We start from the raw sequence: 288,358 nt of genomic DNA on the forward strand, positions 1-288,358 counted from the left end.
AGAGTTTGTAGCTTTGTCCATTGATCAGACAACACTTTTGCTTTCTGGGGTGTAGGTAATATTGTCAGTAAACACTCCCCCCCCCCCAGAAAACCTGCCTCATTTGCACACAGATGATAGGATGGTTGTTGTTTTTTTGCTTCCTCATTTCAATACTCACCATTTGCCAGAACTGAAGTGAGGTTGATAGCAGAGCATAGGGGTGGGGCAAGAGGAGGGAAAGAGGAAGGGGAGACCTGTGAGGTTTGGGGTGTGCTTTCTCCTTCAGAGTAGCAAGTCATTTCACACTCAGCTTCCTTCAACCGCCCAGAGCTGTTTTGCAAGCTGCAAAAGAGAGCATTCCTCTTTTGGCTTCCGTGTGCTTGGCAGCCAGAGCCAACTGGGCTCGTCTCCGTCAAAGTTTTGGTGCTGTGGGGCAAGCCTGCCCAAAGGGGACCTTTCCAGGAGCTCCTCATGACACACCTGCAGTTCAAAGATGCCTTCTGGGTAAGTGCCAACAACTTTATTTTCACCTTCATGGAGATAAAGGAGCAACACTGGCTGGCTGCGTGGTCTGAATTAACCTGGTGCCGCACTGTCACGATTTTGCCTGCAAGTTTGGTTCAGTGCATTAGGAATGTTTTCGGGGCACGTATGCAAACTGGTTACCACAGGAAACTGCGGAAGGGGCTTGTTTAGGACACCTGAATCCACACAATGAAAAGGTAAGGGACTCCTAGGCTAAGCAAGGAAGAGGGTCTACTTATACTACGTACTGTATAGTTAAAAGAGCCACTTATTTCAAATTTTTAATTGCTAAAAAAAGAGAAGGAAATGAACTCTTAATTTTTTAAAAAAATTAAAATTTTGAACGACTAAATTCTTTCTTGGGGATGCTGGCAGAACATGGGTCTAATTTTCATTGCAGTCGACAGCTCATGTTTCTATCTTATGTGGTACTTTTTATGTTAGATATACAACTTTGCTAGTGCAGCTTTTATCCGGGTGGCTAAAAGCTCATGGCACCACACAGAGAGTGTCTTATGCAAAACTCGAATGCTATTATGCAAAGGTTGCCCCACCCTGGTGCTCAGGTGTCACCCTTGAATATCTTGACCATTCCCGGTTGGTGGTTGTTGTTTCTAAAAATAAGGGCATGAAGCACCCTCCTCCATCAGACCAAAGGTCCATCAGATGCAGCCCCCTGTGATGTCCAGTGGTCCAGCCAGATGCCTTAGGAAACCAGCAAATGTGTCATGGAGGAAACAGCCCTCTGCTCCTGTTGCTCGCCAGTACTGGCATTCAGTGATATACTACCTCTGAATCTGAAGGGTAAATCCAGCCCATGGTTCTTCAAGCTTGTGTCCCCAGATGTTGTTGGACTACAACTCCTATTATCCTTCTTCTTCTTCTTTGGCAATCACTTGTAGCTGAGTAAGATTGTCTTCCATAAACACAGTTTTAACAATGCGTCCATAAGTGACTGTGGAGGCCAATTCTGGATCCACATGTCCTTCCACAGTGGGGACATTGGTTTCCAGGCAGGAGTTGATCACAGTGTGGATTTGCCAAGCATGCCTTCCTCTTAGCACGTTTCTCCCTTGCATCCTGAGATCGAGTTTATTCAAAGCCCATAACACCTTTGGTAAAGGCTGTTCTCCAGCTGGAGCACTCACAGGTCAGTGTTTCCCAGTTGTCTGTGTTTATACTACATTTTTAAAGATTTGCCTTGAGACAGTCTTTAAATCTCTTTTGTTGACCACCAGCATTACACTTTCCATTTTTAAGTTTGGAATAGAGTACTGTAGTTGCTTTGGAAGACGATCATCAGGCATCCGCACAACATGACCAGTCCAACGAAGTTGATGTTGAAGAATCATTGCTTCAACACTGGTGATCTTTGCTTCTTCCAGTACACTGATATTAGTTCACCTCTCTTCCCAAGTGATGTGTAAAATTTTTCGGAGACACTGTTGATGGAATCTTTCGAGGAGAAAGCAGATGGTCCTTAAGAGTCGTTTGGAAGCAATCCTGCTTAATGGGATCTTGAAGGGCTTGAGTGTTCATTTTGTGCCTTGGTTTCCTTCCTTGAAGCCTGCGTTGAGGTATAATCTTGATAGCAATCGTGGAGCATATTAGTCGGTGATCTGTCCAGCAGCCACCAGCGTTCGTCATAGCTCTGGTAAGGAGCACATCACGGCGATCTTTAGCACGGACAATAACATAGTCTAAGAGGTGCCAGTGGTTTGACTGAGGATGCCTCCATGAAGTTTAAAATTTATTTTTCAGTCGAAAGAGTGTGTTGGTAATAACAAGGTTGTGTGCTGCACATATCGTCAAAAGTAAGATTCCGTTCTGGTTGCTGTTGCCAACTCCTTTCCCAATAGTGCAGGCCACAGATCAAAATCTCACCCAACTCTTGCATTAAAATCACCCAGGAGGATAATTTTATCTTCCTTAGGTGTCTCTGATAGGACGGTGTCCAGCTGAGAGTAAAACTTTTCTGTCTTCATCGGCATCCAGTGTTGGTGCATAAGCGCTTATAATAGTAGCCCTATTATCCATAACCATTTGGCTAAGCTGGCTGGGGATGATGGGAGCTGTAGTCTGAGAACATCTGGAGACCCAAGTTTGAGAAACACTGATCTAGCCAACATGATGAATGGCCTCTTGTTTCTGGATGTAGGGGGCTTCAGGCTATGTTTCTATTTCATTTTGCCTATGGATTGGCCATCACAGGAGAAGACTTTTGGTTTGCGGGTGTCCCAGAAGCAGGGACATTTTTCAGAATTCTCATTCTGTGCTATCGTGTACAATTAGGAGCTACAGGTCATGCTGTGTGGACGTACCCTGGCAATTTCCCCATCACAGGACTGCCCCAAGACATGTTGTTGTGTCAGAACACCAAGTGGCAAGGCCCTTGCTGCCTTGATAGCACATACAGTAGGGTCCCAAGTGTGGTCATGTCGGGAAATCTCACAATAACTTCTTTCTCTCCCGCACTCTGTTGCAGTAAAAATGCAACATTTGTCACTATTTGCTGCCTTTCCTTTAGATACAACAATGGCTGCCTGAGGCCAACGTGATGTGGTTATTAAAAGTGTCAGACCAGGACCTGGGAGACCAGGGTTCGAATTCTTACCCAGCCATGAAACTCACATGGGTGACCTTGGCTCAGCCACCACCTCTCTGCCTAATTTACACCACAAGGGTTTTTTTCTGGGTTAAAATGTGGTGGTGTGGAGAGATCCATGAACACTGCTATGAGCTCCATGAAAGAAAAGTGGGACATATATGCATTGTTTGTGGGGTCCCACAACTTCCACCAGTACAGAATTCAGCATCCTCTCTAGTCACACCAATGGCTTCTGCCAGGGGGCCTTCTTACCGGGAGCCTCCACCCCTCTTGCTGACCAGCACTTCGCCCAGTGAGAGCAGCAGCAGGGGGTCAGGTGAGGGGAATCAGGAAGTGAGCGGGACGGAGGTGTCAGGGCTCAGCGATGTTGGAGAGCCCCTGCGCTGCCAGGACCAAGAGGTGGAGGGGAGCAGGCAGCCCTTTCCAGCGCCCGAATTAAGGTGTGCCACCAAACGTAAGGTCGGGAGGAGGCGTTTTGGGGTGCCCAAACTCTTGTGCTGGTCTCGTAGCCGGAAACGTCCACTCCCGGATTCTGTGAGTGACTGAGAGGTCATGTTTTCTGCTATCTCTGCATTGTAAATACTATGCACAATAAAACTCTTAAAGACAGAGCGGACTTGGGCGTCTTTACTCAAGAGTAGCCGCAACAACACCCTTACAGCTTCTTACGAAAAAGGCAAATGTGAGATGCTTGGGGAGACTGAGAAAGCAACACCTAGCAGACTGAGAAAAAGCTGGATATTAATGCAGCTAGGTGGTATCCTGGTATACTTTGAATATTTTGCATATTGCATATTGTCATATACATAATCATCAGCAGAGAGAATCAGAAGATCCTCCTTTTCTTTTCTTTTCTTTTCTTTTCTTTCTCTTATTTAGTTTTTTGTTTTTCTTTAATTCTTTTTCTCTCTCAGTTAAGTCTATATCTAAGCTTCATTTTTTGAAGTTTCCTATCTTGGATTGATGAAGATGCTTCTAGGAAGGTGATGGATGATAGAGAGGATCTCCCAGGGTGGGAGGCTGGGGGAAGAGGGGGAAGCTCCCAGGTGAGAGCGGGGAATAAGGGTTAAGATATAATTGTAATAGTGGACCTGGCTTTTATTTTATTTTATTTATTTTAAGTTTTCTTCTTCTCTTCTTTTTATTTTCTTCTTTTGCTTATTCTTGCTTCTGCCCTATGTATCTTCTTTAGATTAGTTTGGCTTTCATTGTATTGTATGTTGAAACCTCTTAATAGAATAATTCTCTTAATAGAATTTTTAAAAAACCAATTAGGTACCGTCCTTTGTATTATAGGATGGTGATCCAGACTGCATTTCTACCCTGCTCAGCTGCCTCACACCTGGGTGAAGACGTCAAACATTCAATCCCCCACATTTACTAACTCTAGAAATTATGGGGGGTGGGATCTGGCACCCAGGAATTATAGGGGAATCTCCCCCCCCCAATTCATAACAGGGACTTTAACCATCATAACTGAAATGAAAATCTGTACTGGCCTGCCTTTCTTGTGCTGCAAATTTGGCTTTGAAAAAAGCTTCTACTAAAAGCAACAGAAACTCCCCCCCCAACAAAACCCAGCTGCTTTACTGTGGTCTTTCTAAAATGCAGGTGCCTGTAATTAAATAAATAAAAACAGGCTTGCCATGTGCAAGAGACACCCTGGACATTCTGTGCACTGCTTCTTATGCTTGGTTGTTTCTGTGCCTGCCCAGCCCCAAGTCAGGTGACTTACGTAGCAAGTGAAAGCATTTGGTAAGAAGGAAATGCCTTTTTTTAAAAAAAAGGCTGCTAAACAGGAAAGCTAAATTTCCACCTTTATGATGATCTATTTTCCGTGCTGTATTCTTTGAACTAGGAAAGTAATCTTTCTGTTTTGGCTGTGGTGGTCTCAGTCTGACTTCTCTGACATCCAGCTGGCAGGGGAAGGGCCTTGGTTCAGAGGTAGAGGATTTATTTTGGAGACAGAAGGTCCCAGATTCATTCCCTGGCATCTCCAGGTAGCTCTGGGAGAGACCCTGAAACCCTAGATGACCACTGCCAGGTCAGTGGAGACCGTGCTATGTTATGTGAACTAGCAGGTCTGTCTTGGTATAGGTGCCTTTCTGTGTTCCTGTATTATGTGGGCCTGTGATGCTACCAAGTCCTTTCAATACCTGCACTGGCTATGGCTCCTGGAGATCACATGATTGATATCCTGTGGAACTCGCTCCCACAGGAGGCAGGATGGCCACCAACATGAATGGACATGTTCATGGAGAAGAGGACTATTAATGGCTACTCAGACAGCAATGCTTCTGAATGCCAGTTGCTGGAAACCACAGGAAGGGAGGGGGCTCCTGGGCTTAAGTCCTGCTTGTGGGTTTCCACGGGGGCATCCGGTTGACCACAGTGAGAACAGGATGCTGAACTAGATGCCCTCCCCCTTCTGGGCCTGATCCAGAAGGCTCTTCTCATGTTCTTATGGGTTAAGGCAGGCATAGGCAAATTCGGCCCTCCAGATGTTTTGAGACTACAATTCCCATCATCCCTGACCACTGGTCCTGTTAGCTAGGGGTGATGGGAGTTGTAGTCCCAAAACATCTGGAGGGCCAAGTTTGTCTAGTCCAGTCAAAGGCAACTATGGGGTGTGGCGCTCATCTCGCTTCAGGCTGAGGAAACCAGGGTTTGTCCACAGACAGCTTTTCCGGGTTATGTGGCCAGCAGGACTAAACCACTTCTGGCACAATGGGACACCTGATGAGCGCCAGAGCGCACAGAAACGTGTTTACCTTCCTGTCCCAGTGCTACCTATTCATCTACTTGCACTTGACATGCTTTCAAACTGCTAGGTTGGCAGGAGCTGGGACAGAGCAATGGGAGCTCGCCACTGTCATGGGAATTCGAACTGCCAACCTTCTGATCGGCAAGCCCAAGTGGCTCAGTGGTTTAGACCACAACACCACCCACTTCCTATATGTTCATATGACCCTGGGCTAATTAGCCCTTTATCTGACTGGTTGCAATGCAGTTTTTCATCTTCCTGTATTCTAAAATCCAGTGTACTGTAATTTCCCTGGGGGGGGGGGGGAACCTGACAGTGGCTGAGCCCTGTCTTGAATCTGATGATTCAAAGGCAGCCTCAGAAGGGGATGGGCGACGTGGCTGTGACCGTTTGGCACACCAGGGCCAGCAGCACCAGCAGCGGCTCCCTCCAGCAGCCTGTTCCAGAAGCTCAGAGCCCTCGAGGCAGGACACTCCAGGGATGGCGAACACAACTGTAGGTTTGCTTATTCAGTTATTTTTTTTGGGGGGGGGTTGAAAAAAAGATGCTCTGAAAGGCATTTTATGCCATGGTGCAATCCATTTTCTTTTTAAATGTTGGCTGGGAAATATCCACGGTGCTACTCTACCAGTGTGTTGTCATTGTATCTACAGCACAAAACCTGGAAACAGCAGCACAATTCCTACGTATGTTTATTCTGAAGCAGGTCCTATGAATTCCCTGGCGCTTCCTCTCAGGGAAGTGTGCTTAGTACAGGATGGTGGCTGCTGGAGACACAGCCTTGCCTTTGGTGCCCCCTCTGTAGGGATCTTTTCCACAGGGAGACTTGGAGGTGCCCCCCCCCAGATCATTTTTGGAGACAAGTTAGGATGTGTTCCATTTTTTAAAAGAAAGCCTTAAAGGAAGAGTTGCATATGCCTTAGGCAGCTGTTCCCTTCCCCCCCACCCCCCACCAGTTGCTGCTGGACATGTGTGGCATGTCAGACTAGGCTTAGGGAGACCCAGGTTCATATCTCCACTCATCCACACGACATAGGGCCAAACGAGAAGCGACATTAGAAGTGATAGGACATTTAATGGGCATTTTTTTAAAATGTATTTTTATTAAAGATTTTATTGCTTTACAAAAGTATGTGCAATTTTTTTCAAGTAACATTTTTTACAGATTAGTTTCATTTCTTGAGACATTAGTGTTACATTAGGAAGACTAGAGGGGAAGAGGTAGAGGGGGGAATGGTGAGTGGGGGTGGGGTCGGGTGGCAATGTTTCTATTTTACTTAATGTATGTGTGGGGTTTTGTGTCAACGTTGCTTGTGCAGGTTCTCTGCTATTCACTTGAGTTCCTTTGGTGGTGAGAGAGGTTGGCTTTGGCCTAGCGTGTGGTTGTTCATTTGTGATTGGCTGTGGTGAGCTTTGTCTTCATGTGGAGTGGGGTGGGTGGGTGTTTTGGATCAGGTTAGCCATATTGATTCATATGCTGTTGATGGATTCTTGTTGTCTTGTTGGGCTGTGTATGTGATAAAGGGGAGCCATACTGGGGTGAAGGCGTCTTCTTCTATTTGTCCCTGTGTCAGTTTGTTAATTTTTCTAGTAAGGCTGTTTCTCATATGGCTGTTGTCCAGAAGAGTTAGAGTTTGGGGCATTCCCACCACATGTGGAGGTATGTGCCTGTGGAGGTGCACCATCTCCAGCATTTTGGTGAGGTTCCTGGGCATATTAGCGCTAATTTTCTTCTTGTTAGGTACCACCTGTAGATGAGTTTCAGAGTGAGTTCTTTCGTTTTTGTTGATATGGATTTAAAGGGGAGTTTAGACCATATTCTGGTCCACTGAGTGGAGTTAATCTCATAGCCTATGTCATCCTCCCATTGTTTTTTATTGCATCTATGGGGTTCGTGGGATTTTGGAGTAGTATTTTGTATATTTTGTATATTACGGATACCATCCCTTTGCTGTGTCCCTTTGTTGTTAGGAGGAGGTTTTCGAAGGTTGTCAGGGGCGTAGTTGCTGCTGATTTTACTGCTGGATTATTTAAGAGGGTGTGTAATTGGTGGTGTGTTAACCAGGGCATTTGGGTGTCTTCTAGTTTGTCCTGTATTTCTTGCGTTGACAAAGGTTTGTTATTTTTATAGAAGTCTATTAGGCGATAAAAGATTTTTATCTGGAGGTTCTGTGCTGCGTGGTGGTATAATGGGTGGTGCGCCAGGGGAATTAGTGGGGGTGGGGTTGGGGATAGTTTGCCTATTTCTGCTTTCCATGCTTTGAGCATGGTCTGTGTGTACCTGTTAAGCGTTGTGGGAATTTTCCTTAGTTTGTTTGGGAGGAGTGGGCATGCTGTGGTGCAGGTATTTTCATTTGTGTCTCTCTCTAGGTGTGTCCATTGTTTTGTCTCTTTAATTGGCATTTTTTAAAAAAGGAAATAGGCACCATGGGAGGCCCAAGCAAGATTAGGTGGGCAAAGAGGAAGAGTTTCACCTCTTTCCCCACAGTGATCCCAATAAACCCCTTCCTTGCTGCTTTTTGCAAATGGAGGGAATCTCCTGCTGGGGGCAGTGGAAAGGGTTGATCTCCTGCTCCTTTTCAACCATACATCCCATCCCATCCCATCCCATGTTTGTTTGTGTCTTGCAGCAGCTGTTTCTGTATTTTAGACCTGCAAGGTCATGTAAGATTGTCTGGGGAAATTTCCACCCCTGGAAGTGATTATTTGCTTTTGAATCACCCCAGGAACAGGCGTCTTTGCCCCCAACCCCTTCACCTGCAAATGGTGGTTCATGGCGGATGGTGGCTGTGGACGCTCAGGCTTAGTGACCTGGGTCTGCCCTCTCAAGATGGTCTCTGGCCTCTTCAGCAGCCTTAGCTTTTGCAGCTAGAGTCAGCCAGCCACCTCTAAGTCTGGAAAAGGAGACATAATTCCTAAAGACTGACTAATCTAGTTGTTTATGTGGTGAGAATGGTTTTACCTACTGGTAACTGGAATTCAAAATTTCCATTTCCTAGTGTAAAGAATTCACTGTCCATGCTGGGTACGATGCACTTTTACAGCGACTGCTGGATGGGAGGAAGATGTGCAAGGATGTGGAGGACCTCATCAAACAAAGGTAACTGAAAAGGGTAATTAAGGAGGAGCACTGGCTGCCCTGTTGGGGCCCTGGGCGCACCATGGACTAAGATGGAGCAAGCCAATGGACAACCCAACCCAATAGGTTCAAATTGTAAGGAAGGAGATTCCAACTAAACATTAGGAAGAACTTCCCGGTGGTAACCTTCATTCAATGGTGGGATGGACACCCTCAGAAGGGGGTGGACTCTCCTCCACTGCATTGCAGGGGGTGGACTAGATGACCCTTGGATATCTTCCAGCTGTATGGTTGGTAGTAGTGGGCCACTCTGTCCCTCCTGCAGCAGCTCACTTGGTTTCTGGGCTGGCTGCAGAGAGACCTCTTCCTTCCTGGCCAGCTCAGAAGCAGAGCAAATTGCTGGAGGAGGGACAGACTAAGAAGTTCCTCCTCCACTTGCTGTTCCTGGCTGAATAGGGAGTGGGGGGGGGGAGGAAAAATTGCAAACAAGCAAAGACACTGAGCTGGAAAGATCTAGTGTGGGGTAGAGATTAAAAGTGCCAGACTAGGACCTGGGAGGCCAGAGTTCAAATCCCCACTTAGCCAGCAAGAAAACATGCAATATGATCCAGCTCCCCATTAGGTTTTGGGATGAATTCAAGGTGCTAGTCCTGCTGGTGCAAATCTATGGGTGCACCACCTTCTCTGGCAGAGGGCCACAGAGGAACCTCCCTCACAGGGAAGGGAAGAAGGGAAAGAAAATGGGGAAGCGGGGAACCACATATGCTGCCTTGCACTCCTCTGAGTGGGGATGAAATTTGATACCTGTGCTTGCTGAAACAATGCCATCCTTCAAAATGTGCACTTCTTTGAATTTTATAGCACAGTTCTTGGCTGAAGTAGTAAGTCCAGGGGCTACGTGACTGTTATTCAAAAGGAATGTGCAAACATGCATTGTATTAGGTGAGAGGTGCTTGGGGAAAATGTGGCTATTAGGCAAAATTGCAGAGAAATATAAGTATGCATTAGAAAAAATTCACACTAAGATGCTGATTAATTTTCATGAGGACTTGAAAACCCACAACCAGGATTGGAGCACAAGAGCCCTGTCTCCCCTCCTGCGGTTTCCAGCATTGCTGCCTCTACTGTGGAGTCAGAGCAGAGCCATCCTGGCTAGCAGCCGTTGATCGCCTTCTCCTCCATGAACTTGTCCAATCCTCTCTAAAGCCATCCAAGCTGGTGGGCCTCCCTGCCTCCTGGGGAGGGAGTATCAGAGTTTAACTATGTGCTGCATGAAGAAGTCTTTCAGCTGCGCTGAGGTTTCCAACCTTCAGCTTCAGGAAAGCAGTGTGATCTCCCCAGCCAGTGCTCCCTTCCGTCCCACCCACCACCATCTTGTGGCCCCCGTAGGAGCACAGCCCCCGAGAGTAAAATGTACTCTCCCAGTGTCCTGCTACTGAATCATTATACACTCACAAGTGACACAGACCCCTGTCATCTCTCCAGAGCTATTTTAAAACATGTGAGCAAAGTTTTCTTCCTCCTGATGGAAACAGTGGCTTCGCATAGGCGCCAGAGTGGTTAACCTGCTGTGGGTGGAGGCAGAGTGAGAAGCGCAGGTGGGTTTGAATGGCTCTGGGCCCCTGGAACAAATTTGGGGGGTGGCTTACGTGGGTTGTTTAAGGGATGCCTTCCCCATCGTCATTCTAGTTTCTCCCGCCTGGAGCTGTTGGGAGCTGTAATCTAAAATATATGGGAGGCATTAGGTTTGGGGACGTGTTTTTTTTTGGGGGGGGGGTGACCTCCAGGACATGAAGCTGGTCAAATGAGGTGACGCTGTGGGATGGTGAAGGGGTGAGATCAGCCTTCTTAACCTGGTGACCTCCATGTTTTGGACCACAGTTCCCATCAGCCCCAGACAGAATGGCCAATGGCAAGGGATGATGAGAATTGTAGTCCACTGTACAACATCTGGATGGTGCCAGGTTGGAGAAGGTGAGTAGGGATGGGTCATTTTCAGTTTCTCTCAATTTCTCATTTTCGCAGTTAAATTTGATTCAGATTCTACATTATGTCGCCATAGACCTGAAAAAGCATAACAACCACAACCATACAAGTGAAATAAGCAAACCGGTTTAGCTGGCTTGCTCCTCCCCAAGCAGTTACAATTGTGCAGACACTCTCCTCTGACTGCCATGGCATGCAAAACATACACTGATTTTTTGGGTTTCCAAGTTCTAAGTCCAGAGGTAAAAAAAAGAGAGCTGTCACCAGGCAAAGGGGGACATGACAATTACCGTATGTGATGTGGTCTTCAGTGCTGTTTGGGTTTTGCAATTCCTGCTAGCCCTAACAGACACACACACACAACGGACAGTGCAGTTGCTTTTGCTGTTCTGGGCACAAGAAAATAAACAAACAAACAAACAAACAAACAAATGTCAAGTTCTCCCTTTTTTAAAGGGAAATTCCCTTATGCTGAATAGGCTTCCTCGCGAGAAAAGGGAAAACTTGACAGCTATGCTCCCTTGTGGCAGATTTTGTTCCTCCAATAGTTCTAACAAGAAACTGCAATTGTCAGAGAAAAGCAACTCGATCACCATCTAGCACAATCAGTGACTATGGTGTGTCACTTTGCCGTGCAACTGTTGCACAGTGCTCACGTCACAATGCTCATGTCCGCTGCATGTCTTTAACTCTGCAAAGGTGAGCCTTTTGCAGCTGTGCAGCGCAGGTGCCCATGTGGCCTTTTTGGAAAATTCCACCTACTCCTCCCTCCCAGCAGCAGTTCTTAATCACTGCAAGAATCCCATTCTGTTTTGTTTTCATTTATGGGGTGTGCACCTGCCCCTTTCCAATACTGGCTTGCGCCATCTCCCTTTTCTTACTTTGAGGGGCTTGTTTTCAAATGTACCCAAATAGTGACCAGTACAAGGCCTGTCAGGGCAGGAGACCCCAAAATATATGGGAGTTGGTATTCCTTTAGCTTCAAATAATGAAGTTTTTTCTTCTCTTTTTGCAGGGCACAAGCAGAAGAGCGGTACGGGAAGGAGCTGGTTCAAATTGCTCGGAAGGCAGGAGGCCAAACAGAAATCAAGTAAGTCATTTTGAATGTAACATGATAGCAATGACTACAAAGTACCTCTGCTTTAAATTAATAGTGGGTGCCACCTACAATCAGTGGTTACACAAACAAGGTGCAAATTTTGGACAATTATGTGACTTTTTATGCGCCCTCTCAGATTGCATGGAGCCCGGACAGCCCCGTGGTTTTCCCCGGCGCTGAGGGTGATGAAACAGTCATTGAGACGGCTAGAGCGCCGGTGGCGGAAAACTCATTTTGAATCAGACCGGACACGGGCTAGAGCTCAACTTCGAGCCTACCAAGTGGCAATGGTGACGGCGAAGAGGACCTTCTTCACCGTCTCCATCGCATCTGCAGAAAACAGCAGCAGGAGACTCTTCCAGGTGGTTCGCAATTTAGCGGAACCACCTGCTCCATCCGGGCCCAGTATGGGCCACATGATCTCCTGCAATGATTTTGCAAAGTTTTTTGCAGATAAAGTCGCTCAGATTCGGGAAGAGGTAGACTCCACCGTGGGAGCAGGGCCGGGGCGGGGGAGTGCTAGAGTCCTGTCTAGTCAAGCTTTGTGGGATCAATTTCAATCTGTTACCTCCGAGGATGTGGACAGGCTGCTTGGACGAGTGAAACCAACCACCTGTCTCCTTGATCCTTGCCCATCCTGGCTTATAAAAGCTAGCCGGGAAGGGCTGGGCGATGGGCTTCGCGGGTTGGTAAATGCTTCTCTCCATGAGGGAGCCTTCCCAGACCCGCTGAAAGAGGCGGTTATTAAACCGCTTCTTAAAAAACCATCTTTAGATCCGGCCAATATGGCCAACTATCGCCCAGTCTCAAATCTTCCATTCTTGGGCAAGGTGATTGAGCGAGTGGTTGCTGAACAACTCCAGGCACGCCTGGAAGAAGCGGACCATTTGGATCCCTTCCAGTCAGGATTCAGGCCTCATCATGGGACTGAAACTGCCTTGGTCACACTGGTCGATGATCTCCGGCGGGCTAGGGACAAAGGTAAGAGCTGTTTCCTTGTTCTGCTGGATCTCTCAGCGGCTTTTGACACCATCGACCATAACATCCTTCTGGACCGTCTAGAGGGCTTGGGAGCTGGGGGCACTGTTATGCAGTGGTTCCGCTCCTTCCTCCTGGGCCGTGTTCAGAAAGTGGTGGTGGGGGATGAGTGTTCAGACCCCTGGGCTCTCACTTGTGGGGTGCCTCAGGGTTCTGTCCTCTCCCCCATGCTTTTTAACATCTATATGCAGCCGCTGGGAGAGATCATCAGGGGGTTTGGGCTGGGTGTCCATCAGTATGCTGATGATACCCAGCTCTACCTCTCTTTTAAATCAGAACCAGTGAAGGCGGTGAAGGTCCTGTGTGAGTGCTTGGAGGCGGTTGGAGGATGGATGGCGGCTAACAGATTGAGATTGAATCCTGACAAGACAGAAGTATTGTTTGTGGGGGACAGGAGGCGGGCGGGTGTGGAGGACTCCCTGGTCCTGAATGGGGTAACTGTGCCCCTGAAAGACCAGGTGCGCAGCCTGGGAGTCATTTTAGACTCACAGCTGTCCATGGAGGCACAGGTCAACTCTGTGTCCAAGGCAGCTGTTTATCAGCTCCACCTGGTACGCAGGCTGAGTCCCTACCTGCCCACTGACTGTCTCTCCAGAGTGGTGCATGCTCTAGTTATCTCCCGCTTGGACTACTGCAATGCGCTCTACGTGGGGCTACCTTTGAAGGTGACCCGGAAACTACAACTAATCCAGAATGCGGCAGCTAGACTGGTGACTGGGAGCGGCCGCCGAGACCACATAACACCGGTCCTGAAAGACCTACATTGGCTCCCAGTACGTTTCCGAGCACAATTCAAAGTGTTGGTGTTGACCTTTAAAGCCCTAAACGGCCTCGGTCCGGTATACCTGAAGGAGCGTCTCCACCCCCATCGTTCTGCCCGGACACTGAGGTCCAGCTCCGAGGGCCTTCTGGCGGTTCCCTCACTACGAGAAGCCAAGTTACAGGGAACCAGGCAGAGGGCCTTTTCGGTAGTGGCTCCCACCCTGTGGAATGCCCTCCCACTAGAGGTCAAAGAGAACAACAATTACCAGACCTTTAGAAGGCATCTCAAGGCAGCCCTGTTTAGGGAAGCTTTTAATGTTTGATGGATCTCTGTATTTTAATGTTTGATGGATTTCTGTATTTTAGAATTTCTGTTTTGTTGGAAGCCGCCCAGAGTGGCTGGGGGAACCCGGCCAGATGGGCGGGGTATAAATAATAAATTATTATTATTATTATTATTATTATTATTATTTTTCACACCAATGTACAGTCGAACCTCTACTTACGGTTTGCTGCCGTTTGCGCATGCTCAGGAGCAGTGATTGCCGTTTGTACATGCACAGAAGCAGACAATCGCCATTTGCACATGCACAGAAGCAGGCAATTGCCGCCCGTGCCTGTGCACAACGGCGCCTCTCCCAGCAACCCGTTTTGACCTCTGGATGGACCTCCCGAATGGATTATGGTCACAAATAGAGGTTCCACTGTATTGTCATAGATTTGGGAGGGGGATCTCCTCCCTAAACCCTATAAATTAATAAATGGTAGGATTTGGATCATTTGGGATGTAAAGGGAGAAATAACAGCTGCAGAGGAATTCCTGGGCTAGCCTCTGCCAAACGGCCTGGCCAAGCAAGGGCCAATAAGAAACAATAGAGGGCCACGGAGGGCCATTGGTAATGCAAAAGAACTGTCCTCCCTTCTTGCTCTGAGGTGTGAACAGAGACTGGGAGTTTGGAAGGTTGCCAGGGTAACTGGGTGTGAGACGACAGGGAAAGAGTTTTTAGTAGGGTGTTCAGGGAAGAAGAATGGGAGAAGAAAGACTGGGATCCATCTTGGGCAGGCTGGCTGCAGGCTGGCTGGGAGAGATGCCTTGGACTGCAGGGCCGCACTGCTAAGGGGAAAAGCCCCTCTTGAAATGACTGTAAGATCTGCACTTCCTCCATGCAGACTGAAGGTGTAAATAGGTGAATAAGCCCTATTTCTTAAAGCTACAACAATCTCCGCTGTGTCTCAATTCTCCAAAGAAACACAGACTCTGCAGGATTGCCTGGAACCATCTTGCTATTGCTCGGCAGAGTGTGGGCAGCACATGATTTTTGTAACAGTATTTTTTCTCTTTGTTTTCTTGATTCAGAACATTTTATATATGCTACTTCCAGTGCAGTTTAGGTGGGTTTGTTTTAAATGGTGGCCTTCATCCCTTCACAAGGACCCAGGTGGTGCTGTGGGTTAAACCACAGAGTCTAGGGCTTGCTGATCAGAAGGTTGGTGATTCAAATCTCTGCAATGGGGTGAGCTCCCGTTGCTTGGTCCCAGCTCCTACCCACCTAGCATTTCGAAAGCACATCAAAGTGCAAGTAGATAAATAGGGACTGCTCCAGCGGGAAGGTAAGTGCCGTTTCCGTGCGCTGCTCTTGTTCGCCAGAAGCAGCTTTGTCATGCTGGCCACATGACCCGGAAGCTGTCTGCGGACAAACGCCGGCTCCCTCGGCCTAGAGAGCGAGATGAGCGCCGCAACCCCAGAGTCAGACACGACTGGACCTGATGGTCAGGGGCCCCTTTACCTTTACCTTTTCATCCCTTCACATTACAAAAGGGCTGGGGCAGAAATAAATAAGCAAAATCCCAGCAGAAAGTTCCCAGAGGGAAGGAGCCAAAGGGCAGTTAGTTCAAGCTGTTCAAGCAGTTTCCAAAAATCATCCATACTTTCTCAAAATCTCTTAATTCTATATCATATCTTATATCTTACACATTAATTCTTAAACATTTATCATCACAAGAATCCTTCTCACTTAAATTCAATCTATTACTAAATTATACTCCTTTTGCTTCTAAACTCTAATTTTAATAACACCATGGTATCCTGATTCTCTTAACTTTTATTCTACTCCAAAGCCTCTATTCCCTACCCAAAAATATCCATACATCAATTTCTATATCTTCTTTTCCCCCGGATTTCAAAGCAGCTCCTCTCCCTCCCTCCTGGCCAGGGAGGCTCCACTTGGCTTCCCCCCCCCCCTGCGAGCAAGCAGCCAGCCACCGCCTGGTAAAATGCCTCGCTTGGCAGCTGGCTGCTCGCTCATTTGCCGAGTGCTGCCAGAAGTCACATCTGCGCATGCCCAGGCATGTGCAGAACCGATTTCTGGTGCGCGCAGAAGCAATTTCCAGTACCCAGACATGCGGACACAGGCAGCCCGGCACTGGAAGTTGCTTCTGCGCATGTCTGAACATGCGCAGGACCGTTTTCCGGTGCCCCGGACATGGGCAGAGCTGGCACCGGAAGTCGCCATTTCCGGTGCCCCGCCATTGGGTGAGGCTGCTGATCCCTTATTTTCCAATCCGTAAGTTGACAGCTACGCTTCTGCCCCATTGAAGCAAAGGTGCCTTGGCTCAAACTCACACTGTCAATACAGTGGTACCTTGGTTTATGAACTTAATCTGTTCCGGAAGTCCATTCTTAAACCAAAGCGTTCTTAAACCAAGGCGAGCTTTCCCATAGCAGTGGGGGACTCAATTTACAAATGGAACACACTCAACAGGAAGCAAAACATGTTCTGCTTCCAAGGCAAAGTTCACAAACCAAAACACCTCCTTACAGGTTTCCAGTATTTTTAATCCAAGTTGTTCATAAACTAAGCTGTTCTTAAACCAAGGTACCACTGTAATTTGTAATTACACTTTGTCACAACACGTGTTCATGAATTCCCATGTACAAAATCAGAAAAGGTAGCCAAGCCTTATATCAGCCTTTTTGGGTGTCACAACTGTGCCAAAGTCCTTAAGAAATGCAATCAGAATGCAAAACCCAGTACAGTACATGTTAGAAGTTCTGACTCATGTTAGCAGGAAAAATAGTATGCTTTGTAGAGACTTCCTGTGTTAGGCTTTATATAGAATCATACTTGCAGATGGAGGAGCAAAAATGTACTCTTGAGCCAGCTAGTGCATTTCCTGTTTGTTGCAAAGAAATCCTGGGGAGAAATAGATTCAGTTTGCACTCAAAGGTGAAGTTACCAAATGTGTACTTTCTGGAATAAGAGAAGTGCTGAAACACAGCCATCCCTCGGAATTAGCACACCTCTGAATTTTGCAGTGCAGTTCTCTAGCCAAGGAGTGTGAATGATAATGATAGTGATTTTACTTGTACCCCACCCATCTGATTGGGTTGTCCCTGCCCTTCTGGATGACTTCCAACAAGTATAAAAGCATTATATGTGTGTATAAAATGCACATATTAGAGAAAATGATATACCAAAATGCATTATGTTAGGCAAAATTGCATACAAAAAAGTGTACATTAGGAAAAAATTGCGCTAAAATGTTGGTGAATTTTCAGGGTGACTCTTTTTTTAAAGTTGCAAACTGGTCTGGAGAACTGAACTTAAATACAGGAAAAAAGAAAGTGAAATTGGCAGATTTGACCATCCCTGGTTGCACAACTGATCCCTGCAATGTCTGGATTAACAATGGTTTATCCACTTATCCACGGGAAGCCACAACTAAGTGTGCCTGTGTTGAGCTTGTTTACTATTCCTGCAGATGAGCATATAAGGTGGGGTGCTCTCACAACACAAGGTGATTTGAATGCAATGCTAAGCCAAAACATAGAAGCAAAGAATTGTAGTGTTGGGAGGGGCATAAAGGGTCATCTGCTCCTACCCCATGCAATGCAGGAATCACAGCTAATTTGGCTTAATGTGAATATGCAGAGTGTACAGGTTTCTGGAGATGAGCTTCTGGCTTTTCCTGCTCCAGATTCTTCCTTTCCAGATATTGGTAGAATCCGGTGCATTTAGAATTTGGCACCTTTTGCCCTTTTGCCCTGCAGCAACAGAAAATAGAGCCAAATTCAAAATGCACTCACTTACAGTTGGAAAGGAAGAATCGAGAGTTGCAGACGCATCTTGAAGTAGAGCCACACCTTCAAAGGAAGAAAGGAAGACTCACCCGACATCATATGACATAAGGCAATTGACAAATGGGCATTCTGAAAGCCCTTGAGAAGTTGAGATAGCTTTATTGCCATTGTTTTCTGGAGACAAGGCAAAACATATATACCAGGACTTAATCTTGTTTTTGTGGCTGATTGTATAGAAATTGTGCAATACAGGAGATATTATACAGTGAGTTTCAGGGCTGGTGGAACAGTGTTGGGGCTTTGGCTATACAGAAAAGGTGACTTAGCATATTAGACTGGATAGAGAAGATCTAGGAAGTCTTTTGCTGTTAGCTGGTACCCTTCCATGTCATATCTAACTCAACAGGAGGGCTCTCACTGTGATCTGCCATAGTTCCTAACCAATTTTGGCCTTCAGCTTGATTCTCCTGTGGTTTCCCTTTTATTCTCCTGGTCACTTAGGAGGGACCTCATGGCCCCCTCTCTCTGGCCTCTCCTGCCTGAATCGGCAGGCAAAGCTAGCCCCAATTTCAGAAAAGCCAGAGTCAATTCCTGTTAAGAGGATGGGTCTTTAGAGAGAAGTTGATGATATTTCCCTAGACAACTGGAAAACAAACAGTCCCCAAAGAGTGAGTGACGTTGTTCAACATCTTCAATGTTCACTTCCTGTCTTTCAAATAGGGAGGTTTCAGTATGTATCTTCCCCGCAATTGCACTCTGCAAAAGTAAGAAGATTCAGTCTTGCAAGGAGAAATGGCACGGAGAATGCAAAAAGGGCAAGGGTCACAGGGCTTGTGCAATCAGCCTGTGGCCTGGGACACCAAGTCTCCTGCAGCTTCTGCTCTGACTCCAAAACAGAAGTCCAGAACGTACAGATCTTTATCTTGTTTTTAAAAAGCACCTTCCCCTCCTCTTCACACTGGTTTTGGTAGCTATAGTTCCTTTAACGTGGTAGGATAATCTCACATCTATTTCGTTTGCACACATCTACTGCACTAGCACACTCCTGTTTGTGCTACATCACATGTAGCAAAAGGAGATTCTTGCAAAACCATTACAGATGAAAGAAATTAGGAATGTCATTCATAAAACAAGCACTAAGAAAGTGCTGGGGACCAGATTTCTTTTCTGCAGAATGGTATGAGACACATCCAGATCTTTTTACCTCTAAGCTTTTCTGTGTTTGGATTAGGCACTTTGTCCCTTTCAATGTCTGGTGCTTATAGTCCTACTAAATCTAAGCCTGGCCAAGACCACACCAACTGTGTAAATTATAACAAAATGAAAAAAAAATCATTCCAGTAGCACCTTAGAGACCAACTAAGTTTGTTATTGGTATGAGCTTTCATGTGCGTGCACATTTCTTCAGATACCAAGTGTGCATGCACACAAAAGCTCATATCAATAACAAACTTAGTTGGTCTCGAAGGTGCTACTGGAAGGAATTTTTAAATATTGTTTCAACTATGGCAGACCAACACGGCTACCTACCTGTAACTAGAACTGTGTAAATTATAGATATTGAAATACAGTGGTACCTCGGGTTGCAAACATTTCGGGTTACAAACTCCACTAACCCAGAAGTTGTACCTCGGGTTACAAACTTTGCCCCAGGATGAGAACAGAAATCACGCACAGGCAGCAGCGGGAGGCCCCATTAGCGAAAGCGCACCTCAGGTTAAGAACGGTTTCGGGTTAAGAATGGACCTCTGGAACGAATTAAGTTTGTAACCCAATGTACTATCCGTGATTTTGGCTAGTAGAGCTCAGGCAGTTACGCACAGGGATCAAGTGGGTTTTATTTAGCATAGTCAGGCGCTGATCACCTAACCCTGGTAACTGATCTGGTGGCCTTAAACCAGGGCTAGGCAACTTAAGGCCCGTGGGACGGATGCGGCCCAATCGCCTTCTCAATCTGGCCCACGGAGGGTCTGGTAATCAGCATGTTTTCACATGAGTAGAATGTGTCCTTTTATTTAAAATGCATCTCTGGGTTATTTGTGGGGCCTGCCTGGTGTTTTCACATAAGTAGAATGTGTCCTTTTATTTAAAATCCATCTCTGGGTAATTTGTGGGGCATAGGGATTCGTTCATACCCCCCCCCCCAATATAGTCTGGCCCACCACATGGTCTGAGGGACAGTAGACCGGCCCATGGCTGAAAAAGGTTGCTGACCCTTGCCTTAAACAATAACAGAATGGATCCAGCTGCACCTATTTCCTTAGATGTTGAATTTTTTTTTTTGACAAAGTATATTAGGAGGTTATGTTTATTACTTTGGGGAAAGGTGGATTTCCTCAAGAATTTATGAATTTGCCACGGACTGGATGGATGGAGGGAGGAACGAGCTGGGGAACCCCCGAGGGAGAAAGGCTCAGAGCCTGGGGGGGATGACAATGAGAGGAAGAAGACTGGGGGGGGAGGTGTCAGAAGCTGAAAATGTATCAGGGCTTAATGAGCAGGGGGAGTCTGGGGCAGAGAGAAGTCCAGACAGAGGCAGAAGCTGAAGCAGGAGAGGAGGGAGGCCACAAAGCAGAGATGAGTCTGGCTGGGGAAAGGGCATGTGACAAACTCCCCCCCCCCTCAGTCTCCCAGAACCAGGAAAGGCATGAAGAGGGCAGAGGAGAAGTTAGTTTCACACAGGCACAATTTCAGAATGCTTGGGGAGAAGTCCCTTGGAGAGGAGGGGACTTGGGCATCTGTCTCAGCAACTGTTTCATGGGGACAAGACCTGCTGGAGATCTAGGCCTGACACTCCTGTGTAGATCCTGTTTCTGTTAATAAGGAATTAACTTCAACATGCTTGGTGTGATTTATGGCTGACTCGATCCTGTCAGATTATAATTGTGTACCTCTATCCTAAATAGCAAATTAGGACAAATGGGATTCTTTGGTATCTCTTTGGTCTGGAGAGAAATACAAGATGGGGCTGCTCTCTGTCTCCATTAATGTTTGGAGCCATTGCCATGTGGAGTCAGACAGAATAGGGAGATGAGAAATTAGAATTTAAAATTAGCTTTGTATGTGGATTTATTATTATTATTATTATTATTATTATTATTATTATTTATTAATAGACTTGGAACATCCATATCGGAATTAATCAAAATATTTAATCATGTTGATAGAATTTCAGGGTATACAATTAATTTGTCAAAATCTAAATTAATGCCAGTGGGCAATTTTAGATCACCTGTGTTGTACACTAACTGGCCATTTGTTGGTGACCAGATGTTGTAACATATCTAGGCATTTTAGTTCCGATAGATATTTCTCAAATGATTAAAATGACTTTGAACCAGATGTTTAAGGAGATTACTAGTGATTTGGAAATATGTGCACTACTTAAATTTACTATTTGGGATAAGGTTAAAACACTGGACTTCAGTTCCCAGCGGCTCCTCCTTGGGGCCTTTCCCCTCAGAAGTGGTGGGAGACTTTCCTTCCTTCCTCTTCCTCTTCCTCTAATCCCCTCTGCCTCCTGGCCACCTTTGCTCAGCAGACAAAGAGTTGCTGGTGCTGCCATTGTTCCAACTCGAAGGCTGTTGGAGAAGCACTGGTTGGAGAAGCACTGATCCAGAGGACTTAGGGAACCTTAAGCCAAAGGTGGAATGATGCCACAAGAGGGCAGCCAAGAAACATCGTCATGGACTCTATTATGGGCTACCTGTTTTCGTTTGAAGGTACTGTAGCCGGAGAAGCGAAGGAAAATTAAGATATAGGAGTTCAATGACCAGTAATTGGCTAGGGTTTCTTTTCAGGCACTAAAAAAGGCAGATCAATTATCACAGTTGCTTTTGTAACATTCCAGCACACTGATACGGATCAGAAAATTGCTATGCGCACACACAAATCCCAGTAAAAATGATAAGAAATGTAGCTGTTTGATGATAACAGTAAGGAAGGTTGGATTGATAAGAAAGGCACATAAAGCTCAATCTTTAGCTAACTGCTCCACTAGGCATATAATTGCTTTCACCAACTCCCTCTTTCTCTCTCTCTATAAATGCTAGTGATTTATACTGAATACAGTTTTACTTTTAGGTTAGGACAGTTAGCAGAGAGGTAGAATATTTGTTCCTGGAGTTATAAGATATTCTGAGGTCGATTTCACACATCTTTTCTACAGTATCTGTCTGACTTGTGGTTGCTGCGTGTATAGAAATTAAGAGGCTTGATTAGGTTGTGGAATCATGGAATTATAGAGTTGGAAGGGATTCCAAGGGTCATCTAGTCCAAGCCCCTGCAATGCTGGAATCTCAGCTAAAGGTCTCACAAAAGATATGCCTATCAATGGCTAAAGGTAAAGGGACCCCTGACAGTTAAGACCAGTCACGGATGACTCTGGGGTTGCACGCTCATCTCGCTTTACAGGCTGAGGGAGCCGACGTTTGTCCGCAGACAATTTTTCCGGGTCATGTGGCCAGCATGAGTAAGCCACTTCTGGCGAACCAGAGCAGTGCACAGAAATGGCCTTTCACCTTCCCGCTGGAGCGATACCTATTTATCTACTTGCACTTTGACGTGCTTTCGAACTGCTAAGTTGGCAGGAGCTGGGACAGAGCAATGGGAACTCACCCCGTCGCGGGGATTCGAACCACCAACCTTCTGATTGGCAAGCCCTAGGCTCAGTGGGTTAGACCACAGCGCCACCTGCGTCATGGCTACTAGCCATGAAAAGGATGTTCTACCTCCACTGCTAGAGACAGCAGGCTTCTGAATACCCCCTGGAGGCTGGCCAAAGTCACTCTGTCTCCAAACAGCCCTCACCTGCCTGGCCTTGCAGAACTTGACAGGAAGGAGGAGAGGGCAAAACTAGAGTTAGTTGGCTCTGCTTGCCATAGGCTCTGGCGCCACCTTCTGTTGGGGTCCCAGCTTGCTGCCCTACCAGTCTCAGAGGACACCAGCCACCATTGTGAGCTCCAGTTGCTGGGAATCGCAAGTGTCTATTGCGCTCAGGTTCTCCATTGTGTTCAAGAGGCTGCTGGGCTGGATGGGCCTCGGGACTGATCCAGCAGCCAGGCTCCTCCTGTGTTCCTCAGCTCTGATTGTGGTGTTGGCAGCAAGTGGCTTTGGACTCTTCTGTTTTGATATTTCTATCTGTAAGAAAAATAACTGCCCTTTTATCTCTTCCTTCTCAGCACTCTGAAAGCTTCATTTGAAATCCTAAAGCAACGTAAGTATAGTAGGAAGCTCCTCTCGCTGCCCTTTCCCACTTGGAGAGTAATTTGTGGAAGGGCAGAACATCTCAGGCTTACTCAGAGGAAGAGGCCAGCCAGTCTGGGGATTAACAGAGCAGGTTTTACACACCAGAAAGAAGTTTACTTTCTCTGCACATGGGTGTTTTTATCCCTTTAAGTGCAGCATTAGAGTGTCTTAACTGTTTTTATTGCAGCTCATATGATAATTGATTGTTATGAGTTTGTGGGGGGGGCAGTCTGGATGGGGCCCTGGGGGCCCTCCCAAACCTGGGATCCTGTATCTGAGAAAGCAGCAGCTTGCCAAACCAGTTCATTTGTTAAGGCGATGACTTGGGCTGGTTAAAGTTCACAATTTAGTATATCCTAATAAGTCACGCTATGTCTTTCCCCCAGGCCCCTACCTTGGCATAATTGGGGGGGGGGACACAGAGAGGCATGTCTTGCTTCATGCTGAGCCTGTGCTGGACTTTGGGGGTCCCCTGGAACCCTATTGAGGAAGGAAGATTTTTCAGGGTGTTAACGCTGCAAGCCCCTCCATCCTACGCCCAGGTGGTATATGTGTTTAAACAAAACCATATAGCCGAAAGACACTGCAGTGTCCCTTGACCGTTGACCCTCTTTCTAAGGAACCTGAACCCTGAAAAAGAGCTTAGAATGCCTAGAGTCTCTCACCACTCGGAGTGTAACAACACACACTACAGTTCTCTGAGTAGTGAGAAGCACTTTCCTAGGCTTGGTTTCTCCTGAAGGAAATGCATGGGGTGTTCCCTGGTGCTTTGTATGTGCTTAGTTACAAATACTTGTGCTTCCAGCTGACCTGTTTACTGAACATCCATCCTGATTCATTTGTGGGGTGATAGGAGGACGATGCCAGCTTTTAAATGAGCATTCGCCCTGATTTGTCTGTGGGGAGGTTAGATAGCGCTGTTGAAGGAAGTATTATTTCACTCTTTCATGTAGTTCCTCATCACTTTCGATACTGCAAAAAACCGAATCTGTTTTGGGGAAGTGGGTTTGTTGCGCAAGACCTCTCAATCCACACTAATTGCCCAACCTGAATTTTCCAAGATGTGATAGTGGCAGGTTGAAAGTGCCCCATCAGGCACCAGTTTTGAAGTGTGTTTGTGCAGCAGCTTGCTTATTTTAAAAAACTTTACTCACTGGGAATAAAGAATGCTGTCAGTTTGTACGCAAAGACCAGCAATGCTGAGTAGACACACCAACAGTGACCATCCTCATGCTTGTTAAGGATACTTGCACTGTGACTGTGAAGGTCACCTGCAAAGGTGAGATTGCTCAGCTCCTGTCTAGAAGATTCATCCGGACAAACTCTGCGTTCTGATTTTCTGCAGAAATTGAAAGTATTGGGAACTCTCACATCCAGCTGGCTATAATGATGAAGGAGGAACTGAAGGGCCTGGAAGAATTCAGAGAAAGGCAGAAGGAGCAGAGGAAAAAGGTGAGGCAGAAAATAAATGGTCACACCAGGAGGAGTGAACAGTTGGGTCCCCAACTAGATAGCAAAGGCTTAAAGCAGCCGCAAAGACATTTATGTATTATACTAGCTGGCCCGGCCACGCGTTGCTGTGGCTTAGTCTATTAAATGGGCCCTCAGAGTCCCCCTTCAGACTCCTCCACCCCACGCCCGGCTCATACTTGTGATTGGCCCCAACCTGTCCCGACCCATGACCTCCCACAGATTGGGTGGGGGGGGAAAGTATGCATTCAGCTTCCTCGCTTGTCTGCTTATCATTTCTGCAAAAAGCCTTCCACGGCATCTTGCGTGGAAGAAGGCACCACAGACACAAAAGCACGGGAAAGTGAGGCAACAGGTCTGGCGCCTCGTAAGGCGCAGCTGCTTGAACAAAGCGTGTGTGTGTGTGCGTCCCCAACGCAGTGCATGGCTCTGGCTTTCCGGCTGGGAAAGGGGGGGCGCCGGCGGGATCTCTGAACCACGGCGCTGGATAGGCTTAAGACAGCCCTGTGGCCTAGTCTGCAAACCTCTACTCGGCCTAGTCTGAAAAGCTGAGCTGAGCTGCTGTGGAGAGGGAAAGTTTCCTACTTGCAGTACCAACTAGAGGCTGCTGTTGTGCAAGGTCTCCTGATTCTGGCTTCTATGTACTTTAGGGTGAGTTGTGAGTTCCTGAACATGGGGTTTTGGGGGTTTAACATGGCCCAGGTGTGACATTTGTCTTAGGAAACTTTATAAGATCCTTCGGACATTCGCATGAAACATTGTGTCCGAATTTGAACGCAATCGGTCAAGTGGTTTTGGAGAAAAGTGGAGACCCATCCACATGCCCTTTTTACATTTATATATATATATATTATTGATTATGAAGATATTTATATCACCATCGTTAATAATAAAAATGAATATTAATTATAAATAATATGAATGGTGATGATAATGACCATAACCCAATTAAAGAAGGGTTAGTTGATTAACTGCATTTCAGTTGATTAAGTCTGCATCATTCTTCAAGTGGGAAAAGCACAATAGTTCTAAAGAGAGAGAATTTTTCTTTGTTTTCAGAGGATGCATCCATGCATCACAGGCAGACATTGCCTTTAAAGAAGCCTTCCCTGTTCCCTTCTCTCCAGAATCATTAGTCTCAGAGAACAGAAACTGGAATCAATTGTGGAGCAAGAGAGTTAGCAGGCCCAGCTGGGTGGGGTGGCCTTATTTTTCTCCAAGCAAAAGAGACAGGAACACTTTTCTTGCCCAGCCAGCATGGCCAGAGGTGCAACGAGGTTTGAAAGGGCAGGTTCCCTATTCCTGCCTGGGATTCATTCTGAGGACCCAGGATGATAGTGGCGGTGCAGAGAGGAAGATGCTGGAGGCCCTTTTGGAGTCAACTTACAGAATCTCAAATCCGCTTGGGAAATAGTAAAGGGTCTCTTTCTCCTCTGACTACTCTGTTTTCCACTGCTATCTCAATTAACTTTAAAATATATGTGAGACGTAAGGGACAGATGCATAATTGAAAGGGACAAATGCACTAGAAATCTCATTTGTTCCTCTTGCTCATCTATTTTATACGCATCTGTGTATTATTTAAAAGGCTAAACCAGCCAAGGCAATGTAGAAATATATATATATTTAAAACAAAACAAGAACGCTGCAGGGCCTGATGCACCTGAAATTGTTGCCGCTTAATCCCAGTGAAAGCAGTTTGTCTCTTGTGCTTTCAGTCAGACTGAGAGCCAAACTTCACATGACAGGCACTGCTGTGGTTCTTGGAAGGGCAGATCCACCCCATACATTTGAATCATAGAATCATAGAGTTGGAAGAGACCACAAGGGCCATCCAGTCGAACCCCCTGCCAAGCAGGAAACACCATCAAAGCATTCCTGACATATGCCTGTCAAGCCTCCACTTAAAGACCTCCAAAGAAGGAGACTCCACCACACTCCTTGGCAGCAAATTCCACTTTCGAATAGCTCTTACTGTCAGGAAGTTCTTCCTAATGTTTGGGTGGAATCTTCTTTCTTGTAGTTTGAATCCATTGCTCAGTGTTCGCTTCTCTGGAGCAGCAGAAAACAACCTTTCTCCCTCCTCTATATGACATCCTTTTATATATTTGAACATGGCTATCATATCACCCCTTAACCTTCTCTTCTCCAGGCTAAACATACCCAGCTCCCTAAGCTGTTCCTCATAAGGCATCATTTCCAGGCCTTTGACCGTTTTGGTTGCCCTCTTCTGGACACGTTCCAGCTTGTCAGTATCCTTCTTGAACTGTGGTGCCCAGAACTGGACACAGTACTCCAGGTGAGGTCTGACCAGAGCAGAATACAGTGGTACTATTACTTCCCTTGATGTAGACGCTATACTCCTATTGATGCAGCCCAGAATTGCATTGGCTTTTTTAGCTGCTGCATCACACTGTTGACTCATGTCAAGTTTGTGGTCTACCAAGACTCCTAGATCCTTTTCACATGTACTGCTCTCAAGCCAGGTGTCTCCCATCCTGTATTTGTGCCTTTCATTTTTTTGCCCAAGTGTAGTACTTTACATTTCTCCCTGTTAAAATTCATCTTGTTTGCTTTGGCCCAGTTGTCTAATCTGTTAAGGTCGTTTTGACGTGTGATCCTGTCCTCTGGGGTATTAGTCACCCCTTCCAATTTGGTGTCATCTGCAAACTTGCTCAGGATGCCCTCAAGCCCATCATCCAAGTCATTGATAAAGATGTTGAATAAGACTGGGCCCAAGACAGAACCCTGTGGCACCCCACTAGTCACTACTCTCCAGGATGAGGAGGAGCCATTGATGAGCACCCTTTGGGTTCGGTCAGTAAGCCAGTTACAAATCCACTGAATGGTAGCATTGTCTAGCCCACATTTTACTAGCTTCTTTACAAGAATATCATGGGGCACCTTGTCAAAGGCTTGGAAACAATGCCTTATGAGGAACGGCTTTGGGAAGACATTCATCATTTACATTTAAAGCATGTGACTTCACCCAAAGAATCCTGGGATCTGTAGTTTAAGGATGCTGGGAATTGTAGCTCTTTCTTCCAAATGAAAAAGCGAAAGGAGGCTGTAATCAGAAGTAGAGAAAACAGGCAGAACAACTTGACCTTCCCCCTTCCTGTTTCCCTTTGGCTGCTTACATTCCTCTCTTTTCTCATTCAGAAGGAATCGATATGGAGTCCTCCCCATCTCATTTATTCCTGCAGGTGGAAAAACAGTGATTTGGGACTGGGTGGGGAAATTTTGGGGGGACTGCAGGAAGGGAAATGGTTTAACAATCCCCTCCCCCAACAGTCTGTGCCTTCCAATTCCAGCTTTCCTTGGCTATTTTTCATTTTAAAAGAAAACTTTAGGGTGAAGAAAGAAAGAAAGAAAGAAAGAAAGAAAGAAAGAAAGAAAGAAAGAAAGAAAGAAAGAAAGAAAGAAAGAAAGAAACTGTCCATCATGTGCACTTTGACCTTCCATGAAGCCTAACTTGCATCAGATATTGAGGGGCTTCTTTTCAAAGACTTGCTGCTATTTCTCCAGTTTGTGAATTCTGAACCAGATCCCTCCAGGCTGCAGAATAGAGTATGAAAGGACTTAACTTCGACCAATGACTTAGGGACAGCATCCCTATCTGCCAAAAGAAGTAGGGATGTAAATGGTTCTCTGAATTATTGATGTTTGAGAGACATTAATATATTGGATGTGATTGACAGACAGGCTGTATCCTAACTCTCTGCTTTTCCTGAATGGAGGTGATAAGTGCCGCTGGATTTACCGTAACTCCCCTGTGGAGGAGGGCTTTCTTTCTTTCTTTTTTAAACTTTGTTTGTTTGTTTGTTGTTTTCTTGGTTTACAAAGATATGTGCAATGTCTCTCATAACATTTTTACAAATCAGTTTCAATTGTTGAGACATTGGGAAGAAAGGGGAAAAGAGGCAGATGGGGGGGTGGGTGGGTGGGGTGGGGTGACAATGTTTCTATTTTGCTTAATGTATGTGGTGGGGTTTTGTCAGCGTCACTTGTGTAGGTTCTCTGTTGTTCGCTTGTTTTCCTTTGGTGGTGAGAGAGGTTGGGGTTGACCTATGGCATGGTTGTTCCTTTGTGGTTGGCTGTGGTGGTCTTTGTTTTGTGTGTGAGTGTTTTGGATCAGGTTAGCCATATTGGTTTGTATGCTGTTGGTGGATTTTTTGAGGGCTTTCTTTCTGAGGATGTTTCAGTCTTGGCTCTACTGACAAATAGGCAGCCAGAGCATAAGGAGAAGCGCTGTGTCGGGTCAGATCCCCAAAGGGAGACAAGACACCTTCAAGGCTTCCTCCCAAATGTTTACTTTTTAAGCTTTGGTTTTTTACTTGTTTGGTGGTGGTCACAGGTGCTGCGTGCTTTTTTTACCCCTCTTCTGTTTTGAGGTGTGCATAGGTGTTTTGTGCTGTTTTAGGTTTTGTTCCAAGGTTCACCAGTCATCTGGAATTGTGTGAATGCAGCAAGATAGCATCTGATGTGCGTTTAACTTGCACTATTTCAGCTCTGCACGGTTGAAGGCAGGCTTGTTGAAATTACACAAATTTAATCCAAGCAAGACAGAAAGCTTAAAATTGGGTTGCCCAATTTCAAAAAGTGAAAATCCAAAGTTTTTTATTATTATTGGGGGAGCAGACAAAGTTGTTGAGCTATTTTTAAGGAAATTTGCCAAAATATAGACTTCCAACATGGGTTGCCTATGTCTGGATTTTCCCGGACATTTCAGCAATTTCTGCCCCCAATCCCAGTTCTATCCAGGAAATTCCAGACGTAGGGCAGCCCTAGCTTAAAAGCTCTTGTGCTGGAAGGTTAGCAGGGGGAAAAGAGTTGTAAATCTTCTGTGTTTCCTGCAGTATGAAACTATAATGGAGCGAGTGCACAAGAACAAGCTCTCGATGTACAAGAAGACCATGGAGGTAAGAAATAAGTTTAAAGAGCGCATGTATTTCACCGCAGCCTAAATAATTGCTTTTATCAGGCTGAGGATGGGGCCATGTTACCATGGAGCTCACCTAGGCATGCGTGACTGAAGTCCCTTCTTGCCAGTGGGTCTCCTCTGAGTGAGAGAGTTGCCCTCCAAACATGGGATTGTGGGCACTTGGTTGGCCACCATGGGAAAGAGGAGGCTGAATTAAATAGGCCCTTGGCAGTGGCAGACTTTAAAATTCCAGTGGTGCCCTGAGTGAGCCCAAAATTTAGCACCCCCGGCCTCCCTCCTTCCATTCTGAAGGCTTAGTCAATACATGCTCAAACTAAGAAAACTCTGAACATAAGAAATTGAATATGTAAATGTATCAAAGCTGCATGAGAGAACCTTTCGAAATAAGAACTTGAGCATTGTGGCCTAAGCCAAGATAAGTGGTTTCATACCCCTTGAAAGAAGTCTAGCTTCTCGCAAAGAATTCTGGGAGCTGTAGTTTGTTCAGTGTGCTAAGCATTCTTCGGAGATCCCTATTCCCCTTCCAGGGCTTCCCTTCCCAGAGTTCCCTGTGGGATTGACTGCACTATGAATTATAGCTCTGTGAGGGCAATAGGGGTCTCCCTACAACTATTAGCTCTCTTAACAAACTACACTTCTCATAATCCTTTGTGGGGGAAGCCCAGGGGCGGAGGAAGGGGGCGGACCGCCCCGGGTGTCTTTGCTGAGGGGGGTGACATTTGGCAGTCACAGGCGAGCGGTGCGCCGAATGTCCGCCATTGGTGACTTGCTCCGCCCCTGGCCGCAGGGCGCACGTGCCATTCTGTGTACCTGAGCGGCTATCCTGTGCCTGGGAGGGCACCCTCCACGCCCTGCCCCCCTTGGGAGTGCACCCGCCCTGGGAAGCGCAGGCATATGCTCCGCCACTGGGGAAGCCATGACTCTAAAGCGGTATCATAGTGAATCCTAGAATCGTAGAGTTGGAAGGGATGCCAAGGGTCATCTAGTCCAACCCCCCACAAGGCAGGCTTTTAATGTATGGTGTGAATGTCCATAGGAATTAATGAGCCCAATTAAGTTCGTCAGTGAGTTCATTCTGAGTAGGACTAGCCTAGGACACCATCCTAAGAATAGCCTTCAGCTTCTGGGGATTCCCTGCTGTCGTGCCGCCAGCTCCCTCCCTCTCTCGCTCTCCTCCAATCTCATTTACTTATTTTTTATTCATTTTATTTATTAAATTTATACTGGCCTATACCCATTGATCTCGAGGTGGCTCACAGCATATTGATGGTATTTATATCTTTGCCTTCAGTCAAAGAAGTCTTATGAGCAGAAGTGCAAAGACACCGATGAGGCTGAACAGACCTTGGAGAGGATAAGTGCCGTGGGCAACCCTAAGCAAACAGAGAAGGTATCCGAAAATCTCAGTGGTCTTTCAAGGGAGCAGCTGGGAGTTGGGCCTCCGGCAAATGCCTGCTTTTCGCTGTGGTGGTCTCCCTGTTCCCTGGTTCCTGGGTTATCCCATTTGACTCAGCTGATGAAATATTCCTACCAGTACACAGTGAGGAAACTAGGGTGTCATTTCTCCCTTAGCTGGAGGTGGAGGAGAAATTTGGTTTGGTCTGTATTTTAATGCAAACTGAATCACAGCTATCCTCCAAAATGCACAGTTCCCAAGGAATGCTTTGTTAGAGAAACTTGTGTGCGTGGTCAACAGGGAAATGACCCTTTTGTATTTATCTGGTACCCTTTTACTGAATTCACTAACACAGAAAATAATAATAGGTCTGTTCCTGTTCAGTGCAGATTGGGGAGGCTATTTTAGTCGGTTGGTTTGTATGTTAAAGATGGTATGATATATTTATTCCTTGTATGGGCTGGCTTTTGATAGTGTTGTATATTGTGCTCATGGGAAGAATTCTGGTAACTACTGAGGGTGGCTGGGTGGGGTTTGGAGGTGATTTGAGCTGTAACTCTGATATATGCATTCTGTATGTGTCACGTGTTGTTATAGATTGGGGGGGGGGGACCCCTCCAAACCCTAGAAATTAATGAATGGCAGGATTTGGATTATTTGGGATGTGAAGGGAGAAATGCCAGCTGCAGAGGAATTCCTGGGCCAGCCTTGGCCAAATGGGCAGGGATGCCCAGCAACCTAGATGGAGGCGCTCAGTGGCCAGGAGCCAGGAGGGCTCTGCTCTGTCTCCACAGCTGGAGGCTGCAATGCGTCTGAATACTAGTTTCTGGAAACTGCAGGAGGGGAGGGGACTGCTCTTGGTTTGAGTCCTGCTTGCGGGTTTTCCATCTACGGTAGGTGTTTGGTTGGACATTGTGAGAACAGGACTAGAGAGGCCATTTTGGCTTGATCCCAGTGGCTCCTCTTGTGTTGGGAAGGGTATCCAGTATTTGCAATAATGAGCATCCCTTCTTTTTCTTTCTTTTTCTTTTTACATTTTAAAAAACAAGTTTATTGATCAATTTAAAACTTTACATAAAACAAAAACACATAAGGTAAAGGTACACCTCAAATACTTCGAATCTTACAAGTCATAACCGTTTCCTATATCTCTGTATATAAAAACCCCCTTCCCCCCTCCCACCCTCCCTGCTCCCACCCCTCTCCACCCTTTCTTTCCTACCCTTTTCCTTGACGTCTTCTCTCCCTCCCCCCTGTGACCCTTGATCCTTTATTCATATTGTACATTACATATGTCAACTCTAGAGCCTGGAAAAAGAATTCAAAAAAAGTCATTAACATTAAAAATATTGGAAAAGAAGACAAAAACAAAGGGTTGGTGTGTGTTTCTTTCCTTTTCCTTTCGTATTCGCCTTCCTGCCAATCCCTGATGTATTTGTTAAACTCATGCGAACGTACTAAACCTAGTATATTTCTCTATTATACACATCTAATACGTCCATTTTTCTTCATGCATCAAAACCTTATGTATACATTTACTTTTTTCCTTCCCCCCCCCCTTCTTCTTTTTTTTTTCAATCAATTATTACCAAATCCAGTGCACCTTTAGTATATTTTTGAATATATAGTTTATATTTTGACCAATTTTCCGAGAAGTTTTTTTGTGATTTGCCCTTCAGGTTATTAGTTAGTAAGGCCATTTCTGCCAATTCCTGTAATTTATTTTGCCATTCTATCAAAGTAGGGGCTTCAGCCTCCTTCCATTTTTTCGCAATTAATAGCCTTGCAGCAGCAGTAGCATATAGAAAAAGTTCTTTCATGACGGCTGGAATCTCACTTCCAATCATACTTAATAAAAATGCTTCCGGCTTCTTTGCAAAGGTTGTTCCTAACATTTTCTTAATTTCTTCATAGACTTGGTTCCAGAATATTTTGATTTTTTGGCAACTCCACCACATATGAAAAAGATCGCCCTTATTTACCCCACACCTCCAACAAGCACTTGAAGCATTTTTATATATTTTTGATAATCTGTGAGGGGTTAAGTACCACCGATGCTGGACTTTATACATATTTTCTCTGATGACATAACTCGCCGTGAAGTTCATATTAACCTTCCATAGTTGTTCCCAACTTGCAAACATTATAGTTCGCCCAATATCTTGCGCCCATTTTATCGTATAATTTTTCACGGCCTCGTCCATTACATGATATTCAAGGAGTAATTTATACATTTTTGATAAAGTTTTGTTATTGTTATTTATTAAATTTATTTCTAATTTTGATGGGTCTTTCTCAAATCCTAATTTCTTATCTTTTATAAACATAACATAAATTTGATGATATTCTAACCATGTTGTAAAGTATTTTCTAACCTCTTCGTATTTCTTGATTGTTGTTTGTCCATCTTTTTCTATTAATATGTTATTATATGTTGTCCAGCATCTGTTCATGTTCCTTTTCTTCACGGTTGTTGCTTCTATTGGGGATATCCATTTTGGAGTTTTTGGCTCCAGATATTTTCTATATTTCCCCCATGTTTTTAATAACGGATATCTTATTATGTGATTATTGAATGCTGTGTGGGCCTTAAGTTTCTCGTAATTCAAGTAGGCATGCCACCCGAATCGGGTGTCATGCCCTTCTAGGTCTAAGAGTTCTGGATTGCTTAATGTGAACCATTCTTTTAACCATACAAAGCAAGCCGCCTCAAAATATATTTTTAGATCGGGGAGACCAAACCCCCCTTTTTCTTTAATGTCAATTAAAACTTTATGTTTTACTCTGGGCCTTTTCCCTGACCAGATAAATTTTGATAATTCTTTTTGCCAATTATCTAAAAATTCTAATTTTCATATGATTGGAATTGTTTGAAATAAAAATAGTAATCTTGGTAATACGTTTAGTTTAATTGCTGAAATACGCCCCAGGAAGGATAGGTGGAGTCTGTTCCACAGTTCTAAGTCCTTTTTTATTTCCCCCCAGATTTTTTGATAATTATTCTCAAATAAATTTAGGTTTTTTGGAGTAATCCAGATCCCGAGATATTTTATTTTCGTATGTATTTTTAACTTCGTTGCTTTTTCTATATTCAATTGTTCTTCTTTTGATAAATTTTTAACTAATAGCTTTGTTTTTTCTAAATTTAATTTAAATCCCGAGACTTTCCCATATTCTTTCATTACTTCTAATACCTTGTTCAAGCTTTCTTTTGGCTGTTCCGTAGTGATTATAATGTCGTCTGCGAACGATTTTATTTTATATTTATTCTTTCCTAGTTGTACTCCTTTGACTTCTCCTTCATTTCTTATTTTTTGACATAGTACTTCCAGAACTAGTATAAAGATTAGTGGGGATAATGGGCACCCCTGCCTCACTCCTTTATTAATTTCGCATTTTTGTGTCACCCTTCCATTTAATATAATTTTAGCTGTTTGCTTTGTATATATTGCTTTGATGTTATTGTTATATTGTTCTCCAAAATCCATATAATACATTAATTCTTTTATAAATTTCCAGGAGACCCCGTCAAAAGCTTTTTCAGCGTCGACAGCCATTAAGGCTGCCGGTTTCTCTATTCGCAAATCTAAATATTCCAGTATATTGATTATATGTCTTGTATTATTGTGGATATGCCTCCCTGGTAAAAAACCTGATTGGTCTCTATGTATTATTTCGTTGAGGACCTTTTTGGTCCTCTCTGCTAATATGTTTGTATACAGCTTATAGTCGTTATTTAAGAGAGCTATGGGTCTATAATTTGAAGTTTCTAAAGAATCTTTTCCTTGTTTGGGTAAGATTGTAATATAGCTTTATTTCCAGGAGTCTGGCATTTTCCCATGTTGTTGTGTATTATTCATTACAGTTTTCAGAGGCTCTACCAGTACCTCCTCTAGCTTTTTGTAATAGAGTGCTGACAAGCCGTCTGGGCCTGGAGATTTTCCTACTTTTGTATTCTTTATTGCCATTTGGATTTCTCGTATAGTAATTGGGGCATTTAAAATTTCTCTCTGTTCTTTTCTAAGTTTAGGGAGTCCATTTTTTTCTAGATAGTGTCTTATCTCGTCTAGGGTTTCATTTTCTTCCTTGTACAGTTCATTATAGAGTTCGCCAAAACATTTTTCAATTTCTTTAAGGTCATTTGTAATTTCCCCCTTAATTTTTAGTTTATTTATTACTCTCTCATCTTCTTTTTTTTTAAGTTGCCACGCCAGGATCTTACCAGGCTTATTGGCTCCTTCAAAATATCTTTGTTTCATTAATTTTAGTTTCCATTCGATTTCCTCGCTTAGCAGCATTGAATATTGAGATTGTAATAATTTGATATTCCTCTTTATCTCCGCATTCTCTGGTTTATTATATAACTCCTTTTCATTTTTTCTAATTTGTTCTATCACCTCTTGTTTCTTTTTTTCTTTCTCCTTTCTTTGAATTATGTTTTGCTGTATAAAGTAGCCCCTTAATACAGCCTTGCTGGCGTCCCAAACTGTTTTTATGTCTACTTCTTCTGACATATTAAATTTAAAATATTCTTTTAATATTTCTTTTGCTTTTTCTACAATACTTTCATTTTTTAGGAGAAATTCATTTAGCCTCCATCTTGTTGGAGTTTTCCTATTATCTTTTAACCAGACCATAACTGCATTATGGTCTGAAAGCGTTTTTGGTTGAATTTCCGCTTTAAAGATTTTTAAAGTCATTTCCTTTGTCACCCAGATGGTATCTATTCTTCCTGCCGAATTTTTTGGATATGAAAAGAAGGTGTATTCTCTTTGAAATGGGTTTTCATTTCTCCATGCATCTTCTAGGCCAAAAGTTTCTGTTAGCTTGAAAAAGGTATTTGGTAATTTCATTTGTTTTTTTCCCCCGGTCTTAACTGATCGATCCAATTCCGGTACTGTTACCCCATTTTGATCACCTAATAAAATTATTTTCTCTCCTACGTTCTCTATTAACTTGGTTTCTAAACTTTGATAGAATTCACTTCTCCTTTCATTTGGGGCGTATATTCCAATTACGATTATTTTTTCTCCTTGAACTGTCACTTCTATTGCTACTACCCTACCTTGTGTGTCTTTATAAATCAATTTGGGTTCTAATTTTGACTTGGCATATATTACTACTCCTCTTTTTTTACTCTTGTCTGAGGAGACAAAGTCCCTTCCTTCCTTTTTATTAGACAGAATTCTTACATGGTTTTCTGCAATGTGCGTTTCCTGAAGGCATATTAGATCAAGTTTTTGTTTTAGGAGCACATGCTCCACCTTATTTCTTTTAGTTTTTTCATTTAAACCATTAACGTTCCAGGTGAGTACTTTTAAATCCATTATTACTTTATTAGTCGGGTATTTGCAGAGTCTTTAAAAAACAAAAACAAAAAAGAGCATATACTTTATTACAGATAGAATGCACGGTAGTTGCTTTTAACTTTTAATCTTTCCGTATATCTTACTCTATTCTTCCTCTTTCTCTGAGTGAGTATTCTCCTCCACCACCCTTTCGCCCAGTTGTTTTTTCCCCCCAAGTTGGTCTTTGTATGTTCGCCAAAACTTATCAGCTTCGGCCCATGTGTTAAAGTTTCTTCTTTTCCCTTTATAAAAAAAGGAAATTCCCTCAGGAAATCTCCACCTGTGGACTATTGATTTTTCTCCTAATGCTTCCACCAGTGGCTTTATATTTTTCTCTTTTTTTCAACAACCTGACTGGGATAATTTTGTGGATTATAATGTCTACTCCCTGAATCTTTAATTTTTTCTTGCTACAAGTTTGTAGCACTAAGTCTCTGGTTTCCATGTTTCTGAATGTTACCAGGCAATCCCCTGGCCATTTATTTACTCTGGCAAGGGCTGATTTTGATCTGTAGACTCTTTCTATGTTTTGTGACAATTCTTGCTGATCTATTTCTAACCATTTTGCTAATTCTGAGGTTATTTTCTGATATATCTGCTCGTCCTGTTCTTCTGGAATTGATCTAAACCTTAACTCCTTCTCCCTTCTATGCATTTCTATCATTGCAATAGCATCCAGGATGGCTTCGTGTGTACCTTTCATTTCTGTTAGTTCTTTTCTAACCTTGTCTGATTCCCCCTTTCGCTCTCTACTTTCTTTCTGAATTTTTCTTACTCCTTCTAAGTTTGTCGTCTTACCCTTTAAATCTTGTACCGCTTGTGTTACCTCCATATTTTTCTCCTTTAGGTCATTTACATTTACCGTTAAATCCGCCACCCTCTTAACATTTTCCTCAATTTTTATACCCATATTGTCCAGTTTTTGATCTGTGCTCTCCGCCTTTTGACTCAATTCTTCTATTTTCTTTCCCATCATGTCCAATTTTTGGTCGGTAGACTTAGCATTGTCATTCAGCTCTTTTCTCATTTCTGATAAGTCTTTTTTCAAACCTAAAATGAGTTCTTTCATATCTATATTCATTTCGGACTCCTGTGTTGAATTTCTTCTGGTGTTACTTGAGCTAGTTGTTACCACAGTAGGGTTTGTTGATTTCTTGTTGATATTGGGCATATCAAGCCCTAGTCTTTTGTTTTAAGATAAAGTCCTTAAAAAATGTTGATTTTGACTTCTCCTGTAGGTGGCGGTATTGTCTTGCAGTTCCTTCTTTCACCTTGCCTTTTCTAGAACAATCTCTTTATCTGGGGCTTTATATTCAATGTCTGTAGTTGTTAAAATTTCTTAAAGTCACAGAAGTCTAGTTTCAATGAGTCAGCAAGATTTCCAGTCTTTAAATCCTTTTTTAATTAGGGGATTGTCACCAACTTGTTACTTTTACTCAATTTTTACCACATGGAAATTCAATTTTTCCACATTCAGTAGTTTGGAACATATTTCTTCTTCCCACCATTAGAAAGCATTAGTTGTCGTTGTCTTTCCCCTTCTTTATTTGGTACAGGCCAAATTTATCTTCTTTGGGGCTTAGGGTGGTGGTGAGTTTATTTGCAATTTCACATGGCTTTCGCTCCTTTTTCCTTTTTGACTCTTACCCTCCTTTTACACCCCTCACTTATTTTAATATTCAGTTCAGCAATCAATTAAAATATCCAAATTTCAACTTCAGCTCATTAGTCAATAGTCATTAGTCAATATTGCTCTTAATTATTCTTTTATTCACAGCACTTTTGGTTCTTGTTTTCTTAAAACTGGGAGTTTGATGCAACTATCTGGATACATCAGCGTTGGCCCCTTCTTTGTATATATATCTTGTGTTCCCCCGCTTTTTATACTTTCTTTCTAGGTTGGCCTCTCTTCTGCTCCTCCCCAATCTGTAGAGCACTTTTCTTTCCCTCTTTTTTCCTCTTACATTAGCGTTTCTTAGCCCTATATTTCGCTGTGTTTCTTTAAGCGCCTTTGAGCGCCTTTAAGCGCCTTTCCGCTTTTCACAAAATACAAAGTCTCTCGCAGTTTGTTACAAGGTCTCTTTCAAGAGGATTGCAGAAAAGTTGCACCAACCTTTACTGGACGCAGGGTTTTTTTTTTCTTTCCCTTTGTCGGAGGTTTAGCCGCTTGTACGCCTCAGGAGTCAGGCTTTCTCAATGCGCAGCCTCTCTTGGGGCAGGGAGTCCCCCCTGTTCCGCCACGGGGGTTTTGAAGCCTCAAAAAACCCCGTTTCTCTCCGCAATGAGTAGCGCTTCCCCGGAGCTTTCTCAGGGAGCGTCTGACGCGGTCTGCGGCTACCCTGAAGTATCCCTTCTTTTTCTTCTGCACAGCCGTGACAGTCTCCTCTTTTTATATTTCAGAGTCAGACCAAAGCAAAGCAGTGCAAAGAGGCAGCAAATGAAGCAGGTACTGGTTTAAATATCCAGAAAACATACAGTAGGTCACATGTGCCCCACGCGGCTGGGGCAGGCACAGATCCTATTTTGTCCTAGAGAATTCCTAATCATGGGATGGGGCTACACAAACAGGGACTTGTACCTCATTGGTGAACCCCTTTCCTTTGTTTTTCTGCTGCTGCAGAAAGAGTGTACAAGCAGAATATAGAATTGTTGGATCAGGCTCGGACTGCCTGGGAGCAGGAGCATATCAGCACTTGCGAGGTAAGAGGTTGGCATTTGGAAAGCACTTGATATCCATGGGTCAATGTAACCCGCAGCTTTCATGATCCACTGACGCCTAATCATTCTCAGTGCTGACATGTGGGACTTTTGCATGCCATGTTGGAATGGGGAGCAGGGTTGGGTCCGGGTTTTGCAAAGCCCTTCTGTGAGTCTGCATCACCTTGCTGCAGAAGGTCCAGGGGGCCCTTAGCTGCCCTCCTGAGTGTGGCCCCTTGCCAAATGCCCAAGCTGCCACCCTTTGACGGCAGCCCTGACGCAGAACACCATGGAGCCAATGGAACCCTCCTTTGTCCTTCATGGATCTAGGCCTTCCAGCTCCAGGAATGCGACCGAATCACCATTCTCCGGAATTCCCTGTGGGTCCATTGCAACCAGCTCTCCATGCAGTGCGTGAAGGACGATGAGGTAAGGGACATGCATGCCAGCAGTGGTGTAGTGGTTAGAATGTCGGCCTAGGACCTGGGTTCAAATCCCGCCTTTGCCATGAAGCTCTCACTGGATGGCAGGATTTGGATCCAGCCTGGGGAAGCCATGTCGCCTCTTGGGCCAGCCACTTGGGCCAGCTCTCAGCTTAACTTACCTTACAGGGTTGTCGATGTGAAGATACAATGGTGGGGGAGGAGGGCTATCTACCACCCCCTTGAGCTCCTTGGAGGGAAGAAGGTGGGATAGAAATGAAATAAATAAAACTGAGGCTAAAGTGGAAGGGAATCCCAGAAGCTCAGAAGAGATCCAAGGGATTCCCAGTAACCATTAAACAACAAAATGGCCCAGAGCGCAACACTTTCAACCGCAGCTTAAGTCCTAAAAAAACATGTTTTTGTTCAGTTTATTTATGAAGCATCTGAAGGTGCTCAGCAACCTCACCAGAATTAAGGCTGCAACAGGCTCTGCCCACAGTCTTAGAATCTTAGCCTCCGAAAAATCCATTTTCAAGGAAGCAGCTAAGATGACTGGTGTCAAAAGAAGCAAAAGTTTTTGGTTCATAAAATGTGCTGATCGCGAGACAACCCACTTCTTCCTTTTCTCGGTCTCCCAGCTGTATGAAGAGGTCCGAGTGAGCCTGGAGAACTGCATCATAGACTCGGATATGAATCACTTCATTCAGAATAAGATGACTGGGATGGAGCCACCAGGTAACCCGGCTGAGGGAACTTTTTTATTTAGCGTTTTTGGTGTCTAATTGTCACCTCTGAACTCCAGAAAGGAGGGGTGGAAATAAGGACGACTGCAAGGCCTTTCTGAGGCAGCTAGTCCACCCCCTGGCTGCTGCTACAGGAGACTTGCTGCAGAGCATTGCTTGTGGGTGGTGACCATCCAGCCTCTGCTTATCAGCAGCGTTCAAAATCCACCAGGCGCACGTTTCACCTGGCTATCATCCACTTGCGACCAAATGAAGAAGTCCGGGTGCTAGAATGGCTCCTGTCGCCTCCACCACCTGGAGGTGAATGCCTAGGAATTTTGGATCTAGACTTCTTTCACACACCAATACCACAACCTGTAAAATTATATCCATTATAATTTATCTACACAATCAGAATGAATTTCAAGAACCAAAAAGGTGTATTGAAAAATATGACTTTCTACCCGTCGGGGGAATGGCAACTAGGCGTTCCGTTTTGGTGACTGTAACCTTGGTTTGAGGAGCCATTTGATACCGAGCTTATAATTCTGAATTTCTAACACCGCTTACAGGTGAAACTTGAAAATTTAGAATATCGGTGAAAAGTGCATTTATTTCAGTAATGCAACTTATTCTTTTTTATTTTTCTTTTAATTTTTACAAATGCTTTCTTTTGGAAATTCCACAGTAATAAAACAAATAGTTACAATAATACAAAAATAAACAAAAATAAACATCACTATTACATTCCATTTATAATTGACCCGCCTAACGACAAATAATTACAATTACAACAAATAAAGGCTTGACATATCTTGCTTTGTACTTTTCGACAATATTCTAGTTTTCTGAGTTCCACCTGTATAAGCCTGTAAGAAAGGAGAGCCCCCCATCTTTCCTAAGGAGCCTCTTCCACTCTTGAATGGCCCCCACACTGCCAGGAAGGTCACATACTTAGCTGAGATCCCTTTTTGTGGAATGTGAACGTGTTTTGTTTGGATTCCACATTCTGCTGCAGCAGGAATGGGGAACTTGCTATCTGGCCCTTGGGACTTTTCCAAGCCGCCCCCCCCCCGGACCCACCTTGTGCCCCCTTCGCAGGGGAATGTCCGGAAGATCCTTTGCTTCACATTCCACTCTCAAACCCCCACCTGTAGGATTGCCCTGCCAGACCATGAGAAACCTGCCGTTCTTAACATATTGTGAAAGGTTTTAAATGTGAGCTTCAGAGGAGACCTTGGCAATGACCATGTGGGGGGGGGGGAGAGAGAGAGAGATGCTGCAACAATGCTGAGCTGGTTTTTCCCATGTCTTCCACCCCTTCCCCAATACAGCTGCCATTGGCTACGAAAACTATTATGACAGAGTCGTGACGGCTAACAGCCCAGTCCCGACATGCGGGATGATGAAGAGGTAAAGCAGGCCCATTGGGGCAACTTGAATATGGGGGACTATCCAAAGAGACTTTGGAAAGCTTTCTCTGCACAGGTGTAGAGAGCCATGTATTTGGGGGGGGGGTGTCTTGGGGAATATGCAGTCACCAGGCTCCCCTCTGTGACTTAGGACATCTCTGCTGTCTTTAAAAAATAAAATGAAATAGAATAATAAAATAATGTGAGATCGAAACACGGAGCTTTTGTTAAAGTCAAAATAAAAATAAAAAGTCAGGAGGGAATAAAACAGATACGATTATTATTAAAATTGGGTATGAAAACACAGCAGTTTAAGAGACAGAAGACAGGGAGAAAGGTCTTGTCTGTTTACAGAAGCTGCCAAATAAAATCATATTTATTTTGGTAAATCACCCTGAGGTTCTTCTGCAACCATTAATAAATAAATAATAAAGGGAGGAGTTGGGAAGGAGTTTGCCCCCCATGCGACTGTGGGATCAGCATCAACCCCCCCCCCAGCTGCAGGGAAAGTTGCAGCTCCGTTCCTCTGCAATACCAATGAACATAACTCTTGAACCAGGGATCTCGGGTGTCCCATGAAATGTCTCTCCAGATCTGAGCGATGACACTGTGCCATCTTGATGACTGGCCAAGCACTTTCCTTCCGTCTCTGGGCCCAATCCACCCAGCAGGAAAGGGCAAGGGGACTGGCTTTGGCCACTGCTTGCACACTTGGGGAGGTCAGGTGTCCAGGCAGCAAGGGTGAGGTGGGGGCAAGAGTTAGCCTGTGGGATTCATTGCCCCTTCAAGCACTGCATTCTGGCTTTGAGAAGCGTTGGTGTATTTCATGGAGGATGGGGCTGCCCATTGATACTAACCAGGATGGCAACATGAAGCCACCATGCTCAGGGGCAGTCTACCTCATGCACAGCAGTTGCAGCAGGAGAGGCTTGTTGCCCTTTTGTCCTGCTTCTGGGCTTCCCAGAGGCACCTGGTGAAGCAGGCAGGCCTTGGGTCTGATCTAGGAGGGCTCCTCTCATGTTCCTAAGAGGGGGAGCATGGCCAGGAGGCTATGGAAGTCCGCTGTAGGGGCCCTGATGAGGTCTGGGCGCTGGCAGGTGTCCACTGAGGGTGACCCTCAACGCTGGCCATTGACAGGGGGTTAGCAATCCTCTTGCTCTGCAACTCATCCTGGCTTCTTATGGCTCCACAGATTCTCTGGATTGCTCCATGGAAACAATCGAAACACCTCTGACAGTATTATTCCCACAGCTCCACCAGCTGGTATGTTTGTTCAACTGATGTTCTTTTTAGGAAGTGAGCCCACATTTTTAAAGGGCCATTGGGACCTTCTCAGGATCAAACACAAATCCACCCCCTTCACTCTTTTGGGCATCGCTGTGTTAATCTGTTTAAAGGGATTCTAAGCTTGCATCCGGTGGGTGTTTTTTCCCATTCCGCCAAGAGCACTTGATGGAGAAAGGGGGAGCCCTGCAGGGGAAGGGGGGGGTCTGCTGTTCGCCTCTTGTCATGCTCTGCTTGCCTCTGTGTAAGATTGGGGGGGGGGGGGGCAGGGGAGAGGGAGAGGAACAGTGGAGCCAGGAAATCAGGTTTTGCCCGAGCAATCAATGGCATTAGCAAAAGCACCACACAGAGCTCGGCTGGTGGTTGGGGCTTGGGCGCTTTGTGCACGGAGACCAGCTGATTATTGCCCCTGGCAAAACCTGGTGCCCCTTTGCAGCTGTGCCTGCAAAGGACCTAGGGTTCCCCTGCGTGGGGCAGGGGGTGTGGCTTGCGGGCCACATGGTGCACAGAGTGCAGCTATTGCAGCAATGCTGTCAAGACTCTGTCTTGCAAAGGAAGTGAAACCTCAAGTCATACCAGCCCTGGAGGAAGCAGGAGCAGGCAGAAGGATCTCGGAGATGCAAAGATTACCTGAGTTTGGTTTTGCCACAGAAGAGGTGTTGCAGAAAGCTGCCTGCCTGCCTCCTCCTCCTGCTGCTCACTGCAGTGTGATGATTATGATGATAAATAAACTTTGTATTTAGTTAGTTCATAAGATTTATACACCACTTGAATGTTTTAAAAAAACCCTCAAAGATAAAAAATTACAACATATCAAAGTTAACATGCACATTAAAATTACCTCAACTTTATAAGCATCTGTGTGGGCTTGTCTAAGCAAGAATGTTTTTAGCAGGTGCCAAAATGAATGAGTCTAGTGAAGGCGCCGGCTTGATTTCAATAGGCAGGGAGTTCCAAAGTTTAGGTGCTGCCACATTTAGGGCCTCCCCTTCGAAGGCATCCTTACAGCCCTCCATGCTCTGAGACCAGAGGACCGCCCCCAATATCAGCTGTTGAGAATATTGATATTGATGGAGGGGTGTCTTTCTTGCCCATGTATGGAGGAATTTTAAAACACTTCTGTTCACACAGGTTTTTGATGGCTGAAATATAGTTATTGGCGACCGTGAAAAAAGTAGCTGTGAGATCCAATTGTTTTTGTTTTACAATTTTTGTATTGTGTTTGCTGCCCTTTGGGAGGATAGAAATCAAATAAATGATCTCTAATAGTTATCCACCCCAGAGAATTAATCTGATTTGGTGTTGCTAGTTTGTTCTGTATAATTTTATGATGTTTTAATGATTTTATTGTACACTGCCATGATAGTTTTAATGAGCTGGCGGTTAATAAATACTCAAGATAAACAATACCCACCCACCCATCCTCCTTTTTTTAATCCCAATCTTTGAGGTACAGTACTTGAAAACAATTGCTGAGGCCAAAATATTTCCTTTGTGCTATGAATGCATCATGGCATTAATGTGGTTATTAAGGCTAAATCTAGACAGACGGGTCCAATTGCACCTGCTGAGCCGACTGCCTTGGAATTTACTCAGGGTCTCAGGGTCCCGTCTTCAGGGTTGGGGAGGTGATGGCGACCTAGGAATGAGGTTGGCAATAAAAATCCTACTTTCTGAGCACTTGCACAGGATCCTTTGCCTCTCAAAGCAGTTAACCCCTTTGTTCCCACAGCTGAGAAAGCAGATGGCGTTTATGCAGCAATTCACGTGGCCCAAGAAGAAGAGTTTTCTACATCTGAGGACTACAAAGTCCTTTATGATTACACAGCCCAGGTAAGCACCAAATCCCTCTAGGTGCATAGTCTGCTTAAACAAAATCAATATCATCAATCCAAACACAAACTCCAGGAGGTAAATGTGGGATTATTTTTATTGGCTGATTGATTGATTGGATTGCCTTGAAGTGGAGGCCATGCACAGCTGACGTGCTCCCTCGCAGGCCACTTTCGTGATAAAAACAAGGATAAAAACCCTTAAGCACAAAGCCACAAAGCAGTTCCAATTAAACAATCCCAAGAAATGGGAGCTGCACAGAGAGCTCTTCCCCTATCTCTCTGCATGTAGTAGAATCATAGAATCATAGAATCATAGAGTTGGAAGCATAGCTGCCAAGTTATCCCTTTTTTAAAGGGATTTTCCCTTATGCTGAATAGGCTTTCTCGCAAGAAAAGGGAAAACTTGGCAGCTATGGTTGGAAGAGACCACAAGGGCCATCCAGTCCAACCCCCTGCCAAGCAGGAAACACCATCAAAGCATTCTTGACATATGCCTGTCAAGCCTCTGCTTAAAGACCTCCAAAGAAGGAGACTCCACCACACTCCTTGGTAGCAAATTCCACTGCTAGTAGTAGTGGTAATTTTATTATTTATACCCTACCCATATGGCTAGGTTTTCCTAGCCACTCTGGGCGGCTTACAGCACATAAAAATTCGTAAAACATTAGACATTAACAATTTCCTGAGAGGGCTGTTCTCTTTGACATCTGGTGGGAGGGTGTTCCACAGGACAGGGCGGGTGCCACTACTGAGACGGCCCTCTGCCTGGTTCCCTGTAACTTTGCTTCTTGCAGTGAGGGAACCGCCAGGAGGCCCTCAGAGCTGGACCTCGGTGTCCGGGCAGAACGATGGGGGTGGAGACGTTCCTTCTGGGCAGAGGCCGTTGAGGGCTTTCAAGGTCAGCACCAACACTTTGAATTGTGCTCGGAAACATACCGGGAGCCAATGTAGGCCTTGAAGAAAAATCGGCTTTTGGTCCACGTGGGAACCAATGACACTGCAAGCCATAGCCTACAGAAGATCAAAAGTGATTATGAGGCTCTGGGCAGGAAGTTGAAGCAATTAAATGCACAAATTGTCATCTCATCTGTCCTCCCAGTTGAACGACATGGCCCAGGGAGAGAGGGAAAAATAGGGGAAGTGAACAACTGGCTTCGCAAATGGTGCAAACAGGAGCGGTTTGGATTCTTAGATCACGGTCTGCAGTTTCTTGAAGATGGACTTCTGGCAAGTGATGGGCTGCACCTCACAAAAATTGGAATGTTTTTGCCATGAAACTCAAAAACCTCATCAGGAGGGCTTTAAACTGACTTATGTGGGGGAGGGAGACAGTGGTCCTGAAGGTAGGAGTCTATCAAGTTCTGAAGATGATCATCCAAATGTCAAGGACCAAATGGAGCAAACAGCATGCAGACCTAGTGGTGGGAGGAACATATCCTTAAATAAGAGATACGAGGGAATGATCAATGGTCTTCAATGTCTGTATACTAATGCACAGAGCATGGGAAATAAACAATATGAACTTGAGCTCTTGGTACAGCAAACTAAATATGACATAATAGGCATCACTGAAACCTGGTGGGATGAGTCTCACGATTGGAATGTAGTAATAGAGGGATACAATCTATTTCAGAGAAATAGACCAAACAGGAAAGGAGGAGGAGTGGTGTTATACGTCAGGGATGTGTATACCTGTGAAGAGATCCAGGATTTAAAACTTCAAAGCCATATAGAGAGTATCTGGGTCAAGATTAAGGGAGAGAAAAATAACAGTGATCTCATTGTATGAGTTTACTATAGATCCCCAAGCCAAACTGAGGACACAGATGATGCCTTCCTGGAACAGATGGCCAACCATTCAAAAGGAAATGAGATAGTAGTAATGGGGGATTTCAACTATCCTGATATTTGTTGGATGTCAAAACTCAGTCAAGAGCATAAGGTCGAACAGATTCCTCATTGGCCTTGCAGAAGTGGCAGGATCATTAGGTGGGACTCATCATGCTCTTCTGGAGTTTATTATTCAGCGGAAAGGAGCAACCAAGCATACTAAGACTCAAATCCTAGACTTTAAGAAAGCCGAATTCAGAAAACTTAAGGAAACGCTGGGTGAGATACCATGGACAGAAATACTAAAAGGGAAGGGAGTTCATGATGGTTGGGAGTTTGTTAAAAGGGAGATATTAAAAGCACAACTTCAGGCAACACCAATGAGACAGAAACATGGAAGAAAGAAAGAAGCCAGGGGGGCTATCTTAAGAACTGAGTTACGATTTAAAAGGGATATGTACAAAAAATGGAAAAGGGGGGAAATCACCAGAGAGGAATTCAAACATATAGCCAGCACGTGTAGAGACAAAGTCAGAAAAGCTAAAGCACAGAATGAACTCAGGCTCGCCAGAGAGGTTAAAAGCAACAAAAAGGGCTTTTATGGGTATGTCCATAGCAAAAGGAAGAACAAGGAAACAGTGGGGTCACTTAGAGGAGAAGATGGTGAAATGCAAACAGGGGGCAGAGAAAGGGCAGAACTCCTCAATGCCTTCTTTGCTTCAGTCTTCTCCAAAAAAGAAAACAATGCCCAACCAGAAGAATATGGAGCAGATCATTCAGCAGGGGAAACACAGCCCAGAATAAGTTAGGAGGTAGTATGAGAATACTTGGCTAGTTTAGATGTATTCAAGTCTCCAGGGCCAGATGAAGTACATCCAAGAGTATTAAAAGAACTGGCAGAGGTGATTTCAAAACCACTGGCAATAATCTTTGAAAATTCCTGGAGAACAGGCAAAGTTCCACCCTTTGGGTTCGGTCAGTCAGTCAGTTACAAATCCACTGAATGGTAGCATTGTCTAGCCCACATTTTACCAGCTTCTTTACAAGAATATCATGGGGCACCTTGTCAAAGGCCTTGCTGAAATCAAGATAGGCTATATCCATAGCATTCCCTTCATCTACCAGGCTTGTAATTCTGTCAAAAAATGAGATCAGGTTAGTCTGACATGACTTATTTTTCAGAAATCCATGCTGACTTTTAGTGATCACAGCGTTTCTTTCTATATAGCATCTAGATAAGGGAAGTAATAGTACCACTGTATTCTGCTCTGGTCAGACCTCACCTGGAGTACTGTGTCCAGTTCTGAGCACCACAGTTCAAGAAGGATACTGACAAGCTGGAACGTGTCCAGAGGAGGGCAACCAAAATGGTCAAAGGCCTGGAAACGATGCCTTATGAGGAACAGTTTAGGGAGCTGGGTATGTTTAGCCTGGAGAAGAGAAGGTTAAGGGGTGATATGATAGCCATGTTCAAATATATAAAAAGATGTCATATGGAAGAGGGTGAAAGGTTGTTTTCTGCTGCTCCAGAGAAGTGGACATGGAGCAATGGATTCAAGCTACAAGAAAGAAGATTCCACCTAAACATTAGGAAGAACTTCCTGACAGTAAGAGCTGTTCGGGAGTGGGATTTGCTGCCAAGAAGTGTGGTGCATTCTCCTTCTTTGGAGGTCTTTAAGCAGAGGCTTAACAGGCATATGTCAAGAATGCTTTGATGGTGTTTCCTGCTTGGCAGGGGGTTGGACTGGATGGCCCTTGTGGTCTCTTCCAACTCTATGATTCTATGGCTGGGAGCAGGGCTGTTGGGTCCTGCTGCTGCTCCTGTTGTTCCACAATACTGCAGGTGGCCTTCATGTTGGGAAGTTGAATGGCAGCTCCATCAGCTGCTAGAGCTCCAGGGTAAGAAAACTCTTTGTGGGCACCAAAGTCACAAGTCAGCGATGTGCTCTGTCTGGATGCCTGGTATCCATAGCAGCTGAGCATGTTCACAATTTGATTTGGGTCATGATAACCAGATTATTGAGTTTAGCATACATTAACAAAATGAAGGCCATCACCTGATTAAAAAAATGTGTTGATCAATCAACTAAGCTATAATTAATTGGTCAGTCAGTCACTTAATTTTGCTGAAGGTTTTGCTTGTTACTAAAATTAACATTCTGAAAAAGGGGGAAAGAGGCTGAAGGGGCTCCTTGGCCCTTTATTGTATGTGGGCCTGGGGGTGGGGGTGGGCTTCAAGGCTACAGGCTGATTGTGGCCCTCCAGGTCTCTTTACCTGGCCCTCCAAACTCTTCCCAGGCAACACTCCACTTCCTAGCCACTAGCTCTGCTCCAAACCTGGAATGTTTTTGCCTGGCATGAATGTGTCCTTGATATCTGATAATCTCCCTTGCTTGTCTGGAGGGTGTTTGTGTGTGTTTGTGTGTGCAGAAGCCTGCCTAATGTGCAAAGGGAAACTTTAGTCTTGTTACTCCACCCACTTTTGCCTCTGGTTCCCCACCCATCAGAGCACCTGTAGCAGCGCCTGGGTGGGACCGGGCAGCTCCACTCCCAACTATAGGTGTGGGAAAAGCATGTACCAACAGCAGCCAAAGGCTGTCTCCACCTGGATAACTAGGGAGTTGGGCAGAAGGGATTTGGCCTAGCCTTCTACCTGGGATGGTGGAAAAGCCTGGGACCTTCCAGCTTCTGCTGGAGCAAACCTCTCCAGTCCTCCATTTGTTCTCTTTTTCTAGAATGAGGATGAGCTGGATATGCAAGCAGGTGATGTCATCTCCATCATCGAAGTTGGTGATGATGGCTGGTGGACTGCAGAACAGAACGGAAAGCAAGGATTTGTGCCTGGGTCTTACCTGGAAAAACTTTGATGAGAGGAGCAACCTGGAGTGTTTTGATTTTCCCTTCTCTGAATTTCCCCTAGAAATGCCTTTAAAAATCCATCTTTGTGAATGTCATTAAATGAAGAGCTATGGGTCTACACTTAAATTTAACAGAGATTGCTGCCTGGTGTCCCATGTTGCTAAAAACAAAACAGCACAACTACAAGATACATCCTTATCTATTTTAGCACCACCCTCTGAATATACTTAAGGGTCTGGCTCTTCTGTTTCAGTGTATCTTTGTGTGCATGCACACAAAAGCTCATACAAAAATAAAAACTTAGTTGGTCTTTAAGGTGCTACTGAAGGAATTTTTTTTATTTTAGCAGGGTTTGGTAACTTGTAGTCTTCCTGCTGTTGCTCAACCGCAACTCTTTGTCATCCCTGACCATTGGTGGGGTCTGATGGGAGTTGGGAGCGGTGCAGGTTAGCAACCCCAGGTTTATGATTTCTAAGATGATGGCCTCATAAGGCATCCAGAGGAAGAGGACCTCTCTAAAAGACCCAGCTGGGCAGCAACACAGCCGTTTCAAGTGCCACTCTGGAGGTATGTCTTGGTGCTGGTGTCTTTCTTCTCTCCAATTGATGGAACCCAAAGCACATAGATCAAACCAGCCCTTTCCTGGCTCTGCAGCTGCCCCCTGGAAATGAAGGTGGGGGAGCTGTCATTGGAGCTGCACTTAGCAATCATTCAAATTCTCAGCTGCCCGGGATCAAAAGCTCCTTTGGAGGGGGATGAAATGCACTTGCAGTTGTTCCACTGGGGTGCCAACACTGGCTTCCGCCGCAACTAGAGTTTAGGGTTCCAGCAGCTGAGAATTTGAATACAGTGGTACCTTGGTTTTCAAACGTAATCCGTTCTTGGAGACCGTTCGAGTTCTGAAACATTCGAAAACACAACAGCTGACAGCTAGTGCTCAGGATCTTGCACTCAGCGGAAGCCGTGTGGCATGTTTGAATTCCGAGGCGTGTTCAAAAACCATGCATCTACTTCTGAGTTTACAGCATTTGAAAACCAAAATGTTCGTCAACGGAGATGTTCGAAAACCAAGGTACCACTGTACAAGTGGCAAGCAGCAAGTGGAAGGCCTGAGACCTGTGACCTGTTCTGGGGACCCCTCTTGCAATGACATGCCAGACCATTTCTTTCATTAGAAAGAAACCCATCCTGTAAATTCTTTCAACTTGCTGATCCCTGCAGGCCTCCTAAGGCTACTGACGTACCCATCTCCCAATGGAAGCCAAATGAAACTAGAGGCAGCAACTATGTATGAGCACCCTGGAGTCTCATGCCCTTTGCTCACGGGTTGGATAGACTGAGCAAGGGCCTTTTTGAGCCCCTTCTGAGCCATCTACACCCAACTATGCCAGCATTTATTTGCTGCCCACTTGCATCGCATGTAGGAGCTACACGAGGAGAGAGCACAGAAACAAGTCACCTGGGACTCAATCCAGCTTTGCTCTGGAGGTAGAGTCTGCTTGCTTTAGGAGGGAGGCGGGGAGCATCTCCTGCGCTTTTGGGGTTGACGCTAAAGGTATAGAAAAGAAGCAGGTGCCTTTAATAAATGAAAAAGGAAGGAGACAAGAATGGTCTTGTTCCCTGACAGGGTTGTGTGAGACGGCAAATGATGTGAATACTAAAGAGTTATTTAATATATGATTTAAACAAAAAAGTCATTGAATTTTCCTTGTTTCACTGATGAAAGTTATGTTACAAGTAAAACATTAACAATTCATCAGCGATGTTATATTTTTTAAAAATGTACGTAGTCTAAAGTATATAATTGCAGACATATCATTTAACAGCATATCCAGAAGTTTAAAAATAATAAAAAATAGATCGCAATGAGCAGAATAGTTTAATTTTCTGTTAAACTCTCTTAGCTTGTCATTTTACAGACTGAGAGTTTGGACTAGTCTTTTTGCTGTTCCAAGACCACCTAATACTACTATAACTGCCTAATTTCCATTGCTAAATTACCACACCACTACATCCAATTCATGCCAAAATAAAAACTTAGTTGGTCTTTAAGGTGCTGCTGGAAGGAATTTTTTTATTTTGTTTCAACTACATCAGACCAACACGGCTACCTACCTAGCTACATTTATCTCTTGTCCATCCAAAGATAGCTGCACAATGCCAAGTGCTCAAATCAGAGGAACAGAAATGTTAGGAGTAACAGGGGCTTCCTTCTCCCTAACAGAGTCTTCAGATTAATCTGTGGAGCAGCACCTTAACAGTGGCAGGCCCCACAGCTGAAACCATAACCCTCTGGCCAGAGAAAACACACTTTTGTGGGCAACTTTAAGCCTAGACAAGTTTATCACGTCATATTCTGAACTGGGCGGTATATAAATTCAAATAATAATAATAATAATAATAATAATAATAATATGATGATGATGGAAGTGGCTAATCTTCAAGATGCCACAAGGCTGTTGCTTTTGCTACAACAGACTAACACAGCTCCCTCTCTGAAAACCTTAGTCCCAGGACTAGACAAGCGATCATTTATTGAATGATGTTCTTCCCCCCCATTCCTTGTCCAGATCACTTCATAACTGCTGGCATTATACAATAGTGGAAGAACACCCCCCAAGCACTTTTTTGTAGGGATGTTTTGCAGGAAATTCCAATAGACTACATTTCTTCCTCCTCCTGCAGAACTCCATTAGCAGGCATTATAGAGAACCTTATTAAAATGTTAAGAGTCAGTCTTTCTCCGATTTTCTTCTTCCTCGGGTGAGTCTGCCACTGTCTTCACTTGCAGTTATGGGTAAATCTTTTAAAATACATGCACTTCAACTACTGCTCTTTCAATAGAAAAGGACATGACAATAGGCTTATTTCCTTTGAAATAACATGGGTGTTTATTAGCTGATGAGCTTGGGAAATAAGGCCTGTCACTGGTGCAGCTTAATCCCTACTTCAGTCAAAACAAAAGCCTCTGGTGAAGGTTCCTTTGCAGCTGGACCCAGAGGAAAGCTGGTTCATTTGGCACCCTTGTCAGGATTTGTAATCTGATTTGGCGGATGGTGTGCAGGGGAGGGGCTGTATGACAAAAGGCTTCTGCTCAGGGTGACTTCAACCAGTGGCATTCAGAAAGGGAGGGTTTGGCTGCAGGGAGCAGAGGCCAGTGGAGGAGCTGCTTGGGAAAGTGGTGATCTTTCACCCTTCTCCCAGTCAGAAGTGGGATCAGACAATGGGGCTGGGAGATGTGAGAAAAGTGTTGCCTTTGAATGGAAAATGGCAGGTGCCCCCAATCTCGGCCACTGTGGGCTTATGATATTCAATACTAAGCTGAGCAAGGAGGCAGCGGAGTTTGGCAAAGTGTGGGACCCAAGCGGCACTCAAGAAAGGAGAAAGGACCTCTGATCTATACTTGCTCAGAGCCGGCTTCTCCTTGAAACTCATTGCTGTTAGGAGTTCCACATTCCAGATGCTGGGATGTATTTCTTAATCTATTAATTTGAATGTGTAAACCCACCAATTGCTACAGGCTCAGGGAAGACAGATTAACCCCAAGTGTTTTGGAAAAATAAAATAAAGCAATTAAGTCATTATCAATGTGTGCCAGCAATACCCTGCTGCTGTTTATATATAATCAGTTGCAGGGGAATAAACGGACACAAAATAGACATTAAAAATGTTAACACTCAAAATAGTGGGAGCATTTCGGTCTTGTTGGACATTCAGTAACAGAATTGGAAGTTGCCATGCTTTCACTGAAAAGTATCAAAAGTGGGACTCCAGAAAGAAGCTGCTGAATTAGAATTCTTATGAAGACACCATCATTATCTGTTCTGGCGCTAAATGGAGTCTGGTAGGGACTGGAACAGTTCTTTTTTTTGCCTATTCATTTAAGAGCTGCAGTCTCCTGCCCTTTTCAGTTGACTCTGTTTACTTGCCTGTAGCTCCTGGCCTCACTTTGCTCTACAGCTGTCTAAAAAGAGAGAGGCACCTGCCAATCGGAGGTAACACTTCAGGCTGAAGTAGACTCTGGCCTACAAAAACTTATGCTACCATAATATTTGGACTGAAAAAATGTGGAAAGGTGAAGGATTGCTAGACCACACAGCAAATAAGTTTGCTGCAGCCAGATAGACCGTTGTGTCGAACACCCCAAAAAGCACCACCAGTCCGTTACAAATGCTTAATTATGGTTATACATCAGAGATGGAGAGTTTCTTTCTGTCTATCCACAGCCGCGTTCCCTCGGGAGAACCTGTCCAGGGCCACACACTGGCTGAGGGAAGAAGCACTGGGTGGGTGGACCAGAGCACAAAGCAGAGCAGCCCACCCCTCTTCTCCAGAGGCTGTAGGGGGAGGTTTGAACTGGCAGGATACGGGGGGCTTTTGATATTATCCCAACAGGTACAAGTTGCCCCATCTTTTACATAAACAAAAAGCGTAAATATCTTAAGAGCACTGATCAAAAAAATAGTTTGGTTTGGAGAGAGAGGGATGTACAGACAATTTATTTAATCAGGTTTCCTATTTACATTTCACTTTCACATACTATTTTGCTACTCTATGATAACAATTCACTCAACACATCAACAGCCTTTTCATAGAAAAAAAATGAAATATTCATTATAGAACAGTAGTGCATACATTATACTCCTTAAAAGCCAGCCTATACTTTAACACACTAAAAGTTTGGAAGATTTGTTCATTTCAATTTAAGGTCAAGAGATGCACTCGGGTGATTCTAAAATTTTGGTTAGTAGTCATGTTGTAGTGTTCTGGACTTGACGTAATGCTCAACAAACACTGGTGACAGGCAAGCAGCAAAAGGGGGGGTTGGGTAGGAAAGAAGGGGAAAAGTAGGTGTTGCAAAATTAAGGTACCAGACTTCCCTCATATAAACTTTGGCCAATTGTTCAGTGAAGGTCAGAAGGACTCCACATGCAAGAATCAAATCAGTACAACTTCTAGCAGTAACTTACAAAGTTTACCTTTAGCTTTTGTGCCAAGCTGCTCTCTTCCCCTAGTAAAGGGTCTCAAAATAGTGTTTACATGGTTACTATGATGTCTAGATATGTGGAAAGCTGGCTAAGGTAGTAGGGGGTCACAGTTTGCCCATCACCAGTGAATGTGCCTGCTGTCCCAGTTTATGAAAAATGGACTTTCACCCAGTCAAAAGCCAGCAAAGGAACTGCCACAGCTGACTTAGGCAAGCCACCTTCCGAAGTGGAGAAAATGGAGTTCAAGCTTAGGTTTGCAGCTTCTTCTATGCGTAGGTTCCTCCTGTGATGAGCAACTCGTAAGCAGGGTCCCGACTCCTCCTGCAGAGCACAATGCAGGCACATAGCATACCCAGCAGCTGCAGAGAAGATGAGAAGGAAACTGAGAACACAGGAGCATTATTTTTACCAGGTATTGGCTTTCTGAAAGCTGCCCAGACACCACACAAATGCAATTCAAGCCATTCTGTTTCAGGAGGGTATTGCCAGAGCTCTCCCTTCAAGCTACTCTCCATTGTGCAATCCCTCATTCATTCTGTGTTTCATTCAGAATCAGAAGTGCTTGTTATTTGCAACTCCCTTTAGCACCAGAGGTTTTAGGAATCAACCCACCATGGGGGCTGCCATGAGTTGAAGAGGCAGGGTGGGTGCCACCTGGCACATATAGGAACCTGCACGCATATCTGGTTCTGGTACTCAGCAGGAACAGTTCAAATCTGTGGCTGAGACATATGCAGAACTTGGCACAATGCACACTAGGCATGTTTATCAATCACACAAGTGCCCTGACTTAGAACAGGAGAAATGATATTCAGTGAGGCCTCATGGGGGAAAACGCTGCCATTGGTTGCCATGTATTTTCTGTAGGGAAAGTTCAAGTATAATAATAATAATAATAATAATAATAATAATAATAATAATAATACCACCACCTTTATTGTCAATGTACAACCTGTGTACAATGAAAGTAACTGAGCCTCCCTCCCTCTACACTCAAACACTCAATCTCATTGCACTCTGTGTGCTTGTCATACAACACACCAACCCCGAAAGTCAGTTGCACCATATAAATTTTCCATCCAGCAGCCTAACAGCCCACGGATAGAAACTGTTTTTTAGCCTGTTGGTACGACTGATTATACTTCTATATCTCCTGCCCGTTGTGCTGGCCAGTGACCGTAATCAGGATTACTACTACTCTCCTTCCCAAGGGTAGAGGGTTAAATAGGTGCTGGCCCCAAGAATTTTTCTCGCTCTCCTAAGGCAAAGATCCCTTGCAATGTCATCTAGCGGGCTCAGGGGACAGCCCATGATATCATGCGCTGTGTTCACCACCCTCTGTAAAGACTTTCTGTCCATGGCTGTCAAGCCAACGTACCACACTGTGATACAATATGAGAGGACACTTTCTATTGTAGAAAGTAGAAGGAGGTTGTTTAACATTGTTCTTTCGCAAGACCCTCAGGAAATGGAGTCTCTGTTGGGCCTTCCTAACCACCTGAGTTAATTGTTTTTCCAAGCGAGGTCTTCACTAAGGTAACCTCCCAGGAATTTATAAAGGAAGAGACTCTCTCCACACAACCCCCTCCCCCCGATGTACAACGTGGCTAGTTCCCCCCTCTTCCTCCGAAAGTCCAACACCATTTCCTTTGTCTTGCTAATATTTAGGTGCAAGTTATTCTCTAAGCACCAGGGAGATACTTTTTGAACCTCCCCCCTGTACGCTGATTCATCTCCACCTGTAATTAAACCCATTATGGTAGTATCATCTGCAAACTTAATAATTGCAGTAGATGGGTCAGATGAAATAGTCATATGTATAAAACGAGTACAGGTATGGACTCAGCACACATCCCTGTGGGGTGCCTGTGCTGAGCTTCAGGGAGGTAGATGAAACAGGCCAAATCCTCACTGTTTGTGTCAGATCCCTCAGAAAGTCTTTAATCCAGTCACAGATGGTAGAATAAATGTCTAGTTCCATCAGCTTTTTGATAAGAATGTCTGGAAGGATGGTATTAAAAGCTGAGCTATAATCAATAAACAACGTTCTAACATAATTCCCCGGTCTCTCCAGGTGACTCACTGCAAGGTGAAAGGCTGTAGCTATGGCATCATCTGTTGACCCATTTCTCCTATAGGCGAACTGATGTTTATCAAAATCTGGTGGAAAACATGTCCTAAGGTGTTGAAGGACCAATCTCTCAAAGCATTTCATCACTACAGGTGTTAATGCAGTAGGTCTGTAGTCATTTAGGCAGTTAGTTGCTGTTTTCTTTGGGACTGGGGCAATGGTGGCTGCTTTCAAACATGATGGAACACAAGCCGTTTGCAGAGAGATGTTACAAATCCTTGTCAGGACCCCTGCTAGTTGATCAGCACAGTTTTTTTACCACTATCCCCAGCACCCCATCTGGACCAGCAGCTTTACTGGGATTCACTGCCCTCAATGCAGCTTTCACTTGATGGTCATATAGAATAAGTGGCTGAGAGTTTGTAGGCCGGCAGGCAGGAGCTATGATACCTGATCTTTTTACCTCATAGCGGGCGAAGAAGATGTTCAGCTCCTCTGCCAACAAATCACCAGCCTTAACCGTGTTCCTCGTATTGCCCTTGAAGTTGGTTAGATGCTGCAGTCCCTGCTACACTTGTTTTGTGTTGTTATAGGCTAGGCAATTCTCCACCTTAAGCTTATATTGTTGTTTTGCCGCCTTAATGCCTTTCCTGAGCTTTGTTCTTGCCCCTCTGTATATATCTATGTTCCCTGCCTTGAAGGCAATATCCCGAGCTTTCAGGAGTGACCTTACTTCAGCAGTCATCCAGGATTTGCAGTTCCCATAGACTCTAATGGACCTCTGTTGTTACATTATCGGTGCACACTTTAATATAAGAAAGTACAGCATCTGTGTATCTGTGCAGATCTACAGCTTTTATAAAATCTGAGAATTTCACTGGAGATCAGTTTCCTTTCAAACATAACATGCTAAAATGGTACATCTAAAACACTTGGGGAGCTAAAATTATCGCAAAGAGGGTAAAGGTTCAAACAACTGCTGATTTGTGTTGATGCCTTTTCAGCATGAACCACCACCAGGTAAATTTGACTCAAGAAAAGTGCTTATCTGGTTGATAAGCCAGATTCAAAATTCTCCCTCTGGGTCATTTGAACATGTGGGCGGAGCTGCTCACTTGTCAATTACCTGTCAGGTAACTCTTCCTTTGCAACCCAGCTTGAATTGAAGCAGAGGCTGCAAAGAAAAATCTTTGAAAGAATCTCTCTTGCAAAGGAAACATGAAGACTCGGCAATGTACTTGGTGTAGTCCTGATTCTCCCTGTTCCTACACCTGGTGTCAGATGGATGTGGTTTGATGAAAACCAGACCACACACAGGCCACATAGGAAGAAGGCCTGGTGGGAGGAGAATCCACTGCAAACACCCTTTCCCTGGCTAGCTTCTTGGAGCAGCTTGTGATGGACAATGACATGGGTGAGAGAATAATCCTTCTTCTGGCATCTTGCTCCCCCCACCCAGCAGGGATGGGAATGTGCCAACAGGCAAAGCCTCTTTGCTTGCTGGCATTCCTCAATCTGTTCTGGACCTGAATGTTTATCCAGCCAGTTTTAGGAAGGGCACATTGCACAGTCCCATGTGTAATATCACTTATGTCAATACTTCAGGACCAGTTGCTCTGTGCAGATGTTTGTGTGCTTAGTTCAACACACCCTTTAACCAGTTTTTGAAGAAACAGTGTGTTGGCAATTCTAGAAATGCCCATATTGAGATGAGGCCATTTAAGAACAGTCATGTAGGGATAATGATATTTGAGGGGTTTTTTTGCCCGGTAAACCTGGTCAAAACAATACAGAGAAAATGGGAAAGCTTTGTAAAACTCTCTGTAGGTGATGGAGAACACACACATTAAAAGTTATATATTTTAAGTCTTACCTGAATGGCAGCAAATGCCAGAGCTGCCCAGATAACATACATCATGATCTCTTGTAGTTTCTTTACAACCAAAGCTTCACATCCCTTAAGAAAAAAGAACAAGCCAGTGGTGCTGTTAACGGTAGTATTTCTCTTCTAAAATGCTTATGCTACGTTCTGGGACTCCCCTCTCTTCAATCCAAACCCTTTGCTGTCTGTTAGATTTATGGAGCTTAGAAAACTGCAGATTCCTGCCCTCCAGTGTCCTCTGTACTCTTGCCAGGCAAAAGGGAACCCTTGGCTGTTCTAAGCATTAACCAGGAAGGCAAGAAACGAACAGCTGTCCTCAAGCACTTGCTTACAGTGGCAGCCTTAGAAGAGGGCTGAGAGATGCACTGCCTGCAACAGCAAGGCTTGGCGCTTGCGCTTCTCCGCGGAACCCTTTCAAGGATGGTGCTGCTGGTGATGGTGATAACCTGGGTTTTATAGCATTTTGTTTTAGCATATGAGGACTTATATACAAAGCACTTGGGTGAAAACACAGTGCAAAACCCTTACAGAAGTGTCATCATATACCTGAATTCTCCAAGAGAAAAGAAAAAGATGCATATGGGGGGTGGTTCATAGGTTCTAATGGAATTATATGTCCCAGTTAAGGTATCTGCTAGCCAATATGTAATAGTCAGCAGGGTATGGCAGACAAAATACCAGACCAGGGAACCATTTAGGTTCAGAGCCACCTGTGCCTTGCTGGCTGGGTGGCCTTGCATCAGGTCCGCCCGTGCCCCCCCCCCCAGTCTGGGCTAACTCACAGAGTGGCTCCCTTTCCTTGCAAATTTTGCAGCTTAAGCAAAAGAGCTAGTCACCTCGGCATAAAGGTCTGTGGGGTGAGCCAAACTTCCTGTGCAATTGCTGCTGGTGGCTTTACAGCAGCTGAGAGGGACACTGTTGTTTTTTGTTTCTTTGAACCAGTTTGTGGTCTCCCAGTCACTGTAGTTGTGGATCCCACAGCAGCGCAGCTAGAGAGAAGGAGAGAAAGGGTGAATCAAATTGTGCTCACTAAAAAGGGATACATATTTAGCAAAGCATAAAGGTCTGTGGGGCAAGGCGGCAGGTCCCAGGATTCCTTTGCCTACTTTAGAAAGAGACTTCTTCCTGTCTTGGGTATCTTCCAACTAACGTACTCCAGCACATAAAGCACATGTGAAGAACACATGTGCACCCTTCTACGTGAGCAACATCATACACAGAATCCCTCCAGCTGCTTCCAGGCCAGAGACTGAGGCCAGTTCTCACTGAGGAGGTAGGCCTGGGCTTCCCCAAATCAGGCTTCAGGCTACAGGCAGGAGCTTGTGATGAAATGCTGCTCCACACTCAAAATTTCCTTCTGCACAGAAAGCAAAATGCCTGCAAGAACGAATAAAGAGAAGACCCCTTCTGACAGTATCCTTCTTAGCATTGTTGGCAAGGGAAAAGAGGAATACTATCTTATAGAACGCAACAAGCCAGGAGCTGTAAATGTGGACTTCTTCCCTTTCCAGTAAGCAGCACAGTGCTTGTCTTGACAGTGTTTACATTGGCTCTCACCTGCCTCTGCACATAATCGATGGCACGGCTCGCAGCATCCGGGTTGGTTCCATTATATGTGTCATACACCTTCTTAATACTGTGATTGACTTCAGCCTCCACCTATTAAAACAAACAAGTGCAAGTTCTTTTCTAAAGTTATCCTGTTTAGAGGCCTGCTGAGCCCCCATTGCCTCTATGAGTCTACTGATCAGCGTGTACAGTTAATAGTTCCCTGATGTATCGCTTAGGGGTGCCTCACCTTCTGAGGAAAGGCAGGTGGTGACTTTGGGCTTTTCTCACTCACAAGACGGCTATTGCCATAGGGAGAGCGCAAGCAAGGCTGCTGTACCTTGAATGCAAGACCCAAGCTGGAAGCAACTGCATTTGCTTGTATTGCTCCGGCTCACCATTTAGATAGAAGTGGTGGCCTCTACCAGCCTAGCCTAACCTGGGTATGATCAGATGCTTTGCACTACAACTCTGACCACCCTGGTCCATTGAGCAGGGTGTGGGTGCAAATGGAATTCAAAACAGCTGGAGGGCAAGGGCTTCAAGCTGATTGGCTGGCTGGTTCTCACTACTTGGTCAAAGCCTGATATAAGTAGGGGCCCCAAATGGGGCAAAGTTGGGTTGAAGACTAATGGATGGGGTGAAGGCAAACAGCAGCCTTCTAGTGCGGAAGCTGTTATGTCTGCAACCCTCATGTATTTTCTGGTCTCCTTCGCTTCTACCCCCCCTCAGTCAAGGGGAAAGCTTTGGGAAATTTATTTAACTGAAATCTATGTATTAACTGAGGTGGTCCCTTTCAACTGAACAATTCCATGATTTAATGATTTACTTAAAAGCATTTATAAACACTTAATATTGAAAAAATATCTAAGTGGTGTAGAATAACAAACAATACCAGCAAACAAAAATGCAACTGAAAACTCAAACCACAGTACACAAACATATTAAAACAGTAAGCATCTGACCATAAAAAACTGGAGAGATCAGTAAGAGTTTGAGGCCCCGCAACAAGCAACAAATGATGTATGATGTTAAAAAACACATTTTAATACTGTACATTTGTTAAAAATCCAGCTCAGGTTAGAGCTTGGGGCTGATAACGCCAGGTTTGCAGGTTCGATCCCCGCATGGGACAGCTGCATCCTCAGGGTCCCTTCCAGCTTTATATTTTTTTGATTCTGTTAGCTACAGTCATCCAACTTCCTATTTTTCTATAGCTCTTTATCTCTTTGAAATTTTAAAATACTTTTCTTAGCATGTGCCCACTTTATTTTTACATCTATAATTCCATTCCAATAGCCTCCAGCAATTTTATTTATCAGATATACAATGCTACAGAATCCTAAACACATTTAACCACAACACTTAGCACTTAAGAAGAGAAAACTACCTTTGCTCTGTAGATATAGCCCAGAACAACCACCACAACTTCAGTGATAAAAACCAACAGAAGGATGATCACAAACTGCAAGAAAAAACATGCTATGTTGGCAACTTACAGTTTTGTGAAGATATAACTATTCTATTTATAGGTTACACCAAGATAATCTATTAGATAATCTATTAAGTCCTTCGGTAATGGTGAATGCATTCAATACCCATTGTGTTAAGAGTTTCAACTCTACCGGTAATTTGAGGAACCAAATGCACCATTTCAAAAAGATCAAAACAGTTGTCAAATTCAGCATACAGCTTCTTTAGACAAGGAACACTAAGCTTAGGAAGTTGACTCAGCATTCTAAATGGTGCATTTCAAGAAGCAATTATTTTATAATAAAGACAGGTAGCATTTACAGCAACTATGAGGCTCTGAAACACACTGGCAGTTCTGAGGAAATGCTTGCCAGTGTGTCAAACAGAAAACCCTTTCCAAACATCAGACTTACTGTAGCGAGTCCACAGCGGCTTTCCCGGATCGTGGCACAACAGCCAATCAAACCAATGATAAAGAGAAGTGTCCCCACTGCTATGATAACCACTGCAGGGATGAGTGTATAAACATCTTCAAAGAAGTGATCGTAGTCATCGTATGTGATGAAGACATAGGCTCCCACATAGCACAAGATGCCAGCTGCAGCCTGCAAAAACAAAGGGAGGGAAATGGTAAGATCAGAATTCCGTTTAGCCTACCTTTTAGCCTAACACACAGGTTTTCAGGCTTCTGCTCAACAAATATACAAATATTTTATGGGGTGATTTCTTTATAGTAAGTTCAGAAATGGTAAGATCAGAATTCCTTTTAGCCCAACACACAGGATTTCAGGCTTCTGCTCAACAAATACAGTGGCACCTCGACAACCAAACGACTCAACTTCCAAAGGTTTCGACTTCTGAAGTCGACAACCCCAGAAGTCTTTATGCCGTGCGTGCAGTCAGCGCATGCACAGAAGCGCGGAATTGCACTTTGCGCATGCACAGAACAGCCGCTTCAAGAACCGAAGACTTCGACTTACGAAGACGGCCGCGGAGTGGATCGTCTTCGTAAGTTGAGGTACCACTGCATATGAATATTTTATGGGGTGATTTCTTTATAGGTTATGCTGTAGTTGAGTAATACCAAACTAAATGCAGCATTATGCAAATCTATGGTTGCAATCATAACCACTTAGTACAAGCTACTGGTTAAGCATGAACCACAGCAAACTTCAGCATGAGATGCTATTAACTGCCTCACACACAAGGCTTCTACTAAGGATTGAGGTGCTAAGCATTTCATCCCTGACAATGAACGACCTACTTTCTAGCAGATGGGAAATGTACCAACTCTTTCCCCTCTCAACTTGAGGAACTGATATTCCTCAATCCCAGGAACCAGAAATGCTACATTATATGTCGTATTTTACAGACCATAACATGCACCAGACAATAACACACACCTAGTTTTTAGAGCAGGAAAACAAGATAAAAATATTCTGAATCAAATGTACTAAACCAGGCATGTCCAACAGGTACTAATAGATTGTGATCTACTGGTAGACCATTGGATGTCTGTGGTAGATCACTGGTAGATCACTGGCTGCCCCCAAAGAACTCAGCAACTTTGGCGGCCCCTAAAAAAAGCTCTACATCTTTGCCCTGATGGGAGTTGTAGTCCCTAAACATCTGGAGGGCGAGTTTGGGGATGCATGTAACTCTGAAAGATTGAGGAGTCCATTTTAGTTACATTAAAGAATGAATATAATGTCAGAAGGGGACACATCTAGATACATCGTGAATTATGAGCTCAAGGAACACAAGGTTTTAAACATAACAAAACATAATACACAAGAAATACAATCCCAAAAGATTTTATATTGAAGATTCCATTTGGTTTTATTTTAGTTCATTTTATTTATGAGTCTTTTATAACGGAGAGGAGCTGGCGTCGAAACTTTGAGAATCTGTGAAAGTGTTGAATTTTTATTAATTTTTAAAGTGATCGTAGGGTGCAACCTCTGGCTGACAAGCTATCGAGGTCTGCCCATTGTGATGTAATCGGTCTGGAATTTACACCCTTTTGTGTTATCTTATATCCCCTAGTTACAGGTAGGTAGCCATAGAAACAAAATAAAAAAAAATTCCTTCAGTAGCACCTTAAAGTCCAACTAAGTTTTTATTTTGGTATGAGCTCATACCAAAATAAAAACTTAGTTGGTCTTTAAGGTGCTACTGAAGGAATTTTTTAAATCTTATATCTCCTGTCAGCGGCTGTTGCAGCTTAGCTCCTGGTTTTTGAAATGCAAAAGGCAAAAGTGTTCACTTTGACAAAATTTACTGTTCACTTTCCCTTTGACAAGTTTTACTGTTTGAAGTGTATTTGACCACACAAGGCTGTTATCCCAAGGTAGTGAGAGAGGAACTGCAGTTTAATAATGGGAGACTCGGGTTTTATTCCAGCAATGAGAACAGGGTAAAATACCATCTTTCTGCAGCCCTCTCTGACCCTGGGGTCACTCTTCCCACCCCTGCCCCTCCAATGCTGGCAGGGGTGGGCGGAGAAGTCCGATTTCGGGCTTCTCCTCCCTCCCCGCCCCTCCGATGCTGGTGGGGGTGGCGGTGGGCAGAGCAGTCCGAAATTGTCACTTCCCCGCAGCTGGGAGCCATGGCTCCGGCAGCAGAGGCATCCCTCCGCTTGAGGGATCCCGCTGCTGTCCAGTGCATTTGCTCCATAACACACACAGACTTTCCCCCTTCGTTTTTAGGAGGGGGAAAGTGCGTGTTATAATCCGAAAAATACGGTATTACTCATTGCGACTGCACCAAAAGTCATTGCCAACTTAAGCCCCATTGCCCAAATCCAGCAAACTTCCAATTCAAGCTGCTGATTGTGCTAATAGTGCAAAATTATTTCCACTTCCAACTGTGGGAATGTTCAGGGTGGCAGGAGAGGATATATTGTTTATTAATATCTTTCCTAACTTGCATTAGCAAGTTCCTTTACACAGCAGAAAACTTGTTGCAAACTTGTGGAGTTTCTTAAGACAACACGCAATTCAATCTGCCTTGTCCAGATTGAAATGTGTTCTAATATTTTCCTGGTAAGACCCCTTGAATCCCTCCTAAAAGAATAAAGACATCACAGTCTTATTCATAATTAACAAAAAGAAAGTTTACTCACAATCAGGTAGAGCACAGTGTGATCCCTGAAGGCAGGCTTAAAGTTTCAAATATATACAAACTGTTTTACCCCACAAGGGAGATTTACCTAGTGACTGCAGTTAGCAGTCCAGCAGTTCACAGGACGAAAGGAAGATGGAAAAGAGAGAGAGGCAGCATACCTTGGCCTTTTACCAGGTCTGGAAAGGTCACGCCCACCCACTAGTCACATGCAAGGAAGGATGCTCCAGGCCAGGAGGAACAGGAAGTTGCGACTGGCAGGACCAAACATTTCCTTGCATGTCCACTCTAGCAAAACAAGGAATGTTGTACTTGACTACTCCCGGTGGATTACATCCCACACCAACACCAGCAGCATTAATGCTGGCGAATGTTTTTCTAGCTTCCATATGCATAAAGAGGTGCTCTCACATAGCCTCAGGTAGAGTGGGTTAAGTTCCACAAACCAATCACAGGATCACACCATAGGTCCCAAGTCTGATCCTACACGGGATATTCATCAAGCAGTTATAATTCTTCAGAACACGTGCTAGAAAAACTCAGTTATATCTGCTGCTTTCAATTTATGTACAGCACTAGAGCCGTCAGGCACAACCTTTTGGCCAGAACCACCTGCAACGTCTGGCTTCAATGTAAGCAACTTTGCCGGATGTCTCCAAATCTATGTTCTTGAGGACAACTAGGATTGACTACCTGAAAGGAGTGTTAGAAACTGGGATAGAACAGCTATTTGCCACATGGCTCCTGGAACCTAGGCTACGGCCACAAAAAACCTAAGTGGCTAGTCGCCTTTTCTTCACAGTTCAGCAACACTTTATATTTGTTTGTTTTTTAAAATCCATGAACTAATTCACAGCTTTTTTAAATCCATGAACTAATTCACAATTCACATCAGTGACACACTTTTAATATCACATGTTTCAAAGCAATTCTTAATTGGACACCACAAACGTAAATGGGGCTCAGCCCCTGTAAGAACGGCCAAAACCATGTCATTTGAATAATTAAATATTACAAATACCAACATATGTGTGTGTGTAGATAAATATTTAGATAATTAATATGTGCCCTTTTACCCTAGCCTTAATAACCTCAATCTCTCTCTCTCACTCATACACACACACGGCTTTAGCCATTGAGGTCCCCATCCACGCACACTTTACTTGGGAGGAAACTCCACTGAACTGTAGGGATTTACTTTCAAGTAGAAGACAGTCTCCAGATTAGGATTGGAAATAACCCTTTTCTTTTTCCAAATGGTACCCAAATTGCTTCTTTTGTTTCTTATAAATTGTATTTTATTGTATTACAGTTTGAATTTCATAAAATTATACTGCTCTTCCCCTCCCTTCTTTTTTGTCTTGGGTTCCTTGGTCCATTAGCATCTGTGCCTGGTTTTGTGAAGATTTTTGGAGTGTTTTTATTTTCACTTGATTGGGACTTTAGACTTCTGGGAGTGTGACTTATTTCCTCTCCCTCAGGAAAAGCAAGGGGAGAAGTAAGAGGCAGACACCCACCCATTTTGGAGCCTCCCTTAAGATGGGAGAGAAATGCAAAACCAAACAGGCAGTGCTGCTATACGCTACTGCTCTTTTTCTCTTCCTTACACACAAAAACACACACACCAAGCAAGCAGACACACAGTTGCTGCTCAGGGTCCAATTTCTCCTCCTCCTCTTCCCCTCCCCCTTTCAGGGGGGTCCCTACAGAATCTGCTGCAGCAGCAGACAAGCCCATTACTCTGGCAGCTTCAAGGAAGGAGTTTCACAAGGAAAGAGTGAGCCTTGCAAGCCTGGAGTCTCTCCACAGGCAAGGTCTACCCATTTTAGTGGATGGAAGTGAGAGGAGACAGAGCCAAAGGGAGAGCCCCGTGTGGAAGCCCCCTCAGGGCCGGAGCTGTGAGTTGCTCTTCCCCACCATCTTGTCTTGCCTGGGCCAAGTTAATAATAAGAATAAATAATAAACACTGCAGCACCTCTCTGCTTCCACCAAGCAGCCACCCCATCCGGCCAGCCACGCGGCTTGGGGAGGGGGAGGCACCTCAGCTTGAAGGTTCACACCCGCCCCCTTCATGACGCCCAAGCAGTCTTTCTGAAGGAAGCAGGGTGGAGTTCAGGTGGCACTGCGGCCAGAAAAGAAAGAAGTTTCTCCGCATCTCACAGACTGGCTGGAGAAGTCAGGCACAAATAAAGCGACCAGAAATCTTGGCTGAGTCTCATCCCAGACACCCTGGTTAATTTCAAACACTGCCTGAAAGCAGGAATTGTGAAGAAGGCAGATTACCAAAAACTTTTTTTTTACTTGGTCCAAACTTTAAATCTGATTGATATTTGGAAAGCAAAACATTTGTTTGATAAACAGTTCACTTTTTATCCCCATGTCCATGACAGCAGTTCGAGGACAGATGCCTTATGGATTTCCAAAGAGTTGGAGCCCAAAGTAAAAAAAAAGAAAGAAAAAATAATCCCAGAACACTCTCAGATCACAATTCCATGATAATGGAAATTCAAAAAGAAAGTCAAACTTAATTTAGATGAAACACTCTGGGCAGCTTTCAACAGAAAAATAAAATAAAATAATCAATTAAACATTAAAAGCCTCCCTAAACAGGGCTGTCTTCAGATGTCTTCTAAAAATCTGGTAGCTGTTTTTCTTTTTGACATCTGCTGTGAGGGCGTTCCACAGGGCGGGTGCCACTACCGAGAAGGCCTTCTGCCTGGTTCCCTGCAACTTGGCTTCTCGCAACGAGGGAACCGCCAGAAGGCCCTCGGTACTGGACCTCAGTGTCCGGGCAGAACGATGGGGGTGGGGACGCTCCTTCAGGTATACTGGACTGAGGCCATTTAGGGCTTTAAAGGTCAGCACCAACACTTTGAACTGTGCTCGGAAACGTACTGGGAGCCAATGTAGATCTTTCAAGACCGGTGTTATGTGGTCTTGGTGGCCACTTCCAGTCACCAGTCTAGCTGCCGCATTCTGGATTAGTTGTAGTTTCTGGGTCACCTTCAAAGATAGCCCCACGTAGAGCACATTGCAGTAGTCCAAGCGAGAATTAACTAGAGTATGCACCACTCTGGCAAGACAGTCTGCAGGCAGGTAGGGTCTCAGCCTGCGTACCAGATGGAGCTGATAAGACAGCTGCCCTGGACACAGAATTGACCTGTGCCTCAATGGATAGCTGTGAGTCCAAAATGACTCCCAGGCTGCGCACCTGGTCCTTCAGGAGCACAGTTACCCCATTCAGGACCAGGGAGTCCTCCACACCTGCCCGCCTCCTGTCCACCACAAACACTACTTCTGTCTTGTCAGGATTCAACCTCAATCTGTTAGCCGCCATCCATCCTCCAACCGCCTCCAGGCACTCACACAGGACCTTCACCGCCTTCACTGGTTCTGATTTAAAAGAGAGGTAGAGCTGGGTATCATCTGCATACTGATGGACACCCAGCCCAACCCCCCCCCCCGATGATCTCTCCCAGCGGCTGCATGTAGATGTTAAAAAGCATGGGGGAGAGGACAGAACCCTGAGGCACCCCACAAGTGAGAGCCCAAGGGTCCAAACACTCATCCCCCACCACCACTTTGTGAACATGGCCCAGGAGGAAGGAGCGGAACCTCTGTATGACAGTTTCCCCCAGCTCCCAACCCCTCTAGACGGTCCAGAAGGTTGTTATGGTCGATGGTGTCAAAACCCACTGAGAGATCCAGCAGAACTAGGAAACAGCTCTCACCTTTGTCCCTAGCCCACCGGAGATCATCAACCAGTGCGACCAGGGCAGTTTCAGTCCCATGATGAGGCCTGAATCCCAACTGGAAGGGATCCAAACGGTCCGCTTCTTCCAGGCGTGCCTGGAGTTGTTCAGCAACCACTCGCTCAATCACCTTGCCCAAGAATGGAAGATTTGAGACTGGGCGATAGTTGGCCATATTGGCCGCATCTAAAGATGGTCTTTTAAGAAGCGGTTTAATAACCGCCTCTTTCAGCGGGTCTGGGAAGGCTCCCTCACAGAGAGCAGCATTCACCAACCCGCGAAGCCCATCGCCCAGCTGTTACCGGCTAGCTTTTATAAGCCAGGATGGGCAAGGATCAAGGAGACAGGTGGTTGGTTTCACTCGTCCAAGCAGCCTGTCCACATCCTCGGAGGTAACAGATTGAAATTGATCCCACGCAACTGGACTAGACAGGACTCTAGCACTCTCCCACCCCATTAATGAGTGTGTGGGAAAGGCACAAGGATTTAATAGAACAAAAAATACCTTGGTGGCTGACACCAATAGAAGCTTCTTTACTCAAACCGCTTGGCAAAAAGGGAAAGTGGCCTACATATAGAGATTTATTGGAAGATCAAGAAGAAAAATGGAAATTAAAAGACTATGAATAAATTTTCAGAGTTGGTTGCATTACACACAATAAAATGAGATGTTTAAGGAGGTTTAGCTATACAATTTCTAGATTTCAAAAGGAGGTGATAGAAGACGTGAAACTACTGAAGAAAGCATATAGCATTCTGCTAGAATGGTACTTTATAAAAGAAGGTACTTTATATCATATGTGGTGGGAATGTAGAGAAGTCAAGAAATTTTGGAAGATGATATAAAATGAATTGAAAAAGATGTTCAAAATGACATTTGTGAAAAAACCAGAAGCATTTTTGTTAGGGATTCTAGGACAAGAACTGCCAAGGAAAACAAAGAACCTATTTATGTATGCTACAACAGCGGCAAGAGTCTTGTTAGCACAAAGATGGAAGAATGAGGAAATCCCAACGAAAGAACCATGGCAAGAAAAACTGATGAGCTACGCGGAGTTGGCAAAGCTGACATATAAACTACGTGAGAAGGACAACCGTGACTTCAAAGAAGAATGGGAACTTTTTACAAACTATTTAAAAAGACAACAAAAGGATTTGGACTCCTTGGCAGGTTTTGAATAAACATGAACAATTTATTAATAGAACACGTGATAGATAAAGCAATGATATGTACAATTTTATAACATGCAGAGAACAATATATACAAACAAACCAGAGAGGGGAGCTGAGGGAAGTCCTTAGAGCAGGCACCCCCAAACTTCGGCCCTCCAGATGTTTGGGACTACAATTCCCATCATCCCTGACCACTGGTCCTGTTAGCTAGGGATCATGGGAGTTGTAGGCCCAAACGTCTGGAGGGCTGCAGTTTGGGGATGCCTGCATAGCTGCCAAGTTTTCCCTTTTCTCGCGAGGAAGCCTATTCAGCATAATGGAAAATCCCTTAAAAAAGGGATAACTTGGCAGCTATGGATGCTGCCAAGGTGGGAGAGGGAGGGATGGGAGGGGAAAATGGGGGGAAATGTAATTGGTTATGCTATTGGTAATTTGTATTGTTTAAAAGTTTTGTTTCAATAAAAAATATTTTTTTAAAAAAAGAAAAACAACATTGGCATTCCCAAAAAAGAAAAAGGGAAATTGTGGAGACGGGCCTGTCCCGGATTATAAACCACCAGCTCACCATTAACTATCAATACAAAGATCAATTGTGGGCAGTGTTAGAAATTACCCTGGCACCAGGCGTGTTTTTTGTGACTGGCGCAGGGCCAATTGCAACAATGTGGAGATCTAGAGATGCCAGGCTGGAGAAAACAAAATGTCACTTACAGGAGGATCTGAAATATTTCTCTTGAAGTTTGAATTTCTTTTATTCTGGATTGTTTTATTTGATGTTTTAATGTGTTGCAAACCACTTTGAGATTTGTTCTTTAAAATATAAAGCGGAATAATAATAATAATAAGAATAAGAACAACAACAACAACAACAATAATTCCACTGCAAAAAGGGTGCCTAAACATTCTGTGGTGGCAACTGTAATCTAGGGCTAAAGGTCCTAACAATGAGTGTGGGGAATTCTAAGCAAAAGTGCAAGATGAAGACAGGCTGACCCCAAATATGGAGAATGGATATTCCGAACTGGAGCCCATTTGCAAGGGAGATTGTAAGTTCTTGGGACACACATCTGTATCACCATTCCTTTTGATTATTAGCAATCACAGGCTAACTATGGCTTGAGCAAAGGTATCTACTTTCTCCCATTCACAGAAACCTCAATGTCCCTGAACTACCAGGAGAGAACTTGATCTCTGCACTCATCGCCCAGAAACACTCACCCATCCATCAAACCTGATCATAGTTATTAATGGTTCTTCAAGGGTAACAATGTTAAGCGTGTTTGCATGAGGAAATCCCAAGCGAGTGCTTAGCTGCACCTTCATTAAACATGCAGGGATTCAGTTGGCAGTACAAATACTAGTGTCCATGGAGATTCCCTTACGTATCTGAAAGAGAGGCCTGCTTCTAGATTGACTGCGCAGAAGGAAAAGAAGGGAAGCTCACCAGGAGATCACTGAACTATTTGTAAGACAGCTGCAAAACTTGCAGCGCACATGGGGTCCATCCCAGCACAGCATTTCTGCTCTTCAGAAAAAATGCATGCACAGCATCACTGAAACACAGTTGCATTAGAGAGAACACAAGGATACTGTCATGCTTTTTAATTTTAAATTCATGAATCAAGTAGGTAATGAAGGTGGCTGCAGTCTACAAATGTTTGCTTATTTATGCCACTGTAGCACAAGTCTGACATCTTGTTTTTTATTGTGATGAATCTCTAATAATGGGGTCCCATTAGCTGCATTTCAGAAGGAAACACTCTTGAGTGGACATGGCCCCCATGAAGGGGGAGGACGGTGCTAACATTAATCTTTCAATGTTTTAAGAGATCCTCAAATTGTGGATATTAAAAGGAAGGCCTGCAAAATGCATTGACATTTACATAGTTATTTTGCCACGGTAATTGTGGCATCTCAGGTATGCCCAACCTTTCATAGAATCACAGAGTTGGAAGAGACCACAAGGGCCATCCAGTCCAACCCCCTGCCAAGCAGGAAACATCATCAAAGCATTCTTGACATATGGCTGTCAAGCCTCTGCTTAAAGACCTCCAAAGAAGGAGACTCCACCACACTCCTTGGCAGCAAATTCCACTGCCGAACAGCTCTTACTGTCAGGAAGTTCTTCCTAATGTTTAGGTGGAATCTTCTTTCTTGAAGTTTGAATCCACTGCTCCGTGTCCGCTTCTCTGGAGCAGCAGAAAACAATCTTTCTCCCTTCTCCATATGACATCCTTTCATATATTTGAACATGGCTATCATATCACCCCTTAACCTTCTCTTCTCCAGGCTAAACATACCCAAGCTCCCTAAGCCGTTCCTCATAAGGCATCGTTTCCAGGCCTTTGACCATTTTGGTTGCCCTCTTCTGGACACGTTCCAGCTTGTCAGTATCCTTCTTGAACTGTGGTGCCCAGAACTGGACACAGTACTCCAGGTGAGGTCTGACCAGAGCAGAATACAGTGGTACTATTACTTCCCTTGATCTAGATGCTACACGCCTATTGATGCAGCCCAGAATTGCATTGGCTTTTTAAGCTGCTGCATCACACTGTTGACTCATGTCAAGTTTGTGGTCTACCAAGACTCCTAGATCCTTTTCACATGTACTGCTCTCAAGCCAGGTGTCACCCATCCTGTATTTGTGCCTTTCATTTTTTTTTGCCCAAGTGTAGTACTTTACATTTCTCCTTGTTAAAATTCATCTTGTTTGCTTTGGCCCAGTTGTCTAATCTGTTAAGGTCATTTTGAAGTGTGATCCTGTCCTCTGGGGTATTAGCCACCCCTCCCAATTTGGTGTCGTCTGCAAACTGGCTCAGGATGCCCTCAAGCCCATCATCCAAGTCATTTATAAAGATGTTGAATAAGACTGGGCCCAAGACAGAACCCTGTGGCACCCCACTAGTCACTACTCTTCAGGATGAGGAGGAGCCATTGATGAGCACCCTTTGGGTTCGGTCAGTAAGCCAGTTACAAATCCACTGAATGGTAGCATTGTCTAGCCCACATTTTACCAGCTTCTTTACAAGAATATCATGGGGCACCTTGTCAAAGGCCTTGCTGAAATCCACAGCATTCCCTTCATCTACCAGGCTTGTAATTCTGTCAAAAAATGAGATCAGATTAGTCTGACATGACTTATTTTTCAGAAACCCATGCTGACTTTTAGTGATCACAGCGTTCCTTTCTAGGTGCTCACAGACGGTTTGCTTAATGATCTGCTCTAGAATCTTTCCTGGTATTGATGTCAGGCTGACTGGGCAGTAATTGTTTGGGTCCTCTCTTTCCCCCTTTTTGAAAATAGGGACAACATTTGCCCTCCTCCAGTCTGCTGGAACTTCGCCTGTTCTCCAGGAATTATCAAAGACTACATGCCTTTCATGTAGCAGGATTTTGAAGACTCATCTGTACAGGCAGTCCTGCAAATAAATGGTATCTTGCGAAAAGGAGTGTTCATAAGCATGTTGCTGGAGAGGTATTATTCAAAAATAATGAATTAGGTTGCAATCTCAATCCCATATGCCTGAGAGTAAGCCCTTTTGATTTCAGTAGGATTTATTTCTGTGTAGAAATGGTTAGGATTGTGCTGTTAAGCCTGTTCTTCCAAAAACTTTGATATAATAGACATTTAACTGTGGCTGCTGTACTTGCTGAAAACGAAACATAACAAATTTGGCAGAGAGAGAGATTGAGATTGTGTGTGTGTGTTTGTCTACACCCACACACCCCAGTATTTACAAATACTTATGGTTGGCCACTATTGCTGAAGCTGAACCCCATTTATTTTTGTGGCGTCCAATTAACAATTGCTACTAAATTATTATTACTGTACATATGTGGTATTACAAATGTGTCACTGTGTATTAGTTCACATGTTTTTTTTAAAAAGAGATTACTGTAATTGGTTAAATGTGTAAATGAATTGTAAAATATATTAATGTCAGGCGCCTCTTCGCCACCGCCGCAGCGCTCAGGGCGCTTGTCCCCAGTCGCCCACGCAGATCCCGGGCTTCACCTGCAGCCGCTCCCGTGCAGCCGCCACGCAGCCCCACGCAGATCCCGGGCTTCACCTGCAGCCGCTGCAGCTGCTTCCTGCTCCGCCGACGCGTTTGGATCCTTGGATCACGGCGTTTCTTCTGCTCCCCAGCAGCACGCAAATGGGAGGGCCGGAACCCCGCTGAGCTCCGCAGCTCCGCAGTATTACGGTATTATTGTGCTTTGTTACAAGGGCAGCCTTGCCATTTTTTTCTGCTCCCCGGCTCTCAACGGGTCCTGCGCGGTGCGCTGCTGCCGGCTCTCAACGGGTTGGGGCTCGGCGCAGCATGCTGTTGCCAGCTCCCGCTCGAAAAAATAAGACATCCTCCGAAAATAAGCTGTGGTGTGTTTTTTTGGAGGAAAAATAAATATAAGACGTGTCTTATTTTAGGAGAAACACGGTAGCACCGCTGACCACTGATGGTCCATGGAAAGCAGTTTGGAAATGCCTGTTGTAGGCATTGCAACCACTGATGCAGCTTGGGCTTCAAATTATGTCCATGCATGTTCACTGAATAAGTTTCTCATCAAACATATAAAGGTTGTCAATACTGAGAGACAACCCCCATTCCCATCTCTTGACTGAAATGCAGTTCAAAACTATAGCAGTTGTTGTTTTGTAAAAGGCATCACAAAACAGAGAAATAGCCCTGCTGGAACATGGTCCAGCATGCCATTTCCACTAATAAGTCAACCAGATGTCATAGGCAGGATATAAAGGCAAAAGCCCTCTTCTGCTATTATGTCCCAAGAACTGGTATTCAGAGTCATACAGTCTCTGACCCAAGATTGCCAGAACCAGATGGAACAGGTATCATTTGCAAATGCATTTTGCCCTCTAAAGAACTGCTTTCTCCACAGAGAAGCTGCAGAAAAAATGTAGCTGGTCAAAGGAGCCAGGAACTCAAAAAGGCTGAAAACCTCTGGCTTAGTATTGAAAAATCTCCCAATGTGTAGCAACGGGAAATTGGGGGGGGGGGGAGAGAATGGGAAAGAAAGGTATGCAGGACAACAATGGCCTCATTCTCTTCTGTTCACTTTGTAACCTGAGCTGGCTCTTCAGCACTACCAGCTTCCTTGATCTGTGTAAGAACAATGAAAGTGGGCAAGCAAGCTTCTTCCAAGATGAAGTTACATGCAATTCAAGGCTGCCGTGAAAGAAAAAGTGCCCAGAGAGATCCCAAGAGAAACAGTATGCTCCAGGTCAACAGAAACTGATGCACATCTAAGCAACTCTGAGCCACTTGTTCTGCCTTAGGAACTCACTGCTCTCAAAAGGTGTTCACATTACACTTGTTCAGTTTTGAAGAGGAGGAGAGAACATTACCTGCAGTTCTAAGTTTCAATCTTAGTAATAATTCATAGGCTCAGGTACTAATCAATCTTATTTGGTGCACCTATGCAGCACTAAGCTGAACCCAGACAGGAGCCAAGCTAAACAAGTACACATGCAACAGCTATTAAGGAATGTGCTGCAATTGTTCTGTACAACACAACACCTTTGAGAGCTGTATGATAGAAAAGCCACCAAGAAAACAATTTTTAAAAAATCTGCAGAGAACCTCCAGCTCTCTGTTCTGTAATGCTCTGGTGTGTTTTTACATTTCTGTTAAACAGCTACACACATTAAACCATTGGTGAGACAGATATAAAACATCTAATGATGCCCTGGCTGACCAAGTGTTAGGGGAGTAAATATATCCCTATTCTGTACTAAATGTGCTCCATGTGAAAATTGAATAAGAACATAAAAAGCAGGGTATCTAGCTTGATCAGACCAGAAGTCCAACGTCCTTTTTGTGAGAGAGGCCAACCACAAACTGGGCATGAAGGAGATTGCCCTTTCTTACTTTTGTCCACCCCTCCTCTGGCAAACTGTATCCTGCACATCTGCCTCTAAACAAGGGGCTCCATTTGCCTCCAGTACAGAGAGTGCTCTCCTCCTCCACTCATTTGCCAAATCGCCTTCTAAAGCCATCCCATCATGCTGTGGTGATAAATTCCATATGAATTGTGGGAAGTGCTTTCTATTGCTTTACTAACCCAACTCTACTGCCTGTTAATTTGACAAGCCCCAATTCTTGTATATCCTCATAAAAGAGGCACCATCTCGTTAAAATAGCAGATGAATTTCCTAATTTCCTGTGATGAAAAAACCTAGCATGTTTCCGCTGTCATTTTAAAGAGTACAGTAGTTTCTCCTAGTTGCAGAGAAAAATGGATTTGAATACCAGAAACCCTCCTCAAATATACAGTGACTTTTTTTGCGCATGTGCAGACGTCATATCCGGTGCACTTCCGGGGCGGTGCAGCACCAGAAATAGCTTGTACGCATTCGTATGGGAGCGCGTTCCCCCGCCCTCTGGCCTGTGCACAAGCTATTTCTGGCGCTGCGCCGACCCAAAGATGGGCAACCGCACTGCAGCACGCTGATAAGAGTGGGCAGCGGGGGCCACACAATTGGCTTGCGCGGGCCACATCTGGTCCCCAGGCCTTAGTTTGGGGACCCTGCCATACATCTTCCACCCTCCTGCTTGGCACTTTAAGTATACAATGGTCTGGTTGAAATCTTTTATAAGGCACTGTTTTTAAAAAGCCTTGCATTTGCTTCAGTGTTCGCCTTTGGTGAACACTCAGCGCCTTTGGTGACTCAGGAAAGCCCCCATGGAACCAAGCGGAGATTTCCTGCTGCAAGGTTTCTGCAGCTGAGTATCTGGCATTCCCTCCCCAAAAGCCTTTTTACATGCTGAAGAGTTCAGGTGTTTCAAAAAATTGAAAGTGCTCCCACCTCTTGGGGGGGGGGATAGCAACTAGCCATTCTGTTTTTGCTCCTGTAACCCAGGTTCCAGGAGGCAAATAGCTTTTCTGTTCCAATTTCTAACACTGGTTTGCTTACTTTTGTAGTCTTTAAATTATAGCTTGGTTTATTTTGACTTTTTACTTGTATCTCTTTAATTCTACTTTCCCCTTGTATACAAAATCACCTCTATGATCTAAAAACAGCTGTGGCACAAATGTTTCTGTTTGCAGCTATATTTCTGCTGCTGCAAACTACTGTACCCTAATCTTATCTGGGACGTTTGATGAAGAAGGATCATTGCCCAGTGGCAAGGCACCCAATTTTCATGCAGTGTGTCCCAGATTCAATCCCTGGCATCTCCAGGTAAGACCAGGAAGAGTACCTGTATATTACATACTCCAGCATCTCCAACAGACATGACACACACACACACACACACACACACACACAGTGTGTATGTGAATGATTTGTGCTTGTAAAACACTAGCTCATATACAAGCAGACACCTAGGAATTATTTATACCAAAGACATGATGGTCAAAAGTAGCATGATGGTTCAGTAGCTTACTGAAAATGTTCCAAAGCTAATAACTCTATGCAAATTCGTGCAAATAGCACAATTTTTTTTCTTTGAACTGGAAAATTTTCTTATGTCCTGGACTAAAGTGTGATCTAACGTAGCATGTTTATTTTATTGGGTATTTTTATTTGGTAAACAAAACTAAAAACTTTGAAACTGCCTAATGTTGTATTTGTAATTGACATCTATTCATACTACCATACCAAAACAATTTGCGGAAAATCAGAAAAAACTTACTGAGAGCTGCCAAAGAAACATGCCACATAACACTGAAAGGACTAGATGTTAGTAACAACTGAACTGTAGAAGTAAGGTACTATTTATAGCAATGTTATTTTTGCTTATTAATATAGTATTACTGCATTCCAGAGCCTTTTTTCCAAACAGCTGGCATAATGAATCTGGCATTACAGTAATTTGAACTCTAGCCCACTGGCGCTTGAAGGTTATACTGCACATGCCATCATGTTCTTCAATTGTATTCCCTTAAATTAGGTTATGCTGATGTCATGTGTTCCTTCCCATCTCTCCATCTTTTAGAGGTATTTTTTTTCTAAACTGCTGTTCTACTAACCTGCATACATCACCTTAATATTGACAACAGCCCCTTCCCCCTGAGCTCTAAGCTCAGCTAGATATAAATTTTAATATGAGCGGGAATAAAGATTTGGCACAAACCATTTACGTAAACAGAACACAGGGCCAGTCTTGAAAACTGCACACTTTGTGCCCGACCTAATCTTAAATACCACCTCTGCCACCCATGTACATTTTCATAGTTTGGGGCAGACCCAATCCCCACATTTTCCTATGCAGTACAGTTGTTGCTTGCTCAGATCAGCGCCGGGTTTTATGTTCCCTTCTCCAAACTATTGGGAAGGATGAAGTTGTGAAGCAAAAGAGGTAGGACCTCAACTGGGTCCACAAAAGCCTCTTCCTCCAGCCCCACGGCTGGCAAGCCCCCCCCCCCCCTGCTGAGGCGGCCTTGGATTTTTTCCCTAACCAAGCAACTATTCCAAGGAGCGAAAACCGTGTGAATATAATTTGAGGGACAGCGCATCCCCCCCCCAAGGGCAGGGGGAGGGGAGGGGAGGGAAGGGACTGCGAGGCCGCATTTCCCCATCCCATTTCCATCCCGCAAGGAAGGGTCCATGGAGTAGAGCCCGGCCCTCTCTTCCCACATTCAACATGATTAAGCCACACACAACCCCCGAGGCAGGGCGGCCCCCCGGCTCCGCGAGAGACGCCGAGGGGGTCGCCCTTCACGGGATGAGAGATCCCCTCCCGCGGAGGCGCCTCCGCTTCCCACCCCCGCGACCGGAGCCCGTGCAGGAAAGAGCCGCGAGGCCGAGAGAGAGGCCGCGTCCCCGGGTGATTCCTCGCCCGCCCCTCGCCACTCAGGCCTCGCTTCCTTCTGCTCTTCCTCGTGCGCAGACCTGGGGGCGGGTCCGTCCCGCGTGTGCAGCGTACACACGTACAGTTTATACCCGTGTCTGAGCAGGGAGGGAAGCGGAGGGGGCCCGACAGAGGCGCCTTCCTCCTCTCCCCTCCCCTCTCGCCCCCCCGCTCGCGCGGTGCCTCACCCAGAATATGAGGTTGAGGAAGACGAGGACGGTCTTGGAAGACGTGACCCCGCACTGTCCCATGGCCGGCGCCCCTTCCTCCTCCTCCTCGGCTCTCCGGACTGGGATCCCTCAGCCGCCCTGCGCCACGTGGCTCCACCCCTTTGTGACGCCATCGCGGCGGCGGGAGGACAAGGCTCGCTGAGGCTTAAGATGGCGCCACCCGCGTCACGTGATGCCGGAGGACACGCTCGGGCGGCGGAAGGGCCTCTAAGATGGCCGCCAGCCTGCTTCGTCCGGGGGCGAGAGAGGAGGAGAGAGATTCCCGGGAAGAGGAGGGCGGCGGGCCGGGGGGGGGGGCGAGAGGATCCCTCGCTCGCCCCGCCCCACACGTGACGCACTTGAAGCCGAGGTGGAAGGCCGCAGGGCGTGTGCGCACGCGCGTCGCGGCAGGCGGGGCGAAGTGGCCCCCCCGCCCAAGTGGGGCCTGGCGCGGGGGGGGGCGAGAGACGCCCCTTCGCCTTCCTCTGGGGCTGCCGTGGGTGGGGGGCTTCCTCCTCTGCCTCCTCTCTGAGGGGCTCGTCTATTCCTGCAGGAAGCCGAGGCCGGCGCCGGGGTCGGCAGTGTCCCGGGGGACCCCCAAAGCGCAGCCGCCTTCCTCCGCGGGACGAAGGCCTTCCCTCGTTTCTCTGCCCTCTTTCTCCCCGCTGGGCAGAAGCATCTCTGGTCGCCTTCCGCTTGCTTTTTCCTGCTGCAGCCTTTCTTCCCAGAGGAGTCGTCCTTCACCCCCCTGGATCCTTGGGCCCCGAGGGCCTCCTGGCCCTTCCCTCAGGGCGAGAAGTGAGGTTGCAAGGAACCAGGCAGAGGGCCTTCTCGGTGGTGGCGCCCGCCCTGTGGAACGCCCTCCCGTCAGATGCCAAGGAAATAAACCGCTACTGTATCTGACTTTTAGAGGAAAAATAAAAATATTCTTCCAGTAGCACCTTAAAGACCAACAAAGTTTTTATTTTGGTATGAGCTTTCGTGTGCATGCACACTTCTTCAGATACACTTGAAACAGAAGAGTCAGACCCTTATATATATACAGTACAGAGGGTGGTGGGGGTGGGTGGGAATGGGTGATGGGCTGATGGGAGTGGTAAACCTGTAGATGGCTGTTAAGGACTGCTGACTTTTAGAGGACATCTCAAGGCAGCCCTGTTTAGGGAAGTGTTTAATGACTGACGTTTTATCGTGTTTTTAATATTCTCTTGGAAGCCACCCAGAGTGGCTGGTAGACCCAGCCAGATGGGCAGGGTATAAATAAATAAATAAATATTATTATTATTATTATTGGCAACGTTCTGACACTTGCAGCCCAGCTATTGATTGACAGGTCAAGTTCAATTACATGGGACCTGTGGAAGTTTCCATAGGGAAGTGTTTTGCTTTGGGTTTTTTTTAAGGGCCTGTTTCTTCCAGAGGCCTTTATGGAATGCCAAAGTCATACCAAACTCATTCTCTCATTCTCTAATGTGACAAAAAACAAAACAAAAAAAGGCACAAGAGGGAGATCTGCTTAGGGTTGGGGAAGCCCTTAGGTGTACAGAATAACATAAAAGCTTTAGGCAAGATGCTGAGATGGAAGGATGAGAACTAAGCCTACCGGGTATGCCAAGGCCACAGGAGCTGCAGCTGGAGAGTGGGGGAAGAAAATGGTATTTGTGTGCAATGGAGTATCCTGCAAAAGGGCATGACTGGCTGGCTCCCCTATACAGGAGTGGTCCATACTGCAACATTTTGTTGTAGGTAGGTCCCACTTGTATTTCCTGAAAATACGTCTACCAATTTGTGCCTAAAGCAAGGGTCAAATTGTAATGTCTGCAACTAATGCACGTACAGTACTGTAGTTTGTGATGAGCCTTTTTGCTCATTGTCTAGCATGGGGATCAGCAAAGCTTTTCACCAGGGGGGCCGGTCCACTATCCCTCAGACCTTTGGGGGGGGGGCGTGTAAAAACAAGGTAATTCCCAGACCATCTGCTGGCTGGATTTAGAAGGCGATTGGGCGGGACCCAGCCCCCGGGCCTTAGTTTGCCTACCCATGGTAGCATCTCTCAGCCCCAAGAGTATCCCCACCCCGCTTTTGGATTAACTGACCTGGTGGGGTTTACCATCTTAGAACTTCTAACCCATCATCTCATTAGCCCATTAATCTAAACTAGCCCCAAATGAACAGGGCTAGAAATACCTAACAATTTCCCCATCTCAATCAAGTTTGCTGTTTCTGGTTAGCTTTGTCCCAGATTTCCTTGGGCAGACTAAATACAAGCACAGTCAGGAACTGATTTGGTCTTTCTGCTGCTCTGCCTCATTTTTCTTGTCTTAGAAGGGATCAAACTTACTGTGGTTCACCACAAAAACAAGGTCAATTAAAAGGGGAACAGCAGAATGATAAATAGTGCTTGTGAAGTTCATTTTAAAAAGGAAGTTGTTCAAGTTTCTCCTGTCCATAAAGGAACTAACTCCAGTTTGTCTTTTTACAAAACTAGCTAGTTCAGCTGCAGTTCATCCTTAGGCACCCCCCCCCCCGGGTTCAGAATGTTATAAGCTGTTGTGCCAAAGTAAGGTGCCAAAGGATCCAAGTGTTATTCAGGGCCACACAAGTAATAAGATGTCTGTCAGAGAGTCTGACAATTTCCCCATAATTGTGTTCTTCTAAAAAAAAGTTTTGCCCTCCTTGATTTGTGCTAGCCCCACAGCTGTTAAAGGTGTAAGGCATCACATCCTTTCTTGTACCTCCTGTTCTCACTGCAAGCTGCTTATGTTGGAAGAGAATCAATCAAGATAAAGGAAATGCCTCAGATTCCTTCCGATTGCTTAGCAATAGTGATTAAGTGACTGAGCAGCTATGGGGAGTAGTCTCAGAAGTAGCTCAAGAGTTTTGAACTGGTTCAGTTAAAGGACATAAAATTTTGTACTAGGCAAACCTCCCTGGGAAGGGTATCGCATGCAGGGTGCCACAATGAAACAGGCTCTCTGATTCTTGGGGATCACATTCTGTTATATGCTGATGACCTACCGGTAGTTTTGCTTTCTGTGAACAAAATTGGACTTAGCAGGTCCCGATAATAGCAGTAGCCTGCTCCTGAGTAACTTGGAGCAGAGTTTTAGGGAGGAGGTCTCTGTTTTGTGGAACAGCAGTATTCCTGTTGAGATATGGTGGTAAGGCACTCTTTGTACTTACTGGAAACTGGACCATGACACCAACCAAGAGCAAGCATCCATTATCACCACCTGTTATTCTATTTCATCCCCTCAAATAAAGGACAACAATTCAGGGCCTCACTACCTTGAGATGCTGGTTTTTCTGCAATTACCTTGAGCCCTTGTTGAACTTAGGTTTCAACAGATGCCCTCAGCATACATGTACTTGGAATAGCACACATGGAATGGAAATGCATTTATGGATGTAATCAGGTTGGTTGAGGGTGCACTATTCTACAATACATATGGTGTCCAGAGAATTTTTTAAATCTATTCTCTATTGGTTCTCAGATTGATGCTCCCAGGAAGTGATAGTTGAATTCTTGGCCAATAAATACACATCTGGTAGCCAAATTAGCTCTGGCAGCTAAGAAGCTTCATTCCAGTTATGTTAATACTTTGTAATTTTCAAATTTAATGCTGTAAATCATAGACTTATGTCGTGTGATTTTATTATAATAATAATAATAATAATAATAATAATAATAATAATAATTTATTATTTATACCTCACCCATCTGGCTGGGTTTCCCCAGCCACTCTGGGCGGCTTCCAACAGAAAACAAACAGAAAACAAACAAACAGAAAAAAGGAATTTTAGAGGAATGTTTTGCTTTTTATCTTCTTTGTTCATTGTGAAGGCCTTTGGTGATCTATATATATATATATATATATTGAAATGAATGATATTGTTACCTGTGAAATGTTGGCAGACATGGATATTGCTCTACACAGCTTTCTGTGAAATATTTAATGTGTTTTTGGATGCTTTCAGAAATGCTTCCTTGTTGGGAAATAATCATTTGACTATTTTAGCATGCAATGGTTTGTAAACAGATAAAGAGAGATGCTAGGAAAGTTATATAACAGAGGCTTGTGTGGCTGTTTCTTGCCTGTGGATTTGAAGACTGATTCATTGAATAGATGCCTAGTGACCTACTTTTCTAAGAGAGCCTGCAAATACTGAGCCTAGGAATTGTGACTCTGGTGCCTGCCTGGAACATTATTCACAGGATAAAAATGGAATTTTGGACGGAGTCCAGCGACTGAGGAGGGAGCACAAGGTGAGCAGAGCTTGGGGGACACTGTTAGGTTTTGTGGATTTGTCTTTTTTTCGGGGTGTGTGTAATAAAGTTTGTGTGCTTATCTGTTTCCTTATTTGTTTGTGTGGTTGTGCTTATTTTCTAGGGCTTCTGCCTCTTGGATTTGTGTGACTGTCCAGGCGTGTGTGTGTTTGTTTCTGGCCGGCAACCTTGCAGGTGACCTTGGAAGTGTGCTTTCCCTGAGCACATGGTCTGAGGGGGCGGGGGTTCTGTGGAGTTTAAGCCATCTTTTCGATTCAGGGGAGTTAGTCTCAAACATTTATTGGGGGAACCCTAGGCTTCCTTTTTGTCCTGACCTCAAGCTTTTCAAGATGGAGGGTGAGGGAACAACTGCAGTCACCTGCAATTCCTGCGCAATGTTTGTATTCTTGCCAAAGGATGTAGGCAGCTACACGTGCGGCAAGTGCAAGTTGGTTGCCCTACTAGAAGACAAGGTCCAGCAACTTCAGGCCTGTGTATCTACACTCCAGAGAATTAATGAGCTGGAGCTTTTCTTGGATGCAGCAGAGCACCCTGTCTGCACCAAAGAGGAGACAGGGGACATCCCTGAGGAGGAGGTCAGTTCCCCAGGACTGCGATGGAGGGGAGAGTTTGGCTCTCTCTGCATGCCACAGTCCTGGTTCTGCCTTTCAGCCAGGGTCAAAACCGAGGATCAAAACTAGGGGGGGGCAAGAGAGGGGAAGAAAGAGGGAAGGAAGGAGGGAGGGAGGGAAGAGAGAAGGAAGGAAGGGGTGGGGGGAGCGAGAAGGAAGGAAAGAAGGGGTGGGGGAGAGAGAGAAGGAAGGAAGGAAGGAAAAAAGGAAGGAAAGAAGGGGTGAGAGAGAGAGAAGGGAGGGAGAGAGAAAAAGGAAGGAAGAAAAAGGGGGGAAGGAAGGATGGAGCTCCCGTCCATGCTCCCCCCCCGGCTCAGGCTGCTCCTCCCCCGTCCCACGTTCCTATCGCTGGCTGCAGCCGTGGAGGGGGAAGAAACAGCCCAATTTCGGACTGCTTCTCCCCCCCCCCAACGTTCCTGTTGCTGGTTGCAGCCGCGGAGGGGGCAGAAACAGCCCGATTTCCATAACCCACAGCGACTTTTTCCCTTCAGTTTTTGGAGGGGAAAATGTGGGTTATGGTCTGTAAAATATGTTGTTGGTTTTTTTGCTTCTGGTGGGGTAGCTGCCCCCCGCCCCTCGCTGGGTACGCCCATGCTCTCAGCTCTGGGCACCATAGTTCAAGAAGGATACTGACAAGCTGGAACGTGTCCAGAGGAGGGCAACCAAAATGGTCAAAGGCCTGGAAATGATGCCTTATGAGGAACGGCTTAGGGAGCTTGGGTATGTTTAGCCTGGAGAAGAGAAGGTTAAGGGGTGATATGAAGCGGACACAGAGCAATGGATTCAAACTACAAGAAAGAAGATTCCACCTGACAGTAAGAGCTGTTCGGCAGTGGAATTTGCCGCCAAGGAATCTCCTTTTTTGGAGGTCTTTAAGCAGAGGCTTGACAGCCATATGTCAAGAATGCTTTGATGGTGTTTCCTGCTTGGCAGGGGGTTGGACTGGATGGTCCTTGTGGTCTCTTCCAACTCTATGATTCTATGATTCAGCTCCTATTGTGAAAAGAAAATGCTCAAGTGAAATGCACAGCTGCCTTCAATGCCCACATCTGTCTTGGTGCAGACAGGAAATAAATAAAAAGCAGAGGGGGTGGGGGGGTGGGGGGGCTCAGCTTCTCTCTGCCCTTGCATAGGATCAGGTTGAAAAAACTGGCCTACAATTTCCCTCTCCCTATTGCCACTCTGATTTGCCCAATAATGGATTTTGCTTTTGCTTTCCCAAAGTCATCAGAGCAGAGGAGGATTTGTGTTCTAGGATGATACAATTTCCCCTTGCCTGCTTTGTTATTGTAGCATCCAATAAATGAATGAAGACTGTTCCCCCTGCTGGGAGAATTCTCCCCTGCTGGAGAGGGGATGAGGCATCAAGTTAGAGCAGCAAAGGAGAAAATTGGGTCACACTGTGGTGCAGTGCCAAGATTTCCCTCTTGCTTTGCTTACTGCTTTTTAAGGGCACTTGACTGAATTTGAAATGTCCCAAAGGGAATAATCCACACTCTGCACTTTGCTGAATTATTCTTCAAGCACAAAGGAATCTTTTAAATGCAATTTTTATGCATGTTGGGAAGCAGCCAGATAGCTATAAGGAAAGAAGGGAGGGTGGGAGGAACCAATCTGCCTTGTTATGTAAATAACATCTATCACAAAGAGGACAGCCAAACAGCCAAACAGGGCAGCCTGCCAAGCACTCAAACAACCTGAACCCCTTAAATTTGGACCTGGAAATTAAGGAGGGTTTTTGCTTTTACAGGAGCAGGTTCTATCCTACATGGCTAAAACAAAATGAATCAAACCAAATCAGAATTTCCAAGTGAAGGAGAAACAGCTATTCTCCAGCCATGCTAGCTAAATAGAACCTCCCTGTCCAAAGGCAGTGTATCTCTGAATGCCAGTTGCTAGAGGGGGGGCAATATTTATTTATTTATTGAATTTCTATACATCCCTATACCCAGAGGTCTCAATAATGGTACTGGAAACAGGGTGGTGGAGCTCAGCTGATCTGGCTAATGGCCAGGAAAAAATGGGAGGTATAATCCAGCCATGTCTAACTCCAAAATTTGGGACCCTCTGCAAATCTGTGTCAAAGTTTTGCAGGGTTTTTGCAGCAGTTTTGCAGCAAAACCCCCATGTTTTGCAGTGCCCCACAAACCAAGTAATTGATACATCAACTCTGGGTTGGTATTTAATATTAACTACAAACCCAAACATTTAGTATTCCCTCTAAACCGATACCAAATTGTTGCAGTCCTTTTGCAGCGTTTGGCACCAAAAACACCACATTTTGAAGCACCCTACCAACTGAGCACAGGTGGCGCTGTGGGTTAAACCACAGAGTCTAGGACAGGCATCCCCAAACTGCGGCCCTCCAGATGTTTTGGCCTACAACTCCCATGATTCCTAGCTAACAGGACCAGTGGTCAGGAATGATGGGGATTGTAGTTCAAAACATCTGGAGGGCCGAAGTTTGGGGATGCCTGGTCTAGGACTTGCTGATCAGAAGTGGACCATCTCCCTGCTTAAAAGGTTTGCTGACCCCTGGTCTACATTATTTAACTACAGCTACCAATGAAATGTGAGGGACACGGGTGGCGCTGTGGGTTAAACCACAGAGCCTAGGGCTTGCCGATCAGAAGGTCAGCGGTTCAAATCCCTGCAACGGGGTGAGCTCCCATTGTTCGGTCCCAGCTCTTGCCAACCTAGCAGTTCGGAAGCACCTCCAAGTGCAAGTAGATAAATAGGTACTGCTACAGTAGGAAGGTAAACGGTGTTTCCTTGTGCTGCTCTGGTTTGCCAGAAGCAGCTTTGTCATGCTGGCCACATGACCCGGAAGCTGTCTGCGGACAAACGCTGGCTCCCTCGGCCTATGGAGCGAGATGAGCGCCACAACCCCAGAGTCAGACACAACTGGACCTGATGGTCAGGGGCCCCTTTACCTTTACCAACTGAGCAATTCTTCTCAAACCTGAGGTGATAGCTATCACCCCCAAAATCCAACGTTGTCTGCTTCACTCCAAACCAGTGCCAAAGTGTGGCAACAGTTTAGCAGCATTTTGCAGGCCCCCCCCCCAACTGGGCAACTGCTGCCCAAACTGGGATCATAGTTATCACCCCCAAACCCAAAGTTTTGTAGTGAAAATACCAACGTAGGTTTGAATAGCAATTGTTCAGTTGCTGGGACACTGCAATACGTGGGTTTTTTATTTTTAGTTTTGCTGCAAAACACTGCAAAATTGTTGCCACACTTTGGCACTGGTTTGGAGTGAAGCAGGCAGTGTTGGGTTCATAGTTAATTTAACTTCCATGGAGCATAATGTGGGGTGCAGCTGGACTTGGTAGACCCGTAGTCTGATCTCAGAGGGCTTGACTTTCAGCTGCTCTTTGGGTGGGTTTTACAAAGGGGAGCCTGGCATGTTGCAACACGCAGCCTTCTGTGCACCATGTTCTTATCATCATTACAAGTTGTCTTTTATCACAATGGTACATGATTTGGCACTTCTTTTAGCCAACCTTTAGGGACTTTGCATTTCACATGCAGAATAATTGTTTTATTATTTTCAATAAGCTTCTGAACCTTTAAGTTCCCAGTAGCAGTGCCAGCCTATGTTTGGGATATGGGTTGCTTTGTTAAAGATACTGCTTCTGATTTAATTAATTCATGCAACAATTTGATCTCCAATTTATTTCAATCCAAGCCTTAGGAATCAAATGATTCATAGTGAAAGGGAATCATACGGTGGCCAGACTTTATTTTAATCAGTTCTGACTTCTTTGAGCAGGTATTATTTGATAATCTGATTACAGGCAACAGGAAGTTGACGTTTAATTAAGGGGCATAGCCTTATTCAAAGGATGTGGGGAGCGGGAACACTCTGAGCTTAGCAAAGGTGCAAAGCATCCAAGGAAGACCCTGGGGCTTGTGTCCCATCATGACAGAAATTTGGGGCAGAGACCCAGGGCCCCACCCAGCAGAGTGAGCCTGAAGGGGTCCTCAATGCAACCCGGTCTGCTTGTCACATTTCGAAATTTCTAATGATGTCTCCATCCCCTTTGGGGCCTGGAGGCAGATTTGGGAAACTAAGAAACTGCCGTGGGTACTAGAAAAGAAGCATTTCAAAGAAGAAGATGTACACCCTCCAAAGCTACAGGCAAACCAGCTCTTCCCTCATACAAAAAAGCAGGCAATGCCCCCCCACCCCTATTATTATTAGTTTAAATCAACTGGGAGGGGCAGAAGGCCTTGGCTGGTGCCAAAAGTGCTGTTTGAGGGCACTCTGCCTACAGACACTGTATTGGGAATCCCAGATGGAAATATTGACATCAGCTGGTGGTTGGGGCAAGCATTTGCATCCCAGTTTTGTCTCCAAAGAGCTCAATGTGGCACCCATGGTTTTCTCCCTCCTCATTTAACCCCAAGTGGCTGGCCCAAGGTCACCCAAAGAGCTTCAAGGCTGAGGGGGGATTTGAACCCTAGTCTGACATTCTAACCACTACACCCCACTGGCTCTGCCAGGGACATGCTGGTGAAACAGAACCCCGCAGGGAGCAGGACTGGATGCTCACTTGTCTGCTGGAGGTGCAGATGCTCTGCTGACCTCCTGCCTGACTTGAAGGATGCTAGCTGAGAAGAACAGAGGAACTACACTTTGTCATTACAAAAAGTGGAAAGGACTCTGCACCTACCCTGGACTCCGTAATATCCTGCCTCTGATCCATCCAAATGATGACCAGCACTGAAACCTGCCCTGTTGCTGGTCTGCCCCTCCCAGGGCGACTTCAAGTCTGAGATGATTCCAACTCTACAAATCTGTGATTCTCTGGAGGGTGGAAGAAAGAAATAGCAGACCAAATCCCTCTGCTGCTTGAGGAAAAGAACAAGCTGAAAACCTTGGTGCTTAGAGATTCCCTTACCATGAAGCAGTGCATTCATTTTGTTAGAACTAATAATGTCAGGCTCCCTCCTTCCATTGTTATTTATCCTCATGCAAAGATCCTGTCTGAAGGCTCCCTTCTCTCTTGGGCACTTGGGACGCTGCTGCTGCAGACCGAGTCAGGCTCCAGTCCCAGGAGAAGCAGACTTTCCCCCTTGCACCAAGCCTCCCCCCCTCCCCGCCATTACATCCACAAAATGATCCGGCTTCTGGAGGAGCCAAGGGGAATTTATGCCTGTTATTCGGACAGCAGCCAGTACAGAGATTAAAATAGGAAAACATTGCTTTTCTTAAAGTGTCCTCTAGATGGCAAGCTAATGATGCATTTGGAATGGAAGGTGATGATTTATTTACTGTATTTGGAAAAAAACACCAACAATGGGTACAGTGCAAAACAGTTGGAGTATGCAATTGGCTTTAGCCTATTTCTGTGTTGGATTGTGGCCACGTGTGGAGAAAATGGATAGCATGTTCTCCCCCCCTCTCTCTTAATGCTAGAATTTGGGGTCACACTTTCAAGCATCTGGTCATCTGCAAGAGAGGATGCTGGACTCGATGGACCACTTGCCTGATCAAGATGGGCTCTTCTTGAGCTTCTTTCCAGAAAGGTAGGATAGAACTGTCATAACCTAAGCGGGAAATGTATATCTCAATTGTTGTGGAGTACATTTCCAAAACAAAGCCTCTCTGTGTGATGGCAGTATACTACTCCAAGCTGGTTCACGAGTCCAGCAGCATGGAAGGGGGGGGGCTGCCTTTTTGTCTTGCCTGTGGCTGCCTCCCTACCAGAGAGAGGCTGCTGGACTACATGAACCTTTGGTCTCACCCAGCAAGGCTCCTCTTCAGGCCAGATGCACACAGATGCATGGAACGCTGTCAGTTCCTAGAGAAATAGCACACAAGACCATGTCACAGATCAAGTAAGTGTTGGTAGTCCAATTTTTGGTCCCGTCATTAGTCAAAAAATATATGTTGCCTTCATTGAGTACTGACACGCCTCTTGCTCCATGAGTGCGGTTTTCCTCCCCTTGTATGTGTAATTGAGTAAGCATCACTACTAAAGAACCAGACCACCGTGGATCAAAAGTGGGCACAACCTATTTATGTCAGGAGGAAAATAGATGTTGTTCTATCTTGGGAACAGGAGATCCTGCATCATTTCCTTTGACCTGCTTGGCTAATTTCTCATTCAGCACCTCTCATGACTTTTCAGTGCTGTTTTATAGTTTAGAGGTGCCAAGAACATCATCCGGAAGCAAAGGACTCAAATTTGGTGCACTAGAATTAGGATGAGGAGATGCATCTTCCACAACTTGTGTTCTAAAGCAAAATAGCATTTGGACTTCTGCCAGCTAAGCTATCAGGTGGCTATTGCAACATCTTGTGGTACTAAGTTCCACACGCATGCGTGCATGTAGAATATATTCTGCTCCTTAAGCCTGGGAGACTCTCAGAGCAACTGATAAAAATATTCTCACAAGAAGGGGGGGGGTGCTTCTCTTGCACTTGATCCAAAAGCTGCATTGAGTGTAGAATGCTGTAGCACACTTGCATAGAACACCTGTGCCCAGAGTACCAGCTGCTGAAACCACAGGAGGAGGAGCATGCTCCTGAGCTCAAATCCTGCTTACAGGTTTCCCAATGGTGTTTGTGATGCATGTGCAGGCTTCAGGGAAGGCATTTCTAATGTTGGGAGGGGTGTGTGCCTTTTTTTCAATACAGGAGCAGAAAATAGCTGAACAGAGCTAAACTGGTTTCTCCCTCTATGAAACTGGTGCCTCTCCTGTGAGTAACAAAGCTCGAGAGTTTGCCTGTTATTTCTCCTGCATGGAATGCTCTGAGCATCGCTGCCAGGCTGCATGATCCCGTGCAGCAGCCCCCTGCCTGGTGCCTGAGAGTTTATTTTCTTAGCATCACAGAATGATATAATTGTAGACTTGGAAGGGACTCCAAGGGTCATCTAGTCCATCCCTGCAATGCAGGAATCTCAACTAAAGCATTCATTTCCCCCAGGATGACAAGGAACCATTAATGAGTACTCTTTGACCAGTCAACTGGCTACAAAGCTGCTTAACAGCTTCAACCCCAATTTTATCAAGGGTTACCTCATTTAACCCATATTTTTTAGGTTTTCCTATTTTATCTATGTTAACTGCCTTGAATCCTAGAATGGAAAGATGGTGGGGTATTAATAAATTTATAAGTAAGTAAGTAAGTTGTAAGTAATAATAATAGTAATGCTTTTGTATGGTAGAAGTAACAAAGTGAGACTCACATTATCCTCCTGGACAGCAACCAAGGAATGCTGGACTCCTTCCCTACCCAAAGTGCCTCCACTAGCAAGCCATTTCTCTTGGCTGCAGAGCAGGGAAAGGGGAGGCTGCCTCTTCACCCACCCACACTCTCCTGCAACCAAGGACAAGTTGGCTCCTCTCCTCCCACATTGTCAATGAAAGTCCGTGAAATGTTGCACAAGAATTTTTCCCGTCTGCCCATTACTTTCCCCTTGTTTTGTGTCTTTGAGACTGCATGCTATCACTAAAGTATTTTCAGAGTTAACAAGGGTACATTAAATGTCTCTGCTTTCCATTCATGGAGTCCTTTCTACAGGTCAGTTCCATCTGGTGTGAGACGCTGCTGCTGTCATGGGCATCTTCTGCAGGGGAGGCACCACAGATGTTGGCATCCGGAGTGCAGCTGGAAAGCGTCATTGGCCTTAAAAGCTGCTATCCATTTCTGCCAGGTATCCTTCCTTCCTTCCTTCCTTCCTTCCTTCCTTCCTTCCTTCCTTCCTTCCTTCCTTCCTTCCTTCCTTCCTTCCTTCTCCTAAGCTCCAGCTGTTTGCATCTGTCACAAAAGAGCCATACTAGATTGTATTTTAATATTCTGTTGGAAGCTGCCCAAAGTGGTCGGGAAAACCCAGCCAGATAGGTGGGGTATAAATAATAAATTATTATTATTATACTCAGGCCGCTTTATTGTCAGCGACACTCACAGTAGGGGAAGAAATGAAGGAAACGGCACACCTGGATTCTCAGTGTAATAAAACTAGTTTATTTACACAGTAACATGTATGCCACAGAGTATACAGCAAAGTACCACAGCAAACCAGAGTGTTATTGCCCTCTGATCACAAAGGTAGCCTAGGAGTTATATCTATAAAAATGTGTAAATAGATATGAAACAACGGATACAGCGATTCTGTGAACTCCAAACACAGATTACCCAGGAGAATGTATTCTTTCAACAGAGATTATTTCCCACCTGGAGGCATTTGCAAAGAAATACCACTGCCTTTGTGTAGAACTTTTATTTTTTTAAAATAAAAACATATGGATTGTTCCTTAATATTTTACATGCTCTGCATAATTCAATTTAAAAGAAAATATCCCTCAGGGCAAAAGCTATAAAACTTTCTAAGCCTGAGCAAGTTCAGGTCAACTACTTGTATCCTGAAAATGGTATTTTGAAGAAAAAAAGAATTTTTAAAATTCAAGCACATTGTGTGTGTATAAGGTATGTATATAATATATAGACAGGGCACAGGAAAACAAAAGGGCAAAGTGGGTTGTTCTTGTAGTTAGTAAAATTCATTTATAAAAATATGGATAATTTCTTCCTTGTTAAAAAATATTTCAATCTTTTCTGAATTAAAGGGATAATCAAGGAGTTGGAAGCAAGGTATTGGTGGGAGTAAAGGGAAGCACTTCCATACAAGTGAGCTGGGAATTTTGTGAACTACCATCTGTTCTCCCTTCCTTCTAGGCTCAATTGTCTGCTTTGCAGCCAAGAGCTTTCCTACAAGAAATTGGAAGGTGTAGCAACTTCTGTAGAGGTTTTCTCGGGAGTTGAGTGTTTTCAATTGATCTCCCAAGTATAAAGGCTGCAGTTAAGGGGAGCGAAACCCACTGAAACCAATAGTTAGGTGCTGGCACTGTGCATCTAGGCCCTTTCTATTTAGATGGCTGTCATTTTCAAATTATGCATTCCTCTAATCAGAATTCCCAAAACAGCTGGAAAGGCTACTTTAGCAGTTGCAGCAATTTTACAGTGTGAATATTCTTCAATATGTCCTTGGTAAAATTGATTTGGATTGGATGAATAGCTTTCAAAATGCTTGTCATGATGATGGACCTAGGGCTGCATGTCTAAGCTTATATATGGCATCCTTTTATATATTTGAACATGGCTATCATATCACCTTCTCTTCTCCAGGCTAAACATACCCAGCTCCCTAAACCGTTCCTCATAAGGCATAGTTTCCAGGCCTTTGACCATTTTGGCCTCCTCTGGACACGTTCCAGCTTGTCAGTATCCTTCTTGAACTGTGGTGCCCAGAAATGGACACAGTATTCCAGGTGAGGTCTGACCAGAGCAGAATACAGTGGTACTGTTACTTCCCTTGATCTAGATGCTATACTCCTCTTGATGCAGCCCAGAATTGCATTGGCTTTTTTAGCTGCTGCATCACACTGTTGACTCATATCAAGTTTGTGGTCTACCAAGACTCCTAGATCCTTTTCACATGTACTGCTCTCAAGCCAGGTGTCACCTATCTTGTATTTGTGCCTTTCATTATTATTTTTTGCCCAAGTGTAGTACTTTACATTTCTCCTTGTTAAAATTCATCTTGTTTGCTTTGGCCCAGTTGTCTAATGTGTTAAGGTCATTCTGAAGTGTGATCCTGTCCTCTGGGGTATTAGCCACCCCTCCCAATTTGGTGTCATCTGCAAACTTGCTCAGGATGCCCTCAAGCCCATCATCCAAGTCATTGATAAAGATGTTGAATAAGACTGGGCCCAAGACAGAACCCTGTGGCACCTCACTAGTCACTACTCTCCAGGATGAGGAGGAGCCATTGATGAGCACCCTTTGGGTTCGGTCAGTAAGCCAGTTACAAATCCACTGAATGGTAGCATTGTCTAGCCCACATTTTACCAGCTTCTTTACAAGAATATCATGGGGCACCTTGTCAAAGGCCTTGCTGAAATCAAGATAGGCTACATCCACAGCGTTCCCTTCATCTACCAGGCTTGTAATACTATGCAGTAGCAAGAGTCAGTAAAACTTCAGGAGCTGTATTTATTTGTGAACAAAAGATGAGCAGTTCAACACAGCACCAAAGTCTTGCCACACAGGTAAGACTAAGGTTCCAAGTACTTCCAAGCTATGGAGGGATCCCACACCCAACCAGGGCAGGGAGGGGTTTCTGTTCCAAACCAAGCATGGAGGTCACACACAAGTGCAACTCTTTCCTTCCTGCCCTGATTAAATGACAACCATTCATTTATATGGAAGAAGGTAAAAGGCATACTTGGGGACTGTGGCCTGGTTCACACATCATGGTAAGCCAGTTTGTTGCATGGTTTGTGACCATGCAAACATGTTGCTCCTGGAGAGAAGCTTGCACCCACTTGTTTCTCCCATGGGGTCTTTAGTTCAATGCAAGTTTTGCTTAGAGCATTTTCCAAACTTGGAATCATGCGTTATTATCCTTAGCCACAAACTGTCACCACAGGGCAAACCTTGGCTACAGCATACTGAGCCAAACCTAGTTGGTGATGTAAGAGGGGCCAGACTGGATCAAAGCTACACCTGAAGGCTGCCTGGTGTTCCTTAATCCACCTTATATGTTACCTCAGTTCTCTCTCCATGAAGAATCTCATTTATGGGGTACCTTCAATTCCTACTTTGGTGGTTTGGGATTTAAGTAATCATAAAAGTGACATCAGCCCCCAAATCATTGTGCAATTAATTAAAGTACAAAACAGGAGAATACATATTCACGAAACAGGGACATTGAGCCCTTATCAGTGGAATGTGGGCACCCCCTCCCATTAGAGGTATATTTATATCCCTCTCTGATGGCTTTCTGACACCTGCTAAAAACACCTGTTTTGTCTGGCTTTTGAGGACTAAATAGTTGGCTAGCCAGTTCCTGTTCACTTCACTTCTGCATTGAATATATTTTGTAAAGAAGAAGAGTTTGGATTTGATATCCCGCTTTATCACTACCCGAAGGAGTCTCAAAGCGGCCAACATTCTCCTTTCCCTTCCTCACCCACAACAAACACTCTGTGAGGTGAGTGGGGCTGAGAGACTTCAGAGAAGTGTGACCAGCCCAAGGTCACCCAGCAGCTGCATGTGGAGGAGTGGAGACACGAACCTGGTTCCCCAGATTACGAGTCTGCCGCTCTTAACCACTACACCAGGCTGGCTCTCTTTGTATACTGCCCTGAGAATTTTGTTTGAAGGGTAGTATAAAATATGAGAACATAAAACGATAACAAGAAGTGAAAAGTTTGAGGATGCTTTGATGGGCTCTAGATGTTCCCTAATAAAAACCTGTACCAAAGGCAGAATTCCTCTTAACTTTATTGGATAGTTGACCAGATCCTATTCGAATAGTAAAACAGAGTTCAAAAGGCAACAATGTATCACGGTGCTTCCTGGCTTGAATTTGCAGAAAGGAGGGAATAAGTTGTAAACTTCAGGCACTGTCCCATTTTGCTCCTGTTATACCAGCAACATTTCTGTTTCTTCTCTAGCCAAATTCAACATGCAAGATGGTCCTGTAAGAAGTCTGCCACTTTCCCCTTTCACGTTTTCCATGTGCTCCGAGTTCCACACTAACGGACAGTTTGGTATAGTTTTCTTTGATTTTGTAACAAGAGTTGCAGGTGGTTTCATAGAATCGTAGAGTTGGAAGAGACCACAAGGGCCATCCAGTCCAACCCCCTGCCAAGCAGGAAACACCATCAAAGCATTCTTGACATATGCCTGTCAAGCCTCTGCTTAAAGACCTCCAAAGAAGGAGACTCCACCACACTCCTTGGGAGCAAATTCCACAAATTGTTTATGTGTACAATTTTGTTGCTGGAGTCTGAAAAAGATTGTCAGAGCAACAGGTTTTCCAATCCTACATTGTCTAAGCAGCTATTTCAAAATGTTCTTTTTTAAATACCCTATACAAGTTGCAGATTTGAATAATGTCTGACTTTTAGTTTGGTTTTTCAATAGTATCAAATGGGTCTGGTTGAATTGCCAACTAAGCTTTCTTAGACTACACCCCCTTCAAAATATGGGCAATATTGTTTTTTAAGCTGGTAGGCAATTCCCACTGCAAAATTATCTATTAGCTTCAATTCTGTAACAAGGCACTGTTGCTAGTGCAAATAATCATTGACTCAGGTTGCCATCCCAGAAAAGATTACCAGTAATGACACCAAAAGCTCTGAGAAGAACAGATTCAAATTCTTTTAACCCACAATTAATTTCCCAGAACTTTTTTGTGGTTAGGTTTATTGTGCTAAAATAAGCCTGAGTGTCAGCTTTCTAAAAATATATATATTTACAGTAAGTAAATATATACATTTATGGTCAATATGGCTATAAAATTGTGGTGAGCTCAACTCAATGCAAACCCTACAAATGTGTGCCTGTGTATTTAAGGTTTTATTCTTAATGCTTGCAGAAGCGCATTATCAGGGCAACAAGGGCTTTTGTTTAAATGCTGTGCTGTAACAATATTTTGTTTCAGTGTCTTGGTTGGAAATCTGCTTGGTTTGGGCCCAACTCTTCAATGGCAAACCCTCAACAAATCAATGAGGCTTCAATAGGATGTTTGCAAAGCTACTACCAGGCACTACCAAGAATGGAAATGCTTGCCTGGTTGCACCTCTTTCTCCCTCATGCACCCTCTCTTACACAGAATTCCTATTACCATCCTTCATTACCAAATTTACTCAGTGCTACAAAATAAGGAGATGGCAGTGAGTTTATACCCCATGCTCACCTAGAGTACACAACGCTAATACTGGTTGAGATATGCTATCAAAATGCAAAATGAAATCACAAAGCTACTAAAAGACAAGCTACAAAGTTTTGGGATCTGCTGCATAAAACACACAAGGTCATGTAACATTCAATAGTCTACTTTGCACATCAACATGAAACTGACACAAAGCACATATCTCTATGCACAAAAGTAGAGCAGTGGTCTAAAGGAATGTACCCTGCTGCAATGGTCAGTAGTCCATGTTCCACTAGGATGAGCATGCTGGTTAAGTAAGAACTTGTGTGCACACAGATATCAGCTAGAAACATATATAAAACTTGGGAAGGAGGTGCAGCGCATAGGGCAGGTGATTTGCTGTGAGCAACGTGGACTCATACAGGCAAGCATTGTCCCCCTTACCTGTGTGATGTAGGGCTGCATGGGATATTTGTGCAAGGCTCTCTAAAGAATCTGGCCATAGGTCTGTACCAAATTCAGGGGGCTTCATGGAGCAAAACTACCTGTTACATTCTGGGCTGCATTACATTACATTTGGCTCGTTGGCCTTCCAGGTATCCTTTTGACTGTGCCTCCATGATTTGTGCTCATGATGATATTGTGGTGGTTACGCAGAACCCCACTTTCAATACTGTTTGCAAACGTTTTGTGGTCAGCACTGCTTCATTTCCAATCAGTGCATAGCCCGCAACTTCTCGCTGAAATCCTGTAACCTTTTACACCATGGCTGCTCATGTTTATTTTTTGTCTGGCTTTTGTTGTGCTATAGTACAAGAGTGCCCTTCCAGGTGGCAATCATGCAATAACAGGGAATCATTGCAGAACAGCCAATAAAGTGGAATGAGGGGTGGACAGTGCAGAATAATTCTACCACTAATGCACTATTATTGTGTCAATGACATGCTGCAGAATACACTCGCCATTTCCCTCACACCACCCAGTCTGGAGGGGCCTTTTTGTGCTAGGACAGCTGCCTGCCTATAATTTTTGCACTTTTATTTTAAAGCAATAAAGGACACATTCACACACTTTATCCTTAGCTTTGTCTGGTCTTTCTCCGATAATCAATAAGCACTGAAGCAAGAAGATTCAAAGCATTTAAAGAGGCCACCACATATTTTATGCTGGGGTCAGATTTTCATGAACTACAGGGTTGGCATCAGTGAGAAATCCACACCCTGCTCCAAGACCACAGAGCTGACTTTGCTGACATAATTTCTGCAGGTCTACTTTTCAGTTTCTGGTCCAAACATGCACACACTGTTCAAAGTGGCTATTTGTCTCTAAGGCTGAAGTAAACAGGTTAGTCACAGTTTAACAATAAAGAAAGGAAACATCAATCTGGAGAAAGAGAACACATAAGTTTGTGCATCTATGTGCCATGAAAAGGAAAGGGGGCAGATCTGACATAGGGTTAAGTCTGTTAAGCAACGTAAACACTAACACAGCTTTCTCATATAATACATTCAAAAATTGCACATATATCCATAGGAGGAGGAGGAGGAGGAGCAGCAGCAGCAGCAGCAGCATGGGCTCAACACAAGAGCTGTCCACATTTCAAAAACCATCCCCAATTGTGGGAATTAAATACTGGGCTGCAGTTCCATCAGTTCAGAGCTACTCAAACAAGTCCCACCAATACTTTGCAGAGAGATCAGGTGCAGGACTGTACTGTAATGCATCCACAGGAAAAGGTCAGTGTGTCAGGGAAGGAGCGCAAACATTTCTACAGGCCGCTGGACCTGTTTAACCTTTCCTTAGTAGGCAGCAATTCCTTCTGAGCTAATGATGCTTAAACAGCTAAAATGTTCAAAAACTAGATACTGGCAGTAGTTGGATAGCCAGATTCTACATAAACTAGAACTGCTAAACGTAACTGTTATATGATAGCTGCACAACATCTTTTGCCCCAAAGAGAACCACACCTGTAGAAAACTCATCTCTATTTACATAGCTTATTTGTTACATAAAGATGAGCTCTGAGCAACTTTATACCCTGCTTCCTTGTTGCTTTGCAAAGAAGACATGGAAGCCTAGCATTTTTATCCTTGGTTTTGGGGTAAAACACCAGCCTGATAGCGAAGGGGAATAGCTGCTCCTAATACATATTTGCTTCAAACCGTCCCTTTGCTCTTGGCACTGCTCTGTTAACATTATAATTAACAGACGATCAATAATCTTTTTGTGCTGGCAAAAAGAGAAAAACACATCTGCTGCTGCTATTGGAAATATTCTAGACTGATACATCAGAGTTCAGGGTTAAGAAGACAAAGGCACGAAAAAGCAACACACAAGAAAGGTAAACTTGCACCTGGAACTCTGTGGGGGGGGAGGGGAAGCAGTGCAGGCAGGAAATCTGAATGGGAAAATGACCTGTAAGGAGAAGGGATGAGCCCATCTTCCCTGGCACACTTCCACTCAAAATCACTAGTTTGTGTTTTTATTTTTTGGGGGGGCTTTCCATGTAATGTGTCCTTTGACCCCAGCAAGAATAAAAGAAACAGGGAAACTTGTTCAGTCTGCAGCTGACTGTAAGTCACTCAGTGGCCACCTATTGTAGTCCAGGGTTGTCTCATGGGGAAGGAACAATCAAATAAAAGACTGCATCTGCAGGAAGTATGACTGCTATGGCCAAGTCACCCCTGAGATGGAGCCGGGATGACCATGTCTTTGTGAAGAGTGGTGTACCTTCTGGTGGCTCATTCACAGCTGACTCAATTATGTTTGCAGTTGCTGCCATTTGCAGCACTCACTCCACACTCTTACACCTCTAAACAGCAATGCAATAAATAGTGGTTTCCTTAATAAATTTACACACCTCCTTGTCCAAACAAACCACCCGCTAAACTAGGCTTCAGACCTCTTCCTGGCACCTATGACAGGAAACAGAGCTTCCTGGCAAGATAAGTTTGCTCACTATTGGTGACCTTGAGTTCTAGGTTAGAATTTTAAAACTTGCACATAGATGAGGCTGGGGATGAAGAGAGGATTGTGGTGCATCCAAGTGAAAGCAGCGGCTACAAACTAATGTTGCTGCATGATTTTCACTATGCGGCTGAGGGAGTCCGTAGTGGCAAAAGCCAGATACTGGCAACAAAGCCAGTCTTCAAGGCTGACTTTGCATTCCCTGTCCAAAGACTTCTCAGCAAACTTGATCATCATCAGCGTCCGTTTGATGTCCAGCCAGTTTTGGAGCACAGTATCTCTTTGTGCTGGTCTGGAAGAGGCATTGAGAGTCTGAAACAAATCATCCCGGGGACCCCACAGCAAACACTGAAGGACTCCCTTGGCCTCAGATATAAGGATCCTCTCTGAAGGATTAGGGTTTAGCAGGCAGTTAGCAAGCTGCTGAAGCCCCAGGGAATAAAGGGAACGGCAAGGGATACTGGGCAGGTCAGCACAAGTATACTCTTTCTCCTTCAGCTCTGGATTTTCATCAAAGGGATTGCGCAGGTGTAACATTTCATAGATGAGGATGCCGGTTTGGAACTCATCACATTTCTTATACTGTGTTGCTGTGATGATCTCTGGGGCAAGGCGGGACTGGTCTCTTAGGACTTCGGGGTCCACCAGGTGGCTCTTTTGTTTTGCTTGAGAGAAATTGCTCACTATAAGCCTGGCAGGGCAAGCAGCACTGGGAGAGGGCTCCACACTCTCATCGTTCAGAAGGCTTCCCCCTGCCCTACAGTCTACCAGCAAAAGGTTCTCCAAACGCAGATCACAATGAGTGATGTGATACGGTTTCAGGTGTTCTAGACCAGAACACAACTGTAAGAGGAGGAGGCATACCTGCCTTTCATACAAGTCTGGGCTGCTGGCATGGCGGTCTGAGGACTCCAGCACAAAATCTGCCATGGTTAGGTAGGGAACCTCTCGAGTGATGACTACAACTCTGTTGCGCTGCTTGCTTGTGGCTCCTGGCAAATTTGAGCTGTCTTTCTGTGAAACATCCACAGTGTTCTTCTGCCTGTCATCTTCCTGCTCTTCCTCCTCCTCTTCTGGTGAATGAAGATCTTCCCATGGAAGCAGACGAACAGGCACATCAGCTAGGAAATGGCCACAGTCCTGCTGGATGTTGAAGTGGATGGCCAAGCTCTGGCGGATGGCCAGGCTGTGGTAATACTGTTGCGATTCTTTAGCTTTGCTCTTACAGATCTGAAGGGATGAAAGAAAAATAGATCAATTGTCACCCTTGACTACACCCTCCCATTCCAGATACAGAGCAAGGGGAAGAGCATTCCTGGAATGCCTCGTATTCTGATCTCAGAAAACTCATTTTGTAATCTGGAATGTTACTATTCCCCCTTACAATGCAATTTTATGAGTTTTATATTTGCTTGTTGTCATTCACAGGGACTCTAGGACTGGCTTGACCACTCAAAATGAAGGGTTTTAGAATTGCTGTCTGTTTATCAGATATTTTGATCATTTTAATAGATTGTATCCAGTGTTACTCAAACTCACAGTAGAGCACTGAAATGAACAGGGTGGTATCCAAGTAAATTCCACTCAAGTAAGCTATACATCCATTCATTTCAATGGGTCTGCCCCAAGCATGGCTCAGCTTCGATGCAAATTCATGGTTCAGCTTTGAGTAAGAACTTAGTTGATACTGCAACCAGCTTTTTATTTTAATGGGGCGGACACCCATGAGAGGTGGTGGACTCTCCTTCCTTGGAGGTTTTTAAGCAGAGTTTGGCTGGCCACCTGTCATGGATGCTTTAGTTGAGATGCCTGCATTGTAAGGGCTTGGATTAGATGACACCAGGGTCCCTTCCAACTCCAAGATTCTATGATATGCATTTTGGCTCCTTCTTGAGCCTAGGCAAACTATCCTGGGGTAAAACCTCTCATTCAGAAGTTAACTGTCTATATAATCCTTCAAAGCACAGGTGCAGAAGTGGTAAAATTGGTCGCCTATATTCTCTCTGTATCTGAAAATAGGGCACCATTAATTGAAACAGCTACCGTTTAGTTATTCTTGCATCCATAGGGAATTTCTGTCATCACAATTGATTAACTGATGCGGAGAATGGGTTGTCAGAGGATGGACTGTCTAGGTAATAAAGGAAATATCTTACAGCACCCCTATCGTTTGCATTCCAACACCCCCTCATCATTATAGGATGCAGATTATAAAGTTTATGACAAACTGTCAGGGGACCCTGGGTGGGGAGCGAGTTCGCCCAGGAACAGGAACTAAGGGGACCAGCTGAGCAAGAGGAGGGCTGGCTGGAGCGCGAGCCAAAAGGCGGTGCAAGAGCTCTGAGTGAGGCGGAGGGGTCTAGGGATGCTACTGATGCGCGTGTGGGAGAGGAAGTGTCCAAAGGCACTGCAGCAGGGGAGGTATCAGAAGTTGGGGAATCGAGGAGGCTGTTTAGCAGTTCAGGGGAGGGGTCTGGCCCCGCTCCCTCTCCTGAGGTCCGTAAATGGGGAAAGCGTCAGGAACAAAGAAGGAAACGAGGCGGGCCAAGGTTGTTTTGCTCGCGTAGATCGAGACGTGCACCAGTTCCGGATTCTAACTCAGAATAGGCAGTCATGTCTTTCTGAACTCTGAACTGTACATGGAACCAAATATTATGGAACATTTATATGGTACATTCCTTTCTGTATGACTGGCAACTGCTGAACCTTACATGGTGGTGGTTGGCTTGAACAGAGATTTGGGGCTCAACTACATATCTGCTTGTCCCATGATTTCTAGGCATGGTCCGAGAGGTTCATCTTTGGTCCCGCTGCCTTTCCCAGGAAAACCTGCTGTATACTGCTGAATTAGAACAAGGGTAAATCGGGTTTTCTGTGGATTGATACTTGTTCTGAATCAGCAGTAAACTACAGATTTCCCTGGGGTAAGCAAGTGATACAAAAGAAAAACCTATTGGAACCATGCCTAGAAATCACGGGACAAATGGAAGTGTGGATGAGCCCACAGATAAGAAACTGTATTGGGTCATATGATCTCCCCTGGCGCCAATAGTCATCTTAGGCTGCTGTCCAGTTCAGAACATTTTGGTGCACTAGGCTTTGGTATACAGTGATACCTCGGTTTACGACAACGACCTGTTCCGGGGAGCCGGTTGCTCCCCGAGTTCGTCGCTTGCCGAAGGCATGCTTCTGCGCATGCGCAAAGCGCCGATAGAGCGCTTTTGTGCATGTGCGTGCTGCACAGATTGCTTCTGCGCATCCGCGCGGGCAGATGTAAATACTTCTGGATCGCTCGTCGTAAATGGAGGCGGTTGCAAACCGAAGTTCCACTGTACTTACCCCCACCCCACCCTTACTTGAAAAAGGCACCAGGCAAGGGTGCCCACTCTTCCCCCTACTTTTTATAACAGTCCTGGAGATCTTGCTGAATATGATAAGGAATAATGAGGAAGTGAAAGGTATAGGAGTGGGATCCAAACAGTATAAATTAAAAGCCTTCGCTGTTGATTTAGTATTAACTTTACAAGAACTGGAGACTAGTGCAGTTAAAGCACTGGAAATAATACAGGAGTTCGGACAGCTTGCAGGTTTTAAATTGAATAAAATGAAAACCAATGTATTGGGGAAAAATATGACACCAGAAGAAATAAGAAATTGCAGGAAGCCACAGGTTTGATGTTTGTAAAAAAGGTGAAATATCTGGGAGTAAATATGACTGCCAAGAATCAGAGTTTATTTAAAAATAATTATGATAAATTATGGAATGAAATTAGGAGAGATTTGGATATATGGACAAATTTAAAGTTATCTTTGATGGGCCGAATATCTGTGATAAAGATGAATGTACTGCTAAAAATGTTGTTTTTGTTTCAGGTTTTACCTATTGTTGATCATTTGGGTTGTTTTAAGGAATGGCAAAGGGTGTTATCAAGATTCATCTGGCAAGGGAAAAAAACAAGAATTAAATATAAATTACTAACGGATGCTAAAAATAGAGGAGGTTTCTCATTGCCAGATTTGAAGATATATTTTGAGGCAGCAGCCTTTTGCTGGTTGAAAGAATGGTTTTTATTGGAAAACACTGATGTTTTAGATTTGGAAGGTTTTGACAATGCTTTTGGTTGGCATGCATATTTGTGGTATGATAAGATAAAGGTCCACAAAGGTTTCAAATGTCATATAATTAGAAAATCATTGTATAATATGTGGTGTAGATATAAGGATTTGCTAGAAAGGAGAACATTTCACCTTTAGAGGCTAAGCCCCCCCCAAAAACAATTAAATATGGAAACTAAGTGGGTAAAGTATAAAGATATATTGGTGGAAGAAGGAGATCATTTTAAATTAAAAACATATGAACAGAAGAAGGAGATCATTTTAAATTAAAAACATATGAACAGCTAAAGAATAATGTACCGTAAATGATTGGTTGCAATATTACCAGATAAATGAAATGTTTAAAATGGATAAAAAAGTTGGTTTTCAGATTTAAAAAATCAATCAATCAATCAAAATACTTTATTTGACCGATAGAAAGAAAAACATTTCTCAATACAAATATAAAAATATAAAACTGAAGGCATCAGAGGGATACATAAATGAAGTATGACCGCACTACTGAACCTCCTACAGGTAACCCACATCAAGGCATTCGATTATACGTTTCTGACACTTAAGCGCCAGGAAGAGGAATTTAGCCACCGAGAAGGTTGTTTTCCCAGTGGGCTTGTTTAGCAAATATGCTGCCTGCCGTTCTCTTAGTTGGGAACTAAAGTGAGATAAATATGGGGTTATAAGATATTGCCTTAAATCATTATAAAAGGGACAACTCAGTAAATTGTGTTCTGTGGATTCTACCTCACCCAAGGCACAATGGCACATTCTCTGACTGTATGAGACTCCTCCAAATCTTCCCCTCAAAACCGCCGAATCAAGAACATTCAGTCTGACCGCAGTAAGTAACCTGCGGTATTCCACGTAGTGGATATCTGCCAGGTAACGGGCTGGTGCAGCCTGATAGACCTGCTCCCCTAAAAACATCCCAGATTTCACGCAGGCTATGTCCTCCTGTCTGGCAATATCCCTCAATCTCTGAGCAATCACCGCTTTAGCGTGGCTATACGTCATGGACTCAATATAATGGGAGGACAGACCGCATTTCTGCACTTCCTCTACCACTTCCCCTTCCCATGGAGATTTAAAATTATCCCTCATAATCAGGGGGGGGGAGGGGCAAACCCACCGGTCTGAAACATAGTTTGAGCCATGGCCATAATTTCGCTTTCAGGGCCACATACCTAAAAGCTTGGCAGCCGGTCTCCATCTCATGATGGAGGGATCCTGAGAATGGCCCTGAGGACAGAAGGGGGGATCCTGAGAATGGCCCTGAGGAATTGTGATTGGATAGATTCCAATCTTACAAAGTCCCTACGCGAACCCAAGGCAATGCCCACCAGAAGTAGTGGGAGAACTTTCATTTTAAAGAGTTGCAGGGCAACTTCCACTGTTTGTGTCTGTTTCTAATCAAGAGAGCTGCTTTAGAAGCATTTGTGGCTATGTATCCTCTGTGTGCCAAGAAGGACCTGTTTGATCGAACTATCCGGCCCAGGTATTTGAAACAACTAACCTGCTCTAAGGGAATACCATTAATTGACCACAAATTAGGTTTTGGTCGGGCAGCAAAGACCATTATTTTGGTCTTGTCATAATTAAGATAATTAATTGGCATAATTAAGATGGAGCTCGTGTTGGGTCTCGTATTCATGAAGAGCTAGAAGCATCCTCCTTAACCAAAAATCCAAATTGGAGACGGAATAGTTAGTCTAAAACAAATAATCTCTCGAAAATGTATAATTTATTGTTGGAATGGCATTCAAAAGATGAACAAGTGAAATCTGTAATGATTGATTGGGCGAAAGATGTGGGGCATAGTATCATAATGGAGGATTGGGAAAGATTGTGGAAGAAGAATATTAAGTTTAGTGTGTGTAATGTATTAAGAGAAAATATGATGAAAATAATGTATAGATGGTATTTAACACCGGTAAAACTAGCTAAGATCTATCATACACAAGATAATAAATGTTGGAAATGTAAGAATGTGGAAGGAACCTTTTATCATATGTGGTGGGCTTGCCCCAAAGTAAAAGACTTCTGGGAAAAGATGTATAATGAAATGAAAAAAGTGTTGAAAAACACCTTTATTAAAAAAAAAACCAGAAGCCTTTCTACTTGGAATAGTTAGAGAAGAAATTCCTAAAAAAGATATTACGTTTTTTTTTGTATGCCACAACAGCAGCAAGAATTTTGATAGCTAAGAATTGGAAGATGCAACAGTGGATGATTGGCAAATGAAGATGATTGAATTCATGGAACTGGCTGAGCTGAACGGGAGACTATGTGATCAGGGAGAAGAGTCGGTGGAAGAAGATTGGAAGAAATTTAAAGTTTATATAAAAAAGAATTGTAATATTGGAAGTGTATGGTTTAGATTTGGAAGTACATAGAGGTTGTATAGGAAAAATATGTTAAGTATTTTAGGAATTAGGTATAAGTGTTAATTAAGAATAAGTGAAATGAATGTTAAGAAGATATAAAATGACTGGAATTATGATATGTAAATTACTAAAGTTGATTTACAAGGAAACACAGTAAGGGGGGACAAGAGGAAATCACAAATGTTAAGATATATGAATCATAAATGTGAGTATCTTTTTTCTTTTTCTTTTTTGTATTTTTATGTTTAATTTTTTTTCTTTTCTTTTCTTTTCTGTGTATTTTCATATTCTGTATTTTTTATTCTTATAAAATGAATACATATTATTTGAAAAAAACACACAAAACTGCTAATGTGAAAGTACTCAGCAGGAGTCATGTTGGGTTCTCCCTCCCACTGTGCACTGTTCAATAATTAGAGCCTTGCACATGTTTTGTACTGAAAACTGCCCCTATCTGGTTGCTTTTCATCCCTGAAAGTGTTGTTTACTGCAAACAGTAGTATCAGGGAAAACAAAAACCAGGTAGGCAGTGATTTTCAGCAGAAAACCTGTGCAGGGTCCCAACTGAGAGCACATTTCAGAATGGGACCCTGCGGCTAACTTTTCTTCAAATTAAAAGTGACCAGGAGAAGCACACTTGTTTAAATACCTGACTAGTATCAAATGCAATTTGGTCCTTAGGCAGTGAAATCATAGTTCTGTAAGTCCTTGCCATAAAAAGTCTGTATTTAATTGCAATCTGTAAATCTATTTTTTAAAATATATTTTTCTGTAAAATTATGTATTGTATTATTTTAATTTCTACATTGTAAACTACTTTATTATTTAATAAAATAATGTACACTTTTGAAAATAAATAGAAACAAAGTAATTTAAGTTGCTCCTCTGTATAAATAATGAAAAAGTGTAGCTACTCATATAACTAATTATAACAGCAGTTTGCTAAATAGGCAAGAATAGTTTTTTTGTTTTTTTTAAAGTCATAAGTGTAAAAAAACAAACAAAGGGGAGGCCAATAAATTCACTTTAAAGAAAGAAGGAATTTGGGGCACTAACATCCTCAGGTTTTGTTTACTCAATGCATTTCTGAAGGGTCATTGGAGGGCATTTTCCCAGGACCATCCTGGAAACATATGGAATGGAATGTATGAGAAAGGGCTTAAAGAATGATCCTAAAAATTGCTGCTCTAGCAAATAAAAGTTTATAACAGGATATACAAGCATGTAAACCCAAACATGGCTTAAGCTAATAATGAAATCCTGTTATTCTGCTGCAATTATTTTTTATTTTTTATTTATTGGATTTATATACAACCCTCCATCAGGAGATCTCAGGGTGGTTCACAGGATAAAATATAATTATTTAGGATCAGGATGAAATTACTGTTTTGAGGTTGTCGGTGTTGTTCTTTATTGTTTTAACTGTACAGTCAAACCTCGGTTTAAGTACGCTTCGGTTTGAGTACTTTCAGTTTAAGTACTCCGCGGACCTGTCTGGAACGGATTAATCCACTTTCCATTACTTTCAATGGGAAAGTTCACTTCAGGGTAAGTACGCTTCAGGTTAAGTACGGACTTCCGGAACCAATTACAGCCATACCTTGGGTTAAGTACGCTTCAGGTTGAGTACTCCGTGGACCCATCTGAAACGGATTAATTCACTTTCCATTACTTTCAATGGGAAAGTTCACTTCAGGTTAAGTACAGACTTCCAGAACCAATTGTGTACTTAAACTGAGGTACCACTGTATTGCATTTTTATATGCTGCCATAAATGTAATATTTCACTATTTAAAAATTCACTAGCTATCACAAAAGAGCATGTTTCTTTGTAACCGCTAAGCACAAAGACAGTCAATAGTAATGAAGTGCAATGGACACTAAGTAAAGTTCTGGAATTTGATTAGTGGAGCGACTATTTTTAATTATCTTCTTACCTTGACTGCATAGTTGTTGAGTGGATCTTTTGCATAAGAAGCTGGGTAGTAGACAGCATCACCAGCCTCACAACATGGCTTGTCACTGGTTAATCTGAAGTCTGACCAGCTGTCTAGCCCAAATCGAAGCTGATCTTTCTGCCCAGACATGAAAAGGTCTTCACATTTGGCAGACAGTTTCTTCAGGGAATCAGTGTGAAGGCTTCTGATTCTGCTCACCACCTCCCCTCGGTTTTCGATTCCTCTATAAAGTGCTTGTCTCTGTGGTTTCTGGACAGTCTTGCCATGTTTGCTGTGGGTAGCAGGTCTACCTGACAGAAACTCCATGCTACTGGAGCACCTGTCTTTCACACCGGTAGCAGTTAGGCTGGAAAAACCATTTGCTGCTGATGAGATTGCCAGTCCATTTTCTGGAGGCCTGTCCAAGGAATCTCCTGACTCATGGTCCATCGCCTTGAATTCGGAGCTGACAGAAGAGCAGGCACTGTTTGCTTCCCAGTTGGTGTCAATGTCATAAGTGGGATTGGCCATCACACACAGGCCACTTTCAAGGGCCTGATTCTGGTGTTCCTTTGGAAGTGGTTCCGTGTGAGCTCTTATAATGGTTTTCTTTGGCAATGGAGGTGGTGTGGGATGTAAGGTAGCCGTCATGTCTGGGTCAGATATTCCCCCAAAAGTAATGGCATCGTCCAAAGCCCCCTTGGGTTGCCGTGGTTGCTTTGGAGGTATCATAGCTGCTCTGGATTGCCCTATGTAACAACAGAAAACAGTTGTCGTATTTTTTTTTAACTTAGAAAGATACATATGCACATGATATTTTCATTGACAGAATGAAGAGGAGCATGAGTATTTCAGTTTAAGGCTGGACAGGAAGTAATTCTTTAGTGGGAAGACTAAAACTTCAGAACCTAAACCAGTATCACTATAACAGAGAATATACAGAGAGACTGCAATTATTTGTTAGATGTTAGTCATTGTTTTGAAGACCTAAATAAAAATCTGTATTTATAAAAACATAGTTGGAATACAGTATAGAAGGAAAATGTTGTTATCTTCAGTTAGAACTATGTTCAGTTGAACATTTGAAGCCCCATAGCATTGTAGCATTGTAGAACAGAGGGATCTTCTAAAAAGTGCAATGACCGAGACTTCCTTAAACCTTTCACATCTCTTTCTACATATATTCATTTAGCACCTATCAAACATGTTCTTAAAGTTGTCTACATTTTTATGGTATAACTATTGCTGAGGTCATTACAAATGGGTTTCAAATAAAATTTAACTCAGAGTACGTAGAACATTTAAAAATTAAATCTTTACTTCAAATGTTTGGGAGGCACAAAAAAGTTAAGCAACAATATTTATTTTTATGAGTTCTGAACACATAAATGTCTGTTCATTCCCATAAGAACATTAAACCATTGCATATTCTCATAACCAGTTTCTCAAGTGAGCATGAAAAACTCAGACAACACATAAAGAAAAAGCAATATATTTCTGTGCTGATGCAAGGTGCTTACCTAAGTTACTATATGTAGCGCTGCAGGCACTCCCATCAGAAGAATCTGACATTTCCTCCCTTTCCTCTTGTCCTTGTGGTATTTTGGGAGGGGACAGTGGAAGAAGGGGCCCATCACTGCCACTGTCCTGCTTTTCAATTGCAGATCTTGGAACCCGAGGGGAACCATCAGGCACTTGACTAAAACAAAAGCAAAAGTTCCAAATGGACACCAGCAATGTAAATTCTTTAGAGGACTGCAGTCTCAGTTTTACTGAACTGACTCATGGTGCCGCAAAAAGCTGCTGTTTTGCTTTTTTCAGAGTTTCTAGCTTAAAAGCTCCTGAATATTCAAAGATGTAGCCATGTTCACTACCACATTAATGGTAGATAGTATTTAATAGTATACAGTATATTGCTACCATTAACCAGTAAAAAAAAGAAAAGAAAGGTTAGGCCCAGTATTTAACACTGGAGAGGTAAGCATTAAAAACTCCATAAAATGCATCCTATCACTCAAGGAGAAAAGATAAAGCAGTTTCAGATTTCAGTCAAGAAAACTGAAAACACTGACTCATTGTCATTTAGCACATCTGTAGTATTCAGCACAATGTATTAAACTAAACTAATCATGCAAAACAATAACATCATTTATTCCAATCAGAGAAAGGCTGCAATCTTATTTAAAAATCTATATATACCAATGGTTCTAAATTATTGTCCAAAACAGTGCAAAACAGGACATGGAAGTATACAGGGTTTATGCTGTATCTATGTGAAGGAAGGATTTCCCATATGAGAACTGGAAGGCAAGATTTTATCGTTAGAGAGGGGTCAATGTCAACATAAAATTGCAGCCTAAAAATGGTTGATCAAAGCACAAAATGCAGCTCACAAGCAATAAACAAATTAGGGCAACCAGTGTTTACATATTACTGAAACCACCTGTACATGCTGGCATAAATAATCCTCAACAGTTAGCAAACCTAGACAGAAAAGTGTTCCCCAAAAATTGTCATGTTACTGAGCCTTTCATTACTGATGTCTGTTTTATTAACATGCAAAAACCAGTGTAAACCACAACATATTAAGTGCAAAACAGTGTACAGCAAAGGGTTAGTCTATGTAATTCCACACATTAGGACACATTCAAAAATCAAATCTGAGAAGTTGTAAATTCACTTTGGGAACTACAGTCATACCTCGACATCCGAACGACTCGACTTCCAAAGGTTTCGACCTTCTTTTCACTGTGCGCCCCCCGTGCACACATTCTGCGCCTGCACAGAAGCGGCACGCAGGGTCGGCGCATGTGCAGAAGTGCAAAATTGCGCTTTGCGCATGCGCACAATGAGCACTTCAACAACCAAAGACTTCGACTTACGAAGACAGCCGCAGAACAGACTGTCTTCGTAAGTCGAGGTACCACTGTAGAGGCATGGAGAAGACAGTGCTTATCAAACCTTATTAACACCCCCCCTTTTTTTACTCACCAATAGATAGAGCTAATCTTTCAAAACAGCCTTTCTCTGATAGCTGTGCTATTTTGAAACAAGGGTTCCTATTACAGGATAGTGTCTCTGATTTTTTTTAATTGATTGGTGAAGTAGAGAACAGGCTCCTTTCTAGCCCCCCAGATATGTGAATTTTTTCTACGTATACTTTTGAGAAACATGCTGCCAAAGTAAATCAACAACTAGTAAGGAAGAAAATTTAAAAAAGAAAGAAGAGGAACTCACCCGCTATATTCACTCACACAGTTCCCCATTAAAGGCAATTCTCTCAGAGCCTTCTTGAGCCTTTTAATCATGTCTCGAAACTCTGGTGAAGCATGTCTCGAAACTCTGGTGGGGTTGGGTGAGCTACAAGTTGTGCAAAGCTGTGAGCAACCAGGACTGAACTCTGCATAGGAATGATTTCACCTAGTGCACCTTGATGTTTACCTCCAGGGGATGGTCTGGGGAATGTGCCAGAACACCTCAGGAAAACCAGCAGAAGCCAAGCCAAAGCCGTGCCCTCTTAACCCTCTCCTGACTACAGCACACAGCTTACATTGTTTCAGAATGGTTTTTTTGGCCAAGTCACTGAACAAGCTGACAAAGTCCCAAGAGTAGTCGCTATCTCCTTGGCAAAAAGAATACATATGAACCTGCTTTTAAAACATGGTCACAAAAACTAAACAGGGGCACACATCAGTTTTAGAACTGCAATCATGAGGCAACAGTCTTGACGGAAGGAGGAATCATCTTCCATTCCCTGGTCAAAGTTGTTTAAAAAGGGGGGGGGTTCTGGGAGAGCCTCTGTTGGTAATGTACAGAACGTGAGATTTTCAATTCACCACTCAGCTATATATACTATACCCTCCATATCTCAAACTAACATACCTAGTCCAACCCTCTGGCATGCCTGGTGTGTGTGTGGGGGGGGGGAGAGAGAAATTATGGTTCAAGCCCCACATTGGGCAAAAGATTCCTGCATTGCAGGGGGTTGGACTAAATGATCCTGGTGGTCCCTTCCAACTCCAATTCTATGCATATTACCTTGAGCTCCTAAGACAAAAGTTAGCATAAAGATGCAGCAAACAAACACACAAACAAACAAACAAATCCTACTACAAATCCTGATCGAATCTGGACTGGCCTCCCTGCAAGGGCCAATACAAGCATCCCAACACCCACTGAAGTAAAGGAATATCAATCCCAAGATAGGAACACAGGAAGCTGCTTTAGCTACAGGGGTGGGGGTGGGGGCTAGCCAGGTTTCTTTGCCCCAGGTAAAGCCTCCAGAGGGCTGCCAGTGTGTGTGTACATTTTAAAATCCACCTAGAGATGCCAGAAATTGAACCTAGGCTCTTTGCATGCAAAGCTGGAAAGTGGGAAGCAGCAGGGACTGAAGAAGGAATGAAGAGCCTCCTCTTTCTTTCTTCCAAAGACAAAAAAACAAATAAAACCCACAATTCTTTATTATTTTCCAGCAACTCAGGACCAACTGTCCAGAACAACAAAGTTTAAGGGCCTCTCATTTATATTCTCTTTCAAATTATAAGAAATGTCAATCTCTCACTAGAAGTAGCAAAGACCTGTATCTACTCAACCTAAACTCAACATAAGACAATGGCAATTTCTGATTCAGGCACAAGAATCAAGAATCTAGTGAAGAGGCTAGAGTTCCAAACAGAGGAATGAAGTTTTACTGGTGATATAAATTTTACTCAAAGCTTTAATCTCTTAGCAATTAGAGAAATATGACAACATTTTGAAACATATTTACTTAGAATCCTAGAACTGTAGAGTTGGAAGGGACCAAAAGGGTCATCTAGTCCAATCCCCTGGAATGCAAGAATCTTTTGCCCAACATTGGGCTCGAACCTACAACCCTGAGATTAACAGTCTCATTATCTACTGACTGAGCTATCCCTTCTGGTAGCATAACATTTATCTTTCCCCACCCCCTGCTTCTTCATCTAGTTTCTTACAGGTGACAAGTAGGTCTGTGGATGGACTCCTTCAATGAAGTCTAACCTTAAAAAATCTGATCCTGCCAAGATATACAAGAAACTGGATAAAACCTGAGAAACAGCCCAACCTCAAAGTTCCACTGCCTCCACAAAAATGCAGCATGATGCATATCCCCTTTATATATAAACAAACATGCACACCCCCTTTATATAATCCACCATCACAATGATAGGCAATATCTTCAATTTATTGCTGGCCAAGTCTCTCTCTCTCTCTCTCTCTCTCTCTCTCTCTCTCTCTCTCTCTCTCTCTCTCTCTCTCTCTCTCTCTCTCTCTCTCTCTCTCTCATAAATCTTTATTATATTTGTGTGAGTTAATACTTTGTGATAACTTGAAAAGTTATGCTGGCCAAGTCTCTTATGGCCACATGAAAAAATTCAGAAGGCTATGAATCGCTCAAAGTCCATCTTGAGAAAGACATATTCTGTGCCCAATGTTGATGTACATTTTAAAGTTACTATCATAAACCCTAAGCCTTGGATCAAGTGGTAAGTAAGAGCAAGCGTTTTACAGTGAATACAGTATTGGTTGTGGACTCAATACTTGGATTCAAACTTTTGTTCATCATTCATGATGAGCTTATTGAACAGCCTTGAGAAAATACCTCTCTGTTAATGTAACTATCTCACAGGGTTCCTGTTAGGACAAAAAGGAATAACATCACACCCCCCACCATTATCTCTATAGAAATAGGAGAGATACCTTGATGCTTGTTGGCTATTCCTCCTGAAACCATGTATGCAAGAGAAGCACTGATTGACTGAGAGGAGGGGAAGGTAGTTAGTTCAGACCTCAAATGCTCAATCTTCCTAGAAATAGCAGTAAAGAAAAGGTTCTTGGTGCAGAACTTAGATTATTGTGTCATCAACAACCGACAGACTTCTCTCTTCATTTGCATGTTTGAAAGTGACAAGACAAGGCTTCAATGAAGACTTCAGAATGCTGAATGGCAAAACTTCTGCCTGCCAGAGTCCTAAATACATAAGGCAGTTGCAGGGGTGACAAAAGAAAAAAGCAGATGCCAAAGAAGAGGTGGGGATAGGACCTTTGCTTTATTGCATTTGTTGCCAAACTTGCTACCCCAACTGAGGTGCTAGCTGGAGGGAAGGGCACTTGCTGGGTGCATGTTTACTACCCTTGCTCCTTCTTAGGCAGTTTTCCAGTCATCCGTACTCTCTCCCTTCCCACATCCTACAAGATCATGAGATCTACTGAGAGTTTGGGCAGGCATTCCCATTGTCAAGTCCTGCAGGAGAAATCCCCCCCCCCCAATACCAGGGCCACATCATATCAAGATTGTATGCGATGGGCCCAATCACTGACCCAGTTACCATTTTCCTTCCTACATTCCACCTCAAACTAGCTGACGGTGACTTGATAAACCACAACCAATGTTCTATCCTGATCTAGAGTGCTTTCCCCCAAATCTGCTACAATGTACAAAAGTTGTGTGACAATTGTTGCAGGTTTCTAAACAGACTAAGCAAAAGGATTTCCAGAAGGTAGAAAGCTTTAAAAGGTCTTTTACCGTCTCAGTACTGCATCACTCCAGCCACCCCTGGTCCCAAGTCAAGGACTCTTTTACTATCTGCCTGCTAAATTCTAAATTTTCTAGTTCTTGTGCAAAGAGCCAGAATACCTCTGACAAAAGGAAAAATGCATTGAGTCAAGGTCACGAGGTATCTATCACAGGGAGCAACTGTGTGCTGTCCCTCAAAATGAGTTGCTAATTGGTTCAGTTTAGAGGGCATCAATGTTATCTTTTCTCAAACACCTGACAGAGCTGCATAAAATGAGTAAAATAAAAAAATTCCTTCAGTAGCACCTTAAAGACCAACTAAGTTTATATTTTGGTATGAGCTTTCGTGTGCATGCACACTTATAGTGTGCATGCACACGAAAGCTCATACCAAAATATAAACTTAGTTGGTCTTTAAGGTGCTACTGAAGGAATTTTTTTATTTTGCTTCGACTCAGACCAACACGGCTACCTACCTGTAAATAAAATGAGTAATCAGTGAATTCTGGCTTGGTGGCTCCAAACTGTTAGGAAGTTTTTGATGGGGGGGGGGGCAAGCTGGCTGGTGGTGGCTCTCACATCATCTTTTGTTAGAATTCTAGCAGCTTGATGGAAACTTTGTAATATAACTAATGCTAAGCACAGCATGCATTTTGATATTTAATTATTCTAGATTAGGAGTAGCCAATGTAGCAGTTTACATTTGTTGTTGGATTACAGTTCCTTTCATTCTTGACCACTGGCCATGCAGGGTGAGACTGATGGGTTTGTAGTCCAAAACCAGCAGAAGGCACCAGTTACCTACCCTTATTCCAGATCTTAAGTGGGATGGCATTTTCTTTAAAGTTAACCCATTTAACCTCCATTTGTTTCTCCAACCCTCCAACCTTCACGACTCTCTGTTTTATCAAATTCTAAAAGCAACAGATATAATTAAGAATATGCACCAATTTATTATGTTTCTCCCCGCCCCCATATGGGTTTGAGGGATACCCAAACAATAATAAAGTAAGTAATAACTTTAAAATAACTATGTAGGGCTGGATTTCCCCTAAATTTTACTTATGTAACTCTTAGTCAAAATGGTTTCCAAATATGCCTTGACCATGTGGTATAAAAACTTTCTATATTGTTTACCTGCAGAAACTAACACATGAATGTAAAGTGACCAAGGGCTCTGCTACACCACAATATTTTGCAGCCATATGGGAGCCTTGGTTGTTTTTTTTTTTACTTATATTAACATTCACATCTTGTTCCAGGTAAGTACAATATCATTTGGAATAATTATTGAACTTCTTTGGCCCGTTGTTTTCTTCTCATGACCTCTGAATGTTTTCTTTCTTTGCTGTCCCACTAGTGTTAGTTGTATGTGTAGTTTTGCTTCTTAATGAATTTGTGTTCTATGTTTTTGAGCTAATCAGTAAGATTGAATAGAAGAGAGCCACGTAAAACACTTCATTTAGGATTGCTCTTTATTGCTATATTTTTTGTTGATTTTTTTTAAAAAAATGGCTATCAAACCTCGAAAGTCACCTTTTCCCATGTCCTCCCCTCCTGTATGTTTGCAACAAGAACTTGAAAGCTTTGAATCTCCTTAAAGTAACAGGTCTAATTAAGCCATATGGATTACATAGGCACAGATTTTGCTTAAAACAGGATGGCAAATCCTAAATCACAGTCTAAAACAGAACATGAACATCTAAATCTGCATTTTGTCTCCCCAAAATATAAACATGATTAAAAGGGCACTTTGGGGTATGTGTGTCGATTCTGAGTTCATGCAAAGGAAGGATTCAAGAGAGATGCAGGGAATTTCTCTTGCAATTGCTCAGAGGAGGGTAGTTGCAAAAACCCTTGAGAAGAAAATAATACCGTATTTTTCGCACCATAAGGCACACCTGACCATAAGGTGCACCTAGTTTTTAGAGGAGGAAAACAAGGAAAAAAATACCCTGAATGAAACAGTGGATGTATGATTTTTTGTGGTTCATACTGTGGCCTGAGGATCCATGTGCTTTTACCTCCCACCCCCCCACCCCCAGGCAGCCTCTTTTATCTCTAGCGTCTCTTATCTCACTCCCAATCCTTGCCGATCAGCTGCTCAGCTTTTGGCTAGACTCCAAGGGCTGGCATTGAAGGGGCGGGGTTGAGAGAAAAGTGACAGGAATGTTTGAACGTTTCAGCTGATATTGCAGCTACAGAACAGAAGCAAAAAAAGGGGGGTGAATGAAAGAACAATGCTCAAGAATGTGAAGGGTAGGTTTATGTTGTAGCAGAGCAGAAAGAAGACCTGATTCAAGCTCCAGTTCCGACATGTGAGGAGAAGGGGGAGGGGGACAAGCAAAGTCTCTCTCTCTCTCTCTCTTTCTCTCTCTCTCTCTGTGCGTGTGTGTGTAGCAAAGGGGGACAGAGAGATAAAGGATGCAATGAGGATGGGGGGGGGAGAGAAGAAAAGGAGGACCAGTTTGATGAGGGAAACACCGTGGGGGGGGGAGTGTGGAAATCCTAAAAGGAATTTGGGGGGAGCAGGGTGGGGTGGAGAGAATCGCAGTGCATGGAGAGGGGAAGAAAAGAACAATAGTCCGTGGCCGAAGAAGACACAGAAAGAAAGAGAGAGAGAAGCATGGGGAAAGTGGAGGGGGACAGGGAAGAGAGAGGAAAATAAAAGAGAAAAGCCACAATCAGGTTTGGATGGCAGCAAGGGAGCAATGAAGGAGCCGAATGAAACGGAGGGTGTGTGTGGACGAGAAAGCCTTCAATGACTGGGAGTTGTGTGTCTGTGTGTGAGTGAAAAGAGGATAGAAAAGCAAGTCAGCCTTTCCAGCAGGGAAACTGTGGAAGGGGAAAGAAAGAGGGAGGGGAACACTCGACCACCCTCCTACCACTCTTTCCTGGGGGGGGGGGAGATGAACCCCACCCCCATCCCTTACACACCCCGCTGAGGGGGCGCCCCTCTCCCTGCGAGGGCGGGAAGTGCCCTGAGGCGAAAGTATGCGGGATTGAGGTGACGTCCGTCTGCTGGCTTGCCCTCCTGCGTGCCTAACCTGTGGGGAGCAGTGAGGCAGCGGCAGCAGCGGCCAGCAGGAGGAGGGCGAGGGCGGCATGAGGGCCCCGCAGCGCGGCGAGGGCAAAGGCGAGCCGAGGGGCGGCGAGGAGGAGGAGGGCCTCTCCCGCTCACACACCCCCTGGCACTGCTGGTCCCAAGCAGGAGAGGGGGCAGTTTCCCTTGCTTGCTCGCTCTTTGCTGGACAAGAGGTGCTGTGCCTCGCCGGTGGGGCGGCTGAGGGAGAAGCGGACGGCGGCAACTGAGACTCTGCGGAAGGGGGCGGGGAGCCTCGTTGTGCACCGGGTGGGGGCAGCGAGCAGGGAGGAGTGAGGAGGGACGGGCGGAAGTCATGGCTTTGGCGGCGGAGGCATCCCTCAGCTCCCGACTGCAGTGGCAGCCAAGGGATCCTGCTGTGCTGGAGCCATGCCATTCGCTCCATAAGATGCTCTGACTTTTTCTCTTCCTTTTTAGGAGGGAAAAATTGTGTCTTATTTGAATCCCTGCTTGAGCTCCCGTTGCTCGGTCCCAGCTCCTGCCAACCTAGCAGTTCGAAAGCATGTCAAAGTGCAAGTATATAAATAGGTACCACTACAGGGGGAAGGTAAACGGTGTTTCCATGTGCTGCTCTGGTACGCCAGAAGCGGCTTTGTCATGCTGGCCACATGACCTGGAAGCTTTACGCTGGCTCCCTCAGCTAATAACGCAAGATGAGCGCCGCAACCCCAGGAGTCGGTCACGATTGGACCTAATGGTCAGGGGTCCCGTTACCTTTACCTTAAAGGTAAAGGTAAAGGGGACCCTGACCATCAGGTCCAGTCGTGTCCGACTGGGGTTGCGGCGCTCATCTCGCTCTACAGGCCGAGGGAGCCAGCGTTTGTCCGCAGACAGCTTCCGGGTCATGTGGCCAGCATGACAAAGCTGCTTCTGGCGAACCAGAGCAGCACACGGAAACGCCGTTTACCTTCCCACCGGAGCGGTCCCTATTTATCTACTTGCACTTTGATGTGCTTTCGAACTGCTATGTTGGCAGGAGCTGGGACCGAGCAACGGGAGCTCACCCCGTTGCAGGGATTCAAACCGCCGACCTTCTGATCAGGAAGCCCTAGACTCTGTGGTTTAACCCACAGCGCCACCTGGGTCCCACCTTTACCTTACTGTCCTTCAATGAAACAGAAAGAGCGCATGGGGGAGACAGAAGCAGAACTATGGTAATTCGCCTTGAATACTATAGGCTCAAATACTCAATTTGCAGAGCACTACAGAATGTTAAAAACCTAAAATATGGAAATATTTTAGGATATCACTGAAATATTCCAGGATATCAGCCTGGCCACAGCTCTCCACCCTTACACATCAGCAATAAAAGAAGTGGGCACAGTATATCGATGGGGCTTCCTTTTTAAGTTGATAGTCCAGCACAAAGGCAGAACATGGGTTGTGGGTGATAACCAACAGCCTGACAACATGCTAAAAGAGCTCCATCTCCAAGCAGCAGATGACACCCCCCCCCAAGCTCCCATCCTCAGCTCATGCCTGCAAGAGCACCGTCTCAAGCTGGACAATTAAGAAATGCAGGAAGAAGGAAGGCAACTAAGCAGAAAGTAAGAAATTTGTTTTGTTTTATTTCCTTATGCGTGAAAAGGATCTGGATTCTACTCTAACAAGTACAACAGTAAATGGTAAGAGCCCTTGTCCCAGGCTGGGAAGAGAAGATGTGAAGATTAGCAAGAAGCCCCTGCCTGTCCTGGTAATTGGGATCTCCATCACTCCTATGTTCCTGATGGCATGCTGGAAATCTACCCGAAGATTTGTGTACATAGCTTTCAGTTTATGTCATTTGATTTTCAAGGTAGAAGTGATGTATATGATATTTACATATTGTTTTGATGTATTCCTTTTTTATGTGGTAGACCAGTATTGTTTGTTATTGATTCTGTTTTGTTTACTCATGAATGTAATGCTATGAAAACTCAATAAAAACTGACATGATTTGCCTCACAGCTAATCAAAGTACAGTTGTGCCTTGGTTATGCAACAGCTTAGTTCCTGAACATTTTGGCTCCCGAAGACCACGAACCCGGAAGTGACTGTTCTGGTTTGTGAACTCTTTTTGGAAGCCGAATGTCTGATGGGGCTTCTGATTGGTTGCAGCTGCTTCCTGTAGCCAATCAAAAGCCGTGCTTTGGTTTCCGAACATTTTGGAAATTGAACAGACTTCTGGAACGGATTCCGTTTGACTTCCAGGGTACGACAGTATGACATAATTGTTTACATTTCACATAATCTTTTTTCCTTCCTCTAAAGTAGCAATGAATGAAAAAAAAATTGACAACTCAAAGTATAACAAATATAGCATACACAGGTAACAAAACTATATGGCAAGAATATACACCCCATCAATATAAGTGCAGTATCATGAGGTTTTTCAGTTCTGATTTTATTTTCACAGATAATAATTTCTAGAAATATGTTACTTCAAACACTAGGGGTGCAATACTATATAGATTTTCTGGGTTCATCCAACTTAGGATGGAAAATGGTCAAGCATATCTCAGTGTTTGTAATAGATCACAGGTACTGATATTTTAAGGTTAAAAATCAGTGGTCCAGTTTCTCTGATGTCTTATTTCAGTAAAACATGGACAGTAAAACAGAACAAAGAGTATTGTGGTATTATAATGATTAACAAATTTACTATGCCACAAGCTTTTGGGGACCAGAGCCTGTTGGGAGTGTTGTGGGTATCAAGGAGTTAACACTGTGTTAAGTGGAAATGCTGACTCATGCGGCATGAGTCAGCATCATGAGTGGTGGGGCATTGACGAACTGATCTATAGCCAGTTAGGATAAAGACAGTGGTATCTTGGTTCCCAAAATTAATCCGTTCCGGAAGTCTGTTCTAAAACCAAAGCATTCTAAAACCAAGGCACGCTTTCCTATAGAAAGTAATGCAAAATGGATTAATCTGTTCCAGACTTTTAAAAACAACCCCTAAAACAGCAATTTAACATGAATTGTACTATCTAACACAGGCATCGGCAACCTCCAGCCCATGGAGTATGAGCTGGATTGGGGCAGCTCAGCTGGGGAGTACGAAGCCTCTGCTTCCCAGCTGAGAGATCTTCGCCCCTACTCCTGCTTGCACAGGAGTAGGAGTTGGATCGGGGCAGCTCAGCTGGAGAGGTGCAGGCTCCGTCACTTTTCCATTGAGGAGTGTGTGGCTGTGTTCACCTCAATAGAGAAGTTTAAAGGAGCATTGTGTGGCAATGTGGAGACAGCCTGACAACTGCCTCAGCAACAGTTTAGGGGCTCTCAGATACAGCTGCTGGGCTGCCTCCAGCTTCCCCACCCCAGCAACCAGGGCTGGTGCGTCCATAAAGGCGAGCTAGGCAGCCACCTAGAGCGCCGTCATGCAGGGGGCGCTGCCAGCCTGCCCCCCGCTTTCCCTCCTCCTGCTGCTGGCTGCTGAGGCGCTTCCCTGCAATGCCCTGCAGGGGGCGCAGGGCCGCGCCGCACGACGGGGAGGCGGGGTAGAGCCCATGTACCTGAGTGTGGAGCTTACAGAGAAAGCTATGTATGACATTTGATGTGCTTAGAAAGTACCTGCCACCAAATGCATTCATCCATCCATAACGCTTAGGTAACACAGATAATCCTTACATAGTTCAGACTTCAATTGGGGCACAAGGAAAGGGGCATATGACAACTAGCTGACTACAGATGTAGTGTGCAAGTTGAATCACATGTACAAATACAAATATATACTACATATTATTATGGAATCAAGCATGGAAACATGTACCCATTTTGCAGATGGGGGCTCTGAGGCCAATAATTTATATTTCCAAGGAAACAAGCCACCACCTTAGTCCTATGGAGAATTAGGTTTGGCTAACTCTGCAAGAATTAAATTGCAACCCTCATATACTACAGGCCACCTGAATTTTTGTGGTCAAATAAAAAAGTTTGGGGAGGACTGTAGCTCAATGAGGGGAAAAGAGAGGACCCAAACAATTACCGCCCAGTCAGCCTGACATCAATACCAGGAAAGATTCTAGAGCAGATCATTAAGCAAACCTACCTAGAAAGAAACTCTGTGATCACTAAAAGTCAGCATGGGTTTCTGAAAAATAAGTCATGTCAGACTAATCTGATCTCATTTTTTGACAGAATTACAAGCCTGGTAGATGAAGGGAACGCTGTGGATGTAGCCTATCTTGATTTCAGCAAGGCCTTTGACAAGGTGCCCCATGATATTCTTGTAAAGAAGCTGGTAAAATGCGGGCTAGACAATGCTACCATTCAGTGGATTTGTAACTGGCTTACTGACTGAACCCAAAGGGTGCTCATCAATGGCTCCTCCTCATCCTGGAGAGTAGTGACTAGTGGGGTGCCACAGGTTTCTGTCTTGGGCCCAGTCTTATTCAACATCTTTATCAATGACTTAGATGATGGGCTTGAGGGCATCCTGAGCAAGTTTGCAGACGACACCAAATTGGGAGGGGTGGCTAATACCCCAGAGGACAGGATTACACTTCAAAATGACTTTAACAGATTAGACAACTGGGCCAAAGCAAACAAGATGAATTTCATAGAATCATAGAATCATAGAGTTGGAAGAGACCACAAGGGCCATCCAGTCCAACCCCCTGCCAAGCAGGAAACACCATCAAAGCATTCCTGACAGATGGCTGTCAAGCCTCTGCTTAAAGACCTCCAAAGAAGGAGACTCCACCACACTCCTTGGCAGCAAATTCCACTGCCGAACAGCTCTTACTGTCAGGAAGTTCTTCCTAATGTTTAGGTGGAATTTTCTTTCTTGTAGTTTGAATCCGTTGCTCCGTGTCCGCTTCTCTGGAGCAGCAGAAAACAACCTTTCTCCCTCCTCTATATGACATCCCTTTATATATTTGAACATGGTTATCATATCACCCCTTAACCTTCTCTTCTCCAGGCTAAACATACCCAGCTCCCTAAGCCGTTCCTCATAAGGCATCGTTTCCAGGCCTTTGACCATTTTGGTTGCCCTCTTCTGGACACGTTCCAGCTTATCAGTATCCTTCTTGAACTGTGGTGCCCAGAACTGGACACAGTACTCCAGGTGAGGTCTGACCAGAGCAGAATACAGTGGTACTATTACTTCCCTTGATCTAGATGCTATACTCCTATTGATGCAGCCCAGAATTGCATTGGCTTTTTTAGCTGCTGCATCACACTGCTGACTCATGTCAAGTTTGTGGTCTACCAAGACTCCTAGATCCTTTTCACATGTACTGCTCTCAAGCCAGGTGTCTCCCATCCTGTATTTGTGCCTTTCATTTTTTTTGCCCAAGTGTAGTACTTTACATTTCTCCTTGTTAAAATTCATCTTGTTTGCTTTGGCCCAGTTGTCTAATCTGTTAAGGTCATTCTGAAGTGTGATCCTGTCCTCTGGGGTGTTAGCCACCCCTCCCAATTTGGTGTCATCTTAATGTAAAGTACTACACTTGGGCAAAATATATACAGTATATGAAAGGCACAAATACAGGATGGGTGACACCTGGCTTGAGAGCAGTACATGTGAAAAGGATCTAGGAGTCTTGGTAGACCACAAACTTAACATGAGTCAGCAGTGTGATGCAGCAGCTAAAAAAGCCAATGCAATTCTGGGCTGCATCAATAGGAGTATAGCATCTAGATCAAGGGAAGTAATAGTACCACTGTATTCTGCTCTGGTCAGACCTCACCTGGAGTACTGTGTCCAGTTCAAATATATGAAAGGATGTCATATGGAGGAGGGAGAAAGATTGTTTTCTGCTGCTCCAGAGAAGTGGACATGGAGCAATGGATTCAAACTTCAAGAAAGAAGATTCCACCTAAACATTAGGAAGAACTTCCTGACAGTAAGAGCTGTTCGGCAGTGGAATTTGCTACCATGGAGTGTGGTGGAGTCTCCTTCTTTGGAGGTCTTTAAGCAGAGGCTTGACAGGCATATGTCAAGAATGCTTTGATGGTGTTTCCTGCTTGGCAAGGGGTTGGACTGGATGGCCCTTGTGGTCTCTTCCAACTCTATGATTCTATGATTCAATGACAGAGCATCTGTTTTACATGCAGATAGGCCTGAGAGATACTCTTGCCTGAAACCCTGGAGAGTCAGTGTTATCAATACTGAGCTAAATGGACCATTGGTCTCACTCCATATAAGGCAGTTTCCTATATTCCTATCGAAAGTAGGAGGAAATGGAAACCTGTGGTTCTTGCTCGGATCATAGCAAGTCTGATTCTATGCATAAATCCCATCAGCCCCAACCCTTATGGACAACTGTATGGGGAGGTGATAGGAGTTGTAGTCCAACAACACCTGCAGGGCAACAGGTTCCACAGTCCAACTTTATACAGAAGGGGGTTCTGCATCAGGCCCACTTTTATCAGTGGGTACCCGCAATACACAGGTGGCCTGTGCTGGTCCAATGCAGATCACTGCTTATCCAAATGGATAAATATGTATGTGCAACCAGCTATCCTCCTCTTAGGGCTGCTGAGAGAACGGTTGGTTGGCTGGGGGGGGGGGGGGCACCAGAAGGTGATCTCGCCTAGGGTGCAAAAAACCCTAGCACCGGCCCTGCCAGCAACTATTCCGCCTGACTGCCTTCAGGTGGTGCAGGGGCTCTGATGCTGAGGTGGGGGACATTAAAAACTAACAAGGACAGGACTGCCTTCAGATGTCTTCGCAACAGAGCCCAGTTCATCAGATGCAAAGCCTCTTTATACATTTGATAAAGTGATCATGGAAGCTTATACCATAATAAATTAGTCGGCAAGGTGCCAAAGCTCATGTTTCCCGCCCCTCCCCAGCAAGTTAGGCCACGGTTCTGCTCCCTGTGTACAAAGAGGCTCTATATCAGGCATCTCCAGATGTTTTGGACTACAATTCCCATCTTCCCCAACCACTGGTCCTGTTAGCTAGGGATCATGGGAGTTGTAGACGTAAACATCTGGAGGGCCACAGTTTGGGGATGCCTGCTCTATATACTGATGCATAACCCTCCCCCTGCCATTTAATCCTTCACCATCACCATCACATTGCTGAGAAACATTAACTGACACACTCCTCTCCATCCTCCTACCCATGTTGGGCCACTACTCCTAGCTCTCTTATGAGCACCGTGTGTGCTGGGGTGCTTCTCATAAATAGCTCCACATGCTGCACTGCACCTGATGTGAGGCTGGCATGAAAAGGGAGGGTTAGGGTTCAGTTCCATGTGGAGTCCCTCTGCACTTTATTCTCCATACACAAATGGAGTTTTAGGCAGTTCCACGAAATCTACTGAACACTGGTTTGAAGGAACACAGTGTTGTTAATAAATATATTCCCAAAAACTTTGTGGTGTTACCATTAATGGAAATGACTGTCTAATGAATTGTAAACATTATGTGTACATTTATTTAGCAGCTTTTAAATTTCTCACTTTTGGAAATATATAGCAAGGTGCATTAATTGTCACGTGAAACCTTTATCTATTTTTACCTGAGAATTTCCTTTGGAATATTAGGTGGTGAAGAATGGGTCTTCAGATTTTCTTCCAATACCTTTGAAGACTTCTCCCTCTCATCTCTTTCAGATATCAAAACTTCAACTGCTGGCTCTACTTCAGTCTTGTTTTGATCAGATTTTGCCTCCATCTTTGCTTGTTCACATTTAAACATAAACACAATTGAGGGTTTCTCACTTGAATCTGATTTTGACTCACTGAACCAATTATGGCGTTGAACAGGAGGAGGTGGAAGCATATGAATGACAGTTCCATCAAGACCCAGCAGTTTCCCCTTCTCTCTTTCTCTCTCTTCCTCATCATCAGTCTTTCTGCGACGAAAGAAGCTCTTAAATGATATCCAACGCTTGGGCTTTGCATCAACAGCTCGTCTACCTTCAGAACGCAATACTGATTCAGCCTCTGTTGATCTTATGGGGCTCGTGGGTTTGGTCCAATTGCTGAAATGTCTTTGCAACACTTTGCTGGCATGATATGGTGAAGAGGTGGAACGAGGAGGAGGAAATGGGGGAGTCTGTTCAGTTTTGGGACTTGTGGTATTCTGGGAGGCAGCCACTGGCTTTGAGGAATAGGCAACTAGTGACTTGGGCAGGGTTTCCTTAGGCTCCATTTCTGTGGAATTCCCTGCCTCACTCTCAGGACTCGACTGTGTGGTAAAGAGAGATTTGGGCCGCACTGGGACACTTTCACCTGTGTCTGCATCAGGAGGCAGAGAGTACAATTCTTCTGCACTGCAAGACTTGGGTCCAGTCTGAGGTACTTCTGGGGGAGACTGTGGAGGTTGGATAGAAGCCACAATTTGTGATAGTACTGTACAGGCATTTTCCCTACTTCCACTACATATCTCCCGCGTCTCTTCTGTTTTGGCCACAGGATCATGAAGAGTTCTTGGTATTTTTGTTGGGGAGCTGTGATCAGAGCTTTTGGATGAAGTCAGACCTTTGCCAAGACAGCTGTTGAACTCCTGAACCTTCTGAGCCACAGAGCCCAGTCTTCTCTCAGAGCTATTGGTTAACCCTTTAGCCTGGGAGAGTTCAGTAGATTTGCTAGTTATGTTTTTCAGAGCGGCACTTTCTGTTTCTATTTCTTCATATGTGTGGCTGATGACACTTGTGGTTTTATCTTTTACAGAGAGCTCTCCACTAGTCCCTAGAAAACTTTTATAGATTGCTAAATTGTCATATGCATTGGGATTGATTACAATAGGAACTTTGATTGCATTCTTACAACTTCTAGCATACGTTGGCTCATCATGAATAATGATTGGGAAGGGTGGCATGCCAGCATTATTGTAACTATTGAATTTTATTTCAGACAGGTTAGGAGATTTAACAGGGATTGTTTTTGTAGAAATATTGGTCGATGTAGGTGAAGTAGGAGCAGATTTGTGAATGTTCTTCCTTAAAGGTACAGAAGGTCCTGGGGGGTTGGGAATTAGTTCCACTTTAGGAATCTTTTGCCGTGGGCTTGTACTGGAAGTCCAAACTTCCTGGTACCTGACTGCACTAGCTTTTTTAAGATTGGTGTTCACTTGCCCAGATGATACAGAATGAGGTGCAGCCTTTGTACTTAGAGTATCGGGTGAATTTGGGTTAGATAAGGTACTCTTTGAATCACAGCTTCTCGTTTGATTCTCTATACATTCATGGGTCATGGCTGCTGATACATCCACAATAGTGTATGGCTTGCATATGGGTTGTTCCATGTTTACTACCCTGTAAGGTTTTGCTTGTTCTTCAATAGTGAGTAAACTTGCAGCTGCTGCTTGACTTTGCATACCTGAAGGACTACAGCATTCTTGCTTATCACTTTGAACAGCAATCTTGCCATCCTTTTCTTCCAACCTAAGAGCAAGCACAGCCTTATGAGTCTCCAAAGATTTGGTAGCAGTTTGAAGGTTTTTAGTTACAACTGTCAATTGCTGATCATCACAAAAGTTTTTATATTCTTCCTCAATTAATTTGATATCTTTAGGAGTGCTAGGAGATAATCCACCATTGTAGAGCTTTTGAGAAGAACTGCTTGCTGTCCCAGAGTGAGACTCTTCAGTCAAAGAAGAGTCAGGAGACATGGAATCAGACGACACCATGCTTTGCATGCTTGCTTGCCCATAAAGAATCACAGCGTCATCTCCATAACCATTCAAAATTTCATCATAGCTATCATCATAGTCCACAGCACAAATCCTCTGGAGAGATTTGTTCCTTAAAGGCACTGTGTTCCATTTTTTGTCAACACAAAATCGGACAGGTGATAGTGTATTAGCCCTAAAGTTAGCAAAGCGTGGCTGTCCCCTCATGCGAATTTCCATTGCCAGCAGCTCTTCATCACTTTCATCCCAGCTCTCATGGTCTTCATGCATATTGCCAAAAAGCAGATCATCCTCACTCTCATCCTCACTGGAGAATTCTGGGTAACAGAAACGACCACCTTCATTACTTATTACATCAGTGCTTCCACTCAGAACAACATGCTTATTTTGCAAATCCTTAATGGCACCCAACATGCAACTTGGAGGGACCTTTCTTTCTAATGATTTTTTATAACAATTGTTTATTCTTCCCAAGAATGCTTCCCTTGAATTAATTTCATTTCCTGTTAGAGAAGACGAGGTGTCCAAGCCTGCAATTTCCTTCAACATTTCTGTCAGTCCATTATTGTTGCTTGGAGCTTTACCTAAACCATCACTATTCCCATAAGGCCTAAGAACATGACTATAACCTTCAATTATTTCTTCATTATTATTATTGTTATGTGGTTTTTTGTTCAAGACAGTCCTATTTTGGTTCCAGCCTGCAACTGGCTTGTTCTCGCAAAGATCTTGTGGGCCAACCTCGCCACATATGCCCTGTCCATCTACTGTCATCATGGTGGGTTTCACAGCTATAGTGGGTTTTTTTGCCACAGGAGGTCGAAAATTTCCTGTATTTTTAGTACGTTGGTTGTTGCTGTGACTTGCATTGATTTTCAAATTTGTAGGGACTGGAGGTTTTTCAGAAGCTGGAGGCAGTTGGTGCAAGTTTTTTGGCTTGAAACAGTTTTTACATTCACCAGGTTTCCAGACATGTTCAGTGAATGCATTGCAAGCAGACATTTTCCCAGGGCTGAGCACCTGACTCAGAAGTTGTTCAATGCATGGTAAGATCATTCATTTGTTATCGTCTTGCTTGTTCATCGTCTGTGTAATCAAATCCTGGTCATCCTAAAAAAGAAGAAAAAATGGTCATAAATGATCAGTGAGAAGTTAGTTCCTACTCAAGAGGTTATGCCTCCCAATCTGTACTAGAAGGAACTTCAGAAGTTCTATTTACCCTTCCATCTTTCAACCAAACTTACTTCAGAGGGTTATTGTGAGATGAAACAGCTTTACAGAGAACCCAGAGAAAGGGCAGGATTAAAAAATGTAGGAAAAAACCCTCAAAGTGTTTTAATATAGGAACAAACCAACACTTTATCAGCCTTCCCTAACCTGACATGACCATGGAATACATAATCCCAGCAAGAAGTACAACTTGATAAACTAACACTAGGTTGTATCCAACTAAGCCTAAGCATATAGTGCAGATGGTACTTTAAAGTTACTGTACCACTTTAAACAATTATGGCTTTCCACAAAGAATCCTGGGAGCTGTAGTTAAGGGTTCTGAGAGTTGTTAGGAAACCTCTATTTCCCCCTTGGAGCTACAATTTTCAGAGTGGCTTAACAGTCAGTCCCTCCTTCTAGAACTCTGGAATTTGTAGCTAGGTGACATTGTGTGTGTTGTGTTGTGTGCTTGCTTCAAATGCAACCACATGGAGGCTGTTCCATGTGTCAACTATCTGTATGAGGGACACCTATGTTGTACTAATGATTTTCAACCAATCATTGTCTCCTCTCATTTTGCTTCTGATCACATGATTAAAGAAGCTGTTTATACAAATATATATTGGATGGAGCAGCCTACTGTGTTCCCCCTTTTTTAAGACACCGTCTTATAACTTTTTTCCCCCTCAAAAAAACACAGGGTGGCTTACTTTCGGTGGGATGTCTTAATTTTTTTTATTACCGGTACGGTTTTTACGGCTCAGGGTGCTGCTGGGCTCTCTTGAGTGCTCGGCGCTGCAGCAGCCACCGGTTGGGGGTTGGTTTCCTCGGCGCGGGGGTATGTCTTATTTTCGTGGTATGTCTTATATTTCTCGAATGCTTAAAAACCCTGCCATGGCTTACTTTATGACTATGTATTAAAAAAGGGGAAACCGGGTACAAGCAAGTTGTCTATTAAGCAGCTGCTCGCAAAGCTTGGGTGGCCCTGCACGGCATAGCTCAGGGGTCTGCAACCTGCGGCTCCAGAGCTGCATGTGGCTCTTTTACACCTTTGCTGCGGCTCCGGAGTGGATACGAGGGGAGGAGGCGTCCGAGCCATGCGCCGCCTGAGCCAGTCGGCGGCGCCCGCCACGCCCGCCAGACACTCGCGCGGTGCTTGCCGCCGCCGCACACTGCTGCTGCGGCGCGCTGTGCTCCTGCGCCCCGCATGGCGCCTGCCGGAGTCCACAACTCCGCTGTGCGCGTGCGCTGTGCAAAAAGGACACAAGGTGACGTTAGCAGCCCGGGGAGCGTGGTCGGCCCCCTCCCTGCATCAGCCCCTCCCCACCGCATTTCTGCAGCCAACAGGCTCACGGGGGTGGAGTTATATTTTTTTTTAAACGGGCGCGCTTCTTCCCGCCCAGCAGCAGAAAAGGCTTGCGGGCTCGGAGCGCGTGTTTGCTGCTGCTGCTCCTGCCTGCGGCCTGCGTGTGGCCTCCTGCCGGCCTGGTCAGGAGATTGAGGTAGATGTATTAATCAATGGGTTGATTCAATATAAGGAAATTTTATAAGTTCACTTGATGGGAGCAACACACATGAAACCATACAGGTGTCCTAATAAGGGAGGACATCAGGCACTGATTATGATTTATGGTACACTGGGGCCCTGATTAATTTTCTATGGCATTTTGGGGCATTGATTATTGGGCATAGCAAATTTTGCTATGGGGCCCTCTGATTTCTAATTACGTTCCTGATTTGTGGCTCCCCGTTTATTTTTTTTCTTCGGAAACGGGTCCAAGTGGCTCTTTTTGTCTTAAAGGTTGCAGACCCCTGGCATAGCTCATAGCTTCTCTGAGTTATTTAAGCCCCTTCGCCACGACAAGGCATTGATCCATGAAGGGGGCCTTAGAGAATAGTCAACCTGAAAATTAACTGCAATTTTTTTTTGTAATGACTAACCTCAAAGGAAAAAAACAAACATCAACTTATTCACATCCAGAATTGTGCAGAAAAATAGAAATCTGTTTCTGATTGATTTGAATGAATATAACTTGAGCAGAGAAACTTTATTTATTTAGTGAAAAGACTATTCTGATGTTGATTTAGTGGTTGTCTCCTTGTGTGTTGATGTTATGGAATGCACACAAATTTACTGTAAATTGACAACTACATTACTAAACTGGATTTCACAAAATACAATACTGTTCAGAATATAATGGCAGTTGGCCTTTATCACACTGTGGCATGCAGCAAGTACAGGTAATGAAATCAGGTACTTATCTGTCACTCTGCATAAATACTAGATTGCTTTATAGTGATACTGTTAATTTTTATACTTAATAGGTAACCACTCCTACCAAACACCAGATGGAGCTGCAGTATAACACAAGATGAACGTGGTGGTTCCCTCACTGCGAGAGGTGAAGCTACAGAGAACCAGGCAGAGGGCCTTCCTGGCAGTGGCACCCTCCCTGTGGAACGCCCTCGCATCAGATGTCAGGGAGATAAAGAACTACACAACTTTTGAAGACATCTGAAGGCAGACCTGTATCAGGAAGCCCTTTAATGTGTAATGTTTTATTATGTTTTCACATGTGTTGGAAGCCACCCAGAGTGGCTGGGGCAACGCAGCCAGATGGGCATAATAATAATAATATCACATGCAAGCCTTGGTTCGCTATCTCATAAACAATATTATAAGATAGTAGAACATGCATACTACTTTTAGCTGTTACATAAAAGATAATATTGCACACAATTACTGTATAAAACAGGGGTCCCCAAACTACGCCCCCCGGGCCGGATGCGGCCCAATTGGCCTCCCAATCCGGCCCGCGATGACCCCCGCCGCCCGCTGTCGCCGCCCGCTCTTACGGCGCGCGGCGCGGCGGCTATCTTCAAAATCGGCAAAAAATCGCCGAAAATCCTTTGTGCGCATGCGTATGGGCCTCTCCCGACCCAGAAGAGGTAATTTCCGATGCACTTCCGGGTCGGGGGAGGCCCATACGCATGCGCACAAGCAATTTTCGGCGATTTTTTCCTGGCCGTGTGCATGTGCGCACGGGCGCGCACTCCCCCGCCCTCTGGCCCGCTGCGCGCACACTCCCCTGCCCTCCGGCCCGCCGCGCGGTCGGCGCGGCGGGCACCGGCCCGAAGCCCGGTAAGTCTGGGGACCCCTGGTATAAAACAATATGAATATAAGGTAGGCAAGTATGTTCCATATATCCTTGCTTCAAAAGTTTAAGTTTAAGAAATTGCTTCCCAAAATATTAAAGATAATTGTGAAGATAGTTGAGATAAATATTACTTTGGCTATCACCTGCTTTCAAGTAGCCATTGAAAAGCTTTTATCTGTTTAAAGCAGTGTCAGGAGACTAAAATGTCTTAGAAAATACAAAATAAAAAAATTCCTTCCAGCAGCACCTTAAAGACCAACTAAGTTTTTTATTTTGGTATGAGCTTTTGTGTGCATGCACACTTCTTCAGGCATCTTTTAGTTGGTCTTTAAGGTGCTGTTGGAAGGATTTTTTTTAATTTTGTTTCGACTACGTCAGACCAACACGGCTACCTACCTGTAATTAGAAAATACACTAGCATAACCACTAAAGAATTTGAGTTCAAAAGGCTTTTAAAGGACTCGTTGGCTAAGACAGGTGCAAAAACCTAAGTCTTTTATGATCACCACGTTAAAGTAAATAAAATATGTGTATTATGAGCAATGGTATGTGGAGAGAGTATAGGATTATTTTATTATTAGGCTTTCTGTCAGTATGCCTTTTACCATGTTTTTACTATGTTTTTGTCATTGATGTTCTGTAATGTGTTTTTAATATTGTACACTGCCCTGGGATCTTTTGATAAAGGGTGATATATAAATTGAATAAATCATAATAAATATTAATTAGTTTATTTTGGGGTTGCTGTTTTGTTAATGTTACAATTGTTTTATAGATTATAGCTGCTGCATTGATTTGTTAATCATATGACTTTTGCTTTAATTGTACTGTTTAGCTTATTTTTCAGTTCCTGCTTTGTTAACAGTGTTTTATACATTGTAATTGTTTGTTAAAATTTGTTAATTACCCTATATATGATTTATGCTCTATTTGTGATGTTCTATTATGTTCTGTCATGTTACTGTTATTATTTGTAAATTGCTTTTATTATTTGTAAATTTCATTTGAATGAAAAACGCCTTAGAAATATAATAAATCTGCTTTCTCATGTCTAGGTGCCAAACAGTACTAAATGAATTGAGTCAGACACGAGAAAGGACTTAAAATCAGAGTCAGTTTGGGGGATGAATACTTTTTATGAATGCCCTTTGTTATTCAATAGGTGCCCTAATTCCAGTGGTGCTGATAGAATACAGTATTTCAAAGTGCTTTAGTTTTATAGCATTAAAAAAGCCTATCGGTATTATAGACAACGGAAGACACTAATGAATTAAATAACCTGAAGGCTGGCAGAGACAGCAAAAGAAATCTCTTGACAGTCCCCTTTGATGATAGACTTCCCTGTTGCTCAAAAGGGTAAAACCAGTTACAAGCAAGCACACAGCAAAATCAGAAATAACCTATTTGCAAACAGATGCACTCTCTTAACTAGAAAACAATATCAACATGAATGTGGTCAAATTGTAATAATGCACTGTACAAAGTATAAGGATAGGTGTGGAGAGAACAAAAAATTTAAATTCTTTCATTGGATTATTGGACCTTTCATTGAACCTTGCAATGCATTAATTAGCGAAGGTTTTTTTAACTCTAATGTAGGAAATGAGGAAAAAGTGAATACTGTATCGATATTTTAACTTATTATTGTGATAATAAAGACATCAAGGCAAAGGCTAGGAGGAAAATAGCTACATTATATCCAGTATGCACACAGACACACAGGAAGCCTGAATTCTCCACTTGCTTAAAAACAATTTCTTATGTTCACTTCTCTTGCTATTAACAGTTTGTCTAATGAAAGACGGAATTAAGATTGCCGGAAGAAATATCAACAACCTCAGATATGCAGATGACACAACCTTGATGGCAGAAAGTGAGGAGGAATTAAAGAACCTTTTAATGAGGGTGAAAGAGGAGAGCGCAAAATGTGGTCTGAAGCTCAACATCAAAAAAACCAAGATCATGGCCACTGGTCCCATCACCTCCTGGCAAATAGAAGGGGAGGAAATGGAGGCAGTGAGAGATTTTACTTTCTTGGGCTCCTTGATCACTGCAGATGGTGACAGCAGTCATGAAATTAAAAGACGCCTACTTCTTGGGAGAAAAGCAATGACAAACCTAGACAGCATCTTAAAAAGCAGAGACATTACCTTGCCTACAAAGGTCCGTATAGTTAAAGCTATGGTTTTCCCAGTAGTGATGTATGGAAGTGAGAGCTGGACCATAAAGAAGGCTGATCGCCGAAGAATTGATGCTTTTGAATTATGGTGCTGGAGGAGACTCTTGAGAGTCCCATGGACTGCAAGAAGATCAAACCTATCCATTCTTAAGGAAATCAGCCCTGAGTGCTCACTGGAAGGACAGATCCTGAAGCTGAGGCTCCAATACTTTGGCCACCTCATGAGAAGAGAAGACTCCCTGGAAAAGACCCTGATGTTGGGAAAGATTCGGAGCACTAGGAAAAGAGGACGGCAGAGGACAAGATGGTTGGACAGTGTTCTCGAAGCTACCAGCATGAGTTTGACCAAACTGCGGGAGGCAGTGGAAGACAGGAGTGCCTGGCGTGCTCTGGTCCATGGGGTCACGAAGAGTCGGACACGACTAAACGACTAAACAACAACAAAATGAAAGAGATACATGCAGCCTCTTTTTTCTTCTATATATTTCATGCACTATTTCGTTGTTCTAAATTTCAGGCTGGCAGGTCCCCCATCAGATGTGTGCTGTCTGAATCACAATGAAGACCTCCTACACTAATACTTTATACCAACATAATCCAGTTAAAAGGAACTTAATTGGTGTGCACTGTTCCTTGCAATTTCAGCATTCTAAAAATGAATAGTCTCCATAAGTACCAGATGGTGACATGCACTAATTAATCAGGCCAGCTCAATGAATGTACCTATTAGGTATGTCTTTTCAATGCTCTCTGCTGCAAAAACCTCCCTTTGAATAAATGCCAGATTCATTTAGTGAGCAATGTAGAAAAGTGTGTGCTACAGTCATCTGAGTGTGCAATGGCGTCAGCCTATCAACTGCCTTTATATCAATAGATGCTTCGTGTCAAAGCATGGTTTATGTTGTTTTTGTTTTACTGGGAATGCTGAATGCTTATTGTTTCACCTGTGTGGGAGGAGTCTGTGCACTATCAGCATACTCCAGAATGTGCTGCAGGCACCACAGCTCATCACTGACAGCTCTTCATAGGGCTAAGCTAATCATTATTCACAGCAATAGGAGGCAATTGTGAGAGTTTTGCCTTTCATCAGCACTTCTAACAAAAAGAGAAACCAAACAATGTTTCACCATACTGCATTCAGGCCATTAGAAAATTATCAATTAAGATTTGCCCATAGAAAAGCAAATATTGTAAGAATGTATAAATCACAAAAGGGTGTATAAATGTAAATGTCCTTGACAAATCTTCTCAATGCCTAATTTATACTGCATGTATTTCATTCTATGATCCACTTGCATGCCATCAACAAACACTTTGGGTGTTACCTACAGAAGCTTTGTGAATTTTTTCCCCCATGCTTGCAGAAGTTGTTGAAACCAAAGGGTACTCCAAGATAATAAAGGATCAGTAACTCCAAATATTCTCTGGGATGCAGCAGTGTTTTGAGGGGGCACTGTATAATGAAAGAAAAATTAATTAAAAATGGTACTCTAAAAGACAATTAAAATTTCAGGAACTAGAAATATTACAGAACAAACAAATTATTAGATACTGTTCCAAAACCCAAAATCAAATTAAGGAGATTAAAAAAACAATTAGAGGAATTAGATCTGACTTTGCTATGGAAGAAAGAAGTAATGGCCCCTGAATTACAACAACTTTTTAATAGCATACTAGAAGGGAAAAAGGCCCCAGAAACACGGAGAAAGGCAGAAATAACGGTAATCCTGAAACCAAACAGAGACCCTAAAGAAGTAGGTTCATATAGACCCATTAGTCTATTAAACCAAGATTATAAAATCTTCGCCAAGATCATGGCAAACAGATTAAAAAATGCCATCCCCAAAATTATAAAAGAAGACCAATATGGATTTGTTAAGGGTAGAAATATTGCCCACCCGATTAGAAATATTATTAATGTATTGCATCACGGACAATCAAAAAATCTTGGTTATTGAAATTAGACGTCTTTAAAGCATTCGATACACTCTCACAGGAATTCTTATGGGAAATAATGACTAAATATGGAATAGGAGAGGCTTATCGGTTTGTGATACAAGAACTATATAAAGAAGGAACAGCAGTGGTAAGAGTCAATGGAGAACACTCCCAATCCTTCCCAGTACACAGAGGCGTTCGGCAGGGGTGCCCTCTCTCGCTGTTCCTATTTATAATGGCTACAGAACAACTAGCGGAAAGTATAAGAAACTGTGGAAGGATAGATAGTTATAAGATCGGGAAAGAGGAGATGAAAATTAACTTGTTTGCAGATCATATTATTGTAATCATAACAAATCCCAAGGAAGGGATAAAAGAAATAAAGATAATATTAGAAGATTTCGAGGAATATTCCGGATTAGGGGCAACATAACTAAATCAGAAATAATGTACTTTAATGTGAATCTAGCTGGAAAAAAGGAAATAAATAGCATAACAGGTATGGGCCTGGGTTTTAAAAGAATAAAATACCTGGGTATTGAACTCTATAGGAATATTAACAAGACCGCAGAATTCAACTATAAAAAGATATGGAATAAAATACTAAAGGATATGAAAAGATGGAGAAACAAAACTTTAAGCATTACAGCTAGAGTCAAGGCTACTAAAATGTTCTGGGTCTCTAAGCTAAGTTATCTTTTCCAAGCTATCCCACTAGAGATGAAAAAAACAGCAATTGGAACAATGGAATGGTGAGATAAGACAATGGATATTCGGAAGTAAAAAATCAAGGACACAAAAGAGGTTTGTGTATAACCACAAATCAGAATTAGGGTGGGGCCTCCCCAACATTTATACTTACTATGAAGCGGTCCAATTAAAAACTTTACTAGAAATTGGAGCAAAAAATAAACAAAAGTGGATCAGATTTGAGGATGAGGCCAACAATGGTGCAGGAAGATATGGAATCTTCACAAATAATGTAAAGGAAGATCTGAAATATGCAATAGGACCCAGGAAATTGGCATTAGGCATATGGAGGAGATGGCAACCTATATTGTTAAAAAGGATCTCTCTGTGGGCACCCTTAGAAAGCATATATGAGGCAATAGACGACCCCAAATGGTGGAAAATTCTTAATGCAAAGGGATATCACATAGTCCAAGATATGTATAGAAGAGAGTCCTTAAAGTCATTGCAGGAAGTAACAGAGAACATAGGTAACCAATACTGGTTAAAAATTGGAGGGTTATATAATAACATTCTTTAAAAGCCCAAAAGATAGGAAATATGAGATTAGAAGAGCCAATAGAGGAACTATATAAACAAATGGAAAAAACTAAACAAGGAATGATAGGTAAAATCTATAAGAGGATGATTACAAATAAAGAACTGACAACCCAACTTATTCAAAAGATCACAGAATCATAGAGTTGGAAGAGACTACAAGGGCCATCCAGTCGAACCCCCTGCCAAGCAGGAAACACCATCAAAGCATTCCTGACATATGCCTGTCAAGCCTCTGCTTAAAGACCTCCAAAGAAGGAGACTCCACCACACTCCTTGGTAGCAAATTCCATGTGGAGTTAGGAAGAACAAATTAGCGAATCAAAGGTTGAAAGGATAATGAAAGGAATAGACGAGATTAAAGTAAGCAAATTTAGGGAGCTCAAACTAAAATTCTTTCTAAAATGGTATAGAACTCTGGCCCAGCTAGCTAATATGATACCAGGATTGAACCCTAACTGCTGGCACTGTGAACAAGCCAAGGGATGGCTCTCCCATTTGTATTGGGAATGCCCAGAGGTAAGGGGATTTTGGAATAAAATCCTTAAGGTTATTAATGAAGTTTTAAAAATGAAGTTACCTATAGACTTCAATCTTATGACAATGGGTATATTAGGAAACACAGCCATAGAGAAAGGTGACCAGCACATCTTCAAAGCAATGATACTAGCAGGAAAGGCAACAATAGCTTTAGGTTGGAAAGATAGAGAAAAATGGACAGTAGAGGTCTGGACTAATTATTTGTTTGAATTTATTCAGACAGACATTGTGGCAGTAACGTCACAGGAAATAACATGGAGGGCCAAGTCTACTACTATAAGGACCAGATGGAACCCCTATCTTCAATGGATAACAACTACTGGATCAGAAGACATTCAGTGGAAATTAAGGACATTGTGCCCGTGGCTGAGGACAACTGTTTGAACCCTTTCAATGGATTATGGGTGGGGGAGGGGATGGGAAGGGAAAGGAAAAATGGTATGGGAAATTTAAAATTGGAAGGAGAGAATATAATGTATGTAAAAATTCTTGTACTTTAATAAAAATCTTTAAAAAAACAGAAAGAAACCAAAGGGTACTCGTGTTTCCAAAATGACCACATTCAGGAGCTCTCCAGATTGACTGAAAACAATGCGCCTTGATATGTTCAGGTGATTTAATAAAGAATAAATGCTTGCATGCGCCACAAATCACTCCAGAAAATCACTGACATGAATATAAATATAGCATATGCGATGGTGAAGGGAATAGAACTCACATTGATCCCTCTGAAGTAAGCTACTACATTTATTCCTATGCAGTGTTCCAAGTGGGAAAAATGCCTAAATGCATCTCATAGGAGCCTTCTATTTATAAAATTCATTGAAGATTTTCTATATTCCTATGGCTAGAGCAGGCAGTACTTTGGGTGATATCCAACTTAACTGGTCTACTCTGAGTATGACTAATGTTAGGTATCACCCTTTGAATTTAAATGCCATTTGCACACAGCAGTGTCAAACAAAGTTGTTATATATTGTTAACTAAACTAACATACAGTACATAAACTATTACAATTTATTCCATTGCTTCTGTTATAAAACTGAGCTATAAATAGTTATAACTATTGCAGAGAGCAAGAAGAACCAGTGAATTACTTCTTTTTAGATTAATAAAGGCTAACATCAAGTGAAATGGTAGGAATAGGAAAATGAAAATGGTAGAAATAAATCTCTCTTTAAAGACAACAATGGAATCTAGCCAATTCAGATAATAGAATGGAGATGAGGGACACAGTCCAGTGGCAGAGAAATGCTTTGCATAAGGTTCAGGATTCAATCCCTGGTATCTCCAGGTGCCAAGAAAACAGCTCTGCCTGAGACCAGAGCCAGTTGGGATAGACAAGACTGGGGGAGATGGGCCAATGGTCTTACAGCATAAGGCAGCTTCATGTTTCAAGAGGACCTCTTCTTACAGAGGGGTGGGGAGAGCCATTACAGAATGAAAGCAGAGAGAGCTGAAAGGAGTATTGTTGCTTATCATTAGAGATGTAAAGACCTGGGGGGGGGGATTAAAATATTCAGAGGGAAATTTATTCTTTTTCCCTTCAAAACCTTTGTCTTTTCCCAGAAAAAAAATATTATGAAATGTGAAAGAGTAGAGAAGCTTGTTTCAATCTACACAAACTTTCAATTTTTAGAAGTTCATGATAAACATTATGACAAATATGAAAAAGTTGAAACTGATTGTGTTAGTTCAGAAAATGAGAACGATTAAATTTCATGTAACATTCATTAAGTCTCTACCCCACCACTGTTTCTCTGAATATTTCATGTCTGCTTGATACTGAAGGACTGAATAATAATTTTCAAAAATCATAATACTTTTATTTTTTTACTATACAGTGGTACCTCTGGCTACTAACTTTTTTTGAAATTTTTAATTTAGACCAAATTTCTATTTTTTTGTTTAATTTCTTTCCATATTTTTCCATAATTTTCTTGGTACAAATCAATGTTTTATATTGTCATCTGAATTCCTAGATATTTTATTCTTTTCCTTATTTCGATACCTGATACTTCCTGTAATTTAATTTTTTCATTTTTTAATTTTTTTTACTAATATACCACTCTTTTTGTAATTTATTTTGAAACCCGCCAACTTTCCAAATTGATTTATTTTTTTAATTGCCTTTGGGACACATTCCAATGGATTTTCAGTTGTGATGATTACATCATAATGTAATATGTAATGCGTAATTTAAGACTGAATATTAATGCAGGAATACTTTCACTACAGTGAAAAGAGCAGTTCAGTCATTTTGTATTTTTCTCACTATCATGAAAATTACTTTAGAAATGAAAATTACTTTTAGCAACATATGGACTAAACTCATGGTTTTATAATAATATTATTATTTATAGATCAAAGCTAACCCCGCTGCTCCTGCTTCACAGTCACACACGACAGAAGAAGGGGGCGGGAGCGGGGAAAGAAGAAAACAGCAGAGAATTTTTTAATACTATTTTTTATCTTTATATAGAAAACAGGCCAGAAAAAAGTGGGAACAACACAAAATGCAATTGGAACCAGAGGGAGAGAGAAAGAGGGAGGGAGGGAGAGAAAGCAAGCAAGCAAGCAAGCAAGCAAGCAAGCAAGCAAGCAAGCAAGCAAGCAACAGAACAGCCAATGAACAACAACTGACACTCAAGAGTGATCGGAATGAGAAAAAGGCAAAACTATAACAAATTGTGAAAAAGAGATGAATGAATGAATTGTCTGAGAGAAAGCTGCAAGAATGGGTGTGTACAGTGAAACAGTGGGGGTCCCTGCTTCCAATGACACACTGCTTGACAGGGCCCTAAAACCCAAACCAGATTTTTATCGAAGTTGTTCATAATACACTAAGATAACAGCTGCAAAAAATAAACTGTAAATAAGTAGCATACAGAGTTCCCTCTTAAGTACCGTATTTTTCATTCCATAAGATGCACTTTTTTCCTCCTAAAAAGTAAGAGGAAATGTCCGTGCGTCTTATGGAGCGAATGCGTGGTCCCTGGAGCCAAATTGCCCAGGGGCTAAAGGCAGATCGTGCTTTTTTTTTTTAAAAAAAAGAAATTGCTAAAGGCTAACAAGAGGGAAAGGGAAAGGAACCCGCTCTGCAGCTGATTGCAAGAGATAGGGGAGGGAGATAAGAGAGCTAGCTCCCTTCCCGGCCCCTTGCCTAGGCCTCAATTGTTGTCTGCAGAGGGAAACATGTGATTGGCTGATTAGATTATCTGTCTGGAAACTGTAGAAATGCAGAGAAGCTAGAGAAGCTGCAGAACTGTGAGTTGAACCCCATAAAAACAGGATTTTTTCCCTTTGCAAGGAAACTCAGCAACTTTGAGCTGATCCTTAAAAATGGAGCTTTCCCCCTTTGCAAAAAAGATGCACAACTCTGAGCTGACCCCCCAAAAAACAGGGCTTTCCCCATTTGCAAAAAAGCTACACAACTTTGAGCTGATCCTTAAAAAATGGAACTTTCCCTCTTTGCAAAAGAAGCTTCCTCAAATATTTAATTGGGCGGGGGGCACCTAGGCCTCTAAGAGTTGGCTGCTATGCCTAGGACAATTCAAGAAAGCAAAATATTTTTTTTCCTTTGTTTTCCTCTAAAAACTAAGTGCGTCCTATGGTCAGGTGCGTCCTATGGAGTGAAAAATATGGTACCCTGTTTCTCATATTTTAAGACATACCCATAAAATAAGCCATAGCAGGATTTTTAAGCATTCAAGGAATATAAGCCATACCCCGAAAATAAGACATAGTGATAGGCACAGCAGCAATGCTGGCCGCGGCAGGAGAAGGAGGGAAAAAATAAGACATCCCTTGAAAATAAGCCATAGTGTGTTTTTTTGAGGAAAAATAAATATAAGACATGTCTTATAATATGAGAAACACGGTAGCTCCTCCCAGTATTCACCTGGGATCCACAGCTGTCAAGTCTCCCATTTTTGGTGGGAAACCCCTGGATTTAAATCCATTTTCCGCCACAACTCTGGATTGTTTAAAACCCCGTAAATTTACCAGATTGCCGCGTTCCCACCCCGGTGCCCGCCTGCTAAGTGCCAGGCACCGACAAGACTCCCCCTCCGGGGGGGAAGGAGTATAGGCTGCGCTGCGAGGGAAGTGAGGTCTGGGGTGTGTGTGTGTGGGAAGTGGTGCAGCTGCCAAAGCAAGCCGGCCTGGCAGGTTTCAGAAGCGGGTGGCTGCAAGAGCAGCAGCAACAGCAGCGCGTAGCGACTCCTGCCTCAAACAGCGCCTTCCTTGAAACTCAGCCATCTAGCAAAGAGCGGCAGGCAGCGGCCGCTTAACCGTTTGAGGGTGGGACGTTGAAAGATGAGCCGAGCCTGAGAGAGGGAAAGGGAGGGGGGAGAGGGAGAGAGGGGGGTCGCTCTGTTGTGGCTGGCCCAGCACAGAGTGTCTGTTATATATATCCTTCAGGAGATCAGCTGTGTGCCTCTTTTGCAAATGTGCCACCTTGTCTCTTCTCAAGGGGTGGGTTTGGAAAAGAAAGAAAAAGCTGCTACTGGACTCAAGAGGAAAGGGTGGGGAGTATTTCTACTTTGGATCTTCATTTTCTGCACTTACAGACCTTAAAAAAATACTTCCCGTGAACAATACATGGTTTTAGGAGCCACTTCGAAGGGATTTCGCCTCGGATCCTTGGATTTCGTGCGTGTTGTATGACTTAGTTTAACCTGTAGTTATTTAGTTCTTCCCCAACCTCTGGTACACCTCAAACCGGCACCAGCCTTTCCAACCTCCTCGCCTTCGGGGCTCCGCAAGCGGAAGCAGAAGGTGCGTTAACAGCATGGACATGGGCAGAGCCGGCACCGGAAGTCGCTGGGTGAGTCTTCTGATCCCATATTTTTCAATGGGGAAGTTGGCAGCTATGCTGGGATCTTTCCTTTCTCCTCTCAGCCTCTTACCCTGGGATACCAACACTTCCCTGTTCTCCCATCTAGGGTCCTCCATCAACCACCTACCACCTCACGAGCATGCATTCCCTGGACCCTAATAAAGACCCCAGACATAGGACTCCAAAAAAGAAGAAGAAGAAAACAAAGGAGAGAGACAAAAAAGAGGGGGGAAATGAAAAGAAACAATAAGAAGAAAATAAAGAGAAAAGGAGAGAGAAAAAAGACAAGGCAAAACAAACCAAAACAATACAAGGGGAAATATTTCTTCTTCTAGAAGCCTAGAAATTGCATGGTTTTATGATCATTATTATTCTTATTGCATTTATATCCCACCTTGTTTTCCATGCTTCTCCTCCTCCCCATTTCATCCTCACAAGAACCCTGTGTGGTAGGTTAGGCCGAGAGAGAGAATGACTGACCCAAGGTTACCCAGTGAGCTCCATGGCTGAGAGATGACTTGAACGTGTGTTCCAGGTCCTAGTTTGACACTCTTAACTGCTACACCACAGGGTCTTGCAGAACAGAATATCCCAGTATGCAACAACAACAACAAAACAACCAAAACACTAGACTAAAACAGGACAATGTAAATATTCATAGCATTCATTACATTTGCCCACACCTGACCATTACTAAGTAGAAGCAAAATTTTACACTGTTAGAAAATGCACACAACTAAATTGTTTTATTATTTAGTTACAGGTAGGTAGCTGTGTTGGTCTGCTGTAGTTGAAACAAACAAACAAAAAATGCTTCCAGTAGCACCTTTGAGACCAACTAAGTTTGTCATTGGTATGAGCTTTATTGTGCATGCACACTTCTTCAGATACTGAACAAAAAACCAGATTTTTAAATTTTAAATCAGAATTTTTTTCCAATAAAATGCTTTTTGAGGATAATATATTAGCATCTAAAGGTTATTCCATCATGAAATAAAGATTAGTTTTTTAATTATGTAGAATAAGGTTGTATATGTTTAATATTTTTGGTAAATAAATTCCATTAATCCATTCACAATGTCATGCTCTTCCAGAGGTTTTTGTAAGATTATTGGGCAATTTCTCTGCCTACAAGATATTATCACAGATGCTTAAAAGTTCTCAAAACTGAATTTGACTCAGCAGAGATCACATGCCTCTTCTTCACAGCAAAAATGTTATAACGTGAACAGAGTTGAGAAAAAGACCTTAATCCTATTGTTCTACAAACCTATGAATACAGAATAAACCCCTTCAATGCTAAGTTTCAAGAAGTTCAGTGAATAGAATAGAAACAATATTTTTCTGATTGTTTGGAGTGGAATAGATCTGCACAAAAATAAAGTGAAACTAAGTGTGAGGAGGAAGGGGCAAGCAGACAAGCAGTACAAAATGAAACTTTCTGATCACAATACTGCACAGCCACAGACAGTCAAGTCTAGCATCATCATCACCAAACACCCACAGCCACATATCACTATCACCTAAAAGAAAGAAAAAACCCTTCCCTCCTGGAACCACCATAGATAGGTTTGTGGTAAAAACTAGCAGATTAGAAAAAGAGTTAATTGATGAAAAAATTGCCCAGTTTGTTTATGCAACAAACTTTTCCTTCCGTCTGACTGAGAACCCACATTTCATTAATATGGTTCAGTCACTGAGACCAGGATACAGTCCACCCAGCAGAGCAGATGTTGCAGGGAAACTGCTGGATAAAGTGTATGACAGAGAATTGGAGCAATATGCAACAGCTCTGGAGGGTAGAATTGTTAACCTAAGTATTGATGGGTGGAGTAATGTCCACAATGATCCTGTTGTATGTGCTTCTATAACAACAGAAGGGAAAGTCTTCCTTGCACAAACAATTGATACGTCAGGAAATGCACACACAGCAGAATACTTACAAGAAGTGGCAGTACAGTGGTACCTCGGTTTATGAACACAATTGGTTCTGGAAGTCTGTTCATAAACTGAAGCGTTCATAAACTGAAGCGAACTTTCCCATTGAAAGTAATGGAAAGTGGATTAATCTGTTCCAGACGGTCCGCGGGGTACTTAAACTGAAGCGTTCATAAACTGAAGCGAACTTTCCCATTGAAAGTAATGGAAAGTGGATTAATCCGTTCCAGATGGGTCCGTGGAGTACTTAAACTGAAGCGTTCATAAACTGAAGCATGGGTGTAATTGCTTCTGGAAGTCTGTTCATAAACTGAAGCGTTCATAAACTGAAGCGAACTTTCCCATTGAAAGTAATGGAAAATGAATTAATCCATTCCAGATGGGTCCGCGGTGTTCATAAACCGAAAATTCATAAACCGAGGTGTTCATAAACCGAGGTTCCACTGTAAAAGCTATAATAACATGTGAACAAAAATTCAAATGTCTAGTACACAGTTTGGTCACAGACAATGCTGCAAATGTATCCAAGATGAGAAGAAATTTAGAAGAGCGGGAAGGGAATAAGCTAATAACATATGGTTGCAGTGCTCATTTGCTGCACCTCTTAGCCAAAGACTTATGTCCAGAAATAAAGACTAACGTTGTTGAAATTGCTAAATACTTCCGTAACAATCAATTTTGCTGTAGCAGCTCTGGAAAGGATGGGTGGAACCAAGCTAACGCTCCCACAAGATGTTAGATGGAACTCTGTGGCGGACTGTTTTGAGCAGCATATCAAGAACTGGCCTATTCTGATGACAGTTTGTGAACAAAATTGAGATAAGATAGATGGCACTGTCACGGCCAAAATCCTCAACATTGGGCTTAAGAGAAATGTTGAACATATGCTGAGCATCCTGAAACCCATCTCTGAAGCTTTAAACAAAATACAGAAAAATAGCTGTTTTATTGCTGATGCTGTTGAAATTTGGAAGGAACTGAGTGAACGCTTAAAAACAGAACTACACATGGACAGAATCAAATTAGAAGCAATTAAAAAACGAATGGGACAAGTACTGTACAGCTCATTTTTTGGCAAATATTGTCAATATCCAGTACCAGGGTCAAAACGTAAGTGCTGAGGAAGAGGAGTTAGCTATGACATGGGTATCCAGCAATCATCCATCTGTAATGCCAACTATAATAAACTTCAAAGCTAAGGGGGAACCATTCAAGAAATATATGTTTGCTGAAGATATTTTTTAAAAAGTCACACCAGTGAACTGGTGGAAGTCACTTAAGAGACTGGATTTAGAGACTGTTCAAGTAATGATTTTACTTTTAATAGCAGTTAATCTGCAGGCGTTGAAAGAATATTATCTTCCTTTGGGCTCATTCATTCTAAATTGAGAAATCGCTTGGGACCCGATAAAGCAGGAAAGCTTGTTTTTATTTTCCAGATTATGAACAGAGAAGAAGATGAAGATGACGAGTGAGCTACAGAGGACAGTATTTAAGTTTTTCATGTGTAGGCTGGGCTGACAGTCTAAGTTTCTTAAAATATATATATTTTGCTTAGCCAAATTAGTTAACAAACATGGATGTTTGTTTAAGCAAATAACATATGCTGTAATGTTATTGTTTCAGTTGAATAAATCTATTTAAATTGTTATTATTAAGGTAATGATTATTTTTCTCAGGTTGAGTACTCTGCGGACCCGTCTGGAACGGATTAATCCACTTTCCATTACTTTCAATGGGAAAGTTCACTTCAGGTTAAGTACGCTTCAGGTTAAGTACGGACTTCCAGAACCAATTACACTCATACTTCGGGTTAAGTACGCTTCAGGTTGAGTACTCCGCAGACCCATTTGGAACGGATTAATCCACTTTCCATTACTTTCAATGGGAAAGTTCGCTTCAGGTTAAGTACGCTTCAGGTTAAGTACAGATGTCCGGAACCAAATGTTTACTTAAACCGAGGTACCACTGTACAGTTATTGTGGCATGAATCCACATTAGCAATTGTGATAGCAGAGGCCTTTTCTAAGCCAAGGTAGGAATATTTTATGCTAAGCATTGATAAAACTGAAATGTTGAAGTATTCAGTATTTATTTGGAAAGGAGAAGGATAGAAAGAACAGACAGGTGCCATACAACATTTATCCTAGCAGAGAAGCAACAGTGACAGCACTAAACCCATTTGAATCAGAGTAAGACACTTTTCAGCATAGCTTGGTGCTGTTAGTAAAACTACAGTGCTTATGAGACATTTGACTCTCCAATCCTATTAGTTTTGGTCTCCTTTTAGCTATTAGCTATGGTCTCCTGTCTTACACAACTCTGGTCACTTTTCCTCATGACTCAAATTCCCCCTCCCTTTTCATTTCCATTTTTACCTACCATATTGTTTCACTCCTGGAACCCAATTGTCACCAATGTGTCATAAGAAATATGTTGTATATAATAATCAATTTAACATTTCATAATTGGGGAAAAAGGAGTCAATATAACTTCTGATTTACGGTATTGTCAGTAAACAGCATGCATTGCAGGCTAGAATTTTTGCTTTGAATGTGTGTCTGGCTAGTTTCTATAGCAACTGCACACATAATTTCCCCCCTTAAAACAATTTCTACTGCTTCCATTTATACTGAAGTGTTATTGATCGTTATAGGGCTGAGAATGAGGGTTGTGCCTTTGTCAGTCCTGATTACAATATCAGTGGTTTTCTTCATTAGCCTCACTGGAAATAGTGCTGCTGCTGTTTTCAGAAGAACTAGAATTACATTGAAATGCCCAGTAAGCTTTTTGTCCTTTGTTTTATATTTTAAGCTATAATATGATGAAATTGCCAATCAACAGGGATTTCACAACAACTTTAACTGGCCAAGCTACACAAAAAATTATGTGGTGCCACTCTAGTTAGATTGTACATTTAGAACAGGAACTGCATACAGTATCTGAATGCTGACCTATAGAAAAAATAAACCTACAAAGAGGACAATTTCATGTGATTTCTCTGATTGTGGGAAACAAATTTGCAGTGGGGGAGGTGATTTTCAGCAGAAAAGCAGCATGGAAACACCCACAATTTTCTTTAAAGGAAGATCTCTCTCTCTTCCCACGCCCCCCCCCCCCCCCCAATTCAGCTTTCCACTTTAAATTCTAACCCCAGCAGCTGCATTCCTGGCACTTTTGAAAATAAAAGTGCCCCTAAAAGAATAACGGGCTGCAATGTAACACTAAACCATATTAAAAGAATGAGTCCGTTCCTCCTCCCAGTTCACATTCTCTAGCCTTTCTACTATGATACCCAAATGCAATCATATTATAGAACCACCTCAGATACTTATCTGTGAGTCCTCTCACTACATCACTACTAATAATTTGGGGGATTTCAGGAACTACTGCTTTTCATTTCCATTTTGCAAGAGTGGACAATAGTAAGGAATTTGCAGCTATTTACGGTAGTACATACCGTACAAATGAAAGCCAAGAATGGCAAGAAAACTCCTTTAGGTTCTCAGCTTTTATTGCTGCTGATGAAACCAGAAAAGCATTTGCGTCAAAAGGGCTCAGAAACTGTAAAGAGAAGTGACCTTCTTGGTCTTGGTCTACAATATGTTTCTATGTCTAATATTTATTCTGAACAAGATGCTTTCTGAACAAGTAACACCCCCCCAAAGTTGTTTTTTAACAGAGAGTATGCTCAGAAAGCAGAGATATCACCTTGCCTACAAAGGTCCGTATAGTTAAAGCTATGGTTTTCCCAGTAGTGATGTATGGAAGTGAGAGCTGGACCATCAAGAAGGCTGATCGCCGAAGAATTGATGCTTTTGAGTTGTGGTGCTGGAGGAGACTCTTGAGAGTCCCATGGACTGCAAGAAGATCAAACCTATCCATTCTTAAGGAAATCAGCCCTGGGTGCTCACTGGAAGGACAGATCGTGAAGCTGAGGCTCCAATACTTTGGCCACCTCATGAGAAGAGAAGAATCCTTGGAAAAGACCTTGATGTTGGGAAAGATGGAGGGCACTAGGAGAAGAGGACGACAGAGGACGAGATGGTTGGACAGTGTTCTCGAAGCTACGAACATGAGTTTGACCAAACTGCGGGAGGCATGGGCGTAGGCAGGGGGGGCAGGAGGGGGCAGCTGCCCCCCCTAGAAGCAAAAAAATTAATGTATTTTACAGACCATAACCAGCACTTTTCCCCTCCAAAAACTGAAGTGGAAAAAACTGAAGTGGAGCAGCTAAGTCTCCGCTTGCTGGGGGGGGGGGACACAGCAGTAACAAAAACACATCAAATAAATAAAGCAAAGTGGCTACCAGTAGTTAAGCAGTTAAGACAATGGAGCATATATCCCCAGGCAAGATTTGATAGCTGACCATTTCACCCTATTGTTCTTAAGTGGGACTTGTTAATGAGCATTCAGGAGCATTAAGAGTTCTATTGGCGATTTAATGAGGGTGCAGACTCAGAGGATTCAATTTGACTAAGGTGGCTCTGCAAGGCTAAAAGGAAGTGAATAAGAAAGGGGGGGGGCTGTAGCTTTGACAGACACAGTGATGTTTATAAAAAGCATTGGTGTTCCAGTCTGCCCCTCCTCCTGCATCTGTATACTGTAAATCAGGGGTGGCCACCTCCCAAGAGACTCTGATCTACTCAGAGTTTAAAACTGGGGGTGATCTACCCCCTTTTGGGGGGTTCAGGTCAAAGCTGTTGAGTTTTTTTTTAAAGGAAGGGAAGCCCTGTTTTTGGGGGTTTAGGTCAAACTTGTTGAGCTTCTTTTAGGAGGGAGGGAGGCCCATTTTTGTCTAGGGCTTCAGGTCATAGTTCAATTTTTTTGAGGGAGGAGGAAAATTTTGGGTGAGCTTTTTTTAGGGGTGCCAGTGACCTACCAGTGATCTACCACAGACATCCAGTGATCTACTGGTAGATCACAATCTACCTGTTGGACGTGCCTGCTGTAAATCAAGCAGAGAGAAAGCTGCTTACAAGGCTCCTGTACATGCAGAGTTCCAGCATCACAGCGTCACCCAGAGGCACCCACAAATATGAGTTATCCCTCTCTCTATTTCTTCCTTCCTTCCCTCCCTCTTCCATCCCTAATAAAATAAGGGGGGCAGATAAGCCCCACATAGAAAGCCCATCAACATGGGGGGATGACTCTTTCAAATACGGTATTTACCAGTAATTGGGGGGGGGGAGAGGCACCTAGGCCTCTAGGAGTTGGCTGCTATGCCTAGGAGTAGGACAATTCAAGAAAGTAGAATGATGCATATGCTATGGTAATATATCAATAGAATCATAGAATTGTAGTCGGAAGGGACCACAAGGGTCATCTAGTCCAACCCCCTGCAATGCAGGATTTTTTTCCTAAGGTGGGGCTTGAACCATGGTTGAAATATTATGCTGATATGCAGCAACGCCTCGGAGCCGTCGTGGCTGCGGCCGTGTCTTGCCTCGCCCTCGCCCGCCCTGCCACCCCCTCTCACCTGCCCGACCCTCCCGTCCTCTCCAGCCAAGCAGGGTAGCCGCCAACGCTACCAGCCCCAGAAGCACAAGGTGGCCGCTGCTGCCACCGCCACGATGTCATCAGGCCCGTTGGCCCTTTAGCCCCGCCCACTTTGTGCCCCCCTTCTGTGCCTTGGCCCCGCCCCTGAACGACCATGGCTTGCCCCCCCCCAGTTTTGATCCTGGCTACGCCCCTGGCGGGAGGCAGTGGAAGACAGGAGTGCCTGGCGTGCTATGGTCCATGGGGTCACGAAGAGTCGGACACGACTAAACGACTAAACAACAACAACAACAATGCTCAGAAAGTTGCACTTACTTCCTGAGTAAGCCTTTACAGCTAGATACCAACAACTCAACAAAATATTTACTCTCATAACAATGTAGCATGCAAACTTGATTTTGTAAAAATCTTTTAATAATTATCTGTTGACATTTAGATTATCCCCAATAGGTTTTAAAAGTACCAAGGAAAATGTATCAGGGGAGAAGCATTTCCACATTATTCACTCAAAAGATACACAACTTCCATCTCAGCACATTACAGTACCTTCTGTCTTTTATAAAGGACATTGGCAGTGCACTGGAGAAGTAGATTAGATAAAGAAATAAGCAGTCTTCTTGACACCTCAGAAAAAATCCTAGGAAAACATCCATGCTACATGTCCTCTGAAAACAGTAACGAATAAAGGGGCCTCATTAGCACACTTTTCTCACAGTCAAAATTGATACAGATTATTATTGTTATGATTTAAATCTGGAAACGAAATTATCTAATTTAACACAATGGTGTAGTTCTCATATAGCAGGTTCGTCCAACTCCTATAGACTGTGATCCACTCACAGTATTAAAAAACTGGCAGTGATCTACTCATTGTCATAAAAAGACTGGCAGGGATTTATCCGAAGTTGTTGAGCTTTTTTTAGGAAGCCAAAGTTGTGGAGATTTTTTAGGGGCTGAAGGGCCAGAGATCAACCAGGAACACCCCGTGATCTACCAGTACATCACAATCTACCTGTTGGACATGCCTGTCATATAGCACTAAGGCTAATCTTAACACAATGAGCAGATGTGCAGGTTCCTGGGGGAGAAAATCAGGACTACAATGCTTTTTGCATTGTATCAAGCCATGGTTTTGCTTAGCATTATGCCCAAGCTGGGTTTATGGGCTGCCTCATTCCAGGCAAACCACAAACCTGTGTTTGGATGCAGTGCTAAGCTAAACAATGAGAACTGCAACTGCAATCCCATATATTGGCTAATTCACGCTAAGCGATGGTTGTAGTGGGTCAGTGTTCCCTATTCCTCACACTTCTTTTAATTCTGATTTGACAGGAGGTGCAAACCATGGTTTGCCATTCAGATGTAATAAATAATGATCTGCACTAAAGAATAAGCAACTAAATAAATTGAGTGCAAGGAGCTGAGGAAAGAACTACTATCCTATGTATTGGGAGACTAGGAATGTTGCATCTGTATCTTCCCAATGGAGGCTGTCTGAGCTTCAACATATTTCTGAAATACAAACTAAACCTTGCTAAAATCCATCAATATAGGAGTAAAATAATGTAATCAAACTTTGTTAAGAAGGTTGGGGCATACTTTGCTTAAAAGGGATTATGGTATAAACACATGTTGTAATGTTCATTTAGATTTCACCCAATGAGTCAAGTGGAAAAATTGTGTTCACCAGCAAAAAACCAACTGAAAAACATGCATCCAAAGCACACACAGTCTTTCCCATTCCACAGCCTTCAGTTGTCCAGGAGGGAAAATATAATCCAAATAGTTGCCTTTTTTATTTCCTGTCCAAATTATACAATGCATCAATAGCACTACTTAACCCTTCCCAAACCCTAGAGGAATTCCTCCCACACAGAAACATCTAGCACTTCATAACCCAGAACCATCAACTACTTTTAGTTACCTTAAATCCTAATCCAGGGCTACTGATAGATGGATAGAAAGGGTGGGGTTTTAGGGAGCCCAAAGCCAGCTTTTCTTTTTTTTAAAGTAAGTTCCAATGTGCTCTAGAAGCAAAGTTTTCTAAGCCAATTTGTAAGCCTTCCATTTTGGTGAAATGAGCTAGCCTGGCTTCAAGCCCCTGCCTTGCAGGGTTTTACACAATGAATGAAGCCAATGCATTATTGGCAACTGATAGTTTGGTCACCACCCAATACCCAGAGTTTGCACATCACACAAGTGAACTCATAGCTTTCAGCAGCAGCATCGTATCTGCTTGCCACCCACTGTCTCTACGCACATCTAGCACTGGGTCAAGAAGATCAAAAAAGCACACACACCAAAGTTACAGCAGGATCTTGATAAACCATTATCATCATCATTATTAATTGAATTTGTTAGTCACTTTGCCCATGGTTAGTTCATATGACTGCTAAATTCAGAATTGTCTTCAGAGGCAGCCCCCCATCTAATGAATTACAGTGATCTAACCTAGAGGTTACCAGAGGATAGAAAACATTAGGCTATCCCTGTCCAGCTAAGGCAGAGGTCCCCAGACTAAGGCCCGCACCCATAGCCTAGGTTTAAGGTGCCGTTTAGCTCCTAGCTTTCACATCTCAATTTCTAACACTGTTTGTGATCAACTTCTTTCCTAGCAGAAGATAGCTACAATTATATAATTTTTAATAGGAGCAGTATCATTTATATAATCTAATAATAAGATTGTCAGGATTATGGAATCATTATTTGTCTTATTATAAACAATTATTTCCAAATAATCATTTGGAGAATGACATCTCCAGCTGCTGGTCATCTTCCTATTATCCTTCCATAACAGTTGAGGCATTGGATAGCAATTATATAAAACCATGGCATGATTTTCACGCAAATTAGTGAATACAGGGTTTTGAAACTCATTTTCAAACACATTTCCACATTTGCTTTATATTATTATGACTCAATTTGTCTTTCATTTTTTTGAATTTTGCCCCCAGCCCCCGTTCAATTGTGTTTATAGTAGTAAGCAACCAGTAGGGGATTAAATCTGCCACAGAAATTACGGTACTATATAAGTGCTCAGTCTTTAGAAACAGAATCCAAAATATAACATGCTTAAATTAGTAAGAAACAACTCACCAATTTACATTTAGTTTCAAATCTATAGCCCAATGAGTGAATGGAACGATAGACAGACAGATATCCATATATTAAGTCATCTATACAGACACATGCAACTTTTTGAACATTTTCTGATCCCTTGCAAAGTAGAATGTTAAGACGGGAGATGACTGTGAACATATAAGGGGATTAAGTTAAGTTATTTATACTATTCTGCAATAACAGCATTGAACACGGCTTAAGCAGCCTCTGGGCCAACTGCCAAGTATGTGGAGTAAAAGTTGCCTCAAATGCCAGGGCTCCTGGATGAATTAAAGAAGTAAACTAGGTTTACCATAACATATTTACTATAACAGAAGGTGTGTTGCTTGTATATTAAATTTGATATATTGCTCTAAGAAATGCATTTAGAATGCTTTTAAAGAATGCATTTTCTATTATATCTGTGGAATTATAAAGCACTTCTAAATTAACCCTTCAATTCATATTGATGAAGTGAAATAAAGCATTAACAAATGAAAGCATTGGTTGTCAGCTAGGAGCACAATAGATAATTTTAAAAGCCAATTATGAAAAAGAAAATATCCACAAGAATAAAGTCTGAACTGTCTTGTGCTTCCTGACTTGGAATATTTGAATAAAACCATGCTTAAATGTTTTTTTAACACAACAAAGTATAATGGCAAAGCACAATAGTGAGCACAAAGCATTATTTTTATGAGTCAAGGAAACTGGAATGAACTCCATGTTTTGTAGAAGCTTTAGTATCCAAGTAGAGTTCTAACTCATATTTTACTGATAGACTAAACCTGATATGGCACAGTTGTCGTTCATGTATTCTCTCCATAAACATATAGTTTCTGGTGGTGCTTACTTTAATAAAATAAACGAGAGAGACACTGAACTTTCCCTCCTCCCACACGTCATCTCTTTGCTCCCACCACTTAGGGCAGGGGTAGGCAACCTAAGGCCCATGGGCCGGATGCGGCCCAAATGCCTTCTCAATCCAGCCCACAGACGGCCCAGGAATCAGCATGTTTTTACATGAGTAGAATGTGTCCTTTTAAAAAAAAATGCATTTCTGGGTTATTTGTGGGACCTGCCTGGTGTTTTTACATGAGTAGAATGTGTGATTTTATTTAAAATGCATCTCTGGGTTATTTGTGGGGCATAGGAATTCGTTCATTTATTCCCCCCAAAATATAGTTCGGACCACCACATGGTCTGAGGGACAGTGGACTGGCCCATGGCTGAAAAAGGTTGCTGACCCCTGACTTAGGGAATGAAGAATTCATGTTTGAGCAAATGACCGACGGGAAAAATCCTCCTTCTTGCTCATGGTTTTTCCCCTCTTCGAAGTAAGATCTGCCAATTTATTTGTGAATGAAACAGAAATGCAAAAAGAAATGTGTGCCAACCATTGTCACATCTACTTTGACCACAAGTGTCTCCATAGGCTGGACCTGCAAAGCAGCCATGAAATATTCTAGTAGGCCAAACTCTATATTTCTATTAGTCCCATAATTATAATAAAAACATACTTTGTGTTATGTCGTGAATGCAATTTCAGCTCTTCATAAAGTCAGCTATGAGTAGTGAGTTAGCATACTAGCAAGGAAGTGCTAGGAGTCAAGTATAACAAGAACAATCTCCTTTATTGCAGTAGGAATCTTGACTAACTGGAGGGAAAGGGTGAGCTCCTTTTATATTCTCAGGAGCAGGGGTTGGGGAAAAGATACATTTAGATTTTGGCGGGACCCTATCAGAGTGAGGATCCATATTGTGCTAACAAGTTAACCAATAGCAACTGTCACCGCACCCATTTCATAGAATCATAGAATCATAGAGTTGGAAGAGACGGCAAGGGCCATCCAGTCCAACCCCCTGCCAAGCAGGAAACACCACCAAAGCACATATGGCTGTCAAGCCTCTGCTTTGAATCACCCTGGAGCGGGAAAGATAGTTACAGGACTAGCAGAGAAACTCATGTACACAAATTAAACCAATACATAACACTTTGTTTGCCCTGTACACCTTCCAGCATCTATGAAGCATCTTACATTGGTGATGTACCTGGGCCTAAAGCAGAACACAGAAAGGACTTATGAAAAATAGCCTATTGCTCTGCCTCAGAGGAATGAGCGTCCACTCACAGACCAGAGATTTCCTTCACTTTATGTTCCTGTTTACACACAAAGTAAGGCTAGCTATAACACCTTTGAGCACACAAACAATTTTTCACAAAAGTTGTGTAAGGAAGCCTGAGTAATTCAGGGACTTGGAAAGTTTGTTACTGGAATCACATTACCAAGTACCGTACAGTGGTGCCTCGCTAGACGAATGCCCTGCTAGACAAAAATTTTGCTTAACGAAAGGATTTTCTGATCGGAGGTTGCCTTGCTATACGACAAGGTTTTCTATGGCCACCGCGTCGTCTTGCTGGGCGCCTTCTCGGCGAAGCCGACACCTAGCCCGCCCGCTTGCCTTCACCGAGAAAGCCGGGCGCCTTCTCGGCGAAGCCAAGTGGGCAGGCTGTCTTCGGCTTGGGCACTGGCTTGGCGGCGGTGGGGGAAAGGCGCAGGATCGTTCCTTTGCCTTTCCCCCACCCCGCCCGACAGAGCTCTGTCGTTGGTGGCAGCGGCGCTTGCTCTCTTGGCTCGGGGAAGGCAGGCAGGCAAGAGAGCAAGAACCTGCCTGTCTTCCCCGAGCCAAGAGAGCAAGCACTGTCGCCAGTACCCCGGAGCCCATAGGAACGCATTAATTGACTTTTAATACATTCCTATGGGAAATGGTGCCTCGCTAGAGGAATTTTTCGTAGGACGAATTGAGTCCTGGAACGTCTAGCGAGGCACCACTGTAAATGTGCTTAACTATTTTTGCATTCCCAACTATGCTGGATAAATTTTTAAGTAGTGGGAGGGGGGCTCTCAAGTGTAGTGGTAAAATGCTTTGGCGAGGTGCTTGTAAAGCTCTGAAAGTAAAATGCAGCAGAGGGGAGTGGCTCTCTTGCATTTGTCTTGTGTAGAAAGAATATTGGTTGAAAAACAGCAACACACGCTGTTCACTCATACACACTTCGGGAATCCTGAAGGCTGCTGCATAAGATGTCAATAATTCAAATAACTGAGGAAGGAAGCGCTTATTGTACACTGAACACAAATTATTTTCTCAACACATATCCACACTGGATATGCCTGATCATGAGATGGTCAATAGTGGAGAAACAACAGCATGACTGCGGAATGGTGCAGCGGAGATAGATGACCAGAATATTATAATAAAAGGAATTTTGCATGTATTAGATTCCACAAAAAATAATGTTTTGGTATGCATTCTCCCATATGTGTCCTTGGGAAGCCAAGTACGAAATTTACAGTGAATTGTTTGCCATCAAGACTAAGATGCAAAAAAATAATATTGAAGTGCATCTATTAAAAACCATGAAACATTTAAATAATTTAAATTGTGTGGGATTAGCTCTCTAATCTATATGCCACATCTATCCTTACTATCTGCAATGACACAGAAATCATGTTCTGCTCAAGCTTTTATAACCATTTAATCTCACGTCAGAGTGCAGAACTCAAATCACCAAATCCTACAAACCATGAACAAATTAATAGTTTTTCCTTTCAGTAGATCAGATTCTTATATAAGTGTCATTTCCTCAGCTGAAATCTTCAAGACAAATCCTTAATCTTAAATGATACTATGAAGCTTTGCAGATCACATTCTATTTGGGTGATTTATATTTGCATCCTTTAATGGGGGCTCACCACTGCCTTTGCTATACAATTCAATGGTGAGAGGTAGTGAGAGCCAGACGGATGCCAACAACAAACAAATGTTTAGTACACAAAAGAAACAATTTTTGCAAAATGAGGGATTTGGTTGGCTGGCATCCATCTGTTTTGAAAGGTGTGGAGTGAGTGTCCAGAAGAGAAATCAAACTGCTGCATTAGCAGCACCAAGGTAACCTCTCCAGGGTGCAAACCTGGGCAGCGTGTCTGGAGGTCCTGGGCTGCCCAGACAACGAGACCCCCCCTCTCAGCCTCACTGATGGGGTCCAAAAGGAAGCAGAGCAAGATGTGGGGCACCAGCTTGGCTGCAGGAGTTGCAGAAAGGAAGCATACAAGGTGCTATCCAACTGCCTTAGGAACTCCACTCTGGATCTGTTCAAGGTTTACTCTTTAGTAGTTTTTTCTCCCAAAGGTATTCCATAAGGCAGTGGAGGTTTAAATAAGATAGAAATTACAGAGGGGTAACCATATTAATCTGTTGCATCAAAAACAGAGTCTAGTGGCACCTGAAATACTAACAAATTTATTATGGCATAAGCTTTTGTGTATCACAGTTCACTTCATTAGAAATGAATGATGGAAGAAAGCGAATGGAATGATGGAAGAAAGCACAAGTATTCTAAAACAATATACAGAGGAACATCTACTCATGACCACAATCCGTTCTGGAGGCCCGTCCTTATGCGAAACGGGTTGCTGGTAGAAGCGCTGTTGTGTGCAGGCGCATTTGACAGTATGTGTGTATGTGCAGGTGGTGGCAGCCGCTTCTGCGCGTATCACAGCAAACCCGGTGTCTACTTCCAGGTTTCCCGCAGTCACGACTTTTGGAACGGGCCTAAGTAGAACAGGACGTAAGTAGAGGTTCTACTGTATTGCCACTCCTTCAATGGTAGTTTTATTAATCTTAATATTTGAAATTTGACTGAAGTTTTATTTACTTAATAATTCAATGCTCTCAACAAAACAGCTCCCAGGCAGTGTCAATAAGATTTAATAATTGATTTCACAGTTCATTGGTCCTGAAAGTGTGTGCAATCACTGACCTGAACATATAAATAGATACTTAAGGCCTCTTTTATAGGCTGGAGAGACAGAACCCTATGCAATATCGATTGATTCTAAAAAAAGAAAAAGAAAAGGAAAAAAGGATGACCAAATGTTTTTAGATAAAGCCTTTAGGTGACAACATCACCAATGACCCAATGACAGCTAATTAGGTCAACAATGGGTAAAAAAGTATCAAGTTAGTCAGTCTATTTATTTCTTTAAAATATTATGCAACTTTTTATCACATCTCATAAACTGTCCAATACTTTCTCATTCCCCACAAATTTAAATTACTGCCATATCTCGGCATGCTAAACCGCCCCCCCCCCCCAGGTACCAAATTTGGGTATCTCAGTACAAGAGTTTACATATTTGTAGACAAGCAGAAGCCAATATTTCAGGTATTGCAAATGTAGGTTCTTTACTTCCAAGAACACAGCATGCGTACATTTGATCAGTGATATCCCAGGCCAGTCAAAGACCAAATTATTCTCTAAAGGCAATAAAGGACAGAGTGTAGGACTAGCAACATAAAGGGATATGTTCACATGTAATGCTAAGCCACGACAACAGTTTTATACTGTTAACATGAAAATAGGAAAACAGCCTTGTATTTACAATGGTACCTCTGATTATGAACTTAATTCGTTACGGAGGTCCGTTCTTAACCTGAGGTACCACTTTAACTAATGGGGCCTCCCACTGCTGCCGCCGCGTGATTTCTGTTCTCATCCTGGGCCAAAGTTCTTAACCCGAGGTACTACAGTACCTTCTGGTTTAGTGGAGTCTGTAACCCAAGGTGTTTGTAACCCGAGGTACCACTGTATATTGCCAGGTAAAAAATTATGAAACTGATATCACAAAATGGACTTCAAACTAGTTTTGGACTATATACCACCCAGCCCTAATGTAAAGTTCTGAAGAACTTGAAAGCTTGCCACTATTTGGGGACAGTTTGATCAGTCATAGAATAATAGAATTGCAGAGTTGGAAGGCTCTACCAAATTTTATCTAGTCCAACTCCCTTCAATGCAAGTCTAACCAAGGTATTCCCCAACTGCAGTTTTGGACATTGTTTTAAGATACTGACATTGAAAAATATCAAATTTGATATTAGCTTTCATTAAAAATAATGTCATTCCCCTACCACCATGAAAAAGTTGCATTTAATGACATCACATAGAACTTTATCATGTACACTATTTCTAACTTGAATGCCTAAAAATACAACTGTTATGTAACTTTGAGAAGTGCAGGCTGCTGCTTATCTGTCAATACTTATTTCTAATCATTACAATAGCACAATAAATCATTCATCCATGACTCAGCCATAACACCGGTCCTGAGAGATCTACACTGGCTCCCAGTATGTTTCCGAGCACAATTCAAAGTGTTGGTACTGACCTTTAAAGCCCTAAACGGCCTCGGTCCTGTATACCTGAAGGAGCATCTCCACTCCCACCATTCAGCCCGGACACTGAGATCCAGCACCGAGGGCCTTCTGGCGGTTCCCTCATTGCAAGAAGTGAGGTTACAGGGAACCAGAGAGGGCCTTCTCGGTAGTGGCACCCGCCCTGTGGAACGCCCTCCCAGCAGATGTCAAGGCAAAAAGTAACCATTTTACTTTTAGAAGACAACTGAAGGTGGCCCTGTTTAGGGAAGTTTTTAATGCTTGATGCTGTACTGTTTTTAATATTCGGTTGGAAGTCGCCCAGAGTGACTGGGGAAACCCAGCCAGATGGGTGGGGTATAAATTTATAATAATAATAATAATAATAATAATTATTACTATATTTTGTGCTGCCTCTGCTCCCCTTCCATCAGCTCCACTGTCTTATTTTTAATAGAGTTTTTTATTTCCTTTGTGCTAGCAATTTAATCTAATCAAAAAGGCAAACTGCAACATACCAGTGACATATTGGTGAAATTATAATACCCTAATTCAACTATCCCATAGTCGGAAGAATGTAACTTCATAACATGAATCATATTCACTTCTTGCAGTACTAAACATATTTTTGTTGAATGCCTTAGTATGTATCTATGTATCATATAACTTTACATGTAGACATGATATCTGTTAAGATGCCCACTGCAAAATTTAATGCAGAGAAATATAGCATTGAAATTAGTTTCCTGATTTTCAATGTAGCACATTATTCCCTTATTATAAAATGAAGCTACATTGCATTTTTCTGATTTTCATTGTTGTAATATTAACATCTCAATGCTTTATCATGGCTGTACATGTCTATACTGGCTAAAGAGATGTGATGGTAGTTATTCAGCAACAGACCTACACTGTTTCAATGTACAATCAGCATATAAAATACAGGATATTCTGACCATAGATCTTTTTCTGTTTATCTGCAGAAACACACTTCAATACAGTGTTTCCCTAGTTAATCTAATTAGCATCAACCCTCGTCATACCTGTTATTCTGCAGACATTTGTATCATTTTCATCAACAAAAGCCAGCAATTCTAACAGCAAAATCCATCTTATAAAACCCAAAGAAAAATGCAGCATTACCATATTGCAAAATTAAGAGGGAATAAATACATAAATCTTGCTGTTTCACAATTACACCAACTGCATTTTGCAATACATTATTTGATTCACTGCCATGCAAATACCAACACTAATAAGAAAGACAACTAAGCATCCATGTCTTTGATGAAAACAGCACCAGAGAAATGATCAAATTATGTCTGGTGTTATATAAAACAGAACAAACCCAACCACACTTACGTGGATGCAGTACAAACTTACCTTAACTAAAGATCCTTTTAGGGTGGAGAGTCTGCATCTAATAGTTTGGCATTTTCACCTTAAACCACCTAAGCTGTTGCAGAACATTTTGCATGGCAACTGTAACCAACAGTATCTAAGGGTAAGAACAGGTACAGTACTTTAAATGCTAGAGAACAACATTCCATATGGTGGTGCACCTTAAGTCCTCATAGTAGGAAAAAACACTCAAAGCTTAAAAGATACACAGACACAGTATTTATAAAATCCTGGCTATCACACCATAAAAACGGGCACAAATGATATTTATTATTTGTAAAGCTACACATGTAGATGAAGTACAGAAAATGTAAAGCTTTATGTCTCCTGCAATCTGTTCTGATGGTTTTGAAGATAGGATTTTACTTGCATTTTACATTAAAGGTTTGCTGATAGGAAAGCTCACTTCAAGGAGGGAGTCAATCTAGCTACCGTACTTTAGGAAGGGAGTTCCAGTGTTTGGGAGCAGCCACCAAGAATGCACTCCCCACATCTAAACCAAGCGTGCCTGTGAAAATAGCAGGACTGAGAGGTGGTTCACCAAAGATCTCAGAGCCTGGGCGAATTCATAGTGAAGCACAGAGTCCTTCAGATACCCTGGGCCCAAGCTGTATAGGTCATAATCAGCAGTTTGAATTGTGCCTGGAAACAGACCAGTGAAGCTGCTGTAGCAAGAGACTTACGCTTCATTGAATCAGCCCTGGTCAACAGTGGCTGCAGCTCTGTAAACCAGCTGAAGTCTTTATGAACTTTTCACATAGAGTACACTAAGCCATCCAAATACCACCTAACTAAGGTATGGGTCACTGTGGCAAGATCAGATGATGTTTCCCATCTCTGTATATAAAGATTCTATTTGCCTACTGTATCTAAGAGTGGCGGATAATACCTCACAAAACACATACAATCGTATCCTTTACAAATATTTTCTTAGCATGTAAGATATTGCTAAATTAAGCAAAAGGAAAATGACTATTTCTTCCCATTAGTGCCTTAATATTGCATAGACACTACTGTGTCACTCACTGATATGATGTATGACTTTTTAATGTACACTGTGATTTACAATCTATAAGAATATGTATTAACCTTTTAAATAGCAACAACTAACTTCATCCCGAATGCCAAACCATTCTTTGTTTTGAAAGGTTTTCCACCCACATTTTTGTTAGAATCTGTTTTTTTCCTTGCTAATTTCACTGGATTAAGTTAGTGTTGACCTGCATAATCAGCACTAAGGTAACAGTGTTTTGTACAAATTGACATTGGCGAGCATTTCCCTCCATGTTTGTTCTAATTGATACAAAGCCCAACAAAGAAACCACAGCTGTTCCTCTATCATATTCTACACAACTATGTTTGTCATTTCATTGGTAAAGGTAAAGGTAAAGGGACCCCTGACCATTAGGTCCAGTCATGACCGACTCTGGGGTTGCGGCGCTCATCTTACATTATTGGCCGAGGGAGCCAGCGTACAGCTTCCAGGTCATGTGGCCAGCATGACAAAGCCGTTTTTGGCGAACCAGACCAGCACACGGAAACGCTGTTTACCTTCCTGCTGTAGCAGTACCTATTTATCTACTTGCACTTTGAGGTGCTTTCGAACTGCTAGGTTGGCAGGAGCTGGGACCGAGCAACGGTAGCTCACCCCATCGTGGGGATTCGAACCGCTGACCTTCTGATCGGCAAGCCCTAGGCTCTGTGGTTTAACCCACAGCACCACCCGTGTCCCTCGCATTTCATTGGTAGCTGTAGTTAAATAATGTAGACCAGGGGTCAGCAAATTTAAGCAGGGAGCCGGTCCACTGTCCCTCAGACCTTGTGGGGGGCCGGACTATATTTTTTTGGGGGGGGGGGGGAATGAACGCATTCCTATGCCCCACAAATAACCCAGAGATGCATTTCAAATAAAAGGACACATTCTACACATATAAAAGCACTGATTCCCGGACCACCTGCAGGCTGGATTTAGAAGGCGATTGGGCTAGATCTGGCCCCTCGGCCTTAGTTTGCCTACCCATTATGTAGACAATTCCTTTTCATTTAGCAATGGTGAAAGCTTTAAAGTTATCATTATTAGCTCCTCCTATTGCTCTTAGTTTCAGACAACAACACATCAGCCAGCTACAAAGAAAATAAAAAAGAGAGAAGCTACATGAGTCGTTCGCAACAGAGTAAAAACAAAGGATATATGTGAGGTTTGACTTTTACATCATTATTCCAAATTACTTGTATGATACTAAGAGTGGACACTGCAACTATAAAAGAAATATGTTACAACAGATGGAGGGGACTGCAACAAATCCTCTAGATTGGGGTGGATTCAGTATATTGGGTGACTTTTGACTAGGGCTGGCTGCTATCTGCTTTCCGACATTGTTAATATATAGCCAGCTAAACCTTGTGATATCCTGATAAAGGAGGAAAGAAGGTGGGGAGAAAGAAGGCAGTTGTTGGCCATGCAGACGATCAGCATAACTGTGCGTAGCTTGTGCTGCTTTCAGGCGAGGCTGGGTAGGCAGTCCTGCCCAGGGCAGAACGCATCAATCGGGGCACCGCATGGCATGGCACCATGCACAGAAATGTAGAGCCCTGGGGCTCAAATGGACTCCCTGGAGCCGCTAGCTGCAGCTTGCCCCAAAGATAGCCTTTCACCAACGCAAGCACAGCGCAGAGCATGGGAAATAAACAAGATGAACTTGAGCTCTTGGTACAGCAAACTAAATACAACATAATAGGCATCACTGAAACCTGGTGGGATGAGTCTCATGATTGGAATGTAGTAATAGAGGGATACAATCTATTTCTGAGAAATAGACCAAACAGGAAAGGAGGAGTGGCATTAATATATCAGAGATGTGTAAGCAATGGCTACCGGAAGCCACTCTCCAGAGCATTATGCGAGGTCATATTTACAAATGAACAGAACAATGAAAGTGAGTCTCATCTACGCAGCAGGAATCTTTTCAAGGAGTGACATGCAGGGGAAAGTTATCATCTCAGCTTCATTCTGCTCAACAATCGCACAAGGAGGGAGGGAAGGTGGCAGCCTGCTGTCACTTGTGTGGCCAGGCCAGAAAAAGAAATTAAGGTTCTGGCTGACAGGCAAAGTTAGCCCCACTCTTGTCTCAGGCTCCCCAGGCTAGCATCTGGGCTGTGGAGGAAGGGAGTGGGCAAACATCAGGCAGCTTGGCTGGGCTCTCTGGATTGAGCTGAGTTACTTTATGGGTGAGCTGAAGTACTTGATTTTAAAGTTACAGGTAGGTAGCCGTGTTGGTCTGCTGTAGTCGAAACAAAATAAAAAAATTCCTTCCAGTAGCACCTTAGAGACCACTAAGTTTGTCATTGGTATGAGCTTTTGTATGCATGCACACTTCTTCAGAAGCTCATACCAATGACAAACTTAGTCGGTCTCTAAAATGCTACTGGAATGATTTTTTTTAATTTTGATTTTAAAGAGTACAAATATAGCAGGCATAATGGTAATCTGGTGGAAGGATATTGACAAGCTGGACCGTGTATAGAGGAGGGTGACCAAGAATATCAGGGTGTAACTGTCCCAATCCAACAAGACACATTTCAGTACTAGATATACAACTGAAGCTGTGAGCTCAAGCCAGTGCAAGTTCACTATCGAGCTACGAACTCCCTACTTTGAAATCAACCAAACCAACAAAACTTACTTTCAATTTGCAGATGTACTTAAGACTTAAAGGACACTTCAAATATGAGCAAGCTTCAAGGACAAATTCTATTATCTGATTAATATTATGCACCTAATATTTCAGAAATGTGTTTTATCTGTCATTGAAAGTCAGGTACAACTCATATGATTAAGGATAAAAAGTTCAGTTGGGAAGTCAGTAAATGACATTATCTTTATCTTTGGATTTTCTTATAATAGGGTAAACCCATCATGAAGTGAGTAGCAGATTACTCATGGAAAAAACAACTGGGTGGAGAAATAATTTCTAGTGTATTTCTGTGTTTCAGAGAGCAAATGAGGTTTTCCTGAAACAGAACGGAGACCATACTTTTGCTAGGAAGGATCCTGATCTGTACAAGTTATCAGCTGCTATTTTACCATTTAAAAAATCTAGCATTGTTGGGAAAGTAAATCTACCAGTGCAAAAAATTCAGCCTCTCACATGCTTCGATCCACATTTCATTTGTAAAGTAGACACAAGAAAAGATTCTAGATTAAAAATAATAAAGGTAGCTCCTGGTTTATATAACCAGAATTTTCTTTTAATCTGTGGTTTAAACACACTTTCCCATACATAAGTAAAATCCTGTAAGTCCACTCAAAAATCAAATTGCTACAACTATGAGGAGATAAAAGTATGCTGCAAAAAGGGGGGGATCTAAATGAAAGCTTGTATCTACTGGAGCGTCTGTCATCTCTAGTTCTTGCTTTCCCCCATTTATTTATTTCCTGCATTTCATCTCTCCGCTAGGTCTGACCGATGTATTGATCATCCAACACCAGATTGTAGACCACATCATATGACCCACTTCAAAAAAACTGAACTGGCATTGTATTGCAAAGTACAGCCTTCAAAACTCCAAGGGCGCTATAATTATGAGCTCTTTGGCAGGTGGCTGGCTGGCTTTCAGCTCACTTTCCCCTCAATGGCAGAAGAGCCCCACTCCCAGCCTCAACGCCTCCCCATAACCACAGTGTCTCTACCCAATGTAGGAATCAAGGCTGGGCTGCTTCCTCTTTCTACTTCTAGGGAGGAGTGGAAGGAGTTCGCCCTCCAAATGTGAGGCTTTGCGGGTTCCAAGAGAAGGAATCTGCAGTGCACACAGCGCATACCTATTAATTTCCTTGATTGCTTCTTCATCCAATCTCCATACACCCCCCCATTGCAATCTTCAATGACAGCCCCGATCTCCACCCTCCCCACTCGTTCCATGTTTCAGACATCACAATATATCACTAAATCACAATGTTTAGCTGGTGGTATAGCTGGTGACATATCGCGATAGTGAAAACCCAGTATCACCCAGCCTGACTTTCCACCAAGGTACCAAAGACTGTGTACACAGCTTAAAATATTAACAGTATTCCCAGCCTGATTTAAGGAGCTGATGGCACTTGCTACTTGGCCTTCCTGGCTTCTGCATGCAAGTCTACATAATACATCTTGCTCCCGCTTTCCTTTATTGCAATACCTTTTTGTTCTCTTAGCTAGGGAATCTTAAACAGTGGGGACTAGTGCCCATTGGACTGGTAGGGAGGAAGGCCAACAGCAGGTGAAGTCAAAGCTAATGACTGTCAGAACCTTCCCTCATTTCAATGAAGGTAAGGCTGAGACTAAGGAGAAGGAAGCTTACAGCCAATGCCACTCTCTAAAGTGGTTGTAAGAAAGAAGGGAGGGAGGTGAGAAGTGGCTGACTGCAGACTGAGGTTGGTTGGGTAGTGTCCCATTTGACCAGCCTCCACTGACTTTAAAAGAATCTAACAAAAGCTGCATGGATTCTCAATACTGGAAAACTCTTTTCAAGCAAAGAGCTAAACTCTCTAGATTACTTTGTATAAGTAGTTAACATAGCCTTGAAAAGCCAAGAATAATGATTATGTACATGACCTTGTGGATTTCATACTTTGGAATGTAGTCTTCCATCCTGGAAAGCACAACAGAAGACTGCTTGGGCGGCGGGGGGGGGGGGGGGGAGGAAGAGAAGGGGTAAGGAAACCTGAGGATAAGCCAGAGGATATGGCTCTCTTTCAATATATCTTGTACATCAAGCATATTCACAGTTCTAAGAATTCATAAGATTGAGGAATAAAAAATTATTTATTTAATTCCCCCCATGCTCAAAGTTATTTGCATTTCCCTCATTAATCATTACAATGGGCTACTAATACTACTATGCCTATATTAAAAATGGGGAGCCTGAGGCAGATAGTGACTTGCTGCACAGTGGATTCATGGCTGAGGAAAGATTTGAAGAAACCGCACAGCAGCAGCTTTAGTAAGTGTGACAGAAGGCACTTAATCAACTTGGGATAGAAGAAGAAACTTCACATTTCTGTAAAACTGTCCATATGCTGTCAGGCTGAAGTAAACTTCCTAATTTTTAGAAGCAAGCACATAATTTTTTAAGCACCAGTCATGCAGATAAGAGAATGAAAGACCTTTTAAACATCTGTACAATCAATTGCCCCATATTTTTCCATTTCTAATTCTGATAGATGACCTCCATATAACAGCAGCCTGTGTGTTAAGGTGCTCAAAAAGCCATTCAGAAACAAATTATGTTGAATGCTAACTATTTACATAATCAAGTTCTTAGCGCTGTCCTCCACAAGACGTCCAAGTGCAAAAGAAATGGGGGTGGGGAAGGAAGAAAAACATATGAAAGCCTAAAATAATCAATATATTTTGGAACATATTTTGTGAGCCATGGGCCAGAAATACAATGACTAGCAGGGGATGTGGTTATGAAACAATGTGTCAGTTTCCTATGTGGAATTTCTTTTATGGGAATGAAGGGATACAACTTCAAGGGCTAAAAACCAAGGACCTCTTGACTTGAAGAGCAGAACAGAACAAAACACAAGGCAAATCCAGTCAAGATCAAAGATTCAAGGGGAGGTTTCCAGGGAGCCCTTTGCTGATTTTGTCCAGGGCCCTGGGTCCTCTTACAGATCTGCAGATCTTCCGGCACCTTAAATTTCATGGCATCAGCCCACTAAAGCAGCGGCAGCAGGACCGAAGCAGCCAGGCCACGAATCGCAGAGCTATGGCACAGGGTGGGCATGAAGGAGTCGCCCCGTGCCTGTTGGGTGAGGAGCCCTTTCGCCCTCCTTCCCAAGCCGCCCGGGACAAGTCAGGATGAGACTTTCCCATAGCTGCCAAGTTTTCCCTTTTCTCACGAGGAAGCCTATTCAGCATAATGGAATTTCCCTTAAAAAAGGGAGAACTTGGCAGCTATGCTTTCCCTGAGCGAGAGAAAGGCAAGAGGGTCACGGAAACCCCTGGGCCGAGTCCCCTTGGCCCCCAGAGAGTCTCTCTGCTCTCCGAAGCGCTTCCTTGGCGCCTCTCCACTCGACGGCCCGCAGGCGCTGAGGCGACCCGCCGTCCGGATGCTTCCCAGCAAGGACCCCCCCGAACCCCCGCTGCAGGAGGGCACCCCTCACGGACTGCGCTTTCCAGGACGGGCATGGCAGGCGGACAAGGCGCCCGAGGGGGCCGGAGCCCCACGGAGCTGCTCGCGAGGAAGACACGCAGGACAGGCAGGCACGGCGCAGACCGCCCATCGCCGGGGGTGGGGGGGGGGAGAGAGAGCAACACCACCACTGCTCAGGAAAAGTTTCCCTTCTCGAAGAACTGGGAGGCGCGACAGGCCGGCCCGAAAACTTCTCGGCGGAGAAACTTAGCAGCTGCTTCGGGGGCTTCAAAGGGGGCCGAGATGTCTCTCCCCCCCCCGCTAGGAAACGGAGGCGCCCCCGCCCCACGGGGAGGCGGCGGCTCGGGCGCGAAACGGCCTCCGGCGCCCCCTCCCGCCCCCCCTCCAGGCCTGAGGCGAAGAACTCTCGGGCACCCGCCGCCGGGATAGAAACAACTAACGAAAGTTACCTCCGCGGGTGGAAGGGAGCGGTCGGGGCGGGCTCCCTCCTTTCTTCCCTCAGGGCCCGTCGGCTCTCCCGGGCGCCCCGGTCCCTGGCGGGCGGCTGCTTCACTCGCCTCACGCGCCGCGACTCCCGAGCCTTGCAACTCAAACTGCCGGCCTCCCTCCCTCGCGCCTCCCTCACAGGCCCCGCCCCCTCGCTCGCGCGTCCCCGCAGCAGCAACAAGGGGAGCGCGCTCGCCAGCCACCAACCGCCGCTCACGCCCACAGGCGAAGGGGAAAGGGGGCGTGGCTTCTCCATTTTTTCCGTCCCGTTAGCAACGCCGACGCTCCGCTTTCCCTGGAAGGTGAAAAAAAGAGGATCCCGCTCGCCCAACTGCGAGACTACGATCCCCAGCATGCATTGCTGCTAACCCGCCCTGTGGGTAGTTTTTTTAATCGTCGTGTGTGGACAAGCATATGTGTAATTCTTCCGCTTTCAAAAAATAGTTCCGCCACTGCTTTTATTATTGTTGTTGGTACAAGAAAGCAGAAAAATGTTTTTCGGAGGCTTTGTTTCTCGAAGGATGTTATAAGGGTGGTGGGTGGGTTCTCCTCCATTGTCACGGGGCAACTGGATTGTGGTGGGGGGGGGGGGAGAGAGAGAGAGAGAGAGAGCGATCGCGGAAGGATACGAGGGAGCTGAAGGGGGCGGAGCTACGCCAGGCTGCGTGAGAGGAGAGGGCGGAGAGAAGGATGGCGGTGGCCGAGTGGGGGTGACGGGGCAGCAGTCTCTCAAGGGGAAGCCCCCCCGTCCGCCATTCAGCGGCAGGTCAGTGGGGGGGGAGGGGCGAGAGCTGTCGTGTTGCAGCAGGCGCCTTCGCGGGAGGGGGTGTGGCCGCGAAGGTGGCCCCTGTCATGGGAGGGCGCGAGCAGGCCTCTCGGGGCCCCGGGGACCCTCTCCATCCTTTTCTGGCGGGAGCGCGGGGTCCCCCTGAAGCTCCGTCGAGAAAGCCGCGTTCGCGTCGTTGGGCCGCGGCGCTAGCTCGCTCGCTCCCGCGGGCTGCGATGTCCACCCACTGGGGCGCCTTGGCCAAGGGACCTCTGGCGGAGAAGGCTTTCGCCACGGCCGCTGCTCCTCCCGGGTGTCTTGCGCAGGCCCCGGAGTCCTTGTGGCTGGGCTCAGGTTCTGCTGGTGGGCCTCTGGGGGAGCAGGATGCCGAGCAAGGGGCGCCTTGGGTCTGGTCACCGCCTCATGGTCCGCGGCTTGTTCAGATGAGAACCCATCAGTATTGTCTTAATGGCTGTGAAATGCAGCTCGGTGTTCTTGTGCAGCTTCCCCCTCGCTTCAGCTCTGTCCCGCCTTCCCCCCGCTTATCCGCCCCGCCATGTTATCTGCTCAACAACCCTGTGAGGTTGGTTAGGCAGAGAGGGGGGGCGGGGGGAGGACGGGATTATGCTGCCTCCAGAGGCAATTTGGACTCCTGAGCGTATCCAGTTGCTGCTAAAAGCAGCATGACATGGTAAGGTGCCAAATGGGAAATGGGAAATTGGAAGTGTGTTCTTGGTTCTTGTTTGAATCCACAGCTTGAATTTTGCACTATTTCAGGCTACAGTTTTACCTGTGCATATGACATTGGGTGATGAACAGGTGGGTGTGACTTCAACCAAACAAACAGAATCGGGAGGCATAGTGGAAGAGGTTTCAGTGGCATTAGCTATGTAAGGTTTGTGGTTTAAAAGCTATAAATATCAAAAGGCCCTTTCCTTTTTAATAATTTTACTTTGTTGTTGGTGGTGTTGCATACTAAGACTTCAGCCCTCCCAAATTTAGTTTTTCTCTAGTTGTGTTCGCCTAGGCCAAGGGTGGGAAGTGTACACAAAAGCCTGGGAGCTCCTGGATATTTCTGTCCTCCCAGATTTCTGTCTTTGGGAACGCAGATCCCTGGATCCAGTAATAAACCAGGCGGGTCTGCGACTCACCAAGTTGACTACCACCAGGGCCCTGACATGGCTTAATGGGCTAACAGAATGGGAAGGCTCCGGGAACTTCACCCATATCTCCCCGCAGGGGAACAGCATGGTGGACTATATTATAATACCTGCTGGAATGACGCCATTCGTGGATGAGTTTTACATAGGCGATCCTATGCTCAGTGACCATCTCCCTCTTCACTGCAAGCTTGTCTTTCCATTGAGCAAGACTGTACAGTTAAACAGCCCACTCCCCCAGGAACCAAGACTCCAGCTTCCAAGGATACAAACCAACGAACACACTCTGTCTCTCTTCCAAGGCCTGGTAAAAACCGACCGTGTGACCCAATTGTTTTCAGCAGAGAAAGGTGCTCTTACTCCAGCTGAGGGAATTACTCAGTTCGAGGAATTTATTAACATCTTAATAACAGAACTGTCCCACACGCACTCACATAGGCCTCCTAAGAAAAGGAGCCCGGGTGATTGGACTGACAAAGAGACTTTAGCTATGAAAGCCGAAATCAGGAAACTGTACAGAGAATTCAGAGAATCGGGCAGTTCCCGCCTACCTGACATCTATTTTTCTAGAACTCAACAACTAAGGGAGTCCATCCAGCTCGGCCGGTTAAGACATATCCAGAAAAGCTGGGAAATTTTACTCTCAGCCATACAATCTAGAGATCACAAAAAATTTTGGAAGGCCGTAGCAGATCCCCCACTGCCACAGAATGAGCAGCTAACCTCAATTCCATCGGGCACATGGATAGATCATTTCAAGTCAGTATTTTTCGACAACTGCATCCCACCGGACAGGGAAGATCAGAACACTCTCTCTTTCCTAGTTGAGTGGCCTCCAGTATCCATGTCAGAAATCATAAATTTAATTGATCAGATGAAAGTAGGGAAGGCCCCTGGCCCGGACGCCATTCCATCTAAACTGATTAAAACTAAACCGGAGTGGTGGGCTCCGATATTGGCTGATTTGTTCACGTTGGTCGATAGCTCAGGAATTATGCCCAGCTCCTGGCAACAATCCATAATTATCCCTATTTTCAAAAAAGGTGACAAAAAGCTGCCAGCAAATTATCGGCCAATAAGTCTTCTCTCTAACATTGGGAAATTATATGCTAAGCATCTGTTAAACAGATTAACTACCTGGCTCGATGACAATAACATCTTAGGCCCTGAACAGGCTGGGTTCAGACCAGGAAAATCGACCCTACGAAACTGCACGGTGCTGTCTCACCTAGTCGCCAAATCCACACGATTCTATAAAGAACATCTACATGTGGCCTTCCTGGACATTCAAGCGGCATTTGATACCATTGACAGGAGGTTGCTTTGGGCCAAATTGGAGGCTATGGGCTTAGAACCCAGACTTCTTTACCTGATCAAAAAGCTTTATACCAATAACACCTGCTGCATAAAAATCCATTCTGGGAATGAAATCACAACACCAGTCAGTATCAACAGAGGAGTTAAACAGGGCTGCGTACTTGCTCCTACGCTTTTCAATCTTTTTCTCAACGATCTAGCCCCATTACTAAAGCAGGTGGATGCCCACACTCCAAAACTCCAGGCCATAAACATTCCCATCCTCCTGTACGCGGACGATATGGTTTTGCTCTCGCGGACCAGAATAGGTCTAAAGCGTCTGGTAATTGCCTGCATTGAGTACATGGCCAAAATGAACTTATGCTTGAACTTTGAAAAAAGCAAAATCCTGGTGTTTGGTAACTCACGCACGAGTTATAGCTGGGTTTTTGGAGGTAAACCCATCCAGCAGGTCTTTAAATTCAATTATCTAGGAATCACCTATCACCATAGGCTCCTCTGGTCTCCACATCGAGGCGTGGTGGTGAACGCCAGTAAGATATCCACGCAGGCAATTACGCGATTTTTTACAACAAGGGGCAACTCACATATCCCTTCTGCGCTCAAGATCTTCAATGCCAAGACCATTTCACAACTGCTCTACGGCATTCCAATCTGGATCCCGGGGTTCACCCAGACAGTAGAGCAAGTGCAATCAACCTTTCTCTACAAGATTTTCTCTGTTCCAAGATGCGTCCCATATGCAGTTTTATGTCTAGAGGGAGCTCAACACAAGGTGGAATCTGTCGCCTGGGCAAGATTCCTTATATTCTGGCTAAAAATCTGCCTCGACTCTGACAGAGATCCCTTCCTCCAGGTAATGCTTTCGGACACCTTCCTCCCCCCAGGGCTGCAACACTTCAATAGGAAGGTACTGCAACTGGGGCTTTCAATAGAACTCCTCCGCTCAATGTCCTTACAATCTGCCAAAGCCACAGTCATTACTAGGTTGTGGGACATTGAGAGACAGGATCTTATAGCGGCAGCAGGCACAACATGTTCCCCCCTTCTTTTCCACCTCCCGTGGGCTCATGAAACAAAACCTAACTATCTTGACTTCCTACTGAACCCACAAGAAAGAAGGGCATTTTCGTTGGCCAGGTTCAATGCAAATCCATCGAATCTCCTGTGGGGAAGATTCTCGGGCAGGGCGAAGGATGAGAGGATCTGTCCGTGTCATGACCCTCAGGTGGAAAGCCTTCCACATATGGTTTTTCATTGTAACCTTTACGTCGACCTTCGTCAACGGTTCCTGGACCGGCTCTGCATTCCCAGAGGGAGACCAGAGCGGGAAATCTTGCGGTTCCTCTTGCTGGGGAAGGACCCGGTCCTCACCGAGATGGTGGCTCAATATCTTAATTTACTATTTTCTCGGCGTTGTACTCTGCAGTCGTCTGAGTCGCCGGAAGCCCCATTGTCGTGAAAGCGGATGGCGGATTATTCCCTTCCCTCTCTTGGCACAGCGTTTGCCACAGTGACAGTTTTAATCTTTATTATTTTGTATGCGAGTTTGTTTGATGCCAATAAAGGTTTTACTTACTTACTTACTCTAGTTGTGTGCAAATAATAGCTTTTCAGAGACTGAAATGTATTGTGGAAAGCCCTTACACATAATGCACATCATGGATGGTTTGGTCTGCCTGCAGAATAGATGCCACAAGTGCCACAGAAAGCAGGAGTTTGTGGAATGGCTGAACCAGTGTGGGAAGGCCTCATGGTCCCGGCTTTGCTGTAGCCAAGCCTCCAATCCTTCTAACTTTGTCCTGTGCTTTGCTGCTGCCTGCTTTGTGGCTCATAAGATTAGAAACAAAGGCACAGTATTAAACTACAGTATATACAGTTGTACCTTGGTTCTCTAACGTAATCCGTTCCGGAAGTCCGTTCAACTTCTGAAACGTTCGAAAACCAAGGCACGGTTTCCGATTGGCTGCAGGAGCTTCCTGCACTCAAGCAGCAGCCATGTTGGACATTTGGCTTCCAAAAAAAGGTTCGAAAACTTACTTCCGGGTTTTCAGCGTTTGGGAGCCAAAACGTTTGTATACAGTTGAACACCATTTTGAATTAAGATGGTGGTCTGAGCCAGTCAAAAGAATCCCCGAGCAATGCTGGGTGCGAGACTGCTAGTTTAAAGCAAACTATGGTTTAGGAATACATGAATAGCACTAGCTGGCCCGGCCACGCGTTGCTGTGACTCAGTCTCTTAAATGGACCCTCAGAGTCCATTTAAGGTTGAGGACCACTGCCTTAGACCATGTGGTGGGCCTTTTCAGCAGGGGGCCGGTCCCCCTGCTCAGACCTTGTGGGGGGGCGGACTATATTTTGAAAAAAAATATGAACGAATTCCTATGCCCCACAAATAACCCAGAGATGCATTTTAAATAAAAGGACACATTCTACTCATGTAAAAACATGCTGATTCCTGGGCCGGATTTAGAAGGTGATTGGGCCACATCCGCCCCTGGGCCTTAGTTTGGGGACCCTTTTCTTCAGGGCTATCAAAGCAGCTTCTGTACCAGAAGCAGGCCTAAACCTGTATTGAAATGGATCTAGAGAAACAGTTTCCTCCAAGCTCACCTGGATCTGGTCTGCAAATTTGTCTAATCTTTTTAAAAACTCTGAATTAGGGACTGTTTTGTGATTGTTTTGGTTTGGTGTGAAAAAAGGAACCATAGGATAGGCTCTTTGAATGGACCCTTGTAAAATTTACATTTCTTTTCGCTCAATCTGCCATGGTATATTTTGAGCCAGTACATAATGTGTCACATTGTACATTAAGAAATCCTGTTATACTGAAATGGATAATAGCTGGCCTATCAAGCTCATCATATTTGACACAGATTGGCAGCACTTTTCCAGGGTTTTAGGTGAGTCAGTAGTACGTGGAGTTGATGGGGACTGAAATTCAGGACTGAACTTATGACCTTCTGCAATCCTTCTCCTATTTATGTTGTGTTACACTCCTAAACCTGGAACAGTAGATCTGTACAGGGCTGCTCAAAATCTGAGAGTACAGAGCTGAGTCAGAAAAAGGAGGAGAAAAACTGTGTGTTTTAGTATGATTTGCTTTCATCTTGATTTCAGCAAGGCCTTTGACAAGGTGCCCCATGATATTCTTGTAAAAAAGCTGGTAAAATGCGGGCTAGACAATGGTACCATTCAGTGGATTTGTAACTGGTTGACTGACCGAACCCAAAGGGTGCTCATCAATGGCTCCTCTTCATCTTGGAGAGAAGTGACTAGTGGGGTGCCACAGGTTCTGTCTTGGGTCCAGTCTTATTCAACATCTTTATCAATGACTTGGATGATGAGCTTGAGGGCATCCTAAGCAGGTTTGCAGATGACACCAAATTGGGAGGGGTGGCTAATACCCCAGAGGACAGGATCACACTTCAAAATGACCTTAACAGATTAGACAACTGGGCCAAAGCAAACAAGATGAATTTTAACAGGGAGAAATGTGAAGTACTACACTTGGGCCCCCCAAAAAATGAAAGGCACAAATACAGGATGGGTGACACCTGGCTTGAGAGCAGTACTTGTGAAAAGGATCTAGGAGTCTTGGTAGACCACAAACTTGACATGAGTCAACAGTGTGGTGCAGCAGCTAAAAAAGCCAATGCAATTCTGGGCTGCATCAATAGGAGTATAGCATCTAGATCAGGCGTCCCCAAAACTGCGGCCCTCCAGATGTTTTGGCCTACAACTCCCATGATCCCTAGCTAAGAGGACCAGTGGTCAGGGATGATGGGAATTGTAGTCCAAAACATCTGAAGAGTTGAAGTTTGGGGATGCCCGATCTAGATCAAGGGAAGTAATAGTACCACTGTATTCTGCTCTGGTCAGACCTCACCTGGAGTACTGTGTCCAGTTCTGGGCACCATAGTTCAAGAAGGATACTGACAAGCTGGAACGTGTCCAGAGAGCAGCAACCAAAATGGTCAAAGGCCTGGAAACAATGCCTTTTGAGGAACGGCTTAGGGAGCTGGGTATGTTTAACCTGGAGAAGAGAAGGTTAAGGGGTGATATGATAGCCATGTTCAAATATATAAAAGGATGTCATATAGATGAGGGAGAAAGGTTGTTTTCTGCTGCTCCAGAGAAGCGGACATGAAGCAATGGATTCAAACTACAAGAAAGAAGATTCCACCTAAACATTAGGAAGAACTTCCTGACAGTAAGAGCTGTTCGACAGTGGAATTTGCTGCCAAGGAGTGTGGTGGAGTCTCCTTCTTTGGAGGTCTTTAAGCAGAGGTTTGACAGGCATATGTCAAGAATGCTTTGATGGTGCTTCCTGCTTGGCAGGGGGTTGGACTGGATGGCCTTTGTGGTCTCTTCCAACTCTATGATTCTAAGTGTAGCTAAATGCTTCCAGAGCAAAGTTGGATGCTGATGACTATTTTTGTACAAGAACTGGAATTTTATTTTTGCAGATTTCTTCAGTTTAGACAGCTTAATTCCCTTGTTTTACTTTCAGATCCTTAGGTCCCCAATGGTATGTCAGTTTTTTGTCTCATAGAGCTGTTTATCCGTGATTTGCTTTTTTTTTTTGCTGGATATCAGTAAATGCAGCTAGAGAATTTTTTTTCTACATTACTAGGTTGGCAGACTTGAGTTTCCTAGTTGAACAATATTGCAATGAAAAGTATGGATGGCAACAGCATCAACAAGAAGCAACCGCTTCCCATTCCTTCTCACTGCAATAAAAAGAGGTTTAACAGTTAAGACTAATTCATTTAAAGGCTGGAGTGGTGTTCTTAAAATGCATGAGTGTTTGTGAGAAAACTTCAGGTCAATCTAACATAAATTGAGGATTAATGTAGGCTTATGAGAATCCTCCTATGAACATGTTTTAACAGACTGAAAAGAATTCACCTTTGAATTATGCCTTAGTGCCATCAAAATAAAAAAATTCCTTCCAGTGGAAAGATTTTTTTTTATTGTTTGCCTACCTACCTGCCTTAGTACCATGTTCTGAGAACGAAAGGATGATGATATGTTAAGTGATCTTGGGAATTTTTCAAGGGTCAAATGGATATTCTAATCTGAACTAGAACAGTGAGCACAGAAGCAAAAGGTGTATTAAATATGTGATCTTGTAAATGACCCTTTGAAAAGTTCTTGGCTGAGCTAGCCTCTTGGGCAGGCATCCCCAAACTTCGGCCCTCCAGATGTTTTGGACTACAATTCCCATCTCCCCTGACCACTGGTCCTGTTAGCTAGGGATCATGGAAGTTGTAGGCCAAAACATCTGGAGGGCCGCAGTTTGGGGATGCCTGCTCTTGGGTCTCCTAACTGGGCCTTGTAGAATAAAGAATGTAATTTAAAGTGTCATCCACTCTGTGATTCTAATATTTTCTTCTGAGCAACTGCCACTGTTCCATCTTCCTCACCCTTTTGCTCCATAATTTGCTTCCGCTCACTTCCAAGTATTGCCACATGTCTTGCAGTCACCTGGAGGATGTTTGGGAGGGTGCTACTATCCCTAGGTCTTCCCAGAGAGCCATAATTGGTAAAGGCTAACTTAGAGTTCTGCTTCCTGCCCACTTCACTCCCCTGAGTGTGCATCAAATGCTCCATGTAGTAGAATCTTAGAAGTTTGAATGCTTAGCAGTGTAAATGTGTGTAAATGTATGATGTTCAAAGTTTATATATTCAAGTAAACATAACACAGAACATATTATAAACACTGATCCCAATCCAATGTTCTCTCAGCTATACTACTGTGGAATATTTCCTCCTCCCCCTCCCCCTGGCACCCTGTTCTATTGCTGAAGTGGGGAAAAAACTTAAAAAATAACCTTAGAAGGAACCATCTCCTCAGCTATCTCTTTGAAATACATTAACAACTTGGGGGGTAGTTTGATCTGTGCAGCCATTTCCCCCAGGCACAGATTGAAAGTACTTGCATTGAATGTGATGTGTGATTGAAATTCCATGAGTATACATTGCTGGCCTGTGCATAATGCATGGTGCATTCTCCATACTCCCCTCCCCAGCTGAAGCTCAAGGCATGCATAAGTACAATTTGTGCTCATTGTGCACATGATTTGCTACAAACATCCCACATAACATAACAACAACCACTTTTATTTTCCTTCTCCCCTCTCCCAAATGATTTGTACCACCTCAAACTGTCATCCCTTATCTTTTATGGATATGGTTACAGGTAGGTAGCCGTGTTGGTCTGGATCGAAGTAAAATAAAAAAATTCCTTCAGTAGCACCTTAAAGACCAACTAAGTTTTTATTTTGGTATGAGCTTTCGTGTGCATGCACACTTCTTCAGATCTGAAGAAGTGTGCATGCACACGAAAGCTCATACCAAAATAAAAACTTAGTTGGTCTTTAAGGTGCTACTGAAGGAATTTTTTTATTTTATGGATATGGTTATGGAACTTAAACGAATGATGGTGACTGAAGAAGACAGTACAATTAGAATTGAGAATCTGCTATGATTAACAACCTGCTAACACAGAACACTTAAAGAGCTTCATTGTTGCTATGTGATATCTGAATAGAGAGGTAATTCCTAGGCTGCTTGGGTATTTGTTTTTATCAGTTTTCAGAAGACTGATGCCCTGACCTACAATAAAGGGGCATTGCAGGTAAAGATTTGCGGACATCACTCTCCCTTTGATGTTGATGCCTGGTAGTGCCGACTAGAGGAGCGTGCTGTTGGCAGACGGGCTCTTCTGCAGGAGAGCCGTGATCTCTTCCTGAATGGGTACAAAGCCAATGCTGGCAGAGGGCCCTGTGATGGGGCATTATGTGGTGGAGAGGAACTGCTGGGTCCTAAATTGACCCAGTTTATGGAGAAAAGTCCAGTCTGGGCCTGGAGCTGGTGTGGCATGATCCCTACAAAGCTGCCGCTCACCTTCTATCCTGACAGATAGGAGCTGGCAGGGCTTCTTATGTGCTGGTGGCTTTGCCACTTCCATTGTCCCCAGCCACTCATTAGGATTGATCTGCCCACCTACAATGCTATGTACTGTACTCTTAACAGGGAGTATGTCCCATTGAACTCAAGTGGACATAGAGTAGGAATGGTCTGTAAAACTGACAACTGGTAACGTTCTACAGTCACTTTGTGCATTAGTTTGTATGAATTTATTAAAATGTTCAGATTTTAGGAGGAATTGGTAGCTACAATTTGGGCAAAGAAAATGGAAGTTGAACCATTGCACCATACTGACTCTCACTGCTGAGAAACTTTTTCTTTCAGTTTGCCCACGAAAGCTCATACCAAAATAAAAACTTAGTTGGTCTTTAAGGTGCTACTGGAGGATTTTTTTTCTATTTTGCTTCTACTCAGACCAACACGGCTACCTACCTGTAAACAGCTTCTGTGACAGGTGAACCTGACAGTTGAAGATGTAGCCGAAAGAGCAGCTGTAAGGGAGTAGGCACCCTATAGTGGCAGAAGTGTTTTCAGTGATGAAACAATGCAAACACGGTAGTCTGAATCAAACCTAACAGTTCCTCTTTCTTATTTTGTGTAGTTTAGCAGGTCATCTGCAAGTACTAGTACTGTTTTGTCTTTTTTTAAAAAAGGCTATTGCTTTTGAAGATAAATACATTAAGTTGTTGATATGTGTTTGATCCTCTGGGAGGAAAAAATACCTTGCTTTCCAGACAAAGCCTTGATACATGTTGTTATATATGCAAATATCTTACAAGTTGAAAACAATGTGTGCTGTGCTGTTCTTGAAGGCTAATGCCATTGATATAGAAGAATAGCATTATAATTGCTGGCTAGTTTTGTTGGTTTTAACCAGGCATCCCCAAACTGCGGCCCTCCAGATGTTTTGGCCTACAACTCCCATGATCCCTAGCTAATAGGACCAGTGGTCAGGGATGATGGGAATTGTAGTCCAAAACATCTGGAGGGCCGAAGTTTGGGGAAGCCTGGTTTTAACCATTCAACAATAGCAACAAACTGAAGGGATGAGAAATATCCCCACTTTCGTTCCTTCCAAATGGAGGCTAGGAACGCTGTCTTGGAGCAGATGATTCTGAATTGTGTGCTTGTTCTTCTGCATGGTTTTTCATGTTTTCAGCTAATGAGGTTTATAATAATACAGTAATAATAATAATAATAATAATAATAATAATAATAATAATATTTATTTATTTATTTATACCTCTCTCATCTGGCTGGGTCTCCTCAGCCACTTTGGGAGCTTCCAACAAAATATTAAAAATACAATAAAACATCAGACATTAAAAACAACTCTAAACAGGGCTGCCTTCAGATGTCTTTTAAAAGTCAGATAGTTGTTTATTTCCTTGACATCTGATGGGAGGGTGTTCCGCAGGGCGGGCGCCACTACCAAGAAGGCCCTTTGCCTGGTTCCCTGTAACGTCGCAGTGAAGGAACTGCCAGAAGGCCCTCAGAGCTGGACCTCAGTGTCCGGGCTGAATGATGGGGGTGGAGACCCTCCTTCAGGTATACAATTTATAGAATTGTAGAGTTGGAAAGGCCCATGAGGGCCATCTAGTCCAACTCCCTGTAATGCAGGAATTTTTTGCCCAGTTTGGGGCTCTAACCCATGGCCCTGAAGTTCAGCATCTCTACCAACTGAGATATCTTGGTGCAAGTTTTAATGCTGTGTTTTCATTTAGTGGAGTGTCAGTGATAGAATCATAGAATTGTAGAGTTGGAAGGCACCACACGGGTTGGAAGGCACCTCTGCAATTTAGGACTCTTTTGCCCAACATGGGGCTCAAACCCATGACACTGACATTGAGTCAATTCAGCTATTCCAATGAGAGCCTTATAATTTTCAAGTAAAGCAACATTTGCTTGCAAGAAGGAAGGTGGTGTTACTGTACTCTGTTCTTGTATTCTGTACTGTACTATTTATTACAAAACAGATAATTGAACTTATATTTATTTCATCTGCCACTTAAGAGTTTTTAAGGGCTGTGAATTTTCTTTTCTTTTTTTGGCAAGTGGGTGGGGAGAATTCTCAACGCTTATGTAATTCTTGTAGCCACTTGTAGAGTTTCTGAAATTCTGTTCTGAGGGCTTATTCCAGCAAAGCAATTATCAAGGGAGCTATTATAAGGATATGTTTATTAGAAAGGTTTCAAATCATACAGAAAATAACACGAGTATGTGAAAACCTTTCAACTTGTTCCCTGAGCTTAGATGCACTGCTGTGAGCTGGAAGAGCATTGTGGGTATTGATATGCAAATAAAGAATGGATTTGAAGCCTAATACTGGAAGAGAGAGTGGGTGGATGATGGAAACCTCAAATGCCAAAAAAATGATTTAGTACATATTCTATACTGTAGCACATTATTTGTTAAAGTTCAGTGTTATTGATCGAGTAGACACTTTCTAGAGGTTAACCTCTTTTTACCGTAGATCCCCAAGTAACTGTAGTAATGTGAAGATCACAGTATATAATGTAACTCCTTTTGTTTACATAGAGTGGCCGTAGGTTTTTTGAAGGTGACATATACCACAAATTGCAAAAAGAACCAAATAACTTCTCTACACAAAGTTGTTCACAAATTTATAAAGATACATGTTTTGGTGAACTGCCCCCTCGTAATTGAGTAAAAGAGGTTTGGTTTTTACATTTGGTAGAATGATACTACAGTCGCAACTCTTCTAGACTGCTTTTCCACTTCTGTGTTTTAAAGAATTTTTCTTTTGTGCACAGCATTTACCGTATTTCATCTTCAGCTAGATCCTCTACCTTTTCTTCATTTGCTTTGTTATCTTGTTGGGTTCAAAAATAGTGCCCAAATATGGAGGCCTGTTACCATTAGCTCTTTCTGTCTGCTCCTAAAACTCATTTTGGCTTACTTCTCATAAACAGCAAATGAGTGGGTCAGCCTCTTTCTGGATGCTATCCGCCCATATGGTATGTGGCGGCTCATATGATGAAAATATTTCACCATTCACAAATTTAGCAGCACTTGGAAATTAGCATGTCAGGGACAAGTTCCATTAGAACTATTTCTGACAGCAGTCTTCTTCTTTGGCGATCATTCATGGCTGAGTAAGATTGTCTTCCACAAACACAGTTTTAACGAAGAGTCTGTAAGTGACTGTGGAGGCCAATTCTGGATCCACACGTCCTTCCACAGTGGGGACATTGGTTTCTGGGTGGGAGTTGATCACGGTGTGGATTTCCCAAACATGCCTTCTTCTTAACATGTTTCTCCCTTGTGTCCTGAGTTTGAGTGTCTTCAAAATCCATGACACCTTTGGTAAAGGCTGTTCTCCAACTGGAGTGCTCGCAGGCAAGTGTTTCCCAATTGTTGGTGTTTATACTACATTTTTAAAATTTTACCTTGAGACAGTCTTTAAACCTCTTTTGTTGAGCATTATGCTTTCCATTTTTAAGTTCGGAATAGAGTACCGTAGTTGCTTTGGAAGACGTCCACACAACATGACCAGTCCAACGAAGTTGATGTTGAAGAATCATTGCTTCAACACTGGTGATCTTTGCTTCTTCCAGTATTCTGGTATTAGTTCACATGTCTTCCCAAGTGATGTGTAAATTTTTTCGGAGATATTGTTGATGGAATCTTTTGAGGAGTTGGAGATGGCGTTTATAAGTAGCCCGTGTTTCACAAGCGTACAGTAAGGTTGATAGCACAGTAGCTTTGTAAACAAGCATTTTGGTTTCCCTGTGAATATCCCGGTCCTCAAACACTCTGCACTTCAATCAGGAGAAAGCCGCACTCGCAGAGCTCAGGCAGTGTTGAATTTCGGCATCAATGTTGGCCCTTGTAGAAAGATAACTGCCTAGGTAGGAGAAGTGATCGACATTTTCCAACATTACACCATTGAATTGGATTTGTGGTGCTGCAGAGGAGTTATTTTGTACTTGCTGGTGCATCACTTTAGTTTTTGGGATGTTGAGCGACAGGCAAGCTTTTAGTAAGCTTCTGTGAAGATATTTAATATGATGTATAGAGAGAGGAGTGTCCAGTCTTGTGAGACACAACTACAGTCTGAAGCCAGATGATCACCACATTTGTTGTTTGTGAGATGTGTTCCTTTGTTACAGAAAGTTGAGAGATGTTTTCTCTTTTAAACTCATTGTAAATTTCTGGTTTTTTTTTTAAGATGAAGCATTACATTTCAGGATACACTTTCAGCCCTATTTTAGAGTGGTTGCTAACTCAGTGCCTGATGCAATGTTCTGAGACCATTACTGTGATTCTTCAATGGGTTGATCATACAGAAAAGTGGTAAAATATTGTTGCTTCACTAGGACAGTAGGTTTTTAAAAATACAGTGTTTTACAAACATGAGAGGGAAAATGCCAGCAATGTGTCGGTCTGACCCAGCCTTCCCCAACCTGGAGCTCTCCAGATATTTTGAATTACAAGTCCCAGCAGCCACAGCCAGCTTGGCTGTTCTGGCTGAGGCTGATGGGAATTGTAGTCTAAAATATCTGAAGAGTTCTCGGTTGGGGGAGGCTGGTATAATCCAATTAGTCTGTGAATAACTATTCAAGGCTAACATGTTGCAGACTAGGCTTCTGCCATCACCTTTACCAGCAATACCATTTTTTTTTGCTCTCTCTCCTCTTCCCCTTTAACATCAATTCTGATAAGAGTTCTGTTGGTTGATTTTCGACTTTTAGCTGCTCCATGAAAACAGCATTAAAATTTCTCTGAAATCTGAACAGATTTATGTGCTGAAATATTTCCTTAGTTTCCGGTGAGTCAGATGTCTTGATGAATGACCACGCAGCTGGAGAGAGAACATTTCTTTGCCTCCAAGGGGGACATTTGTGTGATGATCAAGGGATGGTGGGTGGCAGAACAACCTTAGCTACTATTGAGTGGCATTTTGGTGAGTCATGGACTTGAAACAATAACTCTGGCTTTCCTGTTTCACCCAAATTCCAACTTATCAGTGGTGCTTATGCTCCCAGCAAAAATGTTGACTCCATATGAGCTGAGGAAAGGTCATGGGTTTGGAAGAATGCCCTTTCTCATGGCTCTCATTCAGACAAAATGATACATGGATTCGGATACTGAGGGCATGGGACAGTGTGGGTTGTAGCCTGATAGGCAATTCATGGGAAACCTTTATTTCTCAAAATAAAAAACGTTTGCTGATCCCTGGTTTAATCCCCCAAACCTTGATTGATTTTAACTTTTGTTGGACCCAGGAATTTAGGGTGTCTCACCCTAAATAACCCCCAATTAAATAATATTGGGGAGAAAATCATGCTCCATGGCACTGCACAGATCAGCTGTCAGTGGCTGAGGGACAATCATCCAGTGCTACTCTTTGGAACTGGTAGAAGCAAAACCATCATAAAAGGTGCTCCCAACCCCTACCTTCTAAAGGCTGTACTTCAGAAATCACTGGGGGGGAAATCCAGAAGATATTCACTCCCCCCTTTCCTCATCCAAACAAGTCCTCCATCAGGGAGACCAATGCCAGTTCTGTTCCAAAACTGGGCCTGAGCCCAAACTGGAATGGGTCCAGATGATCATTTTCACCGAGGAACACCTGCAGCTGAATCACTACCATCCTCTTGAGCACCTTGTCTCAGTGCACAAAGGTGGTAGTTAGTATAAATCTTTGTATAGGGCAGTGTTTTTTTTAGTGCTTACACCACTTCCTCCATCAAGGAAACAAGGAACAAGTGCACCAAGTAATGGCACATTCACCACACTGGATCCACTCGATCAGCACTCTCTGACTGGCATTAATATGCCAGGATGGGCACAGGTTGGGAGAGTCTTGTACACTTTCTCAAGCCTCAGTAACTGAAACTGACCCCACAGAGTTGGACAGGATAGTATAGCAAACTTATAAATGGTGTCACTCAAGTCCACATGATTTTGTTTTCAAATTTTCAAGAATGCTTTGATGGTGTTTCCTGCTTGGCAGGGGGTTGGACTGGATGGCCCTTGTGGTCTCTTCCAACTCTATGATTCTATGATGACTTCCAGACTGGGTTAACTGGGGTAGATGAATGAGGAGAATAAAAATAAAGCCTCCAAATACCTGTACAATTTATTGAGAACAGGGTGAAGCAGTGGATTCCTGGATAATTGCTGTGTTCATATGTATCATTAACTATTATATAGCCTTGGGCTCGCACACTCCTCACTCCCCTTAATGCATGAATGCAGTGGATGTGTCTAGGAACCAGGTAAACAGTTTCCCTGCCATTAACAAAAAGAGAGAGTGCTGGGTAGGGTAATAAAGATGGGAGTAGCAATATGTGGTGGTTGGCTGAAATAGGTTTCTACAGATGTTTGGCAACAGTTTCCGGAGCCTGGATATTAATAGTATTGTCAGGGCTTGATATAAACTCTGGATATCTCTGAGCTTTACATTCTTTTCCCTAGAGATTAAGCAAATCTGAAGCATGCTGTCATTCAACTCCTCTGAAATTGCCAGAGAGTTATTGGGCAACTCTTACTTGCCATGACAGCTATTGTTACTACATGCTTCTTGCTGCTTTTCTAATGAGGATTTTGTTGGACTGTGTTTGGAGGTACACCAAAAAGTTGTTAAACATCACACCCTAAGTTTATGATTCTAGATTCAGGTAGGTAGCCGTGTTGGTCTGACACTGTTGTTGTTGTTTAGTCGTTTAGTCGTGTCCAACTCTTCGTGATCCCATGGACCATAGCACGCCAGGCACTCCTGTCTTGCACTGCCTACCACAGTTTGGTCAAACTCATGTTCGTAGCTTCGAGAACACTGTCCAACCATCTCGTCCTCTGTCGTCCCCTTCTCCTAGTGCCCTCCATCTTTCCCAACATCAAGGTCTTTTCCAAGGAGTCTTCTCTTCTCATGAGGTGGCCAAAGTATTGGAGCCTCAGCTTCACGATCTGTCCTTCCAGTGAGCACTCAGGGCTGATTTCCTTCAGAATGGATAGGTTTGATCTTCTTGGGACTCTCAAGAGTCTCCTCCAGCACCATAATTCAAAAGCATCAATTCTTCGGCGATCAGCCTTCTTTATGGTCCAGCTGGTCTGACACAGTCAAAATAAATAAATAAAATTGTCCAGTAGCACTTAGTTGGTATCTAAGGTGCTACTGGACAATTTTTTAAGTTTGTGATGTTCTTCAGAAGTTACAGTTGCTTGAAAGCAAGGTTTTCTTGTCTTTTTGCACAAACCCAAATATTTCTAATAATGTTTGAGCAACACACTTATTCTAGAAGAGTCGTATTATTTGTAGCCATTGTGGGTTGAACACCTATTTTTCTGTTGTTTCGTTCTGAGTTGGTACCACTGCACCCATGTGGCCACCCAAGTCTGATAACTAAACTGGTACCTAAATATTGGAAAGCCAATAAATACTAAATTCAGCAAAAGCTCCTGAGGCCAAAGTGCACATTCACAGAGGAGGCTGCCTTTTGCTTCTCTGCAGGATTTATCTTCCTGGTCTTGCTGCCTTCTAGTCGCCCTTTCCTGGCGGACTGGTAATTATGCTACCTTTGTGCACTGGTTGTAACTGGATGATTCAGTCCTTCCTGTTGTGCTTTTGCTCCAAAATTACCCTTCCTCAGTGGAGATTTCCTGTTGTTCACCTGCATGAGTGCCTACTTTCAATCAAGGGGCATTCCATTGACATGCAGAGGATGCACATTTCTGAGGCTATGGTAAGTAATTATGATTCTCTTTCACAGTAAGTGTTTTCAGGAAGTAAAAAAGGTACCTCTAAGTCAGAAGAAAAATGTGCCTCAGTTGATCAGAGAAAGCTGAATTGCAACCTTAGGGCATTTTTTATGTGACCCAGAAGCTTAACATTCTGAGAGACCCTACTGTCATTGTGTAAAAATTTAGCTGTTATAGTTATTGGGGTTAAAAAAATGCTAGAGGCTTGTAAATTGTGCTAAGCAAACAGAAATGCAGGTCATTATGTTTTTCAGTTCCCATGATCTATTGAAGTTCATAGGTCAGGATTTGTCAGTTAGTGACAAATTATCTGCATTTTTAGCAGGGGGGGGAGCCAAATGCAGTCCTTCAGGCCTTTCAAACCAGCTTTTGGGGCTTCCCCAGCTCTTGCCTGGCAGGAATGTGTCTTGAACTGTATTCATGGCCTTCGACACTTGGAAGGCATATTTTTAGGACCCACACTATTTTTGTGATTGTAATTTGTTTTAAAGTGTTATGACTTCCTCTGGAACTTTGGAGTGAAGGGCAGGCAGAAGATCAAGATGATGATGGTGGTGGTGGTGGTGGTGGTGGTGTGTGTGTAGATACACACACACACACACACACACACACACACACACACACACACACACTGCACTGCTTTTGAGAGCGGTGTGCTGAGCTCTTGGGCGGCTAGGCTCTGATTTGCCAGCCCCAAAGGTAAGTGCCCCCAGGGGTGCCCCTCCCCTCCTAGGTATGCTACAATTCATACGTAATGCAAAAAGTCAAAATGTTGCTGCCTTGAAGTACATGGGGGTTTGTTTGTTAAACATCACAGGTGTATTGGAGGTAGGAAGACAGCATTCTCTCTGGAATCTACTGTAGTCATAATGAATAGTGTGCTATGAGCTAAAACAGGTCTGGGAGTGAGACTGAGATGGATTCTGAACAAATATATAAGAGAGAGAGAGAGGCTAATGTGTTTTCATTCATATATATCTGCAATCTACCTTATTCAGTAGCACTAGCCTAGAAAACTCAAATGGCTAGGCAAGATTTGCATCATTAGCTATGGAGTTGTGCACTGTGTGAAGGGGTTGAATTAACTTCGCTGTGATTAAACTTTAATGTTTTGTTGCTGCTCTTTCCTTCACTGTGGTTGTTAACTAGGGAGTCATTTCCAGTTTTATATTGTCTGAGGCTATTGGCCACTTTAGTGAAGAAAACCCAGTAATACCATAAGTGGGATTAATTAGTGCAAGATAGTGATTTTCATCTGCTCAATTGTATCCTGGGCTGTTGCTGCCCAGGAGGACTCCCCTGCCTGAGTGCCTGCAGGTCCTGCCCCTTGCCTCTCACCATCTGGCCCTGGGCGGAGCCTGACAGGCCTCAAAAGGACTGCTGCAGCAGAGTTCTTTTAAAAATGTTTAAAAATGTGTTTTTTTAAAATTTCTTTTTTACCTTTTTAAATTCTTTGTGGTGTGGGGGGTGGGAGGGATGTTTAGTCGGGTTTGGGAATTTGTTTAATTTTGGCACATTTGTAATTTTTATTGTTTTTGGTTTTTATTGTTTTACTGTGTTTTTTGTGGGTGTGCTTATACAGGTTTTATTTTGTTCTTAAGGGGGGGGGGGGGTCAGGGCTGCCTGGGAGTGGGTCCCAGCCAACAAAATGGCTGGGGTAGGTTCCACGGGGGGGGGGGATCCACTGGGACAACCGATCTCAGTGATCACAGGTAGGAGGAGGAGTTATGCTAAGACCAGACCATGCCATTACTGAGGAGGCAGGCTGAATCATTGTCTGAGGACTATCCCTGCCTCTGGGTCTGGTCTTGACCGGATGGATACTGGAATCAGCAAGGGATACCCACATGACCTGAAGGTGCTGCTGTGCAATGCCAGGTCAATGATTCATAAGACCACTGCCATCCATGACTTGATCGTGGATAGAGGACTTGACCTGGCATGTGTAACGGAGGCTTGGTTGGATGAAGCAGATGGGCCTGTCCTTGCTGCTGCTTGTCCACCAGGTTTCTCTTACGCACAGCAACCCAGGCCTTGTGGGCGGGGAGGGGGGGTTGCAGTGATTTTTCCAAGGAGCGGTAGCGATGGTGAAGAAGACTTTCTTCACCGCCTCTATTGCATCTGCAGAAAACAGCAGTAGGAGACTCTTTCAGGTGGTTCGCAATTTAGCGGAACCACTTACTCCATCGGGGCCCAGAATGGGCCACATGATCTCCTGCAATGACTTTGCAAAGTTTTTTGCAGATAAAGTCGCTCAGATTCGGGAAGAGGTAGACTCCACGGTGGGAGCAGGGCCGGGGTGAGGGAGTGCTAGAGTCCTGTCTAGTCAAGTTGCGTGGAATCAATTTCAATCTGTTACCTCCGAGGATGTGGACAGGCTGCTTGGACGAGTGAAATCAACTACCTGTCTCCTTGATCCTTGCCCATCCTGGCTTATAAAAGCTAGCCGGGAAGGGCTGGGCGATGAGCTTTGTGGAATGATGAATGCTTCTCTCTGTGAGGGAGCCTTCTCAGACCAGCCGAAAGAGGCAGTTATTCGCTTCTTTAAAAAACCATCTTTAGATGCGGCCAATATAGCCAACTATTGCCCAGTTTCAAATCTTCCATTCTTGGGCAAGGTGATTGAGCGAGTGGTTGCTGAACAACTCCAAGCACGCCTGGAAGAAGCGGACCATTTGGATCCCTTCCAGTCGGGATTCAGGCCTCATCATGGGACTGAAACTGCCTTGGTCACACTGGTCGATGATCTCCGGCGGGCTAGGGACAAAGGTGAGAGCTGTTTCCTAGTTCTACTGGATCTCTCAGCGGCTTTTGACACCATCGAGCATAACATCCTTCTGGACCGTTTAGAGGGGTTGGGAGCTGGGGGCACTGTCATACAGTGGTTCTGCTCCTTCCTCCTGGGCCGTGTTGAGAAAGTGGGGGGGGGTGAGTGCTCAGACCCCTGGGTTCTCACTTGTGGGGTGCCTCAGGGTTCTGTCCTCTCCCCCATGCTTTTTAACATCTATATGCAGCCGCTGGGAGAGATCATCAGGGGTTTGGGCCGGGTGTTCATCAGTATGCAGATGATACCCAGCTCTAACTCTCTTTCAAATCAGAACCAGTGAAGGTGGTGAAGGTCCTGTGTGAGTGCCTGGAGGCGGTTGGAGGATGGATGGCGGCTAACAGATTGAGGTTGAATCCTGACAAGACAGAAGTACTGTTTGTGGGGGACAGGAGGCGGGCAGGTGTGGAGGACTCCCTGGTTCTGAATGGGGTAACTGTGCCCCTGAAGGACCAGGTGCGCAGCCTGGGAATCATTCTGGACTCACAGCTCTCCATGGAGGCGCAGGTCAATTCTGTGTCCAGGGCAGCTGTCTGTCAGCTCCATCTGGTAGGCAGGCTGAGACCCTACCTGTCTGCAGACTGTCTTGCCAGAGTACTACATGCTCTAGTTATCTCTCGCTTGGACTACTGCAATGCGCTCTACGTGGGTCTACCTTTGAAGGTGACCCGGAAACTACAACTAATCCAGAATGTGGCAGCTAGACTGGTGACTGGGAGCAGCCGCCGAGACCACATAACACCGGTCTTGAAAGACCTACATTGGCTCCCAGTACGTTTCTGAGCACAATTCAAAGTGTTGGTGCTGACCTTTAGAGCCCTAAACGGCCTTGGTCAGGTATTCCAGTATACCTGAAAGAGCGTCTCCACCCCCATCGTGGAGGTCCAGTGCGGAGGGCCTTCTGGCGGTTCCCTCGCTGCGAGAAGCCAAGTTACAGGGAACCAGGCAGAGGGCCTTCTCGGTAGTGGCCCTTCCACCAGATGTCAAAGAGAAAAACAACTACCAGACTTTTAGAGGACATCTGAAGGCAGCCCTGTTTAGGGAAGCTTTTAATGTTTAATAAATCATTGTATTTTAATATTTCTGTTGGAAGCTGCCCAGAGTGGCTGGGGAAACCCAGCCAGATGGGCAGGGTATAAATAAATTATTATTATTTTTATTATTATTATTTAGCTTGATTGGATTCTTTCCCCCCATTTTCCTTGTAATTTGTATATTTATCTAAGGGGTTGTGAACCTGTGTATGGTGAGCGTGCTCCTTTAGCATACAATTCTGTTCAAATTGTGTCCCCCTTCCCTTCCCTTTTCCCTTCCCTCTCCTCTCCCAAGCTGTGAACCACCTTCTGTGTTAGTTCTCAGAAAGCCTACACTTTCAAGCCATTCATAAAAATAAGCAGAATGCCTTTCTATACAGTGGTACCTCTGGTTAAGAACTTAATTCGTTCTAGAGGTCCGTTCTTAACGTGAAACTGTTCTTAACCTGAAGCACCACTTTAGCTAATGGGGCCTCCCACTGCTGCCGCGCGATTTCTGTTCTCATCCTGAAGCAAAGTTCTTAACCTGAGGTACTATTTCTACGGTAGGTTAGTGGAGTCTGTAACCTGAAGTGTCTGTAACCCGAGGTACCACTGTACAGGAAGCATAATTTTGTACCTGTTCCCAGTTCAGAGCTCTTTGGTATGCTGGAAAGAAAAAAGGAAAGAGCCGAGGTTTCAGGAAGAGAACATGCATATAGGAAAGAAATTCTTCCTGCCTACCCAAAGGGTTTTTGAGCTCAGCCAAATATTCTGTACTTCCATGTATGTCTTTTTAGTCTGTCAGCTAGCACTGAGTGTTCCATTTTCCAAGTGACTCACTGTATATACTCACTTTTGGGGGAGGTAGTGGAGGGAGGAAGCAGAAGAGGGGCTTATTACACGGATTATTCCGCAGATATATTTGGCCTGATTTTAAACATATGGGCTGCAATCATGTCTGTTGCTGTATCTCTTCTTTTTCTAACACTCGCCCCCACCCCCCAAGCAGCCTTAGGCAAAAAAAAATTTTTTTAAAAAAATTGGCTAATGCTGCTGTGACATTCAGTTTCGGCACTAGTGCAAAGCTTGCATCCTCCCACCCTTTTAATGAACATGCTCTGCCTAGAAATTCTGTTGCTTGGAAACAGGATTCTGAAGCCAGGGTCTGGTGCTTCGCAAGGTACTTTATTTTTTATTAAGGAGAAAAAAAGTGCATGGCAACCCTTCAAGTTGGCACAGGTTGCAATCAGAAGTGTAGACTGTTCTGTTTTCCAGCCATGACTGATGCTCTTTTTTCCTGGGTCAGCCATGTGATAGTTTGGGCCAGTCTGGGTCAGCTTGACCTGGAAGGCTCGCCATTTCCCCCCCAAAGTATCAATGCACAAAAAGATATTTGTGTTTCTAAAGTTCTTGTAATACATTTTTGCATGTAAATTTTATTTCAATAGTGAGCCATAGAAACAAATTAGAACACAAACTGCTCAGTTGCCCCCAAGAGGATGCAGGTTTTAAAGTCACATCCTTGCTCAGCCCCCTGGCTGGACCAGTTGAAGAAAGATCTCTCACCTTAATTGCCATATTTGGGCAGAGATTGGGGCACAGCAGTGATTGACCATCGGAAAAGGCAGTTGAAAAGACTCTGCAGGGAAGAGCTGGTTCTCTGTGTTGGCATCTTTGCCTTGAGTCCATATGTAGCTCCTCCTGCTCCCTCCTCCTAAAGAGAACATGAAACTGTCAAACAAACTCCCATGTCATACAAGGTAGGATATTAAGGGTATCTTTATGATAGAATGAATTGTTGTAAGATGCTCTGGAAGCTGAAAAGTAAGGTTTAAACCACCCTTTCCCAACCTAGTTCCCTTCAGATGTTGGTTGGCATCAACTCTCAACAGTTTCTGCCAGCATGGCCAATAGTCAGGGAAGATGAAAGCAGTAGTCCAAAACATATGGAGGGTGCCAGGTTGGAGAAGCCTGCTATAAATAAATGACAGGTCTTTTAAAAAGAAGAAGCAGGAGCCACAGTATATCTCAGACTTAAAATATAGTAAACTCTATTTACAGTTAGTACAATACAGTGTTACCTCGGGTTACAGACGCTTCGGGTTACGCGCTTTCAGGTTGTGTACCGCGGGAAACCCAGAAGTACCCGGAAAAGGTTACTTCTGGGTTTCACCGCTTGCACATGCTCAGAAGTGCCAAATCGCATCACGCGTGTGTGCAGACGTGGCACTGCAAGTTGCGGACGTGCCTCCGTCACGGATTACGTCCGCAACCCGAGGTTCCACTGTAGATACCTTTGGGAGTTTTTTTAAGCTTGAAATACGAGGATTATAAATAAACGTCACCCAAGCTAAAATCAAATAACCAACTGCAACTATCTCATGATGAATCTTTGATTAGCTCTCTGTTTCTCTAATGATAGAAAGGGTTTGCTGTAGAAACTTTCTGAATCCAAATGAGAGATATTTAAGTTCCTTGGAGTACCATAAAAATAACTTGGGACATATTTTGTGTATCTCCTAAATAATTGTTTTGGAAAGTTTTTCAATTGTAAAATTCATGTTTATAATTAGCGGAGTCTGTAACCTGAAGCGTCTGTAACCCGAGGTACCACTGTATCACCGTATTGTCGTTGCATAATACGCCCTTTTTTCCTCCTAAAAAGTAAGAGGTCTCCTAAAAAGTAGGTCTATGCGTCTTATGGAGCGAATGCCTGGTCCCTGGAGCCGAATTGCCCAGGAGCTAAAAGCAGATCATGCTTTTTTTAAAAGAAAGAAAGAAAGAAAGAAAGAAAGAAAGAAAGAAAGAAAGAAAGAAAGAAAGAAAGAGCTAAAGGCTAACAAGAGGCTTGGAAAGGAACCAGCTCAACAGCTGATTGCAAGAGATTGGGGAGGGAGATAAGAGAGCTAGCTCCCTTCCCGGCCCCTTGCCTAGGCCTCAGTTGTTGTCTGCAGAGGGAGACATGTGACTGGCTGCTTAGGTTATCTGTCTGGAAACTGTAGAAATGGTTCTCTTTCCTTTCCTAGAGAAGCTGCAGAACTGTGAGTTGAACTAAAAACAGGATTTTTTCCTCTTTGCAAGGAAACTCAGCAACTTTGAGCTGATCCTAAAAAATGGAGCTTTCCCCCTTTGCAAAAGAAGCTTCCTCAAATATTTAATGGGAGAGGGGCAAAGGCACCCAGGCCTCTAGGAGTTGGCTGCTATGCCTAGGACAATTCAAGAAAGCAAAATATTTTTTTCTTGTTTTCCTCCTCTAAAAACTAGGTGCGTCCTATGGTCAGGTGCGTCCTATGGAGCGAAAAATACGGTAGGCTAGGAAGGAAGGTGGGGTGAGTTAGTTAAGCTGAAAATATAATCAAATCACAATTGAAAATGTAGATGCCCATTGATGACAATATATTAATAATACCAAATACCAAATCCTACCACTTTGTTTTTGAGTGAGGATTATGAAGGGGGGCAGGGGACAAAAACCTCCCTGTTTGGTGAGAATAGTGCTGAGAGTTTGTGAAAATGGGCCACCGGAAATGCTTTGGAGACCTTGTTTTAAATTGTGAAAAACAAGTGTTTTTCACAATTCAAAACAAGGTCTCCAAAGGCATAGAGCCCAGCCAAATCATTTGGGCATATATTGCATTGGTAGGCAAATTCAGGCTCTTTGAAGAAATATCAAAATGGGCTGTAGTGGTTTTGATCAGTAAAATGAAGAAAGGAAGAACACTTGCTTTAGATATTTTTCTGGCCTTAATTAAAATTGCACAGTGCTTCTATAACATCTTTGAAGGTGATGTATGTCAGATGGTAAGTGGCTGCTGAAATCCTTCTAAAGATTTAAAGCCAAAAGCCCCAAGGAAGAGCAGAATTAAATATGGGAACTCAGAAGGATATCACATCTCTGCCTGCAAACAGAAATCTCTCCAGTAGTGTGAGGTAGAGCTGCTGAGGACCTTATGTATCTTTGCAAAGCAGAAAAGATTTTCCTGCTAAAACCTGTTTTTGTGTTAATCCCAGTACATAAAGTCAGTCCTAACTGTATGGCTTGTCAGCATTATCAGGATCTGAGCGTTTGGAGCCTGGTCCATCCTGTACGTATGGCTGATTTTTGCTGCAAGTATGAGGTGACTGTACTATGGCTGTCTTGTTTGCCCAGTTTGGGAACCAGAGGGGCCATTGTGCTGCCTTCCTTCCCCTGTAGGTGGAGTGTCCGTAGATTGGGTATTTAAAATGCTGCCTGCGTAGGATGTTAAGATGCCTTGTAATCTTCCATGTACAGAGAGACTTGGAAAGAAGATTTGCTAAACCGTGTGCTCATGGGCAGAGAAAGGGATGCTCCATTTGCACTGGCTTTGGGAAGGCAGGCATGTTGGCATATGTTGCTGGCAGCTATAGAAGCTGGGAGCTAGACTGGACTGTGTGGCATACAGCCAAACTGGTTGATAACAATGCCTCCAGATTTTTTTATGAAGTACAGGTATGTATATCTGAGCTCTGTACCTAGGTACTTTTTGCCATTGAAAGTAGAGGCACAACTATCATTTCAATCTCTAGCTGCTGAACTGTTTCCATAAATGGCCACCTGGTTGCTAGCTAGATGTGCTCCCCAAGAGAGATGCTTTTTGCATGTTTAACCTTAGTACTGTTGTGAATACCAGGAGAAGTAATGAACCCCACCCCCATTTTATTTCTCTTTTAAGCAGAACCAACTTCCATTTCCCACCAGGCACAGAGCCAGAAAGCTTGTTGTCTTTGAGTTTAATGGTAGGAGGAGCGTGCCATTATGACAATGCAAAATAGCCCAAATCTAAAAATAAATATTTGGGCATTTTAAAGTAGTGATTTAATACAGCCTTGTATTGAAACTCATCCAATAGGTGACCAGGTATTCCATGTAGAGAAGTGAGTGAGCTGGCAAAGGAGGAAGAATTGCTCAATTCCTTCTCTGTCTACCGTATTTTTTGGACCATAACACACACTTACCCCTCCTAAAACAGTCGCTGTGTGTTATGGAGCGAGTGCCAGAGCCAGAGCCCCCCGCAAGAGCCCGAGCCACGCTCAGCGGGAAACCGGCTTTGGGGCTGCTTCAGTGACAGAGAGCGAGGTGAGAGGAGAGATGATGGAAGGGAGCCCCTTCCGCCCCTCCTCCCAGCTTCCATCCTTCCTTCCATCTTTCCTTCCCCCCTCTCTCCCCTCCCTCCCTCTCACCCCTTCCTTCCCTCATTCCTCCCCTCTCTCTTCCTCTCTCTTTCTCTTTTCAGCCCTTCCTTCCTTGTCTCTCTCTCTCTCACCCCTTCCCCCTCCCTCCCTCCCCCCTCTTCCAACTTGAATAAAATATGGGGGGGCAGGTAAGCCCCACCTCACATACCATATCAGCCTCCCCCTGCCTCTGCTGCGTTCAGTGAAAAGCTGGGGGCAGCGGAGGGATGCTGCTCGTTCTTCCCTGCCAACCCCCGCTGCCTCCTTCGCTCCCCCTCCAGCGCCCCCCTCCCAGCCTTTAAGAGGAGGAAAACCAGGAAAATTTTGTTTTCTTGTTTTCCTCCTCCAAAAACTAGGTGCGTGTTATGGTCTGAAAAATACTTCATTGCTGGCCCATCCCTCAGCTGCCCTTCCCCTACTAGCCTTCTAATCTTTCATTTCTATGATGGTCACAGATGTGTGTTAGGGAGTCCCTCTTCTGCAGCCAGAAGGTAAACACTTCTGGGCTTACTTAAAATTTGATTTAATGCATAAATTTCATACAATAAAATTGCAAAGTGCCCATTAATTTGTTCTCATGCCAGGGGTTTGTGGGCCAAGTGCTCACACATCCTCTTTAAACAATAAATTATCTAGATCTTTTTCTTACTTTCAAAGGGTGTGCTGAGCTATACCCCATTTCAAGCTTTTTTCCTTTTTTGGTAAATCAAGCATGAGTTTAATTGGTTCTGACTAGACTTGCCACATTTTGGAAATGAGCAGACAAATCTCTAGTTCTGTACTTTCTAGGCACTTATATATATTTGCATGTGCTTCTGCATGGAGGTACTGTATATTTCCCATCTGTATACCAGGGCTGCTGCCACTCCATAGTTGGCCAGATCTTGTTCCAGGGGAAAGGAAGGAGAGAACTGGAGAATGTATTGAGTGGCTGCTAAGCAACAATAATAGGATGCAAAGTGTGAAGTATCATTACAAAATCGCATCCCATGTTGAACTGTAACCTCTGGTGATTTTGTGTGGGTTGGTTTGCCATCTTTTTACGGCCGTAGCTGGGAACACCATTGTAGCTACAATAGAATATTTCTTGTATTTAAAGATTTTTTTATTTTTATTTTTTGGAAGGGGGTGTAAGATGTAAGTTACACAGAGCAGTTTGAGGGTGGCCACTACTAATGATTTACAGATTATTATTATTTTAATTTTTTAATTTTTATTTAGTGGCAGCTTTTTGCATTTCTCTCTTCCTTTCGTCATCCTGATATATGGCTGATACATGGCTCTACTGATCTCCACTCAGCTTAATCCACTGGTAATATAGAAGCTGTCACAGACGCGGTAGCGGCTACTCTAGAGTAATGACTCCTCAAAGCGTTGTCTTTTCATGCTTATATTCAGTGCTGATTATTTACAGTGCAGAACAGTGCTATGTACATGTTGTCAGTTAGGGGTCAGAACCTCCGAATGGAGGTTCACGCGTTTTCTTCCAGCAAAGTAGTCTAGGGATACTGAATCTCCGCCCCCGTCGTTTCCTGCGCAATTCCGGGGTCGGCGGGATTGGCCTTCTTCCCTTGCCTCCCACTTCCCTTCCCACACTGGGCATGGGCTCCGCTACCTTGCCTGAGCCTCGGACACCACTTCCTGAATCTCCACTGGAGATATCTCCCTCCCCACTAGCACTAGCGCTGGGCGACGAGCTGGTACTTAAGATGGGAGGGACCTGCCTGTAACTTCTGTCCCTCACAGAAGCCTTCCTTTAAAAATCTTCCAATATTAATATTTCAACAATTGATCACTGTCTTCTTCTCTTGATCATTAACTTGCATACAAATACCACTCTGAGAATCAGGCTAGATAATAATGGTCTGTTTCTAACCCGGTCGCCACCGCTAGGGGGGGGGGGGTAAGACAGGGCTGTTTGTTAGCCCCTGCACTGTTCAATTTTTACATTAACTCACTAGTGGCCCATATGGCCAATAATGCTTTCCATCCACCTAAATTAGCAGGTCGAGCCCTGAATGTCCTTTTGTAGGCGGATGATGCCACTTTCTTAGCTAGATCCCCCATTGGGCTGAGGAGAATGCTTCGTGCACTCTATGAATACGGGAATCAACACGAGCTTCAACTTAATTATTCCAAGACCAAAATTATGGCCCTTTCTGCCTGACCGAAACCCCATTTGTGGTCGATCAATGGTATTTCTCTGGAGCAGGTTAGCTGTTTCAAATATTTGGGCCAGGTAATCCAATCAAACAGGACTTTTTGGCACATAGAGATTATATAGCCACAAACACATCTAAAGCAGCTATGCTGATTAGATCCTTATATGCCAAGAAACAGGCACAAACAGTGAAAGTGGCTTTGAGACTTTTCCAAATGAAAGTCCTCCCACTACTTTTGGTGAGCATTGCTTTGGTTTCACACAGGGATTTTTTAAGACTGGAATCTATCCAATCGCAATTTCTTAGAGCCATCCTCAGGATCCCCCCTTCCGTAGCAGGTGCGGTCATGAGATTAAAGGCTGGTTGCCAAGCTTTTCGGTATGTGGCCCTGAAAGCGAAGCTTTGGCTATGGCTTAAGCTATGCTTTGAACCAGTGGGTTTGGCCCCCTTGATATTGAGGGATGATTTTCAATCATCGTGGGAAAGGGAGGTCTTAGATGAAGTACAGACTTGCGGACTGTCACACCTTTACTTGGAGTCTATGACATACAGTCAAGCTAGAGCTGTGATTGCTCAGAGATTGGGCGATATTGCTAGACAAGAGGACATAGTCCTCGTGAAACCAGGGATGATCCATCAGGTTACACCAGTTCCCTATCTCGCGGAAATCCACTATGTGGAATACCGTAGACTCCTCACTGTGGCCAAATTGAACGTCCTCAAATCTGCGGTATTATGGGGAAGGTACAGGGGAGTTCCATACAACCAGAGAACTTGCCATTGTGCCTTGGGAGAGGTAGAGTCCACCGAAAAGATCCTCCTGAGTTGCCCTTTCTATGTAGATTTAAGACAATGTCTCACAGTCCCATGCCTATCTCAGCTCAGCTCTCTATCCAGAGAAAGTCAGGTTGTATATTTCTGGACTAATCCCACCTGGAAAACAGCTTTTTTGGTGGCCAAATTTCTCTTCCTAGCTCTCAAGCGTCGTAAGATTAAAATCGACTGCATTGATGTGGGTTTATCTGCATAGCCTTTATTAGTGCTGCCCATGTTTTATTTTAGTGTTTTTTAGATGTCTTAGATGTTTTAATCTTGTACTGAGAAATGTATCTTTTCTGACTGACGGTCGAATAAAGAATGATGATGATGATGATGATGATATTTCCAGGCTCATGAATTTATATGGCATCTTCAGGTTTTTAAAAATAGGTATGGTGCACATATTTTTTCTGCAAAACATTTTCTTTCTAGCTGTGGAATTGTAGACATTTATTGCATGGTTTGGGACTTTGTCAGGGCTTGAACAGAGGCCTAAGGCTAGGATTGGTGGCTGCCATCTGTCTCAGTCTGCAAAAAGGATCAGAACCAGGTAATCAAATGTTACTGAAACTCTTATGAACAAAAATAGCTCAGTAGCCAAGGACAGTTGTGTGTTACTAGGAATGTAAAGATCACATCCAGGTATACAAGCATCATTTTGTGGCACTTTGGAAATGGCAGGATTTAATAATAATAATATAAATATACTGCCCTATACTCGTAGGACAAAGTACAATGTAAAAAGTACTAAAAACATAATAAAAATAATTAAAACACTTAACAATACTAATGTATACAAACCAATAACATTTCCCAACAAAAGCCCGTAAACGATACCCTGACCCACAAATAAAGATACAAAATCCAAATTAACTTATAACATTTAAAAACACTTTAAACCACGGGTGTCAAACACAAGGCCCGGGGGCCAAATCCGGCCCGCCAGACCTCATCATGTGGCCCGCCGAGCACCCCAGCCAGCGGGACCCAGCAGCGGGACCTTGCTGCTGAAGCGCAGCGCCAACAAACAGCTGGGGCCGGGGGGGGGTTAGAAAGGCGGCTGGAGCAGCGCTGCGTGGAGCGCCCCGAGCCACAGCAGGAGAAGGAGGAGGCAGCTTGCCGGGTCAGCGCCTGGCAGCGCTGCACGGAGAGTCCCGAGCCTCTGCGACGTAGCAGTGCTCTGTAGCACTTTGAATCCTCCTCCTCCTGCCACGGCTCGGCGCCTGGAAACGGCTGCTGCTACTGAAGCACAGACAAAGCACCCAGCAGCGCCGCGTGGAGGAGGATTCAAAGTGCTACAGAGCACTGCTGCGTCCCAGAGGCTCAGGACTCTCCGCACGGCGCTGCTGGGCACCGACCCGGCAAGCCGCCTCCTCCTCTTGCCTCACCTCCTCCTCCTGCCGCGGCTCAGCCTCATGAACGTGAGCTCAGCAGCGGCTCAGCCTCACGAACGTGCAACTCTGAGGCTTTACGCACTTCTCCTAAAACGTACACTCGCTGCCTCATGCTGCACGGGAAATGCTTTTTGCCCCTGGGTCCCTTCGCGCTCTTTTCTGGCGCTGAATCAAGGCGGCGACCCCCCCTTCCCTTTCTTCCTTCCTCTCTCTCGTTCTTATTCTTTCTTTCCCTCTCCTTCCTTCCTTCTTTATCTCTGTCTTCTCTCCCTCTTTCTTTTTCTTTCCTTCTTTATTCCTTCTTTCCTAATCTTCTTTCTCTCACCTCTTTCCTTCCTCTCTCCCTCCAGCTCCCTCTTTTCTTCCTTCCTTCCTTCCTTCCTTCCTTCCTTCCTTCCTTCCTTCCGTCCTTCCCATCTTTCTTCCTCTCCCTCATTCTTATTCTTTCTTTCCCTCTACTTCCTTCTTTCTCCCCTTCCGTCTTCTCTCCCTCTTTCTTTTTCTTTCCTTCTTTATTCCCTTCCTTATTTCCTACTCTTCTTTCTCTCCCCTCTTTCTTTCCTTCCTTCCTTCCTCTCTCCCTCCCACTCCCTCTTTTCTTCCTTCCTCCCTTCCTCCCTCCCCTCCCTCTCCCTCTCCTCAGAAACATAGGATGCTGCTTTATACTTCTGGCCCTTAAACCCTGGAACCAGGAGAGCAGCTCCAGTAAGTCAACCTCAGCCAGTCCCTTTGGTGAAGGGTGGTGGCTCACTGACAGAACATCTGTCCTGCATGCAGAAGGACCCCAGCATCTCCAGGTACTAGTAGCTCTGCAAAGGTCCTGCATGAAACCCTAGCGAGCCTCCACCACCCTGTGCAGTTACCAAAAATCATTTTTCAATAAATTGTACAATAATTGTACATTTGAATATCTACTTGCCATTATTCTGACTATGTTTCTGCTTTCAGAGCTAGTTATTACTTACATTATTACAAAAAATAATAATAATTGAATGCAGTGACAATAATTTATGATAATAAAGAGTGGACACATAGTCCTACAGATACAACCGGCCCTTTGAGGGTGACCAAACTGCTGATGCGGCCCCCGATGAATTTGAGTTTGACACCCCTGCTTTAAACCAACCCCCCCAAATAAAACATCCATCCAAGTTAAAAATTCATTCCTGTTAAAACCAGTTTGTAGCACAAGGGGGTTGGCCCATGCCTTGTTTTACCACTTCAGTGGTGGCACCGCTGGGGCACCCTGCGTCCAGGGCAGGCAGGCTTTATAGAGCTGCCTCAACACACCTAGCTGGCATGCTCCCAGTGCTGCCTGCTTGCCCAGGGTCCTGGTCCCTGCCCTACTTGTTCAGCTGCGGGCAGGTCCTGGTCTGGAAGTCCCACAAGTGACCACAGGTCCAGCAGGTGGGGGAGATAGAGTTCCCAAAATGGGCAACCTTGCTTGTACTCTACCCCAAAGTAAAGAAGATATTTGTTGTTTAGTCGTTTAGTCGTGTCCGACTCTTCGTGACCCCATGGACCATAGCACGCCAGGCACTCCTGTCTTCCACTGCCTCCCGCAGTTTGGTCAAACTCAAAAAACAATAACAGACAAACAACACCCCTGAACCTATTTTCCTGTAATTTGGCAAATCCCAAACCATGAAATCATGGCCTGATTCAAATCTTGTTGTATACACTTTTGACTGGGTAGAATCCTAGAGTTGGAAGAGACCACAAGGGCCATCCAGTCCAACCCCCTGCCAAGCAGGAAACACCATCAAGGCTTTCTTGACATATGGCTGTCAAGCCTCTGCTTAAAGACCTCCAAAGAAGGAGACTCCACCACACTTCTTGGCAGCAAATTCCCCTGCCGAACAGCTCTTACTGTCAGGAAGTTCTTCCTAATGTTGAGGTGGAAGCTTCTTTCTTGTAGTTTGAATCCATTGCTCCGTGTCCGCTTCTCTGGAGCAGCAGAAAACAACCTTTCTCCCTCCTCTATATGACATCCTTTTATATATTTGAACATGGCTATCATATCACCCCTTAACCTTCTATTCTCCAGGCTAAACATACCCAGCTCCCTAAGCCGTTCCTCAAAAGGCATTGTTTCCAGGCCTTTGACCATTTTGGTTACCCTCCTCTGGATACATTCCAGCTTGTCAGTATCCTTCTTGAACTGTGGTGCCCAGAACTGGACACAGTACTCCAGGTGAGGTCTGACCAATATCTGAAGGAATACCTGAATCATAGAATTGTAGAGTTGGAAGGAAGCACAAGGGCAATCCAGTCCAACCCCCTGCAATGCAGGAATGCTTTGCCAAACATGGGGCTTGAACCCATGACCCTGAGATTAAGAGTCTCATGCTTTTCTGACTGAGTTTGATGTCTGTATTGATGTCAGCAGATTTATAGCTCCCTTTTAGGCACCCCTGGGATTTGATGGTGCTCCATTTATGGAACTTACCCCAGAGAGGCCTACTTTTTATCCTTTCCCTGCCAATCAGCTCTATTTTTGTTCTTTGAGCCCTTTTAAAGTTCTGAGCTTTAATTTGTATTTACTGCTTCTTTGTTGTGAACTGTCATCTGTCTCCTGAGAAATCTCTATATGGGACAAGAAGCTACAGTTAGAACTGGATATGGAACAACTGATTGGTTCAAAATTGGGAAAGGAGTACGACAAGGTTGTATATTGTCCCCCTGCTTATTTAACTTATATGCAGAATTCATCATGCGAAAGGCTGGACTAGATGAATCCCAAGCAGGAATTAAGATTGCCGGAAGAAATATCAACAACCTCAGATATGCAGATGACACAACCTTGATGGCAGAAAGCGAGGAGGAATTAAAGAACCTTTTAATGAGGGTGAAAGAGGAGAGCGCAAAATATGGTCTGAAGCTCAACATCAAAAAAACCAAGATCATGGCCACTGGTCCCATCACCTCCTGGCAAATAGAAGGGGAAGAAATGGAGGCAGTGAGAGATTTTACTTTCTTGGGCTCCTTGATCACTGCAGATGGTGACAGCAGTCATGAAATTAAAAGACGCCTTCTTCTTGGGAGAAAAGCAATGACAAACCTAGACAGCATCTTAAAAAGCAGAGACATCACCTTGCCTACAAAGGTCCGTATAGTTAAAGCTATGGTTTTCCCAGTAGTGATGTATGGAAGTGAGAGCTGGACCATAAAGAAGGCTGATCGCCGAAGAATTGATGCTTTTGAATTATGGTGCTGGAGGAGACTCTTGAGAGTCCCATGGACTGCAAGAAGATCAAACCTATCCATTCTGAAGGAAATCAGCCCTGAGTGCTCACTGGAAGGACAGATCGTGAAGCTGAGGCTCCAAAACTTTGGCCACCTCATGAGAAGAGAAGAATCCTTGGAAAAGACCTTGATGTTGGGAAAGATGGAGGGCACTAGGAGAAGGGGACGACAGAGGACGAGATGGTTGGACAGTGTTCTCGAAGCTACGAACATGAGTTTGACCAAACTGCGGGAGGCAGTGGAAGACAGGAGTGCCTGGCGTGCTCTGGTCCATGGGGTCACGAAGAGTCGGACACGACTAAACGACTAAACAACAACAAGTCTTGGGAACAGTGGGCACACATACACTGATGCTGATTTGCTAAATTGTGGGCCCAGAGCTTTGGCTCATATGCTGCTTTCCATAAGTTGCTTGTTTTTTCGCTTCATATCACAGCAATATCTTTTGAAAAGCCAAGAGTCAAATGCTGCATTTTATCAGCTAGTGCTGACCCTGCAGCAGACTCCCTATGAATTCTTTAAATGTTTTGAATTATGATATTGTCAATTTGGGGTGACACATGCTAATATTGATTTAAAAGTTGGGGATCATCAAGTAACCTTTTATTTTAAATCCCCATTTATTAACACCATGGTTTCTATAAATGTTCAAGTTTCTATTTGCACCTGCGGCTTCCTGCTGTACCAGAGGTTGGAAGGGCAAATGTGCTACTTCCTTTTGGAATCCAGCTCAATATTTTTCTCATCCTGACAAAAGTATACAGGAAGGAAGGAAGGATCTGGCTGGGACTAACCCATTAACAAGACTTTCCAACTAGAAGAATATGCATAAATGTCCTACCAAAGCATAAATGCATAAATAAGAATATGCATGAATATGTCCTACCTACTTTTGAGTTTCTGTGAGCCATCTTAACAGTTTTGGAACTCTGAAGTCTACCTGGCAGTGATGAAAGAAAGGATTATTGTCAGCACAGCTATGTGATTTGGAGGTCCCGAGGCTAGCAGATCAGCCCCTGACACGGCATCCTGTGCACGTTTTTATCAATTTCCAGTTCCAGTGGGAACTTGCTTCCTCCTCTCCCTTCTTGTTTGTTGGGATAGTTTAATAATCTCTGCATGCTCACAGATATTTGACCTCTACTTCTGAGACTTGAGTTTCAGTACCCAGCCATATAGATTGAATAAAACAAAGCTTTAAAGCAAGAAAGAAGTTTGTGTTCTTCTAGCTTCCTGTGTTTATATGTTTTGTTTTGGGTGGTGTTAAAGCTGATGTCCAGCTGCTTCCTCTACAAGACTGAATGCCAGGTTGGAACTTTGTCACTAACTGAGCCCCAGATGTAAAACAAAAGAGGTGTGCCATTGTGGAACACAAGGTGCAGAATGCCAAGCCATTGTGCCATGTTCAGCAAAATTGTATTTGTGTGAGATAAATATCTTCCTATTGTGAAGGATGGCATTTTAAAGATGCTTTTTGACTTCATTGGAGCCTCTTCTACAAAAGTCTGCTCTATGGTTCCTTTGCATATATGCAAAGCTTTGCATATAAAGCTTTGCTCCTCAGAACAATGAAGATGTTCCCCCATAGATGGGCAAATTGGATTGTACGAAAACAAGCACAAACTCTCCATGTTACACAAATCCAAGTTTCATTTTTTAGTGTAACGATCCATGTTTCAACCAAAATATTAATAAATTGTGTAAGTTGAGGAATTGTATTTAAAAGCTTAGGTTCTTCTCCTGTATTTGACAATGTCTGCAATGAATACAGGCTTTGCTCCTATGTCTAATGGCAGTGTGGTACACAGTTGGGATGGGAAGTCTGTGGCCCTCCAACTCCTATCAGCCCCAGCCAGCATGACCAGTGGTCAGGGATTATGGGAGTTGTAGTCCAATAGATTCCCCATCCTTGACATGCAAGGATAAAGCAGTTAAAGGATCGGCTAAAAAAACATGACAACACCCTTATTAGTGTCCATCTCTCAAACTATGAATCACACCTACAGATAGCTTTATAAGTGTTTGTGTTGCCTCCCTTAGGACATAGGTTGGTTCCTTCCATCCACTGCAAATTATGTCCTTGGTTAGTAGAACTGACACCCCTTACATCACTCTTCTCTAAAATGCAAATGGCTAGTATAGCATCTCTCCCTGGAGGCAGCAAGATTGATGTGGATCATCTGTTCCACCTAGACCTTCCATTGATCTGCTGGTCTGGGCATTAATGGAAGGCTTATTTCAAAGAATACCTTGGTTGTGCATCCGAAGAGATGCATGCATCATAAACTATAACCTAAGCTGCCTGTCTCTTACATGTGTAATGATATAGCAAAATTTGAACAGTTTGAAAGCAACAAAGTGCATCTTCTTGCAGCATAGAAATAAATCTTCAAAGCCAGCACGGAGGGCAGATACATCAGAATGTGCATGCAAGACACCCCCTTCATCTCTCTCAGGCTTGGGTAGGTGTCATTGCGGTTAGATTGTGCCTGAAATGAACAGAGCAGAAGGCTATCTGTAAATGTCATTGTGGCACTCATATTCTGGCTAACACTTCTTCACAGACTGCAATTGCTGTAGACACATTTTTCTTTAAAAGAATTGCTGTAAAATAGGTGTGAATTGTTTTATTAGCCATTTCCTCTTTTCTTTTTTTGCTGTCATTTTATATCAGAATGTTTCTAAGTAGCCAGAAGGTTGAACTCTGAGTGTGGCTTGAGTACCAGCAGAAATGGCAGTGGCTCTAAGATGACGAGGAATTTAAGGGGGGGGGAGTGTGTTTATCTGACTGTAGAAGCAGGATCCAGATTTGTATTTACGAGCTTGCTGCTCTATTGAGTTTAAATGACTTTTGATTTGGAAATGTATTTCATTTCTAGCAGGGCTGGGGCACAAAGGACGCCTGGACAGTTAAGCGACTGTGGGGTGCGGCGCACATCTCACTTTCAGGCCAAGGAAGCCAGTGTTTGTCCACAGATAGTTTTCCAGGTCATGTGGCCAGCATGACTAAACCGCTACTGGTGCAATGGAATACCACGATGGAAACCAGAGCGCATGTGCTTTCGAACTCACCCCGTTGCAGGGATTCAAACCACCGATCTTCCGATCGGCAAGCCCAAGAGGCTCAGTGGTTTAGACCACAGCGCTACCCACGTCCCTAGCATGGCAATTATGCTGTACAGTCACACACTGTTCAATCTTGTTTCCGTTTTTTTAAAAAATAAATTTTTATTCACTTTTCTTTTTCTATCATTACATACACCTCATATCCATAACATTTATATTACCGTACATTCCCTCTCCCCTCCCCTCCTGGGCTTCCCCCAACTTCCGCTTCTGGTTTGTTTCTCCCTTATTACACACTGCTGTTTCTTAGAAATCCACTGTGTTATTTGTTTGTTTTATACATATTCTTTGTTAATAAAGTTGTGAGTGTTTGTTTAAATCCTGCCATCAAGTCAATAGGTTCCCATTCTCTTTCAAAGTCACTGTTGTCCTTTTCTCAAAGTCTGTCCGTCAATTTTGTCAATTCTGCGTAGTTCATCAGTTTTTCTTGCCATTGTTCTTTACTTGGCATTTCTCCGGTCTTCCAGTTTTGTGCTATCAGAATTCTCACTGCTGTAGTAGCATACACGAATAGCTTCCTATTCTTTTTCTCTAGATCTTGGCCTAAAATACCTAACAAGAAGGCTTCTGGTTGTTTAACAAATGTTATTTTCAACATTTTCTTCAATTCATTATATATCCTTTAGCTGTCTATGGTGTAGCCAACTTTGAAGATGTTCCATTATTTCCTCATATTCTTTCAGTTTTAGTTTTCCCTCTTGTTTAACCAATAGTTCTCTATATGTTGGCCATTCTCCCCCCCCCATGCTTTAAGTGACAATGCTTCAACCAGGGTGTCTTAGGTTCTAATAAGTCTTTATATTTTCCCCACACTTTGAACAATGACCTCCTTATATGATTGTGAAACCCTTTGTGTATTTTTGCTTTTCCATATTATAAGTAAGCATGCCATCCAAACCTGTTGTCATGTCCTTCCAGTTCTGTTATTTCCTCCCTTTCTAGCTTGATCCAATCACAGATCCATATTAGGAATGCAGCTTCATAGTACAATTTTAAGTCCGCCTCTTTCTTTCACATCTGTTTGAATCTTACTTTTTTATCCTTGGCTTTTCCCCATTCCAGACTAATCTTGAAATCTCTCTTTCCATTATTTGAAGCATGCGTTCCCTGTTATTACTGGAATAGTTTGAAAGAAGAATAACATCCTTGGAAGTCTTTATAGTTGCAATTCTTCCCATTAGAGAGAGATTCATCCTATTCCATATTTCCATATTTCTTTTAATTTCGTGCCATATTTTTTCATAATTATCTTTTAAAAGGTTTATATTTTTTGCTGTTATCCATATTCCTTGATACTTTACTTTTTATGTGCTTCTATCCCTACCATCTCAATTATTTCTTTCCTTTCAGCTTCTTTAAGGTTTTCTAATAACACTTTAGTTTTACTTTTGTTTAATTTGAATCCTGCCACTTGACCAAACTCTTGTATTATATTTATTTCCCGTGCTTTCTAACATCTGTACAAAGCTCTTAGGAGCTCTCAACTGGAGGCTCAGGGTGAGGTGTCATCACTACGAAGATGACACTGCAGCTCTGTTCTTCCTTGCCACCTGCATCAGGGGATGCTGTGCACTGCCAAGGAGTGTGGTGGAGTCTCCTTTGGAGGTCTTTAAGCAGAGGCTTGACAGCCATCTGTCAGGAATGCTTTGATGGTGTTTCCTGCTTGGCAGGGGGTTGGATTGGATGGCCCTTGTGGTCTCTTCCAACTCTAAGATTCAAGGATCTTGAGGTAGTGAGAGTCAAGCGACTGCCAATAAACTGAAACTGAATCTCGAGAAGATTAAAATCTTGAGGCTTGGTGGTTCCCAAATCTGGGAAATAGGAAGGTGACTTGCTGAAGATAGGGTCACACTCTCCTTAAAAGACCATGTGCATAGAATTCTCCCATGCTCTGTCACTTGAGGTCCAAGTGGCCTCAGTGAAACAGAGGGCCTCTTTCCAGTTATGGATGTACCATCAGCTACTGCCATTCCTGGATGGGGATAACTTGGCCTCAGTTATCCATGATCTAGTAATATCCTACTTGGGAGATTGGATTGAATTGGGGTTCTGCAGCTTAACAATTGTCCTTAGAAACAAATGTTGCTCGAGTTGCTGGACAGTACTTGGGAAGAAACATTTAAGATTACACTGCAAGTCTGCTTGCCAGATGACAAACTGGTATATTAAAGTAATACTAATGTGAAATATGCTTCTACTGTTTTCTGTTGCAACAGTAATGGAGAACCCAAGGACCACTTCATCTCCCTTGTCACATTTTCCAGAAGATGATGGCTCAAAGGAGAGCAATGATGTTGTTCCATCAGGGTAAGCAACTGCTCCTCTAGTTTTGGCTCATGCATACATAGTCCACTATAGAACCTACAATGGCGATTTGCTGAATATTTTTCTTTTGCTTTGGTTTAAAACACCCACTTCTAAACTCTTATCTTCAGTGACCTATTGATACTTGTTTGGAAAAACACTTAGAATTTCCCTTTGTATGTTGGAGAGGTGGTTTTCATGTGGTGCATATTCTTAAATATCATACCTGAAATAAACTGCTCCCAAAGGGGTGGAGTTGATCAGCTGAGGTAGATTTCCTTAGTATTGGTGATGAGATAAACCTGCATAGTTTTTAAGACGATAGAGCAGGGGTCAGCAACCTTTTTCAGCCGTGGGCTGGTCCACCATCCCTCAGACCATGTGGTGGGCCGGACTATATTTTGAGGGGGGAAATGAACGAATTCCTATGCCCCACAAAAAACCCAGAGATGCATTTTAAATGAAAGGACACATTCTGTTCATGTAAAAACACGCTGATTCCCAGACCATCCGTGGGCCGGATTGAGAAGGTGATTGGGCCGCATCTGGCCCACGGGCCTTAGGTTGCCTACCCTTACGATAGAGTATATGAGCCATGGCCAATGGCCGCTTCCTAAGGGGATGCTTCGCCTTTGAGAATGCCCTTTTTTTGGTAGTCACCTGAAGGTAGAAGCCCTCTTATAAATGCTCCAAGAAATGGGGTAGAGCTAGTGGTTAAAGCTCACTTTCATCCCAAGCTCCAGCATGATGACTGCTTAGTCTTCCTTGGGCTTTAGAACATCATTCTGTTGGAGTACGTGATAACTGGTATAGGCCGTAAGAGAAATTGTTCTAGCAGGTGCAACATGCTGTGTTTTGATTGTCATTCTTTGGCACACGTGTTTCTTTCTAACTACTTTTGATATTTGCAATATCACATAATATCCCAGGGAGTAAAACAGGAAATGCCTTTTCCTAACAATTGTGGGACTATATTGCATGATTACCTATTTCGCCCCCCCCCCCCCAGGCTAAATCATTCAGAAGAATTGTGCACTGGCAGTACCTCCCAGTCTGCCAACAATCCAGATTTTGCAGAGGACCTGCTGCACAGTCAACTGTTGCGAAATGAGTCATCTAATAAAGCTGAAAATAGCGAGCCAAGGCCTGAGGAGGAGGTAAGCAGAAATTAGAAGAAGTCTTCCTCCACCTAAATTCTCTATCCATTCATATCTTTAAAAAATAAAACAAGAGAGTTGATTATTTGGAATTTGATTAGCATTCCTCTCCTCTGTAAACAGATAACACCTGCAGTGAAACAGGTTATGCTGTCATTCCTCATCCTTCCTTGAATGAGTGATTGACAGTATAGAACTACAGCAATCCTAGGAAGCTATTATAAGGATAATTACTGTAAGATTTATTTCTAATGTTCAATTTTTCAACATTCCAGCTGATGAAGAATTGGCGAAACAGGGTCTTTTCCTGGGATTCCTGGGATTTTTTTCACTGGGACTAATTTTTATTTGCCTCACTATCATACTGGAATTGATTCCTTTTGAATTCATCCTATCATCTTCCTCCTGGCGCGAGTTCTTGCAATTTACTGTTTATTTCTGGACTTCACCAAGAACTCCAATTTCTACAGGAATTCTTTGCTACAGCATTTACTTTGTGGCAAGGAGTTCCCATTGCCCAACTTTCCTCAAACTAATGCAGTCATTGACTCTGGGGATATTGTGGCATCCTCCCCATTTTAGGCATAATTTGTGGATCCAGAGGCTTTAGGTGCAGAAGGCTTTTTTCTTTTAGTCCCTCCTCCCCTACTTCCCACAAAGTATTTTTACTCATCTCCTGTAATTTCTTGCCCCATTCTCTTTTTACAGCCAACATGTACTTTACCCCAACCCCCTGTCAACCCCCACTCCAGTTTCTTTCATCCCTCCTTCCTGGTCCTTTTACATTCTCTTCTTATAAGAGATTTATTTTTATTCTCCCTTTGTAATAAATACTAAACTTTTATCTCAGTTTCTAATTACCTTCAACACCTCCTGTGTCCTTTCCCCTCACCCCCACTTCTGTATCCCCTGGCCTCCTTTACTCAGCATGCAAGGAGTTCTTGCCCATCCAAAAGGCTTTGGCATGGCTAGTGGGTGGGGCAGGCAAGTGAGGGGGCACAGGGGCCCACCTGAAAGTGGCTCAGGACCCATGGGCACATCCTAGCCTACTGTTTGAGAAATATTGCTGTGGATTCCCAAACATTTTTAAATTAATTAATTTATTTATAAACTGCAGATGATTCTTTAAAACCGCAGTACATTTTGTACGTACTTTGAGTGTGGCTTATCCCCAAACCTTCTGTTTTATCTCTTCCTAACTTTCATCAGGCCTTTCAACCATATCAGTCTTGGTTTATTTATTTTGAAATTTTTTACTCTTTAAGGTGCCACAATTTTTTTTTTTTTGCTGCAGGAGACCAACATGGCTACCCTGCAGGAAATTTCCGAAAACTTTTTTTGGGTTGTGTGTTTAAATCCACAATAAAATTTTCTACAATTCTTAAGAATTTCTGATTTTGGCTTTACCAGTGAAAGCCGATTCTGCCGAAATTTAACCCTTACACTCTTACCTGATCCTCACCATGCTCCCTTCTCCATTACTTAACAACTTTGCTTGCTCAACACAGCTTACTTTCTGATGTATCTGATCATGCCTGCTAGGCTGACTGTTGAAAAAGAGTACCAGGGATGTTTACTGAAGCTGTGTGTGAATTATAAAAGCATTTGAGGTGCTAATGTAGGTTTCAACCTGGAGCAGGGATCCATGATCCTCCAGATGCTGCTGGACTCCCAAATTCTAACACCCCTGGCCATTGGCTGTGCTGCCTGGGGCTTAAGGGTGATGGGAGTCTGACAACATCTCAGAGGCTACCTGTTGTTGTTCTTCCCTCCAGCTTTAAAGGAACTGATGTCTCACACTGAACTTTCCTCTCTCTGTCTTTGTAGCAAAGAACTAAGAGAGGAGGCTGGTCCAAAGGGCGAAAGAGGAAGAAACCCTTAAGGGATAGCAATGCTCCTAAATCTCCCCTAACAGGTTACGTGCGGTTCATGAATGAGCGGAGGGAGCAACTTCGAGCGAAGAGGCCAGAGGTTCCATTCCCAGAAATCACCAGGATGCTGGGCAATGAGTGGAGTAAACTCCCTCCTGAAGAGAAACGGGTACTATTATATTACTTTCCTTTATTCTGGAATTTGGTGTTTTTTCCAGGTGATAACAGAAAGTCTATTCAGGTAGCTAAAGAGAGATTCTAAAAAAATTACGTGCTCATTTTAGATAGGTAGGGCCTAAATTTTCTCTGCAATGTAACATAGCCCTGTGAGTCTTCAGGAGAGAGGTGGGGCACCCCAGGCCTGGTTAGCTGCCGCTTCGGCTTCCTGGGGAAAGGCAAGCAGGCGGGCTGTGTCCCATGCCGGCGGTGCGCGGCAAGGCTGCGGGGGGGGAGCGCTTCTCTCCCCCACCGCCTAGCCGCACACCTCCAGCATGAGACTGGGCTTCAGAGCGGCGGTTGGCGGAGCGACGGTTGGCGGTTGTCTCTGTGTCCAATCCCTGTGTCCGTGGGGCACATGCGCAGTAACCCAGGGACACACGGAATACTGGACGCAGAGACACTTGCACTTTATTATATAGGATGGGCCCGGAGTGGCTTACAGCAGTTTTTCTAACAGTGCAATCCTACACATGCTGCCTACTCAGAAGCAAATACCTCTGAAGAGCAGTGGGGTTCTTTCCTGGGTAAGTGGGTGTAGGATTGAAGCATTAGTGCTAATAGTTTTGTGCCCGAGGGACTCGCAATCTGAGGAAATGGAATGGTTTGGGGAATAGGAGGCCAAATAAAGAATGCTATTGTAAGCATATACCACATTATTAATAACCTGTCCAAAAAACCACCCCCAAAATGGTGCTTCTTGCATTTGTTCCAAGAGGTGCTGCAGTGTGAACTGAGTGTGGAGCCAGCTCCGTCCCAGGTGAAGCAGTGATAGGGTGTCTGGATCCCTACCCAGGAGGTAGCTGGGTCTTCATTCCCACCATGCCTCGTCCTGTTCGCCCCCTTGGTGTTTGCCCGTCTTGGCCACAGCCTGTAAATGCTTAGAATTGACATCAGCTGTGGCCACACAGTCTCTCTGCATCAAGCAAGAGAACCTAGGGAACCAACAGCGAGAGGTGGGGCACCCCAGGCCTGGTTAGGGAGAAGCTGGGATATAGTCTGTCATCAGAGACCTTGCAATGGAATTGCTGGATGGGGGCGAGGAAGCCAGGATGCCACCACCTCAGCTCTGCCTGTGATGCAGGGTGACCTGGACCCTTGAGAATTGCTCCTGTGCCCAGTTGTGGAGGACTCTCAGCAAGGTGGGAAGGGGAATTTTGGCTGCAGTTACGGGCACACTTATGTTAGGAGTAAGCCCCATTGAAAAGAGTGGAATTTGTGTTCAAGCAAATATGTCTAGGATTTCCCTTTTGGAAGAGGGTAAGTATGAAGGAGTAAACAGGAAGAATAGCAAAGAGCTGACTGAGATAAACCCCTTCTCCCTACATCTATATATATACAGTGGAACCTCGGTTTATGAACACCTCGGTTTACAAATTTTCTGTTTACGAACGCCGCGGACCCATCTGAAACGGATTAATTCACTTTCCATTACTTTCAATGGAAAAGTTCGCTTCAGTTTATGAACAGACTTCCGGAACCAATTACACCCGTGCTTCAGGTTAAGTACGCTTCAGGTTGAGTACTCCATGGACCCGTCTGGAACGGATTAATCCACTTTCCATTACTTTCAATGGGAAAGTTCGCTTCAGTTTATGAACGCTTCAGTTTAAGTACTCCGCGGACCGTCTGGAACAGATTAATCCACTTTCCATTACCTTCAGTGGGAAAGTTCGCTTCAGGTTAAGTACGCTTCAGGTTAAGTACAGACTTCCGGAACCAGTTGTGTTCATTAACCGAGGTACCACTGTATAAATGTTCACACTGTGTGCCCTTCCTCCGTAACTGCTGAACCGAATTGCATCAAATTAGGACACAACATTCCATGCCCATCATGGTGGGATCTGGCATAAATCCCCCCCCAAAAAAACCCCCACACCTTTCATACCTAATGATTAAACGCAAAAAAGTGGCGCCCAAATTAGACATCACCAGCAAAAGCTCTGAAGACTCCAGCAGCACTCAATAGAAAAGCAGCTCTCCGAGGGCGGGGCCAAATTGTTATATCATCAACCACCGTCCAACAACTGCCAAAACAGCCATTCCACACCCAAAGCCCAAGGACGGGCCTTGACCCCGCCACACCCACCCCACAACCCAGGCCCTACCCCAACGTCCCCACCACCCCCGCCAAAGCCACAACGGCCATTCCACCCCCAAAGCCCAAGGACTGAAACCACCAAGACGGCCATTACCAGACAAAGGCAAATAGCCAAACCCAGAGCCACAAGACACCACAGCCACAGGCTGCAACCCCAAAACACACACACACCCCCGCAAACGCTGATACAACAAGCAATGCAACTAGCCCAAACCCTCATCTGCAAAAACCCACAGAGTCAGGCCAGGGCCAAGGAATGGAGGTACAGGGCGGAGGCCTCGGCTCACATTTACAAACTAGCCCAAGCCAAGGCCAACAGACTAGGCCTCGGCTCTACTTTACAGAATATCCCGAGTGGAGCCCTGGGTGGGGGGTGGGGGGAGGAGGGGCCCGAATAGGTCATGGGTTGAGACGGGGTGAAGGGAGTCACAGGGATGACCCAGGGTGGGGGGAGGGGGGACGAAATACCTCATGGGTTGCTACAGGGTGGGAGTAATCACAGGGATGAGACACAACAAGGGGGGGGGGAGAAAAACATAGTCCGGGGGGAACATACCCATTCTCCCCCTTTCCTGGGAAACAAGGAACCTGAGTCAGGCACAGCAACGCATCATGGATCGTCACAGGGATAACCCACAGCAATGCGTGGCAGGGCCAGCTAGTAGTGGCTTTGGAGCAGACCAAAGCCACAATTCTGCTTCAGTGACTACCCACATGCCCATGGAAAGCTCACAAGCATGGCATTTATTTCATAGGATCGCACAATTGAAGAGTTAAAAGGGACCCTAAATGTCATTTAGTCCAACCCCCAGCTATGCAGAAATTTATCTTGTTTCATAAAATTTATACACCGCCCGATTATTAAAAACAACCTCAAAGTGGTTTACATGACTGGAACAGCCACCTGTCATCGTTCCCCAGCAACCAGTATTCTTAGGCATCCTGCCTCTGATTCTGAAAATAGTGTATAGCCATGGTAATTAGCCACTGATTGCTTATTCAAAATGGGGGTGTAGGCTTACATAAAAGCATTATGATATTGGCGTATGTGTATGAGGGGTTACTTCAGGGGCTCCAGCACCAGAATCTCTTGCATTGCATCTTGTATACAGATATGTGCAGTCCCATAAGTAAAACTGCCCATACTCTTCTCATTTACCACCAGTTTCTAGATAAGGCTATGAAGTAGAATAAGAGGAGAGCCTAGAGCAAATTTTAAAATGAATGGAAAAGGAGGGAAGAGAAGCCTTTATGGAAAAGGGCACAATCGTCTCCATGCTGTTTAAGTTCTTCACACATTGACAGCTCCCTTTGAAGTCTTCTGCAACCAAGCTCTGTTCATTTAGCAAATGTGACAGAATGCTCCAGGCAACATTTGATATGATTTCTTTAGAACTATATTCAAGCTCATCACTGTTATGCTAAAACTCTGGATTTGATTCATCCCATACAGATACAAGGGTGATGTGATTTGTGCATATGAAGTTAAACTTGAAATGCAATCTCTTTCTCTTTTCCATTTATAGCCCACCCCATAGCAAGGGTTCAAGGCAGAATTAGAATATCGTCGAAAAGTGCATTTATTTCAGTAACGCAACTTAAAAGGTGAAACTAATCTATGAGATAGATGCATGACATGCAAAGCAAGATATGTCAAGCCTTTATTTGTTGTAATTGTAATTATTTGTTGTTAGGTGGCTCAATTATAAATGGAATGTAATTAATGAAATGAAATAGCAATGTTTTTATTTATTTTTGTATTATTGTAACTATTTGTTTTATTACTGTGGAATTTCCAAAAGAAAGCATTTGTAAAAATTTAAAGAAAAAGAAAAAAGAAAAAGTTGCATTACTGAAATAAATTCACTTTTTGACGATATTCTAATTTTCCGAGTTTTACCTGTAGTTTCCCCCCCCCCTTTCATTTCCTTTTCTTGTATTAAGGATTTTCTTGATTTACAGAAATATGTGCAAAGTCTCTCGTAACATTTTTACAGATCAGGAGAACCTGCACAAGCGACGCTGACAACCCCTTCCCACACATATATTAAGTAAAATAGTTTCACCTGTAGTTGTACTCACATTGGTTTCTCCTGGCTTAACTCTGGCAAGTAAGTGCCACTTCAGATTGAATGGTTTTATGTAATTCAGAAAAGCATACATAAAGTGGACATATCCAGAGGATAGATGCCTTTCTGTGTATCCTTGACTTTGGCATACAGAAGGAGGAAGCCTCAGCTGACCTTAAACTTTGGCTCTCAGTCTCTCCATTCTCACTTGTCCGTTCTGCTTATTCAAAGACTCCAGCAGAGTTGACCTGCCTGGTTGACTTGCTTGGTGCACTGAGGCAGGGGACGAATTATCATAGAATCATAGAGTTGGAAGAGACCACAAGGGCCTTCCAGTCCAACCCCCTGCCAAGCAGGAAACACCATCAAAGCATTCTTGACATATGCCTGTCAAGCTTAAAGACCTCCAAAGAAGGAGACTCCACCACACTCCTTGGTAGCAAATTCCACTGCCGAACAGCTCTTACTGTCAGTAAGTTCTTCTAATGTTTAGGTGGAATCTTGTTTCTTGTAGTTTGAATCCATTGCTCCGTGTCCGCTTCTCTGGAGCAGCAGAAAACAACATTTCTCCCTCCTCTATATGACATCCGTTTATATATTTGAACATGGCTATCATATCACCTCTTAACCTTCTCTTCTCTTCTCTAGGCTAAACATACCCAGCTCCCTAAGCTGTTCCTCATAAGGCATTGTTTCCAGGCCTTTGACCATTTTGGTTGCCCTCTTCTGGACACGTTCCAGCTTGTCAGTATCCTTCTTGAACTGTGGTGCCCAGAACTGGACACAGCACTCCAGGTGAGGTCTGACCAGAGCAGAATACAGTGGTACTATTACTTCCCTTGATCTAGATGCTACACGCCTATTGATGCAGCCCAGAATTGCATTGGCTTTTTAAGCTGCTGCATCACACTGTTGACTCATGTCAAGTTTGTGGTCTACCAAGACTCCTAGATCCTTTTCACATGTACTGCTCTCAAGCCAGGTGTCACCCATCCTGTATTTGTGCCTTTCATTTTTTTTTGCCCAAGTGTAGTACTTTACATTTCTCCTTGTTAAAATTCATCTTGTTTGCTTTGGCCCAGTTGTCTAATCTGTTAAGGTCATTCTGAAGTGTGATCCTGTCCTCTGGGGTATTAGCCACCCCTCCCAATTTGGTGTCATCTGCAGACTTGCTCAGGATGCCCTCAAGCCCATCATCCAAGTCATTGATAAAGATGTTGAATAAGACTGGGCCCAAGACAGAACCCTGTGGCACCCCACTAGTCACTTCTCTCCAGGATGAAGAGGAGCCATTGATGAGCACCCTTTGGGTTCGGTCAGTCAGCCAGTTACAAATCCACTGAATGGTACAATTGTCTAGCCCACATTTTACCAGCTTCTTTACAAGAATATCATGATGCACCTTGTCAAAGGCCTTGCTGAAATCAAAATAGGCTACATCCACAGCGTTCCCTTCATCTACCAGGCTTGTAATTCTGTCAAAAAATGAGATCAGCTTTTCTGACTTTGTCTCTACACGTGCTGGCTATTTGTTTGAATTCCTCTCTGGTGATTTCCCCCTTTTTCCATTTTTGGAACATATCCCTTTTAAATTTTAACTCAGTTAAAAGTTCTTTAGATAGCCACCCTGGCTTCTTTAGGCACCTTCCATGTTTCCGTCTCATTGGTATTGCCTGAAGTTGTGCTTTTAATATCTCCCTTTTAACAAACTCCCAACCATCATGAATTCCCTTCCCTTTTAGTATTACTGTCCATGGGATCTCACCCAGCGTTTCCCTAAGTTTTCTGTTGGCTTTCTTAAAGTCTAGGATTTGAGTCTTAGTATGCTTGGTTGCTCCTTTCCGCTGAATAATAAACTCCAGAAGAGCATGGTCACTCCCACCTAATGATCCTGCCACTTCTACCCCACTAACCAGGTCATCACTATTGGTTAAGACCAGATCTAAAATGGCTGATCCTCTTGTTGCTTCTCCCACTTTCTGGACAATGAAATTGTCTGCAAGGCTAGTGAGGAATCTGTTCGACCTTATGCTCTTGGCTGAGTTTGACATCTAACAAATATCAGGATAGTTGAAATCCCCCATTACTACTATCTCACTTCCTTTTGAATGCTTGGCCATCAGTTCCAGGAAGGCATCATCTGTGTCCTCAGTTTGGCTTGGGGATCTATAGTAAACTCCCTCAATGAGATCACTGTTATTTTTCTCTCCCTTAATTTTGACCCAGATACTCTCAATATGGCTTTGAAGTTTTAAATCCTGGATCTCTTCACAAGTATACACATCCCTGACATATAGCGCTACTCCTCCTCCTTTCCTGTTTGGTCTATTTCTCTGAAATAGATTGCATCCCTCTATTACTACATTCCAATCATGAGACTCATCCCACCAGGTTTCAGTGATGCCTATTATGTCGTATTTAGTTTGCTGTACCAAGAGCTCAAGTTCATCTCGTTTATTTCCCATGCTCTGTGCATTAGTATGCAGACATTGAAGACCATTGATCATTCCCCCATGTCTCTTATTTAAGGATACTTTCCTCCCACCAGTAGGTCTGCATGCTGTTTGCTCCATTTGGTCCTTGACATTTGGATGATCATCTTCATAACTTGATAGACTCCTACCTTCAGGACCACTGTTTCCCTCCCCCACATAAGCCAGTTTAAAGCCCTCCTGATTAGGTGTTTGAGTTTCATGGCAAAAACATTCCTCCCAACCCTTGTGAGGTGCAGCCCATCACTTGTCCATCTTCAAGAAACTGCAGACCGTGATCTAAGAATCCAAACCGTTCCTGTTTGCACCATTTGCAAAGCCAGTTGTTCACTTCCCCTATTTATCCCTCTCTCCCTGGGCCACATTGTTCAACTGGGAGGGCAGATGAGATGACAATTTGTGCATTTAATTGCTTCAACGTCCTGCCCAGAGCCTCATATGATCTGTTCTCTTATTGCAGCTGTTCTCTTATATGATCTGTTCTCTTATTGCAGCGCTACCTTGATGAAGCAGATAGGGATAAGGAACGTTACATGAGGGAGCTGGAGCAGTACCAGAAGACTGAGGCATACAAAGTTTTCAGCAGGAAAGCACAGGACAGGCAGAAAGGCAAATCGCATCGACAAGGTATTGAATTATGGCATAGGAGTCCTTAAAAGTAACTCCTAGAACTGTTGACTAGTCCGTCTATTTTGTTCTCATTTAATGGGCATTGAAAAATGGTTTGCAGCAGATGACGGCCACTCCATTTAACTTGTTCTTGCTTCCTTGCTTTGAGCACAGGATGTACCTGCAATGTGGATGAATGTATTACCGTATTGGCCCAAATACAAGCTGCACTTTCTCCCCAAATTCCAACCATGAAAAATTAAAGTGTGGCTTATGTTTGCGCCCTTACGATATCGCTGCTGAAACAGCTGCCCACGAGGGCCATCGGGTGTGCGGGACAATGGCACCTGTCCTGACCGTGGCTGCCAAGCCTCCCCTGAACTGCCGGAACGAAGGGGGGGGGGCAGCTGGCAAAGCGGACATGGCTCCCTCTCCCCAGAGAGCAGCCTGGGAGTGTGGGGCAATGGCGCGCCGCCCGCCCGCCACTCCCAAGCTTGCCCCCAAGCACAGGTCAGTTGCAGACCGTGGGACTTGCCCTGAAGCCAACACAAGTATTTTAAGCACAACATTTTTTCATGTTTTGAAGGCACAGATATCTCTGTTGTTCAATGTGAATGTAGCCCTAAGGTTATGGCCTGACCATAGGTTGTGAAGCAGTGATGGGTGACCACCACCTCCTCAAGCAGGGTTGGATCAGAAATAAGCCATGCTAGTCCCCATCCCGTCTGGCTTGTTTTTCAGCCAATCTGAATTTGGATTGGAGGCCAGCAGCTGCAGCAGCTTCCCTCCCTTATCTCCCCATAAGCCTCCTTGCCTGCAGGGCCCCTGTTCCTTCAAATACCCCCCTTCCTTCCCAGTTGTTAGACTGGACCCACAGAGCAAATATGCGATTGTTCCCCAACATGAAGAACAACACACACAGGAACATTTAGTAGTGGTTAACTACTTTAATATAGAGAGCTGCAGAGTCCGGCATATTGGGAGCCGGAAGAAAGAGAGTACAATACAGTGTATACATCACGTGAGGAGAAAGAGATAAGAGACTTCCTTTCTCCTGGGAACAGACACAAACACCATACTAGCCTCACTCTTGAGTAGCTCGGCAGTGAGCAACAATATCTCTCTTTTTAAAAATATATTTATTAATTTTATAAAAAGAACAAAAACAATCAGTTTACATTAATAATGTACCCACCAACTCATAAAAACCAACTCATAAAAAAGTACAAAAACAAACAACAGCAAAAATACAAAAAGAACAAAAGAAGAAGGAAAAAAGAAAGAAAGAAAAAAGAATATTACTCTTAACTTTTTCATCACATTGTGGACTTCCTCAGATCTCCCCTCATTGGGTCCCTATTAAAATTAACCTTTAAGCAGTTTCCACATTATTTTAAACCTCTTATTACAATTCTCTCTATACCTTTCAATTCAATATCAATCTATAAACCCACAATTTATATTATTAACATTCAAACAATTAATTTATATCTCTAAAAAAATTTTTTGCAATATCTAATCTTGCTATTATTTCTCCCCTTGGCTTATAATTTTTACCAACAATGATTCACAATTAATAATATTACAACTTCTCTCATAATACCTTTAAACAAACTAAAAACAATTTCATCCCCCCCTCTCCTGGATCTAGATTTCCCAGGTGGCTCAGCGAATTCCGTAATTCATTCCAGTATCGGACCTTTCCAATCAATCTATCCTAAAATCAAGTATTTAAATATTTTAACCCACTCCCACCCTTTCCCGAAATCAGACTTTTTAAAGACAGCTTTGCTGTTTCTTCCCTTTTCCACCTGTTTCCCAACATCCTCCATCTACCTTCCCACTTTCCCAGAGTGTACATTGCCCTCCCTCTCTCACTAGGAGAGCAACAATATCCTCTGGTTCTCCATCGAGGAGCCCTTGGTTCACTTCTAAATCCTGTTCCACATCTCCTACTTGTGGAGCATTCCAATCTTCTTCTTCCTCTTCTTTGCAACACTTAGGTTCTTTATTATTTGTAGCATTGTCTGAAGTTGGTAGTTGCTCTTCTTGTTCCTCTGCATAATCCAATACTGTCTCTTCTCCAAATTCAATATCCAAGCAGTTCCTTTCACTTTCTTCACTTAGTTGTTTATTAGTTTCACGCAGCTGCTTGTTATTCCTGGACTGTTCCTGTTTAATGTCCAAAAGTTCCAAAAGAATCTTTTGCCACAAATCTTGTGATGATGTTGAGTCTAGAGTCATTTTTGCTTTTTCAAATTCCATGGGAGAACATGGAACATTGGGGGGGGGGCTTCCGGTTCATCGCCAGAGCCGTCCGGTGAGGTTTCCCTCGATCTCCGAGGCAGCCTGGCTTTGCGAGGGGGGGAGCCGGGAGAGCGATGCGGCCCCCAAAAGAGCCCCAGATTGAGCGTTCTGGGGACAAAGTGCTCGGTGGAGCTCCAAAAAGCGACTCCCCGGCAAGCTCCATTAGGAGCCCCGGAGAGAGTGGGGTAGTAGTCACGGGAGCCATTTCCGAGCGTCACTGTCACCCTCGCAAAGTGAAGCTTTGTGATGGCGGCAGAGAGTGGTGGATTTTTCCAATTAGAAGATCGGGTTACATTGGGCACCGTGAGTAAAGAGATTCAAAAAGCTTCATTTTACAAGTAAAAGATTCGGTCATGGCAGGAGGCTTTAAAAGGAAATCGGGTTCCTCCATTGTGTGAAACGAGATGCAGCAATTTGACCCCTGGCTGACAGGGTGAAAGGAAACAATCAATTTACCAAGAATTTGACTCTTTAAACTCTCTCCTGGAGCAGGTCAGGGGGAGAGGTGTGAATTGCTTTAAAGTGCCTCTAAATCTTCAAGAAAAAAATCCAAGGAAAGTTCCCCAGGAAGCTGGATCTGGGTGCCTGGAGGGATCAGTGAATGGACTTACAATACTGATTCAATAAAGAGTGGATTATTTTATTGAACTTGGATCTGTTAAATTTAAAGTGAATTTGAAGATGTGTATATGATTATGGACTAAGATTTTGAGTTATAAACACAAGATTTAAAAAGGGAAAAGACTGGACATTAAAATGGCGCTTGAGGTTTGGTAATATGACTCCTGTCATTTCCAGCAGTGAGCAACAATCTCAACACCATCCACCCTTTTTCCTGCCCCACATGCCTAGCTACTACCACTGACACTCTTAATTTGGGGGGAAACAGGAGCAGGGAAGCAGCACCTCCCTCTGGTGCCACATCCAAGAAGCCCACAGGGAAACTATTGAAACGCCCCTTGGGAGAAACTACATTTCCCAGGATTGACTTAGGGACACATTTATTCGGGTATTGTCTTTTTTTCTCCCCCCCCCTTGAATTTTAAAGGTGCGGCTTTTATTCGGGTGCGGCTTATATTCGGGCCAATATGGTACTTATAGTACTTATCTATAACAAAGTGTCTTATGCAACAGATTAACATGGGCACCACTTTGGAAATCATTTTATATGTCCCTTGTACCCCTCCTTCTCCCTGCCATCTCCCAAACCAACTTCTCATGCCCTGTGTGTCTTGCTAGCAGCAGGTATACAGGGGGAGACTGGAATTCCTTAAACTATGCACAAGTACTCCAACTCCCTTTTAAAAGCAAGGGAGGAGAGAGTTTCCCTGACCTGTAGCAGGTAGAATAAATATAAACGGATGAACTCCTATAGACTAATTTTACACTGAAGGTGACAGACAGTTCCAAATCCACAAAAACTCAGGTGCAGCCCCTCTGCTCCTCTTAAAGACAGTCACTTAAAGACTGGCTGCTTCTGGAATCTTTTGTTGGCCCTGACATTGGGTGTCCCAGTTCCCATGATATAGAGGCACAAATGTATGTTTGAATGCATTGCCTCCTCAGGGCAAAACCTGCTGTTTTATTATTAGTATTGTTGTTGTTTAGTCGTTTAGTCGTGTCCGACTCTTCGTGACCCCATGGACCATAGCACGCCAGGTTATTAGTTACTAATATTAGTATTAGTATTAGTTACTAATATTAGTATTAGTATTAGTGTTAGTATTACTACTACTACTACTACTACTACTATTTATTACCTGCTCTCTTCTCCCCAAGGTCCCAGGATGGGCTTCACAATATTTAACCATAATTTATAAAACAAAACTTCGTCATTGCCTATCACAGTGGTGGTCTTTTTTTTTTTTTTAGTTACAAATTACATGGAATGACCATTCTCATAGGGATATATAGTGTAACTAGGAAAGGAATTATGGGATGTGTCTCAAAGTTACTCAAGAAATGGTTTCCCTCTTTCAAAATTCATTTTGTTTCTCTATTTGTTTTGTTTTTTCCAGAAGGAGTACGACAGGCTGCCCATGACCACGAGGTAAATTTGCTCATACAGCCAAGCCTGACTTTTTAATAATACAGTAGTTTAAGTTTGGCCAGGGATGGGGTGTGGGAGAAGTGGGTAACAGGTTTCCTCACACGGGATAACATGATCCAAATGTGAATTGTGTGATGCTTATCAAGGAACAATAAGTGACGCAGGTGGTGCTGTGGTCTAAACCACAGAGCCTAGGGGTTGCCAATCAGAAGGTCGGCGGTTCGAATCCCCGCCACGGGGTGAGCTCCTGTTGTTTGGTCCCAGCTCCTGCCCACCTAGCAGTTCGAAAGCACCTCAAAGTGCAAGTAGATAAATAGATACCGCTACAGCGGGAAGGTAAATGGCGTTTCCGTGCGCTGCTCTGGTTCGCCAGAAGCAGCTTAGTCATGCTGGCCACATGACCTGGAAGCTGTACACCGGCTCCCTCGGCCAGTAAAACGAGATGAGCGTCGCAACCCCAGAGTCGGTCACAACTGGACTTAACAATTAGGGGTCCCTTTACCTTTACCTTTTATCAGGGAACAAAGGGAAATAAAACCATTATCTCGGCATACATGATTTCTTTGTTTCCTTGGCTTTAGTGCTTTTTCTGGAATGCTGTTCTTATCACAGTACTCTTATCAACAAGCTAGGTAGGCTGTTTTCTATCCCAAGCTGCTCTTGTATGCAGCCTCCCAAAGCCAAATTGCTCCATTTCATTGGCCTATGTAAGTAAACCTCTCAACCAATTTCAGCAGCCTGAGTTCACTTCTAGAGGAGATGTTAATAAGGTGTAGCTTTTTTATGCATACATAAAATTAAATTAAAAATCCAGTTCCTATTGCTCTTAAAGGTGTTGTCCCAGGCAAGCACTTGGATGGTTTAGGGCAGGCTGACAATTTTCAGTCACCTGTTTTGTAATGGGTAGGTAGGTGGCTTGAAAGAGCACTGGTGTTTATTTTAAAAAAATTATCTGACTGGGAGTAATATAAAATCGGAAATGATAATGAAAATTTTAAGATAGACTTTGCTGATATTTTCTGTGTTTGTTACTCCTCCCTGCCCACTCCACCCCACCTCCCACTTATTTCTCTGCTAGTGTCATCAGGTTTGGGATAATTTGTGGAACCTGAACACTGAAATAGTTCAGTGAATTATTTTCCAGACTGACACTTGGTACAAACGTCCCTTTGTCTCATTTTAGGGATAATGAAAGAAGCAATTGGTTTTGTGTTTCTCTTCTAATTTATGATAAATGGCACTAAGCCTGAACAAATTAGTCCTTTGCAATGAAGTGGTAATCAAATCCGTATGATTTTAATCCCAGGAGTGCGCCTTAGAGTGGTTTAAGTACACAGGAGCCCCCGAGAGGATCCTTTACATGCTGGGGTAATGCACTCGGTAGGGGAAGAGTGCTGATGGTTTTCATTACCACTCTTCCGTTAAGTAGAATTTTTCTGCCTTTTAGAGACTAAGCAATTTTGCTTAATTGCTTAAATGCTTGGGGGTTGGGAGATTGTACTTGGAGAATCTCTACCCTGGGGACAGCAATTATTATGGCCAGAGTGTCTTCTTCCATCAGCCTCCAGTCTGAAGGAGGAGTCATTTGTGATTCATTCCCAAGGTTTAGTGCCAGATTTCCTTGGGAGTTCCTCAGGGCTGACTTTCATCATATTGCTCCTTTAGGCTAATACTCATTTTGCATCCTCCTTCTTAGTGTCATTTCTGCAGCGTGTTGAGAGGCTGATGCTATTTTATTATGGTGTTTTGTTTTTTGCTATCAGTCTGTTTGAATTATTTAAATGGATATAATCATGCACAGTGATGTGTTGTTGACATGTTGATATATTAGGTTGCTTTTGTCATGCTATACCATGAATTGCTTTGAGCGTAATATATCCAGAAAAGCAGTATACAAAGGCTGCAATCAGATGTCCCAATACACAATGGGAATGAGGATAGGTGAGTCTAGGGCTCACAACCATCACCCACTTCCCTCTTCTATTGCAGCATGACTTTTGATGACAGTTTCAGATAACCATAGCTTAGTATTACATTGAAACCATAAACTATGGTCTATAGTAGCTTATTAACTCAGTAGTTTGAAATGGAGTTGATTCAAACCATAGATAAGGTTAGTCACGGTTTGTTGGATTTGGCAGAAACAGCAAGTTGTGGTTAAGCAGGGAGGCAGTGAGACCTGTGGTTCCCAATATATTGTTGGACTTGCAGCTGCCATCAGTCCCAGCCATCATGGCCAGTGGTCAGCGTTGGTGGGAGTTATAGTCCTGCCACACCTGAAGGGCTACAGTTTGCCGTGTTGAATCTAGTGGTCCATATGACTGTGACCTAGTGGCCCCTCCCAAAGGGTTGTCCTTTCCCCTGCTCCAGTATTGAATCCAAGTGGGGAAAAGAGGCTGTAAAATTGTGGTTGGGACCTTCCCGATTTGCGGGGAAACGCTGTCCCCTGTGCACTCAATGAGGGTTTCCCCAAGTATCCTCTTGAATGCTGATGAGCATATGAAACTGCCTTGTGCAGTTGCTATGTACAGTTAACACACAAAGATTTTTTGATTATTATTTTTAAGAGCTTCTTGCTGCTCAAAATGTCTGGATTTGGCAGATGGCGGGAGTGATACCGGAAACATTTTTGACATCCTGTTGCTTCCTCCTGATTTCCTTTTCTCCTTCTCCCCCTCATATGTCTGCCTGTGTCTGCATTCCCAACTGCCTTTATACTACATAAGGAGTGCCAGCTTTCTTTATTAGAAGATACGGCAGCTGTCTTGGAGTTTGCTCAGGCAAACACACAAAGAGTTTTCTGAAGTTCCATCGAGCCGTTGTCTATCATGGCTGTCTGCCAAATGGCTCTCCGTTAACTCTGCCAAGCCCCCTTTTATGAGGCATGCACTGATGTGAAGTAGTGAGCTTTAACTGCCAGAATTCCCTTGTAGGCTCTTAACCACTTAGCTTTCTTGCTTGGCCCCAAATCATGTTTGACACGTCATTTAAAGCCTATGGTTTTCACCATGGTGTTGGTGAAAACAGGAGAGAGGCATTTTCTACTTGGTATATGTGGGCAAGGTAATGATCTACCCTGTTTCTCCAAAAATAAGATGTAGCCATAAAATAAGCCGTAGCAGAATTTTGTAAGCATTCAAGGAATATAAGCCATACCCCGAAAATAAGACATAGTAATAGGCACAGCAGCAATGCAGGCTGCTGAAGAATGCGGCAGGAGAAGAAGGAAAAAAATAAGACATCCCCTGAAAATAAGCCACATGTGTGTGTTTTTTTAAAGGAAAAATAAATATAAGACGGTGTCTTATTTTTGGAGAAACACGGTAGTTAACCATATCCCCAGTCTCTGCAAAAAGCAGAGCTAATAGCGGCTTCAATGGACAGTTTGGTTTGGGAAGAAATGTGGCAGGTGTAAAATGTACACTCTGCTCCAATTAAATGGGAAGCCTTGATGCTGTAGATTTAGCTGAGAGAAAAGCACATTAAGATATTTGATCACCATTCTGCTACATTATGGTTGCTTTGGCTTCTAGGCTCCCATTTTTTTGTTGCCTGCCAATGATGAACTGACACAGAGGATGTTACCATGAGTAAATACAAGAGCTTTCATTGGAAGAAGGGCCTCTGATGCAGAGAATTGCCTCACTCAGGAGCCAGATGTATGGAGGAACGTGACTCATAGAAGTAGAAGGCCCAGGGATCGCTCTGAGGGTTTAGAACTACACAATCGATTTGAAGTGCTCTCCCTTAACATGGAAGATGAAGAACAGACTCCATTTGAAGATCTCTCCCTCATCACAGTTGATCAGAAATATGAAGACGAGCAGCAAAGTCAGTCCTCCGGGAATATGCAGGTGACCTTGGAAGGGGACAGCACATGGAAGAATCCCGACCAAGCCCATGAAGAGGCGTGTAGTGGTGATAGGGGATTCCCTACTGAGGGGTACAGAAGCAGTGATCTGTGGGCCTGATAAGACGTCTTGAGAGGTGTGCTGTCTGCCCGGGGCCAAGATCCAAGATGTAACAGAACAGCTGCAAGGAATCATAAAACCCACTGCCAAATACCCCTTCCTTTTGGTCCATGTGGGAACCAATGACACTGCAAGCCATAGCCTTCAGAAGATCAAAAGTGATTATGAGGCTCTCGGCAGGAAGTTGAAGCAATTGAATGCACAAATTGTCATCTCATCTGTCCTCCCAATTGAACGATGTGGCCCAGGGAGAGAAGGAAAAATAGGGGAAATTAACAACTGGCTTCGCAAATGGTGCAAGCAGGAACTGTTTGGATTCTTAGATCAGGGTCTGCAGTTTTTTGAAGATGGACAAGTGATGGGCTGCACCTCACAAGGGTTGGGAGGAATGTTTTTGCCATGAAACTCAAACACCTAAAAAGGAGGGCTTTAAACTGACTTATGTGGGGGAGGGAGACAGTGGTCCTGAAGGTAGGAGTCTACCAAGTTATGAAGATGATCATCCAAATGTCAAGGACCAAATGGAGCAAACAGCACGCAGACCTAGTGGTGGGAGGAAAATATCCTTAAATAAGAGACACGGGGGAATGATCAATGGTCTTCAATGTCTGTATACTAATGCACAGAGCAGGGGAAATTAAGATGAACTTGAGCTCTTGGTACAGCAAACTAAATACGACATAATAGGCATCACTGAAACCTGGTGGGATGAGTCTCATGATTGGAATGTAGAAATAGAGGGATACAATCTATTTTAGAGAAATAGACCAAACAGGAAAGGAGGAGGAGTAGCGCTATATGTCAGGGATATGTATACTTGTGAAGAGATCCAGGATTTAAAACTTCAAAGCCATATTGAGAGTATCTGGGTCAAAATTAAGGGAGAGAAAAATAACAGTGATCTCATTGAGGGAGTTTACTATAGATCCCCAAGCCAAACTTAGGACACAGATGATGCCTTCCTGGAACAGATGACCAAGCATTCAAAAGGAAGTGAGATGGTAGTAATGGGGGATTTCAACTATCTTGATATTTGATGGATGTCAAACTCAGCCAAGAGCATAAGGTCGAACAGATTCCTGACATCAATACTAGGAAAGGTTCTAGAGCAGATCATTAAGCAAACGGTCTGTGAGCACCTAGAAAGGAACGCTGTGATCTCTGAAAGTCAGCATGGGTTTCTGAAAAATAGGTCATGTCAGACTAATCTGATCTCATTTTTTGACAGAATTATGAGCCTGGTAGATGAAGGGAATGCTGTAGATATAGCCTATCTTGATTTCAACAAGGCCTTTGACAAGGTGCCCCATGATATTCTTGTAAAGAAGCTGGTAAAATGCAGGCTAGACAATGCTACCATTCAGTGGATTTGTAACTGGCTGACTGACCGAACCCAAAGGGTGCTCATCAATGGCTCCTCTTCATCCTGGAGAGAAGTGACTAGTGGGGTGCCACAGAGTTCTGTCTTGGGCCCAGTCTCATTCAACATCTTTATCAATGACTTGGATGATGGGCTTGAGGGCATCCTGATCAAGTTTGCAGATGACACCAAATTGGGAGAGGTAGCTAATACCCCAGAGGACAGGATGACACTTCAAAATGACCTTAACAGATTAGACAACTGGGCCAAAGCAAACAAGATGAATTTTAACAGGGAGAAATGTAAAGTACTACACTTGGGCAAAAAAAAATGAAAGGCACAAATACAGGATGGGTGACACCTGGCTTGAGAGCAGTACATGTGAAAAGGATCTAGGAGTCTTGGTAGACCACAAACTTGGCATGAGTCAGCAGTGTGATGCAGCAGCTAAAAAAGCCAATGCAATTCTGGGCTGCATCAATAGGAGTATAGCATCTAGATCAAGGAAAGTAATAGTACCTGGTCAGACCTCACCTGGAATACTGTGTGCAGTTCTGGGCACCACAGTTCAAGAAGGATACTGACAAGCTGGAACGTGTCCAGAGGAGGGCAACCAAAATGGTCAAAGGCCTGGAAACGATGCCTTATGAGGAACGGCTTAGGGAGCTGGGTATGTTTAACCTGGAGAAGAGAAGGTTAAGGGGTGATATGATAGCCATGTTCAAATATATAAAAGGATGTCATATAGAGGAGGGTGAAAGGTTGTTTTCTGCTGCTCCAGAGAAGCGGACACGGAGCAATGGATTCAAGCTACAAGAAACAAGATTCCACCTAAACATTAGGAAGAACTTCCTGACAGTAAGAGCTGTTCAACAGTGGAATTTGCTACCAAGGAGTGTAGTGGAGTCTCCTTCTTTGGAGGTCTTTAAGTGGAGGCTTGACAGCCATCTGTCAGGAATGCTTTGATGGTGTTTCCTGCTTGGCAGGGGGTTGGACTGGATGGCCCTTCTGGTCTCTTCCAACTCTGATTCTATGACTCCTCTTACTGGCTTGCATTCTTCTCACGCATGCACTTAACCAGATTGCATCTAGACTCAGCTGGGACAATAAAGCCTTCTTAGTAGCTCTTGCCAGCATTTAATTCTAAGCAGCACTTTGGAGCCAATCTTTTGGTTTGCTCTTCACCTGCCAGAGATGTGATTTAGCAGCAAATGCCCTCCCCTCGTGGCGCCGTTCGACTGAGCCTATGGGTTACAGTGGCATAAGGAAATCTGGCTGATTCTTATCCTTAAGTAACTTTCATCAAGTGAACATGGGAAATGTGGAGTAGGAAATGCGTCAAGAGTGAGTGCTGTGCGATCCTAAGTTCTGTATCATTTGCATGCCCCTATTAATATCCACAACTGAAAATGGTCCCTTTAGTGCTTCGCTTGGTGGAGATGAGCAGCGCAATCCTAAGCATGTTCACTTTGAAGCACCCCCATTTTGTGAAATGGGACTTATTCCTGGGTACAGCTTCAACTTTTCAGCTGAGTGTTAGCCTCTGAGGCCCTTAGTAGACAAAACGAAGAAACCACTGCAAAAATGCCCATTGCCTTCACTTAATGTCAGCTGCAAAAAAGCCATTCCTTGTTCCTCTAGGGAAGCTTTAAGGTTTTTGAAGCTCCATACAATAGCTGATTTCACTAGGAAATTCACTTGAATCCATGGTTTTTTCCTGTTCCTTAAGACTGCAAACTGAGGCATTGTCTCTTATTAGAGATCTTAGTATCTCATCCCATCCAGAGAATGTCCTAAAACCTGTTAAGGGAGAGGTGCTTTTTGAAATCCCCACGTGCTATTATCTTCAGCATATCTGTCTGTTGTTATGCTGAGAAATCATCAAGATGAATGTAATATTCTTGTCTGTATGCAGAAGGAAGCTGATACAAAGGAGAGGTCTGTTTTTGATATTCCAATATTCACGGAGGAGTTCCTGAACCACAGTAAAGGTGAGCAGAATGCAAGACATGTGTCCCCATTCCACCCACCCAATACCTGGCAGAGTTGAGCAAACGGTATTTTACACATTGCTGTGTTTTATTTTGTGACAACATTATGTGCATCTACTCAAGTAAGTCCCCTTGAGTTTATTGGGGCTTTCTCCCATGTTAAGTGCATATAGAATTTCAGCCTTAGTCACTTTGAGGCGGGGCTGTTGTGTGTGGGGGGGGGGGGAGGAATACAAGTATTTTAATTAAAGAAGCAAATTTTCATGAATTCTAAAATTGGTTAGCTACCATTCAGTTTCAAGACTGGAAAAAAGACTTCTTTTCTATTAACCCTCCCTTGGGCTCAAGGTGTAGAGTTTGTTCTGATTTTTTGTATGTCCCAGTCCTGTTCAAAAAGAGATCACCCCTTTGTTCCCATACTAGACTTACTGCTTCTTATACTGGATAAGCCAGTCTTCGGGGCCCTTTTCACCCCCATCTTCTCCTCCAGGAAAGCAGCTGTGAACTCCTGGTGCTAACCAAAATCTGCAGCGAGAGAGTTTCCCCTTGGATTGTGCAGCCAAGGCTTAGAATGTCATTCCATTTGATGCAGTGCCAGCAGACACTTGTACTAGCAAGATCTGGAGATATTCCCTGGGCAGCCTATCCTTTTAGTTATATCAAGGTGAAATTGATTTTCAGAGAATGGGAAGCATTTTATTAATCAAGCAGATGATAGGGGCTTTTCTTCTGAAGTTCAGCGGCAAAGAGGATTTGAGTTATCTGTGCTCTTTGTCAAAAGAGATCTCTAAAGTCCCTTGGCATATGCCTGTTGGAACAGTGGCTGTGGCTGACTTCCTTCACGATCAAATACATTCCAGGTCTTGATTTTCTCCCCCCTTTCCCTCGCCCCCTTCAGTTTAATCCTTATATACCTGCTTGTTGTTTATTTCGCTTCCTTTATTGGATATTACCAAATATTCTCCATATCCAACTGTTGGACAAAAGGGCTTGCTTATGATCTCCCCTCCCCTTGTCATCTGTTTTTCCGGTGGGGGGTTGACAGCACGGGAAGCCGAGCTGCGCCAGCTGCGCAAGTCCAACATGGAGTTTGAGGAGAGGAATGCTGCCCTGCAGAAGCACGTGGAGAGCATGCGCACAGCGGTGGAGAAGCTGGAAGTGGATGTGGTGCAGGAGCGCAGCCGCAACACAGTCCTGCAGCAGCACCTGGAGACCTTGCGGCAGGCCCTCAGCAGCAGCTTTGCTGGAGTCCCACTGCCAGGTGAAAACCCTTTCCAGAGGGGAGGGAGTTGGTAGCCCTTGCTTTGTTTGCTTCAGGGATTGCATGCTAGGGAGCTTTAGGGTGTTCTAAATGTGGAGCGCTGCCCCTGCTCTCGTGTGTTATAGTGTCAGCATGTGTGTGAGAGAGAAAGTTTGAATTTTGAATTAGTTGTGCCATTCTGTTGCCTATGAGTACTTCAGAAGAGAATAATAATAATAATTTATTATTTATACCCCGCCCATCTGGCTGGGTTTCCCCATCCACTCTGGGCAGCTTCCAACAGAAAAACAAAACACAGTAATCTATTAAACATTAAAAGCCTCCCTAAACAGGGCTGCCTTCAGATGTCTTCTAAAAGTTTGTAGTTGTTTTTCTCTTTGACATCTGATGGGAGGGCGTTCCACAGGGCGTGCACCACTACCGAGAAGGCCCTCTGCCTAGTTCCCTGCAACTTGGCTTCTTGCAACGAGGGAACCGCCACAGGGCCCTCGGCGCTGGACCTCAGTGTCCGGGTAGAACAATGGGGGTGGAGACGCTCCTTCAGGTATACTGCATCGAGGCCATTTAGGGCTTTAAAGGTCAGCACCAACACTTTGAATTGTGCCCGGAAACGTACTGGGAGCCAATGTAGGTCTTTCAGGACTGGTGTTATATGGTCTTGGTGGCTGCTCCCAGTCACCAGTCTAGCTGCTGCATTCTGGATTAGTTGTAGTTTCTGAGTCACCTTCAAAGGTAGCCCCACATAGAGCGCATTGCAGTAGTCCAAGCGAGAGATAACTAGAGCATGCACCACTCTGGCAATACAGTCCACAGGCAGGTACGGTTTTCGCCTGCATACCAGATGGAGCTGGTAAACAGCTGCCCTGGACACAGAATTGACCTGCGCCTCCATGGAGAGCTGTGAGTCCAGAATGACTCCCAGGCTGTGCACCTGGTCCTTCAGGGGCACAGTTACCCCATTCAGGACCAGGGGGTCCTCCACACCTGCCCGCCTCCTGTCCCCCACAAACAGTACTTCTGTCTTGTCAGGATTCAACCTCAGAGAGGCCTTCACTCTATGCCAGCTGAATGGAGGTGCCTGTTGGTCCTTGAAGTGATAGGAATGCAGCATAGCTGGGGCAGTTGCCTTCATTCAGGCTGGGGGCTGCATATAAAAGGGGGATTTGACAAAGCACAAAAAGTGAGATGTGACCTTTTTCCTTTTTTATTTTTAAGGACAAATTTGGGGAGGCCTCAGAGACCCACAAAAACCTTTTGGCATCCCTAATACCACATCAAGGGAGCCATGGGAGCAGTCAGTAATCATTTTAAAACTTTTTTTTTTAATGAAAACGTCTGAGAAGTGACAGGTGGGAGGCACAGAAATCTCTTGTGGTGTTCTGATTTGGCTTGTTGGCCATGGCTTAGTCCCTCCTATGATACAGTGTATTGAAGCAGTCCCTTTTGTCCTACTGTTGGCCAAACGCTGTATCCATGCAAGCGAACTGTCTTCATCCCATGTGCTTTGCGCTGACAGAGCATTTGAGAATTCAAGTCCCGCCTGCAATTTGGCATAAGAGTGGAGCTTCCGTGCCTGCTGTAGCTACTGCAGTTAACACACTGTTTCCTTTTTCCTTTTTCTCATCTACACCTTGCAGGAAGTGGAGAGATCCCCACAATGGACACCATTGATTCATACATGAATCGGCTGCACAACATCATCCTGGCAAACCCGCAGGATAATGAGAATCTTATAGCCATCGTCCGAGAAGTTGTAAACCGCCTCGAACGCTAGTGCCTGGGTGAGCTGCTGCCTTGCCAGGACTCTTAAGACTGAAGTGAAATGCCGCTGGCTTCTGAAATGGCTGGCTTCCAAGTTAAATTTCAGATCCCATAGACTTTGATGTCAGCATTCTGTATTTGGTGAAATCAAAGTCCAATAGTAGTTTAGTTATCCAGCACAAATGCCTCATTCACCACACTCACTGTTTCTGATATTCTGATATCTTACATTTTTCACAGTTACACTTCCACATACAGTGGTGCCTCGCTAGACTAATTAAATTTGTTCCACGGGTCAATTCGTGTAACGAATTTTTCGTCTAGCGAGTCGCGGTTTCTCATAGGAATGCATTGAAACTTAATGTGTTCCTATGGGCTCCGAGGGACTGGCGGCGGAGGCACTTGCTCTCTTGGCTTGGGGAAGGCAGGCAGGCAGGCGCTTGCTCTCTTGCCTGCCTACCTTCCCTGAGCCAAGAGAGCAAGTGCTGCTGCCACCGCCAGTCCCCTTGGCTTGGGGAAGGCAGCCAGCGAAAAGCCCTGCTTTTTCCCGCTCACCTCAGCGGCGGCGCTAAGATAGCCGATCCCAGGTCGGGGCGAGCGGGAGAAAGCGGCGCTTTTTGCCGGCTGCCTTCCCCAAGCCAAGGGGAAGGCAGCCAGCGAAAAGTCGTTCCCCGGAGCCTCTCAGCTGATCTTCCTTTGCCTTCTTCCCTTGCTACAGCTGGTTCCCCTTTCACTAGACAAGGGGGTTTTGCAAATAGGTTTTGTGATCGGAGGTTTTTATGGCCACGCTTCGCAAGACAAAGTGGTGGCCATAGAAAACCTCGTCGTCTTGCGAGGCAACCTCCGATCGCAAAACCTATTCGTATAGCGAAAAAATTGTCTAACAGGGCATTCGTCTAGCGAGGCACCACTGTACAAGGGCATATTTAATAGGGTTGCTAAAGAGACAAATCAAGTATCCCCGCCATAGTATATTTCCTGTTAGCAGTGTTTATCAGCTCTTGTATGCAGCTGTACTTTAAGAAAAGAAGAAGCACTAGCTTGACCTTTTTGTTTTAAACCTGCAAGGCTAAGTTCCTGAGCCGTTATTCTGAATTGCCAGCATGAAACCAAATGGCATTTTAATTCAGTGGATTCTGAGCGGAGGTCCATCTGTGCCCTGGGAAGCCAGAGGTCCTCAACCTTTCTGGTCCTTGACCTTTTGTGATAATTGCGTAGCACAGTTAATTGCGTGATTCCCATTTCAGCTTAGCTTAAGTAAAAAGACCATTGCCCTTCCCTCAAGCAGCCAGATGGAACAGACGAGCATTCCAAATCATGTCTGCTCCCTGCAGGATTTAGAAGCAGCACTTTTGCCACTGTTTTATGAAAAGGAACAGCTTGCGGACACAAGTCTGGGATTTTTCTGCTGCTCATCAGCCTTCTTGTTTTAAGAGGGCATTTTCTGTTAGGATGCCTGTAAGCTGGAAAGGAGAGGCTTGGGGAATTGACAGGTGGGAGGCTGTTTGTCTGCGACAGAATGTGGCAGTCAGTGAAGAGGTCTCTCTTTAGGCCGATATGGAAGGGCACCTCAGGCCCAGAGCCAGATGCTTCCCATTCAACACACCTTGCAGCAGAGTCTGACTTGAAACTTCAAATGTTAAGACAGCTAGCTGTATGCAGTTGTATCTGCTGTTGTGAGTGACCCCAGGAGAGTTATCAACATTATTTGTGGCATCAAAATGGAAATGTGTTCTGCTTCTGGAGGAAAATGCATTCAAATTTGAATCACTTGAAGCAACAGCCACACACACACACACACACACACACAAGCCACCATGCTTCTCCTCCTTCCTCACTGTTCCAGTTAAAAAGGTATGTTCTCACTCCCTAAAAACAACATAGATAAGGCAATTAAAATGTTAATTTCAGACTGAGTTAGTTATACAAATATGAATACTTAACTGCTGTTGATGTTCCAAGCACGGTTTGTAATTGGCAAAATATTCATCGAACGTGAGAACGTCCCTTTTAATCTCAGGTGTTTGGGATTATCACTGAAAATACAACCCAGGACTGAGCCCACCGTTTCCAGAGACAAGTCTTAGTGTGAGCCTGACATATACAAACTTTTTCTAAATCTTGTCATCATTGTCCCCTTTGTTTTATTTGCAGTTTCTTAGGCCCTGGATGTTTTTCTTAAAGGGATGAAACAAATGTGAGGAAGGAGGGACATGCTGAGAATAAGCCGAAGACACTCTAGTTCTTGCTTACTGGATGAGCATCTTCTGTGAGGACCCAGGAGCAGCCCAAGAGAAGAGGACATCCCCTCTAGCTTGCACTGCTGTGTGCCATTTCCTGTTATTTATCACCTGGCTCTGGGCACACTCTGGACTAGAAGAGGCCATGATGATGCTTCCTTCTCTGTCAGGTCAAAGTTGTCTGTCTTTGGTAATACAAAGCTCTGGAATTTCTGGTGCCCATGCTCTGACAGAGTCTCTCCTGCCCCACCGGCGCAGTCCCACCCTGTTTCCCTGCACCTTAGTTGCATGAACTGACTCTGTGCTCTGCTTGCCATCAAAGCCTCTCTTCCATCTGGTGAAAATGTCTGCAGACGTGTGTTAATTGTTTAAAAAAACACCTCTGTGATAATCCAGTAAAAAAAGAAAAGAAAAAGGACCATCAGCTTTCTTTTTTCTCCTGGCATTGTAAGTTCAAAACCTTCTTGTTGGATTAAAACCTTCTTTGTAGTTTGTTACCTAGTTTGATGTTACATGGTAGTCTTGTGATTCAAATATCTCTTCTGAGCAACAGGAAATGAGCATGAAGGAGAAATTACATGCCCCTCTCCTTCTGGTAATGTGTGGCCATCCCAAAGAAATAAACTATGTAAACAGGTCTCTTGCTATGGATTTTTACAGAGCTCTAGGAAAAACGAAATTAAATAAAATTGGGATCTGGAGGCTACCATAAAGCAGGCATGGATAACCTCCGACCCACAGACTAAATTAGTCTTAGCAGGGCTCATAATTTGCCCTGCAGAGGCATTTTCTCTGCCATATGCCAGACATCCTACACTGATCAGCGCTGACTGAAAGCCCTACTTTGCGGCAGGATCTTCCTTTGTAGCAAACCCCTAGTTGCCCCTCTGAAGAGCCGCAGTACATACTTCAGCCAGTGGTAGAGGAGAGTGAATTATGCGGGTCGCCCTAACCTAGAACCTCACTGTGTTCCATTGAGTCAGCACACATTTATCTCTCTACAAATGTGAAATGCTGCAGAGTCAAGCAAGAACACGAGTACCGTATTTTTCGTTCCATAAGACGCACTTTTTTCCTCCTAAAAAGTAAGAGGAAATGTCTGTGTGTCTTATGGAGCGAGTGCGTGGTCCCTGGAGCCAAATTGCCCAGGGGCTAAAGGCAGATCGTGCTTTTTAAAAGAAAAAGAAAGAAAGAGCTAAAGGCTAACAGGAAGGGAAGGGAAAGGCACCCACTCAGCAGCTGATTGCAAGATAGGTGAGGGAGTTAAGGGAGCTAGCACCCTTCCCGGCCCCTTGCCTAGGCCTCAGTTGTTGTCTGCAGAGGGAGACATGTGACTGGCTGATTTGATTATCTGTCTGGAAACTGTAGAAATGCAGAGAAGCTAGAGAAGCTGCAGAACTGTGAGTTGAACCCCATAAAAACAGTATTTTTTCCCCTTTGCAAGGGAACTCAGCAACTTTGAGCTGATCCTAAAAAATGGAGCTTTCCCCCTTTGCAAAAAAGATGCACAACTCTGAGCTGACCCCCACCCCAAAACGGGGCTTTTCCCATTTGCAAAAAAATGCTGCACAGCTTTGAGCTGATCCTAAAACAATATATGGAGCTTTCCCCCTTTGCAAGCAATAGGAGTATAGCATCTACATCAGGCATCCCCAAACTTTGGCCCTCCAGATGTTTTGGACTACAATTCCCATCTTCCCCGACCACTGGTCCTGTTAGCTAGGGAGTTGTAGGCCAAGACATCTGGAGGGCTGCAGTTTGGGGATGCCTGATCTAGATCAGGGGTCAGTGAACTTTTTCAGCAGGGGGCCGGTCCACTGTCCCTCAGACCTTGTGGGGGCCAGACTATATTTTGAAAAAAAATATGAACGAATTCCTATACCCCACAAATAACCCAGAGATGCATTTTAAATGAAAGGACACATTCCACTCATGTAAAACACCAGGCAGGCCCCACAAGTAACCCAGAGGTGCATTTTAAATAAAAGGACACATTCTACTCATGTAAAAACATGCTGATTCCTGGACCGTCCGCGGGCTGGATTTAGAAGGCAGTTGGGTGCATCCGGCCCCTGGGCCTTAGTTTGGGGATGCCGGATCTAGATCAAGGGAAGTAATAGTACCACTGTATTCCGCTCTGGTCAGACCTCACCTGGAATACTGTGTCCAGTTCTGGGCACCACAGTTCAAGAAGGATACTGACAAGCTGGAACGTGTCCAGAAGAGGGCAACCAAAATGGTCAAAGGCCTGGAAACGATGCCTTATGAGGAACGGTTTAGGGAGCTGGGCATGTTTAGCCTGGAGAAGAGAAGGTTAAGGGGTGATATGATAGCCATGTTCAAATATATTAAAGGATGCCATATAGAGGAGGGTGAAAGGTTGTTTTCTGCTGCTCCAGAGAAGCGGACATGGAGCAATGGATTCTAGTGGTTTCCCCAAACAGTGGTGTAACATCACAAAAGTGTACTGTTGGCATATGTTTAACTCTGATAAAAATATTGCCTTTTGAATGTTTATCTGAGTTTCGTGTAAACCTGGTACCTCCTGACATCCGTCTGACCTTGTGGCTTCAGCAGAAGGGCTGCTATGATGCTACTGATCGCAACTGTACAGTCTGAGTTGATACCCCTTGTTCACACAGCAGCTGTATCGTCATGCACCGACTGTGTGCAAAGGACAAAGAGTGCAGGAACAGTGGCAGCCCCTCCCAGAGTCCCTAGCAACTGTGCAGCTACACACAGATTGCAACACAACGCAGGACAATTCTCCTGGCAGCAATGTGTGGAAAACTCCCATTGACAGGAAGCAACCAATGGCAGCAGTGTTAGAAACGCTTGACCCATTCCTTCCTCGCTTCCTCTAGAGAAGGAAGGAAGGCCTTGCTCTTATATGAGGGAGCTGGCAGGCAGAATAAAAGTCCTGTTTCTAAGAGGCGTGTCCAAGTTTTCCATTGGGTTGTAACACCTTTCAAATTGTATTTTGAGCACAATTTGCATCTCTGAGCATTTGAATAGAGATAACTTTTGTGATGGAAATGTCCTGACAGAAGTGAACCCGTAAAACAGGATCATACTAAAAGAGGAAAGGTCAAAACAAGTAATTGCTCCCCAGATGCAACAGTACAGCGGGAAGGTGGAAAATTGCAGAGGAACATTTGAGGGGTGCTGCTGCTGACACTTTCAGCCCTATGGTTTAGTAAGGTAAAGGGTAAAGGGACCCCTGACCATTAGATCCAGTTGTGACCGACTCTGGGGTTGCAGTGCTCATCTCGCATTATTGGTCAGGGGAGCTGGTGTACAGCTTCCAGGTCATGCGGCCAGCATGACAAAGCCACTTCTGGCGAACCACAGCAGCGCACGGAAACGCCATTTACCTTCCCACCAGAGCGGCACCTATTTATCTACTTGCACTTTGAGGTGCTTTCGAACTGCTAGGTTGGCAGAAGCTGGGACCGAGCAACGGGAACTCAGCCCGTCATGGGGATTCGAACCGCTGACGTTCTCATCGGCAAGCCCTAGGCTCTGTGGTTTAACACACAGCACCACCCGCTGGTTTAGTAGAGGGGGATGGTTTAATTTATTTATTTATTCCCTCCCCATCTGGTTGGGTTTCCCCAACCACTTTGGGCGTTTTCAACAGAACATTAGAAATGGAATAAAACTTCAAATATCCCTTTACTCAGAGAATAGCTGATCTATGAAATTTGCCTCCAGAGGATGTGATGGTGATTCAAAGGTGGTTAGAGAAGTTTGTGGAGGAAAGGTCTATCAAGATCTCCTAATCCTTAAGGCTGTGTGCTGGATGCAGGATCAGAGGCCTGCCAGTTGCTGAGCAACAAGAGCAGCAGAGGGCTGTTGCTGTGAGGTCCTGCCGGCAGGCTGCCTCTGAGGTCCCTGATTGGCCATTCTGAGGAAAAGGAGGCTGGACTAGATAAGTCTTTGCTCTTCAAGTTTCCTGCAGAAGTGTTTTTTGTAATTTAATTTCTAAGATTGGTTTGAAAGTGAGTCAATGTGCTCTTGTAACATTTGCTTCTTTAAACCTGCTTAATGCTAAATCTGTTCTGATTTAGATTTCAACTGTGTTTTAATGAGTGACTTTTTACTAGTGTTGCCTTCTGTTGTTGAAAGATGCCGTCAAGTTCACATTCATCATCCGTGCTCGTTCCTAGACGCTCCAAATTGGTAATACACTCATTTCCTTTACTGTGTTTTGAATAGCATGTTGCCAGTTTGAGAGTTCAATGTGCTTTTGTGTTTTTGTTTTTTTTAAATGGCAACAATGAATTTTCAGTTGCAATCTGAACTATGAATTCATTTGTGGTGGTGATTGTGAGGGTTGTTAGAGGCAAGGAAGGGGAGACGGGCTTTTGTGAAAAATCTTATGAGTCATTGTGGTCAAGGACCAGAGCCTCAGATGATCTTCTGGGGGGACCTGAAAAGATCAGGTTGAAGCTTTGGGGAAGGACCCATCCCTGGGTCCCCAGAAAGAGCTCCCATCAGCCAAACTAGGGAGGGACAGAACAGCCTGTTTCTAGTTCATCTCAATTTCTCATGTTCATCTCTACAGTGGTACCTCACAAGACAAAATTAATTTGTTTCATGAGTCGTTTCATGTTGCGATAATTTCATCTTGTGAAGGGTGGTTTCTAGAAGAACTGCGCCTTCTAGAATCACACATGGGTCAGAATGTAATTACTCTTCAGGTTTTGCACTTCTCTGAATCTTACAAGAGTAATTATGTTCCGACTCGTGTGATTCCAGGACAAGGGAGGCAGTAGCTCTGAAGCAGCCTCTCCACCCCAGAGGCAGGGGCCGGGTTTGCAGTTCAGCCAGAGTTGCTAGCCTTGCTTCCATCATGCAGCAGACGGGGGGGGACTTCTGCCATTGTCATAACGAGGAAAAGCAAAACACGAGGGACCAAAATATCTCTGCAAGTTCCTTCCCTCCTTCTTGGCAGCTGCTGTAAAATCATTTAGGAATCACTGCTTATACAAGGTCACAGCCCCTTCCGCTTCTGCAGGCAGTTTCCCTTCTGTAACTCATGTGGGATTGGGGTGGGGGGGTACCTTTGAGTTTAGCTGCATCCTCTAGACCAGGGGTAGGCAACCTAAGGCCCGTGGGCCAGATGCGGCTCAATCGCCTTCTCAATCCGGCCCACGGACCGCCCGGGAATCAGTGGTTTTTTACATGAGTAGAGTGTGCCCTGCTATTTAAAATGCATTTCTGGGTTATTTGTGGGGCATAAGAATTCATTCATTTCCCCCCAAAAAATATAGTCTGGCCCACAACATGGTCTGAGGGACTGTGGACCGGCCCACGACTGAAAAAGGTTGCTGACCCCTGCTCTAGACCCTGGAACGAACACATCCAAGCTCAGTGGGAGCCTCAGTATAAAGACCTATCTTTCCCTCCACCCCAGATCTACTCTGCTGTCTCTTAGCAAAAGGTAGGCAATCCATCCTTCCCTTCCTCTTTCTGTACATTTTTATCCTCTTATAAATGCCTTTGGATTTCCGGACTGGGTGCCTTTTTGATTTGCAAAAGACTTGCCACTTGGAAGCATCCATTTCACAAGGGAGCTTCCTCTGTTGGGATTTCCCTCACTGGAATCCCCCAACCAAGGTGGTTACTAACAACAAGAAACATGGTAGCTGCATTGCATGGGGGTGGACCAGATGACCCTTGGGAGCCCTTCCTACCCCTAAAGTTCTATGATTCTATGCAGTGTAGCAATAAAAGTTGCCATTTAATAAAAGTAAGAAGCCTAACCATAGAGCCTTAGATAACTGTGCCACTGTGGCAAAGGGGACATCCCCAGTCCCCTCCTCGCCACATCTTCTGCGACTGAGGACTAGGCAACTGGTGCCCAGATTTTAATCCGAGTGTGTAGGTGTCAATGGTCAGCCCTGCCCAGTCCTTAAAGCTGAAGTCTCTTCAGATGGGGAACAGATCTTCACATTGCCAGTAACCCTGAGGGTGTTGGACCCAGACACCCCTGCCTCGAGACCCGAGTTCCTGGCATGTGGTGCTGCATGGGGCAGAGGGCAGTGAGCTGAATCACTCATTCTGAGATGTGCATGAACATGGGTCCTTTGTGAGGACTAGGGCAGAATGAGGGAGAGTGATATGCTCCTAAATGCCTGGAAGTGCTTACATCTGTGCTAACAGAGGCAGAGTTAGGGGAGCCTAACTGGGTCACTTGTATTGGGTGTTGAGCTTCAGGGGCGCTCCAACTCTGCTTTGGAATGCAGCACAAGAGGCGGCAGGGCACCACGTGTTGGTGTTGCACCGGACGCCACTGGAATTTGAGACCCCCAGGTCCACCCCTGGGGCTAATGCAATCGCCTATATGCTTTGGGGGTTAATATCTCAGGCAGCAAGAGTTTGAAAATGCCACAGAAAAATCTGTGTAATCTCTCTCTTTTTCTCCCCACCCCCAAATCTAGCTCTGCCAGAATTTTCTCTCTCTTCTCTCTTTTTAAAGTGGAAAGGCAGAAGTTTGTACTTAATATGGGCCATAATCTTTCCAAGGCAAACAAAAACGGGAGTTTTGGAATGAAAGTTCTTTCAATGTTCCAAGTAGGCATTCTATCCATTGGTGGGAGTTGGTTTCACTCAGAATGGAGCTCACTTAAGAGGGTGGCCTTTAGGGTCGGTTCACTGTTTATTCACTGTGTGAGGCCCACGATTCATCGTGTGAGGGCTAAGTGATCCAGTGATGGTGATGTGGAAGGAAAACTACCTACAGTTCAAACGCCACTGAGATCTTTCCTACCACTTCAAATACAAAGCTTGTCATGGTGATTATTCAGACACGGTCCTGGCCTGAAGTATTGTGCATCATTTTATTGTTTTATTTTGTTATATATTAAATTTGTCTACTGCCCTTCATCCACAGATCTCAAAATCACACATACACAATTCAGTTGTGATTTGGCTGCTACCCTGTCACCTGGTTATTTTGGATCTTAAATTGGGGCTGTGTGCATGCAAGGGGCCTCTCGTTTTGTGACACAACATCAGTTGCTTGCCTTGTGAGTCCCCACTCCCCACCCCGCTTCAGTCATTGGGATAACCAGTTAGATTACTGTAATACACTCTGCGCAGGGAATCCTAGAATTGTAGAGTGGGAAGGGGCCACGGGGGTCATCCAGTCCAACCCCCTGCAATGCAGGAATCTGTTGCCCAACATTGGGCAGTCTGGACATTTTAAAGTAGTTCAAAATGGGGCAGTCAGCCCAATACTGCATCTATCCACCTAAGCTAGCATCAGTTATTTAATAAAACTTATATACCCTTTGATCATTGTTGTTGTTGTTTAGTCGTTTAGTCGTGTCCGACTCTTCGTGACCCCATGGACCATAGCACGCCAGGCACTCCTGTCTTGCACTGCCTCCCGCAGTTTGGGCAAACTCATGTTCGTAGCTTCAAGAACACTGTCCAGCCATCTCGTCCTCTGTCATCCCCTTCTCCTACATCCCCTTCTCCAACATCAGGGTCTTTTCCAGGGAGTCTTCTCTTCTCATGAGGTGGCCAAAGTATTGGAGCCTCAGCTTCAGGATCTGTCCTTCCAGTGAGCACTCAGGGCTGATTTCCTTCAGAATGGAGAGGTTTGATCTTCTTGCAGTCCATGGGACTCTCAAGCACCATAATTCAAAAGCATCAATTCTTCGGCAATCAGCCTTCTTTACGGTCCAGCTCTTTTCTAATGGTCACCCTTTGATCATTAGAAAACCTCAAAATGTTTTACAAAGAGAATAAAGCAATTATCAGTCAAAGCAACTCTTTAAAAACATTCAAAAGATAAAATAAGCAATAAACTTAAAATATACACCAACATTCTTTGTGTCTAGGTAGGCTCACCTAAACAAGAATGTTCTTAGCAGGCGCTGGAAGGAATACAGTCAATGCGCCTGCCTAATGTCTGAACGTGTTGCAATCTGAATTCTGTGGAATTCACCTTTTAATGCTGGCATTTCACACTTGAGCTGCATGCTTATTTTTATGGTTATAAGTTGTTTTAAAATGCTGTTAATAATATTGTTTGTAATGCTGCAGCCTTATATCATCATCATCATCATCATCATTAAATTTACACTAAAATAAAAAAGCAACAGTAATACGATTAAAATGGTATAGTACCTGGCACAGCACATTAAAACTGCCAAGACCACCAGCAATGTCCCTGTGGTTCATGGAGATATTAGTGGGGCGTTTGGGAACATTGACAGAGTCAGGGGCCAAAAGGTTTTGCAGATTGACAGGAGAGCGTGTTTGATATCAGCTGACCCTTGAGTTGCACACTCAGGTGGGAACAATGCAGCTCCCTTGTTTCCCCCCTGCTAGAATGTCCCCAGGAAGGATGAGGCCCGATCACATCCTGTTGCTGTTTTCGGAACCCCATTTCCAAGAGGTGTTGCAAACAGCAGCAGCTGTGCCTAGTACCACTCCAAGCATCTATCACCTGCCCAAGGGAAAAAAAGGGAGGGGGAGAATTAAAATAGAGCTTTTGAATCACCACCTTGAATGCAAATAATTTGTGCTGAATTTTAAAACACGCATATGCAAATGGAACGGTATATATCCCACCGCTCTTAGGAAATCCATCTCATTGAACTCTACAAGATGTAATATCTAAGTTAAATACGTAGCCCTGTGCTCTGATGGCAGCGTTCTTGCTGACTGCTGCCTCTGGTGGAATAGTAATGCACTAGCCAATAAGTGGCCCTCCAAGGTTTTCCATTTGGACCTCTGGGTTCTCCCCATCCCCATCCCCGGTCCGGTATTGTATCATCTTTGAACTCTGATAATTGCCTGGATGGAGGATGGAACAGGGTGAGTGAATAAACTAGCCTACTGCACAAATGTGAATTTTGCACCCGTTGCTTTATCCACTTTTGCCTCTGCTCCCCCCCCCAATATGTAGGCCTTGGGTAGTTTGCCCAGAATAAGAATGTGGCCCTTGGACTGAGGAAGATGCCGCCCCCTGCTCCCACTGCTTGGGTTGGTTTCCCCCTTTTTTGCCTTGGTGTGGCCCTCCTCTGCCAGTGAACCTGAAAGGCCTCCCCAGCAGTGCTCTCGGGAGCACTGGGCAGCCATCCCAAGCTGTCCCTTCCGGGTCCCACAATGGGTTAGAGGAATTGTGGGGAGGTTAAAGGCGAGCTGGATCCAGCTGCCAGGCACCTGCTCAGAGCGCTGGAGATTCTTCTTTTTATGGAGTCAGGTCAGGTATCAGCAGTGGGCCCAGCAAGGGTGGGGGGGCCTTGGCAGCTGCCCAATAATACCCAGTGCTAAGGCTGGCTCTGGTGGACAGCAAAGAGTGTCATAGAGTTGTTGAGTTGGTGGGGACCCTGGCAGATGGTCATCCAACTCCAGTGCAGGAGCGTTCACCACCTCCTGAGATTCTCCATTCCCTGTCAAGCAGCTCTTTCCCTCCTGACCTTTAGTTGGAATCTCCTTTCTTGTCATTTGAATCCATGGATTTGGGTCCTCCCTTCCAGAGCAGGAGAAAACAAGCTTGCGCCACCTTCCATGTGACTGACAGTCCTTCAGATATTTGGCCACTCTATCTCCTCTCAGGCTTCTCTTTCCCAGGCTAAACATTCCCAGCTCCTTCAACCATTCTGCTTAGACTTGGTTTCCAGGCCCTTTGATCATCTTGGTTGCCCTCCGCTGCCCACCTCCCAGCTTGCCTGGCATAACTAGTGCTTTAGTCCTGGATACACGTGAGGAAATCTTAAGGCTTGAGTTTCAGGAATTGCCTTCCAGGCCCCCGCCCCCACTTTTCTCGATGCAATTCAACCGCTGTGCTAGCTCTGCTGATCCAGCCACCGGAAGTTCGCCGTGTTTCCTGTGTAGTACATGAAACCTCTGCTCCTTTTTCTTCCCCAGAGGGGAAAGGGGGCATTTTTCTCAGATTGAGAATGGAGAAGGGATGCAGGAAGAGTGCATCCAGAGTGCAAAGGCAGTCAGCGAGGGGACATAGCCTTGGAAGGCAGGGGGTGGGGTGGGGAGAATCTGACTGCTTTGCTGGGCTTCCAGCCTGTTTTTGCAAGAGCAGGGGGGAAAGAAGCTTGCTGGTTCAGCACAAAATGTGACCCACATGCTCTCAGGCACAGCCAGACAGTTATCCATTGTTCTTGGCATGTGTGTTTGCCTAGATGAGGACAATGGATAGGATCAGTGGTATGGAGCAGGAGAGAAGGTTGTGTCCACCACCAGAGGCCATGGATACCAACTCCTAGGGGCCAAGGTCCTTCCCCCAATATTTGAGCTCCCCTCCCAAGTTGAAGGGCATGGCCATTTAAGTGGTGTGTGTGCGCTTACCATGTCTTGGGATCGATTATGCAGGATGGGGCCCCCATCATCCTGACGTCCACCTCATCAAGTACAGAGAGCAGCAGTGGTTCTGAAGCAGCCAGAGGGGGAGAGAAATCAGAGTGAGGAACAATGGGAAAGCTCGGGGGCAGAGAGGTGCAGACAGGGCTCAGGGATGTTGCAGAGCCAGGTCACCAACCGCTCAGGAGGAAACTGAAAGGGCATCGCTCCTTCCGGTGCAAGAAGTAAGGAGAGCGCCAAGACGCAGGTCAAGGGGGAGGCGTTTTGGGGTGCCCCGACTACTTTGCTGGCATAGGAACAGACGTACGCCATTGCCAGATTCTGATTAGGGATGAGAGGTCATGTTTTAAGCTGTCTCTACACTGTAAATAAGTAGCACAATAAACATCTTTGAAGACAATCTGGACTCAAGTGGAGTTACTCTAGAGTAGCCACAACGACCCTCTGACACTTATATTACCATCATTTTATTCAAGTTGGCACTCCTGCCAAGGATGGATCTGCTATAAAACTAATGAAGCTTAAGCTCCAGGGCCCCTAATCCCAGAAGGATCCCAAAAAGTGACTTTAGTCCACATTGCTTTTTTTAAAAAGGGCCTAGTAGGCCCAATATGAGTCATATGACTCAAATAGATTGATTTTTCAATAACCTCAAAGTCTGGAAGTCAGCAGTGCAGATGTTCCAAAGAGAAACAACCTCACTGAAGAAGAAAACCATGGTTACCCAGACCATGGGTTGTGAAGGGGCCCCCATGACAGCTAAAGATTCAGGGCCCCAAAATGCAGGTCCACCAATGCCTAGCCCTGAGCGTTTGCTTGGGAAGAGAGGATTGCACTCTGCAACACTCTGTAAAACAGTCTTGGCCAACCTGGTGCCCTCTGGTCGCTTGGAACTACAACTCCCATCAGCCCCAGCCAGTTGTAGTCTAAAGCATGTGGATGACACGGTTGGGTAGAAGGAAGGGAGAGTGACAGTAGGTGGCACCAGAGTAATGCCAGGCTTCCCCCCAAACATCCTGGGAACGGTATTTTGCATTATTTCTGTGACCGTGCTAACGAAAGAGACCTCCATCTGCTCCTGCAGGCTCTGCTTATTTTTTTGTTGTGTTTTATTTTGGCTGATTTCTCTCTCTCTCTCTCTCTCTGCCCCACCTTCAAACAAAGATAGACTGTTAAAAGGGTGTCTTGGCAAGCAGCAGAAAAGATTTTGAGCTGGAGGCAGCCCTCAAAGTTCCTTTTTCTTTGTTTGCTGATGGACTGGAAGAGTTTCCAGAGGAAGCTTTGTTTACTCCATGTGTGTATATATCTGGGCTGAGCCCTGTACATTTCACACATTCCAAGAGTGCTTTTTGGGTGGGGGTGGGGGGAGAAATGTAACAAATGCAAAGGCGAGGTTTGTGCTGTGTGCCGGATCCAAAGGATTTCACAACAATGTGGCAAATGCATATTTCCAGATGTCTGGAATCGAGAGAGCTGGTCCCAGCAGGGAGAGACAGTGCCCTCTGATGGCAACACTTGGCTTTGCAGCTGCTTGAAACTGAGATGGAAGACACATTTTTTTCCCTTTTCCTTTTTGCAATACCGGGGAGAGCAAGTAATTGCAATCCATCAGACGCCAGAGCTTCTCTGTTCCCCAGGACGCAAACCAGCCCACAGCTTATGCCTTTCCTTCCTTCTTAGATGGCAACTCTATTCAAAGACCACCTGGAGCTTTCAGAGCCAATCAAGATGCTGGGATTTTGCTACAACAGTCCAAAAGTGGCACATTGAGCAAAAGTGTCTTTGTGAGAGCTGATATCTTGCCAGGAATGGAAACTCAGCTGTGAAAATACTTCCTATGAATGAGGAGTCAGTGCCCACCCACCCCCCATCATTTGCACATAATAAAAGGGATGTTCTTCCTGCATGCAAAGACAGGATCTGGTAGATTGACCGAACGTGACCAAGAGTGGGCCAAACAGTAAAGAAGGCAGTTTGTGCATATGCTGTAGAGGAAAGTGAGGAGGAGATGAGGCTCATCAACTTGGGAAGGGAGGCCATCTAGAAGAAGAAAAGGCTCAGGAGCAAGAGGAGTCCCTAAAGTAATTGGATGGTGTCTTGTACGCCTCCTTCCTGCAACTCTTGCAGCCAACCTGGTGCCCAGCATCTTGTTCTGCTTTCCTTTGGACCCCACCAGTGAGGCCGAGAGGGGGATTTTGTCGTCTGGGCAGCCCAGGACTTCCAGACACACTGCCCAGGCTTGAGCCCTGGGGAGGTCACTTTGGTGCTGCTAACACAGAGGTTTGACTTCACCCCCAGAGACATACTCCATGATCTCTTGGGACAGACAGATGCCAACAACACTATTCAGCCATCTTGACATTTGTAACTTGGCATTTCAAAAGATCAAAGATCAAAATCTTTATTGCGTTAGCATACAGCCATAGCAAAATAAAACAATACAAAAATGCCAGAGACAAGCAACAAAGCATAATTCAAGGTGATATTGCTGGCGTGGTAGCATTTAAATTACCCTAAGACAATGATGCAAACGTTTAGGTGCCAGCGCCAAAAATCTAATATGTGGATATATGTGAAGCATAAAATAGCCCAAAATAGGCTCGACTCATTGAGTTAAAAAAAACTTGGCATTTATTATGTCAACACCCTCCTGACCAGTTGTTCAAGTGGTGAGTCAGGACTAGGGATGGGTGAATATCTCAGTTTTGGTTTCTCTCCACTTCTCATTTCTCAACAGTCTTGAGTTCAGATCTCCACATTTCCAGATGAGTTTGCAATTTCTTTTCTTTTCTTTCTCATGAAGATTCATCAGCAATTCTACGTGAATCTTCCGTAATACAGTATACACATTTTTAAAGATTTATTCTGGAGTACTATTTTATGGGGGGGGGCAGGTTTGCCCAGCAGGGTGTGGCCTAGAAAGTCATGGGGGAGGTGGAACTGTCTCACAGAATAGTAATAATCTCATGGGCTCTTGCAATAAGAAAGTGGGGCTGAGGCATTTAAAAGGCCTTGCCCAGGGATTGGGGACTATTTTGCTATTGAGCTCTCCCCCCACCCATTTACCCTTGAATGGGCCAGAAATGTTTTTTTCCCTCTCAACCTCAGTTGGCCCTCAGTTGGAGGTTTTTTTGGCTCCCTCAGTGAAATACTTTGCTGTGTTAGGCATTGAGGAACGTGTTGTTATTATTCTTGGTGGAAATTCTTGGCACTGGGCAGGAACACCATAGTATAGGGGGCTTCCCTAAGGGTCCTGAGGGGAGGATTGGATAAGGGACACCCTAAGCTTAGGGTGGAGTCTTGGCCTGGATGGAATCTTTCATCCTGGTAACCCAGTGAGATCCTGGGTGCTTGGCTTTCACTGCATCTGGGTTCAACACTGGGTGACTGCCATAGAGAGGTTTTGGCGTGCTTCCTGTTAGGAGAGCTTGCAGCTTGGGTGAGTTAGATTGAAACAATCACTTACAGTTTCTGGAGTTCAAAGGCTTGCTGTAGTTGCAAGACTCTTGTGTTGAGCTGGGAGTTGGATTGGATAACAACCTCAAAGGCCCCTTCCAGTTCTACAATGAAATAAGAAAAGGTTAAAAGTGAATGCCATCTTGCATGCTGGCTTCAGAGGTGGATTGCAGATCAGAAATGAATGAAGAAGCTCTTTAAGATCTGCAGATCTTTGCTGTCTTTTACAAATCCAGAAACAATATGTAATTAATGACCTTTTAAAACACTATTTTGACATTTACATTATTTCAATGTAAAGGAAGTCATGTATGTTATTTAAATTATGTAAAGGTAAAGGGACCCCTGACCATTAGGTCCAGTCGTGACCGACTCTGGGGTTGCAGCGCTCATCTTGCATTATTGGCCGAGGGAGCCAGCGTACAGCTTCCAGGTCATGTGGCCAGCATGACAAAGCCGCTTCTGGCGAACCAGAGCAGCACATGGAAACGCCGTTTACCTTCCCGCCGTTTACCTTCCCATTTATCTACTTGCATTTTGACGTGCTTTGGAACTGCTAGGTTGGCAGGAGCTGGGACCAAGCAACGGGAGCTCACCCCGTCACAGGGATTTGAACCGCCGACCTTCTGATCAGCAAGCCCTAGGCTCAGTGGTTTAACCACAGCGCCACCTATTTATGTAGCTTAACTTAAATAGTGGACAGGATGAATAATGTAGAATTTGACAAAACCTGAACTGCAGTAGAATGGAAATGACGCTGGTTGTGATGCATTGAGGTCCAAGTGGGAATCTCTGCCTTCTTATGTCCTTGGTTGTATGACACACACAACCTCTGTTTTCCCAATCTTCATCGTGACTCCCTGCCTTCCCACAACTGCTGCCTGAGGCAGCCATCTCACTCGGCCTAACAGTAGGGCCCATGCTGTGGTTGCCTAATTTTCCATCTACAGTTGATGCAATGATAAAAAGATCTTTGAAAGCAATCTGTGTACTGAAAATTTCAGTAAGGATTGTGACTAGCAGTAAATTGAGGAAATATCATTCCTCTGCAAGCTGTAATAGCATTGCAGTTGAGGGGAAGGCTATGCTCACCAGAATTCTCTCCCCTGCCTCTTGAGTTTCCTTGAAATTGTTTCCTCCCAAGCCCTCAGCCTGTTCTTTCAGCTCTTCTGCATTCAGAAAGCAATTTTAGGATCTAGTGTAAGAGCTTTTCAGATTTTTTTTAAAGGGGGGGGAGAGAAAGGCTTCTGTCTGCCAGCAATGCTTTCCTTTCATCAAGCTTTCATGCCGCATTCCCCAAGCTGTTTTTTCAAACTCAAGGGAGTCTAAGGAGCAACCTGGAGTTTCTGTGGAGTGGCCCCTTTCTGAAACTGAAGTGAAGTGAGGACAGGGTAGGGAAACTGGTGTGCAGGCCTTGTGTTTATGCCTTCCTGGAACCTTTTACATTTACTTATTTCTTAGATTTTTATTTCAGGCCAATGGAATAAAGCGGTGTTTTTCTAGGTAGAATATCAGCAGCAAAACTAAACATCCTACCCAAACTCCTCTTTTTGTTTCAAACCATACCAATTATAAGAAAAATGGACTCGATAGATAACTGGCAAAAGGAAAATTCAAAATTCATATGGTCAGGGAAACGACCTCAAATAAAACATAAAGTGCTGATCGATACCAAAGAAAGAGAAGGGTTCGGACTTAAAGACATATTACAAAGCTGCAAGCTTGTCCTGGTTAAAGTAATTGTTTCTCCTAAATAACATAGAACTATTGGATTTAGAAGGGCATGACACTCGATTTGGGTGGCATGCGCATAGCTTCCAAGTCTCCCGTATTCACCGGGAAAACCCCGATTTTAAAACTGACTCCCGCCCTCCTCCCGTATGGCGAAATACCCCGTATTTGCCTGTATTTGCTGATGTCAGAGACAGGCAGCAGCAGAAGCAGGGAGAGGTGCCTCTCCGTGCCTCCCTCGGCGAATCCAGGCATGCCTGGGCAAGCTGCATGGCTCTGGGCTGGCCGGAGGGAGACTCTTATTGTGAAGCGGGGTGGCCGCTCCCCTCTCTTGCTTATTACAGCCTCAGGGCGGGCGGAGGAGGGCGGGAGGCTTTAGCTCCGCTGTTTGCAGAGTGAGGTGAGGGAGGAAACAGATTGAGCTTGTCGGCGCTTTGAGGTAAAAAAATAAATGATTTACTGTACTGCAAATGATTTATGAGTGGGCTGCTCCTCTCTACAGCCCCCTCTTAGCATAGCTCCTCTCTCTTAAACAAAAAACTAGCCCCAACATTCGCTGAAGAAGGCATTCTCTCTAAAGCTGCTGCATACTGACAAATTAATCCGCTTGCAGCTCGCTCCTTTCCCGGCGGGGAAAGAGGCAGTTCCCTACCAGAGGCTGCAAGCGGTGGGGGTCAGACGCCTGTGTGGCGCTTTGTTTTCCTTTGCTTTGCCTCTCTCCCCTCTCTCTCTCAGCCAAAAGGGAAAGGGGAGAGAGAAGGCAGTATTCGCATTAATTTATGCAGTTCGCTGCATAGACACTGATAAAGGAATCCTCGCTTTACACAGCCTGATCCTGGCTGGACCCCCCCCCCCTTTCTGGCAAGGGATGAGGTCATTCTCCGTCCTGCAACTTTGGGAAAGAGATTGCAGGAGGACGCGCTTCCCTTACAGGCATGGGCACTCTCTCTCTCTCTGCCTCTCTCTCTCTCTCTCTCTCTCTCACACACACACCCCTCCCCAGCGGCTGGCCGGTTCACTTCCATCTGGCAAGTTGTGAAAATTATTACGATAAATGGCCTCAAAAGTTTTGCTTTTTAATATATCTTTTTAGCAGCACCTCCTCCTGTGCCCAGCCATATAAAAGAAGGAGCTGTGAGCTCAAATACAATTTGCACCCCAAGTACAATAGATTTGCCTGGGGGCAGGGATTCAATTTGCATCTTGCAAATCCGTGACATTCTTTGCTTTCAAATAAACAAAAGGTGCCTTTTGCAAGCCACTCTCTTGAGCTGGTTTAGGTAGCCAAAGCTTGCCAAATTATAGCAAACTGTTATTGTCCTTTCTTACTGCAATTGCTCCTCTGTTCCTGGTTTATGCTTTCTGGGCTGTAGCTCAGTATAGCCATAGCTGCCCTGCATTGCCTCAGGTTCAGTTGCAGGCATGCCCAGGTAGAGTCAGAAACTCTGGAAAGCGGCTGCCAGTCAGTGTAGACAATACTAAACAAGATTGACCAGTGGACTTAGTATAAGACAACTCCCTCCCATAAACAAGCAGCTAAGCAGTTTACATTAAATAATAGGATGAATGGTTGACTCAGTGGATCATGTACCTGTGAGTACCATATTTGTAGTTTATCAGGTAACATGGCAGAGGACATTGTGTGCCCCCCCCCTGGACCCCATTAATTGACAGCATGTACACTGAACAAAACTGACAGGCTACATTGCTGAAGGTTGGGTCTCTTGAGAGCATACCTGTCAGAGGGCCTGATGTGGCTACTCTAGAGTAACGACTCCAGCATGGTCTTTTTAGGCTTTTATTAAGTGCTGATTATTTACAGTGTTCAGAGCGGTTAATATACATCCTTAAGGTGAGGTGTCAGAACCTCCGAATGGCAATTGGCGCGTTTTCCTCCAGCATAGAAGCTTTGGGAGACCCAACCTCTTCCCCCTACGTTTGCGTCGCAATTCCGGAGTTGGGGGAATTGGCCTTCCCCCCCTGCTCCCATCTTCCTGTCCCACCTGGGGCATGGGCTCCGCAACCTTGCCTGAGCCTCGGACACTACTTCCTGACTCTCCGCTGGAGGCAGAGCTCTCCTTGCTCTCTCCAGCGCTTGGGGATGGGCTGGAACTTAAGATGGGAGGGACTTCCCTGTATCGCTTGTCCCTCACAATACCTATTGCCATGGCAGAGAATCACATTATGGGTGGGTGGGTGGATAATCAATATGATCCGGGGATTGAAGCAATTCCCCTATGAGGAAATGTTCCAAAATCTGGGGCATTTTAATTTTTAGGAAAAAGGTAAGTAATTGTGGGTGGGAATGAAGAGATTTTTTCCCCCTTCTCGTAATAGAGTACTAGAACCAGGGAATATCCAATAAAGTGGATGTGAAATTCAATCTATTTTAGTATTTTAATTTTTTTTACGTTTTAAAGTTTTGAACCCCCCCCCTTAATTTTCTTGTTTTATCCTTTTGTAAACTGCTTTGAGGTTGTTGCTGTTGTTATTTTACAATCGATTGTAGTAAATTAAAATAAAATAAACCTGAAGGCTAGAGGGTGGTTTCGCAGGGCACATACCAAACTTTCTGTGGGATGCCCCCCCCCCGAGCCCTTTCCAATGACTGCCACAGAGAAGCCCGTTTATTTATTTCTTGGAGTATTTTAATCACAGTATCACAGAACAGGACGGTTGGAAGGGAACCCCCAAGGGTCCTCTAGACCAACCCCCTCCAGTGCAGGAATCACAGCACAAGCATCTAAATCGGGCAGCGCCAGCACCGATCCCTTATTTTTCTACCTGGAACTTGGCAGCTATGGGCATGCGTATTTAAACTATGGGAAGACTAAGGCCCATAAAGGTTTTACTAACCATATAGTACGATACTCCCTATTCAAGGTATGGGGAAAATACAAACGGTTTTTAGAACCCAAGACACCAAGATGGTTATCCTCCTTAGAAGCAATCACTGTTAAAAAAAAAGAATATGAAAGGGAGTTGGACAACTTACAACAACATATTAACGGAAGTTGACGGCCAAATAAGAATTAAAAAATATGAAGAGGTGAGAAATTATTTTTCAACCTGGTTGGAATACTATAAAATTCACGACATGTTCAAAGAAGATAAAAAAATAGGATTTGAAAAACAACCATCAAAATTGGAAACGGAACTAATAAATAATAAAACAAAAATAATATCAAAAATGTACAGGCTCCTCCTAGAATTTGAGGTGATGGAGGAAACGGTGAAAGTAAATATGATAAGATGGGCGCAAGACATTGGACGCCCTATAATGATGGCCAGTTGGGAACACCTGTGGAAAATATATAACAGAGAGAATATGCTAAAAATACAACATCGATGGTACCTAACCCCCTCCAGACTCGCAAAGATATACAAAAATTTAGCAAATACGTGCTGGAGGTGCGGGGGGAATAATGGTGATTTATACCACATGGGGTGGACTTGTGGGAAGATCAAAATATTTTGGGGTCTAATCTATGATGAAATAAAAAAAATTAGGAATAACATTCCCAAAAAACCCAGAGGTGTTCTTATTAAGTATAGTTGGAAAAGAAATACCTAATTCAAGAAAAGAAATATTTCTGTACGCAACAGCTGCGGCAAGGCTATTGATTGCTAAAGGATGGAAGGAAACGGAGGTCCCTACAGTAACGGAGTGGCAAGGGAAAGTGCAAGAATTGGCAGAAATGGCTTATTTAACAAATAATTTGAGGGGCAAATCAAAACAAAAATTTGCAGAAAATTGGGAAAGGTATAAAATATATGTTCAAAAGTACAGCAAAGGTGCACTGCCTATGTTAATATTCGACTGAATTTGAAGAATATTGGGAAAAGATAAGATCTAGAATTGAAGTTTGGTACATTAGGAGGTAAGAAGGTATTAGAAAATTGCTACAGAGATTTATACTGTGTTATGTACATTCATCTTTAATACAAAAACATACATCAGGAAGTCCGTTAGGTGAATTAAAAATAAGTATAGAGGACATTGAATAGCTCTCTTCCTTCCCCTACTCTCACTGTAGAGGAAAAAGTAAAAGAAAAAACGACTCAGACATTTAGATACAGTAAAAATATATTGTTTATTGCATTCAAATTATTGTTTAGTACATTTGTTATTGTTGTTTTAAAACATTTGGTTTAAATAGTATCAAAGGTGGAAAAAGTGAGAAAGGAAAAGAAGGGGGTTGGGGAAGGGGAAGTTATAAGTTTAATGTATTTTATAAGTTGACTTTGTATCTCGGCTGGAAAGTTTTTGTATTCATATGTATTGGAAAAATAAAATAAAATAAATAAAAGGGGGAGGGGAGGAATAAAGCAGTGTTAATATGCAGACCCCCAAGGGGATTCTCCCCTATGTGATGGATGGGTGATCTAAACCTAACAGGAGGGCTTATGTGGATGCAAGAGGCAAAGAGAACTTGAAGAATATATCCCTAAAAGGATGGGGAGGAGGAGGAGGAAGAGGAAGTAGTTCTGTTCCTTCGCCCCCCCCCCCCAAAGGAGCCCATGGCTTGCAAACAAGAAAAATGTAATAACATGACCATGAAAATAAATTGCAAGCATATTTAAAACAATTAAAATCATTGGAAAACATGAAGGATATCTAAAAACTGCCTCATACCCTCAGCGAGTAATAATTTCAAGGCTGACACCCAGCTCAATGGGAATGCTTCTTTTTAAAAACCCACCTGAATGTTAAGAATACCAGCAAGAGGGAAACTGGACTTCCAGATGTTGGACTACAGCTCCCTCATCCCTGTTCGTTGGCCATGCAGGCTGGGCTGGCGGGAGTGTCAGGAGATTCAGTTCCACCTTAAGGCTTAGGCATGTTGCTGCTGATATATATCACATGTCTAGGCATTTCCGTTTGTACTTTCAGTTCTGTTCTGTACTGTTTGATCTGATGGAAGAGAGAAAGCATCGTTCGCTCTCTCTTCATGCTGTAATATAGCTGTAAATAAACCACTTAAAAATGCCTCTCTGCTGCCTTATCGTCTCCGCTGAAACTGCGTGGGCATCTCTGCCGATTGCGTGCTCAGGTTGCTGAGACCCTGAGTCGCCTTTCAAGCTGGGAATCACAGTGACCGAGGAGAAGAGGGAGCTGCTGGCTGGACCTCCCAATGGTGATATCCCAACAGGGAGCTGGAGGCCTCAAAAACCACCAGGGTCATGGGAGCCCTACCCTTGGAGAATGCTGAACTAGGATTGGGAAGTCACAGATTCAAATCCCCTGAAGCACTCAAGGGGGCAGTTGGGCCAAGGAATCCATTCATGTCTATATAAGTAAAGGTTTGGCCCACATTTCTGCTCAGACACTGGCCTGTTTTGCACATCATGCTAAGCCTAATAATAAAAAGGTAAAGGTAAAGGGACCCCTGACCATTAGGTCCAGTCGTGACCGACTCTGGGGTTGCGCGCTCATCTCGCATTATTGGCCGAGGGAGCCGGCGTATAGCTTCCAGGTCATGTGGTCAGCATGACAAAGCCGCTTCTGGCAAACCAGAGCAGCACATGGAAACGCCGTTTACCTTCCCGCTGTAGCGGTTCCTAATAATAATAACTATAATCGTTTATTACTTGCACCCCACCCATCTGCCTGGGTTGCCTCAGCTACTTGGGCGGCTAACCGTAGCTTAGCGTGAACCCATGAGTTTGCGGGCTCCTGAGTTGCAGTTGCTTTGATCCTTGATCATGTTGCTGCTGTGCTGGGTAAAAGGATGGTGAGGCTTAGCCTATTGTTTAGACAGGAGGACTTAGCTCTCCCAGACAAACCATCAGACGAAAACCATGCAAGAAACCTTGATTACAGCTTGAGGTGAGGGGAGAGAGCTGAATCATGAGTTCAGACAACATGCTATAAGCCAAGCCATGGCTTTGCTTGGCTCAGCATGGAACAGCAGCAGAATGGGAAGACAGAAGCAAAGCAACCACAAAATCTTTTCCCAGAGTTTGCATGCTTGCACGTTCACACTAAACCATGGTTTGGCAGGATACATGAAAAAGGCCATTATCTAGTTTGGCCCCAGAGGGAGCAAGGGATTAACTCAAGGGCAATTTTGTTTTTATTTGGTGCATCATTTCTATGGATTAACAAGGACATTTTATTCTATTGAGCCATTTTAAAATAATAGACTACTGCATCCATTGTATTAATTTTAAATGCGGTTGCTTTTGACAAACCTTTGTGTCATCTTGTTTTGCTGGTTTCTCCTTTGGATATCTTTTTTAAAAAGCTGTTATTAGCAAACCAACAGAGATTAAAATTTAGTCACTACAGACTGAAATGGGTGGAATCAAGACAAAACACCCGGGGGGGGAATGTAACTCAAATTATTCTCCCTTCTATGAAATGAATAAAAAGGAAAGGGGGGGAACCCCAAAGAAATCCCTCAACTTCCCTGTAGCAATGCTTCCTCCTCTCTCTGGGACCAATTTCTATGTGAGGCAAAAAGTCCCGAGGCAAACCTACACTGAGCCGAGATCTTTATCTGTGCAGGAAATAGGGAAATAAGTTTACTGATAAGAGGGAAAGACAATAAATAACTTTGCCAGTTCCCTGGAGGGCCTGTGGCAGCTGCCAAAGGTGTGCACACGGCAGAAATAGATCTGCTGCTTAAGCGTATTTCAAATGAGACCCATCCTTCCCTTCCCTCTCCTTAGACATAAACATCAACACCCCCCCCAAAAAAACTGTGGGGTGGGAGACTTGCGGTTCGAGGACCCGCCCCCCGCAATAAATAAAGACACAGTGACACGTGGTATTAAGGTTGATGGGTAGGTAGGAGGAGGAGTTACGCTAAGACCAGACCATGTCATTACCAAGGAGGCAGGTTTAGTTGTCGTCTGAGGACTATCCCTGCCTCCGGGTCTGGTCCTGACCGGATGGATACTGGAATCAGCAAGGGATACCCACATGACCTGAAGGTGCTGCTGTGCAATGCCAGGTCAATGATTCATAAGACCACTGCCATCCATGACTTGATCGTGGATGGAGGACTTGACCTGGCATGTGTAACAGAGACCTGGTTGGATGAAGCAGATGAAGCCTGTTTTAGCTGCTGCTTGTCCACCAGGTTTCTCTTACACACAGCAACCCAGGCCTTGTGGGCGGGGAGGGGGGTTGCAGTGATTTTTAGGAAGTCATTAGTTTGCACCAGGCATCCTATTGGGAAGACCCAGTTCTCTGAGTGCATGTTCTGGAAGTTGGGCAATAGGGGCAGTACAGGATTCCTTTTGGTGTACCGACCTCCCTGCTGCACCAAGGATTCCCTGCCTGAGCTGCTTCAGGTTATGATGGATGTTCTCCTGGAGACACCTAGTTTGGTTGTCCTAGCGGATTTTAACATCCATGCTGATGCGACCTTACAAGGGGCCGCTCAGGACTTCGTGGAAAGCATGGCCTCCATGGGATTGTCCCTGAATAGGTTTGGCCCAACTCATAGTCACGGACCTGCCATACACCTAGTGTTTACCTCTATGAATGTGGGTGATCTGACACTAAGTAAAAGTGAAACAAAAGAAGTGCCATGGTCAGATCACTTCCTGGTGCAACTGGACTTCTCCACAACCCTTCCCCTCTGCAGGGAGGTGGGACTCCCTGGTCCTGAATGGGTAACTGTGCCCCTGAAGGACTAGGTGCGCAGCCTGGGAGTTATTTTGGACTCACATCTGTCCATGGAGGCGCAGGTCAATTCTGTGTCCAGGACAGCTGTCTATCAGCTCCATCTGGTACGCAGGCTGAGACCCTACCTGCCTGCAGACTGTCTCTCCAGAGTGGTGCATGCTCTGGTTATCTCCCGCTTGGACTATTGCAATGCGCTCTATGTGGGGCTACCTTTGAAGGTGACTCAAACTAAAACTAATCCAGAATGCAGCAGCTAGACTGATGACTGGGAGTGGCTGCCGAAACCATATAACACCGGTCCTGAAAGACCTACATTGGCTCCCAGTACGTTTCCAAGCACAATTCAAAGTGTTGGTGCTGACCTTTGAAGCCCCAAATGGCCTTGGTCCAGTATACCTGAAGGAGCGTCTCCACCCCCATCATTCAGCCCGGACACTGAGGTCCAGCTCTGAGGGCCTTCTTGGTAGTGGCACCTGCACTGTGAAACACCCTCCCATCAGATGTTCCCCTGTTTAGGGAATTTTTTAATGTTTGAAGTTTTATTCTGTTTTTAATGTTCTGTTGAAAGCCGCCCAGAGTGGCTGGGGAAACCCAGCCAGATGGGCAGGATAGACATAAAATTTATTTATTTATTTAGGCATTCTGCAACACTGCAAGGCCTTTTTCATCTTCCCACTTGAACCAGTGAAACTGATAGAGATATAGCTATAGATCACCAAAGGGGCAACATGTGCAGAGAGAGAGAGAGCCAGCAAGTGATCAGCACTATTGCATTGAATGAGGGTGTGACCTGGCTTGTCACGTGGAGCGTTTTGTCGAAAGGGGAACAGGTGAGGACCAGGCTACTTAAGCTGCCTCTGCCCTACACTCGTCCCTCTTCTTCCCTTTGGTGCCCAACCTACCAGCCCTTTGCAGCCTGGGCTCTGCTAGTTGCCCCTTTCTGGAACTTGAGTAAGAATTTGGGTGGGGGTGGTGGGCCTGCTGACTGGCCCTGGGTCTCCCCTTTTTCATTTGCTTCACACTGTTGGTGTTGTTTGCACGACTGCCGTGCTGTTTTCGAATTTGGCTTTATTGGCATTGCATCTGGGCAGGTGAGGGGATTTAATAAATGCTTGTGTAAACATCCTGTGTGTTTATCAAGCAGATCCCAGAATATAGGTGGGGGCTGCCTTTCACTTGGTGCATCCCTGGTTGAGCAGGCCTAGCCTAGGGACAGGGTGATTCTGCTCTTCCAGTGGTGCTCAGCACTGGGCCACTGTGGAGGGAGAAGGAGCCTCTGCCTTTCCCAAATGCTCCGGCTGCCGTTCTGCAGAAATATTGGGCAAAGCTCTGATGGCGGCTTTTGATCACAGAGGAAGATGTGCTATGCGCACCATCCTTTTTTAGATGCTGCAGAGGTACCATTATTCAGGGCCAGGGCCAGCTGATGGAGGAGGAGGACCCACAGGTCCACTCCATCCTGCCTGCTTTCAGCAGAAGCTGCAAGGAAGGCTCTTTGCTCAGGCAATGATAGCTGTGCCTGCCTCACACTTTTCAGGGCAGAAACAGCGTGACCCATGAGCTAAGGGGCCAGCCAGTGTCCAGTGGCAAAGACTGAAGGGGAAGTCAGGAGGACCAACTCCATGGATAAAGCAACAAGCCAAAATCAGGACTGAAGAGGCCTAGGCTAGACCAACAAGGAGAAAGGAGCAAAGAGTAGACCAGAAGTCCATTGGTGGTTTTTTTGGTTTTGTTTTGGTAATCTGGTTAAAGAATAAGAGGACTGTTCTGGTAAGTCTTTCCCAAAGTTTCCCACTTCCTTTAGCATAGAAAGAGACCACATGTTTAGCAAGTTAAAAACAGTTTACTTCCAAGGACAGATTCATGTGCTTTTCTATACAGCAGCAAGAAAAGACAGACAGTATAGCCTAGTTTCAAAAGTGATAAGAGTTTCTAAATTATTTGTATAGAAACACAAAGATGGCTTGCTAAAGCCACACGGCCTAGGAGCATCCAGCTAAGACATCCTTACTAGGGTTCATATGGTAGAAGGAAGGTGGAAAGTGGGAGAAAAAAGAGTTTGGTAGCTCTTCCACCCAAGGTGAGGGATTGTGACCTAGCTAAGACTGGCAGGACAGCTTACAGCTTACACTCTGGTCAGACCCCACCTGGAGTACTGTGTCCAGTTCTGGGCACCACAGTTCAAGAAGGATATTGACAAACTGGAACGTGTCCAGAGGAGGGCAACCAAAATGGTCAAAGGCCTGGAAACAATGCCTTATGAGGAACGGCTTAGGGAGCTGGGTATGTTTAGCCTGGAGAAGAGAAGGTTAAGGGGTGATATGATAGCCATGTTCAAATATATAAAAGGATGTCATATAGAAGAGGTTACAGGTAGGTAGCCGTGTTGGTCTGGATCGAAGTAAAATAAAAAAATTCCTTCAGTAGCACCTTAAAGACCAACTAAGTTTTTATTTTGGTATGAGCTTTCGTGTGCATGCACACTTCTTCAGATACCAAGATACTTCAGATACTTCTTCTTTGTGTATCTGAAGAAGTGTGCATGCACACGAAAGCTCATACCAAAATAAAAACTTAGTTGGTCTTTAAGGTGCTACTGAAGGAATTTTTTTATTTATATAGAAGAGGGTGAAAGGTTGTTTTCTGCTGCTCCAGAGAAGCGGACACGGAGCAACGGATTCAAACTACAAGAAAGAAGATTCCACCTAAACGTTAGGAAGAACTTCCTGACAGTAAGAGCTGTTCGACAGTGGAATTTGCTACCAAGGAGTGTGGTGGAGTCTCCTTCTTTGGAGGTCTTTAAGCAGAGGCTTGACAGGCATATGTCAAGAATGCTTTGATGGTGTTTCCTGCTTGGCAGGGGGTTGGACTGGATGACCCTTGTGGTCTCTTCCAACTCTATGATTCTATGATTCTACTATGGTCTTAACCCCTTCATGCATTAATTCGAGTTAAGCATGTTGGTCATATGAGGCTGGGTATATCCCACAAAGTCAGGGATGAAGAACAAGCCAAGAGGAAGGACCAAAGAACAACCAGTGATACAGGAGAGATCTCAAGAAGCCTTTGTTGCTCCAGCAAAGCTCAGCTGGACCAGGAAGTCCTCTTATGCACTATTTCCTGCCCGGGAGCATCCAATGGCCTGCCTGAGTGGGTGGAGCCAGCCCAGGTCCTGAAGGTAGTTGACTAAGGAGTCTGCCACTGCAGTTCAGTGATTCATCACACCAAGGGCTGCACATGAATGAATCCACCATCTCCAACAGTGAACTAGGAGGATGGGAAGTAAGCAAATAAACATCTACACCAGGCTCTTCTGACCAGAAGAGTGCTTAGAATGAGAAACACAAAACAGAAAACGTGTCAAGAAGAGAGAACAAAAACTCACATTAAAAATACTATCAAAGATAGAAATCCAAAAGCAGCATAAAGAAGGGGAGGGGGAATGGTTGGTTGTCCAGCCCCCTGAGCAAGAGGGTGTCTCCTGGAAAGGTTTCATTGCAGCTCCCACCTGCAATATCTCCCTGAAATGCAACTCCCAAGCAGATGTGTGCAAATGTCACCTTGGTTTGCTTTGAGTCATTCTTACCAGAGACGGATACATTGTCCACAGAGAGAAACCCCCTTCCCACACAGACCCTTATTTTGAGGCAGTCATTCTCACTTTATAGCCATCAAATTGACCAAGTTGCTTCAATACTGGAGAAAGTTGTAACATAAATTTTGTTTCTAAGATACATGATGCACATCCCCGATGGAAATGAGCAGCAGGATAAAGTAGATCTTGTTCCCTAATCCACTTGGACAATAGGAATAGAGACACAGTGAGAAAAGGCAGAGCATCTGCCACTAATAACAACAACTGAGTTTTGCTTGTGTTGTGTCCCAGGCATGACCTTGACAATCCTGACTGCCTTATCAAAATCCTGTTCCATGTTCATCCAGGATGTTTCCATTCTACAGTAATGTAGTTTTCAAAATGATTATTGTGGCATGGGCACTTTTAGATGAACTCATTGGATTGAAGTTACATTGCAGCGTGGGTTGTGCTGCATTTCTCATGTAGAACCAGTGAATCCATTCCAGGTATATATGTGGAAAATACAGTTAATTTTTTTTTTGGGGGGGGGATATTCTTTTTTAAAATTTTTTTTTAGCTATGGGTTGTATCCAAGTAAACTCTACTCAGAGTGGACCCATTGAAATTAATGGACCTCTGCTAGTTGTGTCTTTTTAATTCCAGTGAGTCTGCTCCGAGTATGATTAATAATGCATACAACCCTATATTCTACTCCTACATTTCTGGAAGTAAACACTACAGAACCAATGCTGCAATGTGACCTTGATTAAATTTCCCTGCATAATTAAGATACATGTACAACAGTGAAAGCTGAACCCTGTCCCCAAGTTACAGTGATTTCTCAGTGGCCAAAATACAGATGCACAACCATAGAATCAAGTTTCAGCATTGATACTATCCCACTTCATTTGCTGCAAGGCTCTGCTGTGGAGGGAGGAAACGATCCCAGTTGCCTATCAATACAAGCAAGTCCAAAGCAACTAGAAACCTCTCTGGCTTTGCTGTTTTTCTCCCATCTCTGAAATGAAGTGGCTTTTCTTGCTTATCTCTGTCTAGAAAGATTCCCTTAAAAACAAAAGTGGAAACCCTTACCAATTTTTTGAGGTGCACCCTGGAGCATAGAATTCTAAATATAAAGTGGTCTTGTGAAGTTTCAGCTTATGAATATTCACTTGTTGAATTTGCATTTTGTTTTTCATCTCCACCAGCTATTAGAACACTGCTTGTTGCAGGCTGAGAACACCCTTCCCAGCTGTCTGATCAAACTTTAAAATAGATGGGTGGCTAGATTTGGAGCAAAGCAGCCCCTCATTGTTTCCTGATGTGGACGCCCATCTTTTGGGAATTTTCCCAGGAGACAGCTTCAAAGACAGCCCAGCAAGGGTGGCAAATAGAATCCCACAGCCAGGAAACAAAATGGGAGACTTTTCAGAGTTTCTTTCCGCCTCAATTCTTCCAGAGCTGAATCCCACCTTGGGATTCCCCTTTTAATTTGCAGACTTTAATCCAGGTCAAAAGCTAATGTGGTTAGAGCAGCCTATCCCTGACCGTTTGGCTCCCAGGTGTTCTTGGACTTAACTGTGGTTAAGGCAGCCTTCCTAGGAATTCTTAGTAAGGCTCACTGGCATGTAGAAGGCAGTGGTAGAGACAGGCAATGTGATTAGTATTAAATTTACTAGTCATGTTGTTTTTCCCCACAGGCAACTCAAAGCAACTTATAAAAAGAAAAAGAAAATACATATATTTTAAAACCATCTCACCCACACTAAAAGGCCCTGGATCAGTAGAAGCCAAAGGCCTGGTTAAAAATTAATGTTTTTGCCTGGCGCACAAAAATATCGTATATTAGAAGATAACATGATTATGATAAACTACAAAATACCTGATTTTCTGTTGCTAACTGGGAAAAGATTACTCAAACTGAATGAAACATGATTCCATCAATGGCAGGAGGGTCTTTGATGTCAAGTTGATTCTGGGTGGTGGGCTCTCTTCTCTCTAATATCCTGCCTTGTCGGTTTCTTTTGCAGTTCCCTGACCCAACATCACGTGGCAGTTAATGGAAGAGAACTGACGCACTTGCTTCAGAAAGGATTTTGAGACAGTGGAGTCTAATTAAAGTGATACTTTCCTTTGAATAAATCACAACCCTCAACAGGGAGAGTAAATTTCTTTTGCATGTGAGGAAAACAGACTCATTTGTTGATCCCCTTCAGATGGAGAAGGAAGATGGAATGATCCCTCTGGGCTTGTTATAGCCAGCCAAACAGAGGAACTCCTAAAAGCTATGGATTGTATTCAGTTTCACTTGGCGAAGGAGCACTGAACTTGATAGTCCTAACTTAGACACGTCTACTAGTTTCAACGGGTAAGGTTTACACTGACTACGACGCTGTATTTGTTCTCTTGTGTTATTGTACAACAAAGAGAATATATTTATCAAACCCAAATCTGCTTGGGCTGCCATGCAGCTCATAGCGACCCACCATCATTCTACACTAGGTGAGAGCAGCTGGCTACCCCGTGAAAAAGAACTTTTTTACAACCTTACCTAAGGGCTGCATTTCCTCAAAGCAAGTGAGAGGAGGACCAACAGATGCTGCTCATCCCTCTGTTACATGCCACAGCTTTCTACACACAGACTCAGATCCCAAGCATTGCCACTGCCCAAGGACACAGTCTAGTTGGCCAAAGCACGGGAGGAGGGTGTGCCTTACATGTGGCCTCATCAGAGTCCCAAGGGTCTGGAGGACCCAAGCCAGGCAGGGTCAGAACCTCCTCAGACCACCAGGGTCAGTGAAAGGACTTCACGAGGAAATGGCCCTTGCCTTGTCACACAGCCGACCATTACAAGTGTCACGGTCCAGTCGGCGGGTGTCAGGACCAGAGGCAAGATGGTGGTGAAGAAGCAGGGTCGAGGAGCAAGGCAGAGGCGAAGGTCCACGGGACACAAAGCAAGGCAAAGGCGAAGCAAGGGTCCAAGGAGCAAGGAGCAAGGCGAAGGGTCCAGGAACAAGAAGCAAGGCGAAGGTCCACGGGGCAAGAGCAAGGCGAAGGCGAAGCAAGGGTCCAAGGAGCAAGGAGCAAGGCGGAGGATCCAGGAACAAGAAGCAAGGCGGCAGCAAGGCAAGGGTCCAAGGAGCAGGAGGCCAGATGCAACCAGGCAGGGATAGCGTTGCTGTGGCAAAGAGCTGAAGGGAAATGCTGGGCTTTTATCCCTCCCAGCTCCTGCCACCAGGTGCAGTGAGATCTCAAGTGGCCTCACCTGGGTGACTACTCCTTGCCTCTCCAACACAAGCTGAGGACTTCACCTGTGTGGCCGCGCCTTGCTTCTCCAGCACAAGCTGAGGCATGCCCCAGTTCTGCAAAGCACTACAGGCCCCAGAGCCTGACTCCTGCCCATACTCCTGACAACAAGCCTAACAAATTTGTATGCTGAACCAGCAACATCCCTAATGTGGGGAGGGACTTGCTCCAGCGTCTACAGGCACATGTGGGCTCATTTGCAACAGCAGCGGGCCAGTTAATCATAGTTTATGAAGCAACCTTGAGCTGGCTGGATCTCTGCCGACGCTCTTATCTGTCATGTTCCTTTCTGACTCATAGTGCTTTTCTACATTAGTGAGTGAAATGAAGCTCCTGCAGCAATAAACAGAAAGATCACATACCTGCTTTGAAGTTGCCATTTTAAATAACCTCCCAGGGCTGTGCTAATGCAGAGAGGAGAGAGGAAGCCTCCCCCCCCCACCTCCAGACTTGCATTTCCAATCAGGCAATGAAAATGAAAAAGGCTCCCACAGCGAGAGCCATGACGACGCTTTTCAAGCCAATGCACCCGGTGATGAATGACGCTTGGTTAGAAATCTCTTCCCGAGTCAGCGTCTCGTCATTCACAAAGCACAGTTTATTAACCTATAAACACAGTGTAAGCGTGGCAATAGTTATTTTAATTTGTAATTTACAAGACCCCTTGGAGGAGGCTTGCTGGCTGGATTGTCTCTATTCAGTTACCCTGTGTAAGGATCTTCTCTGTCCACTAGGGGAGGGGGATGTTCAATTTTTAAAATAACTTTCTAAAATTATAGTTTAAAGTTGGATTTTTGGGGCAGTGTTTTAAGGTAATCTTTCAAAATAGTAGTTTTAAAAAAAGGAAGTACAAATACCTGAATATATTTGTATCTTCTGAACAAACAGCATTTACTATACATTGTGGAAAGTGGTTTGTCTGCTCTCTATATGTTCGGACACCTCTTGAGATATCATTGCCAAACTCTGCATGAAGGCTCCTGAGAAGCGGGTCAAGGTCATCATCAAAGGTGTGGACACCAGGCACCATTTTGATTCAACATGGCAAACAAAAATGACTTCACCATTGTTTTTGGCCTAGGTTTGGTTACCTCTCAAAACTTCATGGCCAAACTGGGCACAAGGGTTTCCAAGCTGGGGGTAGCAGTCTTCATTGATGTTCAGATACCAGGCACTATTTTTGAATCAAGATTGCAGACCAAAATGTGACTTGAGTGTGAAATCATCTGATTTTTGGCATCACAGGTCAAAACTCACAAATTATATGATCCATGTAAAAATCACAATATTTATTGCTTTCTTAAATTTCTCAGACAGTGCTGAGTACTCCCTGCTAGTTTAATTACGCTTTCAAATAAGAGTTGGACCATTTTTTTTGTTTTTTTTTGAAGTTGGACATTGATTTTTAAAAAACAAATCTCATTTCTTTTATTATGGAGTTTGGTGAATCAGGGGAATGCTGTGGACATAGTGTATCTTGATTTCAGTAAGGCTTTTGAGAAAGTCCCCCATAAATATTATCGCAGGGAAGCTGATAAATGTGGGTTGAATGAGGTAACTGTAAGGTGGATTTGTAGTTGGTTGACTGACGGAACCCAATACTCATGAATGGTTCCTCGTCATCTTGGAAAAAAGTGACAAGTGGGGTGACAAAGGGTTGTGACCTGGGCCTGTTGTTGTTCAACATCTTTATAAATGACTTGGATGAAAGAATTGAGGGGATGCTAAACCAATTTGCAGATGACAGCAAACTGGGGCTGGTAGCTAAGGTAGTTTAGGGAAGCTTTTAATGTTTGATGGATTTTTGTATTTTAGAATTTCTGTTCTTTTGGAAGCCGCCCAGAGTGGCTGGGGGAACCCGGCCAGATGGGCGGGGTATAAATAATAAATTATTATTATTATTATTATTATAGCTAATGCTGCAGAAGACAGAATCAGAATTTGAAATGACCTTAACAGATTGGAGAACTGGGTGCAAGCTAACAAAATGAATTTCAGTATGGACAAATGTCAGGTTCTGCTGTGTCCTGTGGGTGCAAGAGGGGGCCAATGCCACTGAAGATTGTAGGGAATGCCATGCCTGGGCTTACAAGGCAGTTCCCTGTGCAGTTTCTTTGGTTTTTACATGGTGAAACCATCTCATAGCTCGCTTTCTCCATGGGCCTGTTTGCTCTCCTCTTTGACCCGCATGACTGTGAGTCCACATTATAGGAATCAGGAGGAGATATCCCCCTCTGACTTTGCTGGAAGGGAAAAAAATGTGTGAGAGCCATTAAGAAGTGAAGGGGGAACCTTTGTAGGCCCTGCACAGATGTGAACAGAAGGCCTGAATTGTACATTACCTGCAAGTGTGTGTAACAGTCGCCTGATGGCCCAATTAGATCAGGAAAAGCCACATCTCCTGGGGTTGATGGGAGCAGACAAGGGTAAGTGGCAGTACCTAACCTGCACCAAATTGTCTCCAAAGCAGCTTTGCAGAGGGTTGGCTTTTTAAAATAAAATGTGCACAAATCCACTTTTCACACATTGGAGGCACTACAGGTGTGAAAGTGGCTCGGAGGCAGGCAGGGTCAGGGCTCAGGGCACTGCGGCCATTGTGAAAGTAGAAAGAAATGTAGAGGAGGATCAATGTGACTTGCTAGATTGTTGTCTCCAAGCATTGTAGTTCAGAGGAATGAGCAGAGGTTGAGAGGGTCATGCAAATTTGTGCACTGCTGTCCTGTGCTCATATCATCTGATTTTGTTCCTCTCCAGCACTTCATAGTTCCCATAGTCAGAGGGTGGGGAGGGGTATTACTCAGAAGGGTGGTGGGAATGGGTGATTGGCTCCAATCACCCATTCCTACCACCCTTCTGAGTATACATAAGGGTCTGGTGACTTCTGTCTCATTGTATCTGAAGAAGTGTGCATGCACACGAAAGCTCATACCTATGACAAACTTAGTTGGTCTCTAAGGTGCTACTGGAAGGATTTTGTCTTTACTGTTTTAGGCAGCAATGATCCTGAATCCCTGTTGCTTCCCATGGAGGCATCTGGTTGGCCCCTGTGAGAACAGGATGCTGGACTAGGCAGGTCACTGGACTGATTCTGCAGCCGGCTCTTCTCAGTTTCTGACACTCTTTCCTCACAGCTCCTGCGTGTTTCAGTTACCCAACTCAATCCACAGAGGCGGAAACATCATTTTACTGCCAGCTTCCTTGCTTAAATAAAAGATCCTTCTATTTTGGAAGCTGAGGTGAGGAGAAAAAGAAGATGTCTGGCAAATGGAAATTCAATTGGTTTAATATGGGAACTATTTTACTGCCGACTTAAGTGGCGCCTCTTATTAAGAACCTGATGGGATTTCTAAACAGGGAGAGCATCTCCCTTGATGAGGGCGATCTCCAATCATACACCAACATTGCTCTTGGCATATTTATGACGCCTATGAAATCTCCCATCTGGTATATATTTAAAATAAAATTGAAGATTTATCACCTTCCCTTCACTGGTGTGCTGGACTTTCTCCCTTCCAAGAGAAGTGACAGAGATTATTGCATCAGCAGGCTGTCAGCTGAGGTTAGGCCGAGGGGTGATTTTCAGCACTTTCCCATGTTAGAGATTTCCAGAATTAGGGATGGGGCAGGCAAAATTGCAGACTGAGAAGCCATAAGCGTGTTTCTTGAATGATATGCCTCCCCTGGTCTTGATGATAGCTCTCTCTGCCTCCAGTTTTGGAGACAGCAATGCTTCTGAATAGCAGTTGTTGGGAACCACAGGAGGGGAGGGGGCTCTTGGGGTCTGGTCCTGCCTTGCAGGTTTTTACGGAGGCATCAGGCTGGGCATTGTGAGAAAGGAAGCTGGACTCGATGGGCTAGTGGCCTGATTCCGCAGGCCCTTCCCACCTTCGTACATTATTGTGTTTCCTGCACTGTTTGGGATGGGGGAAGACATACACACTTCACTTTCTCTTCTGGAAGAGGATCCTATTCATTGAAGCACCAGAGAGGGATGCGGCATGTTCATCAGACAAAGAAGTCCCATCAATATATGAAAATGATTGACATAAACAGAACATTGCATGCGCTCATGAATCCTACGGATGGGCAGAGCAAGTAGGAATGAGCAATAGCAGGGACATCCATTGCTCTGCTTGCCACTGGAATGTGGCCCCTGTAAGCTTATCCAATAGGGCATGTGGCCCTCAGAATGGAAAATGTTCTCCACCCGTTTATTATATCTCATGTGCCTTGCTGCTTGTTCTTCAATCCCAATGGAACGGCAAAAAAGTATTCTATCCCCACATACCTGCAGTGCTTTTCAGAAGGCAAGGCTGCATGCAGCAACTTCAAAATAATTTGTCTGACCATCGGGGGACGCAGATCATTCACGCGCAAAGATGTTTCGCCTCAGCAGCTCAGAACTTTGTTCTGGCATCATTAGGCTCTGATGGCACCAGCTGTTTGCAGCTTTTTCTCGGCCTGGCCTGTTAATGGTGACTGAAAACCTTTTAATATTCACAGCACTTTTAATATTTAATATTGCTGCCGTTATAGGCAATTTTTAAAATGCTAAGTGTGCTTAAAATTAATTTTTTTAAAATTAAGTAAGAAAATGGCCCTCTTTGAGGTTCTGCAGAGTTTGTCCCTGGAATAAATTATGCAGTTTGAACTGTATCTCTCCCTTTTTTATTTTGCTTCTGAGATTGAGGTTATTAAGGAATTTGAGGAAGGAGGAATTTCAGAAAATGCAATAATAAACTACAGGATCCCTCCCTCCCACTCGGCAGGCTTGTCCCATGATCACCACCAGCGACTGAGATGCTTCCAACGGCTCCACCCCACCAGGCTCGCTTATGTCGGGGGGGGGGGGGATCCTGTGGGATTCCAGTTCCCGTCAGCCTCTGCCAGCATGGCCAAGGGGGAGGTGTGATGGGAGATGTGATCCAGCGACATCTGGGCGGCCAAAGGGTCCCCATCCTTGATATGAAACCATTAATTCGAGTCTAATTCTGCTGCCTCTGAAAAGGATACATACCGGTAGTTACTGTGATGGGAAGGATAACCTTTTGTCCAGGAAAGAGATGGATGCTTGATGTCCCTCAGAAAGGGGCACCAATCTTTTGTGCGGTTTGTGGAAATCAACAACTTGGGAAAACCAGACCTGTCTCAGCTCAGGTGATGCTCATTCACTGAAACCAGGAGCGTCTAAATTCAGGTAGATAGCCGTGTTGGTCTGATGCAGTTGAAATAAAAAAATAATTTAAAAAATTGTCCAGTAGCACCTTGTTGTTGTTGTTGTTGTTGTTGTTTAGTCATTTAGTCGTGTCCGACTCTTCATGACCCCTTCGTAGCACCTTCGTAGCACCTTAGAGACGAACTAAGTTTGTTCTTGGTATAAGCTTTTGTGTGCATGCACACTTTTTCAGATACACTGAAACAGAAGTCACCAGAACGTACTAACCCAGGCATCTGCAACCTCCAGCCCATGGGCCGCATGCGGCCCACAGAGGCCGTTTATCCGGCCCACAAGCCGCTCGGTCACTGAGCAGCCCACTCAGCAAGTCCCCGCGCCGTGCTGTGCTAAACTGGTGTAGCGCAGTGCGGGGACTCGTCGAGTGGTGCCGAAAATGGCATCTGTGCACGTGCAGAAGCGATTTCCAGCTTCTGGGCATGGGCAGCGCGGCAACGGAAATAGCTTCTGTGCAAGTCTGATACATGTCCGGCCCACGGACCAGCGTCAGTGGGAATGATCCGGCCCATGGCCGGAAAACATTGCTGACGCCTGTACTATCCCTTGCTTTTTCCTGTAGGGCTAATTGCAGTCATTAACAGTCATCAACAGGTTTACCATACCCATTGAGTCAATCACCCATCTCCTTCTACCCTCCTGAGAAAAACCTCACCCCACCCTCCCACTATATATAAGGGTCTGGTGACTTGTGTTTCAGTGTATCTGAAGAAGTGTGCATGCACATGAAAGCTCATACCAAGAACAAACTTAGTTGGTCTCTAAGGTGCTACTGGACAATTTATTATTATTATTTTATATATTCAGGAGCGTCTAAGTGCAGCTTTCTGGGTGATGTTGGACTCCAGTTCCCATCAACCACAGCCAGCGTGGCCAATGGTCAGGGATGATGGGAGCTGAAGTCCAGTGATATCTGCAGGGCCACAGGTTCCCCACCTTTGACCTCTGTATCCTTGCCAGCTCCATGACCAGAGGTGTACTGGCCCAGACTTTTGGGGGAAGGAGTGATCAAAGTGTAGGACCCTATTGCCAGCAGCCAAGAGCCACCCAATCAGCATGAAAGGGCAACTTTTGCGCCACTGGAAATAAGTCTTCTCATCCTTGGTGGTGACTAAAGCCAATCAGAGTGGAAGGAGGTCAGACAACCCCTGAGGATGGACTCCTAGGGTCACTCTGCACAGGGGTGTAGGAAGGGTGTGTGTGGGCTCTCCCCCTTCCCTGGCTCACTGTAGGCCTGAAGGGGGTGACATTCGGTGCCCCCCTGCTGGGATTGGCCCCTGGGGAGGATTGCGCAACCACGATCATCCCCATGGGCGGATCGCCCCACCCCCGGGTGCACAGCATGTGTGCTGCTCCATGTGCTGCAGCTTCCAGCTCCACCCCCGACTCTGTGGAAGGTGCATGGGAAGAACATTGCAGAGGAGTTTTTGTGCATGCACCAAAGTGAAGCATTTAGGAAGAAGGTGCTTCAGTTTCAAGAGAATAATGAGCAAGGTCTGTTATGTATGATGGAACTTCAAGGGAAATACAATGTAAGTCACTCTTCACTGAAGATTTACAGTATATATGACCCTTCATCAAAAGATCTCCTCCTCATCCTGGAGAGTAGTGACTAGTGGGGTGCCACAGGGTTCAGTCTTGGGCCCAGTCTTATTCAACATCTTTATCAATGACTTGGATGATGGGCTTGAGGGCATCCTGAGCAAGTTTGCAGCCGACACCAAATTGGGAGGGGTGGCTAATACCCCAGAGGACAGGATCACACTTCAAAATGACCTAAACAGATTAGACAACTGGGCCAAAGCAAACAAGATGAATTTTAACAAGGATAAATGTAAAGGATGGGTGACACCTGGCTTGAGAGCAGTACATGTGAAAAGGATCTAGGAGTCTTAGTAGACCACAAACTTGACATGAGTCAACAGTGTGATGCAGCACCTAAAAAAGCCAATGCAATTCTGGGCTGCATCAATAGGAGTATAGCATCTAGATCAGTGTTTCTCAACAAGTGTGCCTCCAGATGTTTTGGGACTACAACTCCCATCATCCCTAGCTAGCAAGACCAGTGGTCAGGAATGATGGGAGTTGTAGTCCCAAAACATCTGGAGGCACACTGGTTGAGAAACACTGTTCTAGATCAAGGGAAGTAATAGTACCACTGTATTCTGCTCTGGTCAGACCTCACCTGGAGTACTGTGTCCAGTTCTGGGCACCACAATTCAAGAAGGATACTGACAAGCTGGAACGAGGGCAACCAAAATGGTCAAAGGCCTGGAAACAATGCCTTATGAGGAACGACTTAGGGAGCTGGGTATGTTTAGCCTGGAGAAGAGAAGGTTAAGGGGTGATATGATAGCCATGTTCAAATATATAAAAGGATGTCATATAGAGGAGGGAGAAAGGTTGTTTTCTGCTGCTCCAGAGAAGCGGACATGGAGCAATGGATTCAAACTACAAGAAAGAAGATTCCACCTAAACATTAGGAAGAACTTCCTGACAGTAAGAGCTGTTCAGCAGTGGAATTTGCTACCAAGGAGTGTGGTGGAGTCTCCTTCTTTGGAGGTCTTTAAGCAGAGGCTTGACAGGCATATGTCAAGAATGCGTAGATGGTGTTTCCTGCTCGGCAGAAGGTTGGACTGGATGGCCCTTGTGGTCTCTTCCAACTCTATGATTCTATGATTCTATCTCAGGGCAGTTCACAAGCAGAGGTTGGATGGCTTTAATTGTGATTCCTGCATTGCAGGGGGTTGGACTAGATGACCCTTAGGGTTTCTTCCAACTCCATGATTTGATGATTTATTGCCTCCCTAGCCTGCCTCTGTTAACACCGACATCATTCTGCCACAGAGTAGTGGCAGCGAAAAGCTATAAAAATGCTCCAGCCATAAATTTGTGGCTGAAGGTTGGAGTTTGGGAATCAGAGATCAGTTTGGATCTGGCAAAGCAAACAGATTTGTTTTGACCCAGAGAGGGAGAAAACAACAGTCACATTCAGTGTTAAACTTGAGAGGCTTCTAGTGGTTGCCTGGAGGAAGAGCATTTAACTAGCACTGATAAAGGTAAAGGTAAAGAAGGGAGCCCTGACCATTAGGTCCAGTCGTGACTGACTCTGGGGTTGCGGCACTCATTTTATTTTGCGGCACTCATTTTATTCATTGTATTTTATTTTTCTGTTGAAAGCTGCCCAGAGTGGCTGGGGAAACCCAGCCAGGTGGGTGGGTATAAGTAATATATGATGATGATGATGATGATGATGATGATGATGTTGGCACTTGCGTATTGGTACTGGACGCTGTGTCCAAATTTGAACGCAATCGGTCAAGCGGTTTCCGAGAAAAGTGGAAAGTCCTAAACATGGACCCTTTACATATATATATATATATATATGCTTTTTATTAGTTTTCTTACTTAACAAACAAAGACACACAAGAAATTAACCAAAATAATAAAATAATGACAAAAACAAAAAACATACATACGTCCATAACTCCATAAGTTCTTACAAAATAACTTATTCCACCATGTTCTTAATTCCCAGTCCCAATAGACTTCAGTCTTCCTCAAAGCGGGTCTGTCTTATCTATTTGTTAAACTGCTTCTTTAATCATTTCACCATTTCTTCTGTTATCAGAATACTATACTTATAATCCAAATTGTAGTTTGTGAAAATAATCAAAGCATGTCCAGGTTTAAGATTTATAAATTTCCCACTCCTTTTTGAACTTTTGGTTTGGCTGTCTCCAAATTGTCTTCGTCATTTTTGCCAGTTCGAGATATTCAAATAATTTATCCTGCCATTCCTCATTTGTTGGTACTAATTCTCCTTTCCAATTTCTGACAATTAATATTAATATGCTGTTGTATCATATACAAATATTTTCTTTTTTTCATTTGGAATATCTGGGTCTAAAATGCCCAAGAGGAAAGCTTCTGGTTTCTTTATGAAAGTTTGCTTAAACATTATTTTTCAATTCCTCATACAGTGTATAATATCCCCAAAATTCTTATTTTTATTTTTTTCGCAACCCCACCACATATGAAGCAGTGTCCCTTCTGCCCGTTTAGACCTCCAGCAAGTATTAGATCTCGTTCTTTACATTTTGGATAGTTTGCTGGGAGTTATATACCACCTGTAGAACATCTCCAAAAGATTTTCCTTTATTCCATAATCTTTTCCATGCCGATAGTTGGATATTTTTACCAAAATCATTCGACCACTTAATCACTACTTCTTTCACCTCCCATTCTAAAAGAAGCTTGTACATTGTACATTCTAGATATTACTCTTTTCTTATTTTGTATTAATTCTTTGTCTACCCCTAGATTCTGCCCCCTGAGGCCACTGCCTCAGTCCGACTCCTGGGCAGGCAGATAAGAGCAACCAGCACCATGTGAAGAAGTAAGTTCCCAGGAGAAGTTGCACTGAAGTTACCTGAATGCTTGTTAGGAGTGAAATTGGTGCGGAAGTGATGTCACTCGGACAATTCAAACATCAGGCAGCACTTAAGAGGAGTCTGTAAGATTAACTTTGTGGGTTTGCGGATGGCAGATTTCATGTACTGTGTGGAATGGAGCTGCCAAACGGAAGAGAGCATTTTAAAGACCACACGGTACAGGCTTGCAGCTGCTGAGCCATCCTGAATGGTGCTGTTACTGTTACGAGGAATTATAATCTTTTAGTGGGATCATTATGCTGCATGAATAGAACCCCATACAGCAATTTCCCTCAGCCATATGTGTCCATTCAAAGAACCAGAAATCCCTTCCAAACAAAGATTTTTATAACAAAAAAATTGAGAAAAATAAATGCATTCCACTGTCCATGTGACAAAACAATGCTTTCCCTCTTATCCAACAGATACAGAGAGAAAGGCATTTCTCTGTCAACTGCACAGTGGAAAATAAATGGAGTAATTTAAATAAAAATGGGCCATGTCTCCTTGCCAATATGTTTGACACGGCAGCTGTGAGGAAGTTGTCTGTTTTGAACAATATACAGGGACAGAAGCACATTAGCTGTTCTTCGGATGCTTCAGGACTGGCAGGGCTTCTTGACAGGGTTTGGTTTATGTCAACTTTGTCCTACAAATCTAAATCGCAGTGTCTCTAAAATTTACCTCCTTTCCAGAGGATTGGAAAATACTTCATATAATGCTGCTCTTAAAAACGTGGTTTGAGGGAGCCAGGAAATTATTGGCCAGTTAGCATAATATCTGTTCTTGGTAAGTAGGTGGCAAGCATTATTGCAAGTGTAGCATTGCCAGGTGCCCAGAAGAGCAAGCCTTGCTGAGGCAGAATCACCAGCTCTTCGGCAAAAGTAGTCCTCTGAGAGGGTCAATAAATAGGATGGATCTTAATAAATGTCCTCACCAAAGGCCTCTTGAGTAAATATAGCATTTATGGAGAAAGAAGACATGTCCTCTGATGGACTGGCAACAGAAGGAGAGCATAGGTGGTCAATGCCGGGGGCTCCAGACATTGCTGGATCGCATCACTTGAGTTCAGTTAAATTGTTAGTCCTGATTTTCTTCTCTTTCTCTGTCTTCTTGCATAGGTAGACGGGAAGACTTTGGTGCTGACATTCAGCCACCTCTGTGCTGAAAATGCTAACCCTAACCCTAACCCCTGCAAGTGTCTGTATGTTTTGGAGCTGGAGTAGCATTCTTGGAATGAGTGAGATTCACTGAGCCTCTTGGGCTTTCCAATCCAGGGCCGGCTCTAGGTAGACCCCCGGTGGCACGGTGTGCCAGGGAGCCGGGCCGGTAGGCAGGGCGCCGCGCAGCAAAGCCGCTCGGAAACCATGCTGCGCCCTGCGAGGGCGGGGGTGCCGGAGCAATCTCCGCCCCTCAGCGCCAGGGCGGCCGACCTGCTCGAGACTGCCCTGTTCCAATCAGAAGGTCAGCAGTTTGAATCCACACTACCAGATGAGCTCCTGTTGCTCTGTCCCAGCTCCTGCCAACCTGGCAGTTTGAAAGCATACCAGTGCAAGTAGATAATAGGTACTGCTGTGGCCGGAAGGTAAACCGTGTTTCTGTGCACTCTGGTTTCCACCACAGTATCCCATTGCACCAGAAGCAGTTTAGTCATGCTGGCCACATGACCCAGAAAGATGTCTGTGGACAAATGCCGGCTCCCTCGGCCTGAAAGCAAGATGAACGCCGCAACCCCATAGTCGGATTCAACTGGACTTAACCGCCCAGGTGTCCTTTCTTCTTTTATTTGCTGTACCTTTTACCCTAAAGGGACTGTTTTCACTCGAGGGGAGGGGGTATTTTATGACCGCTAGGTGTTGACCCTACGGGGCGTGGTAATCCAGTCAGGGAAAAAGGGAGGCAGACTATGTTTAGGGAACCTTTTCCAGCCCCTTCCCCTTTTCGGGGTGAGCAGAGTGGATTCTAAAAAGGGCTGCACATTGTACCATGGAGCATTTCAGCTCAAGGTTCCAGCCACTCTGTTCCACCACCACCCCAAATAGTCAATTCAGTACAGTATTCAATTTCCACTGAGTATGCTAAGTTCTCATTGGGCTATTTGGGGTGAGGGGAGTGTTCTCCTCTGAGAGATTTTTCATTTCATTTCATTTCATTATTTTCAAACCTTGCAGTTTTTCCCAGGCTTGCTGAGCCCCTCTTCTTGCACAGGGATGGTGCTGTTTTGCCTACAAAATGACCAGTGCTGAAAGAATGGAGATCTCTGTTTATGTGATTTAGGGCATGTCCCCAGGCCAGGGTAGTCAACATCATGACCCCAAGATGTCGTTGGACTCCAACTCCCAACAGCCCCAGTCACCATGGTCAGTGGATAGGGATGGTGGAAGTTTTAGTCCAACAATATACAGAGAGCAGCCCCTTTACAGCCTCTGCCCTATGTGTAAGGGCTGAGGGAATGGGGGTAAATCCAGGGGTCTGGGTGCCTTTGTTTATTTAAAACAGGAATGGGAGGATCAGCTCAGGGGACACATGCAACCCACCACACCTCTCCCCAGGCCTCAAACCTCACTGCCATAGGCATAGCTGGGGGAGGGGGCAGCTGTCCCCTAAATCAAGTACTGTAAATCAATGAAAAACAATGAAATCAATGACAATACAAATGAAAAACTAACGGAGGTTATGCCCCCCCCCAACTTGAAGCCTGCCCCCTAACATAAATCCTGGCTACACCCATGCTCACTGGCCCTGCTTTGTGCCCTCAAGTGCATTTGCCAGGCTGGAATGTGAGACTGAAGAGAGATCATGCTTCTTGCTTTCCTGGATGAAGGGGTGTGTGTGTGTGTAGCTGGATTGTAGCCAGTGCCGGATTTACGTATCAGCTAAACAAGCTATAGCTTAGGGTCCCACTCTCTTGGAGGCCCCAAAGAAATTTAAAGGAAAAAAACACCTGGATGTACATTTCCAAAATATAAGATAAAAAAAATGAACAAAATAAAACCAACATACAGCAACAGTGTTTTGCGTTGTGTGGGCTCCGATTTGTTATGTGCAAATGGCTTTAGATAACCATTAGTTCCATAAATTACCATATATTCAACACAAAAACAGCGACAATTTGTTGTTGACAAAGGACAGCTGGACACATAAAGGGCCCCATTACCTCCAGTAGCTTAGGTAAATCCGGCCCTGATTGTAGCCTAATGCACAGAGTCCCACCTGCTGCTCCACGCAGTTTTTGCCTCTAACTCAACTCAACCCTGGCATGTGGCCCTCAGAAGGTTATTACAAGTGAATGCGGTCCTTGGGCTCAAAAAAGGTCCCCCACCCCTGATTTAACTGGGTCCTCCTACCTGCCTTTCAAACACAAGGTCTCCAAGGCAGCTCAGAACAATTTAAAATGAACAACATGGAATGAAATTGCAACCGTAAAATATAATTACAAGCAGCTCAAGCCTGAAGCAACAGTAGCATGATCCCAAATAGCAGAAGGAAAACAAAGAGATGATTCAATGGCCCAAATTCCCAACTATAGCAAAACAGCCATGTAGAAAACACACCAAAAGAAACATGCAAGAGGAACCAGCAGGAGCTAGGGAAACAGTTTCATGTGTGTTGATAGAAGGGCTTTTTCCCTAGAAAAAGAAGTGCCACAACTTACCAAAGGTACTGAGTTACGGCTAAAAAAGCTTCCAATTTACTTATTCACACTGCACATAGCTGAACTATGGAACTCCCTTCCACAGGAGCTAGTGGTGACCACCAACTTGGAAGGCTTTAAAAGAGGACCGGACAGATTCACAGTGGAGGAGAAGGCTTTCAATGGCAACTAATCAGGATAAATCTGTCTAGTGGTGGAGCAAGCCTATTGGGCACCTGGGATGGGACGCATGCCCTGTGCCCAGGGGCAGGGCCAGGCACCCATGGGGTGGGGCAAGCTGGGGGAGGACACTCTGCAGGGCCTCCAAGGAGTCTGCCTGCCTCCTCCTCCTCCTCCTCCACCTCCTCCTCCTCCTCCCACCTCCAAGGAGTCAGCCTGCAGCTGAGGGGGAGGCGGTGGGCAGACTGTTTGCGGCAGAGTGGAGCCTGCAGGTGCCCAGGAGAGACGTGTGGCTTGGGCATGCTGCAGGCCTTGCGGTGAGTGCCACCCAGCATTTTGTCACCCCCCTCAGTGGTGACACCCAGGGCAACTCGCCCCTACCACACACCCTTCCTCTGCCCCTGACTTCTGTAATGATGCTTCTGAATCCTAGTTGCTGGAAACATGGGAGGAGAGAGGGCTCTAGTGCTCAGATCCTCCTTTCTAGCAATTTTCTTACACTTGCAATTGCCGGTAGCATCCCCCCCGGTTAAATATAGCAATTTTTAAAATGTATATTTATCTATTAAGGGTTCCCCTCCCAAACTAGGTACAACAAAATAAATAGATACAGAAGCATGCAAAGGAACACAAATGAAACACAAAAAATGTTTCTTCCACAAATGGAAGAAAAAGAAAAGTTGATGTTCCCAGAAAGCAGTTATTTCATGTAAAAGGTGAGTTCAGGTAAGTGCATCAATTAGACAAGACCTGGCGACTATTTTAAGCAACGAGAATGGCATGAAACTCTCCAAATAATAAATTAATAAGTAAAAGCTGAGCAAGTTAATTGGCCATGGAGGATTGGGACCATGGTACGTGGAGAAGATGCCAAAATGGAAACCTGCTTCAACTAAGTGCACTCTAGATGTTGTGAACTACAATTCTTATCAGCCCCAGCCAGTGTAGCCAATGATCAGCAGTGATAGGAGCTGACATCCAACAACATTTGCAGGGCCCCATCACAGGAAAGGCTGAGCCAGAGGAATGCCTCCTCAGGAGCAAGAGGCCTACTCCTGAGCATGGCAATTTTGCTACTCACGACATGACTTATTTTTGATAAACACATGCTGGGTTTTCACCTGCGGAATTATTTGTTCTAGAACCTTTTCAGGTATTAACATCAAGCTCACTGGTTGGTAGTTACCTGGGTCTTCTCCTCCCTCTTTTGAAGATTGGAGCAACATTTGGCCGCCTCCAGTCTGCAGAGACCTCACCTGTTCTCCAAGAATTCTCAAATATTATAGACAGAGGCTCTGAGATTATATCTGCAAGCTCCTTTAGTTCCCTGTTCTACGTCTTCTCCAGTCTATGTCATGCTCCAGGGAATCAGGCCCCCTTCAGTCAGAATGAGGGTCCAAGAGCGCCAAGGAGGATGAGGGGTGCATGCAAGAAAGCACCTGCCCCAAGGGAAGACTCTGGAAGACACCATCCAGGTGGACACCTCACTGTAAGAGGAACCCCTGGAGCTTGCCAAGCCATCATGCCTGCAACCTAAGGACACTCTGCCCTTCTTGGATTCCACAGACACATCTTCCAACCCATAGCAGAGTTGGAGGCTTCCCATACTGCTGGATTTTTAAATTACTTATTATTATTATTTATTCATTTTCTATTCTTACACATAACAAAAAACAAACAAAGCATTACAATACAACAACAAAACCGACAACAACCACATAAAATTACAAAACAAAAAGAAAATTTTCTATTCTCAAATCAACTTTTCTAAACATTTTAGGTGGTAGGGTGACTTCCTCAAATCCCCCCAATCTGAGTTCCATTGTATATAAAAGGTAAAGGGACCCCTGACCATTAGGTCCAGTCGTGACCGACTCTGGGGTTGCAGCACTCATCTCGCGTTATTGGTTGAGGGAGCGGGTGTACAGCTTCCAGGTCATGTGGACAGCATGACAAAGCCGCTTCTGGAGAACCAGAGCAGCACATGGAAACACCGTTTACCTTCCTGCTGTAGTGGTACCTATTTATCTACTTGCACTTTGACGTGCTTTCGAACTGCTAGGTTGGCAGGAGCTGGGACTGAACAGTGCCACCAGCGTCCCTCCATTGTATATAATCCTTAGTAATTTTCTAAAACTCATAATTTTAACCATATTTTATACCTTAACGTTACAATAACTTTTTCTCATTAATTTCTTAATTCCATTTCCATTAATTCCATTAATTCCCATTACAGCCTATAACAACTTCCAAATATATTTCAAAATTTCAAATATTGCAATATTTTTAAAAATATATTTTAAATTTATTCCAAGCTTCTTCCACCGACTCTTCTCCCTGGTCACGCAGTCTCCCCGTCAGTTTGGCAAGTTCCATAAAGTCAATCATCTTCATTTGCCAATCTTCCACTGTTGGTAATTCTTGTGTCTTCCAATTCTTTGCTATTAATATTCTTGCTACTGTTGTGGCATACAGAAAAAGTAACATCTTTTTGGGGAATTTCTTCCCCAACTATACCAAGTAAAAAGGTTTCTGGTTTCTTAATAAACATGTTATTCAACGCCTTTTTCAATTCATTATAAATCTTTCCCCAGAAGTCTTTTTCTTTGGGGCAAGTCCACCACATATGGTAAAAGGTTCCTTCCGCATTTTTACATTTCCAGCATTTATTATCATGTGTATGGTAAATTTTTGCTAACTTAACCGGTGTTAAATACTATGTATACATCATTTTCATCATATTTTCTCTCAAAATATTTCATGCTGTAAACTTAATGCCCTTTTCTCACATCTTCTCCCAATCCTCCAACATAATATTATGCCCCATATCCTTTGCCCAATCAATCATTACAGATTTCACCTGTTTATCTTTCGTGTGCCACTCCAGCAATAATTTATACATCTTGGAAAGATTGTTTGTTTTGGTCTCTAACAATTCTGTTTCCAATTTGGATTTTTCTGATTGAAAACTTGCATTTTTCTTATCCATTTTAAATATATTCAAAATATATCTTTAAATCTGGCAAGGAGAAACCCCCCCTCGCTTTCAAATCCATTAATAATTTAAACTTAATTCTGGGCTTTCCCCCCTGCCAGATGAATTTAGACAACACCTTTTGCCATTCCTTAAAACAATTCAGCTTTTCTATAATAGGAAGTGCTTGAAATAAAAACAAAATTCTTGGCAATACGTTCATCTTTACAAATTTGGCCCATCAAAGATAACTTCAAACTTGTCCATATGTCCAGATCTCTCTTAATTTCATTCCACAGCTTCTTATAATTGTCTTTATACAATTGCAAATTTTTTACAGTCATATTCACACCCAGATACTTCACCTTTTTTTTTTACAAACATCAAACCAGTGGTTTCCTGTAATCTATTTTTTCTTCTAATGTCAAATTCCCTCCCAAAACTTTGTTTTTACTCCCATTCAATTTTAAACCTGCAACTTGACTGAACTCTTGTATTAACTCCAGTGCTTTAATTGCACTGGTCTCTGGATCTTGTAACATCAACACTAAATCATCAGCGGAGGCTTTTTAACTTATACTGTTTGGATCCCACCACAATCCCTTTAACTTCTTCCTCTTTCCTTATCATATTCAGCAAAACTTTCAGGCCTATAATAAAGAACAGGGGGGGAAGTGGGCATCCTTGCCTAGTTCCCTTTTCAATTCTAATTTCCTCTGATACCATGTTATTAAATATAATTTTTGCTTTTTGCTCAAAATAAATTGCATTAATACCATTCATAAAATTTTGCCCAACCTCCATACAATCTAAATTTTTCTTCATAAAACTCCAAGATACATTATCAAAGGCCTTCTCCACATCAATAAACATTAACATAGCTTTAGAATTCTTTTTTACTTCTAATCTTTCCAACACATCTATTACATTCCTGATATTATCCTTCATATGTCTTCCAGGTAAAAAACCTGCCTGATCATGATGAATATGCTCACTCAGGACATTCTTCAATCTCATGGCCATAATATTTGCAAAAATGTTGTAATCCACATTCAAAAGGGAAAATTGGGCTGTAATTCTTTAATTCAGCCCTGTCTGAATCTGTCTTGGGTATCAGTGTGATGAAACCCTCTTTCCAGGTCTCAGGTGTTTTGTCCCCCCTCAGTATCTTATTGCAGACATCCATCAATGGTTGAATCAACCAATCTTTAAGTACTTTATAATATTTTGCTGTCAATACACCAGGTCATGGTGCCTTGCCAATTTGCATTTGGTTAATTGTCATTTCTATTTCTGTCTCAAAATCAGGTCATTCAGTAGAATCCTCTTTTCTGCTAGAATTTTCTGCAGTCCATTTTTGTCCAAAAACTGTTCTAATTTATCTTTATCCTCTTTCTCTCTCTTGTATAGTTGTTTATAATACTTCTGAAAACATTTCCTTATCTCTGTAGGGTTCTCAATATTTTCCCCATCCATTACAATATTGGTGATTGTACTTTGCTTCTCCCTTCTTTAATTGCCAGGCCAATAATTTTCCACATTTATTTGCCAATTCAAAAGTCATTTGCTTCATCATTTTAATTTTCCATTTAATTTCTTGGGTGATTATTTGTGAAAACTGTGATTGTAGAATCTTGATTTCCTTTTGAATCTGTTGATTTTTGGGATTGTTTCTCATTTTTTTCTCTTTACTGTTTATTTGTGACAGAATATTTTCCTTTTTCTCATTCTGTACACTTTCCCTAATTGCATTCTGTTGAATTAGGAATCCTCTCATCACTACTTTACTTTTGTCCCAAATTTGGTTATTCATGGTAACCAAATGTCCAAAATCCTTGTTTATTTGGAGAAGTTGATCGCTCAAAGTCCACCGGATCTTGAAGCTTTGCGCACTGAAGGAAGTGTGGGGACCCATAGCACCCATGTCTGCCACCCTGCTCGCTCTTGGGGCTCTTATTAGAGCTTACCAGGGAGTAGGGGAGACGCCGAAGGGTGCCCGCCGGGTCACCAGGTCTTCAAAATGCCCGATTTGAGGTTTTCTTGGGGTTCCGCTGCGCTCTTGCGGTACCTCCCACCTTCAAAGCTCTGGAGTTTCTCAGAGCAAGAAATCTCGAGTGCGAATGGCAGGGCGATCAACCGGAAGTCCCATACTGCTGGATTGAGCAAGAGCAGCAAAATTGATCAGTGTTTCACGGGTAACATGCAACATGCGTGATGTTTGAAAGATGTTTGCTAGAGAGATGATTCCTTTGTGTGTGTATCTTCAAATACAGTGGCACCTCTACTTACGAATGTTTCTACTTACGAATGGAGCTCCGTCCGCCATCTTGGATGTGGTTTGGATAGGATTTTTTTCTACTTACGAATTTTTAGATAGGGTTGCTTCTACTTACGAATTTTTTCTCCCAATGCATTCCTATAGGATTCGACTTACATTTTTTTTTCGACTTATGAATGTGCGTTCGGAACGCATTAAATTCGTAAGTAGAGGTACCACTGTATATAACAATGCCTTTCCACCCAAGAACAAAGTATCTCAAAAAATCAGTTTATTACAAGAAAGAAAACTGTGCAAATCCAAATACACAGTAACTGATGTGAATTCATCTTTACTGAGATGTGTTGGTCAGCACTTATAATTAATGCAATCATATGTGCTTGATTTTAAAAATAAGAACACAGTCTAATCTAACAAAGCAAAGCAGTTGAATTATGACACTCCTACAAAATGAAGGAAGATTGCACCTCTCCTTTGCCAGAAGGGGCTCCTGCAGCATTAATGATGCCATCTTCATGTGCAGCAGTCAAAAGAACCAGCGGCTGAGGCTAAGACCACTGTGCTGAGAGTTTCCTTAAGGGACCCATGAGCCTTGCAATAGGGTTAGGCTCTGGATTAGGATCACAAGGAGCGGGGGAAAGGCTACAAATTCCTCCAGGCTTCCTGGTTTTCTTGTTTTGCTAAGACAGTCCTTACAGACTCACATACAGGGTAGGGTGAAGGGCGAGTGTATACCTGCTGACTTTGCCTGACAAAGAATTTTCTTCCAGTATTTGTTCTCCTTGTCAATGATCATGGCAGCCAGACTTGCCTTTTCTGTTGGTCTAGGCACTACACTAGGTGATATTATTTTAATTGACTAGCATAACAGAACTGTAGAGTTGGAGGTGACCTAGGGGTCATCTCGTTCAGCAATGCAGAAAATCTCAACTAAAGCATCCATGAGGGATGCCCATCCAACCTCTGCTTAACAGCCTCCAGTGAAAGAAAACCCACCACTTTCCACGGTAGTCTGTTCCATTGTCAAACAACCCTTATCACCAGAAAGGTCTTCCTGATGTTTAGTTGGATCTCCTTTCTTCTTAGTTGGATCCATTCGTTCAGGCATAGCTGCCAAGTTATCCCTTTTTTAAAGGGATTTTCCCTTATGCTGAATAGGCTTCCTCGCGAGAAAAGGGAAAACTTGGCAGCTATGCGTTCAGGTCTCCTGGAGCAGCAGGAATCACACCCCCTATGTTCCATGTGAAAGTTCTTCAGATATTTGAAGGTGGCTTTATCAGCCCAGAATAACTGCCCCCTCCCCCAATCCAACACACTCTGCCTCTGTTCATGTCATTCAGTGAAGGAAAGGTGGATCTTTCAGATTTCCCCCCCATTTCAAGCTGCAAAAAAATCCCACAAGTTTCAGTGTTTAAAAATGCAAAGAGACTCATGTCCAGCCCACTGTTACCAGGAGTTAGATGTAGAGCAGAAAGAAAGAGCCTGCTGTCTGCTTCCTGCTAAAATGCCTTTTGATCCATTACAATCCAGATGGCTAATCTGGTTTCAAGATGGAAAATGTGTACGGATCTGTCCTTAGGAATACCAAGTCAGTATAAATCAAATAAACTGGGCTCTTGTTGCCTACTGCAAGGCTATAAAAGCCTGTCATCTATTAGAAACGGTTGGGCTCTGCTACCCAAGGCTTTGGAGAAATATTCTTGCGTTTATTCTGTAGCATTTATCTCTGTGTCTGTAGAAGTGTGCATGCACACGAAAGCTCATACCAAAATAAAAACTTAGTTGGTCTTTAAGGTGCTACTGAAGGAATTTTTTTATTTTGTTCCAAGTGGTTTGGCATCAGGAAATGCATTCTTCTTCAGAGTTCAATGCTGGTGTGGAAGCATCTTATCAAGAGGATGTTTTCTGGGACACTGAAGACACCCACCAATAGAATTCCCATTTATCTACTATTTATCTACTTGCACTTTGCCATGCTTTCGAACTGCTGGGTTGGCAGGAGCTGGGACAGAGCAATAGGAGCTCACGCTGTCATGGGGATTCGAACCACCAGCCTTCCAATAGGCAAACCCAAGAGGCTCAGTGGTTTAGACCAGTGTTTCTCAACCTTTTTTGGGCCACGGCACACTTGTTCTATGAAAAAAAATCCCGCGGCACACTAACTCTGTGCCGCCCTATATTTAGTTTAGTTTGGAGGGGAGACGTAAAGCATGCCACTGAAGAACTGCTGCGCGGTAGCCAGGCGGACCCACCAGGCGCAGAGCCTGCGGAGCGAGCGGGGACATGTTAGACGGCACGCACAGACCCCAGGCGGGCAGACACGGGCGCGCAGCTGCCGCCACCTCCCTCCCAGCCGCCCCAGGCAGCCGCCGCCGCTCTGGCCCGGCGAAGGGAAGCCCTGCGCAGCCTTCCCCGTCTGCCTCCTCCTCCCCCTCCTCCGGCTGGATGCCAACTTGTACACTTACTGACGTGCGGCGACAAGAAGGGCGATTTGCATTGCATTGTCGCCTCGCGTCGTGACCCGGCCGGCTTCCTTTCCGGCGGGTCAGCGACGTGACAATGCAAATCGCCCTTCTCATCGCGGCATACCAGCCAGCGTCTCGCGGCACAGTAGTGTGCCGCGGAACACCGGTTGAGGAACGCTGGTTTAGACCACAGAGCCACCTGAGTCCCTACTACCTGCTTCCTACTACTACTACTACTACTTTATTAGAAAAATTTTATCCATAGAGAATTAAAGTGATAAAGAAAAAGAGAAATAAAGGGTGTGGAAAAGAAAAGTGCAGACGGTACTGTGTAATACAATTATTATGTAGAGGTCAGAGGAAGAAACAGCTGATTGAGCCCCCACACCACTCTGGTTCATACCAGCTGGAGGGGTGCAGGGGCTTCTTTAAACTGCTCAGCTGGGGGGGGGCAGGAACTCTCTCCCACCCTCACCCAGTTGAGTGAGCCCCCACATCCCTCTGGCTGACGTGAGCCAGAGTAGCATGGAGGCTTCCTTAAATAGTTCAACTGGGAGGTGGGAAGCCTCCTGCCCTCCAGCTGAGCAAGCCCCCATACTGTTCTGGCTTGCACCAGTTGGAGGAGCGTAAGGGATTCCTCAAAGGTTCAGGCAGGCAGGCAGAGCCCAAGAGAGTGCTTGCCCTGAACCTTCTCAGGCTCTGTCCTCATGCCTGCTTCTGCCTTTGCCCAGGTGGGCAGGCTGCCTCTTCCGGTCAATGACTGGGAGTGACTGAATGGGAGGAATTGCTAACTGATGTATCACAATGTATTGCCAGCTGGAAAAGTCTGAAATTGGTATCACAATCTGAAGACCATACCAATCTCCTCCTCTGCTCCCAGTGCTTCCCCCCCTGCATAACTGTGGGGATGGAGGGACCACATTCCCCTCCCCTCATGACCTGCTCAGTTGCTTCTCCCCAGAAACCTCCCCTTCCGCAGCATTGCGTTCTGACGCTTCCGCCCCCTCCTGTGGCTGCTCTGAGCTGTCCGCACCCCTCTCCTCCTGCACCATCTCGCTGGGTTCTTCCCTGTCTGAGAGCCCTGGCACCACCTGGCTGGGCTCTCTGTTGACAGTGTGTGGTTAATTTGACTTGGCTAGTTGACGTGTTTTGCTCTATGGCAGAGCCAGGATGGAGCCAGGAAGGGTCTCCCTTGCAGTGATGCAGGCTGTGACAGGCATGGAACAGTTGTCACATTGATCCAGTGCAGAGCCAGGGTGGCATTGACCCAGAAGGCAGCAGGCGGGGGCCAAATGTGTTTTCCTCCTTTCCCTCCCTCCCTCCCTTTCTCTTCCTCCCCCCTTACCCCATCAATCCACTTTGGGTCCCCTTGGTCACCATTGGATTCTTTTTTAATGCGCTGCCATTAATCAGTTCTGTAGCTCAGGTGACATTTTTAGTGTTGTGTATATAAAGGAAGCCATCAGTGGAAATTCCCTGTTATTTCTCTATAAATAAGGAAAGCAGGGTTCCAGTGGATCCCTTCCCCATCCTGCTTCCCTTCCCTGTCTTCAATTGTGTGGCAATGCTGGTGGGGACACCCTTCTGGCTGAAGTCAAGCTCTAAAAACTGAGTAAGTTGTATCCAGCATTACCCATAGAGCAGCCTCATCCAAATGGATGAAAATGACAAACTTCATAATTTTTGATGGATCCACTCTGAGGAGAACCCAGTATTATTCTCTTGGGGGGGGGGGACGCTGGCTGGCTTTTAAAAACAACAACCTACATTCTCCCACCGTTTTTTAAAATAAATCCATTCTCCTTAATTTTTTAGCGAGACCTTTCTTCTTTTACAGCATGGTGGTGTCCATTGTGACTGGTGGGGTGGGAGGCCAAACAGTGGGCAGAGCCAGGGCCAAGGGACAGGCAGTGCCAGAGCCAATGATGCCCAGAGGCAGCTAATTATAGTTTTATCCCCATCTTCCTCCTCCATGCTGAGTTCTATGGGGAGGAGACCTTAGCATAAAGGCATTGACAGACAGTGCCACTCCCAGGGCAGGTGGAAGTGGGGTTAAAGATTGGTAGGGCTTTGACAAGTGTGTGATGGAGGCAGGGGAACTGGAGGCTGAGCCAGGAGAGGGACCAGC

The 288,358-nt window shown here is 44.1% G+C and overlaps 4 protein-coding genes across 10 annotated transcripts; 2 read left to right on the top strand and 2 right to left on the bottom strand.

Moving 5' to 3' along the window:
* Nucleotides 1-265: 265 nt before the first annotated feature.
* On the top strand, nucleotides 266-51,237 carry PSTPIP1 (proline-serine-threonine phosphatase interacting protein 1). Of its 2 annotated transcripts, none has more exons than XM_035112177.2 (15): nucleotides 266-486; nucleotides 8,879-8,979; nucleotides 11,960-12,034; nucleotides 23,105-23,139; nucleotides 24,517-24,623; nucleotides 29,501-29,563; nucleotides 30,878-30,976; nucleotides 38,731-38,776; nucleotides 38,951-39,030; nucleotides 39,358-39,456; nucleotides 40,091-40,187; nucleotides 41,509-41,587; nucleotides 42,779-42,849; nucleotides 44,603-44,703; nucleotides 49,271-51,236. In XM_035112177.2, exons 1-15 carry the CDS (start codon nucleotides 454-456, stop codon nucleotides 49,400-49,402), a joined length of 1,218 nt encoding a protein of 405 aa, XP_034968068.2. In that variant the 5' UTR covers nucleotides 266-453; the 3' UTR covers nucleotides 49,403-51,236. The 2 variants fall into 2 exon arrangements, with proteins under 2 accessions (XP_034968068.2, XP_034968069.2); XM_035112178.2 differs by lacking the exon at nucleotides 266-486 and adding an exon at nucleotides 6,221-6,374 and having other exon boundaries at nucleotides 49,271-51,237.
* A 2,640-nt stretch (nucleotides 51,238-53,877) lies between these two features.
* TSPAN3 (tetraspanin 3) lies at nucleotides 53,878-78,536 on the bottom strand. 2 transcript variants are annotated; one of them, XM_035112179.2, is made up of 7 exons: nucleotides 78,403-78,536; nucleotides 61,770-61,961; nucleotides 61,274-61,348; nucleotides 59,893-59,994; nucleotides 59,172-59,324; nucleotides 58,327-58,410; nucleotides 53,878-54,741 (listed from the first exon to the last, which is right to left on the bottom strand). In XM_035112179.2, exons 1-7 carry the CDS (start codon nucleotides 78,463-78,465, stop codon nucleotides 54,649-54,651), a joined length of 762 nt encoding a protein of 253 aa, XP_034968070.1. In that variant the 5' UTR covers nucleotides 78,466-78,536; the 3' UTR covers nucleotides 53,878-54,648. The 2 variants fall into 2 exon arrangements, with proteins under 2 accessions (XP_034968070.1, XP_034968071.1); XM_035112180.2 differs by lacking the exon at nucleotides 61,274-61,348.
* An 18,851-nt stretch (nucleotides 78,537-97,387) lies between these two features.
* Nucleotides 97,388-167,674, bottom strand: PEAK1 (pseudopodium enriched atypical kinase 1). Of its 3 annotated transcripts, none has more exons than XM_035112193.2 (6): nucleotides 167,509-167,674; nucleotides 124,496-127,722; nucleotides 110,642-110,764; nucleotides 108,925-109,103; nucleotides 107,405-108,153; nucleotides 97,388-100,200 (listed from the first exon to the last, which is right to left on the bottom strand). In XM_035112193.2, exons 2-6 carry the CDS (start codon nucleotides 127,666-127,668, stop codon nucleotides 99,070-99,072), a joined length of 5,355 nt encoding a protein of 1,784 aa, XP_034968084.2. In that variant the 5' UTR covers nucleotides 127,669-127,722; nucleotides 167,509-167,674; the 3' UTR covers nucleotides 97,388-99,069. The 3 variants fall into 3 exon arrangements, with proteins under 3 accessions (XP_034968084.2, XP_034968082.2, XP_034968080.2); XM_035112191.2 differs by lacking the exon at nucleotides 110,642-110,764 and adding an exon at nucleotides 134,491-134,614; XM_035112189.2 differs by lacking the exon at nucleotides 110,642-110,764.
* Nucleotides 167,675-168,205: 531 nt separating this feature from the next.
* On the top strand, nucleotides 168,206-242,289 carry HMG20A (high mobility group 20A). Of its 3 annotated transcripts, none has more exons than XM_035112194.2 (10): nucleotides 168,206-168,311; nucleotides 207,446-207,536; nucleotides 208,543-208,690; nucleotides 210,518-210,730; nucleotides 217,934-218,066; nucleotides 222,374-222,405; nucleotides 229,652-229,727; nucleotides 230,773-230,988; nucleotides 232,626-232,769; nucleotides 234,904-242,289. In XM_035112194.2, the coding sequence occupies exons 2-9, from the start codon at nucleotides 207,448-207,450 to the stop codon at nucleotides 232,760-232,762; spliced, it is 1,044 nt and encodes a 347-aa protein (XP_034968085.1). In that variant the 5' UTR covers nucleotides 168,206-168,311; nucleotides 207,446-207,447; the 3' UTR covers nucleotides 232,763-232,769; nucleotides 234,904-242,289. The 3 variants fall into 3 exon arrangements, with proteins under 3 accessions (XP_034968085.1, XP_034968087.1, XP_034968088.1); XM_035112196.2 differs by having other exon boundaries at nucleotides 222,377-222,405; XM_035112197.2 differs by lacking the exons at nucleotides 168,206-168,311; nucleotides 207,446-207,536 and having other exon boundaries at nucleotides 208,553-208,690; nucleotides 210,606-210,730.
* Nucleotides 242,290-288,358: the final 46,069 nt, after the last annotated feature.

The sequence above is a fragment of the Zootoca vivipara genome, chromosome 9 (genome assembly GCF_963506605.1).
Source record: "Zootoca vivipara chromosome 9, rZooViv1.1, whole genome shotgun sequence".
Taxonomy (NCBI): domain Eukaryota; kingdom Metazoa; phylum Chordata; class Lepidosauria; order Squamata; family Lacertidae; genus Zootoca; species Zootoca vivipara.

Coding starts and splice junctions, on each gene's coding strand:
- PSTPIP1 (XM_035112177.2), top strand. CDS start 454: ATGACACACCTGCAGTTCAAAGATGCCTTCTGG. Junction 487..8,878: donor AGTTCAAAGATGCCTTCTGG/GTAAGTGCCAAC, acceptor TCCATTTCCTAG/TGTAAAGAATTCACTGTCCA. Junction 41,588..42,778: donor ACATGCGGGATGATGAAGAG/GTAAAGCAGGCC, acceptor ATGGCTCCACAG/ATTCTCTGGATTGCTCCATG.
- TSPAN3 (XM_035112179.2), bottom strand. CDS start 78,465: ATGGGACAGTGCGGGGTCACGTCTTCCAAGACCGTCCTCGTCTTCCTC. Junction 61,962..78,402: donor TCCTCAACCTCATATTCTGG/GTGAGGCACCGC, acceptor TTGTTTTTGCAG/GCTGCAGCTGGCATCTTGTG. Junction 61,349..61,769: donor GCCGCTGTGGACTCGCTACA/GTAAGTCTGATG, acceptor TTTTTCTTGCAG/TTTGTGATCATCCTTCTGTT.
- PEAK1 (XM_035112193.2), bottom strand. CDS start 127,668: ATGATCTTACCATGCATTGAACAACTTCTGAGTCAGGTGCTCAGCCCT. Junction 110,765..124,495: donor ATTCCAAAGGAAATTCTCAG/GTAAAAATAGAT, acceptor CACAACTTGTAG/CTCACCCAACCCCACCAGAG. Junction 109,104..110,641: donor TGTGTGAGTGAATATAGCGG/GTGAGTTCCTCT, acceptor CTTTTGTTTTAG/TCAAGTGCCTGATGGTTCCC.
- HMG20A (XM_035112194.2), top strand. CDS start 207,448: ATGGAGAACCCAAGGACCACTTCATCTCCCTTGTCACATTTTCCAGAA. Junction 208,691..210,517: donor AGCCAAGGCCTGAGGAGGAG/GTAAGCAGAAAT, acceptor CTGTCTTTGTAG/CAAAGAACTAAGAGAGGAGG. Junction 218,067..222,373: donor AGGCAAATCGCATCGACAAG/GTATTGAATTAT, acceptor TGTTTTTTCCAG/AAGGAGTACGACAGGCTGCC.